The sequence below is a fragment of the Fusarium mangiferae genome (genome assembly GCF_900044065.1).
Source record: "Fusarium mangiferae strain MRC7560 genome assembly, contig: FMAN_scaffold003, whole genome shotgun sequence".
Taxonomy (NCBI): domain Eukaryota; kingdom Fungi; phylum Ascomycota; class Sordariomycetes; order Hypocreales; family Nectriaceae; genus Fusarium; species Fusarium mangiferae.
Genome location: NW_024573923.1, coordinates 1,220,447 through 1,493,547, shown reverse-complemented (window position 1 = coordinate 1,493,547; position 273,101 = coordinate 1,220,447). Strand labels below are relative to the sequence as shown.

The following is a 273,101-nucleotide window of genomic DNA, read 5'->3' as shown; positions in this document are numbered from 1 at the left end:
ACCTCCGTAGCCGCCGGAGCCACCGAAACCGCCTCCACCATAGCCTGAGCCCTGGGAAGGAGCATTGAAGCCGCCGCCGTTGTTGCCGCCAAAGCCGCCGCCGCCGCCACCACCACCACCGCCGAACTTACGGAAGTCACGTGTTGCACCACCGCGGCCACCACCACCACGAGAACGACCACCACGACCACCGAAAGAAGACTCCCGAGCAATGGTCTCGAGGAAAGCAGGAACCTCTTGGTTTGCTTCCTTCAGGAGATCCATAAGCTCCCGGACAATTCCACGGTTGCCTCGGTTGAAGAAAGCGGTCGCAATACCGGTGTTTCCGGCACGACCGGTTCGACCAATTCGGTGAACGTAGTCATCAACATCAGTGGGAAGATCGTAGTTGATAACATGCAGGACATTCGGGATATCGAGCCCTGTAGACCTAGTTAGTTCTTATTCTGTTGTCTCATGATGTTTAACTCACCTCGAGCAGCGACAGCGGTAGCGACCAGAATTGGGCATCGACCGTTGCGGAAAAACTCAAGAGCTCGCTCACGCTCACGCTGAGTACGATCACCGTGAATGGAAGTAGCTGGGAAGTTCTGGTTGATAAGGAAATCCGAAAGCGAATCGGCCATACGCTTGGTCTCAACAAAAATCAGGGTCAGACCATTGGCGTTGGAGTGGAGAATATCCAGCAGAACGGAGCGCTTGTCGACGTCCTCGACATACTCAACCTTTTGGGTGATGTTCTCGGAAGTAGAACCAACACGACCGACAGAAAGGAAGATATAGTCCTTGAGGAAATCGCGGGCAAGCATCTGAATATCGCGAGGGAAGGTAGCCGAGAACATGAGAGTCTGGCGGTCCTGAACTTGGGGCATGTCTTCACCCTCCACAATGCGGCGAATCTGGGGCTCAAAACCCATGTCAAGCATACGATCGGCCTCATCAAGGACCAGATACTTGATGTTCTGCAGGGAGATACGACCTCGCTCTATGAGATCGACCAATCGACCAGGGGTAGCAACAAGCAAATCGCAGCCACGCTCAATCTGTCGGAGCTGAGAACCAATATCGGCACCACCGTAGACAACGCAAGGGCGGACCCAAGATCGGTAGGCGAACTTTCGGGACTCCTCATAAATCTGGGAGACAAGTTCGCGGGTGGGGGCAAGAATCAAAGAGGTAGGGTAAGCCTTGCGCTGACGGCCGAACTGGCCAGCGGCATTAGCGGGCACGGGAGAAGGGCCGTTGATGAAGGCCTGAGAGAGGATGGGGAACAAGAAACCACCCGTCTTTCCGGAACCAGTCTGAGCACAGGCCATCAGATCACGACCACCCATAACGATGGGGATCGAGTACTTCTGGACAGGAGTGGGAACCTTGTAGTGAGCAAGCTCGATGTTTCGGCAAAGATGCTCATCTAGAGGAGGAGTGGTGAACTGGTGGACAGGCTCAGGAACCTCATGACCAGAAGCCTCAACGGGAATGTCATCATACTTCTCGAAGTTGATACCGGTGTGCTGCTTGGAAGGGTCATCGGGGGTACCAAAAAGCTCGCGCTCGACACGGGGGTTAGCCGGGCCAGGAACGTGCTTTCCATCGCGCCACTGGCCATCACCAGAGCCGCGGGCAGTGTAACCACCACCGCCTCCAGCATGACCATCCGAGTTGCCGCCACCGCCGCTGTAACCACCTCGACCGCCCCAGCCGCCCCGGCGGTTGTTGTTGTTGTTCTGATAGGTAGGAACGTCGTTGCCCCAGTTGGATTGACGGGCACCATAGTTTTGGCTGCATGCCGTCAGTGACTGTTCGATTAAGTTCATATAGATTGAAAGAAACACTTACTTAGCCCATGCACTGTTGCCAAGACCGTTGGGACCAGGTCCAGCAGCAGGAGGAGGACCACCGTTCATAGCAGGAGGGCCACCCTGGGGAGGGCCGCCCTGGCGGCGCATGTGAGGTGGGATGTAGGATCGCTGACCCTGAGCAGGGCCCTGCTGGGCGCCATCGTTGAGGGAGAGACCGCCCATGTTGATTTGATCAGCCATGATGACAGTCGTGATTCGGATCAGAATAGACGTAGAAAGATAGTTGGGTCGTAAAGACGCGTAAGAATCCGAAGCTGGCGAATAGCACTCTCAAAAGCGAAAGAGAGTGATGGTGTTGTGAAATTCCCGTCGAAAGAAAAGACAGGAAAGACGAGAGAAAGAAACGGAAGACCAACGCTTCCAATAATTTCCCGAAATAGATTACTTTTGAGCACAAACAAATGTCAGTGCTATGCAATTATCCCTCGAAGAACACGCAGAATCTTCAAAGGAGAGACGAAGGAAAGACAGAGTCTTGGAAAATAACACGGATAGAGGGGGGATGGAGGAGGTTTGTGGGATGAAGGGTTTGTTGTGGGAGGAAGAGAAGAAAAGGGACAGAATTGAGAGGAGAGAGAGAGAGGCGAAAGAAGAGTGGGAAAAAAAAATTGGTTGATGTGATCAAATAGGCTTAGTGCGGGCATCTGTCGAGTTCAAGATTTTTGGAGGGGGTTGCTCTGCGGTGAAGGCGAGTGGGAGGATTTTAGAGTGAGAGTGGGTCAGGGAGGGCCGTAAGTGGGCGAGGCGAGCCTCGAGGTCTCCGAGAAGTATCTTTTGGCCACCGCTCACGGCTGATGCAGCCAGTGAAGTTCGAAGTTTGGTGGAGAGACTCGAAATTGCTTGTCAAGAGGCTTGAAGTGGCTGGGCAGGAAAACAGAGAAGTGACTAACCTTATACTTATGACGAAGAGCGCACTAGCCCAGCCGTAGGCTCTTCTAAGTGGGCAAAAGAATTGTCCTGAATCGCTGTTGATGGTGTAGACGTCAGAATCTTGAGGACCCTGTACTTGCTGTGAAGCTTACCTACAAAGCAGTTAAATGGCGGGCACTACTTGACACTAATCTGTATTTTTCCAAAGCCCTAGAAATTGCATAAAAATAAGGGAGGCAAATGCAGAAGGGCAAAGAATTCAGGTGGAAGCATTCGTTGAGTAGCTCGAGTCAAGGGGCAACACTTAGAAACCGTGGAACCACCTCTGGTACTTGACCAGTACCTCGATACTACCTTATGGAGGTAAGCCAGATTCTGGGGCGGGCTAACAGCCCAGATGGGCTGGGGCAAAGTGGATTAATAGGGGACTCCTGGCAACCACAGGTGATGACGATTTGTCGGATAGCGATAGATAGGTAGTTGTATTTTGATGCCATGTACGAGGTAAGTTTACTTTGATTGTCAGGTATTAGGTAGCAACAGGGCCGTGAGGTCAACAGATGCCATGGTAAACGCAGATACATAACCGGCTATGGAGAGAAAGTGATACATGAACAATTGACCGGCCACTACTATGCAAGGAGTAGGTAAACTGACTAAAGGCACTGGTGATAATGTCGAAAGCCCTGCGCTCTACCGGATCTGGTGTCAGAACTAGGATCTAACTACGATACTTGTGACTCGGCATGTCTCGGCAAATGCTTTCAGGGAACAATCAAACATTTACGGACACAGCAAATGCGTCAGTTTTTTTCGTTTGAACAAGCTTGATATAGACCGCTAGAAAGATTGTGTAACACAGGAAACATACAGGGATATGCAAGGACCCTGAGCTTGTCCCATCGGCCCTGGTTTGGCTGCGTTGTAACAGCTGATAGATCCTGTAAAATTAAGTAAGTTGGATCGCGGCCGCCTGAAAATCTCCGATAAGCGGGACATGAGCGATCTGACAACTAGGAACAATATGATTCAGTACCAGACATGCAGCTCACCAAACGTTGACACCTGGCGAGTATGATTTTACGATCTTATGCATATATATCCAGCTTGTATAGAGCGTAAGCAAAAGCGGAAGAATATCTAGCGAAAATGATAAAAGTGATGGTAAACTATAAGATAAAAGACATGAAACGAGTTCAAAGGACTTGTGATAATTCGTTTTAAAAATCCTATTATCTTCCCAAAAAACTGCCTACCTACAGTATATGCTTGTAAGTGAGATACCTTATGGAGAATCCAGATACGTAACTGTATTTCGCAGCAACTACCTAAAGTTAGTACGGAGTACATTATATCAATTCGGACGAGACCAGTACGTACATGGTCCAGACTTCCAGTAGCATTATGCCCGAGATTCTCAAAATCTGGAAAGAATCTGCTGCTCATTGCAACCCTCCCATGATGGCCGATTGAATGATGACTACTTAATACAGCCAGCCCTTCATCCACGTGGTCAGTAATACTGCCCTCCATACTGATTTTTCACCAGCCTCGCATGATGCCTGGAGCCAGGATCTGGGCTGACTGAAATAGATAGCCAACTGGCCGGACAGGGTTGCCTCTAAGAATTGGATGTTTCTTGACCAACATTCTAGAGGCTCCACGGTCGTGTTATCTGATGCTTTATGAGACGTAATCTGGATATTGGGCACAAGATACCGGAACTGGACTAGACTAGCTCGTGCTGGATCTATCGTATTGTTTAACCTTTCAATAATCAAGAGCAAGTAGAGTTATGCCCAAAACACTATCGGGGACACTGCTCTATGACTTCTACGGAATATGGCTACCTAGCTACGGTTGCCACTCTGAGATATCAGTGTCAGACGCGGTCACATTTGCTTCATTGTGTCTCCCTAGTCCGACGTCGAAATAAGATGCTATTAAGCAGTGATACATCATACGAGTGTAGGAAGTCAGCCACGATGCGAAAGCCTTGATCATGAGAACACAAGATGCTTGTTTTCAAAGCACGTGCAGAGTTTACGACAAAATACGAGAATGCAAGTCACCAACCTATAACTAATCACGATATCATAAAACTCCGACATTGTAGCTGCAGAAGGATCAAAGGCAATCTTATTACACTTCGGCTGACCTTCGAGCGTTGGAGGTAGGTACTGCTAGGGGTAGAGATGCCTGAACCACCAGAGTTGCTGGAGACACGATAATATGTAGCGTTCATGCCGAGATAGGTGGTCTGAGATAGACTGAACCCTACTGTGACGAAAGGGCCCTCGATTCACGCTGACCCGGCTTCTGAAAAAATCGTCTGGACGAAGCTGGGAAACCTTCATGATGCCAGTATTAGCCTCTAATACCCATCTAGTAGTACAAAGTCATGTTTCCTCCAGTCTGTCGCTGTTCTCAAGCACATTTGACAACCTTGTCATCATCAAACTCTATGTCGACAATCCCATCGGCCTTGACCGCCTTTACCACCATGCCCTTGAAGTCGATTGGTAACCGGCGCTTCAGCTCGTCGGTACACATTGTCAGGATCTTGATGCCCTGGTGGAGTGTGATATCGGGGTGATGGTGCTTATCGAGGATAGACAGGCAGTAGTATCTGTGGTGTAACAAATCAGCATCAGTCCAGGTCCATTCACATAATCTGTCCTGAGAACATAGTCCCCACAACAACGTACTGTGCGTATCCATGCGCAGCATAAGGAACATCTGCTAGCGACGCTAGATAGTCGAGCCAGTAGAGCGAAGGCTTGCCAGTGATGGGGTCAACACCACCCATGAGGAGGTTGACATTGTAGGGCTTTCGAGATCGCAGACTGGTGGCTAGCTCTCCACGAACAAAGTGAGCCAGGCCAGACGGAGAAAGATCGGACTCGTTTCGCATCGAGTAGAGCTGGGCATTTCGTTGAATGTATTCGGCAAATTGCACTGCACAGTGAGGGTTAGTTGTCGTCATCGCGGAGCCTGTCGACATGAACCCAATTCAAGTACCTGTGTCGCCGGCCTCTCCAGAGAATGCGAGAAGTGTATGCTTGTTAAGAGCTCTGGTCTTGTCATCGGATGCCTTGAGGATGGTGGCGCCCCGCATCGCAGCCTTGGATGCTGCAATGATAGTGAAGTCCTTCCCAGTGATTCCCAAAAGGACCTCCCTGTTTATCAATGTTAGGAAAGTCTGGAGCAGTAGATGCAGCTTGTGGGGGGCCTACATGTTGACGACGATTTGAAATGTAGTGGAGGAAAACTCGATATGTTGTTGTGGAGGAGTTGTTCCAAGTAGTTTGTTCAGCCTTCTTCAAGGTCCAGTAGTAGCAACCAAGCAAGCAAGCTCTCCTTAGGCTGTAGCGCTGCGCGTCAACACTTGCCGGGAAGCTTCCCATACCAGATTTATTTGTGCCGCTCTCTACCGCCTGGAGCGGAAAAACTAGACCCACCTGCCGAGATATGACTGGCCAGTTGAATGTTCGAGTGTTAGTTAGATTTTCCGCGATCCACTGTCGTTCATCTTTTTTTTTCTGAGTCTAGAAATTTATCTTCGAGGCAGGTTCAAAAGTCGTGAACAGACAGTCAAGTTCACGACGTTGCTACAATGTCGTCCTTTTTTACGGTTCCAGGTGCACAGAAGAAGCGCAAGCGTACTGAGACTTCAGAGCAACCAAAGAAAAGAGTTGCGCCTTCAAAATCTACTGGCAACACAAATTCGAAGAATGCCGGCCCCACCAAAAAGCGAGTCGAACGAGACGACGAGTCTATCTCTGGGAGCGATTCTGACGATGACGAGAGCCACGATAACGCCTCGGTCGCGAGCGATGTGGAAATGGAAGATAACGAGTCTGATGATGAGGAGGGTGAGACTGCCGCTGAGCGAAGAATGCGGCTAGCAGAGCGCTACCTCGAGAACATCAAGGAGCACGTGGACGAAGCTGGTTTTGACGCTGCCGATATTGACCGAGATCTAATTGCCGAGCGACTGCAGGAGGATGTAGCAGAGGGCAAGGGTCGAGTATATCGCCAATTGGCCTCGGAGTTGGGATTTGACGACGCTTCGCGCACCTTCTTCCGAAGCAACACCAACACTGTCACTGCCATCGCTACATGCTCCCCCTACATTTACACCACGACGAAGGATCTATATCTACAGAAATGGAAGACCCAAGATCTCCCACAACACCAGTACCCACAGACAACCAAGCGAAAGCCAAAAAAGCCCCCAGCACCTCCGAAGAAGCGGCCTGTGCTGGAGGCATGGTTAAAGGGAAATACGACAAAGTCAAAAGACAAGAACTATCAGCGCCATACAGACCGTATTCTTGCTGTTGCAGCCTCTCCTGATGGTAAATATGTAGCTACTGGTGGCGCAGACCGGAAGCTTATCATCTACGACGCCGATACCCTCAAGCCTATCAAGGTTTTCACACATCACAGAGACGCTGTTACTGGACTCGTCTTCCGAAGAGGAACGAACCAGCTTTACTCATGCTCCAAGGACCGCACGGTTAAGGTCTGGAGCTTAGATGAAATGGCCTACGTTGAAACGCTGTTTGGTCACCAGGACGAAATTCTCGATGTCGATGCCCTTGCGCAAGAGCGATGTGTTAGTGTTGGCGCACGAGACCGTACTGCGCGTCTATGGAAGGTCGCTGAGGAGACGCAACTTGTCTTCCGCGGTGGCGCTGTAGATAAGAAGTCACGTCCTACGGGTGTTCACCCTCGATCTCTCCTTCACGAAGGTAGCATGGATCGAGTAGCCATGATCGACGATGATCTCTTTGTCACGGGTAGCGACAACGGTGCCCTTGCTCTATGGAGTGTGCAAAAGAAAAAGCCTGTGTATATAGAGCCCATTGCACATGGTATCGACCGGCCCCTGGAGCCCGAAGAGGCATCGGCCGAGGTGAACCCAGACCCCAGGATCGTGCCACCTCCCACACCCCGCTGGATCACCGCTATCCGAACTATTCCCTACTCTGACGTTATTCTCACTGGCAGTTGGGATGGTCATATTCGAATCTGGCAACTTAGTGAGGATAAGCGCAAGATTGAGTTCCGTGGGGTCCTCACTAAGCCTGAAGACGGAGAGAAGGTATCGCATGAGGAGAATGTTCATGGCCCTCTTCATGGTGTTGTAAACGATATCGACATATTTGAGCGTGGTGATAGAGGCAAAGATGGTCTTTGCGTGGTTGTGGCTATCGGAAACGAACATCGACTTGGCAGATGGAACCCTCCCGCGAAGGCTGGACGCAATGGAGGTTTCGTTTTCGAGATTCCAAGGATACAGCGGCCAGCGGTAAACGGCACGAACGAGAGCTCGAATGGAGACGACCAAGATGAATAAAAAAGCATAATAGATACTTGACAATCAACCACTCAATAGACGTGGCGGAGACTGCAACTCACACCACATGTTACATATCATTAGCATATTGGGATGAATAGGTCCGGGGACCGATGATGCTTCAGGAGTCGGGTGTTAAATAGGAAAAAGCCTTTGTGATGGGTATAAACTTTGATCATCTTTCTACACCTCTAATGTCTCTCTTTCAACTCTTTCCCTCCCTATTTCGTGCCCCAAGCAGCCAGAACATAGGGATCTGTAGTGATAATATGCTGTGGCGCCTGAAACTATCTTAATTATACATAGCTATAGGGACCAAAACCCCTGACACCCTGTTCTCGTAGACAAACTCGTCATGTCATCACCGACGAAGACAGAAACAATCTTATACTGTCAAGTCGATTGACTGATCAACTCCGTCATATTGTGGTCCTCTTGGAGGTGACATGTCGTCCTCTATGCTTCTCACGACTGTCTGTTCGAGCTGAACAGCTCGCTGGCTGCCTTGTGATCCTGGCGAGGGATGCTGTCTTGTTGCTAGAGAGAGCAGCGGCGAACTAGCTCTCTTCACAGTAGATGAAGTGGCTGTTGGGGCCACGTCATCAGGAGAGTCTGGTAACGTGTGTACGAATTCAGGGGTTGAAGGCTGCTTGGGCGGCCGCTCGTCACGCAACCCTTCTGTGGTCAAACCAGAAGGAACAGGCGGTACGCTGTTGATAGGCGATGACCGAGCCGAATGATACACATCTCCTGAGCTAGAGGCCTTAGACTCATTACCCGAGTCCTCTCTGAGAGGTTGGACGAGGGATGGTTCATCAATTCTTTTGGACGTTGGGGACTGGCCTGGCCTCGTGGCAGAAGTGACTGCAAAGTATGAAGAAGTGGTCCCTGTTTGTCTAGCCGCCTCAATGGGCGAGCCACTGGCGCCGTTTACTGACGGGCTTGTTAGATAACGGCTAACTTGTGGTGTCTCTGGTTCTCTTCGGGGCACCTGTGGCGAAGAGGCAGGTATCTGTGGTGAGGAGACGGGGCCCCTTGTTGCTCTCCGTTGTCTCTTAATTTCCTTTTCTTTTTCTAGACGCTCATGCTGCTTCTCTTGACATTCGAAGAGGAGCTCCCTCACCTTGGCACGAATCCCAGGGGCGTTGATTTCCCATTCGGTGTCTTCTTTATGAAGGAGTCTTCGAATAGCCTCATCCGGGTCCTTCAGGAAATTTTCCATATAACCCAGGACGTACACACCACAGTCGCAGAAATTGTCTTGCATCGGAATGCCTCGGGCAGTCATGCCGCTGGGTAAAGTAGTGATCTCGAGGCTCTTCTTGTGTCTTGCTTCCTCAAGGAGATAGTCCTTTAGACACCTGCAGGTTGGTGCATGCGATGAGCCTAGCGAGTCGAGTGTAATTATTTTTGGATCGTTAAGGCTGAACTTTTGGTTTCCTCCAGTTGATTGTCGCTTGCTCGTTCTGCCGGGACTCACTATGCTTGGCGTATGCTTGTCATCAGGCACAGAAGGGTTGCTGTCATTAATCGCCCGGCTTCTGGTTGAGCGAGTAACTTCCACATCTATAGACACAATCGGGGGCTTTGTTGCAGCAAGAGGACTCTCCGCACGATTCATTACTGGGTCATTATCCTCAACAATTATTGCATCTTGTGGATTCCAAGACTCCTTCTTGATGGTTGGATCCTCTTTCACCTCTTGTTGCAGAAGACGAGGTGCGTTATATATGATGGCCAGGTACCAGTGCGCGTTTTCGTTGACGGGAACAATAATGAAGTCGTATGACAGCAGTTCGACTCGGGCGGTCCAGGCTTTGACCCCATCATAGTTGATTTTGGCGCGATTTGATCTTAGCTTCTCGAAGAAAAATGTACTAAAAATGTACACCTTCTTTAGGACCTCTGGTCGCTCCTTCTCAAGCTGGTCTTGTAGGTAGCGAAGATAAAAGCTGATAATGTTGTCGTTGAGGAATTCGCCTTCATCCAACCGTTGAATATCATCTTTATCGACTGTTGCCCGGTTCTTTCCTGTTGGAGGCCACACCAAAGATCTGTGCCATTTCTTCTCCCAGCCAGGATTGCAAGCCGTCCATGATTTTGGGGTTATTTCATGTTGAGATTGTGGAGATTCCCTTCTTGTTGAATGTCGAGTCCCGAGCCTTTGATTGCGAGCCAACCCTGTAAACAAATCATCGGTGTCGGGTGGTTCCATTTGCACGCCTTCTTTTGGCTCAGGGATACCTTGCATTCCGTCCTTAAGCTTCTTTTGATTCGAAGCAGGACGGCCAGGTGAGACAGGATCACCTAAGAAAGGATCTCTGTGGTGCTGCTGAGATCTGGAACTGTTGGCTCTGTGATTATCATCTGGTAAGAATATACCAGATGCCTTTGCTGAGCTTGTCCTGTAACCATCGGCCTCTTTCTTTGCGCAAAGGAATGTTGCTTCCAGCTTGTCTCTGGGGAATTGTTAGTTTATCTTAGAAAGCCATGAAATTTCGACAAGCACTTACGTGCTGCATTCAAAGAGGCGTGGCAAGCCGTGCAACCAGTGGATGAAGAACGAGGCGTCTGTATCGCTCAGAAACCTTAGTGCGAGTTTGCCGCAAGAGAGAGATGCTCTGGCTGAGCGACTAATGAGGACAATGGGGCTATTAGTGTTATTATGTTTTACATCTTGGATTGACGACCGCAAAACTTGAAGCCAGGAGAGGTCTCCGGTATTCTCATGCATGGGCTCAGCAGCGTTGGGACCAAGTCGAAGTATGACTGGCTCTATATTGTCTGCTGGAGAGAACGAGTATTTCCCACAGACCGCAGCCTCTAAGGAGACCTCCTTCAACGCTGATTCCCTGTTCGCCAAGGTTTCGCGCCCCGGCATGGCATTTGTGGTTTTGAATGTGGTAGACTGTATGTCACCCCGTTGGGGTCGCGATTGTGAAATTAGCTTCGAGAAGCCAGGCTTCTTGACTGTCTCACGGGGCGCAGGAGCTCTAGGCGCAAGCTCATCATCAGACTGCTCCGGTTGCACCTTGAACCGCTTTGGCGCACTCTGACTATATTCCGTCGCTGGTCGCTTTGGATGAGAAACGACATCAGACGTGACGTTGGCGGGTGGCGGACCGTCCCCATTTTCCCTGGCTAATTGATCTGGGCTTGTAGGGGGGTGCGAAGTTTGAGGAGCAAGGTTTCGGTGCGCAACGGCACTCGTATCGTCAATCTCAATGGGTGACGAAGAAATTTTGGATTCGTGTCTGCGCCTCCGTCGGGTACGTTTCACGCTGTTGTGACGGTGAACATTGCGGTACTCTTGCTGGTTGCTCGTAGCTCCTGCAGTCCTACCGAAACTGATGATGCTTGAGCCATCGATAGTTTCGACCATAGAGTCTTCTCGGGTCAAATCGTGATACTTTTGCGGCGAGCTTTGCGTTTCTTCGTCTTCGATTGCTTCTAGCGGCCGGTGGAAAGAACCTGAAGGGAAGAAGTGGGACAAATTCTTGTTCGATAATTCAGGTCCGGATGGCTTGACTCGCTTGTTCGGTCGATCATATCGAGGTTCGCTGCCGTAGCTTCTTGCTTCAGTAGATTGCCCGCCACCCATCGAGCTTCGTGGTTTCTGGTCATTGATCGCTCTCTGCTCCGAATATCAGTAACTAGGGTGTATCTTTGCAAGCGCAGTGAGAGACTGACAATCCGTGATTTCATCTTCGCTTCGTCACCCGGAGCTCTGCCAAAGGTGTCAGCAGGAACATTTCACGAAGAGTGGACAAGGAGCCTACCCATAGTCCGGGAAAGAGTTGGCGGTGGAGTAATAGCGTGCGAGAGGGCTAAAGCGAATTAGAGCGAAGCTCAGCGGAATACGCAGCAGTATGGAAAGGAAAGAAGAAGAGCAATGCGCACTCCCATCGAGCCTTTTTCCTCCACTGGTCACCTATTGACGAAGACTGTGCGTGGGCCTCCAGCTTTTCACCCTGGCAGTTCACGATGCGGCAGCCTATGGGGCGGTCATCAGCAGCCGCCAGATATTCGTGCAGCAGACAGCCGGGGTTCCCTGAGTTACAGTCAGGGCCGTCGAGTATGAAGAGAACAAATTTTCATGAGTAAAGAACAGGGATCTCTTGAATCGAGCATGTGTTGTCTTCCCGGACCTATTGAATGCAAGTTTGAATGGACGCCTGGCGGTTCTAGCGAGACCATTAACTAACGAGACGTTCCACTGGCTTGGCTGGCTTCTAGTGGGGCTGCGCTCCAATTTAGTGCGACTTCGGCAGAAACTTGGAGCCCAGATAGTGATGACTTAGTACCTTGGGTAAGTGCCTACCTACTTTAGGCAAGGTGCCTAGGATTCCTGAGTTGTCAAAATGTTAGCCTCACAGGGTCCAATCTGATAGGGTTGAAGATGTCCAACAGTTTCTACTATTTCAACATGCAATACTGAAAGTCCTGTATGTATGTTGGAACATGAGGGATTCCCGTGGCCCCATTAAACAATATTGGATGTTTATGTGTGTGATGCTTCCTCAATGAGACCATCTTTACTGAATCCAGCCCAACTGAACAGTGGAGTTCATAGAACACACAGCGGCCCAATCACAAGGCTGAAATCTCACAGCTCCAGCGCTCACCTAACTTTCCTTAGACTACACGTCTCGTCCGTCTCAAAACGTGGCCAGTAGCTCCAACAACTCGAACACCAAGACGCGACATCGTCAACGTTTCTCCTCCAAGCTCCCCTTTTCTTTTTGTACAAAACTTCGAGAGCAAAAGCTGCAACTGCAGCTAATCAAAAGCTCGCCATGTACAATTCTCTTACTCGTATTCAGAACACCTTTGGTTTCTTTACCACTGTCGCATTTGTGGTCGCAGCTTTTATCGCTGCGTCCGACCTCTTGGCTCCACGGGCGCCCGATGCTGGCATATTCCAGAAGACAAACGCTCAAGTGTATGTCTTTTTCTTCTAGGATCTAACATTATATACTGACTATCTTCTGTCTTGCAGTGTGAAGGGCCGCCCACACTACTACAGCTCTAAGAAGGAGGAATACGCCATCATACGATTCAACCTCGATGCCGACTTGAGGAGCCTCTTTACATGGAATACCAAGCAAGTTTTTGTCTATGTCACTGCTGAGTGGCCTGGCCCCAACAATTCGACTAATGAGGCTGTTATCTGGGATAAAATCATCACCAACCCCAGCGCCGACCATCTCCAGAACATTGGACCTGTTGCGATGAAGAAGCTAAAGCGTAGCGCTGAGGGCAAGTCCATCGATCCTGAACGGTAAGATTCTCTATATCCACAAGTATTTACACATAACCTAAAGATATTATAGTGGCTTTATCGGCCTCAAAAATCAGAAGCCAAAGTATCAGATCACCCACCCCAGTGGAAAGGTCGCCGAGATAGATGATGTGAAGCTCAAGCTACATTACAATGTTCAGCCGTGGGTCGGTTTTCTAACTTGGGATCAGTCCCGGGATATCGGTCACTGGAGAGCTTTGAAATGGGGAGAGTCGCCTAAGTTCCAACTTCCTGCTCTGAAGGCAAAAAAGAAAGATAGTCCTAAGAAGAGCTACTAACGATAGACAAATTCTTTTGTGTTCTTAAAATGCATTCATAGTGTAATATGGCCCCCGAGTCTTTGGCAAAGCCATGATTGTAACTCTTTGCGGGCATGATCCCTCTGACAAGATCTATTCGCACTCGTGACTCTGTGATACAAGTATCTAGTTTTTATCTATCATACATTCTCACATCCACAACTTTTATCTCAACGCTGGCTATGTTTTAAACCAATCCAAGCATTTCAACATCCTGCTGTAACACACGGCATCATGAACAATCCATCCGTCGGCGCCAGGACAAGTATGAATCAGAACTGCGAGGCATCTAGCCTTGGGTTCCATCAGCAGCGGCTCCTCCGTTACCTCGTCCGCGGCTGGCTCCGCCTCGCCCTCTTCCACCACGTCCACGTCCACGGCCCCTGGCTCGGGGTGAGTCAAGGCTGGCTGGTGGCGGGACATTGCCATATCTCTGTTCCTGTGGAGCCTCGGCCCCTTGGTGCCCATCAGGCCCTGGGGGGCCATGATGGATACCGCGTGCGCGACCACGACCTCCTCTACCTCGAGTTCCGTGCCCATTAGCGTCCTGACCTTGAGTGGCGCCGTCGGGAGGGCCATTCCGGTAAACCAAGGTGCTATGCATGAGGTTAGGGGCACCCCCACGAGCGCCGTTGCCTCGTCCTCGTCCAGGGGAGTTGCGTCCGGGTGAGTTGGAGCCATTCAAGGCTCCACGCCACCCACCACGAAGCGGACCAGGTGCCGGAGCATCCTTGTACTGTGTGACACCCACATTCGCATATCCACCGTGGGCGGCGAGGACTGGTCGTCGCTGTTGTGACTTGCTTGTGGTTGAGATTACTTGTTTGTTCGTGGTATTCAGGACGGAAGAAGATGCCACAGTCTGTCCGCGGAACATCGGCGCTCTCTCGTTAAGCGTGGTGCCACTCATAAACGATGTGTCCCAGACAACATCTAAAAGCAGAGCGGTGGCTGTGCGGCTGATACCAGCGACAGTTCCACGAGTCGCGATAGGAACTTTTCCAGCGGCAGAGACGTAAGTGACCCGGTCTCCCAGGGCAAAGTTCTGGCTGCCGAGCACCATCTCAGCATCAGACGGCTTGAGAAGCGCCGAACGAGGAACGCTACGCAATTTCTTGATCTCAATATCCTGAGAAGCAGCATGGATTTGTTCTCCGACATTAGCCAGGGCCTTGACAACCTCGGAGTCGAGTTGCTCAGCTTCTAAAGGAACACGCTCGAACTTGCTGGTCTCCTGCTTCTTGAGCCAGGCCACAATCTCCTTGACTCTCTGCGAAGCAACACTGGGGTCGTTCCAAAGATCGGTTTCGAGAACCTCGCTCTTCTGAGGTTCCCTCTGGATGGCCGCAAAGAAATCGGGGAAGGCAACCATGTAGTCAGCAATCAACTTGATTGCCATGCCACTGAATTCCCAGCCCGTGTGAGACTTCCTTGAATACCCCAGAACCTTAAGTTTTCGTCCTTCAAATTTCAAATTCAGGCCCAAATTCAGTCGAAGTCCAGCAGAATTGATAATTTGATATGAAGACGTAATCTTGCTTAGGACAAGAGGATGAATTCCTAACTGCTTGGCAACAGCAAAAGAAGGGGTGTAGGGGTTGGAGCGTTCTGCCTGGTGGATAATTTGCTTCGCAAAGTCCGGTTCCTTATTCTTCAGCATCGAAACAACGATCTCAGCCTTGTTATTGGCGTGGGCAGCGACTTCAAGGGGGCGTCCGTATGCGTACTCTCCCAGGAAGAACGCACGAGTACCCCGAGGGAACTCTTCTTCGATTGGCAACGCCTCTTTTTCAATGAAGCGTTCATCTTCGTTAACGACTTCGTCAACAATGGTCTGCGCAGCATAGGTGCTTCTCAGGCTGGGATTCTCAGCATACTCTTTAATCAGGGCACCCTCCTCCGTACGAATGAGACCTTTCAGCATATGGACATATACCAAACACTCAACCTGTCCGATGGTGATTGCCAAGCGTTTGGCGTGCCAGTTCTCCAGGTAATCCGCCTCCTTGGCCCAATCGGCAGCCTCCCTGTTATTGTGGTCCTTCGTCACAATATCTTTGCCATTGTCGGCCATCTCGTAGCTGAAAAGTTCGTCTTGCACCTTGATGACTTTGGCTTCCTGAAGGAATGGGTATCCAACGAAGCATCGATGGCCTATTTTGGCCTTCCAAGTTTCTATCTTGGTACGATTCTCCGTTTCAGTCAGTGTGACACAGATGCTTGGGTTTCTGCTGTCAGCCTGGAACACATTTACACCGTACCCTTCAACGAGTTGGGCGGTATACGGAAGGGTGTGCAGCGAAGGGAAGCCGGCCAGTGCATCGACGCTTAGCAAAGCACCGTTAGTCAGGCCTGACAAGTATTCGAGTCCCTCCATGTCCGGAAGGTCGAAGATATTCTCAATACAACGACAGTTCTGGATCTCTGGGAAAACGCCAGGGAGTGGTGAAGGATACACAAAATCGACTTCGGGGGAATATGTGAACTTCAGGGGAACCCCAAAGCCGTTGCGAGCCTTCTCATCAGGTTCCAGCAACTCGTTTTTGGGGGCCATCGCGGTCAATAAGCGCTTTTCGTCGATGAAGGGAATCTTGATAACTGCTTCCCAGTCCATTTTCTTGCCATTCATGTCCAGTTCGAAGTCTCGTGGATAGAAGTCAATGATTGGAGAATCAGGATTCGTCATCAGGTCGTGGTAAACCTTAGGAACGATCTTCTTGCTCCGGTCCGGTAACACGCCCATGAGTTGTTCGTACGGCAAAAAAGGTTGGCCCTTTTTGAAGTTGAGGTCCGCGCCAACTCCCTTGACGACATCTACGTTTTGTCAGCTACAAGAATTCATACACCACCGTACTACATACCTGAAATAAGTGGTGCATAATGGTACCCGTAGAACCAAGGCCATGATGCAATTCCCTGATAGTAGTAGTACAAGACCCATTGGAGACCCTGGACATAGTTCTCACAAAGCGCTGTAAGCTCCTTGTCGTAATTGTCAGGTGCCCACTCTTCAAACTTCTGGAGATAATACTTTGTCTTCCAGCCCTGGTACTTGTCTTGGTAGAGCTTCTCGTAATTCTTCTGAGCGTCTTCGGGAGTCAAGTCAATCACCAACGCCTTGTCGTACGTCTTCATTACCCGGTAGGCAGCTAGATTTCCCTCCTCTTCGTCATCATCCTCTTCGTCGTCGTCGGCATTATCCTTGACCTTGGGGGGGAAAGATACGATCAGATGACGGTGGCCCTCATCGTCCTCCTTAGTGGACCACTGGAGGTGCATTGAATCAGCCAAATCCTGAACAAACTTACGATCAGCGGCCTTGAGACTTGTACCGAGATCCAAAGGTTGTTCGGAGCGTTTCGAAATATAGGGTCGAATCTTTTGTTTCCATAAATCGCGCTGCGCTGAAGTGATTACCAGCTGACCACCTTTGGGCGCTTTCGCTTCGGCGTTTTTGTTTTCGAGTTTCCTTTCCATCTGTTTCGACGCGAACCACTTTTCATCAGATACGTCGTTCTCGAAAGCATCGATTTCGGTCTTGGAAAGTTCGCCGAGGAGGCGCTGTAGTCGCTCCATGTTGATAACTCCATTCTCGTTGATGTATCCATCGCATTTTGGGAGGATAGATTTGTAGATTCTAAACATTTTCGCCAAAGCGCCTTCATTAATGTGCAAACTCGGTAAGTTGGGCAAGAAATCGTTCCCCACGAAGAACGCCATCAAAATAAAGTCATCAATGACTCTTTCTAGATCAAAGGGAAAGCTCAGGGCCCCATCCTCTTGGAGCTCCTGGAATTCCATCTCCAAATATTCTCTGACTATGCAAAGATGAAGCAGATAGAAGTTCTGATGCTCGAGTTCTTTGGACTTGGTCTTTGACGCCCGTCCGAATGTAACCTCCTCTCGGAGAAGACAGAAATGAGGGTCATGGCTGAGCAGACCGAGCATGATTAGATCAGCATCAAGACCATAAAGGCAGTGTCTGACGTTCTGGTTGTAGTTTGGCTGGGCTTTAGCATTGCGAATATATTCCATGATCTTGTGCTCTCCCTCGCCAGGAACTTCGTGGCCGGATAGCACAACTTCACAACCCTGCCAATCTGTGTCCTCGGACACCTTCTTGTTGACGAAATACCTCAATTGCTGGGATAACTTTGCCATGAACTCCGTGCCTGCGACTTATCAGATTTTGTCATTAATATTTGTGGTGAATATAGCATACCGGGGGTGATGCAGTTGCTGTCAAAAGGTTCCTCTTTGGGAATCTCGACACCTTCCTTGATGGCCTTTTCACGGGCCTTTTCAGCATCGAGGGCAGTCCTAAAACGCCGGGAACGTTGCTGGTTCATCTTGGCTCGCGGCGCAACGCCATCAATAGCCATGAAAAAGAGTTGTTTGGGCTTAATCTTTCCAAACAAATGTTCAATGTAGTTGAATATGCGAATGAACATTTCCTCCTCGCTGAGACGGAACGATACATCCTCACCCGCATCTTTATGGGTACAGTTATGTATGATACCATTCATGTCGAGCTAGGCGACGGTCAGCATGCATGCGTAAAGGGATGACAGGAGGCATCGGACGACGAACATAAAGGCAGTCGAATTCGGGTATCCGATTTTCTGCGATAAGCTGAGAAATGGCAGGATATCGTTCTGAGAGCCATCTGAAGAACTTGGGGACACTACGACGAAAAGAATCAGCGATGGGAGGTAGAGATGAAGGGCGACGAGAGGTACTCACCCCATTTTGACAGGTCGTGGACAGCTTCCAGTCCACACAAAATGTCAAATGTATCGAACGTGATGTCTTATTGGTAACAGACCCCTAAGAAACTGGGCGGGAAACGTGGAAAATCCTGTAAAAAAGGATCGCGAGACAGGAGAATAAGTCAACGTGGCGCCAAACAATCTTGTGAGCGGATGGTGCTATAGCTGAGCGGTTAGACCTCCGCAAGTGATACTGCACGATACTCCGTAAGATGAGCCGTATCGTAGCGTACCGCCGAGTTGTGACGGTCTATGAGGTAGAAGGTGAAGGCGAAGGCGAACCGTGTTATCGTGAAGTCCAAGAGTCATTGAGGGAACCCAGGACCTACGACGAGATGGTGGGGCTCTGGACCTGTGATGGAGGGGCTCGGTGATCTACTTCTGCAGTACTTATAGGCCTCTCTGTTTTGCGTTATGCTTGGAGTACTACCTATGTGCCTCAACTGCAACTCCCCACTGCCCGTGAGTCAATTGCCCGTGGCACCTAGGTACGGAGGTTGTGGGGTGTATCCTAGCCACAAGGATCTTCCACTCGCTGTGGCTCACCGTTGCTAGGTACTGTTTGTCACTTTACGCGCGACGCGACCTGGGGCACTTTTCAGCCTTCTTGGTCAACTACACTCATCATCCTCAGCCGTGCACACAATTTCTTACCACCAACGATTTGCTAGGTACCTACCTACCTTGCCTCTGCCATTGTCTTACACATTTCCTTCACATTCTAAACAACCTCAAAATAGTCAACTCAGCAAATAAGAAAAGTTATCATGGCACCTGCTCAATCTGCAGAGCGCGATGTGGACAGTGAGTTTGCGCTTCACAAGCAAGCAATTAAACTTGCCCGTAACCGCAAACTTGCAGACATAGTTACTGACATCAATGCAGTCGATATGACTCACGAGGACGATGATGATCAGGGCGAGCGCATGATTAATGAAGGTATGGAGAAATAAATGACAAGAATATGGACTAACCGTACTAACACTAAACAGAGTACAAGACATGGAAGAAAAACAGCCCGTTCTTGTATGACATGATTCTCGGGCAAGTCATAGATCTTTGATCACTACCACGAATTCTTGATCTAACATTCGTCTTCTCTCAGAACGGCTCTGACTTGGCCTACTCTGACGGTCCAATGGTTTCCCGACGTCAAGGAGCCAGAGGGCAAGAATTACTCAGTTCACCGCCTCCTACTTGGCACTCACACTTCAGACGAGAGCCCCAACTTTCTTCAAATTGCCAATGTTCAGATTCCAAAGGCTGTAGCGCCCAATCCCAAGGACTACGATGACGAGCGAGGCGAGATTGGTGGCTACGGTAAGCCTGGTGATGTCGCTGCTATCAAGTGCGAGATTGTTCAGAAGATCGAGCACCCCGGAGAAGTTAACAAGGCTCGATATCAACCTCAGAATCCTGACATCATCGCCACTCTTTGTGTCGATGGCAAGATCCTTATCTTCGACCGAACCAAGCACCCTCTCCAGCCCACTTCCCTCGGAAAGGTCAACGCGCAGATTGAGCTTGTTGGACACAAGGCCGAAGGTTTTGGTCTGAACTGGAACCCTCATGAGGAGGGGTGTTTAGCGTCTGGTAGCGAGGATACCACAATGTGTCTTTGGTAAGTGTTTAACACTGGTACTCAGAATGCTCTACTCATACTGTGCTCAGGGACTTGAAGACCCTTAAGGGTGATTCGAGGATCCTCAATCCTTCTCGCAAGTACACTCATCACACTCAGATCGTCAACGACGTTCAGTATCATCCAATCTCAAAGAACTTCATCGGCTCTGTGTCCGACGATCAGACCCTCCAAATCGTCGACGTACGTCACAGCGAGACCGCTAAGGCAGCAGTTGTTGCTAAACGCGGCCATCTTGATGCGATCAATGCTCTGGCGTTCAACCCCAACTCGGAAGTGCTTGTGGCCACTGCCTCAGCCGACAAGACAATCGGCATCTGGGACCTCAGAAATGTCAAGGAGAAGGTCCACACTTTGGAAGGCCACAACGATGCTGTTACATCCCTAGCCTGGCACCCGACTGAGGCCGGTATTCTAGGAAGTGCCAGCTATGATCGAAGAATCATCTTTTGGGATCTTTCGCGGGTTGGCGAGGAGGTGTTGCCCGACGACCAGGATGATGGCCCCCCTGAATTGTATGTCCAAAAATTGCCAGGGCTTGATTGAAACAAAACGCTAACAAGTCCAGACTGTTCATGCACGGTGGCCATACAAACCATTTGGCTGACTTCAGCTGGAATCTCAACGAGCCTTGGCTTGTGGCAAGCGCTGCGGAAGACAATCTGCTGCAGATCTGGAAAGTAGCCGAGTCCATTGTCGGTAAGGACGACGGCGACTTGCCTGTCGATGAGCTCGACCGATAGGTGAGGTGGAAGTTCGTGGAGAAGTTCCGGTCTTCATAGGATGAGGAGACGCAGCAGCTCTGGAGGCGCTGGCTTCAAGAGACAGATGCCACCAGCATCGAGGGACGAGATAGTTATCCTAGTGCCAGGTGTACAAGTACTCAAAGGGGGCTTGAGGCCTAAAGAAAATAACAAACAAATTATTCACATATCTCCCTGGGTCGAATAAAATGCTTTTTGTTCGTCAGTACTCCAGCTCTTGGCAGTGTCGCGAATTTCTCGCGGGCGCTTGGCACAGTTGACACTGGCAGCACCTGGCAGCTCATCTCTTTTCTCTAGTTGACCAGGACTTCTTCTTCCCACAGCAACTTAGGTGCCCTAGTTAGGTACTGTTTGTTGCCTGATGTTCGAGCCTGTCAGTGGCCTGCCGCCTGGCTACCTATTGTTTCTTGAATCATGCCCCACGAAGCACGACCAAGTATCTTTGCACTACGACGTTCGACTGCAGCTTTCTATAATCACACTGCCGCAAATCTGGCAACATCGCTTGGTCCCTCTGTGTTTTCATCTATTTCTTCTTCTTCACAATCCTTATGGCTTCCAACCCATCTCATCCAGAGGCGGGACCATCTACACCAAACAACGTCCCTCGTAATACCCTCAACATGCAGCCAGTTGCGAGCAACACGGCTCAGTCCAGTGTCGACTCTCAAGCTACTCCCCAGGGCCAAGGCGAAGACCAAGTCCAGTCCCCAGATGAGCTCCTCACACATCCAGAGCAGCATTTTGAACTCCTAACAGATGGCATGCGACGTCGCCTCGAGGAAGCAGTTGCTCGCGAATCCCGCACAAACGAAGAACTGGCCGCAATGGGCGTCGACCCTGAAGGTTGTGACGAACATGGGAACGAGTATATGGACACAACCACCGATCTGGGCCCTGATGTCGAAATCAAGGAGCCTGACGGCCAACCAGGCATCGCAAAGAGGGTCAAGTTCTCGAAAGCTTACTCTTATGGTCTATTTGAAGGGCATAATCCATATGAAATTGAGAATGAGGTAGATCATCTCACCCTGAGTCTCAAGCACACCAGTCTCGATCTTATCACGGCTCTCTGCTGCAACCTTGAGCTTGCCATTGAGATTGGTAAGCACCTATCTCCCAGAGACATCGTGAGCCTGTACATCGCCAGTACTGCATTTCGAAAAGCAACTACGGGACATATGCTCTCCTGTATTCGTATGTGGATTGACACCAATGCGCCCGAGGCTGGGAAAGTCTTCCATTGGAAGCTCTATGGCACAACCCTTATCAAGGATCCAGCGGACCGCAATTCAAGTACTGCTGATGCTCGGTTCCTCGAAGGCCGCTGGGAAACCACGAAGACAAACCCCAGCCAGATTCGACTGATTCCTGGTTTCAAGTACCTTGAGTTGGTCATCGGCCGTGATCGATACTGTCGCGAGATCATCGCAATGATGGTTCGCATGGGGTTTCGCATGCCACGCACAATGCACAGCACCCTTCTCCGACTCTGGGTCTTACTTGAAATCCCTACTACGCGCCAGAGACAACTGTTCCTGAGGAGCAGAAAGTACTGGACCAGCATTCACCTCTACAACGCGCACTTCTTTATCGTCAAGCTTTCAATGGCCTTTACACACCCCTTTTTCAGCCCGATCAGCATCGACATGGTTAAGCTTATGATGGGCCAGAAAGGCTTATATCCCTTGTGGCAATGCCTCATGCGACAGAAATACAGAACTATGTCGGAATGCATGGAACTCAAGGCTCGCTATGACTTGCTTCTCCCTGTAACTGTTTGGGAGCTTATTCAGAGAGAAAGATACCCCTCCGCTTATGGCGTTCCTGTCCACGAGGTCGGTCTTGGTCACCTGGAAGGCTGGGGAAAAGGTGTCCTTCATCTCGGACGCCCTGATCAGATATTGCCGATCGAGGCAGCCTCCCGTGGACTCCATCTTGACGACCACATCACCCAAATGATGGTATGGGGCTATATTGACTTTGAGACGGGAGAAAACCTCGTCCCGACCGAAGATGAGTTGTACATCTCAGGTGAAGATGAGAAACTCAACAAAGCTGACAACACTCACCATTGGCAGCGCAAGCACGCTCTCAAGAAACGCTGGAATGAGCTAACCCCTGAACAGCAGCAGGAGATTAAGGACGATGATGCGGATGAACACCTCCGTGCTATGGCCTGGTCATCAGTTGACCACGAGGACCTAGACTGGGACAGGGAATCCGATGACGCTGACGACGAGAGCGACAGCGAATACGACATCAACGCCGAGATCAACCGTGGATACCGCATGCCTGCCGCACGGAATGAAAACTTATCACCTGGCGAGAGTATAAGTGACATACCAGCTGTTGGAGAGGCAATTCGCGTAGGGAATCGGGAAATTTCTGCTGACGAAGTCACTGAGATGGTGGGAGGAATGGGTGTCCCCGTTCAAAGAGAGGAGATCGAGGCCTGGAACACCACGCTCAGCGAACTCTTCATCAACTCAACCCCGGAAGTGAATGATGACGACTACGAAGTGGCCAGGACTTGGGACATCTGGTTTACCAATGGAAGCTCTGGCCAACCCCCTTTCACCACCACGCCCAATACGATGGGTTTCCAGAACCAGGCCACCGGTAACAATTTGAACAGCAATGGGCAATAGGGCTATGGAAGAATAAAGGCACGAAACAATACGTACAACTCTGGCATAAGATCGCCCTGGTCAGACAGGAGGCGGCTAGCGAATCCTTGTACTACTCTTGATCAGTGGCCTAGTTTTGTTTCTGCGCCCACCAGTGGCTGGCCTCCAACGGAGGGAAAAAGGAGAAAATAAGAGACTATAATTCAAAGTAATTCTTGGGCATCCTATATTAATCTAGTATGCAAGACATAATGTGAAAAGCAGGGAGAGTTGATGTCTAAGGAATTACCTATCGACCGTGCGTGGGTAGTTGAATGAGAGGAAGAAATACAATATGTAGACGAAATAAATGACAACCTCCAACAGCCAGCTGGCCTAACCGATCTTGCATACCTAGTCAAGTTTCCGAACCCTATTGTGTAGACAAAGTCATAGTCCCTAGTAGAACTGCAAGGAATCCATATAGTACCTATGTAGGACTGGCGACATGCTCCCACATCGTCAGCTCCTATGCGCAGCAAAGATGAAGCTTTAGCCAGCCCATGGGACATAACATCCATTTTGACACCCCGACTCCTCCCTACCGTGGCTTAGGTTCCTATTAGCCACCCCATCCAGCTCCCCAGCTCCTGCGCGTCCAAAGCAAAATCAGATGAAGATAGAAAGATGCAGAGATTATCAAGACAACTGAGCAACATGAGAAAGAAAACGTCAGACTCATATGGGAGAGAATGAGGGACAGCGACAAAATCCAGAATATGAGGGTAGATATGAGAGACAGGCAATAGAGAAAAACAGTCAGTTTGTCGGGTAATGAGCCGCCGACTTTGTGTGAACTGGGATAACTGAGTCAGACAAAGGCCAAGAAATATCCGTACACACTCCCTTTCGCTATGCACCCAACCCCGTAACCGTTTTCCAGCAATACCACCACCAGCCCCTGAAGCCCTCGGAGACCGGAGACCGGAGACCAGATCGCCAAGAGATCTACGGATCTTCCTTTGCCCTCATAGCAGGAGAAAGAAGAGCCGCAACATGCCGTCTCCAGTCTCGTGAAACATAAAACAGACAGCGGCCCCAGTAAGTAAAGCCCGTACCATATGGACTCATCCGGGAACACCAGAGAAAGGAGGCCCTGGTCCCAGCAAAGTAAGCAAGTCACTTTTGTCTTCCTAACCTTTGAAATTTTGTAACACATCCCACCTTATAATCAATTATCCGTCACTCCGACCAGACCTTCCGAACCAATACACACACCGTTCCACCTTTCCTTTGATAGATCTGATAGCACAGGGTTTGCAGTCGCAAATGTTTTATGTTCGTCATCAAAGAAATTTCGCGAAAAAATAAAGCGGTACGTATCACCCGGGTCCATACACATGGGAGGGTTGAACCAGGGAACACACAGCGGATCGGCTGTAACAGTCTTTGACTGTTTAAGCAGGCGACTTGTTAGGAGGGGCAGAACCACCATTCTGGCGGCCTTCTCCTCCACTAACTGAAAGCCCTCCAATGCCGCTGGAGAGGAAAGCAAAGGGGTCGTTCTCATTATTGCCACCGTTGTTAGCGTTATTGTTATAAAAGTTGTTTGAAGGTCCACCAGATGCAGGCCCATTGGTGGCTGACTGGAACGCAGCCTCAGCAGCACGACTATCGAAAGGGCCAGCCGCATGGGAAGCAGGTCCAGATCCAAAACTGCCGTGAGTGTTCAGGGAGCTAGGATAGGCGGCAGCACCACCTCCGAGACCCGAGGGAAGGTAGTGGCTGGGCGGACCTCCAAAGTGTTGTTGGTTATAACCACCACCAGAGCCGCCAAAGGAGCTACCAGCGCCGAATGGTCCGGGTCCTGGAGCACCTCCCATGGATCCTTGGTTCATACCGTACTGAGAGGCATTGTCCATGGGAGAAGGGTATCCAGAATCAGCAACAACAGCTGCGCCTGCGCGGCTGGCACCACATCGAAGACAGCAAACGTTCTTCGCGAAGTTATGGTAGCCACAGACCTCGTTACCACACTTCCAGTCACCAGCACGGAAAGGCACCACACCGCTACCGCCCATACGGCCACCGCCATGACCCATAGGCCCATGGTGGCCACCGTGGGGAGGAGGGGGCATCATAGCAGGGGGTCCGTAACCATATCCACCACCATAATTGTTATTGCCGCCGCCCATATCGTTCGAAGGGCCAGCACCGACAGCAGGGAACGAGCATCGGAAGCAAGCAGTGCGACGCTGGAAGTTGGAGAACCCGCAAGAAGGGCAGGTCCAGTCACCAGGCCTAGGGCGGTTCTTGCTAGGAGGGAAAGGAGTCAGTATGTCCTGAGCGCGGTCGAGGACACGGCTAGAGGAGGGCGAGACCTCAATGGCCTTCTCATTAAGGGCACGACCATTCATACAAAGGCTCTCAGCGGCCTATAACTGATTAGCATGACAGATAACACATGTTGGCGACAATAAGATGGAAATGACGCAAAATCAGACTTGGTGAGGGAACAGTTAGACTTACCTCCTCATGAGAAGAGAATACGGCAAATCCGGTGCCTGTGGGCTTATGCTGTTCAGGGGTTCGAAGAGTCCAGAATGCAATGGGTCGGCCACCGAACTGAGTGAACCAACTTTCGAGCTCTGACTGAGTGGTATCGTGTGGAAGTCCTGACATGTGAAGAACCTTGCTCCTCTCCGAGAGAAAAGCTCGAACATCGGCCCGGGCATCCATGGGCCGAGTCAAGACATCGGGATGCTCCTGGGGAGGCTGCGACTTACGAATCAACCCCCGGAGGACTCGGGCAAGAGTGACAGCCTCTTCCATTGCACGTCGTGGCGAGGCAGGGGCAAGAGCCTGGAGGTGAAATGGAAGGTTGTGCTTAATCGGAGCACTTGACTGAACAGGCTCAACTTCGAGAGCGGCGCAAATGTTGGAGAGCATCGAAGGTCCGAATGGCAGGGACTCGGGGTGGTGTTGCTGCCAGCGCTGGTACTCGGTACGGAGATCGAAAGTGCGTGAGTGCTGCAAGTAAGGAGGGAGAACCACAGCCTTGTCGCGAGCCTCGCGAGGCAGCTGAACACGGAGATCCCATGCGTCAAGAGTGACGAAGACGAAATCGAGGTTCTTAGAGGTTAAGTACTCGGTAGCGAATGTATCGAATCGGGTGATAGCGTCTCTAAAGGTACCAGCGTTTCGAACATGCTCCCAAGTCAAGGTTGTCAGGCTCGCTGCGAAAACAGTGGGTTAGCTAAAAATATTTTACCTCAACATGAAAGGCCAGCAATATTGGTTTTCGGCATTTGGGCAATTGTCTGAACGAAAGAGTGCAGCATGGAGTATGTGTAACGGAAAAGGTGAGCCATTAGCGAAAGAAAACTTACTGCAGAGGGGCGTAATTGGAGTATTGACGGGTTTGACAAGGACGCTCTCATGAGTAATCTGGCAGTGACAAGGCTAGTCAGTAATCGGTGTGTTATACAGAGGCATTGACTGCTTCTGGAGGAGAATTTGGAACACGGAAAATTTTGGGGTAGGGTTTTGGGCCGGGACAGGATGGTGTTTCTCACCTCCTCAAGTGAGTTTGCGTCGACCAGGATCCAACCAAGCTCAATTACTTCGGCCGAGTCTTTTGTCACATAAACGCCGTGCTCGTCGCAGGTAGTCGCAACATGGATGACAACATATCGATCGATGTTAAGCTGGGGAAGTTGTTGCGAGGCCATATTCGCGACGGAATCGCTCGGACGAGGGTCGGCTGCGAGTTTGGGAGGTGAGAAGAATCAGTATCTGATTTTCTGGCAGTGCGGACGAGGCGGCAGCGGTGAACTACGAGGGGATCTCGTGGGTTCCCTGAGATCGTCGTAGTGATAAACAATCGAAAGGCAAAGAAATATTATGTGCAACTAGCCCGTGGCCCGGCCAGCTCGCGATGAAAGAGGTAGAAAGGTATACGTGAGGTGGGTGAGCGGGAAGTTGACGGGAAGCGGAACGGATGTGGATGTGGCCAGTAGTTGAAATGCCAGCTTCCAGCCTTCAGGGGAGTTGGTGCCAAACACGAAATGGGCCTGAGGCGGGTGCTTTCTCTCTCCTAGGGGATCAGGCCCCATAGGTAATGTAGTGGAGAATGTCAGCACACGCTACCAGGCTATTTAAAGAGCCGGTCATGAATGAAGGGTGATTGTTCAACTTCATGGGCAGTATAAGTTAGGTAGCATATCGTTAGGTAGGTCATAAGAGATTAGCTGTGGAGGGTGGATTCTATAATCAGTTGGCAGCTATCGCTCTTGGAGGCGTTAAAAAACACATATTGCTATCGAAGCTCACACTTTCAAGTAGGTTCTACTATCAACCTCCGTCGATGCTGGCCTTTCTTGAGCAATCAGGGAGCCACAGTCACCTGCAAGGGGAAACACAGCTTAATACCTCCACTACCTTACCTACAGTACCTACTAAAGTAGGTAGCTATAGGTAATACTTTCAAAGAGCAGACTATAAACGGGAGCTATCTCATAATGTCCAGATCCAGATACTCTTCTGATCAAGACACCTTCATGGCTCAGAATGTGGTGTTCCGGTAAACCATATATCCTTACCTAAGCTATTGACCGTTGAAGTCAATTGACGAAGGCAAGGTTTGACGGGCCAATATTCCGTAAACGTTCTTCTGGGTTAGGTAGGTAGTGTTCAAAGCGCTTGACATCGTCGAAAAGCTAGGTACTCTTAGTATTTCTTTAGGTACATCACCAAACTTTTTTTTATCAATAGGTACCTACCTACCTAGGTACCGAAATAAACATGTTCTGGCTCGTACCTCCTCACCGTGTGATAATGCAGTGTTAAGACCCTGACACAGCCGCTCTTGAGTTGGGATAGGTAGTTCGAACCCAGCTTGGAAATCTTCACTTTCCGATGCGTCCGAATCCTACCACCTCAAACTCGGCTTGATAATTCGAAACTTTGCCATTCCGCTCAAGTTCTCAACAACATCAATATCGTCATGAATAAGGTAGGTTGGTAGGTAAGGTACCTTCGCCAAGACTACAAGTAACCCTACCGCCCATACTCCACGTTTTTGACAGTTCGTAATTCGTCCTCCCAATGGAACCCGCTGATTTCTCGCAGCGACCACGCGTAATTACCATTGCCAACCACATTTCACGATGCGTATACATGACTGGGGTGCCGAGGAAAAGGATTGGATCTGAATTTGCTGTGCTAGATTCGAGACGCATTGATAATAATACTCCAGCAACTCTATTCAATCCCGCTGAGATTTAAGTTCCATGTGAACAGTGACAGATTCGTAAGAGTAATCTAACGAACCTACCTACCTGTGAGAAATGGTCAACCGCAGACACTGTTGTGGCCGGTCGACTAACAGCAATCTCCGCTCAGGCAGGGCGAAAGCCAACAGTACAGTGCCAGCCTCATTATCGGACTGCTCCAGACCCCGATTTTGCTCTGCTGCCACCGATTCAACAAGACCAGACGCTCTTCAAACGCCTAGATATTAGTTCACACTCATCTAGCTTGCACTTTGTGGCATTTGAATATTTACCCAAACAGGTACTATAAGAACAGCAGAAATCCATCATCAGTCAGGCGGGATGGCCTAGGTAGTTAGCACATGGTAGAGTCCCACCCGTGCGCGGACACAGATTTACCGCCTAAGGTGAGGCGTCATCAACCTCGCTCCAACTACATCAGTCAGTCCACAATGATGCAGACCCCTCCCGCCCTTCACCTTTTCTCTTTTCTGCTGTCACTTGATTTTGGATATTCGTAATGCTGGGTTGATGGAAGCAAACCCGTTGAGTAGCCTAACTTGCCAGCGAATCATGTCTGCACATGACGTCTGCTGCGTTGTGTAGTAATATAATCCAAGGTCGATTGATAAGCCTCTTTTGCTGGGTAACCTTTGAGCGGCTTTACGACGCACAGGACGGACAACATTGCTTATAAAGAGAGTAGGGGTTCACAATCTATGTTCTATATCCCGCGAGAGCTGATAGCCCAGATGTTCACCGAAACAGGCCGTAAGTATTCGTAGTTCATATGTAGTCTGAGAAGGTTCCCAGACGCAAATGAATCCCATCCAACTTCTGAATGTGACGGAGCACTCAACTATCTAGATAGAGTAGCGAGATTATCTGATGGCCTTAACCAATATTATCCCAGCTATAAATAGAGCCGGAAACGTCCCCCATTAATATGTATTAACTCACTCTTGTCTTTCAAGACTACGGATACGAGGCTATAAGGTCAGTCAGTCAGTCATAATGCCATACCAGAGTATCTCTATGCCAGACAAGGGGTGACTCTGATGAGTTTCGGCTGGTGGCCAACAAGGATTTTAATAACACCATTTACGGGTTCATCTCGGTATCAATACTTCAGGTTCACCTTTAGAAAGGGTACGATGTTCAGAGGCCAACAGCTAGTGACGTGAAGGCAGAGGTGTCTGAATCAAACACTCCAAGAAAGGTTGCTCATTCTTCCCACCAAAAGGGAAGACACGATAATATAATATATATATATATATTATTCTTCAGGCAAAAGCATTTACTTCTATCCATTCCACTATGCCTTAGCATATAGTTGAGCCGTGTTCTCTCATTCTTTGGTTTTTTCTCCCCTTATCAATGTGAAGATGGCCAGGTGACAGAAGGGTACTTGATCACAGAGAGTCTGTCTCTACTCCTCGATCTTATTAGCCCGTGATGAGACTTGGTACCCAGGTAAGTTTCAACTTCCACAATAGTCGATGAGTGATGAGCAGCTCGTCTGATATAAACGACCTGTCCCCTAGAGCTCAGCCACCTCCTTCGTCTTGGGAACCGGAATTTCGCAGCTGCCACAAAAACTTTCTAACATGGGTCATCAATCACATGCTCGGACATCAATGCACCTTTTCGACGCAGCACTGACTAGAGGGGATGGGTAAGTAAGAATGATTGTAACTCTACGTTCCACTGGAGCGCTGATCAAGAGAGGAACCGCTGTGATATAAACAACACGATGCAGGTGATTGTGACATTCTGAACATTGTCGTGTTGGTGGTGGTCTACAGTAGCCTACCTGAGCCTCTTGTGCTGTTGGTAATTGGACAGAATTCACTGGTGAATACCTAGTCTAACAGGCCAGTGACAATACCTAGGCTCCTCATGCCAAAGATCTTCTTACTCACTTCTGATAATAATGCCTGAAAATCACATTTTATGGTATGTTGTTCAGTATGTCATTCTACGTTTGGTCTCCTAGAATCGAATATTAAGATCAGGATTGATTCTTATGGGCTGTTCTTGGAGACTTCACCACAAGATGATTTCTTAGGATTTGTCACGGCAAATTTTATGCCGACGTGGCCTACGTCATAGCCTCCCTGGCGTTACAATCAAGAATACCTTAACGAAGGCCTCACGTTACTTGGAATTATTTACGTGGCGCACATTTTCGACGACTTCTGTGACGACCTTACTTGTTTTCTCTCTCCTTCAGCTATATATTCTCTCAACTAACAGAACGCGAATTCACGGCTTCTTGAGTCATTGACAGAACTACCTCTGGAAACATTCCTCAACCTTGCATCAACGAGTCGCAACCATGGGCGCTATTTCTGCAGTCTTCCTTATCCTCATTACAATCTTCTGTCAGTCGCAGACTCCTTCTGATCGTATAATGCAAAGTAAAACTAATGTGGTCGCAGTCCCTCCCATCGGTGTCTGGGCCGTTGCAGGATGTGGCATGGGTATGCAACATATATCTACCTGGCTGCACTCGTATGCTAACTTTCTCAGATCTGTTCATTAACATCTGCTTAACCCTTCTTGGCTTCATTCCAGGTCATATTCACGCCTTCTACCTTGAGTACATCTACTACGATCGCCGAGAACAGGCGCGCGAGGGCCGTTTTGCAACAGGACCTGCGCCTGGCATTTACTCCGACAACGTGCAAACTGGTGGACAGGGCTATGGAACAATGGGGCGCGCAGCATAAAATGAGTAGACATTGGTGGCAATCGAATGTCGTTATGGGCTGTATTCGAACTCAGGCGAGGTTGTTTGCATCACCTAGGTCGCATATTCGCCGACATCGGCTACGATAAAGGTGGTGTACCAGTAAGGAGCTGATGCCTGCCTAATCTTTGGGTTATATACAGATCAATTGGTCTGGTGTGAGAACGGCGACGCAGTATCAATACCATATTGGTATGCTACTGTCGGAAGACATATGGTACATCTTAGATAGTGTTGAATTCAAGTTAGATTTCGATATTAGTCCATGCTGGTAAGGGAAGGGGTTGAAAATCCAATTATAGACAGAGGATACCACAACGCCCGTATGTATAGTCCGTATTGCTGAATATCCCTGCATGTAAAATCGAACATCGGGAGCTTACTGGGAACCAAATGCACAAAGTTTGCTGCGTAATGACTTGGAGGTGTGAGTTGTCCGCCTTTGCTATCCCAGTATGTGCATTGACATGTGCCTATTGTCCATACCAAAACAACAAGTGTACCCCAGTGATTACATAGGTATGTCGTGCCAACGTAATTGACAGGAATAGTTTCAAGATCACCACACACCGACACACAATCCAATAGGTGAATCCTAGTTTTTAGGTCTATCATCTGTTTGTTTCAATAAACCCAGCTTTCGGCAGGCTGGACATTTGTGAGCAATGGATCTTCTTATGGAGGTGGTTCAGGGTAAGTACCTAGGTACCTAGAGATATGTTACCGAGAGCTTTATTGTAGATGCAAGCCAATGAAAGACAATGCGGGGACGTCGCCCGAGACGAGCTTGATCCCTTCACTGAGTGCCTAATTATCGACAGCCACGACACTCATGCATAATAAGGGCCAAATTTGGGTTGTCCTGATTGGCTTCGCTACTTCCTATCAGCCTCAAATGGACCCAGAGGGAAAAGCAACGAAACGCATGTGGGAGAAAATATCCCCTATTTCTTTCCTTTATTTTCTAAGACACCCTTTGTTCTTGCAGCTTGCTGTCTCAGATCCAGCGTTATGAAGTAAGGTAGCTTCAAGTTAGAGGCCTGCCTGACTACAGCCAGCATTCTCTTCAACATTGGAGGTACCGACTGGACCGGCTCTCTCAACCTGACTTATTGCCTCTCCCTGCAATCTCATCATCTATCAGCTCTCATCCCACATTTCCACCAAGAACAAACTAAACCCCTCGCCTTACAACTACGCCGTATCTGTAGCCGGAGAGTGCCATACTGTTCTTTTTGCTATTGTCTGTTGCATCTCCTGCATCCATCGACCCACTGCACCGCGTCTTGCATCAACGGCTTGACCGTCCCGTCAGCCAAGACAGGACGAGACAAGACAAAATCCATAATAAAACAGACTCCATGGTTTTACGTTTTGTTACCTCGCTGGCTCCCATCACTCGCTATTCATTGTTCTAGCTGGCCAATCCACACATCCTCTGGGTCGATGCGCCAAATTGTTCGGAGCACATCGTTCCCATCAGGTACCTTGCTACACGCTACTTGCCTAAGGTACCTAGTAGGTAGGAGCTAGGCCAAAGGTACTAAGTTTTCTACACTTGCTTCTTTACCGCTGCCTACTTACCTACCTATGCAGCTAATCCCCAGAACACCTTGCATAGGTATCCTAGACCGACTGTTGACCACGACAATCATCATCCCAACAGCTTCCCCATTTCAGCGTTCGCTTGCCACCCTCAAGTGTACACGTCTGTACAGATACTAGCTACAAGCCCATATGCAAAGCTCGAGTATACTACCCTAACTCTGCCGCTTCGGAGCATCCAATGCCCGCCCCAATTGGTGTACACCTGGGGTGACATTTGCGGTTGACCCGAATCAACACATCGCTCTATCGCCTCCAACTCCCATATCTGTACAGAAAACAAGCATACCACACACCACATTCATACTATATATATACGGAGTTAGGTCCCAATTCACCATCATGCGATCCCCTACCCCAGAGGAGCTCCTCCAGCCGCCCCAAATCCATCAACACAAACCATCTCGACACCACTCCTCTACGTCAACCTCATCAACACCGGCCCTCAGCAAACAACGTCCACACTCTCTTCAATTCTCCTTCCCACCCCTGTTCCAGACGAACGCCTCATCGACGAGCCTGGTGCCCTCAACTGCAGAGGGAAAACCCATTCCTGTTGACAATTCAACTGCTGAGTATCGAACGTCGGCTCTTCGAGAGTTGAATACCAATTTCCCCACTCGCCATCGATACACACAGTCTACTGGTGCCCAGAGCAGTACCTATTCGCAGCCTGTGATCGTGCGAAGTTACTACGCCCCTGTACCAGCACAGCCTGCGGACAGAGGAGTCATTGTTGTCAACGGTCGAGGGCACCGCTCAGCACTTTCAGAGAGTAGCGGTCCTTCAGCTTTCGTACGACGAGTGCTGCCTTTCGGTACAGGTTCTGCCTCGGTCCGAAATGGAATTATGGGTACAATGGCGAGAAATCGAACAAAGAAACGCATCGAGAATGAACCAGAGGAGCCAAAACTTCCATCTGTCGAAGCCTTCCGCTTCAAAAGCTTTATGGCCAATCTAGAAGACCAGAGTGGCGGTACTGATATAAACGCTGATCTGGACCGTATCGCAGAGATCTGTGCTAAATCACGATACTCACTTAGCAACCAGTATGAAGTTCATTATGCTCCCCATGGCTCAGGCTCGTCTTTTATGGCTCCAGCTATCGAGAGCCAGGAGGCTCATGGACCCACCCTTCAAGCTGTGTCATCCGACGATGAGAGGAACATCAAACAATCTAGAAAACGACCCATGGGCGTGAGGAGGAACAGCAGAGCCATGGGAACATTGGAGACCATAATGTCATCGAGTAGATCATCGGATGAGGATAAATCGAAGAAGAAGTCCGCTGCAGAGATTGCTGAGGACGTTCGCGGCAGAGCCGCACAAAAAGGGTCCAGCAAACACGGATCATCGGTCTCGTCTGAAGAAGGAGCCAGCGAGAACGTGTTCCTGGAAGAGGATGATGTAAGACAACGGTCACCTCGCCAAAAACGGTCTGGTTCACTGGCCCTTATTGATGGCAATCGGTTGAGCATGCACCTCCATGACTTGGATTCGAGTCGACCCACGGCTGCTGGTCTTGTCAGTGAGCCTGCCTTACCTCAAACATCAAGCCGCCAACTCGAAATCCGAACAGCACCTGATATAACAAACAAAGAGCATCCTCCTGGTTTACCAAAGAAGGGCCTCGCAGCCATAGAAGGACTTGACCAGCCGGTTGTCCATGGCTCCATATCTGCAATCGAGACATCTAGCCAAAGGAGCAATTTGATGTCCACTCTTAGTGGTTGGATGACCTGGCGTTCGTCTGATACTTTGCCATCGGCCAAGGGCCGTGCAGAGGTTAGTCTACGTGAGCTTCTGAAGACTCGAGATATCAAAGGAAAAGGTGTCGAGGCGGCGGCGGATCAGTAAAGAAGAAGACGAAGCTCAAACAAGAGGAACACAGCACTCTTGCTCAAAGACATATCCGCATACTTAAAAAGGGCAGTTGGGTTGGGTAATTACCCAGGATTCAACGCCCAGCAATGATGTAACGAATTACTCACGATTTTACGAGGCCAATAATGATATGATTAGGGATGGGACAGATGCAGAGAAGTCAAAAGTATGAGATCATTTGGTTTTATCAGATCCAGCTGCCTATTGAAACTCCAAAAAGGGCCGGCGTTAGCAGCAAGTAACATTTGTGTGATAGGACTTCCTCAACGACAACCCAAGATAATAGGTAAGCTGCAATATCTTTGACTGGCAAGGGGAGTCCTAGGACTTGTCGCACATAAATAGACCTCAATGATGCACTTAGCTGGCGGCGATTGTCTTCTTGAGGATGGCTTAATACATATTAATGGGCTTTCGCTGTCTAATTTTCGCCCCGTCTTTGATTCACTGTCCTGGTCATTTCTATATAGCAACAATACTTTGCCATGCCTTCGTCAAAAAGAAAATTCTGTTCCAGCTCTGTAATCACTGCCCATCCAGCGCCAATACGCAGGATGCAAAAAAAGAAGGCGATGAAGCCGGCAAAACAAATAGAAACCCATGCCAGCGCCCATGCATTATGAATGCCTCAGGTTCCAACATGAGAAGTTATGGAGCCACCGAGACTCAAAAGAAACGAAGGATGATATATAAAAACAAAAACGCCAGTCCATTGATTTGGTCGCCTTGGCCTACGGGGAGACGAGATGCCCAACAAGAGGACGGGGAACGTCAAATTGCTTCGAAGACTTCTGCAGATTGGGTAATGTCGTCTGTGTTCGAAAGTACCAAGTGTATAGCCGAGGAGTAATCGTTTCGAGTTATAGATCAAGGTATCATGGATATTACGCTTCAGAGGTCGAATTCGATGGTGCGACTGCCGGCTTGGGCTTGTTACCACCATTCTTGTCAACCTGTAACCGCTTTGTGTCGCGCTGGTCGGTCCCTTCATTAATGCGTTTCTTATCTTTCTCTTTGTCCCGCCCGGCATTCTCTTTAGCCAGCTTTTTAGCTTCTCTCTCGCGCCGATCGTTCTCCTTCCTCAGGGCTTTAGACTCGAATTCATGCCAGTCGTTATGTGTCGCGAGTCTACGGATCGGTTAGTTAGTGATGCTTGTCATATGCAAGCTTGATCGACTTACTCTGTAGCCTGGCGGGCTGCTGGTGCTTCTTCCGTAAAGTATGCATGTTGGAGTACCTGTGCAGCGCTGGGCCGTTTTACAGGGTCGTAATGGAACATGGCGGAGAGCAGGTCGAAGGCGGCTGGTGACATCTTACCACGGTATTTTTCTGCGAAGACATTCCTTCTCTTCACAGTGGGGCGCAAAAGTTCAAACCAAGCCATTTCGACGAGATTGGGCCAGTCTTTCAAATTCGGCGTGCCCATCACGTTGTAAATCTTTTCCAGTTGGCTGAGCTCGGTGCCGTCACCTGGGAAGATGGCATTTCGATCAAAAATCTCAACCATAACGCATGCTGCACTCCAGACATCAACAGCAGCAGTGTACTTAGTCTCGCCAAGCAATAGCTCTGGTGAGCGATACCAGATGGTAATGACTCGATTGGTGTAGTCCAGCTGGTGACGCTTGGCGTAGAATCGGGCGAGACCAAAATCAGCAATCTTGAGGACTCCCTCGTTACTGACGAGAATATTTGCGGCCTTGATATCGCGATGGAGTACCCCTCGCGTATGGAGATAATCCAAGCCCTCGAACATCTGTTTGGCGAGGTCTTTCTTTTGAGCTGTCTCTAGTTTGAATGTTGGGTGATTCAGCAGCCCCGTGAGGTCATGCGACAGGTACTCAAACACCATAAAACAATCATTCTTTTCGACCATAACCTCCTGAAGATTGACGATATTGACATGTCTAAGGGACTGAAGAAGCTTGATTTCTCGGATAGCTGTGACGGGAAACCCATCACGCTCGCCTTCCATTCGAATTCGTTTGAGGGCAACCATCCCCTTGGTATAAACATTCAGGCCCTTGAAAACTTTGCCGTATGTACCAGAGCCAACGACTGATTCGTTTCCAGGTTTTCTGAAGAAGACAGATTCCGAGTCCACCAGATCAGCTGGGAGTGTCGGCCTTGGCTTCGGTCGCTTCATGATTTTCATCACTTTACGCATACGGGGCGCAACTCTAGGGCCTTCGGGAGGATGGCGACGCTCGTGGCGTGGTCGAGAGGAAGCTGGCTCCGTCGGTGCAGTTCGGGGAGGTTCGCGCTCTTGATCTCGGGTTCGATCTCTGTCTCGATTCTCAGGCTGAGGTTCTCGCCGAGGAGCAGCATTCAACTTTTGTGATATCTCAGGCTTTGGGGCAGTGACAGCTGGCTTTGATGAAGGTTTAAAGGCAAAACTGAACTTGCTACCAGATGAACCTGCTGGGCCGGATGGGGGTGGTCTGTTAGGGGTAGACAATGGGTTTGCTCTGTCTTGAACACTCTGGCTGGTGTCTTCGCCCAATTCATTGTGAGACTGGAATACTTCTCCCTGAACATCCATAGGCTCAGGGCCCGTATTTCCGTGGTTGTCCACATTGCTGAAGCGTTCATTGCCTAAATCCTCGTGGTGTCCTCTTGAAGAAGGACCTGAGTTCCAATGAGAATTCTTGAAGCCGCCTCTCCCACGACCTCGAAAACCGCCTCCTCTGTAGCCACCGCGGTAGCCTCCCCCCTGAGGGTACTGCTGCATCGGGCCTGTCGGAGCGGCGTATGGCGGTGACCGTGTAGTATTGGAATGATAATGGCTAGAAGGGCCACTTGGGGGACCGTGACTACTCCCCTGAGGATACTGAGGTGGGTAGGCCCTAGAATGGCGTTAATAGACGATTACATTTGTGCTTGTTGCCAGGGTCTACTTACTGATGACCATTCCATCCACCACGTGATGGTCCGTAGGGTGATCGTGAAGGCGAGTTATGGTACGAAGCGTGTTGGGGTGATGGGGAATAAGGATCGTGACTGATATGTGATTTTTGGTGATACTTCGGGTTATAGCCTCCACGAAGATTGTTTCTGGAGGTCATGTCTTCGTCAATATCGGACCTCGAAGAATGACGCCAACCCGGCGACCCTTCTCGAGATCTCCGTTCCCTACTTGCTTGAGGTGACCGTGGTGGAAGCTGTCGCCGTGATGAAGTCCGCCCAAGACCTGACGTCCGTTGATCCTCGCGAGATGATGCACGAGCTCGTCGGGATGAAGCCAAGTGGTGCTCTGATGTAAGCGATCGGCTTCGTGACCGTGGCAGAGGTTGGTCCAATTGTGACTGAGCCTCTCGGTCTGCCCGTCGCGAATCCGAGTCCGACTTTGCTGGAGATCTAGGTCGTGAACGTGTGGGAGATTTAGAAGATCGTGCTTGTTGGCGAGGCGATGATTTATGTCGGTCGCGTGAGGAGGGCCTGGCGTGCTTCCTAGATGGAGACTCCAGGCTGATGTCCCTTGTCCTTGGCCTTGGGCTCCTGTTTCTTCTGGACCTCTTTCGGTTGGAAATAGTCAAAGAAGGGCTCCGACTTCGATGTCGTTTGGCTGCTGACAGCGATGCCCTGCCGATATAGTCGTGGCCTGGGCTTCGGCTCTGGCTTCGCCGTGGAGGCTTCTCCTCGGTTTCGCGATGGCGTTCTCGATAACGCGGAATGAGATCTTCAACTTCTGGTGCTCGACGTGATTGCTCGGGCGATAGACGAGAAGCGCGATCACGACTACGATCGTGCGAATGGCGACGACGGCGAGATGAATGAGAATCTGGTCTCGTGAGTGGGCGGTTGCGGCGTGCGTCGGAATCGTGGCGGGAATCGCGAACTTGACGGGGAGACCTTGATCTCTGTGAGGATTTCATTCCTCGCTCATGTCGAGCCCGTTCTCCTTGGTCATTAACTTCTCGCTCGTCTCTCATGGCAGCATGTCGACGTCGAGGTGGAGGTTTGGACGCGGTCTCCATGAGTGCAGCTGGGCGTCGAGTTTTCAGTGGTTACTTAGGGGCCGCACCTTAACCGATGGGAATGACCAGGTAGGTAGGTGCCTTGAGCCTTGACGTCGGTGACCCGCTAATTATCAGTGGCCCTGAGTGATCGCGGGGAATTTAACATGTAGGCTTTTTGGCCCAATGCAGGTCGGGGAATTTTTGGTCATCTGCAAAATCAGTGCGATTGACGCAAGGCCAAAGAGAAGAGAAAGAAAAATAAAGGGGGAAAAGGGAAGAATGAAGCCAATGATTAGGGTAATGTAAGTTTTGCGTGAGAGTTGCCTTGTCAGGATTTGTTGATAGACCGGGCTCGCCCCGAGTAAAACTGTGTCCTAAGCACCAGACGTTGGTAATAGGCGCAGAAATGATCGAAATGGGCAGATGTTTCAAGCTCTTGACGAGATTGATGAATTTCCCAGGTTCATGCACTTGCACTCTCTTCCAGCTCTCTAGGCGTCATTCTTTCGCCCATGCACTGGCTATTGTGCGGCTTCCGTCCAGAGATCTTTGGAAATGTCAAGCGCCTTGGTGTTGGCTGTTGATGGTTGGACCGCTTGGGTTAACCCCCAATGGTTCCACCAGGTGAGAGACAGCATGATCTCATCGTATCGCTGCTCTCAAAAGAGCAAAAGAACTATATACGAATCCATGTGGATAATTTACGAAAGTCCAAATCACGACTGTGACTTCCTCTTAACACGTCAATGCTCGTCCAACCAAGCCATCCGGTACTTCGAGCACGAAGACACACTATGGCGACGCAAAATCCACCCGCTGCGTCTGAAGTAGTGATTCATGCTCTTGAACAAGAAACAAGAGCCAGTAAGCCTGCCAAGTTCCGATAACAGAGTCATGCTGCCATAAATTATCGACCCTTATCAGACGACTCAATTCGGAGGTTATCCAAGACCATATGAACACCTTTTTGCTGTCGTCATGGTAAATCAAAGTTGAATCATGCGACGAATTACCCCTTCAGCCAGTTAAGTGATGCCCGAATCAGTGCGTAACATTGGTTGGTTGTATGGACTGCAAGGCACAGTTTTCCTATGCCTGCGGCAAGGAGGGACCAATGTTAATGAGGACCGAGTGTTAAAAGGCTTCAGCGTACGAAGCAGATCGCAGCAACCGAAGCAAAACCACGCAGGAGAACGAGAAACTGGTGCAAGATGGGTAGGCTGTGATAATTTTAGCCTGCATCTTAGCAGACCAAACTGAAGTAGGAGCGGGTTGTCCAGGGCTTCGGTTTCATGAATGAAGTTCCAGTGCACGTGGAGATTTTCGAATGCGTCTGAGGAAGTTGCATATAGCTACTGGTTCATCAAAGCAAGGCGTATGGAATGGTGACGAGGTTGAAGGGTGTGCTTATGGTGGTTCGGATTGTCGGAAGGGATGGGAGCACTATATAGTGCGCTCGGTCGATAGACGATTCATTTCATTTCGTGGTAAGCCTGGTCGAATGGAAATTGCAGGCCATTTAGATACCACCAAACAGGTGTCGTCTATTATCACAGTATCAGAACAGCAGCCAGTTGGTCATCTTCTGGAGATTGTGACTGGGTGTCGGTTGATGGTTGAATCCTTGTTGTGGGAATTCCAGAGCGCCGGGAAGAGCAAGCGTCTTGGTCACGTGAACGAACATACAGACGCACGTGGCCTTCCCTTGGTATCACAACCTGGAAAGAAGCTGAACCACCAACCGAATGGTGGATGGGCCAATATGGAGAATATTTCTTAGAGGCCATTGCCATTGTATTTAGATGCTCTGAACAAATGATATATCTAAATGAATGGAGACTCGTGACAGGACCATATACCTTAGGTACATACATACGGAGTAGAGAAGGATGAAATAAGTAGGAAGAGTGAGCTTTGTTTCTGTCAATGTGATCCCGTTTCCAGCCTCAATGTTTGCATTGATTAGTTCATCGTACATATCAACAACATACATTCATACAGATGACCACTGTCAGTTGTACCCTCAGCTGCCTTGATAGGTTTGTTGCTCAGGTACCTACCTTACCTACAGTATGAAATCCCGTCGCCTAAAATCGTGCCTCGGTTCTTGACCATTGTGACCCACTTGCCTAGCGCCAGGTAAGAAGTTAAAATGCAAGTCTTAGATGGACTACGGAGTAGACCAACGCTACATAAAATCTGTCTAGGTACAAGTCTTCAACAAAGACCCTTCTGTAGGGTCATCTAGAAGTAATGCGAGAATATTGTGATTTTCATGAGTGAAATAGTAAATGCACTTATAGCACGCAATATTTAGATACTTTAACCGTTTGCCTGGGAGAAGTTTTAGTTGATAACCAAGATCTTCCAGTAAGTATGAAGTATAAACAAAGCATACTACTAATAATAATAAAAATCATAGCAGGTACAGATCTATCCATGCCCAGTGATGGTTGTTTCGGCCACCGGAACGGGTGTATCCACCGTAGGATCAACTAGAACCAGGCATGGAAGCCGTTCCGTTTTGTCGTCGGAGGATGGAGGGGCAATTTGCTGGTTGATAAAATGCCAAAATTTTATTAATACGTCCCTACCCTCACCCCCTTTCAGTTGTATCCGTCCTCGCTTGTGGTCGAAACTTCTCTCCTCTTCACTCGGATCTGAAAGTGGTTCGCCTACATCGGTCACGGCTTGTACGGATCTCATCATGGAGTGGCTTGGACATGCAGAACTCAACTTCACTCATGCGCCTTCACCTCGAAAGGTGCAAGAGAAAGATGGCAATGTCACCGATCTCTTATCCATCTGCGAAAAGGCAACACCGCCATGCCGGCTGAACCCACTGCTCTTCAATGGCCACCTGCAGACGATGTGGACAGCGACCAAACCTGCTGGACCAAAGATTTACTATAAGCGCAAGATTTTTGATGCTGACCACAAGATCTACCATGGAACATTCGCCGTGGACTTTGCTGTTGAGCCTTTTGAGGCCCCTGATGACCCTTCATTGTCTCGACGAACAGCTTACTTCACTCCGGAAGAGTTTGAGCATATCGGGTCAGACGACTGCAAGCCCATGCTTGTTGTCCTGCATGGTCTTTCAGGCGGTTCTCACGAGATCTACCTTCGACACACTATTGCGCCATTGATCGGCGAGGGTGGCTGGGAAGTTTGCGTCGTTAACTCGCGAGGTTGTGCGCGCAGCAAGATCACCAGTGGTGTCTTGTACAACGCTCGAGCGACATGGGATATTCGTCAGGTAAAGGATACTCGTGCTCCAAGGAAAACATCCCACTAACATTCATCCAAGACAATAAAGTGGTTACGGAAAACTTTCCCCAACCGACCATTGTTCGGTCTAGGGTTCTCTCTAGGAGCGAACATGCTCACCAACTATATAAGTATTACTTCCCCGAATTTTGGCTCAGTCTAACACAAACTACTGTGGCGAGGAGGGGCCCAACTGTGTCCTCAAGGGAGCAGTTGTATGCAGCAACCCATTCAATCTAGAAGTTTCTAGCAAGATCCTACAGAACAGCTACATCGGCAAAGAAGTTTATCTTCGAGTCATGGGCAGTGAGTCGACATATTCATACCTAGGTAGTTAATTAAAGCAATTGCTGATGTTATCAAGGTGCTCTAAAAGAACTCGCTGCCACACATAGAACCGAGTTGGAAAAGTACAGCAAAATCGATGTCAAGGCCGTGATGAACATCACGTACCTCTATGAGTTTGATCGCCTCATCCAGTAAGTCGCTTCCCTCTATTCCGACTAAAAATTGACTTTGCCAGGTGTCCTTCTTGGGGGTATCCGACGGAGAGTGCATACTACCGCGATGCTTCATCGGTGGATTCCATACTTTCCATTGAGATTCCTTTCCTGGCTGTCCACTCAACTGATGACCCGGTAAGGATTCCGGTTTCCTGCTCTATTGTAACTTCTCAGCCATTTCTAACTGTCACAAGATTGCTGTCAAGGAAGCTATTCCCTATGAAGAATTCAAACAGAATCCTAATACTGTCCTTCTCACCTCTAGTCTGGGAGGACATCTGTGCTGGTTTGAAACCTCGGGTGATCGTTGGTTTACAAAACCCGTAAGTTCTTATTAGTGATATTGCTAGACATCAAAATTAATATTTCCAGGTTGCCAACTTCTTGAACCATCTTGCTTTCAAGACTGATCTCAATGATCTCAGGCCCCTCGTTAACCCCAACAACAATGATCATTTAGCCGACGGACATGGCTACATCCCCATGCGACGTAAGCTGGTCATTGTGGAAGACTAAGTAGCAGATTTGATGTAAAGTCAACCCATTCCAAAGAACTATAAGAAGGGGCCTCTCGACGCAATTGACGACCACAGTAGACTAGCACGGTATAGACATCTATAGAAGCGCGTTTAGATATCATAGATCTGACACAGAATATCCAGAGCTAAAAGCTCAAAATAAATCCGGTCATTCCATCTAGTTAATTGAGTAGATCTGCACCCGAGTGAGCAACCACTGTTCGAATACAGTCTTGTGCTCTTGTACCGCTGTATCTCCAGAAACCACCAGAAATCATGGTATGACCCCAGCCTATCTATCAAACTCCATGCGCCAAACAATGCAAAAACTCCGAAAACTTTTGCTATATAGTAGGTCGAAGGCCTAGGCGAACGAAACTCGCTTCTTGGCCTTTGCTTTTGTCCCCTTGCTACCGCTCGTGGTGAACTCCTTGATGTTGTCCTCTTCGTCACCTGTGCTCTTGCGCTTTCTCCTCTTTCGGAGAGAGTCTTTGGTATCCTCAAGTTTCGACTGCTTTTCTTGTTCTTTCTTCTCGGCCTCGACCTTGCGCGCTTCGCGAATTTCTTCCATCTGACGCTGTTTGATCATCTTGGACTCAATCTGGCCATCCTTCTCCGCTTGGACAAGCGCCATGATGGTACTCATACTTTCCTAGAGGGATAGTAAGTTAGAATTGCGCAAGCACGTTCGGGACCACAACTTCTTACCTGATCATCAGCAAAAACCTTGCCTTTCTTCTTCCCACGAGGTTTGATGACGCCAACAGGCGTGACAGTGTTGAGTTCGGGAATACCCAGCTGTTGGTCCGTATACTTCTTCTTCTTGGGGTTCTTGAACTTTTGCAGAAGTGCCTCACGACCCTTGTCTTTGACCTGCTGGCTCAGCGTGGGGCCCTTTGACTTCTTGGACTTAGCAATGCCATCGGTGGCGGAGCGCTTGGAGGTTTTGGCAGCACCAGGAGCAGCGGCGTGCTTGTTCTTGATGGTCTTTGTTCGTGTAACACCCATTGCGACAGTGGTGGAGGTGTGCGCTTGAGGTGTATCCGCGGTATCTCAAGATTTGAGTGTTGTTGACCTACTATGTAAATCTTAGAATATTTTTTCCTGGAGCAATGTGATAAGAGGTCACGATAAGAAACTTTATGGGCTGTGAAGTGGGGCCGAGTGGGTGAGCCTAGAAGGGGTGATTGATCTTGTCTCAGCTTCGGTGAAACTCGAACCTGGAACTCATACAGTAGGAAGCTGTGAGATGAGCTGTAGTCTGCGACTGCTTGTTACCTGCCTTGCTCTACACACTAATAGGGGAAAGTCAAGTGATAGGAGATCTGAAAATACCTTACCCAATATGAATGTCGGATAAAAGCGTCCATGTGACTGCTAGGTGCTTATGTCACTTATACATTACAAGATTTCTATATTACTCGATGAATACAAGTGTAATACCTGTCGCAAAAATGTACTTACAGGTTCTTGATGCCTGGCCTGCCAGTGCTCTAGTCTTCTAACCAGGATAAGCGAATCAAGACTCATACGAGATTCATGAAGCCACCAACCTACAAGTCATGATCATCCCCCCAGTCGTAGGTGAGAGTTTCGCATATATCAAACCCTGGTTTCTTTAGTTTATCTCACATATTCAGAGCCAAATGTCACTGCCAGCTCCAAGGGAACATGTCAATTTACCAAGATCTTTTAAAAACACTAATCAACCTCATAGTACTATTATGTCGAGAAAGAAACGGCTTTGGCCTTTCTCAACAGATATCATAATTGAGACACGGAGTTCGGTTCATCAGTGCTAGTCATGAGGAAACGATTGATGGGTGTCGTGGATGAAACTGAAAGACATATCGCCAGTGTGTTACTCACTTGTGCATATTGTTTACGAAATTCTGACCCGGCTTGCGGGAAAGGTAATTTCACTATTCCACAATTCTTTATCACCTCGACCAGTACTTATGAGCCTCAACTTCTCAGGCTTGAAATTCATATCCAATCCCACTACTCGGTCATTGTCGTCATTTTTTGGGGTGACCTCTAAGGTATCTAAATCGCCACGGTATCCGATATACCACTCTGTAGAATTGGTCATGATTTCATATGTGGATGGGGCCTGGGGGCTGGGAATGGGCGTTTAGCATAGGTAGGTAAGTACTAAGGTAAGTACTAAGGTAGGTAGGTAAGGTAGTCAGGCAGGTTGGACAGGCTTTTCGGAGCCTGACTGGAGTGTTTTCCAGTGAGCTGGGTGCTAGCTTCCAGGGCTTGCGGTCTGACAGGGGCCATCGTGAGTAAATTTTAAGTACATGACCATATGAGGAAGCCGCGAGGCTACATAAAAAGTACACAGGCCTGTCAGTGCTGCTCGGATTTTTTTAGTACCAAGGTAACTTAGGTTAGTATCTTCGTAGGTGGGCTGTCAGAAATTCTTCCATACGTCTAACATACTATCTTTCCCACTTGCAACTCTTCCAAATCAAAATTCCCAAACATCCAACAACTTCACCTTTGACGTTCCAATTTCTTCAGCTCTTTTCTGTATTACGTACTACGATACTGCGAAATCCCACAACGTCACGAATTCGTCTATAACCGTATCATCCTACAATATCTTTCGATCTTAAAATAGTCTCGCCGTGAACCTACTGATCGCCCCCTCAACCTTGAGACAGTGTAACTCCCAACGGCCACCATCACGAACATCGACTACTATTTCTACTAAATCGACACCGACACTACCAGCTGCAGTCTATAAGCGTATCGACGTCGCACACGCTTTCTCCGGTCCTCTCCCTGGTCTATCCAAGGCGTCCTTACCAGGTCTTCCCCGCCCTCTATTGATTTGTCGACAGACCTGTCCCATTCGGTCTTGATGGATACTAGCAACCTCTGGTCCCGCCGCACAAAGTAAGTTGCACTTTCACCTACAATATGAAGTTCTCACCAACGCCTTCTTAGCACCGGCAAGCTCTCCCTCGCAACACCCGGACAAGGGTCCAGTGGTGACTCCTTCAATCGCAATGCCTCATTCCCCAAGCGCCAAGGTGGCGATACTCCTTCGTCGACTAAACCGAACCCTTTTAATACCACACCTGGAGGTCTAGTGTCACCCACGAGCGGTGCCTCCAGTGCCTTTGGCCTAGGATCTGGAGCGTTTGCTTCGTTTGGGTCGGCCAAAACCCCGAAGACTTTAGCCAATCCTTTCGATACTGCCATGGCATCAGCGGTAGTCAAGTCCGGCACGAAGGACCCATCTAAGAGTGCGGGTAAAGGATCCGGCATGACCGCGATTTCTGAGAACAACCAGTCTGGGGCATCCACGGCAAATCCTTCGCATGCGTTAGTTGATTCATGGACATTTTGGTATCGACCACCGATCTCGAAGGCACACGGCTTCATCGAATATGAGAAGACGCTACACGAGATCGCAACTGTACGGACCGGGGAAGAGTTCTGGGAGATCTATCGTCACCTGAAACGTCCCTCCACACTCCCCGTTGTCTCTGATTTTCACCTTTTCAAGAAAGGCATTCGCCCAATATGGGAGGATGATGTTAACAAGAAGGGAGGAAAGTGGGTGGTTCGGATGAAGAAGGGTGTAGCAGACAGGTACTGGGAAGATCTCATTCTCAGCCTCATTGGTGATCAGTTTGCCGATGCTAGCGATGATGTTTGTGGTGCTGTGTTGAGTGTTCGCAATGGTGAGGACATTCTCAGCATCTGGACTCGCACTGATGGTGGTCGAGTCATTAAGATTCGGTAAGTTTCAACGGCCTGTAATCGACTTCCTCTGATTTTAGCTAAATGGTGAACAGTGAGACGATGAAGCATGTCCTTAACTTTCCAGCAAGTACTCGCATCGAATTCAAGAGCCACGATTCTAGCATTCAACAACGAACAGCCATTGAGGAGCAGCGCCGCGAAAAGGCTGGCCAACATCACCACCACGACAAGCGCCACACGGGCGGACCCTCGAAGCAGGCCGCTGAACAGTCCCTCTCTTAGGAGAATGAAGCGCGCTCTTGAAAACCCATCTCGGTATAGTCTTTGTATTGTATATCATGAGTGTCTTCAAACGTCAGCGTTGAGGGGCATATTCCTTTTGCTCGTTCCTTTGTTTCCACAATCACCTTTGGGCGGAGTTGGAGAATTCTTCTGGATGGGGCTGTGATACCGTGTTTATGAGGCTTAGGGTAGGTGGACTGGACAACTACTTAGATATGAGACATCGGCTGCGCACGACGGGCGAGGTTACGGTGATGACCTTGTTTATGAACGATGTATTACTAGCTGCGTATGATTGAGTACGGTTTACCATAGTGTATTTCAGCGAGAGCTACAGTTCAAAGAGCGAGCTTATGGGGCTGATATTTCTCTCCCAGGAACGAGTAAATCGGATCGTCAAGTTGTGGTATTAAAATCTACTGTGTATGTACGGATAGAGGCTCACTATTGGCGGTATTTACCGTCATGGGGCCTTGCCTTTGCCCTTCGAATCTCTCCTCCGTTCCCAGATCTGGAGATATGCTTCACCAAGATATAACAGCTCGCTCTGTACTTTATCAACGTATAAGTCTTGACAGACCACCCATTCACCCGTTGCCTTATTTTTCAGCTGAACCTTCCAAGTCTTACGTTCCTCACCGCTGTCAACAACGTCCTCTCGAACTCGAACAGCTTCGTGAATGACATTGGCCACCAGATCATACCAGATGGGCTCACTTGGGGGCCACTCCTTAGGGTTTGGCTCAACGTATGGTGACATGTCGAGATTACGGGCGTCAAAAGTGACGATGGTTGGGTTGCGCTCAGAAACAAACTTGTTCTGGGAGAAGCGCTTGACGTGAAAGGCAAGAAAGGGGGGAAGAGGGTGCATGAGTCGGTAACGCTTGCGTTGAGTGTGGTGTTCTTGAGCCCTCTGACCATCATATTTTGTGAGAATGGTTGTCAGGGGAACTTGAGGGATGATGTTCTTTTCGAGCTCGTCCTGAAAGAGTGGTGCTGATGGGAGGTCCAGCGTCAGAAGGAGGAAGCGCACAATGTCCACTTTGACATCCGCATCTTCGAAGCGCAGTCGATCAGTAGCGTCGGCACGAGCTGTGATGGCCTGAGACTCAACCTTCATCTTACCCTGAAACGTACGCTGGATCATGGAACTGCCAGGTTTTGTCTTGCTGCCACCAAGCCCAAGGTGGAGGTTGTTCAAGAACCAGGATAGAAAATCGACAGGATCCGACTGAGTTGTGAGGGTAAAGCGCTTGTTTGAGCGCAATGATATCTCCTGGAGAAGTTCATGAGGAGAGACGTGAGCCTTGAACGCCCTCGGATTCCAGATCTTGCGGACTAGAATGCTGCATCGCTTGACAAGCTCCGTCTTGTTCGAAAAGTCCTCGAGAAGCAGGTAGTTGCGCAATGGCGCGACATGCGCAAGAGCCTGGACTATGACGTTGAGATAGTCATTCTCCTTGATGTTGTTCATTCCCACAAATCCAGGGATGTACAATTTTCTATCAAGGGTGTGGCTGGTACGTGGTGTGCGGTCCATCTCGATAACCTCCTTCTTACTATATCGCGGATCCGACACGTACTTGATGTCGTCGAGCGCGCGGCTCTTGACCTCGTATCCTTCAGGAAGGACATAGACACGCTGCGTTTCTAGATTTATATAGACGTGGTGATCCTCGTCAAGCGAGTGAAAGTACGCGTGGGATTTCGGACCACGACCTTGGAAATACTTTCCACACACAAGGCATGCGTAAACGTTTATGTTTGAAAGGGAAACGGAGCACAACTTCTCGAAGTCGAAGTCGAGCACGTTGCGATCGATAGTATCGAGGTAAAGGTCATCATACCCGTCAGTAGGCGCTGACTGTCTTATAGGTGCTGCGGCAGTGGGGTCTTGGTCGTCGTCTTCGTTTGCGTCGTCTTCTTGCGCATTCCCTCTGGTATTAGACTCATCGATAAGTTCGTTCGAAGCACCGTTCGGTTCAGGTGAATCAATGTCGTCCAATCGAGATCTCTTGGAAGCTGGCGAGGCTACACCAACAAGATCGTCGAGGGCCTCGGAGGCATGGCGCTTTGCCATTGTTTATCTCAGACAGCCTAGTGGATATAGCTCGCTTCTGTGTGGGTTTACAATGTAATAATTGTTCGCGACCGTGGCCGTGGTTGCGTTCGCGTGATCGTAATTAGGACTTGATGCCAGGGAAGAAAGATTCAAGATGCAAGCATGATTGTGGTTATTGGGTGGAGCCTTGAAGCTCAGGTCCAGGCCCACTCCACCTAAGTATCCCTGGTACAATAAGACATTCATCTACTGCGTAGGTAGGTACCTATAGGTAAGTACCTTAAAATCTGTCATAGACTCGGTACCTACCTATAGTACCTAAGGTATGCTCCGTATGTTGTTTTATTGCCAGCCACAGCCACAGGATAGGTAGGTAAGTACCTAGGAAAACAACATTTTGTCTATAACCTTTGTACTCCGGAATATGCCAGAACGACCATGCCTTAGTACTAATTACCTACTATAGCCAAATGAACAAATATCAAGGAAAGAAAGCAGATCTTGGTTTTGATCTATCCTGCCATGACAACATCGTTACCCGCATCCTTAATTAGGCCATCCCCATCTTCAAGCAATGGCGCAAGGTCGTCCATCTCCTGCAGGGTATATTCCACCAGATAACTCTCATCAACCAATTCCTCGGTACGTTTGTAGTGCCTCTCAGTGTAAACACGAATGGCGTGCAACACGTCCTTCAGGCTCCTCTGTCCCTTAGCCCCCTTAACAGACAAATTCGAGAACTTGGAGGCAGGATAGCTGCGAATCAGAGTCCACAAGATTCTCTGTGCCACAGGAGCTGTGCGCGCGTTGGTATTCCAATCTCGCAGCCTCAGAAGCAGCATGAAGATCTGTTCATCGGATAAGCTACCCAGCACCTCGTCCACAGCACTTAGGCCACTCAAGCTACCCTTATCTGGGTTGTTGGTTGTAATAACTGATGTGAATAAGTTGAGAAGCCTCCCAGGGTGATTAAGTTGCAATGCAAGAATGATGGCCTCGCGGAAAGAGCCGGCGTGTATGTGGTTCTCAAGCTCCTGTTCCTGCTCAATCAGTTGGAGAGCAGCCTGGGATGCTGCAGCTTGAGTCTCTGACGATGTGTCCTTCCAGAAAGTGACAGTTGAGTCACCACTTCCGGACACAATAGTGTTATCCTCGGGGTGAACAGCCACAGCCCAAACACGATCCTCATGATTGTCAAGTGTGCAGTCAGCTTCGCCTGAATTGGCATCCCAAACCTTGACAAGACCATCACCGCCGGCGCTTGTGAACTGGACTCGCTTCTTGGACTGTTCTTGACTAGCGGGCATGTTCAACCATGCAACTTTCAAGACACTGTTAGAATGGCCCTCGAAAGTCCTTATACAAGTATAGCTGGCAAGATTCCATAGCTTGATGGTCTTGTCACCACTGCCAGTGAGGACAGCGCCCTTTCCAGTAACAGGCCCATCCTCGCCTTGAATCGCCGGCATATTGGCAGGAGAGAACTGAACTGTCCAGACACCACGCCTGTGACCACGCAAGATGCCCTGAACTTCACCCTCCTCCACTGACCAAATTTTGACAGTTTTGTCCTGAGATGCGGAGGCAAAAAGTTGACCCGAGTGGTGAACATTAATGGAGTTGATGTCTTTTTCGTGAGCTTTGCGAGTGAAAATGGCCCGAGAACCACCCTTTTGGCCTTTCTGCTGAGCCGTGCGAGGAATATCCCATTTCTTGACGGTCTGGTCTTGAGACCCTGTGATGAGGAATGAAGGAGGATGGTTAAGGGGGTCTGACCGAGCTGGAGAGGACTCTGGAGGTACTCCCTTGGGCAACGCAACAGCACCCAATGATTCAGCATGACCGGAGAAAACAGCCCAGCAGATATAGGAGTTGTTTGTTGGATCGATACGCCAGAGACGGGCGGTGTTGTCTTTCGCTCCAGTAGCAATCCAGTGGCCTGACCAGTCGATATCCAGTGAGATGACAATTTCATCGTGACCCTTCAGCAGAGCAACATCTTGACCAAAGTAGGGGTTTGAATTCGAATCCCAGTCGGCGTCCCCTTTTTGAGCCTCGATGACTGAGACGATCCTGATATCCTCCGAGTTTGTGGCCAAAGCAACCATCGAGCGGTCCGGAAGCAAATATCCGAGATCGATTATGTCGTCATGTGTGCCTGATATCCTTCGGAAGGGTTCTGGGGCAGGGAGGGAGGTAGTCTCTGCCTTTCGGGGAGGTCTATATAGTGCAAGAGTATGGTCGACCTGGACAAGAAGAATAAAAGGGAGACCAGGGCGGTAAATACCGGACACAATGCCTTCCTCTTCACTTTTCGCAGATTGCTGGGGAGTGATTTCCTTACCCATATCTGTATCCCAGATGCGGAGAGAGCCATTGGCGCCAGCGGAGTAAGTCAAGCTTCCATTTTCGATAAAGCCAGCCGCTTCGACCAGTTCGAGGCAAGGAACAACTTTGCGAATCTTCCAGGATCTGGCGTCCCACCAAGTTATGGTCTTGTCTCTGCCTGCGGTAACAAGAGCGTTTTGTTCTGGGGAGTAGTCAAGGCCTTGGACGTCCGAGACGTGCGATTCCAGATTGGCTACACAACTACGCTTGTGCAGGTCCCATACACGGACCTTTCCATCTTGTTGGCCGCATGACAGCCGGAAATTGATAGTGCTTGAGTCCCCGTCTTCTTCATCGGGCTCTTCTTGGCGCTTGGTTTTCATACCCTTCCCTGAATGACTGTCGCTCGGCCGAGCGGCAGCTTCGAAGAACAAGAGAGCTGATACCAAAACAGAAGACCCACGGAAAGTGTGTGTAACAAAGCCACCGATGATATCCCAAACTTTGACAACTCCATCGGTTCCTCCAGTGGCCAACAGCGTGCTGGTCCGATCTACTGCCAGAACGACGACTGGGGTAGTGTGCGCCTTCACTGTCCTTGTTAGTGTAGCGTCAATAGTTCCATCTTCTTGCGACACTCTCAAGGTGTATATTCTCATTGACAAAGAGCGGGAGCATATGATAAGGTGAGATCCAGAGGGCGTTACTATCATCAGTATTAGTTGCTTGCACGTTTGAGCGATCTTTGGAGACTAACAAGTTAATGTAGAAATGAGCTCTCCATCCTGAGAAAGTCAGTCACGGTCTAATGTGATTTGCACGTGGTCCTTACACCCTCAATTTGAGCCAAATGCTTCCCGTTTGTAGGATCTGTGAGAACTGCATCCTCGCCGAGAACAGTGGCTAGAATACGTGCGCTGTTGTCAATAGCCACTGACCCCCCTGTGAATATGGGGCGTATGACATGGTTTACGTCAAACGTGGTCTTCAACGGCTGCTTATTTGCCATTGTATTGTTGTGATTCTGAGTTGACAAATATTCAATGTAAAGAACATCATGGTCCGCGCGCATGAGGTTTCCTGTAATTTTTTTTTTGGCGACTTATCAGAGACATACATTTGATTGGCTATCGGGTGCATTAGCTCATTCACACCAGCCACATGAAGCGCCACATTTTCGTTCATCGGGTTAGCCGTCATGACTTCCCTTGAACGACCGCCGTAATCCATTGCAGACAAGGTATATTCATTCAGCAGATCGTTGATACGCAGGGAGAACTCACGTACAGAGCTTATAGGGCGACGGCGACTTCAGCCATACCATAAACTGTACATGAAGCAACTCATGTCCGCCTTGTGTTGATGAGTGCTTACCTACCTTCATCATGGGAATGCAGGGCCCCTTAACTGCCCAAGCGCTTGTAAGACTTTCTTTAGCCCCAGCCCTTGAATCTTGCTATCGAATTACTGACGCTGTCAGGGCCGGTCTCCTTATGACGATGTTGTTGAATGGGATGATGATCATGACGAGCTACCAAATGACTCTGGCCAACAATATGACCATCGAGGCCGTCCCATCAACACTGAAACGAAAAGAGTCAACAGAGACATCATTCGTTCCCATAATGAAGTTATGCTAGTTATTGGCGTCGCTGAGCAAGAGAGTTCAACTACAAATCCAGAGGCCGAGTCTGATAAACGTCATGCCATGTATGAGGATGACGTGGGCACAAACCTTGCCTTCTCGGCCCTTCGTTGCGTGGACGCTGCCGGTGCCTTTGGACTAGATGGATTCCGTCAGCGAGTCTTGGTATGTTGTTGAAAACCTTTTCTGTTCTATATGCTAACTAGGTGCCTTACCATGGCAGATTTACAAACGCTATTCTCACATCCCGTTTTGGGATTTGTATGCACAGTCCCGAAGTACCTTTTCTATCTCCCAAGATCTTCTGCCTGGTGCTTCCGTAAATCTTTTCGGTAATTACATCGACCGACAAATTGCTATATTGTGGCGCGACAGGCCCGACAGGATGTTTGCTCGTCGACTGTAAGCCTCTCCCCAAGCCAGTTATTAACCTTCACAGCTTACAAGCAATAGCGCCCATGAAGTCTGGTCATACGTTCGGGTTCATCTAGAGCTATATATTTCTCTGCAACGGCTTGGCCTGGCCTCAAGCACTAACTGGCTCCCAAGCCTATCCTTCTTCGTCCCATTTACTCAAGATTCGCCAATTCCAGCCCCACCACCAGCAAAGGATCTTTCTTTCCAGTCTCTTTTACAGTGGGTTGGAGGCTTGTGCATATGTTCGACGCCGTTCCTCGTCTGGGTAATGTCCCAGAGACTGATCCGTGACTGGAGACCCCAAATTTGGGCGAGAGTATTTCGGTGGTTACCGAACACTGGTTCTCTCCCTGGCGTGACTAACAGCTGGATGCAAGCCGACAGGTCTGGAGAGCACCGGCGTGCTCGGAGCACAATCGACGATGTGTCGCCAATACGGCCGATCGACGGACAAATGCCCAACGATACAGGTCCAGTAGAAGCTGTTCGGCGGCCAAGTACTTTCTCGGCGCGTGGGGATGACTATGCAACTGACGAAGAAGATAATGAAGGGCTTAGTGCCACCTTGATCAGCTTTGATGTCGAAGCCACTGCTGAAACCAGCGAAGCACCTCCTGGACTCTGGAGCGCCGAATTAAGACCAAGTGTTGAAGCAAGGGGAGCGCTTATGCCTACAAACACCTACTGCGATACGATGCTGACGCAGCTTCCCCCTTTGATTGCCTCACATATCTTTACTGATGCCGTTTTGAGATTGGTGACTGCACCGTGGGAAGCAACTGCTCTGCGGTTGATGGCGCATAGTCTCCGCCAACGGTTTAATCTCCCAACTCATGACGTTTGCGAAATTAATCTTCTCAGTCATCTCGATTTGACATTCGCTATCAACTTTCTCGGCACTCAATTGCTGCATTTAGCTTTGTGCGGAGAGATTTGGGCAGCCTTCACGACAGTGGCCACAGTTTTACACACAACCCCTGACGAGTGGCGGGAAGCCGAAGCCGAGGAGCAGGAGAAAGGACAAGATTGGACAGATGAGACTATTTAACCAAGGCCCGATAACCCCAGGTTTTCATACCACACAGCATATATCAGAATGCGCCTGTCCAATAGGAACGATTTGACCATGAATTCCATATGTTTAGTCAACACTGCGTAGTTTCAACATTGACTTGCTTGCGTTCTTTGATGTTCTCAACCGGGATCTTGACCTATAAGGGGAACAGGCCTGGCATTGGACGGATTGCTTTGTCCCAATCGTTACAGTCAAGCCGTGCAAAACGTGTGTCATGAAAAGATAAGTTAAATAATTGCATGAGAGATTGCGTTGCAGCCTCGAACCGGCTGAGAAACCATGATGCACCATGGGTGTTTCAGAACAACTTCCATGCCAGACTAAAGGTCTAAGTGACTGGCTGAACAACCCATTTTGATGCGCTGCATAGTAGAGATGCACGCAGAGGCTAAGATACCGGGAAATGGGCCTTAAATATGGATGTATTGTTGAGGGAACGTTGCGATCCGATGAGTCGCAAGAAGTCCCATACTATCGTCCAATATGTTTTCGTTACAGCTAGGATATACACAGCAATATAATGCTGAATTCATCATACCTTTAACAGATTATCATCACGTCCAATTCCTCCAATCTGCCCATGTTGTGGAGTTACCGTTATAAGTATTGATTGTAAATTTGTTCAGCACATCGATCCTAAGCGATAAAAGACTTGGGTTTTCTAGAATAAGCTTAGGATAAGTTTAGGATACCTTTGGCTGAGTTATCTTGACACCCTATATTAAAGTCTTATGCTTTCTTGCTTCCCGAGGGACTGGGAGGAACAAAGCGTAGGTAAGTTCCAGAACAGGTCTAGTGAGTGGTCTTCGGAGGGTTATATATATGACTAGAATATTCGATTAAGTTCAAGGACAGATAGTCACAGGAAAGTGATGCAATTTGTATCACTTAGAAATTGGGGTGCTTCTAACTCAATCGTAGTCAATAGTAGACGAGTACCAAAGCTAGCACAATAACATGAGGCAGATGCGGTACAGGTTATCCATACAATACTTGTTAATTTCCTTGTCGTAGATCCCAGTTTAAAACTCATGTCTTACGTAGTTAGCCTTGTACAGTAGCTTGAGCGTCATTTCTTGCCCCTCATGATCATGGATGTTTACCCCCCACCTTGACTCTTTTTGATGATGACATTTCAACTGCTACTTCAATTTCCAAACCAACCTTATTAGCAACCACCCGAATCCTATAAATGAAAAACCAATTCAAGGATATCAATTGTCCTGCAAATTATTGAGCAATGTCTGAGCGCACTGTCCTTATCACCGGCGCTACCGGCCTCCTGGGTCGTGAGGTCGCTACAACGTTCGGCCTCAAGAATTGGAATGTCAAAGGCACAGGCTATTCTCGTGCAGATGGAATCAATACTTTCAAGGTCAATTTAAGCAACGAGACGGAAGTGGGAGAGTTTCTGGATGAGACCAAGTTTGCAGACCCTTCCCTCTATGGATGCTATGCCAGTAGACTGACATTACTACCTACCTTCAGACCACAGGTTATTGTCCATTGTAAGCTACCTGGTATGTTTCATTCGTACAGAGACAGAGACTAATCAATTACACGCGAAAGGTGCTGCTCAACGGTTCCCAGACAAGGTCGACAAAGACCCCGAAGGTGCCCGTGAACTCAACGTCGCTGCGAGCAAGGCACTCGCTAAGCTGGCCGCGGATAGAGACATCTTTGTCATATATATATCAACCGACTACGTGTTCCCTGGCACGCCGGGGGATGCTCCATATGAAGCCAACGCCAAGCCTCAACCGACCAACCTTTATGGCCAAACGAAGCTGGACGGTGAGCGAGCCGTCTTAGACACGCTGAAGCTTGTTGGAAAGGAGGGCCTAGGTGTCGTTCTTCGAGTTCCTGTCCTTTATGGGAACGCTGAAACGCCAGCCGAGAGTGCGGTCAATGTTCTTATGGATGCACTATGGAAGGCACAGACGCAGGGAGCTGAAATTAGCATGGACCACTGGGCAATTCGCTATCCTACGAACACAGAAGACATCGGTAGGGTCTGCCACGGTATATCTCACCCTACTTTTAGCCACCAGGTTTCAAAACCACGGTGTCATTTGGACGAGTCTTGCCAAAACTCTTCGAAGGTAAACAAGTGCGCAACAAGATTTCGCTGACATTAAGCACAGATATTTCTGTCAAGTACCTCGACACTCCAACTGAGGAGCGATCTTGTCTTCCTCAAATTCTCCAGTTTTCCTCTGAGGATCGAATGACGAAGTATGAGATAGTGACACTATTTGCTGAGATAATGGGCCTGTCAACGGAAGGGATTAAGCCCAACACGGAAGGGAATGACCCAAATGCCAGTGTACAGCGACCTTATGACTGCCACTTGAGTACAAAGGCACTGAAAGATCTGGGAATTGATGTTTCAACCTGCGACTTCAAAGGATGGTGGAGACGTGAGGTTCGCGCATTTCGCAAGTAATAGGGAGCACTGCCAGCAGAGATCGCTGCATTCCGGTGTGGGATATGTAGCCTCAAGAGCAAAAGTTTCAGATGAGACCAAGGGTGCCCTTGAGTCGTGCTTGGTGGAAAAAGGGAGGATGTCTTGGATGCAGAACATGACTGAAGACACGACGTATGAAGAAACCAGACCACGAAACTATCACTTCATTATTTCATTCGTTGAACTGAAGAATGATAAAACAAGACTATGGAAAAGTCACGGCTTGGTCATGATTTTGCCAGATCATAGCAAGATATCAACTCAGCACGTTTCTGTTCGTTCGGAACTCTTTCGTGGAACACCTAATTATCTAAGGTAGTTAGTGTTTAAAACATGTTTTGTCCGCCGCAGAAGGTATTTTCGAATTCTGCTGGCAGCAGCAGCAGCCACATAGTGCAAGGGGAGTTGCATATCTCAATAAATTAGCTAGGTACCTAAATAGGCACCTGGTTAAGGTAGAGAGCTGGCTATTACTCGGTCGTGAGCCGCGGTGTCTAAATAGCTTGGCATCTCAAGCATCAAAGTCTACATCCAACGACGGCCTTTTTTTTTTTTTTTTTTTTTTTTTTGTAAATCCGCCCCCATTCTAGGACGTATATATGCGTTCTTGAACACTGGAATGAATGTCTAAAGGGAGCAAGTTGCACCTCGGCCCTTAAAAGCCTGGCCTCATACCAGAGACTCACCTCTTGCACCTGGCCACATACCATTGCTGCGATTGAGCGGGCTTTCATTGAATTACCGAAAATCGAGCTTTGTCTAGGGATGAGTCTGCACTTTCTCGTCAAGTCATGTGGTGCTTGCTTCTGTTATTATGGATGCTGACTCCCGCCCCCTTCGGCGCCCTCGCCTTGCATTCTCGTCGACTGCTTGTTCAAACTGCAAAAATTGTGGCCGCTGGTTGCTCTCCTCGCAGCATCTCCTTTGAAAAAACTTGCACGATCAGCTTAACCCAAGCTCTTATCCAACATTAGCAGTCAGCATTGTTCACCTGGTGTGAACGCATTTTGAGTTTCGGTCTCGTATTATCTGGATACGAAAGCAATCGTTTGCTGATCATCGAATCGAAAATTCACGTTCTCATGGATGCTGTTAAAAGCCATCGGCTGTTATTGTCGGTCGTTTCCTATCATTTATCAACTTCCGTGGAGTAGACGTGCCTGATACGAAAACACCTGCCTACCTGCTACCTAAAATCAACCCTGTCGGCGATCTTAAGCGACGACCTGCCCAATCTTGCAACAACGGCTCGATCCGAAAACCTTATTGGGCGCTTCAGGTCCTCAAAGGGTCCGATAGGGCTGCATCAGTGCTATTCAAGGGTCCATTCACCACTGCAGGACCAAATTCGTTAGCGGCAGCACCATTAGTATGTCGTCGTCAGTGGCGGTCGCGGCTGCCCCATTGCAATTTCATGACTACTTGCAGTTCCCAATCAATGATACAAAACCACCAATACCGGACTTCTCGAAATTTAGAAATTTACGCGGGAAAAGTGTGTGTGCTGAATCTCGAAAAACATTTGAGGTTTATGCCGACCCGCCATCAGAAGGAGCCCATCTTGCCGAGGGGGATTGTTATCCACGGCTTGACTCTGACTCACCAACATTAGTCGCGCGAACCGTTCGACGCCGGTCCAGGAGTGTAACTTCGTTATTAACTTTATCGCGCGAACGAAAACTTGTTGAGCCGGTGGTGGTCCCAGCGCTGCCGTCCCCTTCAGTCTCGGTTTCAGTTGGCAATCGCGGAGTCGAATTCTTGAAAGGTCTCGCGGGGAGCGTTACAGGGGTCATTGGCAGCCTCTCTCCACGAATTGCGCCTGCCAGCGCTGCTAATGGCAATGGGCCCAATAGGCACCGTCAGGATTCGCTGTGCTCTGTGCCTTCGATCATTCGCTCCCCGGTTCCGTCAGTACTGGTGTCGCCGTGTGCACAAAGCTTCGTTGGCGCATCAGGCAATTTAAACTTAGCTCCAGCAGAGTCTCAGACCGCGCCGTCGCCCGCTGTCCCACCTGGCCCCAGTAGCCCCCTGGCAAGTCCGTTATATGTTCTAACGCCTAAAACTACGAATATCCCACCATTCCTTTCGAACTTAGCTCCGAAACCTCTACCTCTACGATCACCAAATTTGAGCCAAGAGTTCTCACGCAGCACTGCACGTCTTACTGGCCGTGACCGCAGTCGAAGTCGAAGTCGAAGTCGAAGTCGCAGCCGAAGTCGTCCTCGGGGCCCAGACTTGTTCAAACCCCTTCCACCGACATATGCTTTTGATCTGCCAGCTCCAGAATCACCTATACTTCGTACCGTGCCGTCTGCGAGCGATATTGCCAGATTTAAACGTCGCAATCTACATGCCTTGCGTATCAATACTGAAACTGCCGAGCGCGCTGCAAAAATCGAACGAGAAGACCTTGAGCGCGAGGAAGACGAGGCTGAACGCCTAGCCGCCCGTCTTGAGGCTGAGACTGATCGCATCCTCGCCGAGCAGAAGAAACGCGACCTAGCCCGCCGCCGAGCGCAACTGCCGACTCCATCCCCCAAATTTCCACGATTTCTTGTTCTTGACAAGTTTTCATTTCTCTATCGCACTCGGCGATCGAATGCTTTGACAAGCCAAGCCGGCACGCCAAGCCCAGGGGCACCAACAGTCTTTTCTCTTGATCTCAGCCGGCCTACCAGTCCTGAGGAATCTTCATCACCAGGAAAAATGAGTTTCATAGAACAGGGTGGTAAAGGTATCGTGCCAGGTACTGACGCCCCAACTTCGGCCAGCAATGGAGGTGAGAGAGTAAGTTGTATCCCTAATCCTTGGGTGTGCTCATTCAGATTCTAACATGGGTTTTCTCTGTAGCGCGTGTGCGTACGATGCCTATCATCAGTCATCAATCTTCCCGTCAACACTGATACCTCTCCTGTTGATATCCTCTACTCGACCGCCAACCTGACCAGCCATGATATCGACCCCAAGGCAAGCGTGTTGATCGAATGCTACGTTGAACTTGGTCTCGAACGGCGCCTTCGCCGTTATGAACGAATTCGTGACGTTATGAATTCTTGGGATCGTGACCAGCAGAACTCCCTTCTTGTTGTCACCAATGATATATCACAATCCGATGACCCTGATCTCGATATGAAGTCTGTCCCACGAACCCCAACCCCTCCCCCAGGCTTCACGCTGCAAATGTACCACTCTTCCAGGCCAGGTAAATGGAACAAGCGATGGATTACCTTGCTGGAATCTGGTCAGATGTTTGCTTCCAAGAAGCCTGATTCAAAGGCTTCGGATAAAGACAGTACTGTCCTGTGTCATTTATCAGATTTTGACATTTATACACCAAGAGAGAGTGAGGCCAGACGTCATTTAAAGGCCCCCCGTCGCTTTTGCTATGCTGTTAAGAGCCAACAGAAGACATTTGTTTTTCCAAACGGCGAGAATTTTGTTCATTTCTTCTGCGCTGAAGACGGAAAGCTTGCCAGGCGTTTTCTTGAACTTGTGCAACGTTGGCGAAGCTGGTATCTTGTCAATAAGCAGGTTGACTTTGAGAAAAAGGACAAGCCCCCGCAACTTGCCATGCACTTAGAAAACGACACGGTTCCCAAAGCCATTTCCAGACCGAAGAGTTCTGCCACACATAAAGGGCATAGTACGCAGGTTTCTGTTGACGAGACGCCATACACCATTGGCGCTTTCCAGCCACTTCTTGATATGGACCGCTTTGATAAACCCCTGGAGGAGTTCGGCAAAGATCTAGAACAGGACAAAACAAAACATGGGGATCATGATACTGTGTTTAAAAGTGGACTCGTCCGGAAGGCGACCTGCAAACAGCCAAACGTATTAACATCGTCCAAATCAATACATCAAAAGCATAGGTCACCGCCAACGCCTCGAGACGAGTCGCAATTCTCCTCTACGGGGCTTTTGGGTCAAGTATACGAAGAGAAACGCAAAATAGCTGAACGGGCGCCTGTCGTCAGCCTCCCCCCCACCAACGCGGCTTTCACAAAAGGAGCCTCGCTCCTGGGCCAAGGGTATGAGCAAAAGCGCAAGATCTCTGAGCGAGCGCCAGTCAACAAAAGTGTTCCTTCAACAAATGCCGCTTTCACAGAGGGTCCTTCACTTCTCAACGGTGGTGTTGTCTCGCCAACGTCTCCTAATGAGAACATGGCAGATTCAAAATCATGGTTTCCTTTGGGAACAGATCAGTCTTCTCAGCCACGCTACCGTAGTCGATCTGTCCGAGATCCCAATAGGCGTCCTACCACTTCTGATAAGGTCCCAGATATGCCACAGCCGCTAGTAAATCTTACCAACAGCTTCCCTGAGCCGCCTCGCTGGCGCGAGAACAAGGGCCATGGTGTAAAGGCCCCAGCCGGTGGTCCCTTAATCAGTCTCGCTACTGGGGGATCGACGAACAATTCATTCAACACTCGGAGTGCCTCTGGTCTTGTTGGGCAGTCTCGACCTCTGCCCTCTTCTTCGTCCATGACGGTTGTTAGCCGTCCTCGGAGCCGGTCTATCGCAGGAACCCAACAATCGCCTAGCCATGCTCCTCCTGTTCCTCCTTTGCCAATCCGATCGTTACGTCGAGAAAACACTGCGCCGCTCGAACAGTCTCGTGGCCGTGATCCTCGTCCGCGAGAGCCGTTGATTAATCGAGCCGGGGCGATGGGCTTCTCGTCAAGGAATTAAACAGAGGCCGGAACCTTCCTTACTTCCTTTCACAAACGATGGGCTATTGAAGATGACGTTAAACGCTTATGCAGTCATGTCCAAAGAATAAACGTCCCTCAATCATGACTTTGTGGCCGTCTTTACGAATCAGAATATTACGTGCGGCAGTGGTACATAGTACTGGTTTGGGTGAACAGGAGTGGAAGCGGTAAAGAGAAAGTAGTGCCAGGCTCGGGCAGGGACTTACGAGTTATGTCTGGTTTTGCCGTCATGTGTTCCTTTTGCCGTTTTCCTGAGTTTTTGTTCGGCATGACTTCTTTCTTGATCTTCTATATATCCTTGAACAAGAGCAGAGGCTCGCATTGGTACAAGATGGCGGGTTCCATCTTTTCCTTGAAGAGTGGGTTTACCATACGTTTTATGATATCAGCTATCTTCTTCCATATCTTCTCAATTTGATTACTTGGGTCATCGTACGCGCCGCTGGTCTATACGGCGGTGACACATCTGCCACTTTCGCTCTGAAATCAACCTTTGGAATTCGGTCGTCTATCGCACCCTTTCCTTTTGCACTCATGTATGGATATGATTCAATTCAGAGCTTTTAGTTTACTTGCTGCGCTTGTAGATCTTGGCAAGGAAGGCCTCGAAAACAGTTTTCTTGAGACCATCATTCTCATCGATGTTAGCAATGCGCTCACGGATTTGGCCGACAACTTTCTCTTCATAGTCCAGATAACGCTGCTCAAGATTGAGGTCATCGTAAAGCTTCTTGACGACCTCCTCCTTCTCATCGTCCTTGCGGCCATAGTTTTCCTCAAGAATCTTTCGCTGCTCAGGGGTTGCTACGGCCAGGGCCTGGTTGACGAGCCAAGAGCACTTGTTATCCTTGATGTCGGTGCCGATCTTGCCTATATGCTCAGGCTTGCCGAAGTTGTCAAGGTAGTCATCTTGGATTTGAAAATACTCCCCGAGAGGAATGAGGATATCCTCAGCTTGCTTGAGGTTGCTGGGAGTGGCGAGGTTGAGCTGGTGAAGGGCGAGGGCGACGGGGAGGTAGAATGAGTAATAGGCGGTCTTATAAATGACAATGAAACTATACTTCTCAAGAGGGAAGTTGTCGAGGTTGACATTGTCTTCAGGAGCGGTGAGTAGGTCGCAAAGCTGGCCGAGCTCTGTCTGAAAGGTGGTCTCATGGAAAAGCTCGATAAGATCGACGTAGGCCGGGTGAGAGCGGAAGTACTTCTTGAGAAGGGTGTAAATGGCGGATTCAAGCATGAAGGCGTCGTTGATAGCTATCATGCCAACACCCTCTTGGCGGTACCAACAGGGCTGGCCACGGCGGGTAATGCTCGAATCCATGATGTCGTCGGAAACGAGAAAGAAGGCCTGGAGAAGCTCCGTCATCCAGCCAAGCGTAGCAGCTTGGAAATACTGCTCTTCGGTAAGAGGCTTCTCGAGGAGGAGGGAGACCGAGTCGGGGACGGACATGCCGCGGTTGCATTTTCCACCGAGAGGGTTGACTTCGAGAGACTACGAAGCTGCGTGTCAGTTCAAATTGGAACTCAATATTTACTAATGAACAGCTTTCATTCTATACTTACTCTTTTGTACCAGTCGAGCTGCTCTTGAGGGAGCTTGTAGGAGCGGGCATGGTCGAGAAGAGCCTCCTCAAGCTTGGGGTAGACGGAGTTGAACTCCTGAAGGGTAGTTTGTTGAGCCATCTTCGCTGAATTGTGTCAAGTGAGCTACGTGTGCGCGCTGGAAAGGAAAAGAAACCTGGAGAGTCCGTCTTTGGGGAGAAGATGAAGAAGGAAAATGAAACTCAGAAGTGGGAATGACAGACTGATCTTCGGAACATGTACGATAATTACCGGACAATTATCTACTTATCTCAATAGACTGGGGTGTCTTTTTTAAGAGGGGATTTGCTCAGTGCCCCTCTTCCTTTACTCGCGAATTGGGGCAGGAGGGCTGTGGGCGCTTTGATTTGCTCGGTGAGGCCAAACAAAGGAGGACCCCGGTTAAGGAACCAGTGAAGTGGAGGGGTACTAAGCCACTATCTACTAGTTAGTACCTTATAGTAGGTACAGGTAAGGCAGGGTTAGCAGCTACCTAAGGAGGTAGGTGGGGGTGCTGGGCGGTGAGAGCAGCTTGATTACTAAGGTAGGTACCTATGTACTGGTTACCTTACCGGGCCACTACCAATCTTGAGGTCGGTGGTTGATGAAGGAAGCAAACACCGAACTCTGCAACTAGCGAGGCCGATGTGTGTTTAATCTTAAAGGATACACATTTATTGAAGTTGTCAGTGGCACCTCAAGGGCTCAAACGTAAAGTCTCGAAACCCCTCAATGGCAAAGGATCCGTTGAAGTTATTGATAGTACCGTATCTGGCAGAAATCCAATAGCTGCGAAAAAGACGACGGACTAGTTAGTACTAAGTTATTGGTTGTCTGAGGTTGGAAATTGTTGTTATTGGAGGGTCGGAGTTTTTGACCAGGTATCCTTCCTAGGTAGGGAGGAAAGAAAACTCGGGACCTCAATCCTAAATGATGAAAAGACTTAGGTAACTTAGCATAAGTTTAGGATATGTTTGCTAACTTTAGGATACATTTTGCTAAGTTTATTTTGACATAAACCCCGTATTAAGGCCTCATGTTTTCTTGCTCCCCGAAGCCTGTACAAACTAAGTCCGTTGTGCCTATATTCGAAGCATTATCTAGGCCCCTGAACTCTTCAACGCCATGCCCTTCCATGGATGCCTAGATCAAGCCTAGCCGTTGGCTTCTTCTTTATATTGGCTGATCCCTTGTGGCACAACATACTTGATCCGATCATACCACTCTGTATCATTCTCTTGAATCACGGCCAATGCGTCCAGCAGCGCTCTCTCTGATGCACCGTCCCTCATCATCACCACGATGCACGCAGCGTTGAGCTCTGCGTTGCGAAACCCTCGGACAAAGGTTTCCACATCGTACATATGCGCGAGTCGAGTATGCGTCGGCGTACTGTCCAGTTCTCTACACTTCTGGATTGGCGGGTATATTATCAATAACGTCTCATCGATGACGGCTGCTGACATGCATCGGGTAGAGGAATCTGCACTTGTACATACCTGGCAGTCCTGGCACCTCTCTCCCACGGACTTGACATAGTTGTTACACCTCCTACTACCCCAACGATGGCTGCAGGGCCAATGCATGTTGCTTCGTGAAGTCTCTTTCTTTTGTGGCTCAGCCGGAATATTTGATATAGAGGTGTTGCTAACGAGTTCACTGATCTCTTGATGTATGCTCAGCCAGAAATTCAGTCCCCTTCTCGAATAAATGCCGTGTGCACTCGCTCTTATACTATGTTTCGCTCGGTGACGAAGCTTGACACGGTAATGATTCGGTTCGCACGTGCTGCAGAGGATTGTGCGAGGTTGTATCGGATACTCATTTTGTGAGACGTCGCTGATATTCACAGCCGTTCGAATGCTGTGATACATGTCCGTTGACTGAGAAAGCAAGCCAATCCACCTGTGCAAGAGAGCCAAGTGCTGGATCTGTGGCTTTTGACGAAGGCGAAGATGTACAGAACCACCGCAAGGGCCCTGCACTCTCTTTGAAGGGCAAAGTGTGAGCAGTAGTAAGCTGTGTACTATTCAACGCTGACTCGATTATCAAGGCACTGCCGGGTCTGGCTGCCGACACATACTCAGAGGAGATGGGTAGCAGAGGCCGGCCACCAGGACTCAATGAGTCCCGGAATAGAGTTGACAGTTCAAAAGTTACTCACTAGAGCCTATGCTGGAAGCATGACGGTGCAGGAGTAATCGTATAGACTGTTCTAGAGCTTTATTACAAACTTAGCGCTCCCAAAAAGTCGAACCGGCATCCTCAACATCTTATACACAGTGTTCACCTCCTCTTGAGTCTTGGATGCCTCCTCAACTTAGCATGCCACACTAAGCTCAGGTACAACAACCTATATGTTTATTTCATCCTTGGATCCCAGTTTTTATCCAACTTTTCTTCCCTCAGTCTCTCAAGCCGTTCCGTCAAATTATTGTGCGTCCAATGCATAGGTCCCCTATCCCGCGCTGCCTCAAGTGCGTCGCAAACCGCGTGGTAGACTTCACTGAAATTACGAAAAATGTAGTCAAGTGCAGCAGTAAGAAGATTATCCACGTTGTACCTTTTCTTTGCCTTCTCGATGTACTTGTTGACCCGTTCGTACGTGATGCCATCCATCTCACGATATTTGTCAAGCAAGTATTGCGCGAACTCGATGTGGAGATCTGATGCCTTCACCTCATTGTCTCCAAACTGCCTACCCATTCTCTTGAGAGTCAATTAGATGGTGAAACTCTGGAAGCGGCACTGTGGGGTGAGTGCCCGTGGATGTATTGCCCTTACCTCGCAGTCAACGCATATGCTTTTCTTGAGGAACACATAGTTGGGGCATTGGACTTCTGGTGTCCAACACAAGATGCAAGGGAATATCCGAACAACTCTGTTGATATTCATTGTACTCCTCCGAGAGACCCTAGAAGATTGGTATCAAGTTTGAGCAATTCTCAGGGAAGGTTGCCAAGGGTCTAAGAGATGTGAAGTAAGATGGTCGTGCAAATGAAGAGTGAGCAATTCTTAACAGAGACTGAAGTATTCATTGCCTTGATAGATTCGATTGATGTAAGTAAGGAGAATCTGATAGTATAAACGGCGATAAAGCTTGGTTTTTATCCTTCAACTTCACCCATGTCTTCTAGCATCTCTCCATCGGTTAAGCTAGCAAACAATTTCACACAGATATGAATAAAACTCTGTATCCATAGATGCCTTGATGAAAAACTCGAGTGGTTTCACCAAGATTTCGGAGTATTGACTGATCTTACTTTCTACTGGCGCTGCTGTCGTACAACATCCAACGTTTATGAGTGTAAGTGGAAAGAAGGGAGGTGGCTGCAATATTGGTTCAATGGTCCATGCCCAAATTCTCGCACATCGTAAGATACGGCCATGCCCTAGACAGTTCAGAATTTAAATTGTGTGTAACAAGTGACGGTTCAAGTTCAACGGCTCGGATTCATACCTGGCGATATTCCTTTGTGTTACCTTTGTTGTACCCATCATGCATAGTGCGAGTATACAGTATCTTTCTGACAAAAGCACTGTCTATGATGCGCGCCCCAAGTTGTTGACATGATGGGCTGTCAAGGCTTCGCGGTCACGCTCATGACACCTCCCAACTTCGCATTGGGACCGCCAACAACGCCCGAATCCTGGCTATAACTCACCAGGTGGCGGCCTTCAAAAATCTTCATTCCAGTGAACATCCACCGGTAAAACACACGAGGCCAGGCGTTCCCAACTTCGTGCCGTAACCGACTCCCGTCTGCCAATAGCTACCCCACCAACCAACAAAACAGCAAAAGATGGCACTCAGTGTCCACGAGATCTCCCAGTTACGTGCTGCCTTGCAAGACGCCGTCGTCAAGTGTTCAGAAAGATGCTTGTATCAGTCATCCAAATGGTAATCAGTTTCACCAAGCTATTATTAACCATGGCGCATGAACTAACATTGTCAGGGCTGCTGAACTGCTCAATGCGCTCCCCGAGATCGAAGAAGACGAAGAGAACATCAACCCTGCAGATCCCGGACACGGCTCTCCGATATTCGCTGCGAACAGCGATCCAGAGGAAGCAATTCTCGAAGCTAAAGAACTTAGCAAATATCTCTTAGCCAAATCTCTCTTCGACTGTCGAGAATATGACCGTTGCGCTGCTGTGTTTCTGCCAGACTCCCTCCTTTCAAGTGTTCTTGCCTCGCGTGTAGACAGCACTTCAGCATCTTCCACCACTATAAAGGGGAAGGGGAAGGCGTCCAGAGCTTCGTCTGTGATGCCACTGCCAAAGCTCAGTCAGAAGAGCCTGTTCTTAGCACTATATGCCAAGTTCATGTCCGGGGAGAAGCGCAGGAATGAAGACTCCGAGATGGTTATGGGCCCTCAAGATCTTGGTACGATTGCCAATAAGCAATTGCTTGTAATAGGTCGATTCTTAGCAACTTGGTTCGAGGAGAGGACAACGGAAGACGATGAAGTACTGGGGAGCCAGGGATGGCTCGAATATTTGTGAGTGCTATTCTTGTTGATTTAGTGCTGATCGACTAATCACAACCTACAGATATGGCATGGTGCTAGCCAAAGAGAAGAACGATGACAAGGCACTGGAATATTTTATCCGAAGCGTGCACAAGTACACCATGAATTGGGGCTGTTGGTTGGAAATGACGTCGTTAATATCTCGAGTTGAAGATGTGAGTCCCCCATGTAATATCCTCGCTTCTTTTCAATCGCTAACACCTTCCAAGTTGAATCGGATATCCAGACATTGTCCTCAGAATATTGTCTCTTACATGTTCCACCTGCACACCTCTCTAGAACTCTACCAACAAGGGCCTGGTCTGGCCAATTCTCTTGAACAACTTCTCTCGATATTCCCGTCATCGTCTTTCCTTCTCACATGCAATGCACTCCTGGCATATCACGCCAAGGACTTGATGGCTGCTGAACAGCACTTTACTCGACTGCTGGCACTCCATCCACATCGGCTAGATTCTCTCGATCATTATTCTAACATTCTCTACGTTCTCAATCTTCGCCCAAAATTGGCTTTCCTGGCACACCTATGTTCCAGCGTGGACAAATTCAGGCCCGAGTCTTGTGTGGTGATTGGAAATTATTATTCTTTACTATCGATGCATGAGAAGGCTGTCCAATATTTCCGTCGTGCATTAACGCTAGACCGGTCATGCTTGTCAGCATGGACGCTAATGGGTCACGAATATGTTGAACTTAAAAACACCCATGCGGCAATAGAGTCGTACCGCCGTGCAGTTGACGTGAACCGCCGGGACTATCGGGCCTGGTATGGCCTTGGTCAAACATACGAGATGTTGGAGATGCATACATACTCATTATGGTACTATAAGAAGGCTGCTGGTCTACGACCATGGGATGGAAAGATGTGGATGGCTGTAGGCTCATGTCTACAGAAAATGGGCCGAGAACGGGATGGTATCAAAGCCTTAAAGCGAGCTTTACTAGCTGATGCTTACTATGACGTGGGCAGCAGTTTTGGTAGCGGTGATCTCCTTGGCAGCCGGAGCGCCACGGGTCATATGGACCCCGACATCCTTCTGCAGATTGCGGTTATGTACGACCAGCTTGGTGAAGAGGAAGAAGCCAGGTCATACATGGAATTATGCGTGGCCCAGGAAGATGGTGGAGCTGCAGAAGCTGATCCGGCTGAGTCCATTGCTATTCACAACGACTCTCCACCCGGCTCAGATAATGGTGCCGAGGGCAACGAGAACCCAGGGAACGAGGGAACCGGAGTCACGGCGGCGACAAGCAAAGCGCGCATGTGGCTGGCAAAGTTCTCAATGCGCACTGGAGATTACATAACGGCCTCTCGACTTGCGGGAGAGTTGTGTCAGGACGGTGTTGAAGTGGAGGAAGCAAAAGCACTTGTGAGAGAAGTTCGGTCTCGGATGGAAGCGACGGGAATGCTCGACCCGCTGAGTTAGCAATATCAGCAAGGACAAGTACATACCTAATCGTGTATTCAGAAGTGTGCAGCTAAGGATGTTTTTGGTTGATGAGAATCTGCATCACGTTGCTCGATGAATGTTCAAATAAAGATGGCTAGTAAATAATGTTATGCAGAGAATACATTCACCACGAGTAGCCACTCGAGAATACGCTCGCAGTTGCATGATCTACTATGTACCTATTTAAAACTTCCCCAGATCTACCAACGATTGCATCATCGATCATTCTCCCGAAAGCTGCACTTGTAAATGGTACTCCCGTGATGAGAGTTGAGGTCGGCCCGATGATCGAAGTCTATCCATGCACTATTCACACTGAAGTATATTTACACAGATCGGTAGTCAATACCCAAGAAATGCACGTTTCAGTACCCGAACTCATGGAACGATAATCGCGGGAATCGTGCTAAACCAAGCCCAAAGCTCGGGAACCCCTTGCTATAGCGGGGTCTTCCTTTTGTCTATGACTGATTAATAGATCGTGACAATTATGGAAGCAAGTCAAGAGCTCACATCACTCTAGCTAGTCATCATACAAATACCTCAGTGCAAGATAGCATCCTAAAGTCTCAGCATTGTCTTACTATTGCAATCTATCCAGATGCCATGTGCTTTCGTGAGTAGTCTCTGGAGAGATGTAAGAAGCAACTTGACTCTTCTATCTAGGTTAGAAGCAGCTATGGCTTATATAGCTAAGCTAGACTTCCTGAAGGTTCATTAGGTTTACCTGGTTGGCAATCTACATCTAGCAAAACATACAAACATAACTAACAAACATAGCAAATAGCAAGGGAGAGAAGCAACAAGTCTATCCAACAATCTCCCACATCATTGGTGTCAATAATACAGTTTGGTCTAACATTGCTTTCACAGGAGTGATCACATGGCCAAAGCTGCAACACCAGCCAATACGAAAGCCCCAAAGCTTCCAGACACCTTGTTCGCAGCGGCTGAAGGCACAGAAGCCTCGATAGTACCAGTAGGGTTGACTGGGGGTGGGGCAGCTCGAGATGGAGGAACAGCCGGTTGTCCGGGGATAGAGAGGGGAGGAGGAGGCGACTCTGGGACAGGAACCGAAATGTCAGGGGGTGGAGGAGGTGGCAGGGTACCAGCAGCTGGAACTGTAGCTTTTGTTGGAGAGGGCTCAGATGGAGGGGGAGGGGGAGGAGGGGGAGCTTCTGGGATAGGAACAGTAGACTTGGGGATCGCTGGTGGGAGAGAAGGCTCAGAGTACGGGACTGTAGCTTTGGTAGGAGGTGAAGCCGGTTTGCCAGGAGGCAGTGGTGGTGCAGGAGCAGATGAGGACATCACCGGGGGCTTGGGGGGCATTGGCTGGCTAGGGGGGGCCGTGGGATAGACGACTGTCCCAGGGGGCTTTGTGTTCTGCGTGTAAGTGACAGTACACGGGCAGTCTGTCCTTTATGTCAACTGAAATCCAGAAACAAGTAGATAGTCATCATTACTCACTTGTGATGGTCAAATAAGTTGGCTCTGTGGCCGTGTAAGTGAGGTTTTTATGGCGAAACGTGGTAGGTTCCTGTTATAGTCTTAGTCAAGCTGAACTCAATTCGCATTGTAGTTCAGACTCACAGGACAATAGAATGAGTGGTCAGAAGTGATAGTGGTCACGAGGGTCTCGGCCGTGCTGTGCTCCGTTTCGTTTTTAAAGGGTGGTTTTGGGACAGGCGATATCATCGGAACAGAGCCAGCAGCAACACTCCTCATGAGCACGACAGCTGAGAAAGCCTTGTAGATCTTCATCATTGATGTTAAGTTTATGTGTGAGTATGGAGGCCAAGGACGGTTTTAGGGAAGATATGAGGATGTCAAGAGAATGTAAAACCACTCGATTGTTCAAGACAACCATGCAACTTTTATATTTCGCAAACTGACATGTGAGGGCATATGGAAACCACCGAATAACCTTCCAAATCAAGAGGCTAGGGGATTTCCGAATATACGTGAAGGACGGCAGACCCCGATGTGAGTGTAGGGCCGAAGATGGCTCTATATGGATGCAGAGGGGGCAGAGGGTGGGACAACGATGTGAAAGACTCTCACCAAATCGACATTGTCCGTCACAGAGCTTGCTTGGCTTTTGTAGACACAAGATGAAGAATCATTTAACCAAATTATCAATATAATCACGCTCAGGTAAACTCAAATGAAGTTCAATCCTGCACCAGATTTTATACAGATGTTTTGTGGGCGAGCAAAGTCTCATTGAGACGGTGACGAAGTAGACGCGATTTGAAGTTATGATATCATTTCTCGTTATTGGACGATGTCAGTACCTTCGGCATCGGTGTGCGCCTCTTTCAGCTGCATAAAATTTCAATGAGCGGCGAGTCCGTTCATTCACACATCATTCTGGGTTTCGGGTGTTTGTTTCAGTGCTTTGGATTGCATATACGCAATAATTTCAATGTTACAAGCTAAGAAATTGAAAGTTGGTAATTGGCATAGTAAAATAACTACCACTGCCACTGAAGGTGTTATACGCAACAATTAAGAACTGCCCAATACACGCATATCTTCGATTCTATATAGTTAAGTACCTAATGTTGTGTGATGAAACTTATCTTAGGCCCCTATTGTTCGAAGGAAAGGTAAGAGCAATAGGGTAAAACAGCTAAGGGTGAGATACCTAGGTAGGTAGTCAAGGAAACGGGCCCTTCGTGCTGACATCGACATTAGTAGATCTCTATCAAAGATCACTAAACTTTTGTTTTCCCGAGTTCAGATCCCCAGGTAATTGTTTGGTGAAGCTTGATGGCGTCGTGTGTTCAAGAGTCTGTGATTACAAGACTCGGGCACAACTGGGACATAACCACAGGAATCGAGATGAACTATCCAAACATGCGAGAATAGCCTAGAAGTATAAAGCTATGGACAAAAGAAAAGAAAAAAAAAAAAACATCACCACATAGATAAATCTATCAATGCCTATCAACAACTTTCAGTAGAACGGAGTTCGTTAGTCAAGGTCACGTGTCGGTGCACGAAGGAACGCAAGTCGTCACAAGATTCAATTCACCCCACCTCCAGTACTTCATCGTCATATTCACGACCTCACAGTGAACTTTTCGCAAACTTCTTTCTTACTCTTGACAAATACGTATATCAAGGGAAGCTTCCATTCTACACTTCAATGAACGCCGAGTATGAATCTCGGAAGACACATGCCATAACTTCTTCACTTTATATCCAGCACCCCCCTCCTACCTGGAATCAAAAGTGTTGACAAGTCAAGCTAAGCGTCTAATATGGCCCATAACTCTGCTCGATTTCAAACGAAATTTGGACTAGCTTAAGGGTGTCAGAACAGAAAGATGACAGATTCTTCTGCTGTTTAAACTCCCAACATACTATGCTCCCACCATCCACCGCTGGTTGTTATAGCCTAACATAAGGTGACAAGACCGCGCAACAAACTTTCCTGGCACGTTGAAACTGACCAGCAAAGCACATGGCTATGTGCGGTCTCCTCTCCAGCCAATTTCGGACGTGAAGGAAAAGCACAGACTTGATATCTTCAACTGATCCAGCAGAAGTCAAGTCGCAGAGGTCGACTCCTTGACCCTGAGCTGCCAAAACCATGAGCTCAACCAGAGAGTCTTCAAACCTCCACGACCATCATTGGGCGCTATTGAGATAAGCTCAAACATCATCACAAACCACAAACCCTTCTCAGTCACCCAGGACTCGGAACGTTCCAGTGTTTCCAAACTTTCTCAACAACGACCGCATCTCAGATGAGGCATTTCTTACACACTCAGACACTGCACTACTTTCTTGGCCATGAACCTTGTTCTAGACCTCAAAACCAACACGATAAGAGGGAGACTTGCCGGCCGATGTGTGAGGACAGACTTGAGCTCGGAGTGGAGATTTGCTCTTCGGTAACGGATCAGATCAAGTACCTTCGGCCTCGCTTCAGAGATCACCGGGTTGCCGGCCGGTCTCCGAAATTGTGGACCTTTCCACTTACTGCTTGATGTTTTCCCAGCATCTGAACTTCGCACATTAGTTGAAGTAAAGTAGCGCACGCAGGTTCGTGCATCTGACCAACCGAATTTTTAAGTGTGGAAGTTATTGACAGAGTTGAAGTTGTGATCCGCTTTTTGAGGACGATTCACCGCTCACTGGTAGAACGCCTGCGTTTCTACGTACAATCCGCCACATGGGACTAAGAAGTTATGTGTGTGCGCATGAGAGAGGACTTCTGACAACTATTGTTAAAGGAAAGATCAAGTGGTAGTGACATGAGGCCTAGCCTCTTCTGCATGCAGCAAGAATTGGTCTGGCAGCTACGATGACTCGCAACGACGAACTTTCCGCCGACATCGCTGGCTAGACACTAGATTTGGTTCGAATTTGGCGAGAAGAGGACATGTCATCGACGACGTAGCATGAGGCAAGATACACTCGATCGTGTCTGATCGAGAACCAAAAGCTCGTTCAGCCCCAGACTTGGCTTTTGCAAAATCCTTCACATGCATAGTCAGAGCTGGCTAAGGGCATTGGGATCGACAATCAACAAAGATTGGTGATGTGAACGTCAGACCTCAGAATGGAACTCCACGGGCCTATAACAGCCAGTCTTAACACACTTGCACACCGTGGCACACTCGCTTCTTGGCTGCAGAACGTGCAGAACGGAACCTTCTCGGGCTAGGCCAACGATTTGAGAGGGAAGCCAAAAACCGCGCGGCGCAAAACCTTTCATGACAGTTTCGTACTGTGGGCAACGGCCTAGACCACCAAGACGGAAGAAAGTCCGCGACGTTTTGAACGCACCAAGAAGCGATTTTTTCGTTTGTTCCCACTCCGTTTAGACAAATCCATTAAGTTCCATACTTGTCTAGTGTAGGGGCCTCAGGCACAAAACCGTGACCCATAATCCTATTTTGCACGTCTCCTCGGCCAACGCAACCTAGCATCATGGCGCAGTTATCAACAAAGCATTCTCGCGAATACCCAGCAAGCATTGGAGGCATTAGGACGCCAGTATGTACCATCATCGGGTCGACTCCCACCTTGCCATCTCGTGCCGACGGAGAACCCCATTGCCAGCGTTATCCTTCGGGGAATGTGACGAATCATTGTCCCAGTACCTTAATCGCGAATCGCAAGGATGCAGGCTTCTTCAAAATTACCTTGAGTTGATTATTGGTGACGCGGCAGCCCTACCCTGACCCCCATTGTGATGGATTTTTTCAGTCTGTGGGTTACTCTACATAAACAGGGTCAGGAGCGTGGCAGACTCGGGGCAATTGATCGCCAGGCACAGCAAACTGTCAGAAAGTTCTTGGTTTGCATTGTTGTCGTCGCGACGTGGCAACATATACAGGGCTTTTCTTATTCATCAAAACCGGGCCATCGTCAAGAACTGAATCATGATCTTTTTGAAGGTCTCGACTCTGCGACTAGGCCCGGGAGAACCAAAAGATAGTAACCGAGGGAACAGATCATGGCGCTCGCGTGCACTTTTTTCTCTTTCTTTTTAACACTTCCTGGCATCCTTCAACGGTGCATTGGCTAGGAATGTCGAGTCGTTAGTGTCCGCACCGCGAAAAGTCTGTTCGCCTTTGCAGACTCAGAAAAGCCGCAGTGGCTACGATTATTGAATCAGTCTCCACGTGTCGGTAATGGATACGTAAGTTTGAAGTCGCGGAAGGGAAAGCCACATTGGTGTCAGTGGCCCAGCCAGCCGTGCCAGGATCTCAGAATTTTCATTGAAGTCTCAGGTCATCGATGATGCCAACAAGCGAAGCTAAGTGCTTGCATGGGACCAGACTATTCCCGGCAGAGTGCCAGCAGAGTCCATAATTTTAACCGTAAGAAAATTGTGTTCTGGTCCTGCAGGTTTTGCTGACGTGCACACCGGTCAGCTTGCAAAGTTGCAATGAGCCCTGCCCAACCCAACGTTGGACCCCTGTACGGTACGTTTGCTCCCGTTATCCGACAACCTGAAAGAGAAAGGTTCCTCACACCCTCCTTGCGTAGAGCAGATTTCGAAACAAGCCTTTCAAGTCCAACCACATGGACGCCTGTCAGGTACCAGGCACCGGTGGTAAACAGCTAGCCAATGGGAGACCAGAACCAGCTAGTCGAATCAAGCCAAGCTGCAGCTAGAAGAAAAAATAGAGCGATATTATGGGACCTGACCCCTCCCTTGCAGGCTTAGAGGGCACAGTACTGTACAGTACCGGTAGTGTAGCCGCGGAACTGGGTGGGAGCGGCTACGCTGAATCGCTGACAGACGCCTCTTGTCTCTGGTCTGCCGGCTTCTTGGCCCAAACTGGTAGGGACAGCATTGCCTTAGTCCCATGTGAAAGAGGACCCAGAAGCTTGTCTTTCGAACCGGATTTCCTCTAGATGGCTGGGGCCCCTCTGACTCTGGATTTGTTGTACTGTGCTGTACAATACTGTACTGTATGTGTCCATCTCTTGGATGCTTCATTTGTTGTCGCGCGCTTACTGTGCAGTGAAACAACGCCCCCAAGTCACAAAACGACAATTGAGATGAAGCCCCCATTGACATAAATTGTTTCATTTGCAGACGACGAATGAGCGACGAGAAGCGATTGGTTTCTCAAGTCGAAGACAAGATGAAAAAAGCCACAAAGAAAGCGTTGAAACAACGGCCTGGCCTCCCTTTGTTCTGAAAGCTTAAACATAGAAACGGCCCGCACTCAACAAGCATCCCCCGGACCAGTCAGGAGCAGCTGGATGAGCCCACACCCACACCACCAGAGGGACACGCAATTCACCGTACTATGATACATACTGTCTGTATGTATGTACGTATGTGCTCGTGCTTGTACTGGGGCAGATGAAAGGTGCAATGGAATCACTGCAGAACTACTGGTGCGGGGAAAGCAGAGACTTTGTTGGTATCACCAGGCCTGACCTAACTTACCTATGCATAGGTAAGTTCGGTTGCTCTGAGTAGAGCACCGTGTACGGATAGTTCATTTCTGCTTTCTGTTGTGAACTGTTGGCCGATAAAGTGGTTCCGCTCACATCGAAGTCACATCCACACTTATAACTCACCCCCACAACACCACCGGGATGGCTTTTGCAAAGCCCGTCGGGACAAGTCAAGCCAAGTCAAGCCAAGTCATCCTAGCCTCACCCTCCTCGTGTGTTGACTCCACTGAGGCGCTTGAGCGTTTTCCTTGACAAATCTGATCTCGGCAACCCTAGTCTCCTCCGTATAGTACACCATGTCTTTGGGTTCTGTCGTGTCCAGATATTGTTTATAAAACGGGCCTTCCTCTCTCCTTTCTCCAGATGTTTGCCCTGATCAACACACACAGTCCTTCCGTTTCAGATTACACTCTTGTCTTCGGACGATCATTCCTTTGACTCAAAGCTTCTCATTCCTTTTGGAGGCACAGTCTATCACGATCCCTGATCAACTTTGAACGAGCTAGTTCTCGACCACCAACTCACTCCATTACTTCGGAGTATCACAAGTTCTGATTCAGTCCTTTATCAGACGCTACATAAAATCAATACTCTTGTCTTGACGACAATCGAGAATTCTCCCTACAAACACATCCCCATTACAATACCCAAAATCACACCGCCAACATGAAGTTCGCTACTGCTCTCGTCGGCCTCGTCGCCTCTGCTACCTATGCCGCCGCTGCCTCGGTCACCTTTGTCACTCTTGATGACAAGGAACGCACCATCATCTTCACCCCTGACCCTGGTTATGAGGGCCCCGAATCTGTTACTGTCAGCTCGGCCAAGGAGGTTACTGTCGACTTCCCTGACAAGTACATTGGCAACTTCTACGCTGTCCAGAAGGGCAAGACCGATCAACCCGGCATGCTTGGTGAGGTCACCTTCGGCGGCTGGAACGGCAAGACTTATTTCGATGTCTCTGCCATCGTGGACCCCAACGACAAGGACAACGTCAAGCAGATGTGGCCCAAGTCTGCTGCCACCCCCATGTCTGGCTGCGAGACTTTCCCTTGTGACAACTGCTACTGGCTCCCTGACGATGTCCAGACCAAGGTCACTGACGAGGTTGACCTCATCACCACCCTTGGAGACGGCGCCAGCCCCTACAAGGCCCAATCTAACTAAACGTCCATGTCGCCAGTTCACCGGACGGCCCTTGACTTCACTTCTTCACCACCCCCCTTTTACACTTTCACGCTGCGGCGTTGAACACCGCGTTGACGATGATATGAATCCCTTTCTACATTACACTACACGATTCTCGTTTTACATACCCCGAAAGATACCCCTCGTGTGTTGCAAAAACCGAGGCCTTTCTTCATAGACCTTTGGGCTGGAGCAGGTGGCGCTTATGGATGGATGTATGGATTACACAGGCAAGACAGGACAAGGACAAAACAGTACTCGAGTCACATTCTTTGGGACTCTTGAATACAGAGCAGCGTCATTCTTTCCGTGCTCTCGTAGCATCACAGGCTTGATGTCTCTTGTATCAGCAAGAGAATTGAGGCTGGCACTCGTTCTACATTCTTTGAACATCTTCTTACACTCGTTGGAATCTAGACCATGTCTGGAGAGACTTTTACATATACTTCTTTGTACAAACTTGACTCAGGGCGCAAAAGCTCCTTTACAAAAAGATGAGGTTCTCCCTTTGGGACAACAAATTTTTAGACTTTAGACCTGGACATATAGACTTGAAAACATAGATTTTGACCTGTGCGCATCCAGCATTGTTTGATACTTCCATTTTGAAGAAGAATGATTTGAGGTTGTGTTGTGTGCGTAATTGGGTGACCAAGCCACAGCCACATGTAAACTTGAAACAAATTGCCGCCCCTGGCCTTTTTCCTTGTCTGGACGACCTCGTTATTTGGAAGCCCGCCGAGTGCCAACTACTGTTGTTTGGTTTCTCACCGTCGCCTGACAGAAGAGGAGAGAGGACACGTCAGTCACGCATCACGGCCTGATGTTGTGTCTGCAGGAACAAGGTTGTGCCTGGCCCTGGCCGGAATGTAACATGGCCTGCATGGAGTCTGATCTAACGTAGGTACAGTCCAGTACATACAGTGACCGACACTAGGTAAGGTAGGTTGTCTGAGTTGGCGCTGATTGGACACCGTGGGTAATAAGGCTTGAATGAAAGGGCCAACGGTAAAAGATGAGGTTGCGCTGCTTAATGTTTCTTCTTAGGAAAGCAAACAGGAAATACGGAGTAGCCACTACTGAATTGAGTTTTGACTGATCGCGTTGCTGTTGATCACCCTGATTGAATATAGATCATGCACCCTTGCGAAGTATGATTATCCCAACATTGAACCCGCGCTTCAGCCAAAACCGGACAGACCCGGTCGCGGGAGTGTCACTGTTGTTTCCGCGCCTGTGCTTGTGCGACTTCGGGAGACTCTGTCCAACAAACATGTGAGTCGCATATAAAAGCTCAGACTGTAGACCTGTTTGGTCTGTGCCTTCAGGGATTGGCTTTATTGATGTGCACAAGGGATAATGGTACAAGGGAATTGTCACTGACAAGGAAAATCTCAGATTGACCTAGTTTTGAGAATGGAAAAAAGAAAAAAAGAACTGACCTTTCAACCTGTAAAGAGAAGCTAAGCATTACCATCAGATGTAGTGAACGCTGAGATGCCAGCTTCTACGGCACAAAGAGGCGACGTTGCGCCATTGAGGACCCTGCCGAGATCTCGGAAACCCGAGCAAGCGGTTCTCGCCAAGTCTTGACAGCTTCCTCCCGTCGGGAATTCAAGCCTAGTTGCTTACGAGAAGACAGGTGTTTGGATGGGGCTTGAGAGACTGGAATGCAGTTCGGTTGGAATGCGGGTTGCGGGAAAAAAGAAGAGAAGCTTGACGCCAGGCTCGAGTCGAGAACTACCAATCTAGCTAGCTTACACAATACTATAACTCGGAACTATAATAGCTCTCAACTGTGAGAGCGTATCTGTGGTGTGGTGTGAACTCAACGTCTGGCGAATCTTTCACATTAACTCATTGTCTACATCTCCGCCTATCGAAGGCGAGTCGGGATTGAGTGAACGTCAGCAATGCAACTACTAGTGCTTGTTCTGCAAGGAGGCACTTCGTGCAACCAGACTCGTCTCGATCATTCGCCCGAAAGAAAGGTGCTCTTAGTTGAGTTGTCATAATATCTACTTCTCTTCCTTCTCCGCCGTGGATTCCGATGCAGGAACCGCCTCACTCTCCTTGGATTCATCATCTCTTTTTTCGTCTGCGGGCGTTTCTGTTACCTGCTCCACTGCCTTGACCTGCTTAGACTTAATGATCTTTTGCAGGTACTCTCCCGTTTCCCCAAAGCCATCCACTTTTCCGAGTTTTGTCGTGAGGAATTCAATGTCGTTGTTCATACTGGAGATGGTCAGTTCAACTGCCTAGTTAAAACTCAACAGAACTTACCTTTTCAGGCCAGTTTCAGTCTTGGGATCTGCTTCTCTAAAACTTGACCCAAGCTGATCCCTGTAACTAGCAAACACAGGAAGCATGATCATCTGGATTGATGTCTCAGGGAGGTGCTTCGTTAGGACACGATGCAGAGTAGTTGTCTCCTTCGCCAATGTTTCCATGTATGAATGGACGCCCTTGTCTCCATCTGCTTCCCAGTCGATCGTCTTCATCGTCCGTGAGTGAATGGCTGCGCGGCCGCCCATGATCTCAACCAGTTTCTGGTAGATACTATCTTGATGCTCTTGCAGTAGTCGTCTAATCTTGTCGAACTCACCCATGAGATTTGATACGCTCGCTCCGGATCCAGCGTGACGTCGCACAAATTCCCTAACATGCGGGATCAAAGTTGCTGTGAATGAGAGCGCCTGGGAGGCCAAGGCCAAATGCTTGGTGGTGATGTTCTTTAGCCCAGCTGACCGCGTTGCCCCGGCACCAAGAATTAGCTGGGTGCATCTCGAGTTGAAGAGCTGAAGATACGCGATTAATGAGGTCGCAATATCAACAGTCATAGACGGTATACCACTGATCAGATGAGAGAACTTGGCGATTCCATCTAAACATAGAATGGCTGACTTTGGTAACATGAACGTCTCTGAATCGATTGTAGCAGTCCTGGTCTTTTCCTTGCCGGTTCCGTTTGTTTCGATTGCATCGTCCTCATTGACAGGCTCTAATTCCGAACTAGGTACCCAAATCTTGGTACTGTCTGTCCACTCATGAGGATCATGCGTGCTGCTCCCCAGGATGGTATTGAGCAACTCGGTGTTCTTCTCGGTAAAGTCTTTGGCATTCCACTGATCAGATTCCATACCCTGAGCGAGCTTCTGCATTTCAGCATCGCGATTCCGTTGCACGAAGTCCTTAATGTGTCCGTTAACCACATTCTTGAGTGACGTGCCGCTTCGGCCAGAGATCGACTCGCATTCGGTGGCAAAATAGAGGTTGAGTGTAAAGTACCGGAGGAAGAGGGTCAAAGGCAACTGTGCAGTCTGCTCTGCTCGAACCTTTAAGACCTTGACGATTTTCTCAATTGCCACGTCGACAGCTTGGCCAAGGAGATTAGTAACGTCAAGGCTCTTGTGGAGCTCCTCCTGAACCTCGAATGTTGCACTGTTCATAGGACTGCTTGGGAATCTATCTGGCCTCGGACTGGATATCGGTGATCTGACTGTGGGGGACATCAACCCTTCCCCTTGTGGGCTCTCAGTGAGGGAGCTGGTAATCTCCAACAAGACCTTGACTTGTGTCGTAAGTCTCCTGAGTGTCTCTGTGACTCCAATGTAGATCTTGATCAGAAGGTCCTCACCATCCTCAGGATCCAAAGAGCGAAGATTCCGTGCCAAAATGGAAGACTTCTCCTGATTTGACAGATGACGGCCACCACTTGCAGTAGAGACTGACATCATCGACTCATTGTCATCATCTGTAGAACTGGGCAGGGGGCGTCTGATCAAGTTTCGGATCTCACGCAAGACAGACTCTCGGTAAGCGACAGTCGCTTCGGCGATATGTTTTGCTCGATGCAGACCAATCATATTAGGCAGCAGCTCGGTCTTCAATTTATCGGTATTTGTGAGATAGGTTGGAAAGACTGAAGGAGACCTAGCATGGCTACCTTTGGATCGACTAGCTGCGTTGCTCCACCTGAGAAGAATCTCTTGGGATGACACAGATTCTACGTGTCGTCGTAGATCACGTATTAGAATATTCTGAAAGTTGGTTTCGTATGCCTTTCCTATGCGAGACCGCAAAGCTGTTAGATCCGCGTGGATGCCCTGTAAAGCTGAAGCTGAACGCAGGTCCCGCAACTGAATCTCAGGTTCATTTGCAGTGGTAGCGTCCCTTTCGCCTGCGATAAGCTTTTCAAGAGAGTCGATATTCGCCAGTGCCTTATCGACTTCCCCTTCGTCCACTAGCGTCTCACATTTTGCAAGGCCATCCGCAATCTGCCTCAGCTGAAGCACAGCATCGTTGAGTTGACGTAGATTTTCTTGGCGCCTTCGCTGGTAGACAATATGGAGGCCTCTGGTTGCAATTTCTTCGTCCAGAGCTTTCAGCTCTTTTCTGAGTGTCTTAATTCTCCCCACGGATTCCGCGGCCTCTGAGTGCAGTTCCTTCAACGATCCCAGGGCAGTAAAAAACGTTGTTGATGCGGCGGAGATGGAATTGATTAGATGAACCTCGATAGTGTCCATGTACCAAGACAACTTCTCTTGCAAAATTGCATTGGTTGCAAGAGCCTTCCTTGGCGCGGCAGCGCTTCCGTTGAGTGAGCTTTGCCCGTCATTGGCGTTGGCGGGTCGGATAACCTCGGATCGTTCGCTCACAATGTCAAAAGTTCGGGGATTCTCGAGATGGAATTCATCGTCAAAGTACACAGTCGGGATCGTTGATAGAGGAGGGGGTCCATGCGTGGACCTTCGAATGAAGCCAGCACTTGGTCTTCTCACAGGGCTGTGACCATCATTCGAGTTCATTGAAGAAAGTGATGCAGTCGAGCCTTTCCGAGTTGGACGAGGTTTAGGCCCCGGCCGCAAGTATCCATCACCACTCGGTTCGGTCGTGGTATCTTGCCGGCCAATGCGCTGCTCTTTGTTGACATCCTCGTCGCTATCTTTCAAGCGTTGAAGCTGTTCGTATAGGCTTCCGATCTGTGACAAATAGGGTTTGAATTCCTCAGCGTCGACCTTTGTGATGTTTGTCAACGTTACTGGGGGGATATCCCGAGCCGTCGGGGGTTTATGCGCGGTTGAGGCCGGTGCTGAGGTGTGAGGCTGAAGACCAGTTCGTACAATTGGGGGTTGAAGAAGGGTTGAGATAGCTTCAAGAGGTTAGCTTTACAATGAAAGATCCGTGAAGTAAAACCAACCATTCTGACTTGACTCGTATACTGAAGCTGCCAAATTACTGGGAGCACTGTCAAGAATACCTCCTACTGAATGTATGGAGCTCGCTGTAGAGCCACGTCGTGATGACGGGTGGGGATGCATTTGAGCATGTCTGTGGCTGTTGCTGCGACCAAGTTAGTCCCGTTTGTTGGTATATAATAAAGGCACATAAGACTACCTATGAAAGGGAAGCTCCCCGCGACCTATAGGCGACAATGCCGCAAGGTTGTCCGCAGACTTGGTAGCGTTGGGAGAGCTGGGAGAGAACATGATCAATGGAGATCCGGATAAGCAAGGACAGCTTCAGAGGTGAACGTGGGATGTAGATTAGTAGGGTATCATCGCACAAAGGATTGCAAACAAAATGTGCACCGTCAAATGTATATGATAGCTAAGATGTGAAAGGACAATTAAGTGAAGAGAAATAAAGAGAGGATCGGAATCAAGAATGCGCCATCATCACCAAAAAGAGTCTTGAATATTACCTTCAGTACCTCGCCGTCTAGACACCTTGTAAGTTACGCAACCTGCCCCCCTAAACCGATTGTTGCCTTGGCGTTGGCACGTGATGATAAGCGCTGAGCCTCTGATAACTGTCCCTTTAGGTAGAGCTGCAACCACTATATACACGCGTCGCGTCTCGAGGGACTCCGCGTTTTCGCGTAAATTGACCTAAGGTTACCCTTCCAACTTGCGGAGCAAAGCCCCTCCATCGATCCACAAACAAGATCTCCAAACTCCCTGGTCAACTTTTGGGCTTGCAACGAAAGGAAAGGAGTGATTCACCAGATTATTCAAAATCACGCAGATACACAATGGACCGCGGATCAATCTACTCGGCTCACGTCTATGAGCCGAGCTACGCTGAAAATGGCGATACTCGAATGCAGCTCCAGACACAGCTTGAAACATTCATCCTTGATTTTCGACTGGATAACAACTTCGTCTACAGGTTTGCCCCCAAATATCTAACCTTCGGCAGTTCTTCATAATAACGGTGCTGTAGAGATCAACTCCGAGAGAATGCCCTTCTCAAGAGATACTTCTGTGATGTCAACATCAACGACTTGATCAGCTTTAACGAAGAACTCGCCCACCGATTAACATCTGAGCCAGCAGAGATTATCCCTCTGGTAGGGACCACACAGCGCGCAACATACAAATCTCTAACAAGTCAATAGTTTGAAAATGCATTAAAAAAATGCACACACCGTATCGTCTTCCCCCATGAGCCCAAGGCCGAGATCCCTGATCACCAACTTCTCCTTCACTCGAATGCCGACGACGTTTCGATCCGTAACCTCGATTCCGTGACCATTGCGCGACTGGTGCGAGTCCCGGGTATTGTCATCGGCGCCTCTGTTATGTCATCTAAGGCGACAGGACTTCATATCCAATGCCGCAACTGCGGACACACGCAAAACATCCCTGTCCTAGGTGGCTTCACAGGTGTCACTTTGCCTAGACAATGTGCTCGTAGCCGAGTTCCCAACGACCCAACTCCAAAGTGTCCTTTAGATCCCTACTTTGTTGTTCACGAAAAGTCTGGCTTTGTTGATCAACAGATCATCAAGCTCCAAGAGGCACCCGACCAAGTCCCTGTCGGAGAACTGCCTCGACACGTTCTCATCTCAGCTGACAGATACCTCACAAATAGGGTGGTTCCCGGATCGAGATGTACTGTTATGGGCATCTTCTCGATCTACCAAAACAAGGCTTCCAAGAACTCTTCCAATGGTGGTGCTGTAGCCATCCGTACCCCTTATCTCAGAGCTGTTGGAATCCAGACAGATATCGATCAAGCAGCCAAGGGAAATGCGACTTTCTCAGAGGAAGAGGAGCAAGAATTTCTGGAGCTCAGCAGACGGCCCGATATATACAACGTGATGGCCGACTGCATTGCGCCCTCTATTTACGGTAACCGCAATATCAAGAAGGCAATTCTTTGTTTGCTGTTAGGTGGCTCGAAGAAAATTCTTCCCGATGGAATGAAATTAAGAGGCGACATCAACGTGTTGCTTCTTGGCGACCCCGGTACAGCCAAGTCACAGCTTCTGAAATTTGTCGAGAAAGCGGCTCCTATCTCTATCTACACCTCAGGAAAGGGCTCCTCCGCTGCAGGTCTGACAGCATCTGTTCAACGTGATCAATCTACTCGGGAATTCTATCTCGAGGGTGGTGCCATGGTTCTGGCTGACGGAGGAGTTGTGTGTATTGATGAATTTGACAAGATGAGAGACGAAGATCGCGTTGCAATTCATGAGGCTATGGAACAGCAGACTATCTCTATCGCAAAGGCGGGTATCACCACTATTCTGAATGCGCGAACATCGGTCTTGGCTGCTGCCAATCCTATCTTTGGTCGGTATGATGATATGAAGACTCCTGGAGAAAACATCGACTTTCAGACTACTATTCTGTCACGTTTTGATATGATTTTCATTGTCAAGGATGACCATAGCCGCGAGAAGGATGAGACTATGGCCAAGCACGTTCTCAGTATCCAGATGAATGGTAGAGGCGCCGAGGACATGACTGAAACTGAAATTCCCATTGACAAGATGCGACGATACATCACCTACTGCAAGACGTGAGTTGCAATTCCAGCCTCCACGACCTTATTTTGTTTGTACTAATACCCGGCAGACGTTGCGCACCCAGATTGAGTTCCGAGGCTGCTGAAAAGCTTTCTTCTCACTTCGTCTCCATCCGACGCCAGGTTCATGCTGCTGAGATGGAAGCAAACACACGTTCCTCTATTCCCATCACAGTCCGCCAACTCGAGGCTATTGTCCGTATCACCGAGTCTCTTGCTAAGCTTACCCTTTCACCCATCGCCACCGAAGTACATGTCGATGAGGCCATTCGACTGTTCCTGTGCTCTACAATGGATGCCGTCAACCAGGGTAGCAATCAGGGGAGTCGCGAGTTGAACGATGAAGTTAACCGCCTTGAGACGGAGCTCAAACGTCGCCTGCCTATCGGCTGGAGTACTAGCCTATCTACACTCAGGAGAGAAATGGTCGAAGGTAAAGGATACAGTGAACAAGCGTTGAACCGAGCATTGATGGTTCTTCAACGGAGAGACACGATCATGTTCAGGAACCAAGGTGCCCAGGTGTATAGGAATGGAGCTTAATGTGGTGACGAATTCAGATAATGTCAAAGGCTTGTTTGTCAATTTCGACAGATGTCTTAGTGTAGACTTTGTTAATGAGTAATGAGGCGAGATCATTATGACTGTTGTATATGACCAACCTAATTAAGATAATCCAGTTTAAGCATGTTCCTCGCGAACTCTTTGATATCCTAACCATGATATGATATGCCTCGGTAAAAAAAAGTCGTCATCCTCTTAGAATGTTCTTTTTTAAGCATCGGCTGCCGTATGTTTATCTACTCCATCACCCAGGCCGCGGTACATTGTAGGGCCAAGGCCGGGGCGAGTAGGGCGGACGTGGGCTAGGGGAGGATTTAATCCTAAATAATAAACAGACTTAGGCAACTTAGCATAAGTTTAGGGTAAGTTTAGGGTAAGTTTAGGGTACCTTATATTAAGTTTCTTTTAAGACCTTATATATTAAGTTATTCTCTTAATACCTAGCTTAATAATTAAGATTACTTTATAATCCTTATAATTTAATTTTATAATAAATTTTTAATATAATACATTAAGGCCTAAGTGTTAAGTGTGTTTATTCTTAAGTTGTGTTCCTTATACTGTATTGTCTTGCAACTTGGTCTAATTTATTATGAACTTATTAAGCCAGCTTTTATACTTGTAAATTAAAGACCACTTATTTAATTAAATTATAAGGTTTAAGGCAGCAGCTATATAACCTTAAGACTTATTATTAAGGTTCTTGTGTTTTTTCTTGTAGTGATAACGCCTTATATTGTGATATGCTGAAAATAAGCATATTGTGTTATCTTATTATCTAAGACCCCAATTTAGTAGCTATACCTTGCGTATTGCTACAGGGACATTTTGACTTTTTAATAATGTATTAAGGAAGTTTGATTATTCCTTAACCGTGATATCCTTTGTGTTAAAGCAAATGTTGTGATTTTCTTTTTTCACGTAGCATTTTCCATGGGTTCATCTGCTCCACCATTGGGAGACGGGGTCGGGGCGGAGGTGGTGGCGGCGGCGGCGGCGCCTAGGAGCCCAAGAAGTTGACCCAAAAGGGCCACGGCTGTTGCTGCTGGGGGGCTGCCTCCGCTGCTGCCAAGCGGGCACGGCAAACACGAGCCTTATGGCCTTATCTTCGGCACTGTATATTAATGTAAATTAGTATATTATCTTGAAGGAGGAGAGCAAGAGAGTTAAAAAGCCTGGAAGCAGTGGTCTGATCAACAGCTGAAGGAGATTTGATGTCTTGAGGTGTTGAGGTGTAGGAAACCATAAGCACACTGCGCTCAATATGAATATTTCCAAGCAGTTTGCGATAATGAAAGAGATTTTTGACCGGGGGATAGAGCTCAAGCGTATGGATTGTAATCAAGGGAAAAGGCAGTAGGGGAATAAATATTCTTACGTAGTTGCAACGCACATGGCGCCGACCACCACCACCACCGACCTTGATAGGATTGTACTGGTTCTATATATGTATGTTAGCATATAGCTCTCAAGTCTGCAGCAAGCTTCTTACGGTCATTGTCGACTTGAACGTGTGAATTCGATAGGTGCTTTGTTGGCTTGAATGTGTGATTTCGATAGGTGTTTTGATGATAGGAATATGTGATGCCGATGGATGCTTTGTCGATAAATGTTTGATTTCGATAAGTGCTTTATCGACTTGAACGTGTGATTTCGATAGGTGCTTTGTCGACTTGAACGTGTGATTTCGATAGGTGCTTTTGACAACAGGAATAATGACTGGCTTGTGGCGGCCAAGCGTTCATAGCGACGTCGCTTTTTCGATGGGATGCCGATGGATGTTTTGATTCAGAAGAAATGAAGCTGAGGAGCGGGGTAATACGTCAGTGCACGTGATTATTCCAGGCATCCATGAGGCAATATTTTCAGGCACCAGCAGAACGTTTTGGCAAGAGCGAAAGCCGGTAGGTGCACTCTACCGAATTTATTATAACGGGCAGTACAGGACATCTATTAAATTTCGCCTTAGTCAAGGGAATTATTCGCTTTGAAGAATGAGCATACCATACATTCTCAGCTCAGTATAAATATCACGAATTTATATGTTGGTGTTTTACGCCTTTGAAAATTGAGCTTTCTAAGTTTCGGACATTAAATCTTAGTGGTGCAACTTGCAGGGTCCAGCGCCGGAGGTGTGGCGCTAAACAACGCTCATGCAAGGTACCAACTCTTAATGCACCCAGGGGTGTTACTGTAAGGCAAGATATGCACTACGCCAGTGGAAGGATCATAGCGTTTGAGATAGGCGTGCCTCAGGGAGCATGAAAACACCAGACCTTGATATAGGATGTCAAAATAAACTCAGCAAAATGTATACTAAGCTTATTAAAGGTGCCCTAAACTTAAATAATAAAGATATCCTAATTTTAAGCAAATTTAAGTCTTTTTGTCATTTAGGATCAAGGTCCTGGGTTTTCTTTCCTCCCCTAGGCGTGACAACAGGGATTTGCACGATCAATATCCTGCAGATGGTGAAGACCATGGTCAACTCGGTATGCCGCATCAAACTTGTCGTGGGACTGTATTATGAGGATCATGAGGTGATCTTGGTCATTGAGCCACGTGTTGAGGGAATGGCCCGGACGTGGAAACCGGCGTGCCACCCTGAGATGCCCAGGTGTTCAAAGAAGAAGATCTGCTCAACAATGGCTTGCCCAGGTCTTACTACGCTGGTCGCATACTGGTCGATCTAATTATCCGAATTATGTTTGAAGAGAAAACACGAATCAAACAGAACTGACAGAGGCGCAACGAAAGAGGAGGGGGCCCATAACAATTCAGATCTTGGTTTGAACAGAACCCAGCCATGGTAACCTAAGGTACGGGGTTTAATTCAATAGCGTTTTTACCGTTGTTCCTGCTCTGTGCTACTACTAGAATGCATTTGACCTCATCGTGCAATTGGGCCAGACAAGACTTTTTGCTCCTGTATCGACTACATTGGAACCAAACCCACATCTATGCCAACACCCACTACGGATAGAGAAATTCAAATCTTACCAACCTTGATGCTGCTCTCTAAAGGTCGGTGCTGAGGCCCAGATCCTACCCCGTGAAACTTCCGTATGTGCTTAATTTGTATCACACATTTGAGAAAGGGAGACGAGGAACACTGGTGAGTGCCTCATTGAATAGACTTGCTTGTGCGAGTCTTTGTCAAGCTACGGCGAAGAGCATTGCTCGACCGTCGCTCCAACTCGGCCTCGTGAATCTCCTCGGCGGCCTGATCCTCCGTGATCACCTCATGCTTGGTACGCATCTTTTGAAGGACGTTGGCAGCCTCTGCAGCGTACTCGCACTTCATACGGATAGTTTCCCCGTATTTGTAGAACAAGAACGGGAATGGGATACAAGCAACAGCCAGGAAGGCAGGCACAGAACTGGCCCAATGGATGCCCAGGTTTTTGTACATGTATGTCGTGAAGAGGGGAAAGGCTGCGCCAAAGAGGGAACGCAGGACTGAGTTGGAAGCCAGGACTGAGGCACTAAATATCACGTCTTTTAGGATTAGCTGTAGGATATAAGAAGGATTGCTGCAACAAACTTACATGAATCTATGAGGTAGTTCAGAAGTGACAGAAAAACAGAAACTAAGCCGCAAGCGAAGAATGCTGAGCCTATGATAGACACAGTCCAATGCACATCTTTGCCGTTGGTCCAGGCAAACCAGAAGAGGCCGGCTGGAATAAGTATCGAGCCAACCAGCGAAGGGGGCAGCCTAGCTTCAGGAGGTGCATGGCCGCCGGCGGCTTCGGCAGCTCGGGCGTATCTTTTATTGTCCAAGATAGTCCCAGTAACTGCAAATAGCATTCCCACGGCGATGCCAGTGAAAGCAAGTCCTCCGATTCCTGGACTCCATCCGCGACCCTGCTGGAAGACAATTGGGAAGGCAGCAAAGCAGAGGTATAGTGTTCCGTAGATGATGGCCATGTACAATGAGGTTAGAAGAACAATGGGCTCTTTGATTAGCAGGACCCAGGGACGAAGTATCGCAGTCTTGAACTGTGTGACAATAGTAGTGCGAGGACGACCAACATCCGTCTTGGAGATATAAACCTTCCCACTCCTTTTAGAAAGGACAGCTGCTCGGCGACGCAAGAGATAGGGGCCATAGGTCTCAGGTATCACCAGTGAGTTAACAATCCACACCACACCGGTGAAAATTGAGGTCATCCCCATCACCCAGCGCCAGCCTTCGCTCTCACCGAGAAAACCGCCAGCAATGGGGCCTGTTGTGGAATACTCAGCGTCTTCTTCGCGATATCAAGAGTGTCGAACTCTGTGTAGGGGGTGGCCTACCAAGGGTAGGGCCCAGGAAAGGGGCCATGGCAAAGAGAGCTGTAGCGAGCCCTCGATCTCGAGCTTCAAACATGTCAGCAATAACACCGCCCGCGTTGGACAATGGCGATGATCCAAAAGAACCAGCAAAGAAACGAAGTACGATCAAGGCCGCCATGGTAGGAGCACCTGCGGCACCTGCATTGAACGCGGTCAAGGCCATGAAAGAGACAAAGAATGGAATCTGTCGACCATAGAGCTCTGAAATATCTGTTAGTCAGTCACATACCAAGAAGACCTTCTTTGCCTTAGCAACGGGCTCCCTGGGTTTGGGTAGTCTAACCAGATAGGGGTGCCCATAGCAGAGGGCCTACAGCGAATCCAAGCACGAACATAGAAACGCCAAGTATGGCAACTTCAGTTGAGACATGGAAGTGTATCAAGATGGATGAAAGGCCGCCAGAGTATGCCGTACTGGTGAAGGTAACGGCCAATGTTGCTATGGCCTGCAAGATCGTAATAAGCCACTTCTTCGATCGTGAGAAGTTCAATGCATTTCGACTGTCGTTCGGGAGGAACTCAACAAGATATGGTGAGTCTGATGTTCCATGACCAGTGTAGTCGTAGTTAAGAACAGCGTCAGTAAGGCCGACTTGGTCAAGAATGAGATTGAAGTGTGAGGTCTTGGCATTTATCTGCTGTGACTCGATATCGGTTGTATTGGCCGTTGTTGAAGAAGCTGAAGAAGGAGGAGGCTGCAACTGTGTAGCGGCCAACATGATGGCGATGTGTATTCCGGTCTTACAACTGTGTGACGCTTCTCAGGGAAGAATATAGACGGAAGTCTCAAGTCGAGCAAAGTTCAATATAAACAGTCGTGTGTTATTTGAGTGTACGCCTCAGGTCGGTATACTGACATCTGATCTCGCAGATCAAGAGCTAGGATAAGAGCAGCTAAGAACGGCACATTCCAAGGTATTATACCCATCTCATATTGATCTTAGTACTGTCTGGTCCCTGTTCAGATTCACGGCCCGTCCTCACTTTGTAGCAGGGAGCCGATTGGAGCGTACAAACTGTTATCCTAGGTGGCACGGATCGGCATATGCTCTATCAGTTGTTTATAGGCACGAAGCATGTAGCAAACACTAATGAATGCCACACAAGGGTGCAGGATAGAAACCATCAAGGCTTCCAATCAGCCGAAATCCGTTTGAATCCCGTCCCCAAGCTCATTTTCACTGTGGCTACACTCGCTCATCTAACATACAGTGTTGTCGAGCAGTTGGAGCAACCTTGAGCTGAGGACAAATCGGGGTTGCATAGGACAACCGACAATGTGGTTCCCTTCCAGCGCTTCTGATCGCCTATAGACTATGTCGGTGATGGTACTCTATCAAACACGTCTCGACCCCGTCGGGAGATATCAGGCTGACTTCCATGCACACATAGAGGCTATCAATCGTAGATGAATGAAGCCGAACCCCGCCGACCTTATCTGACTAATGTTAAGCATTTAAGTTTTGCTAGAAATGTCATCGGCAATCGGCATCTTCAACATCCGTTTTGTTGTACGCGATTCGGTTCCGGCGTATTCTTTCGAGCCCCATCATGTTATTCTGATCAATTTGACGGAAACTCAATTCGAGGCCTGTCCCCAACGGTCCCGTTTGATAGCTTCTCGAACTGTTACGTTAAATGAATCCAACGTGGCTCCGGATTGATCTCAGTCCATCAGATCAAGTCGAGATGTATGTGATGCTTTTTATTTGTTCACCGAATGGCGGCAGATTGCGGCCGCGATGTGATGGTTGCAACATGGTGACCTACCAAGCTCTTGGTATAAAACAGAGAGTAAACGGGGTTCGGATCCATTCAGACAACCGCCTACCGATCAGGATAAAAAGTTGTGGAGGCATATTAATCACGTAAGATGGTAGGAATCACCCGATACCACGCGGTCTTTCGTCTTTTAAGTTATACTCCTATTCTTTCGTCCTTGATTGAGGAGGCCTAGTTTCAATTCGCTGAGAGCCGTTTGTCGTTATGGATTTGATCTCAGTGGCCCGTGTTATGACGTCTTGTCATCTGCCGAAAGAAATGCCCTGCACCCTTTCCGGGCTGCCGGTTTAATCGTCAAGCCCTCCCCACTCATCATCTTCGTCTGTGGAAGTTCCTTGGCTTGCGTCGAACGCGATCTGACGAGCATTGAGATCATGTGCCGCAGTACTGCTAGTACTATCGCTTTCTGAATCCTCCTCCTCCTCCTCATCCGTATCCTCATCCTCTTCCTTTCTATCGCCACTCTTATCATCTCTTTCAGTTAAAGAGACATGCTCACCAGTGGTTTTCAGGGCTGGCATGCCGAGCATGTCACGGATGATCACACCGTTATCATCTCGCAGGTAAGGACCTTCGTTGCCGCTAGTCTCGATATTCTGTATATCGGGCCTCACAAAACCAGCCACAAAAAAGCCCATAACACCTTGCCCGTCATGTTTATAAGAGCGAATACAAGCCTCTGCTATATCTTCATCGCCTCCACAGGCTTCAGAGAGTCCTCGGACGGGCCATTCTCTCAGCCCAGAAACCTGATCTTTCCGCAACAGAATGCGCCAACCCCGTTGCTTCGCAATGTCGGATTCGAGAGCTCTCATGACAACACGCTCGTTTTCTTGCATGTGGATTGAACATGTGGAGTATGTAATTCGTTTTGCTGATGGAAATTTGAAGGCGTGTAACAGAAGCGTCAGTTGAAATGAAGAAAGCGCCTCTAAGCGTGTTTCTAAATCCTTCTCCGACTTGATGGCAGTCTCGTTACCGTCATCATCTATCATGATCCTGTCATCAGTTGCCTCTGTCTGCTCATGTTTCCTTTTGCGCCCGTTTTGCTTTGATGTCGGACCCTTTCCTGTGCTACTGGTACCTTCTGGCAGGTGAAGGTCCGGCATGGAATCTCGTCCGACAATTCCACTCCCTGAGCAACTTGGATCCAGTAGCAAAGCTCCGACTGACTTGTACTTCTCTGCCATAGGGTCGACTTGTAGGAAGTCTTGTCCAAATCCAATTTTTGTTACAGGCTTCGAACCTGCAATCTTGACCATTTTCTCCAGAGTTTGTGCTCGTCGAGAATCTTTTTCGAATGCATAGATTGTCTGCTCTGGCGTACTGGTTTCTGGTCTGTGTTCTTTGAGGATCGCTGCCAAGTGAGTTGTCTTATTGCCAGGAGCAGAGCATGCGTCGATTAGGTCGCCATCCTCTGCTCTGGGATCTAAAAGATAAGCAGGAAAACAAGAGGCTTTATCTTGTAGAATTATTTTGCCCGTTGTGTACGCCTCGGTTTTTGTGAGATCTGTTCCTGCAGTGATGGCCAAAAGGTTTGGCACATGTGGGTCGATGTATATGAGTCTTCCAGTGTTCGTGACGACCTCCTTGATAGATGTGGCTCTAGAGTACTTGGAGAACGTCGTCTCCAACTGCTCTTCGAGTGTACTCTTCACAGCATTGACACGAACCCAGCGAGGGTAATTCGCTTCTTCGCCGGCGCATTGCCTTTCAACTTGCTCTCTCAAAGCCTCGAGTGTCGGTATCTTTCTCCGAAGCCGTGCGAGCTTGAACTCTGAGCTTATGCGTCCTTTGTGCCTCTCAATTGATGCACGAAGCCCATGGCCTTGTGGAAGAGCAATTCCCTTCTTGGCCAACAAAAGGTCATGTACAAGAAGTAATGACAACGTCGGGGTCAGCTGCGTGCAATGTTTAGCATAGGCGTTTTGCAGTCTAGCGTAGGGTCGGGCTGCAAACCTTGCGCTCGAGTTTCAGAAGTTCTGATCTCTCAATCACTTCCTTCAGAATGAGGCTCCATTTGCAACTCTCTAACACCAAGGCGTAAACTTGGTTTGGTGCGGATTTAAGAGTTTTCTTCTTGAAGACACGCGACTTGAGACTACCGCCTTCAAATGATGATCCCGCCAAGATCTCTGCTGCCTCATGATACAGAGACATTTTCAATATAGTCTTGAGGGACGAAGAGTCGTGTGGTGATGAAGAAAATGTAAGAGAGAAATGCTGGTCGTTCGTTCAACTTCTAACCGAACTTTAGCCGACGGGCAGAATCATTAGTTGTAAGTAACTAGGTACTGTGCCTGGTGTGCTTTCATCAAGGATTTTCGGAATGCGACTGCACGGAAGTGAAAACACAATCTGGCACAATATTGGCCTAGAACAACTGAAGATATACGGATGCTGTCGTGCTATTCCTAACTTCAGAGTCCAAACTCCCAGGCTGACAACAGATTCTTCACTCGAGCAACATGGTCACTAGTAGGATTGGAAACCGGCGTGGTATGCCGAGGACATTTTGATCACTTTTGTGTGCTGCGGGTGAATTTATTTTGCATATGCCCTGGATTCATGACGGGCAAAAGATGTGCGCTCGAGCGCTTTGGCCCCTTGGCAAGCAAGGTATGTCCTCCATAAATGTACATGTGTAGAAGCGAATCATCCAACAATTTTCTTCCTGCCCCTTAATTCCATTCCCTTGCACCACGCAACTTGAATCAAAATACCTGTCCATGAAATCGCCAACCTTATATTCTCCGGTCCAAGGAAGCGCAGTGGTCACTGGACCCCTATACAAGATGCTCCGTAGATGCACCATCACAAGAAATGAGAGAAAAGCTTTCTGCCACGTAGACTGCCATTCAAAGTATGCTATTAGCAGATGCAGTTCGCCGGTAAGCAGTATTAGCGGCGGAGGTGGCTACGGCGGCGTAGATGGTTATGTCCACTGCCATGGTGGTGAGCATGTCGTCGAACATGATCTCTCTTGTAGCTAGGAGTGCCAGCCTCGGTCTGGACAGGCACACTGGCTGTCTGTGTGATTGTCACGGTGTTCCAGACGGTATGAACTCTAGTCTTGCACTTCTTGGGCTTTTCGGGCTTGTCAAAGATGTCGGTTGGCTTGGGGGCACTGGAGAGAACATCGGTTGCTTGAGCAGCCGCCCCAGACACAACTGAAGGATTGGAAGGTAGAGTAGGCTTAGGAACAACTGGTTCCTCGTGGACATCAGTGGAACCAGAAGCTGGCTTGGTGTAGCCGGGGAGGTCAGCGGCAGTGGTCTTCTCCCCAGAAGCCGGCTTGCTGGCAGAAGGTTGGGCAGAGGGTTGGGCAGAGGGTTGGGCAGAGGGCTTGCTGGGGCTAGTCTCACTGTCGCCGCCGGAGGGCATTGAAGGGACCTTATCGCCATAAGAAAATCCACTCAAGGGGTTGTTTCCAGGAAGTTTGCTCAAAGTGCCAGTAATCTTTTCGTCGACCTCGGACTCAATGGTGCAGTCGCCTTTGTTGAGGCCATAAGTCAGGCCTGGGCAGTGGTCCATACCCTCGGTACCAGCGTTACAGGTGTCAATGATATGCTGGAGGAGGTCTTCATCCCAACCGGCCATGAAGTCGGCATGGCTGCTGTATCCAGTAACGTCGCCATTGGAGAAGACGAAGGGCTGCTTGCCCTCACCCTCAGTCCAGCGGCCAGTAAATTTGTCGGTGCGCCAGTAAGCCTCGTAGAAAAGGTGAGGAACATGAATCCAACCCTTGGGGCAGTCGAGATAACCGTCATTGTCCTCGGGGTAGGCCATGTTGTTCTTGAAGTCGGTGAGGCCAGCCTCGGGGTTATAACATGAGGGGAAATGGACATCAGCTCGGAGGGGAGAATATTTGCCATCACAAGTTCGATCAGGGAACCCGACACCTTCACCCTTGTTGACAGGATCACCTACACCAGCCATCTTGCCATCAGACTTGGCATCCCAAGATGGGAGCGTGTAATCGTTGTTCAGGCGGGGGCAAGTCATTCTGGCAGGATTGACGGGACCCTTTGAAGGGTCAAGGTTGGGCTTGCTGCCAGCCTTGGGCATGGTACGGGTCATAGCATCACCAGCAACGATCTGGAGACCAACAGGGAAAGGCTTGATATCATCGTGTGTCTTCTCGAAGCTGTTCCTTGTCAGTAATATGCGCAAGACAATACGATAATTGGGGAAGTGAAGGGCTCGAGTGGCGCAATGAGACAAGGCAGTGCTCTTACAAGTAGTAGGCATTGAAGTAGTCGAACTCGACATCTTCAAACTCTCCAGATTCGGGGTCATGGAAGTAAAGAGTGGGAAACCAGTAGTTACTGTTGTCGCCCTTGACAAGCGCATTGCTGCACTTTGACTTCTGGAGATCCTTTCCGGTCGCCTTGGTGCTGAAGCCACTGCCGCCCATGATGTGGTGGACATGAGTGGAGGTCTGGCCAGGGAAAAGGATGGGATCCATACGACCTCTAGTGAGCTGATCGTTGGTGAAGCGCAAGACGGCGAAGGTACCCGTCTCGTGAGCAGCAGAAGCGGCGCCGGCGAGGACCGCAGTGGCGGTAGCGAAAGCGGACTTCATGATGATTGACAATGACAAATGGTGTTTAAAAGTATCGAGCTAAATGGTTTAACCGCACGGAAGGATTTTCGACGGCGGAGTGGGAAAAGATGTAAATGCTAGCGTTGAGATCTCTGGGATTCTGGGCGCTGAGAATGAAACCTGCTTCTTCTTCAAGAGGAAGCAGACAAGTGTAAAGCGGGGGGGCACGAAGGTGATACCGGAGCACCTGTGAGAAGAAAGAATGTTTCGCAACCGTCCAGTCACTATGTTGAGTGCAAGTGAATCAGAGACGATGGATAGATCGTGGTGGTTGACACAGTGAAAAGAGGGTAACAAGCAGTTCAGAGAAAAGAAAGGTCTGAAGCTGCTCCGAAGAATGAATGAGTGAGTGAGTAGAGAAATGAGAGGACGTGCCCAGCAGTGCAGTGTACGAGGGAAAAATAAGATAAATAAGAAAAAGAGCGTGTGGAAGGATGAAGAGAAAGAAGTTTGTTGGACGAGGATCAGAGGTGAAGGTCTTTGTGTGAACGGGGGCCGACCTGGGCTGAATCCTTTAGGATCCATCCGTTCATTCATTCGCCGCAGCTGCCAACACTGCACTGGCGCACAGCGTATGCTATAGTCAGCACTGCACTGGCCTTGTCACTGCGGCCACTTTGATATGCTCTAAGCGCGTGCACGTCCATCATTGTTTTCTTGGCTTTCCCGTCACTGAGGCTGTCTATTTGATCAAAGGATTATGGTGATGGAGCCTATGGGCGTGGCGAGCTACTATTCCCCCGTTTTAACTAACGGCCGGGCCTAATTCAGGGGTTGCCCAAGCCGCCAGGCGTTTTCGGAACTTTCTAGTGTAGCAAGATGGTGAAAGAGGATTGGCTACAGCGGCTCAAGCCACATCTGGGGGCCATGTGTAAATTAATGCATGAAACCTTGATTTCTGGGCTCGACTTTGTCGTGATAGGAGTCAAGTCAGATGAAACAGACAAGAGCTGTATCGGCAACGAGCGCTAATGTCCAGAAATATCATTGGATATGCCTTCTCGTTCTTCATAGGGCTGGGCAGGATCTATATTGTAACCTATAAATATGTGTACCTGCATCGAAAAATCTCATTCATGGCGGCTGGCGCCCGGGTTAGTGGACGATGGACAGGGGAAATTAACAGGGACCATGAATCACAGCCTGCCCCTATAATAGGAAAAAACACCTCACTAAGTGAATGTCTTCATAGGTAGGTACCTAGAGGTAAGGCAAGGTCCTAAGATAGGCGGTAACGACTGCAAGCAGTGTACAACAGATATGCGCTGGCGGTCGGTGTGACCTGGATTCGCCGCAGTCATGTTTGATTGGTGGTGGTGGAATTGATGAGCTGCAGTCCGTATTTCTGCAGTCCGGCCTCATCTGCTGTGATACATTGATCCTGAAGATGTTTGCTTCAAATGATCATGCGCTAGAACCACAGTCGCGATCAAGCTGCACAACCGTCACTCCTCATTTTCTACGCACAAAGAACAGAAAAGGTTCAGAACAATGAGGACCGGCCCGCCAGATCTTGGAGATTACAGGGTCGCACCCTAAAGTGCCTGCAGATCGTGACCTGGTCTGAAACAGCAGGGATCTAACTGGCGTTGCAGGGGCAGAGCCATGGGCTTAATCTGGATGATCGAGATGGTCTTGGGCGATCAACGACTATGACTATTGACGGTTAGTTCACTTGATGAGAATTCGATAGTCATCTATATGTTGTTGCCACCTCATTCTGAACAGCAACGTTCACAATTTGTCAACCTGCAATCCGTAGTACAGGTAGGCTGTTCTGAGCAACACAGGAAACCTCAGGCTGATCCTTGTACTATTACTTGTGGCCGCGAAACGGAGCGGGTGTTTCAACCCTGGAGGAACTTGAACTGGGGTCAGAGAAACAAACAGTGTATCCTTGCCTTCACCCAAAGACCTTTTTGTTTTCGTTTCCCTCCGTTGAGCCTCCAAGCGGTATCCGAATATCACTCATAAATTGCGTGTTTTTGGTTGCGCCACCAACTCCTAGTAAGAGGTCGAACACCGGTGGATTGATCTGGGCTTTTATAGAGCATCTCGCGTGGCTTCTACCTTTCTCTTGACTGTTGAGGACTACATAAGCTCCACCAGAATGACCTGAAACGCGCCAGGATTCTCCCTGCTTGTTCATCAAATGAGCTTTGTCAACGGCCGACTTCTCTTCAACTCCTCAACCTAGACTGGCTAATCCCCAGGGAGCAAGAGAAATTCCGGCGTCAAGCCAAGGTGCCCAGAAATACCTAATCTGGGGTCTGCTAAATCTATACTAAATTATACTGACTTGACCTATGCCTTCTTGTCACTTCAGATAGAGGTCCTAAATTGTATTGCCCCCCTTTGCCGACATAACAAAGACCTGAAAGGCAACAAGCTTTGTTCTAAGAATTGTTACCCCCGAGTCGAACTAAGCAACTACTATGCCGAAGACTATCTAATGGGAAACTCTCAATTAGACTGTTTAGCTGGCTCCTATTGGTGAATGCGTGCAGTCCCTCTGTAACCACTCTTCACCACCAGCTGCCACTTGGGAGTTGATGTCTCTTCTCCTTCATAGGCGCCAAAGTGTGCCATAGAACATCTGACTATTCTGCGAGTGATTTCGAGGCTCTCTTCTTCAATATTGTCAATTTTCTCCATCTCAAGGAGCGCTGAGGAGTCAGTAACCATCCACTACTAAGCTAGTGTTAAGAATTTTTTTCGGTTGAAGCAGTAGAAATGCAGTACCAATATTCACAGCCATGCCCGATCAACTGCGGAAGGAATATCAATTCCTCTGCTAATAGAGGTCAACCTGAACGAGCACCCTTCAAGTCCCCGGTCCTCACACAAATGTGAGATATCAACTGGCTATCATGCTAGTAGGTTTCCTTTTTATTCGCATAAAAGGTTAACTAGATGGGCATTCGGATCCAACTCACCTTTCACCTATCTGATGAGCCCTCTATCTACGGTAATCTCCTGGTCCTTGACTGAAAAGATACTCGATGGCGGCCGCCCTGGTATCTACGAGTCTCCGACTGATCCTTTCAAGAAGTCTCAAACCACGAGGCCCGTTTATCATTGCGTGGGCTTGATGTCAACTTGTCATCCGGATACCTCAAAGAAGGCAACTGGAGCCGTGACTTCATCGTCATTCTAACCATGCTTCAAGTTGCACGAAAGTTACACATGCTAGGCAAATGCATGCAGGTAGCCGCCATCTTGCTTCTTCAATTGATTACTAAGTTAAGCCATTGTATTCGACCCCACGCCCACATAAAGCCCAGAGAAACAGTACATCATTCTCATCAACCACAAACGTGTTTTTGTAGGCCATCGTGAACACCAATGTTCTACGTTGAATGGTAATGTCCGTTATTGAGAATGATCTACCCTATATACAGCAATGATGCTGAAGGTGAAAGTCCGAAATGCATCAGAGTAAAACTTTGATTATTGCAGAGAGGTTATTCTTCAAGTTTCGCTGTTGGTAGAATGTGAGAGCTGGGTTGTTGTGAGTTCAAAGTCTACTACGAGGATAGATTCGTGGCTGTGTTTATGAAGATTAACTCTATCGTTAGGTTCGTTAAATCTGCTACTTCAGAAGACATTGTCCTCATCATTGGCAACACGTTCTTTGGTGCCAAGTTCATAAACCCTTAGCCACGAAACAGTATTGATGCTTGAAACGCCCAGCGATGTGTAACAAGCCTATGATTTCTCTCAAATTTATCAGGATTTTGAATCCAAAGGTGTTATTCGTCCGTTTGACGGGTAAGAACATAATGAAAGTCATCAACATTCTAATTCATGGCATTAAACCAGAGATTCCCGATATAGTACTAGACCAGTTATAAGCCCACACGAAGTTAAATATTTATTTTTTGCTGGAAGATTACTTCCATGGTATGAACCTCTAAACTTCTGTTGGCTACATTGCCATGTAAGCCTGCATTCTTCGGAGACATGCTTGTGGCCTGTTGGTTCTCTACGGCTGATGGGGGATATCCGCATAAACTCTCTCGAGGGTCAGCCGGTGTTTCAGACGAGGCCTTCCCTCACAGACGCCAAAGCCCAAGGACGAATCGTCTGATGGACATAACCAAACGCTTGTCAGAAGTGATTTATACGCCGGCGTGCATAAAAGCAAACGCGGTGGGAAATCTCGATATGAAGACGCTCCCACCAAAACGGACAGCCAATTTTACAATGGATTCTGAGACAACCCCAGTTGATATAGTCAGAAGCACGTAATCGGTAATTCGTGGCGTACAGGAGGGATACTAGCGCTGCTGGTTTATGCCAACTGGGTTTTCTTGAGACATTGCATGCAGAAGACTTCGCCGTGTAGTAACATGATAAACACAATCTTCCCTTACATACTGTGGCCCATGGGCCCATCGATAAGTCAGGAGGCTGAGCCCGTAGCTAGGAATGGTGTGTTGACATTTTACCCTGTCGAACACTTACGAAATAATTCGTTAAAATTTCCAGGTGCTTTGGAAAGGACCACCGCTTTCTGAGCATGCCAAGCTTATGATCTGATCCAGCATCCACTCTGTACATAAACAGGGACACGATAGAGGAAGCTAGAAAGGGGAAGAGAAAGCATGGACTTCTAGGTTTCAGCAAAAGGACTCTGAAAGTGTCTTGGGCTCTGGCATATGAAGGATTGATAGGTTGACTCGGCGAAGGCAACTCTGAAAGGGAAGCTGTTGCTGCTAGTGAGATCGATTCGTCACAAAATCGACCAAAGATGCCGTTAGAAATCTCTGAGAATTGACAATGCCAGAGAGGGGACAGTACAATGCTAGTCATGTGCAAGAAAGACACACCTGCTGTACCATGTTAAGCTGAGGCTTGCATAGTGGGGGGCGGCGCCGAGAGGCGACAAGAGTCATGAGTTGCTGGATCTAATATGTGTCCCAAAACCTTGTGTCTCACTCCGGGCCTTGGCATGATCGGCAACAACAGTTGATTCTGAAAACACATGTCAGATTTGCATCTGCTTGTCACTCACATATCATCAATCAGTGGAATGCTATAGCACGATTGCTCCGGAGACTCATCTCCAATGCCTTTCTCCGCTGCAGCCTGAGCTGGAAACGAAGAAACTTGTTCGTAAGAGCCTGTTTCCTATACAAGTCTCAATGTCTAACTTTTTGTATTAACTTTGACATCCTTCATCAACGTATGAGATCGAGTGCCGTAGGATATTCTCCCTCGAGGAAGCAATGCACTACTCTCATAGACTTACAATGACAAGCGTTCTCCGAATTAAGTAGTTCACTGCTCACACGAGATCAGATAATGGAGCTTTCACTATATCCAGTAGATGCGGGAGCTTGCGTAGTTCCCGCACCAGATTTTACGGTGGTGGCTATGTAGGGTTGTTCTGTATATATCTTCACGGGTCGCAGTCTCATGGCAGTTTAAGGCGGGTAGCCCCAAGCCATCGCAACGGAGGAGCCTGTCTCCGGAGTACAGGATCCGGGAGACAGAATAATAGCAGAAATTGGTAGTATGGGGCCCAGTGATATTCCAACAACGATGGACTATTGAGCAGCCACTGAAAATGTCTAATATTCGACCAAGGTTCTGTCTGACATTAGCTGATCGAGTAGGTGTGCATTTAGCAAGGACAGCCGTCTGAAAAAGGCTGATACTCCAATTTTGGCATATGTTAATGTGAGCTAGATAGCTTGCCTGCCTGCTTAGTGCCACCAACTCTACTGTACTCTTCTCAGATAGCTAGATAGTCTAGATATTTCAGCATGATGCTAGACTAGTTGTCGATCAACTCAGCGAAGGGGTGTGGTGCCAATCTTGTGGATGCCATCCTAGCAGTCAGTTGGGCGATCAAAGAACGTTGAGCTTGACGACAAAGGATAACGCTGCCAAGTCACAAAACATTCTATCATCAGATCTTTCCTTGTTCGCGAGATCTCACTTTGACATCCTAACAAGTACTAGTTAACTTGACCGATCACATTCAACAAGTTGCACGCATTTTGCCACGTTTACACAAGGCTCCTTGGTCCAGACCCTGCCTACCTGCATCAGAAACATCGAAACCTCCCTAGCGAGCGGTCATGCAGCTGAACTTTGATGAGAAACAAAATACTGCGCAACTTTCTTCGTGAATACCCACGGAAACCTCTGGTTGGGGCCTAAATGCTATACTGGAATGCGACTATGGCTTGTGACCCGTGAACTAGTCTTGGGTACTCAATCATCCCAATCAGGTCATGACCCAATTAGGTGCTGGGACAGACCCTAGAGGCCATGCAAAGGAGTAATCATCATTTAACTGGAGTAACAGCAATATCTACGCCTCCTGACTACAAGGAACAAGACAACCTGGCTATTGCCAAAGTTGTTGTTCACAGAAGCTTATATGCAAATCCTGTTGGCTGGGGCTCGACTTCTTAGCTTATATGCATCGTCGGTCGAGCGTGATCTGGTCGGCTGAGCCATATATGATCATTCTCAAGAGGAGTTGCGATTTGTAACCGGCATTTGGGGTTCTTAGCGACAACAAGGAAATATGCAAGAGATGGAGAACAGCTGTTCTCTGTATTCCACAAGTTGTGATATGAGCACAGTGCCCCTTCTCAACATCAACTTATAGGTTGAAACTATTTTAACTGAAGCATGCCTTGCTGAAACAAAGGCAAACCAATGGTACAATGAGCACATCAGAACAGCCTTCATTCTGTATCGCAGTATAGAAACACCAAGGTAGCATCGTCAATCAATATAGCGCCATGTTGTCCCATCCGTGTACGTGTATGACCCAAAACTTGCCTGCCTTGAAAACACATCGAACGCCCTGTATATTATATGCTGCGAGTTCACTGTCGTGCCGAACGGCGTCGCCGCTTTCCTTGCAACGTAGCTTCGCCCTCATCTTGTTCTCCATCGCTTGAATCGTCGTGACTCCTGGTGTTTTTGGACCGGTCATTTCCCTTCTTGATAGAAATAATACAGCCTTGTTCCTTAAGTCGCTTAGTCAACTTTGTGCTGGCCTGCATCCCAGGAAAGTCCTTTGCTGTATACACAGTGAAAACATCGCTCTGAGCGGTGACCAAAGTCGGGAAGCGCTTCACCTCTTTTGCACGGATTGGGTCAATTTTGACCAAGGTGAAATTGAGGCGAAATGAGCCAGGAGTTCTGCAGGATAAGTCTGGAAAGCAGAAGAAGCAGCCCTCCTCGCCATGTTCATCCTTGCCAACAAGCGGGGCACTGACTAATAAGCCCATGAGTCGGCGCTGTTGCCGATACTCTTCAGGCATGAAAGAGGCATCAGAAGACCCAGATTCATCGAAAATAGAGCAGCTCATTACGTAGTGGGGATAGCGCAGATGTTTTGCTGTCTCTTCTTTCGTGAGACTGGCGTCGTTGATGAGAAGCTGAACGATTGGCGGCGGATCGATTACTCTCCGGTCTCTCTCCCCAAATCCACATGATCGAGCCGCAATTGGTTGCTGTCGTATCTGGAGCTTGAAGCGGTCATCGCCTCCTGAGCGATTGTCCACGCTCGTCCTACTGCCACTTCTCTCACCAGTGGTAAGAATGTCTGCTATCCTCATAGGATCAGGCCTCGGTTCAGTTGGAGACACCATAGGACTATTCGAATCAGGTGGTCTACCATTGGTTGTAACTGGCGGATTGAAGTGATACTCTGTGAAGGGGGCCACCGCATGCATATCGATTGATGGCCTATGCTGACCATGTATGAAGGCGGGCGGTTGATCCTCTAACACCGAGGGCAGCCTCGGTGCATATACTGGAGGGTGGCTCTGCGCGTGGTCCAGCATTTCGCTATTCCGTAGAAGAGTAGCGGATGGAGCTTGGGGTGGACGGGCTTGCTGTCCAGCTGTATGGTCAGTAGCATATAGCCCAGATGGCGGATGGGGATGTGGAGGATGGGGTTGGTTCTGAGGCACAGAGCCTGGCAGCTCATTCGATTGGTAAACATGGCCAGTTCGTGGGTGTTGATAATGCTGCTGCTGCGAAGGTCGACGATGATCGGGCCCTACGGTGAGTTGGCCCGCCGGGGAATACAGGCGTTGGTCATAGTAAGAGTGAACTGGGCCCCAAGGAGGATGATGTGTGTCCGGTGCCCAATTCATTTTTGTCGTCGCGTGTGGGTGTGGCATGGCCTCCGGCATGGTCTGTGGCATCGCGTTCAGCCGCTGTGATGTTCGTGCGGCGGTCTCAACAGCTGTTAGAGACATGAATGTTGTGGAATATTTCTGGTTCAGTCAGGAAGGACTCCCATCAACAAAGGTGGATGGGAAGAGAGACGCCAGTGTCGAGCTTATTAGTGGAAGATCAGTGGCGGCTTAGATCGGTTGCATCAACAGCTAACTTATGCCCCAGGTACTCAAGTGCAGAACCCTTTCGGTAGCGTCCAATAAGAGAATAGGATCAGCCAGGCCAAAGGGAAGAAAAGAGCGGGAAGGGCCTAGTAGTCCACTACTTCCAGGGAGTCGGCCGTAAGATGGAATGCGGGCGGTTCCACTGCCCAGATAGACGATGGGGGAGGGAGTGGATGAAGGCTGGCGTAGTCAAAGGCGTGTAGCCTCAATGGGCTCCTAGCGGTCTGAGAAGACGCTATTGACTCAGATCGATTAAAGCCTTCCTTTGAGTGAGACTAGCAGGTTGGCTAACGGCCGGGGGGAGCGGAAGAATCTCAACCAAGCCCACAACAATGTCCGGGTTGGAGAGAGGTAGCAAAGGAAACACAGGCTCATACGCAGCAAAAGACTTGGAGGAAAAGGGCTGTAGAATGAGGCCGTGTGGTCAGCCGTGTTTCTGCTGTGTATTGATGGAAAACGTGAGGGATGTGGGCGAGCTCGCAACCACACGCACCAGGAAGCCGGATTTGGTCTCTGATAAGCGTGGTTCTAGCGGGAATATGACGGCTGTAGAGAATGCAAGGCTTTGCGTGAGAGAAAGGGATAGCAACACCAACGTGCAGGCGAATGAATATTGGTCAGAATGCGAGGATAGAGCTGTTTAGCGTCACAATGCAAACACCATGCCTAGGTATAGAATAGAAAATAAGGACCCAGAGGTCAAGTAGCTGGAGGGACGATGACCCTAAGCATAAAGCCGTTCCAGCCTCAGTCGAGAGCGGAATAGAATGGTTCGAGTCTGAAGGTTTCAGACGGCTGAGGCAAAAGTCAAAACGAAGGAAACTCCCAAGGACTGGAGAACCAGGAAGCCACCAAGATTCCCGCCCGTGTATTGTTGGCGGAGGACCAATGGCAGAAGAGATATCGTTGAGCTTTGAGAGGCAGTAAATCGAGAGAGAAAACTGAAACGAAAGCCACCCAGCAGTGTGCCTAAGATCAGGCCCAAATCGTCGATTTCGATGATTTCCGAATGCGGATGTCAGAAAACGAAATGGCTGACCAGGGCCAGTGACAGTTGAAGATATAGTACAAAATGAGCCCTCGCAAGCACAAGTTCTAAGGTGATGGCAAGAAAAGCTAGAGATTATTGAGTATGACAGGGGGAGGTGGGATTATTAATAAATATTTGCCATTGCCTGGCCTACCAACAGACATGGAAAAGCCTTGGGCATAAAACCCAAAAAGCACCCATTAGCAGCACTCGCCTCCCGCTATCTGACCTCACCTCGGATCACAGCCAATACCAGGCACGAGATGCAAATGGAGCATCCGTGGTCAGGTAAAGTATGCATGTAATAAGAAAAAATTGCGTTGCTGAATGCAGTAAAAGCAACTAGGTAGGTAGGTCGGCATGTAGGTGAGTGAGTTGAGCGGATGGATGCTTGCAAGGGAATTGACCTGCCATGCGGCCGCAGATAGAGGCCTGAAGCCCCATCTTGCCTCAATCAATGGAAGTGCCGCCGGCAACAGTCGCGCATCTCTGTGCAAGTATAAAAAGAGGCCTAATAAAAGAAACGGGGCTTATGCAAACCACCAAGACTCGGCCGGGCAGCCGGGGAAGCAGATCGGTATCGAGTCCATGACATGACTTGGTGTATAGATAAGGTAGCTAGTCTGGGCTCTCCTGTCCATTGCGTTGTCGCAGTTATGGGGCACGCAAACGTTCTCTATCATAGGCCGTCATTGAAATCATCGTATTTATAAACTCTCTCTCAAGCTTCGTGCTTGATCTTGAGTGCGCGCTAATTAACGAATGCAGCAAAGTGCCAGTCTGGGATCTTGGCTCTCAAGTGGGCATCGCACGCCAGCTCATGATGGGTATATGTGGACCTTGGCGGGTCGATCATCGAAGCATTGGATTCCCTGTAGGGCATCAGAAACACACAAGGGGATGGAGATCAGCGGATGGAAATATCGTGAATCGCATCCCTTAGTTTGGCTTGCTAACCTCAGGTAGCTTAAAGGATATTCCAGGGCTGAATCTGGCTGGCTAAAGGCATCCATCGGGATAAGATGTTGACAAGATCGATTCAGGTCTGTGCCCTTCCCAAGCCCAAGCTCGGGTAAGCTATCCGCCCACCTAACGCCTTACTCAGATCGAAGAAGCCGAAAGAGAAAGTCACAAGGGAGATCGGCAAATTGCATCTCATCGAGGAATCTCAACCATTTTTATTAGACTCTTGAATGTCTAATTAAGGTAACTACTAACCCAGCATCTCTTTCATTAACCATCAACCTGTCAACTGTCACTCATCCACACCAGCAGTCAGAGACTCCAACTGGAGTCGTTGATTACATCTATCCTGAGTTTTAGTGCCCGTGCCGTTGAGCTTCGTCCTTCCAACCCTCTTTCCTTCTGCTATCAAAGTGATGACACGGGCTCTCGACTCTTCCGGCGATGTCTATGTCGAATGCTGACCATTCGTATCCTGTTCAACTGTCAAAAAAAGGGAACGAGTCGATGTGCTGGCCAGATCAGATTGCTTTTTGATCTTTGAGTGCATGGCCTTGAACTGGGTTTCAGCGCCACCGCGCCTCGTCAGGCTTTGTTGAGATCAGGTAACAAAAACCAGGTTGGCTTCCCTCGTACTGCGTTCCGTGCCGTTTCTCTAACGGGAATAACTTTCATTGGCCTCTTCTCTGGGAGCTCCCCCGGAGGTTGCTGATTCGTTCCAGTGGTTCATCTCTGGTATGTACAAAAGCTGAGTTCGACGCTGTATTTGAGCGCAGATATGTGCGTCGACATGCTGTATAACAATCTGGGCGTCTTGAGTATAAATCCTAAGATATTTCAACATTGTGGATAAGTTTCTCTGCAGGGACGACAATGTTACATCGAACTAATAAGCCTGCTGACTGCACATGCATATCCGGAACTAGGTAGGCCCTCACCCCTCCCCGCAACGACGCATGCATGTCGTCTGACAGTACCTAGGTAAGTATCTACATTGGAGCATTCTATCAGCACTCACCGATCCAAGATGCCGACATAATCGCCTCCACTCCTCAAGTTAGACGTGGTACTAAAGAGTCTCTTTCTCCCTTCGATGTACAACCCCCATCGTCACTGGCCATCAAAGACTATAAACCCAAAATTGCAAACCGGCGACACACCTCTGTCTCCTCCATTGTTAGAAACGCAATATCGGTGATGTAAAGTGATAGGTATCGTCTGCTCGATCCATGGATATGGTGCTCCACAGACCCGGAGCGTGGGCAAACAGGCAAGCTAGGACGCGTCTGGTAATTCGTCATTTCCACGCCATTCAGCTTTGAAGTTTGAACTTTCGATTCTGCTGGCTACATTTCGGTCACAACATCATGCACAATGTTATTCGTTGAGATACGCGAACCAAGACGCCATGGCTAGAGCTCCAGCCTGACTACAGGCTAGCAGACTCCTTTGTACGGACACGGGCTAGACGGGCAAGTTAGGGGGGAAGAAAACTCAGGACCTTGATACTAGGTGACAAAGAGGCTTAGGTAGCGTAGTATAAGCTTAGTATAAATTTAGCCTGAGTTTAGGATACCTTTGCCGTATTTATTTTGGCACTATATATCAAGGTCTGATGTTTTCTTGCTCCCAGAGAACGGGCTCGGACCTTCAAACCAAGTCTATGACACACCACAGCCAAACAACCAGATTGAATGATTTACAAATCGTTGTAGGCCTAATGAACCACCATGCAGCTTCTCTGTCAGAGCTACCCTACGATTGGCTCTTACGCTTTGAAGGGGAATGCACCTTGTTGGTATAGCAGATCATAAGCACCAAGAAATCCTGCTATGAGCTTATTGAACAATAGCATAACACCAGCAAAACGATCCGATGATAGAGTATCAGGATTGGTTTCCTTGTTCTTCTCCTGCCTGTTGGGAAATAACCGTCTGTTCTCGTTACACCCAGCTACTATTGGCAGGGCTGCACGTCATGCACCTCAGCATTCCGGCCTTCAACAGTAAACACCATGTTTTAACTGAAGTACATGCCAAGATGACACCATATGTTATTGAAGCGCCTTCTTTGCTTGCATGCATGCGTACACATCCAGTTCCATGGCATTGGAACAGTTTCACATTAGCACCATTCCCTCACTGCGGCTTACCATCGAGCTTGGCTACGTTCCACAACAGCTTGAAGACGAGCTCCAATCCAGTAAAGTCGGCCAGTGACCGTGCTGCCGGTAGTCTCTACTGCACTGCTCATGCATGCATAGCCATTGCTATAAGACCTCCTCTACCCAGCATTGATGCTCACTTACAGCTTGGGCTGACATCCTCCCAATCGAGCCCGGTTGAATAGCGAAGGGAAGTGATCAAGATACGAAAATGAGGCATAAGGAAGCATCTCATGTCTCTATCCTATCTGCCTACACTGACCATTAGCTGTACAGCGCCCTCAGGGATCAAGAAAATATCAGACCTTGATATGGGGTGTCAAAATAAACTCAGTAAAAGCCACCCTAAACTTGACAAAGATATTCTAAATCTAGTAAAAATTATCCTAAACTTATGCCAAGTTACCTAAGTCTTTTATCATATAGGATCAAGGTACTGAGTTTTCTTTTCCCCCTAGGGCCCTTAGGGTGCTCAGTCATCGTGGTCTCTCTAAGCAATACACAGATACCATGTCCCACCGTGTCACATTTGGAGCCCGTCACGCTTTTGAAGCCGACCGATCTATCATGTCCCAAGCCCGCTCATCCATTGAATCCAGTAGAAAATACAAAGCATAAACCCACCATGCCCAACCAGAAAACTCCAGGCTGTGCTCGCTTTTCCAAATCAACTCTTGAAACCAAGTAAAAAAGTGCCAAGTCAGCTTTGGCAGAAAGTATGTATGTAACCTCGTAGTATAATATTATAGCATTGTTTTGCATGTCGATCTGCTTCCATCCCCACAGGCTGGAAGGTTGAAATCGGTTCAACAAATAAAAGGAAAGAAGTTGGTAAGGGTATCAAGTCATGAAGATATGCCAAGTGCATCGTATCTGAAGAGAAAACACAAACCCAGCATATGGATCTGTAGTCATAACTTATTAAAAGAGTAATAGTCGAATATTGAGAAGTGAAAGAGGTATAGCTGAGGTGGTGCCGTTCAGGGTCGATATTCTATAACACAGCATTGACTAGTGCTGCACTGCCCAGGGCAAGTACTAAGCCAACCCATGACGGGGCAAACACATGAGCCAAGTTGGTCTCTTCTGGAGGCAAAGTGCTATTAACAAAATCTGGGCCACAGAGAGTGTTCACTTGTCGAGCTGCACTTTCATAGGTGAGTGCCACAGGTTGAGAACGGTCTTCAGCGGCTGCATGGAAGATGTTCATAGTTTCTTGTATGCACCAGCTGCATGAAGGGTTGGTGCTACCAGGCAAAGTAAGATTGTACGGTAGGTAGTAGAAGTAGGCGTTGGCGGCGGTCGTGGTATTTGTGACAGCATTGGCGTAACAATACATATCATCTTCGGGTGTTTGAAGACATGTAGCCTTGTACATCATCTCGTAGGCCTTCATGCCATAGAGGAACTGCTTGACGATAGTGTTGCCCGATTCCCATTCTTGCTTGCAGTTTTCTGATGCAGTGAGGTTGCGCGCTGCAGCATCGAAAAAGTCGGTGCAGTATGTGACGTTTGCAGCACATGTTGCATCGAGTACTCGGACTATGCTCAAGAGCTGCTTCTGGGCTTCGAAGAAGCCACGGGACGTCTGAGATTTTGTCAATATTTATTACCGGCCTGCCCATCCAGTGACTGGAACTTACCTGGAGCATCATAGAGAGGGGGTAGCAAGTCTCGTAAGAAGGGTCGGAAAGGATACCATTCAGAAACGCGGGGCAGTTACTATCTGATGTGGTCGAAAGCTCGGCTGACAAGTTTCCGTCAAAAGCTTCAGGTAAAGGTGTGTTTGTCGCAGCAGCGGTCTTTGCAGCACGTTGGATGGTGACAGTTGTTGCCTTGGATTTGCCCTCAGTTTTGGAAGGGGTTTCCTTGTTGACGATCTCCTTGACCTCGTCTTCATCCTTGCGTCGGTGTAGCTCGTATCTGTTGATTGTAGGTGTATAGTGTCGTCGATGTCGTAGCGAAGACGATGATGTCTCAGTACCCGCTAGGGCCGTAGAAGTAAGACATGCTAGGAGTAGGAGAAATGATAAGGCTATTCGCAAGCGGGGCGCGCGGTAGCTGGTGGCCTTGGGCCTACTGTAAGTCGTTGTTGAGGCAGACCACGATGACGAAATCATGGTAACGAGCGACGAGGCGAAGGACGCCAAAGATGTATTAAAATCGTATTCCAAAAATGTGCAGCAATCGAATTGATGGCGATGTGTACAACCTTTTGAGTGGATTGGCAGCACAGACAATCACAGAAGATTGAATGTGTTTCACCACGATGGGCCCAATTTGACACGATAAAAGGTGGTGGTACGTCAGTATTGGATAGTGAAGCGATAGTTGTAGCGGTAGTGAGTCAATCACGATATTTAACAATTTCTCGGTGGAGGATCTTTATTGTTGTCGTTGCATGGCGCAATTGCAAGGTTCCAAGTCGGACGACACTTCCGATGAGTGGGAAGTCAATTGATAAATGAGAATCGTTCGCGGGGGTCCTCTTGCAGCTTCGATGGTCGAGAACGAGTGTAATGCGGTGCGTGATATACCAAATGCGAGATGGGATTGGTTGCCAGGGGGGGAGATGAGATGGCCGTAGAATTGCTATTGGGTGCTCGAGACTTGCACAAATTTGGCAGCGGTTGGTGTGGCCAAGTGCTTATTCAAAAGGGACAGGATATAACAAAGAACGAGTGACTGTATATTGCAGTTGCAGTTGGAGCTGATGAAGTTGAGTCTGGGGTTGAAAATGATCGTCGTGAGTAAGTCGAAAAGGAGTATTGGGGTTGACGAGCACGGATGCAAGTTAACGAATGAATGGCGGGTCGAGAAACGAGTGATCGACGGCGGCTCTAACAGCACCTGAAGTAGAGGGAGGTCTGTAACTCGACTGCTGCGCAAGCAAAAAGAAAACGAAGGAAAGGAAGAGGGCGCCCACCAGTTGATCAGAGATGCCAGTATAGAATTCTAAGTGGATATCACGGGAAATGGGATCAGTGGTGCCGGACAAGAAAGCAACAACCCCTACAAGGACAGCCAAGTTGACTCTAGCGGGCCAAGTCGGAGGGGAGACAAACGATTCCAGCCCAGGCCCTGCCTTGCTTTTTGATGCTTGTCAATTTTGACCAGGATCGAGCAGGCATCAATGAATCAATCAAGTTCAAGAGCAGAGAGAGAGACCCATGGCTTGAACCCAGGAAACAGCAAGGATAATTAAACCCTCCTCTGAGGCTTGCAGTAGTGTCTGTTAGCGCGACGGTTTATTGACTGGGCCTGATGCAGTGTGCTGTACCGTGTCACCTAAAGTGTAAAGTGTGTACTGTAACTGGATAATAATGCGAAGTTTATACAAGATGGAAGAGAAAAATTGCTCAAAGAATGCTGCACGGCGATACAGTTCAGGAGAGTATAATAAAAAATCTGCTGATAATTAATCACCCAGCTCCATGTATGTACTGCCACCCACTCCGATAACTCTCTCCTGATACACAGACAAACCACAAAACATCAATTGTAGAAGAAGAGAAACCTCCTTCGCCTTACGCGTCCATGGCATTCACATTCTTAGAGCACCAGGGCTCAGTTATGTTTCAAGCCGGCCCGCTTACTACCGGCATCCTAGAGGGAACCTTCATTCTCCGAACGGTATTGCATGCACATGTAAGGAGTACTGTACGGATACAACACTCTCATATTCTCCGGGTTACACGGCTGATTGCTCGCAAGCCAGAATGCATGTTCCCGCATGTATTCTCTGGTCGAAACGGACATCGAGCTGAAGACGGCAAGGCTTAGGAAAGGCGACTAGAAAAGGGGGGGGGGTCAAATCTCGCTTCCCCATAACGGGCCAGCCACCATTACCATGGATCCAGCCACGACAAGGCAAAAAATAGCATCTACGACCGATTTCTAGTGTAGGTAGGATCGCTTCAGGACATCACCTCATTCCAAGGTTTATTGGTGGGTGCTGCGGAGGGACTATCCGTTCTCGATCAGGTCTGTCAGTTGAAGTTCAGTTCATGCATGCACGCGACTGAAAACTTGCAAGATTGTTCATTCATTCTCACCGTTTCGTTTCATTCCGTCGTAATGTTTTGTTTCTTCAACTGAGATGGTCCTCGTCAGCTTCAGGCCAGTACCGGAATGGTTCTATCCGCTGACGGTTGCTCAGGTAATGCTGATTTCACCAACGATTCTCTGCCAAAGCTAAGACAGGCCCCCTGAGCGACGAGTATAACTTGGTACTTTAGACTAGGTACCTAGGTAGAGTTTTTATTTTTAATTTTGGCACCCTGACTGCCTCATTAACGGTCGCAAGTTTTCTTACTCCCTACTCCATAAGCCATGTTGAATTCCTCTACAGAGTAAACGTCCTCACAATCTCCACCAAGACCAGATAGAGCTTCTCGCGTACCTTGCATGGTTTCTGCAACGCCTAAAGTAATTTCCTTGGCTCCTTAGCCCTCTCCAATGAAAAGCTTTGCTCCCCTGCCAAGGAATCCCTGCCCTAGCTAAACTCTAGCCTCTGATGCGATGCGAGATGGGTTCGGTCTCGATCATCAAGCGACTCTCAAAAATGAATAACACGATTCATTACTCCGTAGTAGCTTGTTCAAATATTACAAAGATAACCTTTATCTAACAAAGCGTTTTTACCTCCAATACCATGTCGAGTTTTCCGACTTCCGCATTTTCAGCTGTTGGCTACCGTGCGATGTCTAAAGTTAGCAGAGACAATTGTCTAAAACAATCGGGGGGTCATCACCACATTCACCGGTCCCGCCGTCGGCGGACCGTTCGTTCGGCCATAAACGTAAACGAGTGACTGGTTCTTTGTGGCCGCGTCTACCGCTAATAAGGTTAGAGACCATAGGTAAACAATGCGGTTATCCGCTGTTTGTACTCGTCAATCATTGTCGTCTTTCCAGAACTCCCAGTATGGTTCGTTCATTAGCCAAGAGTTGATAGTTGCAGCTGTCATGTTCGAGACCCCTTCTCATTCCCTATTCTTCCTGTCTTGGATGTGCAATTGCACGCGATAGCCATGTGGCGGAACTCCGATTGCCCCCTGGGGGAGGCAGTAAGACTGAGGATATTAATCCTGAATCATGTAAATACTAGGTACTTAGGTAAATTACTCAAGTCTTAGGGGTCTCCTGATGAGTTAAGGGTTGAAGTTTTCTTGCTTCCTGACGCACGTCTGTGGTATGGCATTTGAATGTTTGAAGAGAGTTGGTTGATCAGATGGTATACATCAGAAATATTACAAACAATAATGAGAAAATGCCCTCCTTTCTTAAAGAGGAGAATGTCCCTGCTAACAACAGATCGCCCAAACGCCGATACAATGCACCAAAGTCTCACAATGCCACCTCAGCCTAACTCTGCTTCTCGAGGCTCTGCAAGTTGACCAGCTCTGCATAACGTCCATTCTTCTTCATCAGCTCCGAATGTGTTCCTTGCTCAACAATACGGCCTTGGTCAAAAACGTAGATGACATCAGCCTTCTGAATAGTACTTAGACGATGCGCAACAGCGATAGTAGTTCGGCCCTTGGCCGCCTTGTCCAACGCTGCCTGTACCACATGCTCTGACTCGGAGTCCAGAGCTGAAGTTGCTTCGTCAAGGAGCAAGATCTTGGGATCTCGGATCAAAGCTCGTGCAATGGCAATTCGCTGCTTCTGTCCACCAGACAATAACGCACCCTTACTACCAACGATAGTATTAAAGCCGTCAGGAAGTGACACAATAAAATCATAGATGTTGGCTTCACGAGTCGCATGCTCAATGTCTTTATCCGAGACATCCTCGCGAGCAGTGCCTAAAAGGATGTTTTCCCTGATGCTTCCTTGGTAAAGTGTAGGCTCCTGGCTGACAAGTGCAATGTGTGATCGATAATCGTTTACATTCAACGTGCTGATTTCGTGACCGTCGATGAATACTCCGCCCGAAAGGGGGTCGTAGAATCGCTCTAGAAGTGCGATGGTAGTTGACTTTCCACAACCTGAAGCGCCCACAAGGGCGATGTACTGTCCCGGTCGAACAGTCAAATTGAGACCACGGAGGACGGGCTGTTCAGGTCTCGTAGGATATCGGAAATGAACATCGCGGAACTCTAGGGTACCCTCAACATGAGGCAACCGCTCTCCTTTATCCGACCAGGTATCAACCACGGGCTGTCTATCAAACAACTTCTTCAGCTCACCAGCAGCATGATGGGCTTTTCCCATATCTGGCGCGAAACTGAAGATCGTTCCTGCTGATTGCGCTCCAAACACAATCGACATAAAGCAGAGGAAGAATTGGAACATGCTGAGTTCATACTTTGAGAGGAGGTGTCCTCCAAAGTAGAATCCGACCGCGAAACAGGCGAACAGGAGGCTCTGGGAGGCGGCGTATAGGGTGGAGGACTTCAGGACGGAGATTAGACTCTTTCGCTGTTGTATAGCGAGAGAGTCTCTGTACTGTTTCATAACATCCTCTTCGCGGGTCAAACTGGCGACGGTGCGGATGGCGGAGATTGCCTCGGAAGCGAACCCGGCAGAGCTGTCGTAGGCAGTCTTGGAGCGGCGCTGAAATTGAGCGAGGATCCAGAAGCGGAAAAAGCCACATCCCAAGAGGACGGGGATCAATGAAATACACACGAGTGAAAGCTTCCACTGAATTGCTAGGGATAGAGCCATGGCAGCGATGAGTGTCGTGCCGACCATTAACAAGGTTCCCAGCGTCACGCCACTCAGTCCGGCAACGTGAGTTGTTTCAGTCGAAAGAAATGAAGTGAGTGCTCCTGCAGTGTTCTCATCGCGGTCAAAGAAGGCAACGTCCTGACGAAGCATGGCTCGGAAAGCTCGGTCTCTTACTCTGTGGACTAGTCGCTCAGAACATTTCGCAAACAAAACACCTTGAATGACGAATGCGAACAACTGAACAAAAGCGAGCATGAGATACATGGCGCTCCAGAAATCAGAATCTTTCTTGATCTGGTGCTTGGTTTGATCTGTCACGGGCGCTGATAGAGTTGTGATCTGCTTGGCAAAGAAAACTGGAACAAAGTTAGTCACGATGCATTACTTGAAAGGGATATCTAGCAGCTTACCAGCTTGCGTAGGATTTCCTCCGCCGCATACAGCAGAGAACAGCAGTCCCACAAGCATGAATCCCAATTCCTTCTTGTTGAAAGACGCGATGAGTTTGATAAGTGTCCACAAGCTATACTTTTGTTCGACCTCGGCTTTGCGACCTTGAAGAGCCAGACTCGATGCGGATTTCGTGGTGCTCGTGCGGTCTAGCCTGGCTGCGATGTCGTCGTTAGGGTCAGCTATGTTTGCAGCCTGCTTCTCGCTCATCTTCCGCATAAGTGATACCTCCTCCTCATCAATGGCAGCTTGCTCCTCAGGGGTCATTGTCTCAGCAGCGGCAATTTTTTGTGCCGAAACAAGCTTCGAATATGGCCCCTTGTTCTCTAGAAGTTCGTTATGAGTCCCTTGTTCAACGATTCGACCATCGGACATCACAACGATGTTGTGGGCATCTCTGATAGTTGAGAGACGATGAGCAATGGTAATAGTTGTACGACCTTCAGAGGCGTTCTCAAGGGCGGCCTGTACAACACCTTCTGACTTGGTATCGAGAGCGCTCGTTGCTTCGTCAAGGAGGAGAACTAGAATCAGGTTAGTTCAGAGAATACCGGCTACTCCGGGGAGAGGGGGTCGGTGGTACTGGGGATATAACCAGGCTTGAGGTTTATCCTAAGATACCATAAACTTTCCTAAGTGTCAGACTTGGGTTTTCTTGACTTAGGCAAGACTAGAGTATCGTAGGATAGACTCAAGAGTCTCTTGGGCTTTGGTAAAAAATCGCATGTTTTTATAGTCATGAACTTACTCTTAGGATCGGAAACGATGGCGCGAGCGATAGCAATACGCTGCTTCTGGCCACCTGAGAGGAGAAATCCTCGTTCTCCAACGTTGGTTTCGTATTTTTCGGGGAGAGAAGAAACAAAGTCATGCGCGTTTGCCTTCTTGGCAGCTTCGATAACCAGCTCACGCTGCTTTTCCTCGCTCGCATCTTCATACTTGGTGCCGATCAAACCGTGACGAATGTTGTTGAAGATAGTAGTACCGAAGAGCGTGGGTTCTTGGCTGACAAGAGCCATTTGCTGTCGTAGCCATCGAAGATTAAGTTTAGAGATATCGTGTCCATCCAGGTAAACTGTGCCTTGCACGGGATCGTAGAACCGTTCAACCAAGCCCACAATCGTCGATTTGCCCGAGCCTGATGCCCCAACAAGAGCCGTTACCTTTCCAGCCGGGATTTCGAGACTCACATCATCCATCACCGTGACTTCCGGGCGAGACGGATAGATGTGTTTGATTTTCGAAAGGCGGATGGAACCCTGGATATTCTCGAGCTTCTCGCCCTCATTGCTAGAAGAATCGAGGGGAGAAGCACGATCAATTGTATTAAAGATCTTGGCAGCAGCAGCGACTGCATTCGTAAAAGCCTGTAAATAAGGTTAGCTTTCAAATAGTGCATAGGTGGTACATATCGAAACACGCAGCCTGTCCATCGCTAAGATGCTGGGGGAAACTGGAATTAACATACCTGAATGTTAGGAGCGACGTTACCTAGGTTGAACGCGCCTATCATCACAGCCATAAGGATAGTCAGGATGTTGGAAAGTGAGGTTTCACCATCCACAAGCATCTTGCTACCTTGCCAAAAGGCCAGGCCATAGTTGAGGTACAGGACCATCATCATACCTAATTAGATTAGAAATTCATTCCGTACAAGGCACTTCGACATATGAGGAGTTGTGTAAGAAGGATGGGGTGTGGTATAGAGTTGGTGGAGGATGGGTGGGTTGTGGTTGAAGCCATTCGCATGCATCTTCAACACCCTAGAGAAACACATACCTGCAATCATACAAGCGACAGCGCCTTTGACACGAAACCCAAAGTATTCCGCATTTTTGAGGTGGGCATCATATTGCCTGGCTAGGCGTTCTTGCGTCCCGAATGCGACAGCATTTCGAATAGAACTGATGACCTCGTCCGCAAGGCTTCCTCCATGAGCATAGGCTTCGAGACTTTGTCGATTATATTTTAATATGAAGGATGAACCACCGCCCATATTGAGCAGGAGAGCAATGACAGTAGAAAAAAGGATCAGAGTCAGTTTCCAATACTTGATGAAACCGATGATGAAGGCCGAGACGAACGTAGCCACAGCTGCAAGAGTGAGAGACACCTTCTCCGAAATGCCATCTTGGATGAGATTCGTGTCGGAGGTAATTCGTGTGACTACTTCGCCAGCGCCAATTTGATCGAAGAAACCGATGTTTTGTCTTAAACAGCTTTCAAGGTAATGCTCCCGAATCTTTGCTGACAGATGCTCTCCGGTATAGATAAACCCAACAGTCGATATGTATACGACAATGAATTCGCCAATGCCTAAATAGACAAAGTACAAAACGAATTCCACCAATTTGTCATTGAAGGCACTGCTTGTTAAGGTACGATTAACGAAAAAATCCTGGAACACATGCTGAAGGTTGCCGAAGACAACGGTCATGAGAGGAAGCGCCGCGCCGCCAGCAATTGAACATATAGATGAGATCAGAATAATTAATATGTCGTTGCGGGAGGCATATCTGTATAGTACAGCCACGCCCTGCTTGACTTCGGGGCTGACGACTTGGCGTCGCAACACCTCGGCTTCGTCAGGTGGCAAGTGTCGATAGTGATCCTCGATATTCTCTGCCTTGGGAGGCACAATGACTGCTGAATCGGCCTTTGTCAAGTCCAACTTTTCGTTGTTGGGATCGCTCGAAGATTTCATGTGTGGGCGAACTGCATCTTTGTCGGTTGAACCACTCCCGCTGTGGCTTGACGACGATGGCCGCGAGGGATTGCTGCTGCTTGTTGCAGCGGCTGCCTTTTCCGAAATCTCGGTCATGGTGATGATGCGGTTATTGAAGAACCAGACCTTAACAGTGGTTAAGAAGAGTAGGTGTACAGGAAGTTATTGGCGGGGKGAAGAAACACCCTTGGATGAAAAGGAAACACCAGTGGGTGTTGAGTTGATATAGTTGTCGTCGAGATTAGCGAATCATGCGTATTGATCGTTCATGTATTTTTCGCATAGAGAGTCCAAGTCGAATAAGCTGCAGCACGGGCAACGATGAGGCCCCAAGTGAGCAGCTTCCTATCAGTACGGACTGTGTTGGTGAGAAACAGTGTGCGAAGGATCAGTTTTATTTCTCGATCGAGAACACAAGAAAATGCGACTCGAAATGAATGGACAATTTATTTAAATAACTGAGCTTGGGCAACACATCCACGTCTGTTGGACTGGCTTAGTGTACCTTGCTGTCGGACGCGGGCCGGGACACAAAAAGTCGCCTGGTCCAGAGGTCGATTACGCTTCTCTTCCCTTTTCAGCTAAACGAATGTCTGATCCGCTAATCATTCATTGGCGGCTCAAATATGGGGTTCTTGCAGATTGGAGCATGGGGGGGAGCATCCTTGGTGAAGAATGTTCCATTGTCACTTGTCACTCATGCTCAGGCGTATTCAAGACCCCGTAAGCCGGTCCAGTACAGGGATCTCTGATCTGTGTGTGATCTCAGTATCCAATGTCTTGGGAGTCAGAGAACCCCGTTGCGATGGAGACTGTACAATCCTCCCGGTCAAAAAAGCTGCAGATGTACCGATTGTTTGAGTCATCTCACCGCGTATATTGTCTCTGGCTGTCTGTCTCTGACCATCTTGAATCATTGGATCTGCCCTCGGACTCCCGCAGTAGTCCGACAACCCGTGGTGGGTAATCCTACGGAGTGAAAATATCCAGCGCTTACTCACAGTCTTCAACTCGGTTAGGTTGAAAAGGAAAGGCAAGGAATCAAGTCTTTTGCATCTGAAAGCTATTAGTATTGGAATTGGAATTGGAATTAGATCTCTATGGGTTCGATATTGCTCTGCGATTCGATTCTTTTGATGATTTCGAAAGAAGAAAATTTTCTTACTTTTTACTCGATGATTGTTCTATAAAATAAACATAATACTTCGTCGTCTATCTGGGTCCTGCTCTTGGCCCCATTCATATCTCCTGCCTTTTCCCGCCAGCCAACTTACGATCAGACAGGTATTCGTTGCAGAGAGCTTAGGCGGCCGAGCTTCTGTGGAGCATTTCTACGGCGTCGAAACGGTTGCTGCTTTCGGACAGCGCCGGACTCGCTTCAATCTGCCACTATCGGTTCCCTTTTATTACTTACATACGTAGCCTACTCCAGGCTTCGGAGCTTTTATTAGAAGACAGTCAAAACCGGAGCCGGGTAAATAATAAGCACGGGACTTCGGCACGCTTCGAAGCCACGATTCGGCCAATGTAATTATGTTATCCAACAAGAGTCCCTGGACGCAACAACCACTGGCACTCCACAAGCCTCGAGCTTCAGGTATGCCATACACAGTCTGTCAGCACAAGCAACAGGCTCCAGATTGATGTTGAATGTCCCAGCGCCGTATCACAGGGGGCAAGCATTGCAATGCACAAGCCGTTGTGCATCAGATTCATGTCACCTCGATGAGGTATTGAGGTTCGAGTATGGTAGCACTTTGGTACACAGATGGATCTGTGTGCTGCACAATTATGAGAAGAGCAATAACAATCTCGTTCAATAGCGAATGTGGTCTTCAGAAGATTCGGGTAAACTTACAATCCCATCGGAGGTCGGTGGGTTCTTGACGCCGGTTCCCGATTGTCAGCATAGAATGAGAGCAAGGAGGTGATCGGGAGCTCCCGAGTCCGAATCCCGGTCATTAAACTCATTTTCGTATCCGTTAATGGTGTTGGTCGCTAAATCCGATAAATTCTAGATTGCGTGGCTTGTCATCGGGGCATAACCAACAGCTTCGCAATTCTCGCATTCGCGAAGATGGGTGGCTGCAACTCGGTATTGCTCATCAACTGCAGAACAACTTCCAGTTGAAAGAACAGGTACTGTGGAACGTAGGAAGCTGCCCGGGCAGTGCACTTCACATTTAGGGCTCTGTTCTTTAAAGTTAGTTCCCAATTCAGTGTCGGTTTGTAAGGTTAGCCCTGGCACTCTCAATGGTGATCATCTAGGAGGCTGAGTTGTTGGGAATCATTCTTGCATGAGGGTATTTAAAACTTCCACGTCCCGTGCGAGCCTAACATTAGAGGTAGTCGAGCGAAGGATCTTGTATCCTAGGCCATGTGCTATCAGCATCCTTGCTCGGGGGACTTTTGCCAGTACGATACATCCTGCTGCCGCTTTTGTCAGTTGAGCTTTTTCCAAACTTGACTTTAATCAATAAGTGTTTTGAATTGACTTGAACACAAAGACGGGTGCATTTGAGTTGACCCCATGGCCGTTCTATCGAGTATTCTCGAGGGGTACTCGTGTGAGACAAAGCATGACAGTGCCTCCTTGTATTGCGCCGCTATAGCCGTCAGGTTGATGACATTGGAACTCTGGAGGAGACAGGAAACCTAAAGGCTTCAACCCCAAATGATAAGAAATATATAGGTAAATTAGCATAAGATCAAGAGAGTCTTGGGTAAGTTTATTTTGGGCTTCATCTGTACCCTACCTGTCTCAATATCTGAGGTTTTCTGGCTTCCCAGGGCATCTAGAATAATATTTCTCGTAACGCCTGAACGCCTATACATACGTTCAGTTGAGGTTCCACAGTTTCGCATAAAGGATTGTTTCATGGCTATGGGGCGATAAACGAGGATGCTCCCTGCTAGGATCACATCCACCCTGGAGCTGTGGCATGTGAAATAGTTTCTTGCAGGACGCTATATACCTGAAGTGTATATTGATTCTGCGAAATTATTGCAGTAAAAGAGTAGATGAGGATCTATCTAATTCTGAAGTTTTTGAAGCAAGTTACAGGACTTGTGTTATAACACCGTAAAGCTTGAACAATTACCTCAAGCTTCAACACCTGCGTTATGTAGACCATGGCCCCAAAGAAGGAACAGTAACATGACATGAAAACCCTTCTTATTGAGTAGAGAAATTTCAGAAACTTGCTTACGATGCTATGATTGTATTGCTGTAAGCATTCTTGTCGGGTTGGCCGCCGCTCGATGTTGTATGTATGTCGCGAAGCCTCACTCCGACGACCAGGACCGGATGAAGCAGATATGATCCACCACCGTACGGATTTTGTGCCTTTTTACTACACAGAACGCAATAGAAAACGCATTACTTAGTGTTCTCCTCTTTACTCGACAGTGCGTTAGGCTGCTATATCCGAAGTCGCTCGAACGAAAGACCCTAATGTGGGGCTTTATTTAGGACAAATTGTATGTCATGATGTGACCTTCGAGGTTCATAGTTAGCGAGATAATCGAGTGCTGTACTGAACTTGTGAAAACGAACCTGTATTTGGTATCGCTAGAGGCCAGGTCTCTCTACGGCTGTCAATAACGAGTTTGACCATGTTTGCCCTCATGACTGCCAGTTCAAGCCTTAGGCAACAATCGTCTATTCGTCTTTTCATTGGATGCTACCACAGACTCTGAACAAATCATCAGAGCTGACTACAGATCGCCACATCATCATTCGAGCCCATCTTTAGACTTCTTATCGCTCCGGCACGTGTCCAACTTAACACGTCTTCTTCTGTCCGAAATAAAACCTAGACTCCCATCATTTCTAACACCTCGCCGTCCGATCCGTATCAGAATCTCGCGATAAGCATACGGGCACATATTCGACCCTTAGCGTCATAGCCCCCAAAACATCATGATACCTGGCTCTCTCGCCTGGCTACTTGCACTGCCGGCTTTTGTGCTGGCCGCCCGCCCCAAGGATGCCATCAAGCTTTCTGATGTGCGATCTCTCACCCTCCGCGGTAATGGAGCCATGACGAATCATCGCCGTGTTGGCGCCATTCCCCAACTACGCTGTGTCTCCAAGAAGGCGCTCTGTGAACTTTACGATGTTGATGTGATGCGCTGCACCAATGAAGGCTCCGGCTGGGGTGATGAGGATATCCAATGGAGCTGTACTGCCTCACTTCCAGAAGAGCTCAAGCTTGTCACTACGGATGTAATATGTGAGGGTTACAACTCTCCCGAGGACCCCTATGTTCTAAAGGGTAGTTGCGGTGTCGAATACAGAGTTGCTTTGACAAGGAAGGGCGAACGCCGCTATCCAAATATCGCCAACGGAGGATGGTTTAATGACGGCAGAGGTGGTACTGATTGGGGGGCTCTACTGTTCACGATTGCATTCCTTGGTATTCTCTGTTGGATAATTTTCTCGGCGTGTTACAGAGCACAAGAGGCTGGCGGCAACTCCAACCGACCACGACGCCGCCGCGACGGATGGTCCCCCGGAGGATGGGGCCCCGGATGGGGTCCTGACGGCGATGACCCTCCACCTCCATATCCCGGTTCTAAGCCTTCTTCGCAATCCGACACCTGGAGACCCGGGTTCTGGAGTGGTGCCGCAGGAGGAGCCGCAGCAGGATATTGGGCCGGTAGCCGTAACCAGCAAAACCATCATAATCACCACAACGATGGGTATGGCAGCATCGGACGTGGAGGTTCTGGATGGGGTGGTCGTTCTGGATCGTCATCTGGATCCAACAATTCAAATCGTCATGAGAGTACTGGTTTCGGTTCTACCAGCCGTCGATAGATAACCATTCCACTACAAATTTATTGACGCTTTCCATTTATCCTGCTATTTCATACACTGACTCAGCACCTCCCCAACCCCCAACCCCCTTCCTTTCTTTACAAACAGTATATACATGCATGCAGCGGCTCGTGAAGCGTTCCGCTGAGTGGTTTAGAAATACACGGATGACTTTCCAAGAGTAGCCATCTAGCCCAGAGAAGGAAACCGTCAAGATGCGCTGTCCAGATCATAATTGCCCAACATAGTCCGGTGATTGTGGACATACAGCCACCACCAAATGGCTGAAGGCATCGATGGATGCTCAATGCTTGACGCAAGCAATTAAAGAGTAGAAAAAGAGGTATCGCATATATAAGCAACAGAGCAAGGTGCAAGATAGGTTGTTTCCATTGCCCTCTCGGTGCGTTCGTTCAATGATGGACGGGCATAACGTCCATCTTGTCAAATGCTCGGGAACATGTAGGACATTTCCGCATGCGATTGCTGATGCGATCATCCACACATTGGTTGCAGAATAGATGGCCACACGTCTTCAACGCCGTATTCTTGAAATTGATACGACAAATAGTGCATAGAGCGAACGTCTGAAAGCGCGTTAGAATCGTTCAAAACAACAGGATTCTTTTCTTGGATCACTTACCCGTAGCATTTCTTCCTCTTCAGACGCATTGCTCAATGCTTTATTCTTCCAGTTGTCGCGATCTTTCTGAGCATGCTCGAGCCGGACCTTCATCTTCTCCACCTCAGTCTCTTGCATAGTGTTGCGCTCACGAACCACAGCAGAAGCCGCATCTTTAGACTTGACCAGGTTTGTCAGATCAGCAATTTGCTTGTTCAAAGACTCAGTACGGCGGAGAGCATCGAGGCTTGCTGTTTCCATCTTCTTGTTCTCCGTCATCAGGGCTGCATTTGCTTGTTTGAAGTCGGTCAACTGTTTATCCAAATTACCCAGTAGGGTACGGTTCTGCGATTCGAGGTCCTTTAGCTGGGCGATGATTTCCGAGCTCTTGCTGTTCTGGTGGCGTAATGATCGAATCTCGTTGTTGCGAGTGTCTGCGTCCTTTCGCGCGGCAAAGTATTTCTGGTCAGCTTTACTCTTCTCTGCAATTAGTATTGCCATGCGCTCCTCTACAGCACTGGTGTCCATCGCTTTCTTTTGAGCAATTTGAATTATTTTCTTGTATGCCTTTTCCATAGCAGGGAATTCGGTGTTGATAGAGTTGAAATCCCGCTCCAATTTTGTGTATTGCAGACGAAGTTCATCAATTGTCAATGCCTCGATATCCGGGCGAATAGCTTGCTGGTCCTCGTTTGGTTGAAGGCGTGAAAGTTTTGCTTCTAAAGCCGTAATTCTATCCTCTTTGGCAGACGCCAGAGCCTTAATTTGATCGATTGATGCCCGGTCCTGTTCTAATCTTGCCTTATGTTGCGTAGTTTCGGCTAGCAATTCATCGCGCGCCGACCGCACTCGGGCAAGATCTTGATCTCTGGAAATGATCTCAGCTTCAAGTTCTTGTGTCACCTGATTCGCGTCTGCTTCAAGCTGAGTTCTGAACATCGATCGCTCGGCTTGTAGTTTTTCGGCTTCTTCTCGCAGCTGTTTGTTTGTAGCTTCAAGGGTGTTGATACGTTTGATGAGATCCTCGTTCTGGTTTTTGAATTGTTTGAAAACGTCGGTCCGAATAAAGTCTTCATCGGTCAAGGTCTCCCTCTTCGCTTTAAGAGTCGAGTTCTCGTCCTGAAGGGTCTTGATTTCAGCCAGGATGACATCGAGTTGTTCCTTTTGCTTGGTAGCAGCTGCAGTTGCCTCTTCATACTTGAGTAATAGTTCACCCGCGTTGCCATTTGTTTCGCCGGCCTCGGCGCTCCCATCACCAGATGCAGAAGGGCGGGTGGCATTAGCAAATGCTTGTTGTTCGAGCTTCTGCACCTGAGCGCTTTTGGCACGGTCTAGTTTCTTCTCCGCTTTGAAGTATCGCAAAGTCGCAGCATTCAGTTGTTCAGAGAGCTGATCCTTTTCACCTTTCAAACGGTCCAATTTGAACAAGTATTCCTTTTGAGTTGCCAGCAGACTTGCAACCTTGTTCTCCAACGCAGCAGCATCGGGGTCAATCTTGCCTCGCGAAGAGGCCAATCGTCCGAGGAGTGCTTCAGCTCTGGATTTGATCGTCTTGCCTTTGTCGGATAGATGTTTCTGGAATTCGTGCAGGTCCTTGAAAGTCACGCCACTCAGATACGGAGGTTCTGCGGATAAGTTTAGAAAAAGCACGGCTGACCATATAGAACAAAGGACCTCATACCGGATGGTGTTGTGGAAGTGATCTCTGAGTCTGAAAGAAGCTCCATTTCCTCAAGCACCTGTTTCTTTGTTTAGCTATGCCACAGATAGTGGGGACTGGACAAGGGTGGGACAAACCTGTCGCCACCAAGCATCGATGAGTCTCAAGTGGTCGTCGTGATGGACAGATCTTTTGTGAAGTTCCTCGAGGCGTGACTCGTACGTAGAAGCCTTTCGACTATATTCTTGCATCTGCCGGTAGATGGCGCCCTTTGTGTAGGCCTGATGATTGGGTCAGCGACATTTCCACCTCCATACGTCGAGCAAGTTGCGTGATGTTTTCTTGGGTTGTGCGAAGGCGCTTCTCAGTTGGGTGCATGACGAATGCACTTCCGAGCCGACTATTGCGGTGTCGCAAGAAGCAGGCGAGCATCATCACTGGCTTGGTGAGCAATGCCGTCCAGGACCATCCCAACAGAATGGCACGAAGCCGGAAATAGAAGTCTGCGTGATAGGCAGAGTGCAGGGGGAAACACATGGCCGGATATTCAAACGTTGGCAATAGGAGATGTCGTCGTGTGACTTACCTCGATCCAACTCTCTTCCTTCATGTCGGAGGAGTCATCTTTAGCCTTGGAGCCATTGACGGCAACTCGCTTGCTCGGAGGGGCTATATCATCGGCACTGCTGATGGCAGGCCGTTTCCTATCCTCCATCTTTGAGACTGTGGATGGGTGAGGGGAGGCAGAGGACGTGGTTGTGAGAGGCATCAGAAGTCGCGTGGCATAGGGTAAAAAGGCGGACGCGTTCCCAAAGAAATGCGACGGGTCAGTCGTGCGAGCGCTTTCAAGCCAATTCCGGTGGCAAGCAAAGACGTGCGAGCGGTCATCAAGTGATGGCGCGGGGGAGCGTATTGTGATGATGGAACGTTTCTTCGGGTAAGGAGTTTGAAATTTCGAAGTTGAGTGAGTCGCAGAGCAAGAAGCGCGGCGTCTCCACCTCAAAGGGGATTAGTACCAGTCTAGCTTCGTTTGGAAAGTGGAGCCCTTCTTATCGATTTGCATGGGCGGATAATTCTCGCCCACTGGATCTCCACCATCCCGCATTTTATTTTCTCTGCCTTTTTTCTGGGCTGCTTGGTACGAGTACTTTTTAGTTTCTGAATCGTTCTCTTGTCGCAATTCGTTCGGAAATGTCAACACAGATAACATATCGAAAATCGCATACAATACATGCATGATTAAACGCTTGCGCAATGAGCTCCATTTTCAAAAAGAAAGGAGGGCCTGCCTTCAAACCCAAGATCCCCGCCGCTCGACGCCCCGCGGCACCAGCACCCTCACAACCTCCCAAAGCACCACCAACTGCTTCTCTTCCGCACGACTCAAGGGATTCAGAAGCTCAGGATGTGTCCCATCAATCTTTAGAAACACCATCGGCGAAGGACCCCGTGAGCTCACCGATTGAATCGCAAATTCAAGGTTCTCGTGAACTTGGTCGTCAATCTTCTACCCCACCATCGACAATCCAGGAGCCTGCAAAACCGGACGAATATGCTGCAACTGAAGGGTCTGCCCAAGAAAAGTCTCCAGAAGAATCGCAAAGTGAACTTGCGAACCAAAATACCGAGCGGAATCCTGAAACAATCGGAGTGCCTTCCACGGCTGCCCAAGCGACAACCTCGAGCGAGCAAGAACAAAGTCAACAGCCTCCTGCGCAGTATAGTGAGACTCACTCAAGTAGTACCGACGATTCTCTGTCTCCCGTTCTGCAAACACCAACTCCAGATGACTCGGAAGGCCAAAGTGGAACTGATCTTTCAAATACACCATCTCTCCCCGCTGCTGACTTGAATCATACACCCGAAGAGACCTCAGGAGAACCGCAGAATGTGCCCCGATTAACGCGTAGGCCACGGACCAGGAAACAGAGTAACCAGGTAACCCAGGATGAGGTTGAAAAAGAGGGAGGCTCGAAAACGAAGAAACGTCAGAGGAAAACCGATGAACAAAGCGCGGCATCCAGACAGCCCAGAAAACGCAGGACTACCCAGAGCGGTACAAGTACACCCAAAAACAGACGCGCGCGCTCACTTACGCCAGAAGATTCAGAATCTCAACTGGTGGACTTACAGAAGCTTAAGATGGCTGATTTAACCAAGGATCTTCACATTGGAAAGAAATTCAGCAGACATGATGAGCTACGAGAACGAGAGAGGCGGGCAAGAATGAAGATCAAACTTGGAGTTGACGGCGAACGCGACAGCTCAGCAACCCCTGAAGACGGTGGCCAAGGAGGGAAAGTTGGAAGCCCCGCTGCATCCTCGCCAGCCCCTTCGGTTTCAGCTCCGGTTGCACCTTCAGGACCTCAATTCCGTATTGTTGATGGGCAGATCGTGATCGACCAAAGCTCGTTGGCTGTAGACAGACATGCTCGAGCAGCCGCTGCAGCCGGAGATATGGAAACAGTCGAAGAAAACGACTTCACGCGCCTCATCACCAGCAACTCGTTCATGAACACCTCCAAACTTAAGGGCCCCAATATCTGGACCGACGCAGAGACAGAGCTCTTCTATCGCGGTCTGCGCATGCTCGGTACAGACTTTGAGATGATTTCCAAAATGTTCCCGGGCAAGCAGCGGCGTCATGTCAAACTCAAATTTAATCGGGAGGAGCGTCACTGTCCACAACGCGTCAACGCTGCTCTCATTGGCGAGAAGACGGTAAAGATCGATCTAGAAGAGTACAAGGCTTTCACCGGTAGCGAGTTTGAGCCAGTGGCAGATATCGAGGCTGAACAACGCAAGATCCAGGAAGAATACGAGGCCGAGGAGAAACGTCGAGCCGACGAGCAGGCCGAGATCATGCGCAAGAGACGAGAGGAGCTGTTCAAGGACGACGACGAAGGTGACGCGAACAAAAAGAAGAGGAAAAAGAAGCAGGCAGTGGCCTACGGTTTAAACGGTGAACCCATTGCTCAAGAGGCTTGAGCTGGGAGAGGACATAAATCAGTCCGAAATCAGGATCAAGAGTACGTCCAAAATCGGAGACATGATTCGGGCGGCGTAACGGGAACAGGCATGATACCCAAGGGGTTTTTTATTTGCTCACGAACGAAAGAAAGGGTTACACGGAATTAGTTTCGAGAGCAGTCTCTACAGAATAATAATTCTCCTAGGGTAAGGTACAACATTTAGTAACATATATCGTCATGATAAGTGACGCCTGTCTCTCGTCTCAACAAATCGTAGCTTCATGCCATCCAACGGGCGTAAAGTGGCTTGTGTCAAGTCAAGTTGGCGATCCAAACATAGGGGTAGAAGGGTCGGATGATTAGTGACTGGATATAAGAAATCTCAGCAGGACTCTAGCATGATGTGTGAGTCTCGTGATTGTCTTTGTACAAGGCCAGCCTAGGTAGACCGCAAACTAAAAAACTGGAAAAGTACAGAAAGTATACAGAGGAGGGAGAAAGAATCTTCTTATATGGCTACAGAGACGTGAGGATTCCTAGTGCTTGCGACTAGACATGTCGACGACTGTCCGCGCAATGGCAGCCGCAGAGCGCATCACCCATGATACAGTACCGAGGCCGTAAAACTACATATAACAATACCTTATTCAAGATATGGGATACCATCTGACACTCATCGGGTTGTTTTAACGGTTAACGAAATTGGGTCATTGCCTGGCAGTTGAGCCATTTCGGAAACGACATGCACCTCGGGTTTGAATTTTGGAAAGATATGAATGGTTAAAATAATTTTCGTCTTATAGAACAAACTTAGGATGCCCTGTGAGTACCGGACCTAATTTATCCCTCCCTCCCTCGCAATGCATAGGCTCGAATCATTCTAGCGTTTAGACCATGAAGCTTGAATTTGTTATCCTATGAACAGCAGTGAGATTCAGCATAATTCGTATTCTCTCTGACTTTGACATCCCATCATACTACTCGATCAAGGTAGCTTCATACCTAGGTAAGGTAGTCACTATAACACGATAGAGTAAGGATAGAGGTAGCTGAACAATCCTCAGTGACCTACCCACCTTACATCAGGTGTTGATTTTCACAATGTAAATATAGAATGGGAGCTTTCTAAGATCGAAACCACCACTTATGCCTGCTCTATTAGCTGGGACCAATGGCTGCATTCTTTTCATGATCCTCTTATGTTGTCCTATCCCTGGTCCGTCGCCGTCGCCAGATGGTTATTCCACAGAGAATGCCTGGTTTTGTGCCCTTTCCTTCGGTTCATAATCGTAACGCGTATTGTTCTGCACAGCTTATCTGCCCTTAGTTGTTGTTGGGAGCAGGCTCGTCATCCTCCGGTTGGTCAAAGAGGAAGTTAGCAGCTAGTTCTTCGTTCTTGTCGCAGGCAAAATAGGCCTGAATAGCCTGATCTCTATCAAATCCTAGGCGGCACAACTAATGTATGTCAGTAAATTAGATTCAAGGTCGTATCGAAATGAAAAACCTCACCCTCTCGATAGCATCTCGTTCCTCCTCAGTGACCGAAATGGCCTGAGCCCCAGGGGGTAGGGGGGTGTCGTCATCGGCATATTCACCGAGAAGCTGGAGAAATTGGTCTGGATTTGTAGCAATCAACTCGGCCAATTGGGGATTGCCGGCTCCGAGCTGCTGAAGAATTGGCTCGAGCATCTGCGGTTGTTGCTGAACAACCTGGCGGAGCTGCTGGAATTGAGCATTGTGTCGAAGAAAGTCGAGGTTACCCAGATCGCCACCTTGTCCAGCAGCAGCTGCGGCTGCTGCGGCTGCCGCCGCCTGGTTCCCTCCATTTCCTCCTCGGCCACCAGAACCTCCACGTTGAGCAGCAAGATCGAACAAATTGACGCCACCCTCATCAGAGACACCCTGGGCGGAAGCGGCGGGTTGAGCTGGTTGTGAAGCAGGGGCCGCAGGAGCAGCCTCGCGCTGCTGTTGCTCTTGTCGGATATTGTCGGGAATGCCCTAATATAAACCAAGTAAGCAATCGTCGTTCACGACAGCCCGGAAAATCCAAGACGAACATTAAGAAGATACTCGACAGCACGGTCAGGGTTGTTGAAAGCAGCGCGCATGGCCGCTTCAATCTGGCTTCTTTCGAAGCCCATGGCCTCCATGTTTGCGATTGCCTCGGTGCGCTGGGATCCCATAGCAAGGCCGGAAGGCTCCTCAGCTTGAGCACCAGTTCCAGCATCCACAGAGCGCTGAGGAGTAGGTGTCGCGGGGACAGCAGCCTGATGAGATGAAGATTGTGCAGGGGCCGCAGGGGCAGCAGGTGTGTTGGCAACAGCTTGGGCGGGTGTGGCAGGAGGAGCACTGGATTCGGCCGCCTTGGGTTCGGGCTTGGGCTTAGGCTATTGCGAGCTGTCAGTATGTAAGCCCCTGTCAAGGAGTCGCTGTTCCATACCTTGTTCACCATACAGACCACAAAGCCCTTCTCTTCAATGTTGTAGGAGCCAACAGTCTCTTCATCCTTCAGAATCTTGCCTTGGCATAACGTCAGCGACGATGTAGTGCGACAGAAGAGATAAGTAAGTACCAGAGTAGATCAGTTTCTGCAGCTTGGGCTCCCATCCTTTCTCAGCTGAGATCTTTTCTTTGACGGCAGAAATCTATCGAGGTATCAGCTGGCTGAATGATTTGCGCATACAGCTACAAGCGCCAACGCGGGGCAGCCATACCAGCTCAGAAGGCTCGACGTCGAGGGTAAACTTTTGTTGCTTGAGATCCTGGAATACGATTAGTCAACTTCCAGGACAATGAAACCAAGCACGAGAAATCGAGCTCATCAACGCAGATTCAGCGGCGCATGAATCGTGACGTACCTTGAAGGTGACCTTCATGTTGGGCGAAGACTGTCACTTTGAGGTGGGGAGGTGCGAGGCAAAGTGCAACCTGGGATTTAGATAGAGTCGTCTCGCTCGGTACAGGCGCGGTAGGAGAGACGATTCGATGAGTCAAGATCGAAGATTTGTTGATGAGGGGGAGAGTATGTGGGCGAGAGGTTGGGTAGGAGAAAATAAAATCGTCGACGTAGATATAGAAGTGTGTTGGAGGAAAGCTTAGTGGTTTACAGCCTGGACGAAGTCGACGTTTGGCTGAGGGAAAAGGTGGGGCATGAACCTGTGAGTTGGAAGGGTTACTTTCAAGCCAGCTACCACCAAAAATAGCCTAGTGTGCCTTTGTCAGCCACTCCAGGCTACCAAATGGCTCGAAGGCGCGCGTCCTGCTGCCTGAGAATAAGAGCTACCTATGTTTTATCAGAGGCTTCAGGGATGTATTGATCAGTACCTACGGAGTAGACTGTGAGAAAGAGAGAGTCAGTACTTGGCAGAGAAGCAGAATGGATTTCTGCTGGGAACATCCGTACGCATACGTCTAGAGTTCTTCATCCTGAAATTAAGTTCGCTGTCGACGAGAGTCAACAACATGGCCATCCCTGAAATACACCTATCATGCATGTTCTGGGTATTGACGTCGCCAAACTTAATGTCTAAGCCTTGCGAAAGAGAAGCTTTATTTGGAACCGAACCAGTGATGGAAACTCGTAACACGTAAAAGGAGAATTCTATTAGATCCCCCACACAAATAACCTTGCCACGTGGAGGAACACGGGGATTTTCTCTGAGACAGTCTTGCACCACATGCCAGTGATTCGAGTTGTCAAAACATGTTATGTTTTGCAAGGCTTAAAGAATAATGTATGGAGCCTTTTGAGAGTCTTGTCTCTGCCTCTTGACTCAAAGGCCTGCATGGAAGGATTCCTCAACATATTATCCAAGACGAACATCCTCAGGCTCTTTTAACAAATGTTTGTTTGATATTGCGTCTAAGCTTTCTAGCTTTTGTTCTACCTTACAATGCATCTCTGTCGTCCATCCTCGCGCCTCTAGCGCAGAAGGTCAAGTCATAAAAGCGCCTCGCTATTTTCATTGGTATACAAATAATCCTACTCAGTTCGTTCCACCAGGTCTGTACGGAACTCTTGAGTTTACCATCCGGTGGCGTCTGGAAGGATAAAAAAAAGATAAGAAAATGGAGTCTGTCCATATCATAGTGCCCGCTGTTTCACATACCCCTCCTCATTTTTATCATTATACTGTCACTCAGCCAGAATGACATCGTTAGTTCTTCTCCTGCTTCTTACTTTCTCCATCATCTTCATTGTCGATTTTTGACTTTCGGTTGTTATAATCCGACCAACTTGATCGAGCACCGGCACCCATAACCCACCCAGGAATGGGAGGTGTGAGCGGCCGGTCAATTGTCGTTAGGGAGTCTGTCTCGGACTCTTGCTCCTCTCTAATGCTCTCGTGCTCATCCCGATGGCTGAGAGGGCTTGGGCCCACTGTTATGGAGGCAGACCGCAGAGACCGTACACTCTGGCGGTGTGTGATGACTTGTCCAGCATTGGGCGAGGCCAAGACAACCGTGCCAGGCGTAGCCATTGGGGGCGGCGTAGGCGAGTCGGATCGGAAGAGCGGATGGATATGAGATTCACTCAGGGACGGCTCAGGGAGATCGGTCGTCGACGTTTGAGGGCTCATTTGCTCACGTATTATAGTTACCGGACTGAAGCTTCGGCTTCGCATGCGGATCCTCGGTGGCTCGAGAGGCATATCGTTGTTCGGTGTGGACGTTCTGCTTGGTGAAGGACTACCAGGAATTGTCTCGAGAAAATGGCCTTGGGTTTGCTGAGGAGGAGTTGCAGCTTCCATAACCACTTGGCGGTTGTTTGTATCAACAGACGACGTATCCCAGGTGTCAAAAACATCTTCACTCGACTGATATATCGTCGAGTCGGTCGATATTGGTCGTCGAAACTCACTTGACGACACGTGACTTCTGATAGTCGCAGATCGAATAGCATTTGAAAGTTGAATCTTGATTGAAGTTGAAGTGCCGGATCTGGAACGTCCACGTATGGATGGGGTGGGTGTTTGAGAGTCCATCGAGTTCATCATCCTGGGGGCTGTGTCATGATCTGAAGCTGTGTGACTATAGGGGATCGACTTCAGAGACGTCTTGGATCGGAATGATGGCAAGCCTCGGCCCTCCTCTAGAGTGTGGAGTGAAAGTGCTTTCTGATCGCTTTGCCGTGTAAGGAAGAAATGAACAGATAAGAAACCGGTTTGAAGGAAGAAGCACACCCCAAGACTAGCGGACAGGCCGACGAGAAGACTGCTCTTACTCGAGCCTGTGAACCCATGCTCATTTTCGAATTTAGACTTGCTGAATTGAATGAGAGTAGCCACTGTTGCAACAGTAGCAAATAGTATTGACAAGAGACAAGCACCAAAGTCAACACCCAGGCATCGTGTCGACCATCGTCGGAAGGAAGTTGAAGCATATGTGGAGGCGAACCAGCAGAGGATGACGAGAGTCACAACCTCGAGGGCAACAGAAACTTTCGAGAGTGTTCGGCCGCTTGATTCTTTGGGTGTATGAATTGTGAGAACAATAAGAACAGCTACCACGGCCACTGTGACCAGTAGGGCCAAAGAGCCCAAAACGATTGATAGGGTGCGCCGCATTGTTTCTAACTGTTGGTGAAGACGATGTTGCGTAGTTGCAAAGCCCCAGTACGGCACCTGGTAGGTGGCTAACCTCGAACTAAGCGTTCCTTGGTTCCCGTAGAGCGTTGCAAAATGAATCTTGTTTCTCGTAATGCTCGCAACGTTGAGTGGTACTGCATAATATGAATTGGCTATGCTTCCTCGACCTTGGTTCGGCAGTGCGACTGTGATATGGGTGTTGGACAAACGATAATAGGCGGCGGTATATATATTGAATGGCACCAAATTCGTCAATCAAAGACAGGAGTGTCCAAGTCGCTTCGGCAAGTGCTTGTTAGTTATGGGATATTTCGTTTTTGATATCCAAGCTTGCTTGGTATGAATCGGCCCAAGCCAGTAAACCGAATCAACACCACGGGTTGGTGAAAGAATGTAAGTGATATAAAATCGGGTCCGAAAGAGTGTACTACTCTAGGTAATATATTGCAGTCTGTCTTGTTTTGCAATAATTAGCCTGAGTATGGAAGCAACAATCACGAGGCTTCGGTATAAGTCAAGGATGGACGTTATTGAAACGAGCGGGTGAAGACCTGAAGGTGGGAAGGAAGTAATGAAGAGAAACGAGCAGAGGCCAAGGATAAAAGTAAAAGTTAAAATAAAACGAACTTGTGGATGCCAACGTTGGCTGGTCTGGTGTGGCAGACCCGTCTGAGTCGAAGAGAGCGTAGGCCAGCAGCACAGGACACCGCTAAGAAGAAGCACTGCATTCACTCACACGATGGAGACTCGATAAAAAAGCAAGCCGGGAATGATCCTCTGAGTGGACTCACCTTACTGACTGACTGACCATAGGCTGTGTTGCGTGTCGTTAGCAAAAGGCCGGCCCTAGACAGGGGTGTCTTGTACAAACCCCCTCAGCCCCGGTCAACTCTCTTACAAGCTGGCGACTCTCAGACACGGCGCACCCGCAAGAATAGCATCGCACCGCACAACCTTTCGTTTTCAAGCCCTGTTTGTACGTTCGTTGGTCAGGTTTACCTGAGGGAGGGGCCAGCTTGACTAGGAACCCTTCCCCTCCACGATTCGATGCCCGAAGGCTGTGTGAGATTGAGATTATGAGGAAGAGGCTCGCAGGTTGGCTAACGTGGCTGACTTCTCTTATGCAAGTCATGGAGCCAGCCTGACCTTGTAAGCCCGTTCTTCTTTTCGCTTCTTCCTTACTCCGTACTCCAAGTATCTCCGAATCTAATGCCCTGGGCCTACAGAGTATTGATGGAGTGACTGGTGGAGAAGCTGGTCTAAGTGGGTAAGCAGCTGGTTTTGTTATACATACTGTAGGCAAGTTGGATGTCTGAATGATTTTTCAATTCTCGCATTATTTAAATAGTATGCTGGCAGATATAAGTAATGCTAGCATTGTTTGGCTGTGCCCTCTGCAGAGTGTGTTTTATCACCAGAGCCACACACACAAGGAGATGCAATTCGGATGCCCTCACCACCTTAACTTAATACTTCCACTAGCTTACTGTAGCACATCCTGGTCTCTCTCCCAGCTTCCACCACCAGCAAAAGTCCAACGGTTTCCAAAACTCAACTCTCGAACGGGCATCGATCGCCCAGCCCATAGGACAAAAAACTCAAGCCCTCAAGCCCTATTTCTTCTGGCTAGTGTGATTGAGGCCTAGCCATGCCAATGAAGCCTCTGTCTTCCCCGCTACCTCCACGCAACCACACTGCAAAGTGTGTGCCATTAAGAGCCGAGGAGCCCTCTTTTAATCTACCTGCTGACGCCTTAATTGGACACTGGGATCGGGTACCTGACTCTAGCCTTGTTTGAGTTAGATTCATCGATCTAATCCAAGATGATAAATTTTGGGTTGTGAGACCAAGTTTGTTATTTGTTGACATGAGGTTGTATCATAGAGTCGACATTGGTGAGAGTAAATAACAACGGTGAATCATTCAATCTGGCGTTCTCAACGTAAACTGTGAAATCTTATCAGAGCGGTCACTCATCATCGAGTCATGAATCGAAGATCGATGAAAGCGTACTCAGACAGGGGATAGGTCCTGATATTAAGGAATGACTCTCCAATTCTGACAAACCTACCAGGACAGCATGGCAATAATTAGATTGGCTGTCTAGGCTAAAAAATGAAGGAGGTCAGTAAGCAGCTGAATATTCAGGAATTCGCAGCAAATACCGACAATGAACCCATGCCACGAAAGCACGAGCATCCCAGATCCCGGTTACTGTTTCATCTTCTTTCCGCTTATACCCTAGTTCCCCATACATTTTTGAGTCAACCATTTGGAAATCCCTCTTCATCCCCGATGACATGGGAGGGAGAAAACGTGGCACACAAAGTTGGCACTCGTTGTTACTTGTGAGGCTTCTTCACCGAGATTTCAGAGGATATGGAAGCCAAGATACATACAACTGAAGTATCGTAAGGTGCGCTGCCAGCACCCTATTTTTCGATGTCAGGTAAATTACCAAGGTTTAGATATTAAAAGTGACAGACCCCTGCCTCCATCTGTGGCTGGCTCCCTCATGCACAGCACAAGCAAATAACGCCTTAGTTTTAAAAGGTGATGCAGGAAAAACAAAGAAATGACTTTGAAGCTCAGAGTTGGAACCCAGCACGGGCCTGTTCAGTGACTCGGAATCACCAGCTGCGGCCCTGATTATTGTGCTCGTTTCGCTCTGGTTGCTATATCGCAACCGCCTCATGACACTTTGACCTCCATGCTCTTGTCTCCCTTGCTTCCAGAAGTTCCTTGCTTTATCTCTGATAGACCAGACCCTGAGAAATGCCCCGCTGAGGTCATCACACTATGTTCACCGAAATTACCTTTGTTCTGCCCATTGTTTGTTGTTTGACATTGGCCCTCCTGACTAGTTTGCTGAAAGACATTTCATACAGCTCAGTACGAGACTGTTTTGAAGTGTTAATACTGCCCTTGTCTTAGTTTCGAGTTCGGGTCGGGCATGTTACTTTTCCTAGCCTTACCTATGTTCCCCTTGCTCATAGTCATACTACCTCACCTACTTATCTGCGACATCAAGCCGCTCAATACAAATCACTTGGAACACATTTATTGATTCTGTTACTCAGATGGACCATCTCCATCCGATCCGTGTCTGACTGCCGATGAAATTGAATTACTGGCCCTTGCTTTTCCGAGCTGCTGGGCGACACGTTCATAGACTTGCTTGACTGCGAGTTACAGTGTTACTCAGCCTTAATTTGCTCCTAGCGAATCCTCCGGGTTTACCGAGCCTTTCAGCCCCATCATCTGTGCACCGAACAAATTATTTCGCAAGCAAGGTGCTCTGAAAATAGGAGATGCATCCCTTGCGCCCTGATGTGTATCTGTGGTATGACGAAAACCTGGATGCAGGGTGACCCTCGCGGTACTTCCGGGGAAATCTCGACAGGGCCCAAGCCATGTATGATTGGCGATCGCGGATCATTCTGTTTCTTTTTTTCACTCGGGGCGTTCGTTCATCAGAGTTTCCCATTGCTACCAGTGAACTGTGCCCTGTGGTTTATTTCCAAAGTTTGTGAATGTAACAGTAACAAGCCAGATGTCCTATATGAGAACCCTTCATTCTGCGCCTAAGCCATCATGGAGACCAGTTCTTGAATGATGCAAGCCTGGCAGGCCTGGTAACTGGCCGTCGATCACTCACTCACTCGCTTGCTCCAGCCCCGCATTGCATTTGAGATTTAAAGGCTCTAATAATAGGGTACCACCAACCTCTTGCACACTCGCGTCTCTTGCCATTGTGTGTGTATTCAGGTAGTCTACGGGAGTAAAACATCTCGCCTCACAACCCAATTTGATGTAGCATTGGCTTACGATGGACATAAGAGATATTCTTCTCTTTCTTGATCAGGATGCTTGAATCTAGATCTGATCACTACCGATATTGCTTTACAATGCCGTGTCCACACCCACATCTCCAAATGCTATTGTGCTCTGAGCTACTACGCCCGCAGACTATAATGAACCCAACCTAGGTCAGCCGTCTGTCCTGGACCTGTGTTAGTCTGTTTGTAGGCTCCGGTGGTGGCTTGCCCATAACCGCATCGCGTCCTATCGAGGGTCTATTGTATCAGTGCTAAGTTCTAGTTGCGTGTTGTATAAGTGAACTGGACTGTCTCGGGCCTTTTTAACATCGTACCCGTACACAGTCATATGTACTCACAACGTGGAAAACGACATGGGGTTCGATTGGATCTGCCGAGCATGCTCCTGAACTTGACAGTGCATGCTTCCGTTGTCATAGCAGTCACAGTCTTCCATCTCGAGCCGCGAACAATGCCATGCTTCGCTAAGGTCACCAATACACCTCGGCGTCGGGCACGAGTACAGCAGCGGCCGTCTTGTCTCTGTCGACGTCATCATTGACTGGCTGCAGCTCGGTTGGATTTTTCTGCTGTCCGCCAAAAACACATAGCTGATGTTTCCAGTATGCCAGCTTCCTTTCTCAGCCAGTTCTTCCGGCGCTGCTGTCGAACTGTTGCTGTGGTCGAGATTTCTTTATAGATCTTCATAAATGCTGAACGTTTCATTTTGACTATGAGAAAGACATTAGTTATTTTACCTACCCTATTTGTCTGCCTACCTGCTAATATTATTGATTGTAGGGGATTTAACGATCTATTCATTGGCCAATGACGAGCATCTTGTAAATAACATGAATAATTTGATCATTTCCTATTCCGTTTAGCAATGGGCTTTACAATACATTCATTGTTAAACCACACCTCTTTCGGTCTTATTGCTTTAAGGAAAGAGCCGTCACAGTTTCCTCTTCAGTTGCAATTATTTGATGTCGAGGAGAATCAACGGCCTATACTAACGTCAGCAGATTTCAGCGTTAGAATGACGTGTGCTGCAAAAGGACTCAGGAACTGGTGTTTACTTGGTCTTTATTTATTTGTTTGTTTGGTTGGAATTATTTTGTTTACTTTGGTCTCCACCTTCAACGTGTGGGGAGACTTGCAGTTGACTTATAACGTGCAATTTGACAGAATAATGATTTTCGTGTGGGTGCAAATGATACTGCTTACATGTGGCTGCATTATCCATTGCCGCCGTTCTCAATAGTCGACGGGGCACTCAACACAAAGCAATTTGCTGTTATGGGAAATGAATGCTAATTCAAACATTACCTACCTGCATGTGTAAGACCCGCAGATGCACACTCCCAGATCCGTTGCTAACTAAGAAGTTAATCAAAAAGCTACTTGCTAATAGTGTTGTCTTGAATTAGACTTGGCAAGGAAGAAAACAAAGCAGACATCATACTTACTCATCCTCAAGCCAAATCGTATCCTATTGTCTCACGCGAATGCTCGGGCGATTGTGCCGCAAGTGAGACACGCAGACACGTATATGTGAGAGTTGGGGCTCAGGGATAAGACATTTATGTCTCGGCTACAGTTGGAAACTCCTTAACAAGAGCAACTGAATAGCAGCACCAGAATAACGTCGCCCACGTGCTGTATCACGGCTGCCGTGGCGACTCCCTTAAGAGGGATGAGCTCGTTCTTCAGCGAATTGATACACAATCACGATTTCTAAATGTATGTTCCGCCCTGTCCGCCTAGAATGGTCCACCGTCTTGGGACTCACCAACGGCAGACTATTGGCGAGACTATTGCTAAACCGAACTCTTTGCACTGTAGAGGCCATTGTAGGTCCGGCTAAAGTCTCACTGTGTATGGAGTACGTCTCATGGTCTCGTTTTTCTGATCATGTCTTTGTAGCCATGGCGTTTCACCCAAGGCTAAGTAAGTTTGATGGTGAAGTGGCCGACTTTGCATATGCTCGTTGTCTGATTTGGGGACGTTGTTTACGGATTCCATTACTGCCTAGTTGACAAGATGCAATCAAACAATAACCTCCGCCGTCCGCAATTCAGTTCAAATCTTGGCACAGACATTAGACTTAATATAGGTTATATGGCAGGCAAAACAGCTGAACGTCTCCCCCCTCAAGGAGCTACAAAAAAATAGGTAGATAATCAAAAGTATTTTCCATTAATTGTGAAGCTGCATGAGTTTATGTCACAATTGACCCAAGTATGTCATATTCTTGAGTTCCATTCTCATTACCTTTGTGTTACTGCAAGAGCAGCATAATCATTAGGCCCTATTCAGAAGGCTGTGTCTGCTTCGAAGGATACAAAGCATCACGCCTTGCGTTAACAAACAAACTGAACGTATGGATAGATAAATTTGCCATAATGTGTAGCCACCTAATTAACGTGCTTTTTCTGATTGTCCCAAAACACTAAGTTAGCTGAGTGTCCTGACTGGCCATAAAGCCGGTGGCTGGGGTCTGACAAGTGTTGACATCATGACTTTTCGACTAGGAAATGCATCTGAAAGTGATATGCCCAACTTCTCAATGATCTCGGCTTCGTATTACGACAGTATTGCACCGAATTTCGAACATGGCAAAACCTCGTGTGATTTATTGGTTCCGAACAGATTTGCGACTTCACGATTCACCTGCTCTCAAGGCAGCTCTAGACCTTGATCCAGCTGTTCTTTGGCCCATCTTTACGTGGGATCCTCATTACGTATACCGTGCGAGAGGAGGCCTCAATAGATGGCAATTTCTGTAAGAAGAGAGAGAGAGAGAGAGAAGTTGCTCCTTGATTTGCAGTTGTTCTGACGAAGTTAAGCCTGGATTGCCAGAATGACCTCTCCCGATCTATTTCACAGGTGAACCCCAAGTCAAAACTCTTTGTTCTCAGAGAAGCACCACAGACTCTGTTTCCCAAGCTCTTTAAGGCATGGAAGGTCACTCACCTGGTCTTCGAAAAAGACACAGACAGTTATGGTCGCGAGAGAGATAGCGTTGTCGTCCAGGCGGCTAAAGATGCCGGTGTCGAAGTCCTTGTCCGTTCGGGCAGGACGTTATGGGATAGTGACCAGATAGTCGAAAAGCATGGCGGAAAGCCAACAATGTCTATAACGCAGCTTCAAACTGCCGGGAGCAAGCTTGGGGAGATCCGGAAACCCATTCCTGCTCCCAAACATCTTCCGGATCCTGGAGACATGCCCGTCAACTTTGAGCAGGACGAACCGAATACCGAGCCAGATTTCAATGCAGGATTTCGTACAGAAGGAGATAAAGCTTACACCAGGATAGCAGGGCCTAACGATGACTTTGCCATTGAAACGATGGAAGAACTGGGCTTCCCACCTGCGACCACACCCCATCGTGGAGGAGAAACACGAGCGTTGAAAGAACTCGACAAGTTGATTGCAGATAAGAAATACACTGCAACTTTCCAGAAACCCAAGACGAATCCAGCTCAATTCGAGCCACAAGCTACCACTCTCCTCTCGCCATTCTTGCACTTCGGGGCGCTTTCCGTGCGTTTGTTCTACTGGCGAGTAAGGGAAATAGTCGATTCGTATGGAAAGGGTGCTTCAACCCCCCCAGAAAGTCTCATTGGTCAACTACTCTTCAGAGACATGTACTTCGCCGCTCAAGCTGCTTTGGGTTATGTCTTCTCGCAGACGGCCAACAATCCGTATTGTCGTTTCATTCCTTGGCACTTGCCGTCCAAAAGAGATTCGGAAACGGGACTCATTACTGGAGAGTATCACATTGACTCTGAGGAGGCAGAGATCTGGTTTAGAAGATGGAGAGTTGGGATGACCGGGTTTCCCTGGATAGATGCCTTAATGAGACAGCTAAAAGACGAAGGCTGGATCCATCACCTGGGACGGCATGCGGTTGCTTGCTTTCTGACAAGGGGTGGTTGCTATATTGACTGGGAGCGAGGGTGCGAGGTCTTCGAGGAATGGCTCATAGACCATGAGCCGGCTTGCAATGCTGGTAACTGGCAGTGGCTATCTTGTACGGCCTTCTTTTCACAGTACTTCCGCTGCTATAGCCCGATAGCCTTTGGCCAGAAGTGGGACAAGGAAGGGAGTTTCATCCGTCGTTATGTGCCAGAGCTCAAAAACATGGACTCCAAGTACATCTATGAACCGTGGAAAGCCCCTCTCCCGGATCAGAAAAGGGCAGGTGTCCGCATAAAGGGCGATGGGTTGAACAGTATCGAGGAGGGAACGTATCCGAAACCAATGTTTGACTTTACGAAAAGACGTGACCTGTGCATCTCTGCTATGAAGACTGCATACCAGGTTGGTCTTCATGGGAATGATGGCCAGGCGCTTGATGGAACCTGGCGCAAGCTCTTTCCTACCAGTCGTGGGGAGATTCAAGGCGATATTGAGAGTAACAATGGCGAGCACGCTGATTATGCAGACGACGAAGGGGATCGTGAGGATAATGAGGCGAAGGAGAAAGGCGAAGGAATAAAGTCAATCGAAAATAGGGATCGAGCAATGAGTAAACGGAGCAGTAGACGGCACAGCAGCGAGAATACCACGAAAAAGCAGAAGACATGAGCGTCGATGCTCACCAGGCTATATAAAACAGAAGGGTCGTTCAAGACCGTAACGTCAGTTCCTTACTATACACTACAGAGGTGCTCAATTTTGTTAGTCCCATATAAACATAGTGTAACTTGTAAGGCTGGAGCAACCTCGGAGTCTTACCTTGATGTATGTCCATATCACTAAAATTTTGCACCTGGGTCTGCCAGTCTCGACCACTCCAAACCCCATAGATGATGATTCTTCTTCAGTTCGACATCCGTCTCCTTGGTTTCTCTCTCAAATTCCACTTCGGCCAGCTGTGAAAACAAATCATGCTTGCCCTTGACGGCATCTGTGTACAACTGTTGACGTGTCATCTCAGCATCACTTGATCGAAGCAACTGGTCAAGCTCGGCGTCTGCTTCTGGGTCTCCCAACAACTCAAGTGTTTTCTTTGCCTCATGCGCTCTCCCAAGCTTGACATAAGACTTTGCGAGACATATCAGGCCTTTCCGCTTCCATTCAAAGACTCCGTCGTCAACGTTGAGGGCCTGGTTCAACATGGCCACTGCTTGGTCATACTTTCCATCTTGGAACAGGTATTCGCCATAGACTGTAAGGGCATTACAGTTCTTCGCCTCAGCTACGAGCTTCATGAACCGATTCTCAGCATCTGCGAATGCAGTTGTTGTCCGCCATGATCCACTGGCGAAGAGCTGGCTCGCGAGAGAGACGACCGCAGGACTATAGTTGAGTCCTGAAGCTGAAGCCCACAATGCCATCGAGAATGAAGTATGGGCTTTTAGTCTCCTGAGCAACCACAATAAGCACGCCATCTCATGTGCAGCCTCGACTGGGATTTGGTTCTCTGCACATTGTTAGTGGGCCCATAAATGCTCCTCCGAGGGGAACTTGCCAGAGAGGTTGACACTAGAAGGATGTGCTCCCTTTCTTATGGCATTTGAGAACCTTGATGCATACTCGTAATATTCGTCTGGTCTGAGACTACCAACTTGATTGTCGGACGCTCGCATAGCCAGTTCGAAGTCCATAGGTGAGATTTGACTGAGGTCGAAATCAGTCTGGCTGCTGGAGCTTGGCTGAGCTTTAACAGGCTTGGGTGCCCGAGGAGGCGGGCGAAGAGGCTTCCTTGCGCCTTTAGGAGTAGCATATGAGCGAGTCTGATACCTAATGAAATTGCTTAAGGTGCTCAGGGCAGCATGGTGAGATGACTGTGCGATAAGAGCACATGGTAATGTAAAGTCACCACGTAGCAATTGGTAAACATTACGAGATTTTATATGAAGCCTTGCAGTCGACATATTTTGGATCATGTACTTAATAAACAAGAGACAGTCTGGCTATGTACGATACTCCTTTTCGCCAGTAGTCGCATGTAGTAGGTGAGGTGAAGTGAGATTCTGCCACTACTTGATGTGTGGGGCACCAGTGTGCCAATCATATCTTACGTTGGAGAAATGCCCGTCAAAAAACCCATCTCAAACTGAATTTTTCATACATCTTCAAGAGCTTAATCAACAACATTTCACAACCAAATTCAGCTCAGTGTGCTAGATTCATTATTTTTGACATTTTATTTTCCTACAGCTGAAGAGCATCAGCATCCTAAGTCACATTTCTTTACGTTTGCCGCAAGCTGTTCATCAGCTACAAATACTCGAAGATGGCACCTCAAACGCGCAAGAGAAACTACAACCAAAATACAACAAAAGATGCATCTGCGGAGAAACAGACATCGGAAGAAAAGCGCAAGCTGCCTGTAAGAGCCAAAGATGGTGACTCCAGTGACGGTGCGACGCCAACTTTAACGGAATCAAAGGGCACCAAGGTGGTTTTTGGAGATGACGACAATGACAACCCGGCGCCTCCCCCTGTGGTAGTTCCAAAACCTGATGTGCAGGTAGAGAAAGATGAGGAAGACGAAAGTGACGATGAAGCGCCCGAGGCCGTATCAACTTCCAAGGCGGCCTCTGATATCAAGAAATCCAACCAAGCAGCTCAGAAAGCAGCACAGGAGTGAGTTTCGCCGGTCTTCTTATTTCATGTTCTGAAATTGCTAACCTACGTCCAGAGAGGCTGCTGTACAAAAGCGTAAGCGTCGGGAAAGGGATGATTTCTTCAAGCAGCAAGCTGAAGAGCGCAAGAAGTTGGAGGAGCAAGAGAAGGCTGGGGCAAATGAAGAAGCGTCCGTTGAAGAGGGGCCTGCGCAGCCACTCATCCAACGAACCAAAGCAGGGAAAGCCGTGAATCTGTTACCCGCCGAGTTTTTGACAGATTCCAGCGAGGACGAGGACGATGGGATTGACGATCAACCAGAGGAACGTCCAAGGAAACGCCGTGTTGCCACTGTGGAAAGAAGCCTGGCCCGCCAGCAAAGGGGACCTAGGGATGAGCGGGTAGGCTCAACTGTCTACCGCGTTGCCAAAAAGACAGATGAGAGGATGGTACCTAAGTTGAAGAAGCATGCAAAGAACTCTAAAGATATTCTCTTGAAGAGAAACCGAAGTGTCACGAAGCAACGGTCTGGTTTCTTCGTCAGGTAGAGGAATAACCAAGTATCAGTTCTTTGTCACTTCAGTTCAATACCATAATACCATAGCTAAGAGTCATTATGCTCGATACACTACAGTTGTCTATTTCAGAAGCAGCAATTCGTTCAGTTGTCCTCTATCGGCAGTAGCCACGACGCGTCCATCAATAAGATAAACTGTAGTTTTGAAACGAATCATTGTCTTTTAGTGCCATGCCATCGAGGATTCTATAGTTATACACGTATTCGAAGATCACTTTGCTCGGCGAAACAGGTATCCGTACCATTGCTAACGGTTATTGTAACAAAGCGATCCCCATACATCGGCTGATACCATTTGCCTCGAAAAGCTTAATGCCTGGACCATGGCCATAGTGTGAGTTCCAAGACGAGACCTGCAAGCCGAGGCTAGGGCTACATCAAAGTAAAATCATTCATCAAACTGTAACAAACCAACATGTGGACACTTGATGAGCTTGGCTGACAAGGTCCAGAGGTCTATGCTATGTACAGTCACAATCCACATCTGGACCAGATGCGACGTACATATGCTTTGGATCGACATACTTACCTAAGTTGGAGATATCTAGGCATGCTTGTGCTCAGTTACCCACAGTTGTTACTGCCCGATTTGCGTAAAGTATTTGGATCAGCAAGCGAGATTTTGGGTATGCGAGGTACGCGACATCTGTAGCACTCCATACGACTACCTATATCTATGTACATTAGTAGGCTGGCGTAGGCATTGAGCAAAGCACAACTACGACGAAGGTATAACAGAGAAGAGATATAGCACCCACTGCAGTGCCGTTGACACTAACTCAATACAGGCACGCTGACTACATTGAGACACTGGCCATTCCGAAGCAGATTGAGGTGATATCGGGATCTTTCGACAAATCAGCTTAGCATCTCGTCCTGTCATCCGAACCCAGCACCTGGCGAGTGGGCTGCATCTCAGACACGGAAGGAAACGATTCGATCAAGTTCAGCAAGTCTCAGCCAGGTTGCCAAATGAGTTGACTCTCCGCACCAGAGTGGAGTGAAATGGGACATCCTCAGTGGAAACGCTACGCCTGGCGAAACGCTCGAGGCAGTTTGTTTAAAGGCCCTGGTCCATGTCTGCTCCTTCGGAATTGGGATATGCTCAAGTAGCGTCCCTACCGGGGAAGAAGGGATGAAACGTTAAAGGTCAGAAACATGCGGTAACTCCAGGCGTTGAGTTTCGATAGCAATGATGGTAGGATGAGCTACCGCAACCGACACGACATGAGATAAGAATCAGCGGCTTTCAAGTTGCACGATATGGCATCATATATGAATGCTTCTCACCGGTTACCCACCACAGGTCCTGCAGATCCTACACCTGGTCACTCGCATCCAAAGGAACCTTGGCGATGTACGGAGGACTGGAAGAAACACCTGATGGGTCCGAGGCAATAGTTTTAATTTCCCTGCACTTAAATCATATAGTACAGCACATATAGCCTCTGCAGCACTACCGATCCCAACGGTCGTTCTAGACGAAGCGACGTTGACGACTGCAATACAACGCAGAACATTGAGCTTCGCCTAAAATGCGAGTGAAAGCAGGGCGGGCCATCAAACACAATATTTTGTGATTCTCGCTAGGATTGTGAACATAATTAAAGTTTGATACAATTGTGATGCTTTGCCAGCATGGTTTCACCCTGTAGTCGTGCATAAGGTGAGGAGTGATTCGCAGCCAATATTTTATGTGCCCTAAATCATCGAGATTGATTTACCCGTGTCTCTCGTGTTAAGTCTGACAAGACAACATATGCTGACTGGTTTCGGGAGATCGACGCAAAATATTTCAGTGTCCTGAGTCATGTCTTGAGAAATCCACCAATTTGCGAATTTTCACACCAGTTGGTCGAGTTCAAAAATCCATGGAAGAGGACCTCGACCACCTAGTCAAGAGCTCAACTGATCTTGGCTTAGTAGATTGTTTCTGGCCTAACCCCGGACGGGGAGCACAGCAGGTAGTTGGCCACGTGGGAGAAACGTGACAGCAACTGTCACGTACCTTGAAAGACTACCATGCCCACATGCAGGTAGGTTTCTAAAGACGGGAGAGTTGCTATCATAATAGCTGCCAAATTTACCGGTTGAATATACATATATATTGGTTGAACACAGAGATATATGGAAAATAGGCCAGGGACAAGAAATCAGGTCAAGAAAGAAAAGAAAAAAATGAAGGCACCAGCCGTCCCTGGAGAAGTATTCATTGCCCTGAACTGGATACATGTACGTGACGGCAAAAGCAAACGCTTCCCGCGAATCGAATCTACAGACGAGATAGCATGCCAGGCTGAAAGAGGAGCCGAGAGCTGTAGGGCATTCCGAGCACGATTTGCGATTTGTTGCTCTGCGAGCTAACGAAGCCACAAGCAGGCCGCTATGGGCACAGGTGCAAGGGGTCCGTGCCAAAAAAAATCAATGTCAAATTGCCAATGCCAAGCACCCATCTAAAGATCACGAGTCGTTGGAAAACGATCTGAAGGGCTGTGTGGCGTTTTAGTCGGATCCAGGCGATATGGTTGCCCGACTTGTAAACTTCGAGAATGATGATTTTCTGCAAGGGGCTTCTGTCGTGAGTAACTGTACACTGTACAGTCAGGAAAGGTCGGAGTTGGTTCCGTTGTGTTGTGTTGATATTACAATGGATATGTTACCATAAGAGCATTGACCCACGATACCTGAAATCCATCTCATTATTAACGGTGAGCTAATTATTGCTATTTATGCCAGATCCTAAACTCGCATGGTTCTCCTGGTTTGTTGATGTACTCCCTCGTCTTGTGTGCAGAGTCCCGAATGGTTCCTGTTGTTTGCCTGTGGTATTTCATCCAGCTAAAGAAGGCTGTACGATGAGCCCTTCTGTATGGGCAGAGAGGACAACTCACCCTTGGCCTTGGAACACGGGCTGCCGCTGATGATCTCACAATGAATCAGCTGAATCGCGGTTGTCTGAAAAAGCATCCACCGTTACTTTGAGCCCGAGTCCTCTGTAAGGGATGCGCCAACCCCAGGGTCCAGCCCATCCCCCTTCCTTCCGCCTCGCCCCTCAGAAGTTTCCTGTGACAAGTTGCTTGTCCACTAACTTGTTAGCTCGTGTCTGCATGTTCCAGTTGGCTGTCGCACCGACCGGTTCGACTCATCCCAGCAGCCAGCAACCCATCACCATGACTTAACTTATGTAGCTTATTAGCGCATAGAACATTCGTTGGAAGCACCATCGAAGCGCGCTAACCTGCAGATACATCTATATGCAAGCCCAATATGATATGACGCTGTGGTCTCATGTGCTAACCTGACCGCCATTGTAATTCGGTGCGGAAGCATTCAATACATGTTTTTAAATTGACGGCTTTGCGATTGGCATTATCAGCAACACAGAAATCAAGTATATATTCCTGCGGCCAACCCCATGTTGTGGATCATTTGCCCTCATAGAGCGTACCTTGTCGAGATCAAAACGTACCCCGCGGGTATCACAAACTTGGCAGCTGAGGAAAGAATCCGCATTTCCCTCTCACGTCTCATAGGGTCTAAACGCAAAGCCGTAGGCAAACAGCACTGGATAAGGGCAAGATAACGATCAGGGTGAACAAGACCATATCATCATCGCTATGTAAGCATACCCTAGATACGCGGGACCGCAGCGTAAAGTGAAGCTTTCCCCTATCTAGATTTCGGCGTGGGAAGCGGAGAGGTCTGTCATTGATGGCGCCATGTCGTGTAGCCTGCAAGGCACCTTAATCAGAGGCCTACGATTCCAAACCCCTCACTGATATCCGTATATTTTAGGCCTTCCATTCTTCAACACCAGGATGGAGATTCCTCGAATAATGCTGCAGGCACTTATCCGTCGCGGATAGCTGCCGGGAAATCCCCATCCAATCAAACGACTGGGTTGAGACTCAGCATGGGTAACCCTGGCGAGCAACATTCAGGGGATGCAAGACAACGTTATCAAGGTTAACAGAAGGACGCTGTCTCCAACCCACAACGCCACGATGGTAACACCTTCACAACAGGCAGGATTCTTCTACAGAACCCACAGATAGAGAAACTCTTCGTCTTCCCCTTCTGCCCATCTCCTGTGAAGTGGCGGCGGCGGTGATGATGATGTAACAGCCCCAGCAGGCCGGCTTTGAAGTTCAAGGCCTTCTAGAAGCCCAGCCATCAGCCACCAACAGAGCTGAAGATGATCGTTTCTCGTGTGTCTCGGAGTACGTGCGTTTCAGAATAGAAACGAACTTCTCCGTTACCAAGAAATGGTGGCATTCTGAAACATACAGGGCGCGACTTCGTTTTGTTCTGTCATGTTTGCCCGCTTTTCCCCATCTTGCAGTTGTGTGCGACTGTTTCGGTAGAGCTGCACCAACTGAGATTCCGTCACAGTCAACTTCCCGCCTGTCTACCCTGTCTTAGATACATTATACATATGTACATAAGTCATAAACTGTATCACTTGTGGCTACATTCCGAATTAGTCGAAGAGTCTGGTGAAACCCTGCAGGGGTGCAAGTTCAACGAACCTGAGGGGCTTATGACGATTCTCAAATACCCTTGCGACTGACTATACAGTGTGCATTGTACTTATCAATTCGTTTCTCCCTCTGCAGACGTCCCTGGTCTTGGAGTCTCCTCGAAGGCATTCGTAATGCCTATTGATGCAGACTCTCAGACTCTGTGGTCAATATTTTATTCACCGCATTTGGTCCACCTACACAGTATTTCACCCGTGTCAAGTCGCTCCTTTGTATCAAGTGTTTTTCCTTTGCCGTGTCACAGTCATTGCATTTTGTCAGTAAATTGTTTCATGTTGCACTGCCATCCTACACGGAATCAGTTGTCATGTTCTCACTTGAGTCAGCATATGATGCGGAGAGCCCAGTTTCCGGTATTAAATTCAGTTCCAGATGGATTATTCTATGGTAAGTGACTATCATACCGCGGCCGAAGAAATTTGACAGATGAGTACCCTGTATGTTTTCGCGATGGTGTATAATCATCATAGCTTGTCTTGCCAATCAAGACTGATGCTTGCTAGGCCATGCTTCCTGCATCCTGGCTCACACGGCCTTAGTGAAGCGAACGCAAGTGCCTGTAGAAAAGTAGTTAAACGCTGGTTCTCGACGTTAACTGCATGTAAATCTCCTGTCTGTTGTACGTTGGGGTGAAGACATTTGTATGTGGAGAAGCAAGTAAGACAGCATATGACCTGGTGTCTGGCAAAGAGACCCGATGCTCGTGCGCATGCCCTCCTGACTTACACCATGATGCTAAACTTGGAGACTTGCTAATTCGAAGGTGAGTTTAACGGCGATCATCAGCTTGACCAAGCCACGTGAATCAAGTACCGCCCGAGTTGTTTTTCAGGACCCCTGAGTTATGCCCCTGGTAGCTCTTATGGAAGATGTCTTCAGATCTGGATGGGATTGAATGGCCAGCCGACGCTTGCTGCCCCTACCTAAAGGAGCTCCATCGGACGCCATCAGGTATGGCCAGACGCAGAGGGTGCACTGACTACGTGGTGGCACCAGGCTAGAGTCGAGCAGCGCGGATAGGCACATCAGTGATCTCCCCTCCCATAGGAAGGTGGCTTCCCTGGATGGGGCAAGTTGCTCGCTAGCCTGGCAAGCCTGGCAAGCTGGGCAACCAAACGCTTGGATGGAGCTCAGGCCCCGACAGATCCCATCCCCTCACGGTCTTGAGGAAGGCCCTTGATTTTGAAATACGATACCGACCGCGTTGAAATTCTCTGAAGGCTCGAGTCAAGACACCCTACGAGTGGAGTTGACCTGTAAGGGAAGCTCGTTTCCTTCCTTAAAGCTCAGACTTCCCCGAATATTGAACTTTGGATAGAATGTATGTACTCCGTATAGCAATTATGGTTGGCCCGCCTCATCGGCAGGCTCCCTTCCATCCTTTCTCGAGGCCGGGCAGCTGGGAGCCGAAAATGACCCAACCTCTGTTAACTACGTACGGAACCTGGGACCTGAAAGCTGGAAAGGCCAGGGGTAGAAAAGCGTTAGGGATGAAATGCCGGGTAGGTGCCTGAGGGGAGGCCACCGGGGAATCGATACAAGCCCCCAGCTTGGCTTGATACATCCCATGCTTTGTGGTGGTGGTGACTGTTCGGCTCTGAGCGCAGCCCTGGCTCTGAGTCCTGGGGTGCCCCTGTCAGAAGCCCGGGCCTTTTTGTGGTTGTACAGGGGAGGACCCTTGCACGCTTAATGGGAGATCCACTATCCTGCCCGGCCACCGCGAGAGCGACAAACTAAAAATCAGCAACCCTAGTCCCGGGAGAAGGGGTTCAGAGTGGAAGTTGACGGTCGGTAGCGTACCTAGTGACCGGTGCAAAGTCATTCAAGGCGCCCCCCAGTGAGAAGGTCCTAAAGAACAGGCCAAGCTCTGAAAGGGAGGTCCTCCGTCTCTTAATAGGCGGTACCTGGCACCAAGCCATCTTAGCACCAAGCACAGGAGTCCTGGTTTGGATTGGATTTGGTGCCATTCAAGGTTAATGGCCTGGTCGTACGGTGCAAATCAAACATCCATCCATCCATTTCTCTTTTCCATTTCTTTCTCATATAGCCCACCACGCCCATACCTTGAGTTACTTCCTCCCACTTTAGCTCTTGCTCTTGATGCTTTAGTAATTTCGTTTCTTTTCTCGTCTCAAACCTTTCCCTTTCCTCTCCTTTCGTCCATCAGGAGTCAACCTCTTAGAAGCAGACAGACAGACAGACAGTGGGATCGTCTATCCTAATCAAAAGAAACGAATCTGCCTATCAGCGAGCGAGCGCAAGATAGACGAGCCTTATCACCTCAACGACTCCGGATGCCACCCGCCGAATTGTTTGTTTCTTCATCAACGGAAATCTCCATCTTACGAGCGCCTAGAAAGCAAAAGCAATTACATTGTTCGAAGATTGCCGTTGTGAGACGATTGTGACTTTTGTTTCTATCTGTGGAGAAGAGATTCTGGGCCAACTTACCCAAAGTGAGTGATGACCAAGGGTCAGCATCACATCGCGCATTGCTAAAAAGCAAAGTCAGAAACATCACAACCCGACCTGTCGCAAATCGCGACCGACCGCAAGCGACCTCGCACAGTTAAAACGTTTATTCCTCAGAAAAGCGGTGCCGCATAATTGTCTCTTCACCCTTTTCGCCCCCGGCATCCTGTTATCTCCATTTTCTCATTGGTTTCGATTTTGTTCTTGCAGTCAACCGTGCTTGACCATATCACATAGTCCCTTACGATCACGGAGTCTTTAACTCGTTCTGCCGTTCTGGAAATTATTGACGTCGCATGGATTCCCGCCCCTTACTCTTTTAAGTTCAGCCGCCTCTGAACAGTAATTCGTCGATCGCCCAGAACCGTCGAACCAGTGCTTGTCTTGCAGCAACACAATAACTTGAGACACCACGAAGAACGGTGTCTTATTTAAATGTTTCGCAGACTACGGAAAAACCAGGATCACAACACTACATCGAGTCAAGGACGTGACGACGACAAGGCAATTGCCACAAATCTTCGAGAACTTGGCTTGGTTGGCTCACGCGCATCCAGTCGAAGACCCCGAACTGGCACAGACTCTAAACCTTTTACCGAAGGACATTCCGTTAAAAGTAAATCTCTCCGCGGGCAAGACTCAGTCTCCTCCGCTGGCTCAGTGAGGTCAGGCGTTAGCAACGCTTCCCGTCGAGTTGGCAGTATCGACAACAACGTCATGGCCACCAACGCTGATAGAAGTCGCTCACGACGAGAGCGCACATTTGTGGGAAGCGAATGCGCAGTTTGTGAAGAGCCGCTTGAACACACCCTACGCGGCGAGCGCATCCTACAATTTTCTTGCTCTCATGTCTCCCATGAGGCATGCTTCTATGAATTCATTCGCGAATTCGAGTCACAATATTGCCCGACATGTGACGCACCCCTCCACTTAGACACAAGTCGAGGAGGAAACGTTATAGATATTGGTTTGCTACCTGTTCTGGTACAATCGGAGCGACATACTGACATGTGTATAGAGAAGATTAGCAACATGGTGCGTTCGGTCGGTACCGATTCGAGGTCCGCTATGACGCCGACGCCAACAGCAACCCCGTGGGATAACCAGCCAGCTCGAGCTCCCAGTGTCGAGAGCAATCAAAGGCGTCCTATGCAGCAACAACACGTCGGAGGCCGTGACAGCGTTGCTCGAGGTAGTATGAGGGATAGTCGAGATGCCCCACTATCAGATCGATACGGCCCCTCGAGGCATGCTCGAAGTGACAGTGAAGCCACAGGAGTTGCATCATCCGGCGGATATCCCGAGACAACACAAAGCGGACCTGCCAGACGCCACGACTACGATGTTCAAGCGATGGAGACGACACCTGTAAGCCCTCGACCAATGACACGCAACCCCATTCCGGCGCCGATTGTCACTGTGCGCTCAGAGTTCCCAACATTGAACCGCTCACGACAACAACAGACCCTTACGTGTCTGGTCACTGTCGAGGTTCCTGATAATAATTGGAGGCCGGATCCTGAAGATCTGGGTGCTGCAGCCCCTCTGCCTCCTCCTCCTACAACCAACCGTGCTGAGGAAGCATATGGCCGCCCGCCATCTCCAGCTCGCAGTGCGCCTCGCTTCTACCCATACGAATCTACAGAGGTTTTGGAAGAGATGACCGATAGTCTGCGCAACCGCGTTGATAACTGGCACGGGCTCGACTTTAGCAGGTTAGTGGCGGCGCTTTACTTTTATTAGTGGGCGATCATGGTCAGTATGAACGACAAGGCTAATTCTTCTGCAGATTCGGAAAATTGAGGCTCTATGGTACTCTCAGGGTGGGCAAGGATAAAGTCTCATGGCAGGAGTTGGAATGTTTCCTCTTCGCTGAGATGCTTATTTGCGTCAAAGAAAAGAAGATCCCTCAAGCACAACAGTGGGATGAGAATGGCGCTCCACGCAAAACAACTCGATGCACCCTCAAGGGCTCAATTCTTATCAAGAAGCACTTGAATGAAGTGTCAGAGACGGGAAATATCGACGAAAATATCCTGACGCTCAGCCTCTCGGTTGCTGAATTACCACAGTTCCATCTTCGTTTCGAGAACCGCAATCAATTGAAGTTGTGGCAGCAAGCTCTTCTTGACCTTAACGCTGTTGAGACATCTCCTGTACGCAGCCCCGAATATGATCGAGGCGAGTCAGAAACTGACGAGGAACTTGAGTGGCAACGTTCGCGCCCACAGAGAGTCTCCTCGGTTGCATCCTCCTGGGGTGGGGCGAGATCAACGACGACAGCACCCACTGACTATACGAACTTCCCCAGAAGTCCTGCCATGGCGAAGTCGGTTCATGTGCCCATCGATGTTGTTGTCGTGGTCCCTATTTCTTCTTCTATGCAGGGCGTCAAGATCAACCTCGTCCGAGATGCCCTGAAGTTTATGGTAAACACACTTGGCGAGCGTGACCGTATGGGATTGGTCACTTTTGGTTCAGGCGGCGGCGGCGTGCCTATTGTTGGCATGACTACCAAGGCTTGGCCGGGCTGGAGTAATATCCTGACATCCATCAAGCCGGTTGGCCAAAAGAGCCATCGCGCTGATGTCGTGGAGGGCGCCAATGTTGCGATGGATCTGCTCATGCAACGAAAGTACAACAACCCTATCGCATCTATCATGTTGATAAGCGACGCGTCTACCTCAGACGCTGATAGCGTTGATTTCGTCGTGTCTCGAGCTGAAGCTGCCAAAATCACCATCCACTCATTTGGCCTTGGGATGACACACAAGCCGGATACCATGATCGAGTTGTCAACAAGAACAAAAGCTTCTTATACTTATGTAAAGGACTGGATGATGCTTCGAGAATGCCTCGCTGGATGTCTAGGGAGCATGCAGACCCTTTCTCATCAGAATGTTAAGCTTAAGCTCAAGCTGCCCGAGGGTTCTCCTGCGAAATTCCACAAGATTAGTGGTGCCCTGCAAATTACGAAGCGAGCTACGGGCAGAGATGCGGAAGCATCCCTCGGTGATCTTCGATTTGGGGACAAGCGTGATGTTCTGGTGCAACTTGTCATTCTTCCTGACAATACTTCCCAAGAACAACTTCCTCAAGATCCCTGGGATAATATTGTCTCAGGTCTCGAAGCACTCGGTGGCCCTATGGACAACGACAACGAAAGAACTCTCTCCGTCGAAGAGGTTCCATTGATCCAAGCAGACCTTAGCTGGGGGGATATCCTGCGTGAGGGCACTGTCACACATATGCCTCGGCCATCTCTTCTGGCCATCACCATGCTTCCAGTCAGTGGAGGATCAAAGAAGACATGGCAGAACTCCCCTCCCATCCCTCCTCACCCGAGTATTGTTCAGCGCCGCATGGAGCTCCTCACTTCTGACATGCTTACCCGTGCTCTCACTCTGGTCAGCCGCGGCCAACACGACCGTGCCCATACACTATTGAATGAGACTCGATCAATTCTGAAGGGTCTCGGAAAAGGTGGACTCCCCCCCATCCCCCCTCCAAGCAAGTCGACCCCTTCGGCCCCCTCCACTCCCCATCCCGCGAACGACGCTTCGCCAGGTCAATCAACCACTCCCGATCGCAAACGCAGCCCTTCACCGCCTGCTTCGGCAATCTCTGGTGTAAACGGTCTCCCTTCCTCGCAATTGGGCCGTAGCCGATCTAACGATGGCCTTGGGCTTGGTGCTGGAATTGATGCCAATACTGTCGCCGCCCTTGATGCTGAATTAGAGAGTAGTCTGGAGTGGATTAACCATCCTGCTGTTTTCAGTCGCGACAGTAGAAAGGCCGTCCTTCAGGCAATTGGCGTAATAAGCTCCCAGCGAGCTTTCACATACCGCACCCCTATCGAGGGGCTATGGGCTTGCCGCGTTAGCGGCGTCAAGAAGCTCACGGAGAAGAGTCGAGAATGGCGTGAGGATGGTGGCGGTGAGGGCGGAATCACAGAAGAATCTTGATCTTCATAATCGTTTTCGCCCATTTCCTCTTTCTTCATTTACTGTCATAGCCAAAATAGCGCTCTGGTTCTATTTTCAGCTTGACTAACGACCGATCATGACCAAAATATTCAGATGCTTCCCACGCTATTACACATGCATTTGTTGCTACTGCTACTTTATACTCGCTACTTGCTTTCTTCAGCCGATGAAGGGATGCATTATCTCTTCCGGCTTCCCTCTGGAATTGTTCGATACCCCTGGAATCTACCAACTATCTGGCGCACATTACACCTTATACTCGTAGTATATACCTGCTTCACCATCTTGCATTAATAGATCTTTTTCTGACTCACTGCAATTGGTCTGATCCAGCTCTATCCGCTGCGATATTGCCTCGCTGATGTTCCATGGTTCGCATTTCCTCTTCAGTATGTTGGAAACAGCCTGTTATACTCCTGTATTCTGCTGATCCTTTTGCATAATGGGGTGTATTGATGTGCTGGATAGGTAGATAGCCTTTTTCTGCCTTATATACACTGCGTTTCTGGATTATCTGCACATATAAATAGTCATAAGCGGGAAGGGACTTGACGAAGTCGATGCATGAAAATACTTAACTTGATATATCACTGTTGACTCTTAAGTAGAAATACCCCCCCTTCTTGTTTTCGACATAAATGGGTGGTAGAAATCACTGCCTTATATGAATGTCCCTTCTCATCCGCAATAGCTTTGTCACAGCATCTGAATTGGCTATTGAAAATTGAAGTCCATAATTGCGGTACCAAGTCTGACAGAACTGAGTGATCTAAGTCGAGGGCACAGCAAAATTTACAACGGGCTACTGGACAATCTTAATGAACATATGTCTATGCCTTGACTCTGTTATCTGAGGGATATCTAACCAACCACGACACCAGGTGATCGTCACGCATATCACATCCATTGCCGATTTTGAACTTTTTAGTTTTATCCATTTAGTCCTCGTCCCAGTTCTGTGGCTTTTGGTCAGTCCAAGCTTCTCATAGATAGGAGGAAGGGAACGTACAGGGTTGGGTCCAGGGGGCTTGGGTCCTCCAGCTTGTCGTGCCACGATGATCTGGTCAACAGACAAAACGGTGCGGGCGGCTTCCGTAGCAAGTTTGATGGCCCACTGCTTGGAGATGAGAAGATCCAGAATACCTTCATCCTTGGCATCGATAGTACCAGTGTTATCATCGTTCTGTGGCATGAGTTAGAAATAGATTCATCATAGATAGATCAAAACGGACCTCAATATCAACGCCAATGTCCCAAGCGTCACTGTTTGCGTGGGCAGCGTAAAGTCGGCTGAGAACCTCGGTGGCGTCAAGTCCGGCGCTCTCAGCGATGGTGCGAGGAACAACCTCAAAAGCCTCACCATACTTCTTGATCGCGTACTGGCTAAGTCCGGGAGTCTTCTCACCGTGAGCTTGTATCCTTTCAACCAGCTCGACTTCTGTAGCACCAGCACCAGGAACCAACCGCGGATCACGGGTAATGGCTTTGACGACGTTGACACCATCATCGACGGCGCGCTCAATATCATCAAGATGGTTCTGGGTTGCTCCTCGAAGCACAAGGGTGGCGGTTCGAGTGACCTCATCCTCCTGGCGGAAGACTGTAACTCGGTCTCCACCAATTTCAAGGGTCTCAACAACATCGATGCTTCCCATCTCGTCGGGCATAGGAGCCCCTAGCCTCGCCAAGGGGGTGGCACCAACAACACGGCATACTCTTCGAAGTTCGAACTTGCTGAGAATTCGGATGCACAAAATTCCAAATCGGTTCAGGTAGTGCATCGCCAAATCGCCGACACGCTCACCACAAACAACAACTCGGAGGCCAGAGTCGTAAAGTTCCTTGATGGAAGTCTCGAGTTGAGACTCCTCACCCTTTGTGAAATCCATCATCTCTTTGGCGTTGTGCAGGAGAACAGTACCCTTGGTCTCGGTTTGACCGGCGTCAATAGGACAGGTGAAGACACCAACCTTGGCGCGGCTGGCCTTTTTGACCGAACCATCAGGTTCCTTAGGGAAGACCATGCCCTTAACGACCCTGCTCTGCTCCAGGCTTCCACCCATGATCTTGACCACGCGGATATTGTCGACATTAAAGTTAGCGGGGTTCTTGGGGAGAACATTGAGAACAGCCTCGGCAACAAGATCGGCAAGGAATGCCTCGTTTCCGTTTTGCTTGCTGGCAATAACCGTGCTGATGGCCTTGCTCAGCTCTTCCTGATCTCGCATATCCTCCACTTTGTCAACAGCAAGCTCTTCAAGGGTCTCAAGAGCAAATTTCTGGGCCTTCTCATAGCCGATGACGATGTCTGATGTCTTGAGGCCCATGCGCAGCAGATCCTCTGCCTTTCGAAGCAGCTCGCCAGCGAGGACAATGACAAGGTTGGTAGCATCGCCCATCTCAGCTTCTTGTTGCTGACTAGCCATGACGAGGAGTTTGGCAGCGGGGTGTACAACGTCGAGTTCGCGTAGGATGGTCGCAGCGTCAGATGTAAGAATCATTTTTTGCAAATGGTTGATGACAATCTTATTGCGGCCATAGGGGCCAAGCGAGGTCTGAACAGTGGATGCAATCGCTCTGCAGGCGTCGATATTGCGAAGTACAGCACCATCTTCGGAGTCGTAGCTATTGAGAAAGAGATAGATTTGTTAGTCGAATTCATAAAAAGTTCATTTACTGATTGTTGTGATCATGAAAGTGGCATTTGTAAGGAGGCAAGTAAAGAGGCGGGGAGCTACCAACACAAGGAGGGGAGCAACTCACTTGTTATAACCTTGCTTGAACAAGCCCGCGTTGGGGGCGTTGGGGATATTGAGCGACATCTTCGACGGCCACAGCGCTCAGGAGGCGATTTTCTTGGTTGTGGCTGTATAAGATATGTCGTCAACTATGTGTCTGGTTTGAAAGTCGAGGTGATACCTGTTGATGGATAGATTTCGCCTGCTAGCTTCACAGTGTCCCACCACCCAAGTCTGAAAAACTTCCACGGGGTGATTTAGTGGGTAGTGGGTACGTACCCGACTGCCTGCACTCAGAGGTCGCTCCTACCAGCGCGGTGCTCTACCTCTACCTTACAATGATGAATACAGTTGATTGCGAATGAGTGGGTGCTAAGCTTGTGGATTTTCGAAGGCAAATAAGAATAATTTATACTACCTTATTATACTTAAGAACCCATGATCAGCAACTTTACCTCAGGTAGTGAAAACCTAACCTAGCAGCCTAGGTGCCTTACATATAAGCATTCTTGCTGATAACAGCCTCAATTTGAGGGACAGATTCAAGGGTCTAGCTGTCCAATCAGACATGGTCTCCGCCACACCCCCTGAAGGAGTCGTCAGCCTTGCATGCCGCTGTGGCTAACGAGCACGCCCGCGAAGCTTTGGTGACGGGAACGAACTGACACCGTCCAGGTTTGCGACTCGTGATGGCTGATTGACACACTTAATTTTTAACACCTTTTCACACTGATACCCACGACCAGCGCCATACCTAGGTACTAACGCCAGATCCTCTCGCCTTGGTTACGAAGCTTCTTCTTTGTCTTGTTGCCTGATCGATTTCAGCGTTCATCAATTACAGATTCATGTGGACACCACCTGCCAGTGATTCTGAATAGTGAGCTTAACAACCTGACTTACCTAGCGAATCGTCACGCGTCAAGCTATCACTCCTGAACTCACAGCGAACTTCGACAGCCGACGTCGCAATTATCTTTCCTCGTCTCAAATCGAATCTCTTCCAGAAACATACATACCAATCGTAGAGGCAATCTTATCAGTTGTGATTCATAGCTGCCTAGGTAGTAGCTAGCCAACCATGCCCGGTAAGTCATTCGCCCATGACAGAATCGTTCACCGTCAACGATCGCTCCTGGTGGGTTCTGTTGGTTGCTCCAACCCTCAAACTCACGGCTCAAGTTAAGGCCAAGGCACATCCCTTGCACCATCTACCACACGATCCTCATTTGCCCTGCGCTTCACAACCACACTCTTCTGCTTCACTGCGCGTTCCTGTATTGTTTTCACGGCTCTCGCATCATCACCTCGCCTCCACATCAAGCGCCCAGAATGACCATAACACTCAAGCGCAAAGCATCAGAAGCTGACCTCCCTCCTCGCACACCAGCGATTCCTTCTACACTCCCTCCTTCCGTGGAGGAGGCCTATCGTCGAAAATGTGTTCAGCTGAAGAACCGCACCAATGAAGTTGAAGACGCCAATGATGCCGCTCGACTTCGTCTTGCTCGTATCAAGCGCCAGGTTGAAAAGTTGCGAATAGAGCGCGCTTTTCTCCTCGAACAGCTCGCAAAGCGCACGAGCGCAAATGTCGAGGATTCAGACGGCAGCCCAAGCCCACCCCCTACGGTATGCTTTTATTTTCTTCCCATCCCTCTTCTCCCTTTGCCTGGCAATCCTCTACCGGCCTGCCGCGCCTCTACTACTTACGGCGCCCGGTTCAATGTTGATGCTTTTGCGCTTGGATTAGGACTACCAATTCACCATACCAAGTGAGTTAGCTAACCACCAGAAGCCCAAAGATAAGCCTCTGCGTACGAAGAGAGGCCACCGAAAGTCGATGATGCCTGATTCCGACTCGAAGGCACCAGTCGCTGCCTCTTTTACCAACACCGCCGGCTCCCCAACCTCCGAAACCTTCTCACACCCTCCAGAAAGCCAACCCAAGCCGGCTCATGCCAACGGTATCTCTGCGAGCGATTCCAAGAAGCCCACCAGTGCATTTGAGCTGTTTTGCTCAGAAACACGGCCTGGTCTCGAGAGCAAGGAAAAGGACAGCGAGATCCCTTTGAACATTGAGGATGAGCTCGCTCGTGTCTGGAAGGGTCTCTCGGATGGTGAGAAAGATGAATACGAGGCAAGATTCGAACTTGCGATGGCCAAGAACGATGAGTCGAAGAAAAGCCCCGCATCTGACAAGAAGGATGATAAGCCTGCTGAGCCCAAGCAACTCGTTCAGGACGAGGACATAGAGATGGGTGATGACACTGAGGATCAAGATACACAGGCTGGCGAGAAAGTCGAGTAATGAGGACATCCATTGAATGTCTCGAGGCGTTTTGGCGGGTATACGATTTCGCATGTCATGACATCAACCCATGTACTAGTAATTAGATGCTTTTCACAACAAAGAACTAAGTTCCGAGAACGGATTCAATAGATTAAGAAACGCGGCATCTTCGCGCGCATCGCTCTGAGACCTAGCCGCGAAGTCATCTATCTAATATCTGCAAATTTTACACGTACTCCTGGTCGCTTCGTTTGTGGGTATTTATCCCAAATTACAACAACACCAAGACAAGATGAACCTCCGTAAGCTGAATTTTCTATTTCTTCTCCTTCTTTCTCCCTTCCCCAATGAAAAAATGGGCGAGATCCCTTGGCCGAGGAAAAGCTTATTCGCCGACATACAAGTCTACTACAATATTGACAGCTGCAACTAGAATTTCTGCCGCAATAAGAACAATTACTGTCAAGTGGTTAGCATACTACATGTGTCATAGAATGGCGCTTAGCATACCGATCCATTCAAGCTTCTCGTCATGGCCATGGCTGAGCTCTCCTTTTAGCACAGCCAACAAATCTGCTATGACATCGAGACGTTCTGTCAAAAGTCCAACGCGCTGGTCCATCTCTAAATAACTCCTCACGGCTTGGTACACGGGTTCAAGTTGGGGCTCTACCCAGAAGAGCTCGGGTGTATCGAGTACCGAACCGTTTAGGTGGATGTTGATGCGAAGGATGAAAAGTTCTCCAATTTGCATGTTGATCTGTGATCGCCGAAGTGCAATTTTGCCCGTTGTGGCTATTTGTGTAGGAATATCTTTGCATGTGTCAACTGTTGATGCAATCAGCTCTTCGAAGAGTGAAGTCTGCAAGCTGTTAGCAAACCATCCCGATACAACCCTTATTAGCAGGTCAGCTTACTTTGACACTTTGTGCCAGTGCATGAGAAATAGCTAATTTCGTCATGTAGTTGTTCTTGTCGCGGAGAGTGATAAAGTCATTATAGATACGGGCCTGATAATCCTTTGTGTAGTAAAAGTTGAACAACTCAGTCTCGACATCATCTGGGGCAAGCTTCTCTGTCTCAAACTTGGCGATCTCCTTCAGGAACCGGGCTTCTTGAGCTTCGGTCATTCCCCAGATGACAACCACTCCATAATCGAAGAGAAACACCTCGGGTGTATGCACCTGCGTATCAAAATCGGGATTGGTCTCGCTTATCGAGTCGTGATCTTCTACTGCCGAGCCCAGCAGATCTGCGCTGTCAATGTGAGAGCCATTACCGTTACCATTAGCATCGTTATGGGCGTGGCCATTGTGGCCACGAGCCTCTGAACCGGCCTCTTCTAAAGGTAAGTCAGCTAAGTCGCTCCGCTGTTGCGCGACATCAATGGCGTCACCTCCAGTTGAATGCCGGCGTTCATAGTTCTGAACTGGATCGCGACTGCGCGCGTTTTTGGAGGTATAATTATATGGCGTATATATGCATTCGTCGATGAGCTTGGGGTTTGCGCCTCGGGTTTTTCCTCTTCCCTTTAGAAATCTCATCATGGCTTCCATCTCGTATCGGTTTGCAGTGCAATATGCCGTGACACGCGGCAGTCGGTCTCGATCCGCTTTTCCTAGTTTCGCTGCATCTCTCCGCGCAGCTGGATCCTTGATACGTGTGTACTGAGAATAGACATCTCTACCACTCTCCTCGTCCTCAGGGTCGTCCAGGTCGGTGTTGGGAAGCAGCTTCAGCTTTTCCGTCTTTTTCGTACTGCGTTGAGGTCCGATTTTGGGTCCAAAAGATAGATTGGCAACTGCAGGTACAGAACCTTGGCTGTTCCGTCTCCTGAGCTTATTGTTCAGAGCTGTGAGCATGGGAGGGCCGCCAGCGGCGCCGCTGACGGAGCCAGCAGCATGGTGCCCCGGGGATCGATGTTGAAATTGTTGACGAGTAGGTTCAAAGGTTTTTGTAACAGGGTTGTCGCTGAAGGTAACTGATCGTGTTCCTTTGGGTCTGTTCTCTGTGGTAGGGAGTAATGGCGACGACTCATTAAGTGCAGCGTCTGATGAGGTGCCATGGGGATCCATTTTGGTTTAAGCCAGTGACGATTGAAATGATGGAGTCGGGAAGATAAGTAGATTCAAATCTTTCAGGGCGCAGGTGAAACACTGGCACTGCGCACCACCTCGCTAAGTACCGTAAAGATCAATTGAAATGATACCAAGGCCGTGGTCGGGTTGGACAACGAAGGATGATTGCGGTTGCGGTGTTGGGGTGAAGAACTTTCCTGGGGTTGATGTTACTGGTGCTAATGACGTCTGCCAAACTTCCGCGACCTGACGCGAAGAGCAACCTAATGATCCACCATGCTTGAAGCTCTTTGTGGGGCATTTTCGCATTTCTCTTTTGAGCATCCTCCGTACTACCTCATGTAATTCTTTCCATTTTAATATAGGATAAGCTTTTGGACGTCAAAAGACTCGAGACTGATTTTGTATAAGAGGAGGAAAACTGGTTAAAGAAATCTAACGTTATACTTAGAAACTATCAATCTGCGGTATTTTTGTCACCTCAGATTGAGCTCCCGAGGTTTCTTCTACCATTGTATAAGAAGGAAGCTTTCATGGCATTTGACGATACAAATATCAAAGACAAAGAAGTCAATAGTAGTCACTAAACTTCGCCCAAAAAAAAGTCTATCTAAGAATGAACGACGGTCGAATGTCGGCATGATGAAGGTGATGTAGCCCTGTTGTGTCATTGCTTCTCCATCAGATGCAAACGTCTTGTCTTTATTCTGCTAATCACGTTCAAGCATCAATGATCTTGACATCAGTCCTAAATCCAGACTTGTCCAAGCGGTCGACTAAACCTTGACCTAGGCAGGCTGGTGTATAAGATCCGCCATCGAGCTCAATGTCGTCTTCAAGAATTGTTGCGGCAATCTCAGCAAGGAGCATTCCTGTCACTGCGGGCACAACTGTCAGTAAGAGCTCATGGCCTTTGGGCGTTTTAAACTCACAAAAGTACATGCCACCATGATACCACATACGGCAGAGAGCTGCTTTGCCTGCGGCCTTCTCCGAATCAGGATATGCGATGCCCCGATACTCGATTTCATCTTTGGCCGTGTCCTCACGTTTAGCACCTTCTCCAGGCTGATATACACGCTTTTTGAGAAAGTTCCTCAACGGTGCAACTGATACAAGTAGGACCCCACCGACAATAAGAAGCCAATGAATAAAGATCCCATGGAGCCAGTTGCGGGCTTTCATATGTTCTACCCAAACGAAATTAGGACCATAAAACTCATCTTTGCGAGAGGGTGTACTGGAAAGGAGACCCCAAGTACGTTCAACAACTGCAACATCAGTGGAATTCGTGACAGACGTGGTCTGGAGCCCAAGATTTGGTACGGTCCGAACGCCAAAAATCATCTGGAGAATGGAGCTCTTGGGCCGCGTTGGATCCTTGTGTTTTACAGGTGACTGGGCATACGGGCTACTAGCCTCCTTGATCTCCTGAAGCGAAAAGACATCCCAGATACTTAAGGCGGTAGCGAGTGTGCCACCAGATGGTGCCGAGCTATGACTCAGTTAGTTGTTTGAACTATACCTTCCTGTTCAAGAGCTGTACTCACTTGATTTTGTGGAGAGAAACGACCACATCTCTCGTCTGAGAGCCTAAATCGGTACGAATAGCCTTGGCCATGGTCCATGTGATGAGATCAGCGGGAGCCGACTCAATTCCAGCTTGTGGGATCAAGATAGCACCTGTCTGTTTAGCATTTGCTTCATATTTCTTGATCATCTTATGAACCCAAGCAGCTTCGCCTGTGACATCTACGTAGTGGGTTCCGGCCTCGGCACAAACCCTATAAGCATGCTCACCGTACAGGCTGTATGGTCCAATGGTGGTTATGAGGATACACGTCTTCTTTGCCAGAACACTCAAATCGGCGTCGTTCAGGTTTACGACCTCAGTGGCTAATTGTAATCATCAGCTTGAGGACTATAAAGGATCAACAAGGAATGTTGTTGGGCGATACCTGGTGGCAGTCGATCAGGATTGAGTTTCTGACACTCTTCAACCACAGCCTTTAGCTTGCCACTGTTTCGGCCCGCCAGCGCCCATTTGAGGTCAGTTGCAAGATGCATTGAAATATATTCAGCCGTCAATTTTCCCGTGTAACCTTGGCTACAGTCAGAATTCGGCCATAGCCTTACCTTAAAGGCTCAACTAGAAGTAAGAACTCACCAGTTGCCCCGAGGACAACGATGTCGTACTGACGGCCATGATTCTTGACAAAGGGCATTGTCAATCGGCAATTGGTTCGGGAAGGAATTAAATAAGACTTGATATTAGGGTCAATCGAAAGTAGAATAAACAAAATTTTATATAGGTAGTCAATGCGAGTCGATTAAAACAAGGTAATGTGTAGGACTGCGTGCGAGACGGTCAAGTTGGGGTTACTGTCCTTGGTATCATGATGCCGAGGGACGATCAGTTTGGCTGTGCCTAGTGACCAGGCACCCTTGTAGGTGCTCAGAGCGTCATTCCGCTCCTGACATTGGGATCTTATCTCGATAAGGTGGCATTCATCAACAAGCTTGGTCCTGAACGAATGAGATGTGATGATGTCTTCACATGGGCTAAACCGGCATGATAGAATTTGAACTTGAGCGAGGAACCGTAGCAAAAGAGCTTCACTCCGTCCTTAAAGCATATGCCTTTCAAGCTGACAAAGTTTCTTTCACCTCGAACATTGACAGCCCTACGTTAGTACCTAGAGAGTTCCTCGAATGGAATTTAAGGGATCATGAGTCATGCTCTAACAATATCTCCAATTTCGCTGAATCGAAGCACGTGAGCCCAAAGCTCTCTGTCTCTCTATCTCTCTCTGCCGAAATTCTTCCGATCGAGCACCGAAAAAAATTCAAGAAAGTGGGACCCACTCGCTTCCTGAATGGGCTTGCCCTAAGGACCACAAGTTCTTTCCTCAACATTCAGTGTCAGCCTCCAACAGTCGAGCAACATTCACCTCCGCCGTCTTTATTCCTTTCAAGACGTCCGACACATATCCTTCAAGATGACCAAGCGAACAAAGAAGGTCGGTGTTACGTATGTATTGTCCTTCAGCTCAGCATCAGAGCAACGGCAGCTAACAAGTTCGCAGCGGTAAATACGGTACCCGGTAAGTTTCACGACGAAAATCCCATATCCGAAGCATATCGACACCGGTTTCCCCAGCTCCCTTTCGTAACGACTCCTCCGCTACCCGTGGCTCTCTTCATGGTCCCAGCAACTGTTTCAAAGGCAGGCGGTGGACTAAGGTTCGCACAAGCCAGGCCACAGATACAGATTGAAAGTTCCACGAGTCGGCCAAGGGCGGCACGAGGCAGGATGGGAGCTTGGATATGCAACGACTGGGTAGTTTGACACGACCGAAACTAACATCACGGTCTCTAGTTACGGTGCTTCCCTGCGAAAGCAGGTCAAGAAGATGGAAGTTACCCAGCACGCCAAGTACACCTGCACTTTCTGCGGAAAGGTCACCGTCAAGCGACAGGCTACCGGCATCTGGGATTGCAAGTCTTGCAAGCGCACTGTTGCTGGTGGTGCTTACACCGTTGCGTTCGTTCTCCCAACTCTATCGGATGATGCATATCAGGATGGATCACTAACCAGGAATAGCACACCTGCCGCCGCTGCCATGCGATCGACTCTGCGACGTCTCCGAGAGATTGCTGAGGTTTAAGGATGGGCTCTAGCGGAAGGAGAAAACGGCTTTGCTTTTCGGTATGGTGTACGGGGGATATGGATTTCGTGCCTACACTACGAGTTGACGATCTGGACGTCAACACCCGATCTTCGATCACATAGAAGCCGATCGATTAGCAATGAACAAAAAAGAATTGCAGGCTTCGGACCCATTCAACAACAATCCCGCCTCGTGCAAGTATAAAGTAACAGAACTGTTGTCATCTTTCAGCCATTGCAGGAGTCTACTATCGGCCAGAAACTGGACCGAACGATACAAACAGGTCCCATGCCAAAATGGTAACCTCTTCTTGGCCACCCCCCAGGTGTCTACGTCATGAGCTCCATGCCAGGACCGTATCTTGCGCCGCCGCATGTCCTTCGTCACTCTCTGCTGCGTACCGTGGGGCTCACAAGTATGGTAGAACATTCTTTCTCCAGTAATCAGAGCCGATTTCAACAGCATTTACGCCTGATCCGATTTACGTCGAGGGACATGAGCTGCGAGATCTCTTCCCCGGATCTGCCTAATCCTTTAAACCCTCTTAAACCTCGTACGACCTTGATGTACCCATTATTTTCTGTAGTCTGAACTTCTCAGTTTTCACAAGACATGGTTGGCAAGAGACATGTTGGTACGGCAGAAGTATGATTCATGCAGTTTTCAGTGAAACACGTCTGGCTAGTACATTGGGGCATTGTCGAGGCAGTTAGCCAAATCGTATTGTTGGGGGCAGTATGGTAAGCGAAAGTCTTTAATACTCTCAGCATGGACAGTATCTTGCCACGAGATCTGACTGTCAAGTTTGGCTTGTGAGATGGGTTCTGGCTTCGTGAGCCATGGCAAGTTTGCATCATAGCTCTCTGGGTTTCGGTATTGCACTAAATTTGGATGCTTGCCATACCAGTGTTGCCCTCCAATTGTGACTCAGGATACTGTTATCCTCGATGGTATCTTGGATACGTATATTTGGCCTATTATGTGTTGTGTCAGTGCGCAGTCATCCATGAATCTCCTTGGTCTAAAGCACTGAGGCGCGGCAAGTTCTCCTTTGGTAGGTTTGTATTGAACAGTCTGACTCCTTCTTGAGATCCATTCTCTCTCTATAAGGTTCAGTTTCTACGGAGTATATCGTCGATGAATTCACGTCGGTTCTTACACTTTAAATGTATTGACTCAAGCTCCGTTGTATCTTGGTAGGCATTCAAACTCTACTTCAAGCAGAAACACAGTGTCCCTTGGTCACTGTCCTTAGCTGCAATCAAAGCACCTCTTACTATTTATTTGTATATGATACTCATGAGCTGCCTTCTTCAATATTGATTTCTCAAAATAATATGTCTGATAGAGGTTGCTGACCGACTACAGTCTTGTGCATACCTACCCCTGTCCGATGTAAATAGAGCTACCTACCTAGGTACTAAGTTACCTTAACTTAGGACCATGCGCCCAGTCAGTCGCGCCAGCTTGTAGTAAAAAAAAAGACACCATTTGCTGGGCCGAATGACCAAGGACGGACGGTATCGAGTCCGGGACTCGGAAAACAGATGAGGGGAAGGCGAAGGATAGAATGAAGGCATGATGTTCTTCTACACGGCATAGGAATGGTATGAAAAAGGCCTACCTCACAGAAAGTACTGAGAATTATCTTTCCCTGTCTGTTAAACTTGTGCGTACTAACGCGCCTGTGTTCAAAATGCCTACCTCGAGGTACGGTACCGGTAATCAAGTCTGACGCGACCAAGAGTCATCCGTCATCAGGGTCTCTCCCCACCGTGCATTTGTTTTGCTCTGCAGGCACATAATAGCTAACATTTATTTCTTCCAGGCGTGGCGCTGATCCAGGACGGGTGAGCGCTCATTGGCCCCGATCACGTCCCTGCTAGGCTCCTAGGTTCGTTGAAAATACCCATTCCCCTAGAGCTGGATCTCTTTCTCTTATTTTCTTCTGCCTTTGCCTGCAGGGCTCCTGTCCACTAATGCATCACCATTCGGGTGTCAACCTAAGCCAGCCTGCTAAGTTACGGTACTTTGCCCCCCCAAAAACGAGCCATCCCGCCTAATCGATCACGACGGGACCTCTCCATCCATCCCATCCCATCCCATTCCCTTTTACCACCATCACCGCCTGCTCGAATCGACGGCTCGAATCGTCTTTAATTCACTCGATCTTATTTTACATGTTTTCATCAAGATACGATCTGCGTTATCAATTTCGACATCATGTCTGAAGCGGAGCAGTGCATCATATGCCTGGATCCTCTGCCCCGTCCCTCGGCTGCCCTCCAAGCTCCAGCTGCCCTCACTGTAGCTGCGAGTGATGCTGCTGCTGGTGTTTCTGGCGGCGAGCCCGCATCCGCACCCGAGTCCGCGCCTATTCCAACCACAACCTCCACAGCCTCAGATGTTCTTGAGAATGACACCAATTATCTGAACATAGTTGCGTCACTTGACGGGTGTAATCACATTATTCATGATGCATGTATTCGTTCCTGGGCTCAAAAGACAAACACATGTCCCATTTGTCGTAATCCCTTCCATTCAGTTCGAGTGTACAACGGGGTCGATGGTATGTAGGAAGCTTATTCTCCCACTTCGCGCATGTCCATTCACTAACACTTTCTTTTCTGCAGGTACCGCCATTTCGAAATATGATGTCCAAGATAAAAAACAGGTTGCTGAATTCGATGTAAGACAGTGGCTTGGCGAAAACCCCGAAGACGAAGAGGAGGAAGAGCAAGGCAACCCATGTCCTATTTGCAACTCTTCAGAGAGGGAGGATGTTCTTCTCTTGTGCGACAGCTGCGATGCAGCCTACCATACGCATTGTATTGGTCTTGAGGCCATTCCAGACGGTGACTGGTATTGTATGGAGTGCTCTCACCTCTTTCAACTGGTGGAAGAGCCAAGGACCACTGAATCTGGCGAACAATCTCCTCGTCCATCGTACGTGCGACGTCCGAATCCCCGAAACGTTCGTGGTTACCATGTACGAACTCGAGCACGATTAAGGCGAGCCCGTCGACAAGCTCGAAACGTCGAGTGGCAAGGCGCCTGGGGTCAGTTTTCCGGGCGGTTCTACGAGATGAGCGACTTGGATTTGGACAACCACGATGATGAAGATGAGGAATTGGAGCAATACAGGAGATTCCAGGAACTCGGGCGACGCGAACTCGAACGCTGGCAGCAAAGAATGGATATTGCCCGCCGCCTGGGCGCTCGTGACGTGTTCATAAACAACATACCTTCTGCTATTAGCGAACGGCTTCAGTCAGCACCAGAGCCAGTACAAGAAACGGCTGACGAAAGACGAGCCTGGGGCGCTTTGGAACGTGCTCGTGAAACGGATGAACCCAGCACCACTTCTCGCAAGCGCAAAGCACGATCTGTGACTGCGTCTCCGCGCGAACCCGTTCAAGAACCCGAAAGGAAGCTGAAGCGCCCTCGAACACGTCGCTTGCCCACCCAGAATGGTGAAGGTTCAAGCTCCGTATCTTCTCCAGCGCCGGCTGGGCCCTCGTCAACACGACCTGTTCCCAATGGATCGTCATCGAGAAATGGTACTGTCGACCATAGCAGTAACGATCCTCCCTTGGTTTCATCACTACTGAAGGAACTCGAGCCTAGCATCATGTCTGAGGACGAGACAATGACTACCAATGGGTGGCGGCATGCACCAGAGGCTTCATCCCCAGCCCTCTCACCGGCGATATCTCCGTCCCCATCAAATTACAGTAGCCCACGGGCTCTTTCTCTTACCCCTCCTCCTATGCCAAACTTCAACGGCCGACCAACTTCACCAACACTCTCGCTCAGCAGTACTATTCAACCTCGTTACGCCCCCGCGAATTACTCGCCTACTCGTTCAAACCGTGACCACAGCGACTCAGAGACGCGTTCAACCAGACCCCATGCAAACTATTCCCCGACTCATACAAGCAATGACCAGTCCGATTCAGAGACACGCTTGGTGAAGGTCCCAGAGAGCCGACCGTTAGAACTACGACAACCACGGCCACGCCGTCCATCTGAGGTACCAGCTCAAAAAGAGGAACAGCCGTCAGCAGACTCCAATATCACCCAGGAAGACAAGATCAGCATAAATGAGATTGTCAAGGGCGCATTACGACCACACTGGCGGTCTAGAAAACTAACAACGGAACAATACTCGGTTATCAACAGAGATATTTCAAGAAAGCTTTATGACGAGGTGAAAGGCGCGGCATCATTGAGCGATGAAGCCCGACGGCAATGGGAAAACAGAGCAACTAAGGAGGTTGCTCAAGCAGTTGCAGAATTGTCTGCTTAGCTTAATGATAGAATGAATCAAGGCGGGAAACAAGAGTTAAGCAGGCGTTCAGGCATTATCAAGGGGATCCATATGGTTTGATACCCAGCATCTTTCGAAAGGCGGGCATGATTCATTGCATTTTGATAGCGTGGTGTCACAACGGATTTGAGATCGGGTATCAACGCGAGTTCGATATATGTACAGATATCATAAGTTTGGGTCATGTTCGCATATGGCTCTTATGTCACTAGGTAGTCTCATGTTCTAATGCGACGTTCTCGTTGGCGTGTGCCACTTTGTCGTTGTTTTGTCGATGTCATCGAGAATGTTCACCTTTGGCTGGCAGCGTGACCGGCTTGGATCCAAGGCCTACCACATGTACGGCACTTTTTTTAATAGCATAGTTCCAAGCGCGTGAAACAACTCCGTTGATAGGAGTAGTATTTCAGTTGGCTATCAAGCTTTATTGAGATGACATGAAATGTCAGCAGTATCTATCTAACAGAACCCGGTAGGATGAAGAATTTTCTTGCAGGCCCCGCTAGCGAAAAAGACTGCGGATTTCTTCTCGGCACACGTAAATGATCGAGACGTTCTGGAGGTGGAAACAGGTCTTGACGATAAGGAAATGGTGCCTTGAGAGGAAAAGAAAGAAGAGGATGCGACAGATGCTGGAAATTTATTTCAATGATCTGTGTCTCGTTGCCTCAGGCGCGAAACATGCATTGACTCTGCCTGGGGCCCTCCACTCCCGGTCAGGTCGGGCCTGTCGCTCCGCGGTACGTACCGTCCAGGCCCAGGCGAAAAGTTCGTGAAGTCGCTGTTGAATATCACCATCTAGCTTCGATCACCGAGTCGCAACGTTCGGGAGTCACAACCCACGGAGCGAAGACAGACAGCATGACAGCTTCAAGCCGGGGTTCAAAAGCCGCCCAGGCTGTGCTATCTAGTGAGTCCATACATTTCCCTCCTTCTGTCCTGTTCTGTGCTCAACAATTGATCGTCTTTAAACCCACTCCAAGACTCATGCAACTAACAGAAAACATCTCAGCTTCTCCTAATCTGTGCGCACGATGCGCTTCCTCTTCTTCTGTATCTAGATACCCAGCCCGGCTCTACTCGTCTCTCGCCGCAGCCGTAGCGAAAACCCCCACCGATACCTCTGCTCCTACACCTACTAGCTCTTCGCCGCCCTACGACGTTCGCTCTGGTGTAATTCTCACGCGACCACCCCTGGTGACACGGAAACTCCATTCTTTTGAAAACGCTTTCTTTTTCTACCAGAAACGTCTCGAAGAACGTCTCAACACCCCTTTTATCACGGGTATATACTTCAAACCTGATACGGCTCGCCGTCTAGACTGGAACATCAAGGTCCAGGAGCGCAAGGGCACAGTGGCCAAGGAGCTGGGTGTCTACAATGGAAAGAGTTCCAAGGCGTGGGATGACGAACTTAAGGTTGGCGATGAGCTTAGCAACCAGGAGACTATTGTCAAGTCCTTGCTCAGGGATGCCGAGGCACGTGTCAGTGATGATGCTGAGATTATTGCTCCTGAGGATGTCGTCCCTGTTGAGCCTCCTGCGGATCGTGTGACTGAAGCAGATCGTAAGGGTGATGTTCAAAGATTGGATCGTCAACTCGATCGAACCCTGTATCTCGTGGTCAAGGGTAAGGACGGCTGGGGCTTCCCCGCTGATGTAATTCCTAAGGATGAAAATCTTCACGAGGTAAGCCATGTTTGAATAGGGTTGTTGGGTAGTGCTAAATATTCCAATAGTCCGCCAAGCGAGTCCTCGACCAGGCTGCTGGTGTCAATATGAACACATGGATTGTCAGCCGCGTACCAGTCGCCCATGTCGTCTCACGACCCAAGACGACTGCCGACGGCGTCGTCGAGAAGAAGGGTGAGAAGACTTTCTTCATCAAGGGCAGGATAATGGCTGGTCAGGCTGATCTTAAGGATAACCCCTTTGGCTACACCGAGTTCAAGTGGCTGACTCGTGAGGAGCTGGAGAAGGAATTGCCAAAGGAGTACTGGAAGGGCGTACGAAACATGATGACTGATCGGTAACTAGTAGAGGTTGGGTAGAACTGGCAGTGACGATACTGCGTGTATAATTATCATGTATACTTGCTGTACACAAGAATCGATACGTCAAAACATGTCACTTGTGCACATTTGTCCTAAGCTGCGATAACCTTGTGTGATGCCAGGAAATCATAAGAGTAGATCAAAGATCGATCCATCATATTCATGCAGTCACTGAAAATGTTCATATGGGTATTCTGGGATTCAAGAAGCTCAGTCGTCTCGTTGGGATTGGTGAAGGCTTCACGCCTAATTTTGTTCCATCTAACAACGGCCCAGAAAGTCTCAGCTTCATCGTAATCACATAAGGAATAAACCTTGAGCCACCCAACGCCATTTCGTCGTCCCCAGGTATAGTCTTTGCAAGCCCCTTTGATTACAATTCTCCATTTGCATCCTCTCAAGTAGGCTTCGCTTGACCCTCTACGAACTCAAGAGCCTGCTCCGTGCTGACACAGTCGATTGAACTTGTCTTGCTACGGAACGTCACACCGTAACATCTGTCTGCGACATGCACAATCTCAGGTCGGAACGTGGTGCAAATGAACTGAGTACCAATTTCCTTAGAGATGGACTCAAGAAGGGCCGCAACAGCTGTACGATATTGGGCATCCAGATTGGCATCCACCTCGTCAAAAATCACCATGGGACTGCTCTCAGTAGCCTGCAGGGCGAATATAAGGCAAAGGGCGCATAAACCTGCTCTCGTTAATAGCTGAACACGGCAAAGGGAATAATATGCCTTACTCTTCTGACCACCGCTGAGTTGCTGGATCTTCTGCTGCTCATCGAGGTGTTTTGAGTTGAATGATACACTGATGCCAACGCCAGTGTAGTTTTCAACACCGCGTACCTCTCCGTCTGATTCGTCGACAGGTTCTTGACGACGATCCGCCCGTCGTTGAATGAGAAGGCGGCCATGACCAGCAGGCACCAACTTGCCAAAGATAGTTGTGAATTCCTTGGAAACCTGTTTAAACGTTCGCTCAATTGCCTCGTCTTTTCGGCGGTCGAGATGCTCAACGAGTACCTCAATTGACTCCTGAGAGTCATCTAACTCTTTACGACGTTTCATAAGCTGATCTTGTTGAGTTGTGAAGTTGTTGTACTGTTCGAAGGCTTTCTTGTTCACGTGCTTGTACTTCTTCAGTGCTTCATTAACCTTCTTGATCTTGGTTGAGACCTGCCAACGCGTTAGTCACTTCACATTGGGGTTGATTGGTACAAAACTTACCTGATTTGGGTCCATATTTTCATACTTGTCGAAGGCTTCTTCGGGAAGCACACCTAGGTCGCGAATAGTCTGTGCACATTCGGCTGCTTGTGTTGACAGAACCGCTTTCTTTCGGAGGCTCCTGTCCATCTTCTTCTGCTGTCTCTCGATCCTTGCGGATATCTCACTCTGCACTTGCTCTAGTTGAGCCTTCTCATTTGCCAGTTCCTCGAGCCGCGCTTGTGCATCATCCATTTTGTTTTCAAGTTCCTGGAGACTTGCTTCAACAGCTTTTTGTGCTTTTTGTGCCTTCTTGAGTTCCCTTTGGGCATCTTTCAGTCCACCACCCGAGGATCCAGTCGAGTCTTCAAAAGCCTGGCTATTGAGTTGGTCAAGCTTCATCTGCAGGTTTTGGCGAAGGTCCACTTCAAGAAGTTGCTTTTGCCTTTCCAGATCACGCCGGGCTCGGCTGAGTTCATTCCACTGCTTTTGGAGCTCCTGGGTGCTTGTCCCGAGTTCCTCCAGCTGGCGTTCTTCAGAGGCAGTCAGGGTTTTCTTAAAGTCAGATCCCAGTTCGGCCTCATGTGCGGCAAGATCCTCCAAGAAGCTGTTCATGTTCTTCTCGACTGCATCTCGACGTTTCTTGGCGGCCTCGAGGTGACTCTGCTCTTTGTTCAGATGCTTTAACTTATTAAACAGTTCATGGTTCAATGGCTCAACCCCGTCAACAGCCCGTCGTAATCTTTCGTTGGCCTTTTGCAGGTCTGACATCGCAGCTGTGATCTCCTGATCCTTGAGTTCTGTCTGTTTTCGGATATCACGAGATTGCGCTAACAACCTTTCGTATTCATCCCTCCATTTATTCACGGCTTGCACGGCGTGTAAGCGCGACTTTCGAGGGTCGATATACCCGCCTGTCATGGCACCCCTCTTGTTGGTTGTATCGCCTTCTGGAGTGATGCCGTCGACACCGTGGCTTCTTGCATATTGGCTTGCTACTGTAAGGTTCGGACATACGACAGCTTTTCCAAAGACCTGCTGAAAAGCCTTCTCGTACTCTTCATTAAAGTTGATCTTGCTTAGGAGAGGTACGGCATCATTAGACCTGGGAAGCTTAATTTGCCGGGGCCGTAATTGGGCGAGAGGCATAAATGTAACTCGGCCTCCCTGTTGTCTGTATAGGGTGTCTGCGAGATAAGTGGCTGTATCTGCGTTGTCAACAACATAGTGAAACAGACTTGCGCCAGCAATTTGCTCAACGGGAAGTCTGTAAGCGTCACTGACTTCAAGCAGCTCAGCCAATGTCCCATATGCTCCGGGAATATCTCGCTCTTGCTTCAATCGTCGGATCGTCGCCAGACCACGTGCAGTCGATCCATCCATTGCATGAGCCAACTCACGTTCAGCTGTTTCCTTCTCCTGCCGAGCATTGGCTATAACTGAGTTGAGTTTGTCATCCTCACGACGAACAAGTTTTCGTTCATCGTTAAGCTTATCTATGATGTCGCGGGCCTTGGCAGCCTCCTCCTCGAGGGCTATTCTCTCGTCAGGGAAGTTGGCCAAACGGCTCCGTAAATCAGCAACGTCTTGCTCTGCCTGTGCTATAGATTGTTGGACCCTTTCAACTTCTTCGTCTGCATCAATCTTGTTGGCTTTTTGGGTGCTTATGTTGAGTTCGAGTTCTTGTATCTCTTTCCGCAACCATGCGTCACGCTCAGACTTGTTTCTGAACTGAGTACCTCGGCCCTGTTTAGCAAACAAGCGGTTACGTGTGGCTTCAGCATGATCAAGTTGTCGTCGGATTTCGTCTTCCTCTTGCTTTTTTTGGTTGTAGGCCGGGCTAATGGTTGAAAGCTGCTGCTCCTTGGATGCGATCTCATTTTGAACGGACTCAAGTTCAGCTGCATGTTGTGTTCGGGCTTGTTCCTGTGCAGATTGGCCTTCTCTCAAGTTCTTAACCTTCATCTCAGCCTTGGCCAAGGCTTTCGCGCCGTCCCGCCGGTCTTCCTCAACTTGTCGCCTTTCGATCTGCAGAAGCTCCATTTCTCTCTGCAGCTTGTGTATTTCTGAATCCAGCCTTGATATCGCCTTCTCGCCATCAGCGTACTCTGCTCGGTTGGTATCAGAACTATCAATTCCGTCTTGCCGGGCGTTATCAAGCTCGTCCAGGTTTGCTTGAATCCCGAGCTGGATGTTGTGGTAGTAGGCATATTCGAGGCAACGTCTCTCTCTATCCTTGTCCTGAAACGCTCTGAGTTCTTCCTTTTCTTCCTCGAGTTCGCTAAGCCTTTCCTTGATGTATTCCAGCAGTTCATCGATCTTTTCTCTCTTGTTGTTGGTCTCGTTCATAATCTTGAGTGACTCTGCGCGACGCGTTTCGTACACATGTGTTCCTGCTACTTCTTTTAATAAGTTCAGCCTGTCGGATTCTTTCATGTTGGTCAAGGCGGTGACTCGTCCCTGAGGTACGATGTAGTAGGGGTTTGATCGCGAAAATCCGGCCGCTTCAAGCAGATTCATGACATCGGCCTTAGTGACAACCTTTCGATCGACAGAGTATTCGTCTTTCTTCAAGCCGATTGTGCGGCGTAGAATAACCTCTTTATTGCCAGTTGGAAATCGGTCGTCGCTGTTGTCGAAGATGATCTCCACGTATGCCGACATGACGGCCGAACCTGAGCCTTCGTGGAGAAGGCCTTGCCGCTCCTCGCGACTCATTTGTGTATACGCATCGCTCAAAACGAAGCGAATAGCGGCAAAGAAGTTACTTTTTCCGGAGCCATTGCGGCCGACGATTACATTGGTCTTTGGGGAGAACGGTTCGATTACAGTCTGGTCCTTGTAGCTATGGCAGTATTAGCAATGAACCGGACGGTTGGGTGAATGCGAAGGCAGCAATGATGCCAATGCACATACCTTTTAAAGCCCTGGATGATGATTTGCTTGATGTACATGTTTAACTGCGCGGGCGCTCCTGCGCGACATGCGAAAGGTCAAGACGGCTTTGCTGCAAGAGACTGTGCAGTCTTGACAAAGTATGCGATATGTAGGGTTGCGTGCCACTTCGATGCGATTTGACGCGTCGTTGGAATCTAGACCGCGATCAAAGTGGTTGGCATTGGCGCGTCGTTAAGCTGGAGCGCGGTTTCTGCCTGGCTTTCCAGGCAAGACTTCGTATCTGTTCTGCGTTAGGTTCGGTGGTCTGTGCTGTCTACCTACCCAGTACCCAATATGTACCTAACCAGGCTGAGGTGGCTTTACTCCGTACCTCGCCCTCGTTTCTTTCCATTAGAGCTTTGGTCATCTGCGTTAAAAAGTATCCTTGCCAGCGATCTGCATCATTCTGTGACTTTCGACGTGTAAAATGATGACTACCTTACCTGCCTAGGTAGTTACATCATATTTAAGTACATAAGCTATAGCAACTTAAAGTGTTTTTTTGCCTACAATGTAGGGAGTGGCACATTCCAACATCTCAGTGCAGCCAGTTTGAACACATCCACAGAGGTAGTTCTCTGTCTTTGCAACTAGTAGAGTTATAGTAGAGGTTACTTGGCTTGTCACACTTGTCACAGCTGGATCTTATAGATCCGACTGAGCCATGGTATTGTGCATACTGTACGTGCAAGCATGATGTGCAATTATGCTACAAATCATCATCATCATAACAAGTTTTACTTATACCAACTTCAAGTTAGCACCGCGTCAAGAGATTGCCTTTATTTATTATATTACTACGCCCATAAGACCTTAGTTACCTACCTATATAGGGTAAGTAAAAAGCTACTGTTAATAGTTATTGGGAAAATTTTTTTTGGGGCCTTTAGGTATAGCCCCGGATTAATTATTAAACCGCAGGATGACCTTCTCAATGTCATCCTCTACATGTCTACAAAAGATCGCCGTGAGGCTGGTGCTGTCTTATTGTCCTCAGCACGGATGGGCCACACCTTAAGTGGGCCAGCCAGTCGAGATGGGCTCCAAGTGGGTAGACTAGGCTGAAGTTGGCCAAAGGCAGCAAGAGACAAGAAAAAGAGCAGGGGCCCAAATGATGACGCTAGCAGGCAAGAGGGAAATTAAGCGAGCGCAACGAAGGAAACCGTTGGCCGTGCTCCTCAAAGCCGCGCCGCGTGTATAAAAATACAAGCACTCACTTATAGAAGACCCGGCCTGCCCTCCACCCCGATTTTTCCAGCTGGCCACCCGGAACCACAGCAGCAGCTTGCGCAAGCAGTAGCAGCAACCAAGGAAAAGCACCACTCCTGCCTACTCGGGCAATCGCAAACTTCCAGTACGACAACAAATTCAAGCTGCACCCACTTTAATTTTCAATGATCCCTTAACCCCGGCTGATTTCCCCTATTGATTGCCGTTATATACAGCGACCGGACACTTGGCCATCCAATCCAAAACAAGTCATCTAGAACTTACACCAACAACCCCAGCCTTTCCAAGCGCCTGCAGCCCGGCCAACCAGAGCCATTTGAAGACTTAAAACTGCCGACCACCGTCACGACTGATCGGCTACGTCTCATTGCAGCATATTCCTCTGCATAACATCATCACATCCACTCTAATCTGACTTTTAAGTGCCGATGCTGCATGCAGTGTAGACAGGGGATTGGGATATCTTCTACCAGTTCGTTTTGGCCGGGACCTTCGGCAAGCAACAACTGGTGTTGACAGCTTTGCTGAGTTTTACAAACCAAATCAAGGTGGTGCGCTTTGGCTCTTAAGGCTTGACGCCGAATTACCCTTTCACCACCAACTCAACCGGTAAGTGGTCCAATGCCTCTCACTTCTTCGAAATTTCCCCTCTTCGATCGGTATCATTCCCCTTCGACCTACTATGGTATATATCACGATACCTTGCTATGTCCCCCACACTGCGTCATGCGCAGTCTATCTCCCCCCCTGTTTATCAATCTTTCACACCAAATTGGCTGCACTCCTTCAAAGTCTTTCTGTTATCTTCTCAGAATCTCTATCACTCGAACGAAGTCGAGAGTGACGCTTGTTGAACCAAGTTCCCATATCTTCCTGTGCCTTTGGTCTCGTCTACCGGATGCATGCATCTCACACCCGACGACCCACTGCATCCGTCGCGTCGCGCTACACGATTCCGCCACGCCGGGTGCTATCTATATCGACACAATCTTCATATCATTGGTTTCCGCTGAAGGCTTGACTCCTTGAAAGTGCGCAAAACTGACAACTGTGATACAGCGACCGAGATGCCATGACACGCGCTTAATATTACACCCAACTAATACATACAATGGCTTCGAGGTAAGTTTCTCCAAACATCATATCCACATAGTTCCAATGTACTGACGCTCCATCTAGACTTGACAGATTAGTCACGTAAGTGTGCTTCATTATTTTAAATCCCGGAAGACCCCCGGATCTATGATATCTCGGTCATGTGTCATCTAAAGCGCTGTTTCTCCTGTTACATGAGATTGAAACTGACAGAATTGCAGTATCCTCGAAACGGGTAGTACGAGACTCATCCGTGATACTGCTGTTAATCAACTTGCTGATTGGCAAAAGCAACACCCTGATGAATTATTCAATCTCCTCTCCCGTGTCGTCCCTTATCTGAGGCACAAAGAATGGGAGACAAGGAGAACCGCAGCTTCTGCTATTGGAAAAATTGTAGAGCATGCCCCTATTTACGACCCGAATTCCGAAGATGCGCCCGAGGAAGGGAAGAAGGAGGAACCTGTGCCCGAAAACGGACACGTCAAGAAAGAGGAGGAAGATGATGTAAAAAAGCTACCTTCCGATGATGGTTTCTTCAAATTGGAGTCCCTCAATGTTGAGATGATTCTCAAATACGGCAAAGAACTATTGCGTGGCGGCGGCATCGAATATGGACTTGCAGCTCTTGATCCGCAAGCGCGACTGACACATCAAAAGAAGACTCTCAATGGGCGATTAGGGCTACTTGGAAGGAAGTATGAAGATGACGAAATCGCATACACAGGTGGCGACAACATTACTGCGCCCATGACACCAATGGATACCACAAACGGGAATGGACACGCTCGTCCTGACGGATCCGGTGCTCAATCACAAGTGCCTGAAGAATCTCAACTGAGTTCTCGACAGCTCAATGTATTAAAACGAAAACGTAAAAGAGAGGCAATGAAAGCATCCCAAGGTAAGGGAGGATTCGGAGATCTTTCTGTCAGGCGCTCAATGACATCTGGATCCGATAACCTGGGTGACGACACGGCCATGCCAGATGGAGACACCAAGAAGAACAGCAAAGTCAGCGACTACTTCAATCTCGATCGTCCTGCTGATGTTGACGAGGATACTAAGGTTGTGAGCGAGTTCAAAGGACCAGTGATACCCATAAAATCCGAGCTGGAAGCGGAGGAGACTATGGAGGGCGCCGAGTGGCCATATGACCGATTATGCGACTTCCTCAAAGTGGACTTATTTGACCCTTCCTGGGAAACCCGACACGGAGCCGCCATGGGCCTTCGTGAAGTTATCCGAGTACATGGTGGAGGTGCAGGGAAGCTCCGCAACAAGACAAGGAAGGAGAACGATGTCCTCAATCAGAAATGGCTTGATGATATGGCCTGCCGACTGTGCTGTGTACTAATGCTTGATCGCTTCACTGACTACAGCTCTGATACATCTGTGGCACCTATTCGGGAAACAATTGGACAGTCTCTCGGATCCGTTCTGAAACATCTACCATCGTCATCTGTTTACAGCACCTTCCAAATTCTCTACAGAATGGTTATGCAAGAAGATCTTAAGCTTGATAGGCCGGTTTGGTCAGTGTGCCATGGTGGGATGATTGGCCTGAGATATGTTGTCGCGGTCAGGAAAGACCTCCTCCTCCAGGACAGCGACATGATTGATGGCATAATAAAGACTGTGATGAAAGGCCTGGGTGATATGGATGACGATGTCCGTTCTGTCAGTGCCGCTACGCTTATCCCCATGGCTAAGGAGTTTGTCACTTTGCGGCCCACACAACTCGAGGGACTTGTCAACATAATCTGGGAGAGTCTCTCAAATCTTGGTGATGACCTGAGCGCCAGTACTGGGCGAATCATGGACCTGCTCGCGACTCTGTGTGGTTTCCCGGAGGTGCTCGAAGCAATGAAGGCATCGGCCGCTCAAGATGAAGAACGTTCCTTTACTCTGCTTGTCCCCAGACTCTACCCCTTTTTACGTCATACCATAACGTCGGTGAGGGTGGCTGTGTTGAAAGCATTGTCGACTTTCGCAAAACTTGACACAGAGACCTCACAGGGCTGGCTCAACGGCAGAATTCTCCGATTGATCTTTCAAAATATTCTCGTTGAAAGAGATAGAGACGCCCTCAACATGTCTTTGGACCTATGGACGTCTCTGGTCGAGAGCCTAGCCAGCAAACCTGCTGTTCTTGCAGACGAATTCACGGCTCACATCGATTCTATGATGCAACTGACTCTACATCCTATCGGTGTTTCGAGGAACCCGATCCCAATGAATGCCTCACTCTTCCAAAAACCATCAGGTGGCACGTATACTATGCCCGGAGTTACTCAACACACACCGCGGAAGCCGTCATCTCCCGATGGGTCTGATCGTGCCCCCAAGCGTCGCCGGAAATCCACAAAGATCGACGACACCCCTACAGCTAGCCTTACCTACGATGTTGATGGCCACATGATGCAAGGCGACGTGGATCTCGTTGGCATGGATGTGCTGATTCGCTCTCGTGTTTCAGCTGCCAAGGCAATGGGCTTCATCATGTCTCGAGTCCCTGTCGCAAGCCTTGACGATTATGATGCATTGTTAATTCCTGGCCTAGGGTCGGCGTTTTCATCCAGCCAGATGACAGCATGCGTCATTATCGACGAGTTTGCCATGAATAGCCAACAGTTGGGCGATTCTCCTCGTTACCTCGATAATTTACAACGCATTATTGACTCAGAACGTCCAGCGGCATACAGGGATCTTGTCAACTACATCCAGCGAGTCCGGACACAATGCCAGCAGCTCATTCATCTGTTCAGAGACCATGGTAAGGTTTCGCATAGCAAACTTCCGACACTGCCTGTCGTGGTCCAAGGAGAAGCAGAAGCTGGCCCGAGTGCCTTTTCCATTGCCACCGCAGAGAAATGTATCGGCGATGACTATGAGAAATTGAAGAAGGCCATGCCTCCCGGCCAACGTCTGATAGCGAGCCAACAGCTGTCCGACGCTCGTGATATGACCATCTTGGCCATTGAAGAAGCCAAGACTGTCAAGGCAGCGCGTGATGTCCGCGTCAAGGCAGCAGCAGCGTGTGCAATGGTTGGCATGAAAGTACTCCCCAAGAAACCCAGCCCATTGATCAAGGGCATCATGGACTCTGTCAAAACGGAAGAGAACCAGCAACTTCAAATTCGGTCTGCTGACACAATTGCAAGACTCGTGCAGCTTTTCACTGAAAAGGGTAGAAAGGGACCAGCCGATAAAGTGGTATCCAACCTAGTCAAGTTCTCTTGTGTCGAAGTTGCAGAGACTCCTGAATTTCCAGTTCATGCCAGTAAGACTGATTGTGTTCTGTCCATGCAGAAGGAAGAGGACCGTGTCGATCACCCAGATGCTGCTAAATGGGCCCGCGAAGCTAAAGCTGCTCGCATCACCAGACGAGGTGCAAAAGAAGCCCTCGAGATTCTCTCCAGAACTTACGGCGCCAGCCTACTTGAAACTGTCCCCAGCCTCCGCACATTCATGGAAGATCCTCTTGTTCGAGCTTTCTCGCCTGACACTCTGCCTGGAGAGGCTAAGGACCCCGAACAGACGTTTGGGCAAGAGATTGTCGACGCCATGTCTGTCATTCGCACCATGACTCCAACTTTGGATCAGGCCTTGCAACCTTTCATCATGCAAATGATGCCTCTTGTCATAAAAGCTTTGCACTCGGAACTTTCAGTCTTCCGGTATATGGCTGCCAAGTGTATGGCCACAATCTGCAGTGTCATGACCGTCGACGGTATGACTGCACTTGTTGAGAAGGTTCTCCCATCGATCAACAATCCAGTTGACCTCAATTTCCGACAAGGAGCAATCGAAGCTGTCTACCATCTAATTGCTGTTATGGGAGATGCCATTTTGCCATACGTCATCTTTTTGATTGTGCCCGTCTTAGGACGAATGAGCGATTCTGACAACGAGATTCGCCTCATCGCAACAACATCCTTTGCCACGTTAGTCAAACTTGTTCCTCTTGAAGCTGGAATTCCTGACCCGCCGGGATTATCTGAGGAATTGCTGAAAGGACGGGACCGCGAGAGAACCTTCATTGCTCAATTGCTGGATCCAAAGAAGGTAGAGCAATTCCAGATTCCTGTAGCCATCAAGGCTGAGCTGCGGTCGTATCAACAAGAAGGCGTCAACTGGCTCAATTTCCTCAATAAGTACCACCTTCATGGTATTCTTTGTGACGATATGGGTCTAGGCAAGACCCTACAGACGCTCTGTATCGTAGCCAGTGATCATCATCAGCGTGCCGAAGAGTTTGCCAAGACACAGGCACCGGATGTCCGCAAGCTGCCGTCCCTAATTGTCTGCCCACCTACACTTTCAGGTCACTGGCAGCAAGAAATCAAGACCTATGCACCATTCTTGAGCGTGACCGCCTACGTTGGGCCGCCAGCGGAGAGAAAGGCTATGAAAGCCAGACTTGGCGAGACTGACATCGTAGTCACATCCTACGATGTCTGCCGCAATGACGCAGAAGTTCTCGATAAACATAGTTGGAACTATGTTGTGCTCGACGAAGGCCATCTGATCAAGAACCCTAAGGCCAAGATCACACAGGCAGTCAAGAGGTTGGCAAGTAATCATCGTCTTATCCTCACCGGCACCCCTATTCAGAATAATGTCTTGGAGCTTTGGTCTCTGTTTGACTTTTTGATGCCTGGATTCTTGGGCGCTGAAAAGGTCTTTCTGGATCGCTTTGCGAAGCCTATAGCTGCAAGTCGATTTAGCAAGGCATCATCAAAGGAACAGGAAGCGGGTGCCTTGGCGATTGAAGCACTCCACAAACAGGTGCTTCCGTTCCTGCTGCGACGCCTCAAAGAAGAGGTTTTGAACGATCTTCCGCCAAAGATCTTACAGAACTACTACTGTGACCTGAGCGACCTGCAGCAAAAACTATTCGAGGACTTCACGAAGAAACAGGGCAAGAAGATTCAGGCCGAAGCGGGTCGTGAAGATAAAGAAGCCAAACAACACATTTTCCAGGCCCTACAGTATATGCGAAAGTTGTGCAACTCACCTGCCATGGTAATGAAACCAGGAAGCACTCTTTACGACGAGACACAGAAGATTCTTGCCAAACAAGGAACCTCTATTGAGGATGCGCAGCACGCACCCAAGTTGACCGCTCTGAGAGATTTACTGGTGGATTGCGGCATGGGCGTTGAAGGCAATGATTCGAACGATCCCCTTTACCAACCTATTAAGCCCCACCGTGCGTTGATCTTCTGCCAAATGAAGGAGATGCTCGATATGGTGCAAAACAAGGTATTGAAGGAGTTATTGCCCTCAGTATCTCATCTACGACTTGATGGCTCGGTCGAAGCCAACAAGAGGCAGGATATCGTCAACAAGTTTAACAGCGACCCGTCGTATGACGTGCTTTTGTTAACTACGAGCGTGGGAGGTCTTGGCCTGAATTTGACGGGAGCCGATACTGTCATCTTCGTGGAGCACGATTGGAACCCCCAGAAGGATCTCCAGGCTATGGATCGAGCTCATCGTATCGGTCAAAAGAAAGTGGTGAACGTGTACCGCCTAATCACACGTGGAACTCTCGAGGAGAAAATCCTGAACCTCCAACGTTTCAAGATTGATGTCGCATCAACAGTCGTAAATCAACAGAACGCTGGCCTCTCAACGATGGACACGGATCAGATTCTTGATCTATTCAATGTTGGAGATGCCGCACCAAATCTCTTAGCTGATAAGGAGAAGAACAACATCGAAGGAAGAGAAGAGGATATGGTCGATATCGAGACAGGTGATGTGCGTGTACCAGGCAAGAAGGCATGGCTGGATGATTTGGGGGATCTTTGGGATAACAAGCAGTATGAGGAGAGTTTCGACCTGGATGACTTCATGAAGACGATGTCATAGGCAATAGGCCGACTTCCCAGGCTTGCTGAAAACATGGTGAAGCATTTTTGACGAATTTTGGACAAGACGGTGGTCCACTAGAATATGGTATGCAACCCCGTCAATGTTGATGTGTACAATAGCCTAGATCGTTCATTTAGCGAAGGCGTACTTTTGCTTGTGGAATAATTGCTAAGGATACTATTTGTTGTCTGGCTCGACTACTGTGGCAATGAGAACTTACATGGTATCCATGTTACGATTCCCTCGTTTGATGTGATCGACTCAGTATCTTGGCAGCTTGTCCACCCTGGGTTCTCTTTATTGTGGCTGGTACAAACAGCAGCCACAGTCTGCCACAGCCGTACTACCTAGTGGGGTTACCTATAATCACCCCGCTATCATGGTAGAGCTCTGATGTAAGGTCCAGAAACTTCCATTCCTGCGGCCTTATTCAAAACCAGCACTCCTTACTAAACTCATCTCGCGACGCTACTTGCAAGGCGGTTACTCATACATATCAAAGTCTACAGCATGCCGGTCGATTATAGTAAATGGGTAAGTTTTTGAACCTCTTTGCTTGATCCCGTCCCTGACAGTCTTGGTAGGACGCACTGGAACTCAGTGACGACTCCGACATTGAAGTGCATCCTAATGTCGACAAGCGATCGTTTATCCGCGCGAAGCAGAATCAGATTCACCAGGAGCGACAGCACCGAAAGTTGCAAATCGAGACCTACAAGTATGAGCGTGTGGTCAACGATGGATTGCTGAAGCGAATTTCTGGGCTTCTGGCATCGCTGCGAGCCCATGCCTCCGAGGCTGTCACCAGGAACCCAGCAGAAGTTGCCTTTCAAGCCGTGATGGAATCAGCCGGAGATCCAAAAGATGACAAGCCGCCTTCACCGCCCGAGGGTGTTCATGCCCAGGAGAAGGAACAACCATCATACACTAAGATGATGGCAACGCTCCTGGACCAAGTCAATAAGGCTTTGGATGAGAAGAAACCGGAAAACAGATACGAAGCTATGATTTCTGAGATTCAGTCACACGAGGATAAGGTAATGGACCTGCAGAAACAGCTAGTAGTTAAGTTGGAGGAGTTGCAGAAGGAGGAAGGCCGAAAGATCACAAGCGAGGGCATTCACACAGGTTTTGATAGCTCGCATGTCGCCAAGTCAAAGCCAGAAGAGAAGAAGGACTCCACAAAGGTAGAGCTTCTGAATCCTAGTTTCACTGAAACCTCCACCAGCTCGGCACCCGGAAACCAAGACGTCAAGGTGGACGATGACAGCGATATCGAATCTTCCCCGGCTGGAAAGAAATTCGGCGCCATCAAGGCAAATGACTATGCGGCTAGTCTCCAGTTCCTGTCGCAGAATCCTCAGTTGTTGGTTGAGAGGGAGACAGATGGCCTTTTGGTTCAGGCCTTTGACGCTGCTCTGGAGAACAATGATGAGTTGTCGCGGCAATTGGTGCATCAGGCTCTGCTTCTACAATACTGCAGAGCTCTTGGCAAGGATGGTGTCGGGCTTTTCTTCAAACGCATCACAACCAAAGGGCACCAAGCACAGGACGTATTCTATAAGGATGTTCAAGACACATATATGAAGATTCGAACACGTTCAAGGGAGATCTTAGCCGAGCGAGCCAAAGACGGGCAAGCCGAAGGTGTCGAGCAAATTCAGCTACATGCCGTGGAGCCTGGTACCGTCATCAACATCAAGGTTCCTTCAGCGGACAGCGAGGACCCTGAAGAGCAGGAAGCGCGGAAGATTTTCGAAAGCTTCAAGCCTGATATGCGCAAGGCCTTGGAGACGGGCAACTTGGACGAAGTGAACAAAGTGCTCGGTGAAATGAAGATTGACGAGGCTGAGGAACTCGTGGGTCTCTTTGGCGAGGTAAGTTGCCAACTCTTGCGACAAGATTATAATTCACGGGCTAACGAATCGCTTGACAGGCCAACATTTTGAGCCTGGAAGAAGAAATCATTGACGCTACAACAGAGGAGGGGAAACAGCAGTTGAAAGAGATTGAAGCCGCGGCTTCTGTCGACAAGAAAGAAGAATACGGTGATCCTGAGTGAGCAAGAGCACGCAAGGACAAGGACTTGCTCGGTATAGATATATGCAGTCTTGCGATGGGGCCCCTCATGGCATTGTTAATGGCCATGGAAGAAAAATGTTACCGAACTTGCATCGAGGGCCTATTGAAATCCATCTTAGTCAAGTGAGAGAAGCACGTTTGATCTCCATAACCGGATACCTACATATACCAGCCATCATGCCATCGTGTTTGATACATTGAAAAGTGAGGACCGTCATGCTTGGTCGACATTTTGAGCCGCCACGTTAATGTAGGTAGGTCGCCGCCCGCGGAAGCTAATGGCATGAAACAGATAAAAATAGATCATGCCCCTCAAAAACGTTGTCTGCTCAGCCTCCCAGCCGCCGCCACCACCTCCTTCACGAGGAATGGCCGCTTGTCGTGGTATGCATAAGAAACTGAGGTTAGATGTGATCCTGTACTTCAGTGGTGTCACAATTTTCTGGCCATACCGGAGAAAACGCAGTTCGTCGAGTCAAAAGGGGTTAATATTAGATACGAGAGATAATTGAGTACCACGCATTAGACAAACGGTATCCAATCTCGCTGGCGGCGAGGCGTTCTCAAATGTCCGGAATGTGGAGGGGCAAATGGCTGCAGCCGAGACAACGTCTCGGCTCCCGCATTGTAAGGTATAGTGTGTATTCTTGGCATCCTGGAATAAGTCATTACACGTGTGATATGTATGTGGCTGCTCGCTGAGCTGCATCGTAAACCGTGGTGGTTGGAGCCTTGGATGGCAGGATGGATAAACGGTTCATGTTGATCTGCGCCGTTTGATAACACTGGCCAACCAGGCATGAAGTAACATCGATTCACGGATACAGCAAATGCCTTATTCATGCTTTATGCTTTAGAAAGCATACATACATTAGTACCTAGGGCTTGCTCGACAGGTACAATCTCAAACTGTATCTCAAACAGAAGCCAACTCTGTTTACGACGTTAGAGCAAAACGGGTATTTCTTAATTTGTCTCGTCGGCGTTTGAAGTGTAACACAACACCTATACCCAGGGCATATCCACTGCTGACGTCTCAAGGGGCGCAGCAGCATCGACCACTCGAGACCTGACCCGACCTCAGCCCCAACCTTCAACGTCTTGGCTTTTCGGTCGTTTGGCGATCACTCCAGTGTTCCAGGCAGTGGGTATTCAGTGGATATCCAGGGCCTCTTTTGGTTCGCTCCCGCCGGATGGCTCTCACTGAACCGCCGCCAACTCCCAACCTCGAACAAAAAATAAAGAAAATTGGACCGGGGCGACGTCAGCTTGAAAGCACGGACAGCAACCATTTCATCCCCTATGCCTACGGGGACCTACAGCCTACCTCATGACATACTCCATGGCAAATATTGTTTTCTTTGTTTCATAGTTTATTAACCTCATATCTCCTTCTTTAGATTTGTTTCTTACTTCCTGTCTATCTTCTGCATCATTATATTTTTCTTCTGCCTCGTTAAACCCATAGATTCTCGATAAGACCATCACACATAAAAAACCAATCGACATGCTCCAGTCCTCACTTCTCTCCGTCGTGGCCGGAGTTCTCGCTGCTACGTCCACCGTCTACGCTCTCCCACAATCAAATTCAGGGTCAGGGTCAGGGTCTGGCTCCTCAACAGCATGCAACAACTCTCCAGACCTCTGCAGCCGCAGTTATAACAACATCACACACATGGGGGCTCACGGAAGCTCCTTTCTCCGCGATGGCAACAACGGGCTCGCCGCTGCAGGTAACCAGAACTTCAACGCTACTGATGCTCTTGACGCTGGTCTTCGTCTGCTTCAGGCCCAGGTACACAAAGAAAACAACACCCTCCGTCTTTGTCACACTTCCTGTGGTATTCTCGATGCTGGCCCACTAGAGGACTGGTTGTCTGAAATCAACGTGTGGATGAAGGCCAACAAGAATGAGGTTGTCACTCTCTTGCTCGTCAACTCCGACGATGCCGAACCTGATGAGTTTGGTCAAGCCATTAACGGTTCCGGTATTGCTGAGCTGGCTTACGCACCCGCTACCCAGGAACCGACCAGCGAGTGGCCTACTCTCAAGTCCATGATCGATAACAGCACACGCCTCGTAACTTTCGTCACCAACATTGATGCTTCGACTCAGTACCCCTACCTGATGCCAGAGTTCGACTATGTCTTTGAGACAGCGTTTGAGGTTCCCTCTCTCACCGGCTTCAACTGCACTGTCGACCGCCCCTCCAAGATTAAGGATGGTGCTACAGCCATGGCCAGTAACTACATGGGTCTCGTCAATCATTTCAAGTATCAGAGTCTTTCAGACAACACTGACTTGTTCGTCCCTGACACTGAGAACATTGATACTGTCAACAGTGATGGTACCAGTGAGGATGGTCAGTTGGGCAAGCATCTTCAGGAATGCCGACAGGATTGGGGTGCTGTACCCAACTTTGTGCTTGTAGACTTCTTCGAGAAGGGTCAGGTTCTCGCAGCTACAGACAGGATGAACGGTATCTCTGACGCCACTGGGCGTGAGGAGGTCTCGGATGAGTCGATTGGCAGCACGACTGACAGGCAAGTCGGGATGGTTGCCCTGGCTGCCTTCGTCGCTGCCGCAGTGCTGTTGGTATAAAAAGTTTTTCAAGACTTGAATGCATTTCAGCATTCGAACACAATTTCTTTGTCTTCACTCTTCTCTCGACATTATTTACGCAGGTTTGAATAGACCTGCCGTTTAATCCGGTTCGGACACATGGGCATACAGCGAGGCGTTTGGGATAGCAAACTTGCATCTTCATAGATTGAATTACGACTAGGGACAGAGGGGATGTGTCGATAACTTAGTAGCGATATGGTGGCATAAGATTGGCCTGTTAGACAGATGACATGCATTTATCTTGATGATAGACTCTCAATAGAAATGTATAAAGATGCCACATTGACTGAAAATTGCTCTAGGAATGATAATACGTATTCCATGAATAATGCACAGCTGTGCCCATCGTCAGCAACATTATCAGCATTTTCAACATCATGAAGTCGTTGATGATTGCAACATCATGTCAGCCAATTAGCAGCGATTTAGACCAAGTCCAAGACCCAGAAGCCTAGAACACCCATCGATATATTTCTCTTATTTTTTCCACCTTCACTCTCAATCATATTTCATACCACCCAAACTGGAAGCTGGGATTTTGACCATGGACTACGAAAGTATTGCTACACCGGAGGCGTGCTATGTCGACTTTTGCCTTCTTCCCGTGAGTCTTGGTTTTTTCATGTCCCTTGAAGCGTTGGGATTGCAGATATTCTAATACTGACAACGAAAAGATCGGAACTGGAACTGTGTCCGTTGCCGAAGATATTGCTGAGGTTCAAAAGGTCCTCAAGGCGAGTGGATTGAAGTATACTCTTCACTCTGCTGGTACCACCGTGGGTGCGTTATTTCTGGCCTACACCAATCCTATGCTCTAATTGCTGCAGCACAGTTCACAGCTCCAGGTGCATAAAGCTAACAAGTTCTCTTTAGAGGGGTCATGGAACGAGGTAATGGCGGCTGTAGGAAAAGCACATGCTGTTGTGCATCGCCGTGGTGTAGTCAGGATTCAGTCGTCGATGAGGGTCGGTAGTCGGTAAGTTCAACCACCCTACATATGCATTATTTCTATAGTGTCTTGTCTGGTTGCATGCTAATCATGATCTCATCATAGAACGGATAAGAAACAGACGGCGGAGGACAAGGTCAAAAGAGTGGAAAACCTGCTGGCCAAGGACGAATCTAGGTAAACATGTCGCTGGTGACTCAATATGGGATGGGAGACATACAAATGAGGCTATGAAGCTTCTTGTATTGCTATAGTCTCTACATTACTTTATCTAGACGCCTTCTCGGGAGGTAGATCGTAGCCGTGAACATACTAATAGGCAGAGGGAATTGCAAAACAAACTAACTTCTATCTGCATGTGCTTCTAAAGCCCAGTGGTAAGTGTTGGCTGATTTCAAATGGCCTTGACTAGGTAGCCAGTCTGTGTATTGATGAACCCGCCAAAATTGCATAGGTACCTAGGTAGCTGTCCTACGTAAGATTTGGGAAACGGTTGCAGGAAATACTATACCATTAACACCAGAAAGACCTTTCCCCTACGCCTCTGTATATTATGGATGTCTCTCATGTTTCTGATCTTTATTATCAACTGCCTTAATTTTGAAATTGTGTTACTGGGGGCAGATCATGGCGTCAAGAACGTGGCGCTCCTCTTGAGTGACAGGCTGACTACTCCGTAGATGAGAACCAGCTGATCTCTCTTTCGCCTTCCCCGAAGCTATGGATAGCATCCAGAGTAACATAGGCTACAAGAGAATATCAAATCATGTACCCGTAATTCAATGTAAATATAACAATGAAACACTAAAGCCAAAACTGCCGATACGAGAACATCCTAGTGCTGCACAACGCTAGTGTCTTGAGAACAACAGCTAATTCCCTAATTACCCTATAGCGACATGTAGAGATATAGTCCAAGGCTCCAAGTCTAAGATTTAGGCATCATCAATCGTGAATGATAGAAACGTTCCTGAAAACGAGTTTTATAAAGACATGCTAATAAGGTATGGTACTTCGTGGACACGGGGTCTCTGGCAAACCAGACGAGCTAGGCGGTTCTGGGTCAGAATTTTGCATATTTGGATCATTGGTTCTTGGAGCCGAGATCTCGGCTCCGTTGGTTAGATTGGAGAGGATAGCTATGGCAACTTCAGACTTCGGCAAGTTCCAAGAACATCCGGAGTTAGTCACTACCAGAAGCTGCAAGGTGGGCAACGTGATTCGTTTGGACACACCTTTGCCCTTCTGCACACATTGTGCAGCTACCACGCATCTCACATACAATGTCTTACCGGACATGATCTTCCATATAAATGATAATACCCAACCTTCAACCACTCACGTAGTAGCGCAACATAGCCTGGGTAAGGTAGCATGCACCGCTGAGAGTACACTATCCCTCATTGATTGAGATGACAGATACTTTATTCTGATGAGAACTATGTAGGGGATGTAATAGGCTCTGGAACTCCTGTGCGAGTCTATGTGAATATTGTATATCGTTGATGGAAAGATTGAGAACCACTGTGATGGGTATAATAATAATAGTAAGGGCATATTTTTGAATATCCGTCATCCTACCATCTGCTTATCGTCATGAACTGTTGGAGTACCTACCTACCTGACACATGTGGGGCCGGCATTTGTTCCCGGTTGATGCAGACATCTCTCTCTGCCCGCTTCCCCACATTCTGCCATTTTATCCTTATCTGCTCCGCTTCCTATCTTCAAAGAAGACGAGATATGACCGGACCGGACCGGGGACTTCTAGAATACCTACATAATAAACGTTTCCGGCCATTGCGTCTTGCCCGTTCAAATGCCGAACGCGAACAGCCCGATCCAAGATCTCAAAACCCTGTATTTGCAGCGGAGCGGGCCCCGCTTGGAAATAATGGAGAACACCATAGACCCGTCCCTTAAGCGGCTCTTTGATTGTGGCGATAGCCTCATAAGCTCGGTATTGACTACAGAGTAGTATTGTTGAATTATGGACTATGACAATCAATAAACGATTTGGTAACTAAACGCTTCGGGTCTTTTACTGAATTACCCTGATCGGCAACCTCATGCCTACTGATAGTATCTATAAAACGGCATATCTACCAAGTGTTGATGAGCTACTTGCTGCATTTATCATATCTGAGAAGATTCTGTTTACATGTATCTGGTCTCTCCAAGTCTGCAATACAAACGGTAGCACTTCACAACATCCTAATTGGGTACTAATCTAGATAAACCTTACCCGTAGGGCCTCTATGTCACACCGATACGCCCCCCATTTGGTCAAGATGAGCCGGCCTGCAAGTCAAGGGTCGGGACGTCTAATACGATCACTTAGAATAGTGGACTCTCCATATACACGTGAAGTCCGCTGGTCTGTCAGCATAGCAACTTTGTTCACCTAGTTGTTGTAGCACCCCGTCTCTATATCCGTCCAGTGGGTATTATTTTGTCTATAGCCATCCTAATTCATGTCTCAACTCAACCAAAATTTATGGATCAATGTTTGTCATAACCATCTTGGTGATTGTGAACTCGTCGATACCATACTTGCTTCCCTCTCTTCCAAAACCACTCTGCTTAATGCCACCGAAAGGAGCGGCAGGGTCGCTCAGAACGCCTGGGGTTTTGCTGTCAGTGATATGCAATATTCTTGTGTCTGGGAAACTTACCGCAATTTACACCAACCATACCAACCTCTAAGGCTTCAGCCACGCGATAACATCGGTTCACATTGTTGCTGAAGAAATACCCCCCAAGACCAACATCACTGTCATTCGCAAGCTCAATAGCTTCGTCCTCATTGTCGAATGCAAAGAAAGCAGCAACAGGCCCGAAAGTCTCTTCGCTACAGATCTTCATGCCAGGCTTCATGCCAGTTAACATTGTGAGGTCAAAGTAGTTAGGGCCGAGGTGTGGTAGACGCTCGCCTCCGTGAATAAGCTTGGCCCCTTTGGAAAGAGCATCTTCAACATGCTCAGCAGCCTTGGCTACGGCACGACCATGGATGAGAGGACCATGTGTTGTCTTCTCACCAAAGCCGTCACCAACAACAAAGGTCTTGACGACGTCGAGGACCATTTGGACAAACTTGTCATAGATACTGCGGTGCACCAGAATTCGGTTGGCGCAAACGCAAGTTTGACCCGAGTTGCGGAATTTGCAAGCGATCACACCCTTAACAGCCTTATCAAGGTCTGCGTCTTCGAAAACGATGAAAGGAGCGTTTCCGCCCAATTCAAAGGACAATTTCTTGATTGTTGAAGACGATTGGTTCATAAGGAGTCTGCCCACGCCGGTTGACCCTGTGAAGGAGACCTTCTTGACCTTGGGGTGTGTAGTCAAGACCTTGCCCACTTCAGCAGTGTTATCCAAGGCTGTAATAACGTTGACAACGCCGGCAGGAATTCCAGCACGATGTGCGAGCTCAGCCAGAGCAAGAGCTGTCAGAGGAGCCTCAGCGGGAGCCTTAATGACAACAGTACAGCCAGCAGCGAGCGCAGGCCCGGCCTTTCGGGTGATCATGGCAGCGGGAAAGTTCCATGGCGCAATAAGGCCGCAGACACCTACAGGCTGTTTGATGGTGGATAGACGGCATGATGGGTTTGTTGCCTCAATGGTCTCACCATAAATTCTAGGGGCCTCCTCTGAAAACCATTCAAAGAAAGCTGCTGCATAGTTGGCCTCTGTTCTGCCATCTGCCAGAGGCTTGCCGTTCTCAAGGGTGATGAGTCGTGCAATGTCCTCCGAGTTCTCCATCATGAGATCATACCAGCGACGGAGGTACCTGGCCCGCTGGCGAGCCGGGGTCTTACGGTATGTCTTGTATGCGGCATCGGCGGCGGCGATAGCGGCTTCAGTGTCACTGGCGTCGAACTCGGGACAATTCCCAATCTTTTCAAGGGTTGAAGGGTCTGCATAAAGGTAGGTAGCGTTAGTACATGATCTCGGATTTCACGGACACAGGGGCTTGCAGAAGCACTTACTTTCGACAGCAAAGTGCTTCCCAGACTTTGCAGCTACCCATTCACCATTGACGTAACATGCGTTTCTGATGAGGGTAGGATCGGTAAGCTGTAGCGAAGGAATGTGTTTAGTATTGATAACTTCGATAGCTTCGACTGGAAGAGAAGTTGCAAGAATGAGAAATGCGAGCGAGCTGGAATATGACACACCTTTGGAGCTGCCATGATGCTTTTTGACGAACCACGTTTATTCGATAGAGAAGACGTTTGCTAAACAAGGCTGAGACTTTGGATGGCAGAGAAGAGTTTATAGCAGAGTAGATGAGAACCAATTCCTATCTATCAGCTCCCGTCTTTTACGTATGTAGTACTATGTAGATATTTTTGCTTACAACCGTCTCGGACCTCCGCATCGCTTCCGGACGCTTCCTGTCTTGTACATTGGCTACCAAGCAATAACAAATCGGTCCTAAAACACGGCAGTGACCGGCCTCCCAGCTACAAGCCTAGCTGGATCATCACAATATGACAATGGCGATGAGACCTATCTCGGTGAACCTTTGATGCTTGGTGATCCGGCCTCGAGAACCGTTTTTTCAATACACGGCACCGATTGGGAACCGGACCGGCAGGGTGTATATGATGAGTAGAAAGGTGTTTATGATGGAAAAAGTTGCTGGAAGGTGGCAAGATCAGGGGTGTCATTAGCCCGATTCCGAGAAGGGCGTGTGATTTAGAATTTGGCAGAAGTCTATGGAGTCGGAGAAGGAACTAATGGGGAAACATTGTCACGGGATGCTCTTGAGCGTAACTCCAGGCCTTCCTCCTCCTCCTCAGCCTTCGGAACCGAGAGTGCCCTCAAACATGAGAACCGGTGTGGGGGGCCCTTGAGAGCCGATGAACTAAACCCCAGAGGCACCAGTAAAGAATGGGAAGCTTCAGGCGCTCTGATCGTTCAATTCACCTTGCTTAATGTACATAGTACGTAGACTTTTGTTTTATGTAAGACAAAAAGCGTGGCATCCATCCCAGCCTCGTCACCGAAAAATCGATGTCCGGGGAAGACTCTTACTAAATGTTGGGGTAGTAATGCTTTTGATTTCGATGCTTGTGACCGTCGCGAGAAGCACATTGGAAGTTCGATGCCAGTGAACGAGACGCAGTGTTTCTCATTAATTGAGAGAGGACCTCTGTAGTGGTAATAGCACCCCCGAGACGGCAGCATTCCCCCCACGCTGAACAAGAATAGGGTAAAATCCGCCATGACCTCCGCTACAAAATTCGAGGTGCAGCGGTGGCGTCCAAGGTCAGGTCCCGTGAGACATCCCTCTCCTCTCCTCTCCGGCTCTGTGCCGGCCGGCCTCTCGACTCCGGCCCCACGATGTCTCCCTCATGAGCCGCAGGCAATACCTTTCAATTGGCAGGGGTGGGCATATCGAGGCCCTCCATGAACTTTTTTGACCATGTTTGGTAACTTATTAGTGCCACCTCCGATACCGTTGCCAAATGCTATAATAGCTCCTCCCCCAGCTTCGAACTTCACTTCCAATTTCCCCAGGACATCTTATCTCACTTTCCTCTCTCACAAACACAGGATACCTAGAGCAAATTTCCACTTCATTCAGAGAGATCTTTGCAAGCTTCACAATGCCTTCCTTCGTTGAGTCCCCCGTTCGCACGGAGATTCCTGGCCCTGTATCCAAGGCCAGCTCCAAGCGTCTGGATGCCATTTTCGACGCCCGTGCCGTTCACTTCGTTGTCGACTACGACAAGTCTCATGATAACTAGTAAGATCGTATTCCCCAAAGCATGGCAATGTACGAGCTAACTCTTGGAAGCATTGTCGATGTTGATGGCAACAAGTACCTCGATGTCTACGCCCAGATTGCTTCAATCCCTGTGGGATATAACAACGACACTCTGATCGAGGCTGCCAAGTCCCCCGAAATGATCTCCGCTCTCGTCAACCGTCCTGCGATTGGCAACTTTCCTTCTGACCAATGGGTCGATATCCTCCGCAACGGCCTCATGAAAGTCGCTCCCAAGGGCCTCAGCTACATCTTCACTGCTCAGTCTGGATCTGAGGCCAACGAGCTTGCCTACAAGGCTGCTTTCATGCTCTACAGTCGCCGCAAGCGTGGCAACGCTGACTGGAATGAGGAAGAGATCAACTCCTGCCTCGAGAACTCCAAGCCTGGCTCTCCTGAGCTGGCCATCATGAGTTTCAAGAACTCTTTCCACGGCCGTGGTTTCGGTTCCCTCTCCACCACCCGCTCCAAGGCTGTCCACAAGCTCGATATCCCTAGCTTCAACTGGCCCCAGGCCCCCTTTCCTGCTCTCAAGTATCCTCTTGAGGAGCATGTCGAGGAGAACGCGGCCGAGGAGAAGCGATGCTTGGAAGAAGTTGAGCGCATCATGACCACGTGGCATTGCCCCGTTGCAGGTCTCATTGTCGAGCCCATTCAGTCCGAGGGTGGTGACAACCATGCCTCCCCGGCTTTCTTCCAGGGTCTCCGTGACATTACCAAGAAGCACGGATCCGTTCTCATTGCCGACGAGGTGCAGACCGGTTTCGGTGCCACTGGTTCCTTCTGGGGACATGATCACTGGAACCTGACCTCTCCTCCGGACATGGTCACCTTCTCCAAGAAAGCACAGACTGCTGGCTACTTCTTTGGCAACGAGATGCTCATTCCCGATAAGGCTTACCGTCAGTTCAACACCTGGATCGGCGACCCTGCCCGTGTCATCATGTGCAAGGCTGTCATCCAGGAGATTCTTGACAAGAAGCTTGTTGAGCAGACGGCTCGCGTGGGCACTCACCTTTATGCCGAGCTTGCGCGCCTTGCTGCCAAATACCCTGAACACATCCAGAACCTCCGTGGAAAAGACCAGGGCACTTTCATTGCTTTCGATACCAAGGACCCTGCAGGTCTCGTTCGCTCCATGCGCCATATCGGTGTGAACATTGGTACATGCGGCAAGAACACTGTCCGCCTCCGACCTATGCTCATCTTCCAAGAGGAGCACATTCCTATTCTCATCAATGCCTTTGACAAGGTTATTGGCGCTCTGTAAGCTGGATTTAGCAAGAACATCGAAATGGGTTTGGGTTTCTACGCATCATGCCTTCTACTAGCGTTGCATTGATTTTAGTTCACATTTGTCAAAAGGGTTATTCTGAGTATCGGGGGAAAAAGAAAAGAGTTATCATACTGGTAATACACTAGGTGTGGAAACAGACAGGTGTCTTTGCAAACGGAACCGGATCACACAGGGCGTTTACCAAGGTTACTGGAACTTCAAAAGAATTACGACTACTTCAACATGGGCCTTTGACCGCCTTTGCCATGAAAAAAATGTGATGTAAAACAACAGAATTGATACATTATAGTCTCATGGAGACACAACAAGACCTGTTGAGCTGAGAACCTATCTTCCCGAAGTCACCAAGACCGGGCCCGATTTACGATCATACAGAGGTTCGTGTGAATGTCAGGGAGAGAAAGCCGCACTCCTAAAGTGAGCCATTGAGCAATAATGAGCTGCAGGTTGGTGGATATCTCACGTCACCTTGGATACCGGCATTAACCGATATACCACGCGTCTCTCGGCAAGCTCTACATCTTTCATTTCTGATTCTCTGTGTGTTATCTCTTTAGATATCATCTGCCAAGTGGCGAGGTGACCTGTCACATAAGATATGCTTAGACGAATGGCATTGACACCGCCATATAATTCGGAAATAGTTGAGAAAATTTGGCCAGAGCTGTAGAAGTTCTAGGGCCAAGTTCACTAAAGAATTTTCAAATTCATGATGTTTTCTGGGATTTCACCGTACTCTTTGGCACCCACACACTACCTGCCATCATTGTGCTCGATTTTGACGATATGATGGCGGCTGGATAATTGATACTGATTCCGTCTCGCTCCAGGATCCGCTAGAGTTCTCCTCAGTGAACCAGGTGTGTTATTGTAGCATGCCACCGGACCAGGGATGAACTGTTCAGATGCATGTGGTGGCTTGCAGTAGCAGGTAACAGAAGTACAGTATGGTTGCAGTCATCAAAGCGGTAGTTCGGCGGTTGCATACAGGCACCGGAGTGATCGGGCAAACCCGATATTCAATGCTAAAGCAGTCAGAAAACATCCATGTCGGTTTATACCGGCTGAGGAAGCGCTTCGACCAAGTGTTGGGAGGCTGCCTGCTAACGCAAGATGCAATCTAAAGATCCAAGTTTCTTTTTCTCAGCCCCTGCCATTGATCCTTCGACAGAGGACCATGACGACTCATTGGCTACAGGATCTTCTGCCTTGTTGGAGTCAATCCTATTATTCGAAAGGGGAGTTGGTCTCTACATAGCTCTGCAGGTCAGGTTCGAGGTAAACACAAAAAGGGAGGCGAGGACTATACAGTAGACCATTTATGCGAGCCATTCGCAGGCGAAGACATTCCCGTTGAAAAAGACCAATTGTAACAATATTGCTTACAGTATTTAGTTTGACAATTCCCGGATTGCCAAAACGAGCAGCCGAGCGTGCTGGCCCAGGCCGTTGATAGACCTGACGACGTTGAATAGCGAGGACCATTGGTCCTTTCTTCGGAACCGATCATATCGCCTAAATCAGTTAGCTTGTTATGTACATGGCAAAAATAATGTTATCCATTGTACATTGTATACATGAGGAAGAAAGCGCATAAGATGGCGTTGGTCTTGGCCGAGTGGAAGAAGATCTACACATGACATCTGCACCAGTGAGTTGTGACCAGGAGTTGACAGCCTGCAAGATCTCGCCGATTCGTCACCGTGCTCATCTTATCGAATCAAAAGCTGTCAACCCCGCAAACCCGAGGCATGGTCATTGGGTGTTTCTGGCTGAGCCCTGGCCTTAAATGTGTTCTTGATAGGCTATAAGCAAATAGCACTCTCCTTGACCGATATACGCCTGTCCCAGCCAGTCCAAAAAAAAAAGGTAGGGCGTTGGTGGTCTGTGTACCTGCGAAACATCAATGGGTCCTTAGGGACCAAGGCTGGCTTGTCGATCAAAGCGGCACAAGCTTTGCCCATTAATGGCAATAGAAGATTGCTGACCAATTAATGCTCTTTGCTAACGACGAAAAGAGTGAACGTCTCGGTGAATTTACTACTGAGGTATGCTGTTGAAAAATATGCACAGATCATGTATAGATAGCCGCGTTCAACGCTGTCTCTCTCGTTACATCGTAAACATGAGCAAACTACATACCTAGGATTCAGCAGAACTAGTCTAACCATAACAAGGTAGTTGCCAATGTAGACTACCTGATGGTAGCCAGTACCATAGCTTTGGTTGAAGAGGTTCTCCATAACTCGACCCATGTCTGTTCCATGTGGCATCTTCCCCCAGCTTTACATTGTATAGCATCATTCGCCCGGCTTAGGGAACCCTTCGGTTTTGTTCGTAATTTCCTAGGTCCTCTTGTAGCAAGAGGAGAGCATCCTGTGATCTTGATGCACGCATTGCCGATAGTGGTCGCCAGTTATCAAGGACTTGTACGGAGTATTGTAGTTCACTTGAATTCGCCCCGCTCCGCCCCGCCCCGCTGTCGCATGCTTCAAGGCCACAGGCCATGCTCAAGGCTTATGATCCTGTATTCTTTGCATGTGTGTCGTACACAGACTGTTTGTCATCTGCACAAGGTGCAAGGACGTGACTCTGCATCGCTTTTCACCTTGCTTTTTCTCGACCTAGGCACAAGTTCTTCCCTGTCCGCATCTCGACAAAGACCCACATACGGAGAGACACATGGGTAAGCTGAGAGACTCCTTCAAGAGTCAGTGTCCGTGACATCCCCTTCTTTCAAGTTAAATACATGCCTTTTGCATACGGATGACACAAAGAGAACCCCAGTAGCTTGATACTCACTTACTGAACTACCAAGCCATATGCTTCATCCCTTTCGCGAAGAGGTTCCTGTCTGTCTGTCGACAATGCCACTCTAACACTACTTCAATGGATCGGGATCGACCACCAACGGCATAATGCACAGCACGGTACCTAAGGAGCTGGCCGAGACCTTTTCGTGCGTACGTGCGTGTGTAAAAGAAAAAGCAAAGTTAATGCCTCTTCACTCACTGTAATCAATTGGCGTTGCGCGCCAACCAGCTTGTCTCGTCAACTAAGGTATCGTGTACCTGTAGTGGCATCAGAGCATCAAGCCAGTGTGACTGTGTGTGTATAGTTTGTTAGCGCTATCTTCCAACATCGGGCTCTGAAGGTCTTTGCTTTAGTCTCAGACGAAATATATGCCCTTCATCACATGCTATAAAACATGCACCTTATCCTTTCATCTGGAGTTTGTCGTGCAGGTTACTTAGTTATTGGGCTGATGCCCTTATACCATTGCGTCGCAAACAAAACGTCGAATTATGAGCTCAGGTACTTGGCCTATTCTGCTTCTGTCTCTTACCATCGTCTCAGACTCAAAGGCGTGGGCAAGCGAATTACATTCTGCGGTTCCGCCAACTGCACTAAAATAGACGCTAGCTCCCCGCGTCTTACCTTACTTGAACTCTTCAGCTCCTCTCTTCTGTTTGACCTTGAGCTTCCACCTTATTTGTTCAGCGATTAACATGGCGTTGCTCTAAGAAGTTCCTCTCAGGCGCGTGGTTTCTCGAATTGCAACAAGCGAAAGACACGATAGAAATTTTAACCTAAACTGCCGAAGCTCAGAACAAATCCTCGCTTGCATCGCTGAAGCCTGCAATAGGTTCTCCTGGAAGACTGGCTGTTGTCACCCAGCTAGTCGCTGCCATTCCTGTGCATCCACCACAGGGTCTTGGATGGAGCCACTAAGTCGCTTTTCAAGCCTCGATCTACCTGTACGTGGGCCATAAAACCACTTCAAGCTCGATCCGCCAATTTGAACCATCAATCCTACCCCCAATTATTACCGACTCCTCGAACTCAGCAAGTCCCTTAACACGATTGCTTCGCCGCACCTCACGGCCTCCCAAGCATTTTGCTGGGATCTACGGGCCTCCCGCCGCTCGAGGTCCCAGGAGCAGGAGTCTATCCGCTCCGCCGCCGCAAACCGGCCCCGCGCCGACTCGCGCAATCCGAAGAACGGGAGATGGATAAGCAACAACAGACTGTGCAGAAGAGCCGGCAGCGCCGCGAAGCCGAGAGAGAACGCAAGCGAGCACTCCGAGCGTACGTCCACTAAACCTTTGATTCGCTCCGCTACTGTGCGTCGTCTCTGGCGCAGACAAACCGGAGCATGTGTTTCTACGGCCCTCTCCTTTCCCTCAGGTTCCGGATGTGACCAGCTCTGATTCACTTGCCTCCCGCTTATGTCTTACCGTCATTGACTGTTCTGGTTTCCACATGCTGATTGACCGTGTTCTGTAGCTGCGACGGCTGCCGACGACAGAAGGAGAAATGCGACGGTGGTGTACCATGCCGAAGATGTACGCGCCTACATCGCCAATGCGAGTTCCTAGGCCCGACTGCCAGAGATGCCGAAGGAGGTGATGGCGCATCGAGGTGAGTCGTAATAGCATCGCCGCATACCATTCCATGTTTTCAAGCTTGCTGACGCATATGAGGTTAGGAATCGCCCCGGTCCAGGCAACGCTGAGCTCCTTCAGCGCGCTTCTTATATGGAGAAGATTATTACCCATTATGCTGGAAGTGTCTCTCTTGATACGGAATCATTGAAGGCTATGGCTGAGTCCATCGACAACAAGAACTTCGACGCTAATCAAGTTAAACGACAAGCTCCAATTATGGATTCTCCAGGCTCTGACTTTCTGGGGGCAGAAGATGAGAACTATACTGTCCAGCCACTGGATAATAACACTACTCGTAAGACCGACTCCTAATATTCAACATCCACAAGTAACTGACCAATATCGCTCATAGACTATTCAGGCGAGTTCTCTCACTGGAACTTCTCAATGAGAATCAAACAATGGATTGAACAATGCGTACCAGAGCGCCATGTATGTTGCTCCAGCCTTTCTTGTAAGAACGAATAACTTAGATCTTCGCTAGGATGCACCAGGCCCTCTCAGTTTCAAAGAGTATTATCGAGCAGAGGAGCTCCAGTCAGCGAATAACACGCAGGCATCACTTTCTGCACTGCCTCCTCGATATGTCGCCGAGTTCCTGGTCCAGGCTTTCTATAAGCATGCCGAGACCAACTACTTCTATGTTGAGCGTGGGTGGCTCGCTGAACAGATCGACCTAATTTACCAAAACCCTGGGGCTTTATCTCGTCGCGAAGTGGGGACGCTCTGCATGATTTGGATCATCTTTGCGATTGGAACTCAGTACGCATATCTCGATTCGATCTCAGGAAGAGATGCCCATGGCAAGTCGAACGATTCAAGCCCTTTCTCCGAGGATACAATAGGTGTTATGTTCTATCAACAAGCCTGCAAGCTCGTTCCTGATGTCATCACTGTTGCATCACTGGAGAGTGTCCAGGCTATTCTTCTCATTGGGATCTATACCCTGCCACTTGACGCCTCAGGGTTATCGTACATTTATCTTAACCTCGCGGTCAAGCTCGCGATCCAGAATGGCATGCACAGGAAGTGGCCTGCCGGGGGACTTGATCCTTACGTTCGTGAAACCCGGAACCGTGTATGGTGGACAGCCTATACGACAGAGAAGTATGTTTATTGACTGTATATTTGACTTCCTGGAAACTAACCTCTGCAGACGGGTTGGTATCTACCACGGACGGCCTTTATCTATTCTGAGTAAAGATGTCGATGCAGAGATGCCCACTGATCGGCCGGACATTATGCCATCAAGCCCTACAAATGTTGCGCACATGCTTGCAACGTTGCGGCTGAATCAGGCGCTTGGTAAGATTGCGCATGAGATGTATGCACTTGCACTATTCTGAGCCGTGTTTTCAACAAGCTAATCGTCATTGGTAGCTCTGTTCTTCGAACGGCACAGAAACATGAGATGAATGAAGGTTTGCAACGGGTCATCGATATGAAGGAGGAGCTTCGAAGGTGGTGGGACGCACTGCCCGAAACCGCGTTCCACGAAGAAGTCAATCCTCAAAACCCTATTACACGTGCAGATACGCACCTCAAACTAGAGTATTGCCTGCTGCGAATGTACGCCGGGCGGCCCTTCATCTTACCTCGTGAAGTCGTGCGTGGTAACGCGAGCACGTCGAGTTCGCCCGCTGATTCAAACAACCAAAGACCCAACACACCTCATAAGTCCAATCCTCGGTCGATTCTGGTTGCGGACTGTGTGGAGGCTGCATTGACCATAATCGACACATGCCATCTTCTTCAAAGCACGATTGGTCTTGCACGGGCATCATACACGGAATTCAGTTCTTGTCGTGCTGCTCTCCTGGTCATCATCACTCAGTGCCTGCAGAAGAAGACGGATAGGCTACGTGACGCTCTGCGCACTGGTATGGCTATGATCAAGGAGATGTCAGCGGGTGGAGAATCGGCCCGTTCTGAAGCATCCCTGATCGAAGTTTTTGAACGTGCTATCTCGCGACTTGATGCCACAGCTGATTCCTCCGGTCGAGAAACTGACTACTCGCGGTTCAAGAAATGGGAATTGCTTTGGAAGAATGACGTGCCTCTTCAGGACTTCAGGCAAGAAGAATCACCCGAGACTTCCTTGCCGCTACCTCAAAATCCAAATACATTTTGGAGAGGAAGCACAGGTACGACTACTCGACCTGGTATGCCAACGATGCAGGCTCCGAGCCCTTTTGTGGGAATGGATGCCAACTTTCCCTCGGTACCCCAGGTCATGGATGAGTTTTCTACGCTCTTTGGATACGGGTTCGGTCCTAGTCCTGACAGTATGGCCGGCACAGCTAACGGAGGCATGTGGATGGGCCCATGAAATTCCACGCATGCCTCTTTCAAGTGGATTACTCCACGTTCTTGAAGGAGAATGAAGGATATATCACAAGTTGTTCGGGCATGTTTCCATTGCCGTGGCTGTACGGCTGAGATGCCGAGAAAGCATACCATCGGAGTATCAGACTTGCCCAGCCCACGTACTCATTGTCAGCATAGCTCTGCTACGGGACAATATTCTGCGGAGGGCCCGGATAACAACAAGACTGCTGGTTTGAGGTACAACATAACTTCCGGTATTTGCTCGCATTATCAAAGCAATCTTGGCTCTGTTGTACATTATGAAACATAAGGCCATTGCCTCACTCTTCGGGCACCATGACCTCATCAGCTGTCTTCGGTTCTGCCCTGCCAAGTCGGTTTCAACAGAACGGATATTGCAATAGCAAACACGCGGGCTGGAACGCCACTGCTTGAAAAGTATGAGGAAACACAAACCGTATTTTTCTTTCTTTCTTGATTAACCAATACCACTGGTTTTAATCTAAAACTTGTTATATTCCTCAAATTGCCTTGAGTACTTACAAGCAACCGCCACGAGAGGTCTTTGACCAATGACCTCAAACTCAACGGTGATGAACGACAGTTTGTACTGGCGCAAGCCAGAAAGAAAGAGATCATCCTGGTGAAAAGCAAGTGCACACTTTCGCATACCAAAAGTGAATACTCTAGTTATTCGCACCGATACCATTGCGCATCGTTCAAATCCGACAACCTGCCTCTATACCCAATGCACTCAAAGCCTAATGGCTAGAAGGGGGGGAAAGCAGGAGATGTTTATGGCGATAAGGCAAGCATCATCATAGATTAGGCTGATAAATAAACTACTGTTACAAATTCCGTACCCGTACACGAAACCGCCATGGTAATATGCATATTTTCACTGTTGGCTCTTAAACCAGCCCATTTATACAAGGAAATGAGTGCTCTAGGCACGCTGTGTCTGTCGCTTCTGAGATCTGCGCATCTCCTTCTCTCTCTCCTTCTCGAGGTATCGCTTTTGCGCCTTTGCATCAAGACCCTTGAGCTCAGCATCACGCTTAGCCTTGCGGGCCTTTTCCTTCTCAAGAAGGAGTTCCTCTTGGCGTTGGCTCTCAGCGGTCTTCTTAAGCTCACTGATGGCATGCTCACGGGTGCTGCGGACTTTCTTGGAAACCTCAGGGCGGAAATGGGCAACCTTGACAAGAACATCGGGAAGCTGGAGAAAGTGAGAGAAGAGAGGCAGAAGATTGTCGTAATTGACATTGGAAGGGAGGGCGTACTTCAGGAAGAGTCGCTTGCGGGGAGTCGTCTCCTCAAGGGTAGCAGGCTTATCGACAGGCTGATCGGAGATAATTAGGTACTCGAACACGTCACCGGCGGCTTGAACAGCGGCAATGAGCTCAGGGGTAAGGAGCGTGTCAGTGATCTCGGCGCTCTCGCTCATGACAGTGAGCCAAGCGGGAAGCTTAGGGTTATCCTTGGTGAAGGTGAGAGACACATCATATCGGTCGTCGCGGACGCGACGCATGACGTCTTTGTGCACAACACCCCAAACAAAACCATCGTAGGTGCTCTTAGCATCCTTGGCGCGGATTTCAGAAGCACCAGGAGCAGAGGGGACTGTAAGACTCTCCTTGCCATCAAAGGGGTAGGTCAGAACCTCGACGGCATCCTTAGGCGCATCAACAGTCTCGACGAAAAAGCTTGCGACATGCTCGAAGCCGTTGACAATTGGGTTGAACTTCTTGGTCAGAGTGAGCTTGAAGTCGGTGAAAGCCGTGTTCTGTCGACCAGTAGCGTACGTTGCAAACTCAAAGAGGGACTTCTCCTTGATGAGTGTATCGGGATTGACATCTTCGTTGTCCAAGGTGGGTACACCACCGAAGCCGACAAGAGCATACTCCTTCTGGAGAACGGGGGCGTGAGCACGAATCCAAGCCTTGGCCCTAGAGCGATTGCGACGAGCGCCAATCATATGAAGGAGGAAGATAAAACTCGAGATGAGGAGAATGATGCCCTCAAGCCTGAACTCGGAAAGGGAGTGACGCTCGTGGACATTGTACCACTTGGTGTATGGAACAGCCGTAGCGGCAGCGGCAGCAGCACTTCCAGCTGTCGCATCCTGTGTAGCGGCCTCAGGAGCTGGATTGGGAGCCTCGGCGAAGTCTGCGAAGTCTAGACGAGGATGCCGCGTGTCAGTCATGATATTCAATTCCACTCTTTGCGCGTCGCAATATTGCGCAATTGTCAAATACTTAGAGTATTTGGTGAGACTAACCGGAATCTGGACTCGCAGGCTCGGGGGCCTTTGCACCTCCAAAGGCGTTCTTCAAGAAAGATGCCATTTCGAGTCTTGGGCAGGGGGATTAAGAGGTCGTGGCGGAGGAGGGGAAGAAGCGAAGAGAGCAAGAGGCCACGGCGTAAGGAGGCAAAGAAATAGGCGATGTGGGTGATGCGGAGAGCTTACCTTCCAATAGCTTGGCAAGGTGGAGACGAACCTAACTGATGGCATCTTGAGGCTAAGCTGTAAAGGGCATCTGAACTCAATTGTTGATTACCTACCTAGCTTCTTCATGAGTTTCCTTATTAACATGGATGTATCACCAGAGCTGTACATACTTGGATCAAGACAAAGAGGAATGCTTTGACCGTTATAATCCCGGTATGGACTACATTGCGTGCCTAGTTGACTGAAGTCCCAGTAGCAGGAAAGTTGGCATGCACCATGCAAATTAATGCTAGCTATACATTGACACTTAAAGGGAATCAAATCGTGGATTGCGAAATTCCTGGTATTTTATTATCAAATTAGGTTATCGGCCTTATTATATTTGCGTTTTCATAGATAGTTCTTGGTGGTGTAATACCTTGCTTCTATTCTTCTTGGCTCCAATGAAGCCCATACAGCAAGCAAATAACTTTTCAAAAAGCTTCTGGGTCTCTAAAATTTGAACCGACAGACTTGAAACTCCTTTGTAAACTAATAGCACGTCCTTTAATGAGGTTACCATGAGTTGGACGTTGTATTTTGTGACAGGTAGGTATTTGCATTGTTACAGATATAGAGACGCAAGGAAAATTGTGAAATGAATTTCCAGTGCCTAGGTTTGGACACATAAAATGGCGTATACTCCTTGTTCAGAAAGTCGGTCAGTGCGTGCGCATAAGATCTATTGAGATCATGTAAAACAGAGGCTGGATATCTGATCTCTGCTCACAGAGATGCCTTTGCCTTCAAGGCGCCATCCAACACCCCATCAAGCCATTTCGTGATATGCTGGTTCACAGCCTCAGAAGCCTGCCATAACGCCCAGTGAGACGCTTTGACCTCCTCTCGAGTTAAGTTGGCAAAGGCTGAGTCCATTCCCTTGGACATAGACGGCGGGAGAGCCGAATCGTCAGTTGCAGTGATAAACAAAGCTGGCATCTCGAACTTGTGGCCACCCTTCTTCGCCACCTCTGCATCGTCGCGGTGGTTGAGCTCCTGCATGCGGTAATAGTTTAGAGGGCCACGCAGCTCAGGGGGTGCTTTCGAGGCATATTCTTTGGCATAGTAGTCCAGCTCCTCCTTACTGACAAGTGGCGAGGGACCGAGTTCCGGTAGCTTATCGAAGTAGATACCGTCCTTGGCAGAGAACCCAAGATTACCACTGGGTGTGCGGCCGCCATACAGGGCATTCAAGAACTGCCGGATCTTTTCCTCTCCTTGGAGACGCGATTGAACCTCGGGGCCCTTGAACTGTAGCTGGTAGCTAAAGTTGAGCAGATGGCCACTCTGAATGATAGCCTCGAGGGGGACAAAGGTCTCTCTGGGCTGCATGTAAGGTGTGCAGACACTGAAGACACTCTTGATCAATTGAGGATACCAGCAGGCGGCCTTCCACACAATAGCACCACCCCAATCGTGTCCACCAAGAATGATCTGTCCATCCTCTCCGACGTACTTCCGAGCCAACTCGTTAATATCGGCTGAAAGGCTCTTGTATGTGTACTCCTCAAGCGACTCTGGAGCATCAGTACCGCCATATCCCACCATGTCGGGGACAATGACCCTGAATCCTAGGGACATAAGGTAGGGAACCTGATAGCGCCAGCCAAATCCAAGATCTGGAAAGCCATGGATGAGAACTATTGTCTCCAGCGGGGTACCCTCAGGCTCTCCAACAATGTACTTGTAGTTTTTACCCCGAATCTGGGCAGTCTCGGTCTTGACCCGAGAGTCGTTTGGCGCAAGCTTATCAGGAGCCATACTGAATAACTTGCCGTCCCGTGTTCTTTGTGCGGTCTGTTAAGATTGTTAATGGTTGTAAAGCTCGAGGTTTAAATGAAGTTGCCTGTCCGTGTGGGGGAGCCAGTTGGTGTTGAATTACATCATGCTGGAATACAGTACTCACTTTCGCGTTGTGAATGACTCGTAAGTCCCTTGTCCAGCTGAATTCTTACAAAGAAAGTACCAGTCACCTGCAACGACCGAGATCGCAAATGTATAATCAGTTCTGTTAACTCGAGACTGCACGGCGCAAAACCACTCTATATAACACGAGTTTGATCCTGGCTCCTGGCCAGCTATGATGAATGTGCTGTAGGGTGGAGTCCGAGTAAACCGAGGCATGAACGGGAGGACTTCCTAATTTAGGATAATTGGACTGCGAATCGCGGCTAAGAGATACATATCTTGCCACTGTTGCTGTTGCGTTACACCAACCAACGAAGCATACGTTCGTCCTCGGCATGTTACATAACGCAGTGTAGGTCAATGGTGGGTTGACGGTGGAGGCGCTGAAGCGGTCTGTCCGAGTCCGAGTCCGAGGTCGAGTAGGTAGACAACAAGATAACAAAATAATAGGTAAGAAGACAACCCCGAGACAACTTCCATAGGGTATCAAATTGTATTAATGGTAAAGCAATCGGGCTTAATAATAAAGATCCAACAGAAAGCGCCTTCCTTCATGAACATGAGATCTCTACATTCTCTCGTGAATCCGAACATAGGTAAGTTGTGCAGAATAACCTAATAAGATTTCCTCCTCCAGGTCAACAAGTCAAAACAAGACGGAAGTCCGTGCACTGCGTCCAAATGAACCACTCCAGTGACAATGATCAGTAAATCACCATATCTTCGTCAGCTTCCTCCAATACATCTGCCGACTCATCGTGGTGATGGTCATGATCAGACGCCTGAATCGACTTCTCTTGACCATGTGGCGATTTTTCGGGCCCATTCGTGTCTTTGGAGTCGTGATCCAAGTCCTCCCTTAACGGCGCTGTTGTCTCTATCGGTTGTCTTCCTCCTTTCGCCTGTCGCCCTTTTCTTGCGTTCAAACTTTCAACTTCGCGTTCTATGGTGAGCTTGGTTTGCCGGACCTGATCGTCTATTGTATCTTCTTGTTCTGCAGTGAGCTTCCAAGGGAGATAGTACTGGATGTGTTAATATCAATTTCGAAGCGATAGATGTTTGCGTCAACATACGATATGCGGCCTTGATTTTGTGCGTAGGTACGAAGCCATCGCAAGCATTTTGGTATGCTTGCTATGCATCTATGCAATCTTGTCAACCATACAGTGCAGCAATTGGCAACCCAGCGGTCAACTTACAACCTCCTCATCGAACGTTAGTTGTTCGCCTCTCCGAATCTCAGTGAGTCGCAGTCGCTTCTCCTCACGCAGCCTATCTTCCTCAATGTTCTGCTTTTGTAACCGGTCTTGTTGTCTGCGTTCTATCTCCAAACGGCGTTTCTGCTGCACACTGCCACTTGTCTGGCTCAGAGTGCTGAGAAGACCCCCAAATAACCGCTTCCCGCGTCTCTTCTCTTCCTGTGTCGCGTTCTTACGGCGATCTATGTCGACGTCTGGAGAGTCTCCATATGAATTGTGGCGGGTTGGAGATGAGTTCCTCTTCCGTGGTTCGCTTGGAGCTTCGCGAAAATATTCGTCATGTTTCGTTCGTTTTGGGGAGAGTTCGCCGGCGTTTATTGAAGCCTTTCTTTTCATGGAGTCCTTGTTCGGTGCATACTGAGACAGTGTATCGTTATGTTGCTCGTGGTCTGCTTTGGTATCATCCAAGGGACGGAGTCTAGAGTAAGGTTAGCAAGGTACAGAGAAGAGCAATTCAGGTTAAAAGCACTCATTTCTGGATTCCATCTTTGATCATCGTTATAGAAGCCTAGCTATTCACGCATAGTTAGACATAGAATCAGCCTATTCAACTGTACCAGACAGGATGGAAAAGAAACGTGGGCTGAAGCTTGGTGATGTCCCTTGTCAAGGCTGAGAGAGGTGGGGAATGTGATGTCGTGGGAAGTCGCAAGAGCTGGAGTCCCCACCGTTTTGATTGGCTAGCAGCTCTCTCGCCCCTCGAAGTTGTCAGAAACGCTTTCACAAGGCTGAGAAATCTCCAATCTTGAACTTTACAACATTACACCGGAACTTTGCGTCCTTCTCTTGTCCTCAACATATCACTAATTCTGACCGCGCGTCTCACAACAAAAGCTCATACATTGTTTCCCCGCCTCATCACAGCCATGTCTCGCCATCATCCGTAAGTATCCATTGGTTCTGTCTTTTTGTGATAGCAGCTCAGCTAACTGTCATGCAGCGATCTTGTTATGTGTCGCAAACAGGCCGGTATTGCCATCGGTCGTCTCTGTGACAAGTGTGATGGCAAGTGCCCAGTTTGCGACTCCTACGTTCGCCCCACAACGCTCGTGCGCATTTGTGACGAATGTAGCTTCGGCAACTACCAGAATAAATGCGTTGTGTGCGGTGGTGAGGGCATCTCGGACGCGTTCTACTGTTTTGAATGTACTCGCCTTGAAAAGGATCGCGACGGATGTCCCAAGATTATAAACCTTGGCAGTTCGAGAACAGATGTGAGTAGTCCCTGGACGATTGTAGCCTGGCTTAGCAGCAGGGTGCTGACTATACTCTTCCCAGTTATTCTACCAAAAGAAAACGAATCGTACAACGCAATACTAGCCGAGTTGTGGCCTGGGCTGGCCGTGCATTATGGTGTTTGGTTGATTCATGGTCAACTTAGATCTGTCATCACAGGTGTTTAGGCGTAAAAGGGAATATGAAAACGCGTTTTCCTTCTTGAGCTACCTAGTAATTACAATTGACTAGCATGTTTCTTATTCAAATTTGCCAGAGCTCGCCCCTGAGAAATACACTACGGTTGAAAAGAAAGGTTCTACCCAGAGACTCCTCGTGACACATGAGATACTAATGAATAATACAATGGAACGAATTGATTAAATGTAACTGACCTTCACCCCCATTCCAGCTGTGCCCTTGACCTTAGACCAAAAGACCGCAAGCATTCTCTTCACTCTCTCCCGAATGTTGGTGTTACTCAACATGAGAATCAAACCCATAACAAATGCCAGAAATTTTAATAGGAACATTGGGTTCGAGTTTAGCGAGGAGCCCAGATGTTCGATAATAGTCCGCAGTTGTGTGATAACCATGGAAGCGCGTGATGTAAGAGTTGGAGCCTGCGAGACTGCTTTGCCATTTGCCTTAGGTCCTGCTTGATTCGTCCCTCGGGGCCTTGACTGCCTCGACGACGAAGATGATGGAGCTCTGGCCTTCCGAGGTCGAGTTGACCCGGTATGGCTAGCCGTATCGTCGATCCCGTAATCAACCTCGCTCCCTTCGCGCTTCAGACGCTCCTCTTCTATCCGCTTTCTTTCCTTCTCTTCATTCTCGGCGCGCAGTCTCTTCGCCTCCTCAATTTCTCTCTTCAGCTCATTCTCTTGTCGTTGGCGCTCCTCATTCTCAAGTCTTTCCTGTTCTTGCTGTTCATCGTGAAGGCTTTGTAATGCCTGCAGGAAGGCTTCACGGCGCTCTTCGTCTAGAACTGAGCTGACGCTGATGAATTCACGAGCATAATCCCATTCGTTGTTGCGCAAGAGGACATGGAGAGTGTATAACTCCAGAATTTTGACACGAGCATTTAGATCTCTAGGCGTGTTGGCACCACTCGCCCCCTTCGCAGGAGACCGATATCGATTCGACATGGGCGAGCTCGTTGATTCAGCGAGCCGCCCGGCGACATCAAGATTTGGTGTGTTGGAGGCGGCCAGATAAGCCTCGAGCTTGTGCTGGTTAAGCTTCTGGTCACGGGCATGTGCCAACAATATTGTCGCGCTGCTTGAGTCAGTCCATGTCTCCATTCGGCGCATTCCAAACGACTTACAGATTAATGACTACGTCGGAATCAACATCGCCCTCCACTCCATGGTAACCATTTGTGACTACCTCATCCCATATTTCTCCTTCGCGAACTTTGGTACACAAGGCTCTCCATTCTTGGTTTCCAAACGCATCCTTGCCCTCCTCGGGTTCTAACTCGACAATACCATTGAGGATAGTAAGATACAGGCTCCAGACCTTAATGCGAGTCGTTCTTGATGCTCGAGCAACTGGCGCAGGCTCGCCGTCGTCAACATGTTCGGGTGGAGTAATCAACGGGAGTAGTGTCGTCAGAGCTTCAGGCAAGCGACGCGTGAGGAATAAAGTAGAGGCCTGTCGATAGGTCTTCGAAATTTGGGAAGGATGCCGTGAGGATGTAGAAGAAGCTAGAGAGGATATAGATGTCGATAGGAGGCTGTTTGACAGGCCAGAAGGTCCAGTTGACGATGACATCGCGGTCGGACTGTAAGCGGCGTGGTTGTTAAAAGACATGCTGACAGTTGTTTGAGAGCAATGGGATCAGAATCGCTAGCACGGAAACTGCCGGGGCTTAAGATCGTCTTCACATAAAAGGCGGTAATGGTCTTTTGGAGGTGGCAGAGAGTTGAAGTTCGGATCGTATAGAGGACAAGCGGTATGTGACGGAAACGGAGCTGGGTGGAAGACTGGGCGACAAAAGGAGAAACAGGGCAAATGTATTGAATCACCCCAGATTCATGATTCAATTGAGCATCGTCGGAATAACAAGAGAGGTACGGGGACTCAGGAACGCAGGCAAAAGGCCAATTTCGGGACTCACGCGTCAGGGCCGAATTCAGTCAAGAAGGCCGTGACATGTGGTTTGTAGGAGCAACATAACAATTGGGAAGCTGGGAAAGCTGATCAGCCAACCAGGTCAACGGTAGAAAAACAATCCAGTAATTTTAGCCTCGGTACGGGTACCTACTTCATGACTTCCAGGTGGGGGCAAGACTCCATTTTCAGCGCATCCCCCAGTTCCAATCAAGAGGAGCCGACAACGGCTGAAGCACGGCCGAGGTTGACAGCTCAAACATTGGACCTTTGCTGGTAATAGGTACATAAAGTAGTATGCAAATTACCTAGGTATTCAAGTACCGATGACAAGACTTCCTTACCTGCCTGGATACAACAACGGCATATTGTATTGGTTTTCTCAATAACTTAGTGAACCCATGAAATCTGATTATTGATTCTGATGCAGCTCAAGAGTCATTCGCTCCAAACTTTCTGAAGGGCTAAGTTCGGCATCTACTCCGCTTGTTGTATGTTGTTGTCTAATAAACGGGTGTCTTCATTTCCCGCTGATCCAATGACCTACCATAGTACGGAGAGGTATGCCTTATTAGGGAACAGGAAAACTTTAGACTTTGATACATGATATCAAAATAAAAGCGCCCTAAGCCTATGATAACTTACCCAAGTCTTTTTGTCACTTACCTAGGATCGAGGTCCAATGTTTTCTTGCCTCTCCTGGGTAGGCTCATATAGTCCAATTCTTATGTTCAGTAAGTCTCTCACGTGATCGGCATTTTTGATTCCCCAGCACCGCCGTGCGCTCATACTACAATATTATCTGAGACAGCTGCAAACTTCCTAAAGTTTAATAAAACTAATAAAATGTAAATAAATAAGATCATATGAGGAAGAACATTTCACGTGGTCAATCATATATGTACTCTCTTAAGAATGTATCTTTATCTTAATGAATCTTTACCATATTCAGCAAGACCAGGTGTCCTGAGCAATCCAGTGGAAGATTAGCAAAAACATTGGCTTGGTGGGCTTTCAATGTGAAGAAAAAGACGCCCTGTAGATAGATGTTGTTTACATAAAAAGGTCATTGGTATTATGAACTCCACCCTAAATCAATCACCAGAACACCGCCCATTCTATCGTCCAATCTATCCCACACATGGCACCCCCAACTCATTGCCTTCGAGTTGACCTCCTAGCTGGTGCGCTCTCTTGCTTCACGTCCTTGATATCATCCCGCATGCCGATAATGCTGTCTTCTCTTTCAATCAGTGACTCATCAACACCATTCAGTTGTTCCTGGCGAACCCMCCCCGCCTCAACTGCAAAGCATACCACGTCTGCAGCACAGCTGAAGCAGGGCAACTCATCTCCAGCATCTGGATCCAGGTAATTCCACATCTCTCGTGTCTCTCTCTTGAATCTTGCAAGCCCCTTCTTATCACCCTTGAAGTGGCTTATCAAGTATTCGTAGAGGTATGCCAGCCAAAGCACATTCGAGTATGGAGCATATGCGTCCCATGAGAGTTGTCCGTCAATACCCTCAGCGTAGGGCGTGTCGTGAGCTTCTGGGGGGAGATATGTACGGTCAGCACGGAGAAGGAATGACCTCATTCGGCGATAAACTTTGCATTGTGCTGCATGAGTACTGGTAAACAGGCTGAGGTCTCTTTCGAGATCAAAGGCCACAGGTTTCGCTTTTTCAATGGAAAGATCTTCACCACGAGACAGGCCGTAGTCTAAAATCGTAATATCCAGGCCTGAAAAGCCAAAGAAGCCCGCTGAAGGAGGACCCATGTCTCGAGGTGGCTTGACTTGCCGGATACATAAGTTACCCTCGTGAAGATCACGATGCTACTCAAAGTTAGTGGGATTAATCAAGTTATGTGCCTTGCAGGATGAATTACCTCAAACATCACAAGGTCCTCAGCTCTCGCCAGAGCAATAGCCTCCAAGAGAAATATATCCCATAGTTGGCTCTCGCTCGTCAATTTCCAGTCTTCTAGCGACGTTCCAGCATCTCCCAGCTCAACAACTAAGAAACGAGTATCGTCCAGATATCGACTCGGTGAAGGGTAAAACTGTGCTCGGTCCGGGTCTTGCCGTTTCATCTTCTTTTGAAACGACTGATGTGTCTCGAGAAGCTGACGTGTTGTTTTACCCTGAACAACGTATCGCTCCTTGTATACAACGAAACCGGGAATATCTGCCAGCCATTCTGAGATTTGCAACTCGCCCTGTACATCCTCTTCAGGGTGAGGCTCTTCATCGATCAAGCCGGAGCGAATTTGAGCTTTGGTCTGTGGCTTTATGGGCGACGGCAGCCGAATAACCTTTATTATGCTTGTGCCACGCTCGTTGGTAACACGATATACCTCGGCGTAGGATGCTTCAGCAATCTTGCCAATTCTATCTTCTGGTGGACAGACATCCTCCCACGTGAGGGTTCTGAGCTGTGTTTGCTGCGCGGCGGCCTCTGAAGCTATCTGAGCCTCTAATAATCTTGAAAAATCGACAGAGTCATCCTCATCATGTGGTCCGCCTAAGATTGGCTCTTTAGCCTCAGGAGTGTCTCTGTTCTCCGAGACTTTGAGGGTTGTGTCTCTCTTGATGTTGATAGCCTCGCTTATCTTCTCCGGAACAGGCTCAATGGTCTTTTTCGGCAATTTTGCCTTCGGCTTGGTAGCCGATTTCTCATCGAGATGAATTGACGAGACTTTGTTTGTTATAAGAGAGATAGAGTCCTTTGTCACGTTTCGTTCTTGTTGGGGCCGTACTGGGCTTTGCGGTAGCTCGGCGAATAAACGTTCCGCTTTTGAACGTTTTGCTGGTTTTCCATATTTCTTAACCGCAGTACTCCGCGTCATTTCGATGTTCAACCCAAAAACGAAAAAAGAAAAAAAAAAGTATTATTAATTTGTTTATTTAGATCCGTAGGTAGTCTGCATGTAATCGAGGACCACGATATAAACATCTTCAACCAGAAAGAATGGTTGGTGGGACAACGGGCCCACTCATAGGTGTTGTACCAATGGAGGAACAGTCAGTTCTCCCGCTGGAGCTACAGTTAAGTCTAAAGGTCACTACTAAAATACCTTAGGTCTCTCTAGAAATTTGCTCTGGTACAATGGCTCTGCATCAAATATCTCCAGTGGATATAAAATAAACGAATGAGATGGAGCCATGCAAGAACACATAGATATACTGGTAAGTACATAGAGACGATCGGTAGCTAGCACCCCAGCCTCACATTGAAACGAACGAGCAACCGTGGGCCTTGGAGAAAGTGGGGCATTATGTTATACACTTACCGGATCCGTCGAGGTGACGACGTAAAGGGGCTTGGTAAATGTGTTTCTCTATGAATGCATTGGTATCCTGGCATGAAACGATGGCTGGAGAATGTACTGTCCAGCAGAATGTTCCATGTGAATATACATAAGATGGATGCTCTGTTAGTCCGAAATACCTACGCAGTCTCCTCCACAACTGCGGACCCGGCATGTGGGCGGCATATTGATGGATGGATCGTGGCTCGTTTCTTGCCTGTTGGTGCTGACAGCCCTGACAGCATACCTAGCCATGAATAGAAACAATACGACAAATTAGAGCTCATAAGCGGACGTGGAGTAGCACTTGCGAAGAGACGTTTGCTAGCCGAAGGACCCTTCCGCGCCAAAGACGGAATGCGAGAAGTAACTGTCTGTGGGCATGAACAAGTATCCATTAACGCGTTGAATCGCTAGCAAGTCGAATTGATACTATGGAGAGTTGCTGATCTTAGGTTTCTTATCATACTGGCAGGGTTCTTTCATGGCAGACTCCTAAGTATGCCCCTGAGTATCCTTTCTTTAGCACTGTGAGCCTCCACTAAATTCAACTGGATCTGACAGCGCCAGCCCAAGTTGGAGCTCTCAATAGTAACCCGCTTTGTCATATTTCAAAATCCTTCTTTTCACCAAGTCTCTACCTAACACCTTTCCTAATCACTACATACCTACCTTTAAAAAACAAAAAGAAGGAGGATCCATTGGCTTTTATTGACTCGCCGCATCTGCTTCAGCTAAGGTAGGCAGCGTCTCTAAACCAGACACTTCAAAGACCTTTGACAGGAGTCGATTTGGCCAATCAAAGACTGAAAGCTGGCCACAGCCCATTCTTTTGAGCCTCGTCCAACGTCCCGCCGCACGGTCTCCAATCAAGTCGACTAATAGAGAGCCTGCGCATGGTAAAAGGAGGCTGTGCATGTGCAATCCGGTCACCACGGCACTCAACCAAACCCCAGCCATAGAAGGATCGGATTCACAGACATTCATCCTACGGAGGACGGGGCAAGCTTACAGTGATTACTTTACCTGACCACTTGACCATTCGATTGGAGTTAACGAGTTGACGACACGACACCGTCTACTGCCATTGTCTTGGCTGTCAGCTTGTCGCTTGGCACCCTCCCACGCCGCTCGACCTCATCGCATCGTATCGACATCAAGTAATAATTGAGTTTTGCTTGCTCGATCGAACCGTTCATCGCGCAACATCATTCCACTAAATCCGCATGCTGGCAGCCGCCTTTGCTAGTCGATAGTCTAGCCTTCAACTGTCCGCCGCCATGGCTGGGCGACCGCCTGGAGGAGGTTTCGATACCGGACACACGAATAATCGCGACGATCTATTACTCGACCTCGACAATGACCAACCTATTTACAATGGCGGACAGCGCTCCAATCTCAACGATGATGACCTGATGCGCTTTCACGAACAAAATCAAGACCCCCCTCCAGGCCGTACCTCTGTGTCCTATGACGACTTCGTCGGTGCTCGAGACGCGAATCACGCTTCGACCGCACAACCTGCCGGCGGTCTGGGTGTACCGCCCAGATCTGGTCCAGGTTCGAATCCCTACCTTACGAGACAGTATAGCCAAACTTCCGAACTCGGCAATTACCAACGCTACGCTGATGATTTCGATGATTATCCCGTCGAAGGCGACTCGTACTATCATCAAGATGGAGGGGCAAGAGTTGACGAGACTACCCCGGGCCTTGGTAGGAACAACGCGCGGAATCGAAACAGCGTCTTGGGCCTTGGTGGAGGTTTTATTGGCAAAGTCAAGAATAGGTTAGGCCTCGGTCAAGGATATTCAGAGATGGATCTGCCTCTGACAGAACCCGGCCACGAACGAGGAGATTCCGTTGGAGGGAACTCTCATCAGCCACCGCAGCAGGCTCAGAAGGGCAGGTTTGATATGGGCAACTTCAAGTTTGGATTTGGCCGATCGAAGCCGGATCCATCAACCCTTGGTCCTCGACTCATATACCTTAATAATCCGCCAGCCAATGCCGCCAACAAGTATGTCGATAACCATATCTCGACTGCGAAATACAACGTCGCAACATTCTTACCGAAATTTCTGTACGAACAATTCTCAAAGTTTGCCAACATCTTCTTCTTGTTTACTGCCGCCCTTCAGCAGATCCCCAATTTGTCACCAACGAATCCCTACACAACTATTGCACCTCTCATAGTGGTGCTTATTATATCTGCTGTCAAGGAATTGGTTGAAGACTACCGCAGAAAGCAAGCCGATAATGCTCTCAATACTTCCAAAGCGCGGGTCCTACGAGGTTCAACTTTCCAGGAAACGAAGTGGATCAATGTGGCCGTCGGAGACATAATACGAGTGGAATCAGAAGAACCTTTCCCTTCTGATCTAGTTCTTTTGGCTAGTTCTGAGCCCGAAGGTCTCTGTTATATCGAAACAGCAAACCTTGATGGCGAAACAAACCTCAAGATCAAACAAGGGCTGCCAGAAACTTCCTCAATGGTTTCACCCAATGAGCTTAGCAGGCTAGGAGGACGTATCAAGTCGGAACAGCCCAATAGTAGTCTTTACACATATGAGGCAACTTTGACAATGCAGACTGGAGGCGGAGAAAAGGAATTTGCTCTTAATCCAGAGCAACTCCTTCTCAGAGGTGCTACTTTGCGAAACACGCCTTGGGTTCACGGTGTTGTAGTGTTTACTGGCCACGAAACGAAACTCATGCGAAATGCTACTGCTGCTCCTATTAAGCGTACCAAGGTGGAGAGGAAACTCAACATGCTTGTCCTCTTATTGGTAGGTATCTTACTGGTTTTGAGTATTGTGTGTACTGTTGGAGATTTGATTCAGCGAAAGGTCGAAGGCGATGCTCTCTCCTACCTCTTTCTGGATCCCACTAACACTGCCGGTCAAATCACTCAAACATTTCTCAAGGACATGGTCACATACTGGGTTCTGTTTTCGGCACTGGTTCCCATTTCTCTCTTCGTCACCGTGGAGCTGGTGAAATATTGGCACGGAATCCTGATCAACGATGATCTCGACATGTACTACGATAAAAACGATACACCTGCTACTTGCCGAACGTCAAGCTTGGTCGAGGAACTGGGCATGGTTGAATACGTATTCTCAGACAAGACTGGAACCCTCACCTGTAATCAGATGGAGTTCAAACAGTGTTCGATTGCCGGAATTCAATACTCGGAAGATGTGCCAGAGGATCGTCGCCCAACTATGGTAGACGGCGTTGAAGTCGGTCTTTTCGATTACAAGGCGCTCAAATCTAATCTCGCCAACGGACACGAGACTGCCCCTGCCATCGATCACTTCTTGTCCCTGCTCGCAACTTGCCATACTGTCATTCCGGAGATGGATGAGAAAGGAGGTATCAAGTACCAAGCTGCTTCTCCTGATGAAGGCGCTTTGGTCGCCGGTGCCCTGGATCTCGGGTTCAAGTTCACTGCTCGAAAGCCAAAGTCGGTCATCATCGATGCCAACGGCCGCGAACTTGAATATGAACTTCTTGCTGTTTGCGAATTTAACTCAACTCGAAAGCGAATGTCAACTATTTACCGATGCCCGGATGGAAAGATTCGATGCTATTGTAAGGGTGCCGATACCGTTATTCTCGAACGACTCAATGATCAAAATCCGCATGTGGAAGTTACACTCCGACATCTTGAGGAGTACGCCTCTGAAGGTCTACGAACGCTATGCTTGGCTATGCGAGAAATTCCCGAGAATGAGTTCCAGGAATGGTACAAGATTTACGATACTGCCCAGATGACTGTTGGCGGCAACCGCGCTGAGGAAGTGGACAAGGCTTCGGAGATTATCGAGAAAGACTTCTTTTTACTCGGCGCAACTGCCATCGAGGATCGCCTTCAAGATGGCGTTCCAGAGACAATTCACACTTTACAACAGGCCAATATTAAAGTTTGGGTTTTAACTGGAGATCGCCAAGAAACCGCCATTAACATCGGGATGAGTTGCAAGCTACTCAGCGAAGATATGATGCTTCTGATCGTCAACGAGGAAACGGCAGCGGCTACACGAGACAATATTCAAAAGAAGATGGATGCCATCAGGACGCAGGGCGATGGCACAATCGAAACAGAAACATTGGCTTTGATCATTGATGGAAAGTCTTTGACATTCGCTCTCGAAAAGGATTTGGAAAAACTGTTCCTTGACTTAGCCATTATGTGCAAGGCCGTCATTTGCTGCCGCGTGTCTCCTCTTCAAAAGGCCCTTGTTGTAAAGCTGGTCAAGAAGTATCAAAAGGAGTCCATTCTTCTCGCTATTGGCGATGGAGCAAATGATGTCTCCATGATTCAGGCTGCACATATTGGCATTGGTATCAGTGGTGAAGAAGGTCTTCAGGCCGCACGAAGTGCGGATGTTGCTATCGCTCAATTCCGCTTTCTCCGAAAGTTATTGCTGGTTCATGGTGCATGGAGTTATCAGCGTGTCACGAAGACGATTTTGTTCTCATTCTACAAGAACATCGCGTTATATATGACCCAATTCTGGGTAAGTGTGACACGAAGCCCCAAGTATGTAAAACCATGGCTAATCCTGGTGGCAGTACACATTCCAAAACGTATTTTCTGGTCAGGTTATCTACGAGTCATGGACACTATCCTTCTACAACGTTTTTTACACCGTTCTGCCCCCTCTGGCGCTCGGTATTCTGGATCAGTTCATCTCAGCTCGCTTGCTGGATCGATACCCCCAGCTTTACATGATGGGCCAACAGAACTATTTCTTCCGATTTAAAGTTTTCACACAGTGGATAGGCAACGCTATCTACCATTCTATTGTGCTGTACATTTGGGCGCAGCTCTTCTGGTATGGTGACCTTATCCAAGGAGATGGCAAGATTGCTGGTCATTGGGTGTGGGGTACGGCGCTCTACGGCGCCACTCTCCTCACCGTCCTAGGTAAGGCTGCTCTAGTCACCAACAACTGGACAAAGTACCATGTTCTCGCCATACCTGGAAGCATGGCCATTTGGTACGTGCTTACGGCCGTCTATGGCATTGTAGCGCCTATGGCAGGCGTGTCCATGGAGTACTTCGGTACCATACCAAGGATCTACGAAAGCCCTGTGTTTTGGCTTCAAACGGTCTGCCTCGCCATTATGTGCCTCTTGCGTGACTTTGTCTGGAAGTATGTGAAGCGTATGTACCGACCACAAACATACCATCATATCCAGGAAATCCAGAAGTACAATATTCAGGACTATCGACCCAGGTCAGTTGATTCCTCGTCACACCATGGAACTCCCGAGACTAACTAACGTACCTCAGAATGGAGCAGTTTCAGAAAGCAATTCGGAAAGTGCGACAAGTGCAACGTATGCGTAAACAACGCGGATATGCCTTCTCGCAAGCAGACGAGAGTCAAACACGTGTGCTCCAAGCATACGATACCACGAAGCATCGTGGACGATATGGTGAAATGGCCAGCTCAAGGCCAGCGGGCAGGTGACCGGCGGAAGAAGAAGGGGAGATGGATCATGAGCAGGTTTATTGAGAATGCCTGTGTGGTTTGCGTGACGAATACAAAATATTGGAGGGTTTACTCAGGAGTTGGATTGCCATTTATTTCAAAGCACCGAGTGGTCGTTCTGCTCAATCACCTTTTTCTGTACTGTCCAATTATCGATGCTGAGAGCTGCGCGTCGTTGGCTCGATGAATTGAAAGTCGCATGATGTATATGCTTTTGGACATCTCGGAGAGGTGCCCAGACCCCTTTCTTAGAACAAGCGAGAACGAGGATACGAAAAGGGATCTAGGCTGTAAGGAAGGAGAACGGCATATTAAATAATGCGTTAGACATGAGAGGTACTATTTATTGCGTTACCTCCTTCGTGGAGGCCAGATATGACTATGTTTTGGTCACATACCATCACCGTAACCAGCCACACCATCTTTCAACTGTGAATATTATTATGAGCAAAAGGATTTCTCCAATTTTTACTTCGAGTCCATCACCTCGACTTGGTGAAACTAACATTCTCAACATGCAGGGTCAAACTGTATTTCGTAACGAGCACTTCACATATGTCATTCATTTCATGGCAACTAGGAACGAACATGTTACTGTGCGGAATGATGTGTCTGAGAGCATGACACATCGACGTCTATATAGGTGCATATGACCAGGCGTCCTTATTTGATCAGCAAATGATGACTAGACCCCCTGATCCACAGAAGGGTATATATCAACATTTATTGTTCGCCTTTTCTAATACAGAGATGTACATAATCCACACTAGGCAAGCTGGAGTTGTCCAAGGTACATAGTAGTTAAGTGACATCCAAGTGTGATGCTTTGCAAGAGTGAACCTTGAACAGGTGGCAGATGCAGGCCATATCACAAAAGAATGCAATAGGATCTGAGACACGACTGTCCTTTGGCAGTGATTTGCAAATAAGGTGTTACGTACCTGGACTTGATGCGCTGTCAAAAAGTCTCCCATAGGGATGGTAGAGTGATCGACTATTTTGGGCGATTGAGGCCAATGAGGATGACGAAATCGGAAGTGACTTTGATGTACAAGAGTGCAGTAGCTGAAACTTGGAATAAGCTACAGGGAAATTGCTGGTAAAGGAGTAGTTTTATAGCAGATAGCAGATACCATGTAGAGATGAGCGTCACGAGGCGCTCGGTTGATTGTATGAACAAAAAGTGCTCTGGATACTCTCGGTGACATCTCGTTTCATCAGCCAGGCATAGCTTACAGAATGCTGTCTTACCATTCCGCGATTACGCATTGTGATTCGTCTCGCTTTCTCGACTTCAGCTCTCCCCAATCTGTCGGACTCCCGAGCCTGAGAACGATCAGTTCGGCGAATGTTGGAGCAAGTGCTAAACCTCGAGTTTTGGTGCGCATAACGCACCTTCTGCGCCCGTGCCCGTGCCCGCGCCATCCATCACAAGAACTGTTCCATGTTACGCAGAAGCTTGACAAATTCCATCGTCGGGGCTGGGGGGCCTGGCTGATTGCATTGGTATTAGTGTTGACATGGCGTGGGGTGGAGAATGAAAATCCGGGGATCAAAGCGTGGAGAAAGACAGGGGAAACTGGAGGAGACTTTTCATGGTTTGAGGGGTCGCCAAGACTAATCTAGTTACAGGAAATGTCAAGGTCGAGGTCATGGAGCAACAGGGAAACGATAAGTGAAGTAACGGTGCCTCATTGAGTCATTAGACTTATTCGTTGTTCTATATTAGATGTTCTCCGTATGTGTATGTAAATGCTAGAAGAAGAAAATGTAGGCCCTACGGGTGCTGACCCTCCGTTGCTGACTACCTATAGGCAGATATGAATGTGATGTGGTTTTATGCATACTTATACTCAAGTATCCTTCGCTGAGTCCACAAGAAAGCCTGCCAAGAATAGGAAATGTTTAAATTGTACAATTGCACAGGTACCCGCTCGCCAAATGCCGTTGCTCATGCTAATAATTTCGTAGCGATGCCGTGTGATGATGTCGTCTCGTGCCTTGTTTGCTTTGCCTTGCCGTGCCAAAGCGTGAACCCACCCTCATGGTAAACGAAATCAATATACAGATAAGAAGAAAAAACGCAAGAAGCCCAGCCTAGCCCAAGCAGTCGCTGTCTAACACCTAACTTGTCGCAGAAACCTGGGCGTTGACCCATGCTCTGCTTCAAATTAAGACTGATGAGCTATCTGTCTGCGGAGAAGTGTGTCCAGAACAGGTCGATCAAGTAACGGCTTGCCGAGTGTGTAAAATGACTAGCAGCCCCATAGAGGGTCTAATAGCAAAAATTATATGAGGATATAAAAATGGAAAACTAACATGGTAAACTCCGTCCCACTCTGAGATTGATAAATGCTGGAGATGCGAAAGAGAGAAACTTTTGAGCGCCAGGAAGACGGTCGGTAGGCACCGTCCCCGAATATGCAATGTGAAAAAAGAAACAATAAATCTCGACAACAAAAACATACCAACCCATGTACTGCGTGCTGTACTCTGTTCAGTACCGAGTACGAAATGAGGGCCAGGAACTTGTTTTCTGAAGGTCCAACTCGCTCAAACTTTCAGCCCCTGTTGCAAGGGCCGCTGAATGCCCCCTGTGAGCTTGATGCCAACCCCGCAAAGCTAGACTTTTGCAGTCCTATTTGGGTAGGCGAAGCTCGCCGGGGTTTATGACCGAAGCTCCGGCCGTGAAGTGAGACATCACCCGTCCAGCAGAACACTCGCCATTTAGCTTCGCTTGTGCTACCAGCCCTTCCAAGCTGTTCTTGAGTTCCACAATGTACTGATGTTTGTACAGACTCGTAGGGCAGTAGGCGCCCATGGCTAGAGCTGAGCGCACCAATCATCTACTGACCATGGGTGTCACCAGCTCAATGCTTCTGGGCCGAGAGTAGGTGCTGGGATGGCGAGAAGGGAGTGGCCGATCCATGCCGCCTGAAGTTGCCTCGTAGTTGTATCCACTACCTCCAGCACCGTAGTAACCCCCGTCATATGTCGATGACAGATATGGGGCAGAAGGCCGGCTGTACGAGCTATATGGGCTGGTTGCTGCACTGCGGCTAAAGGGCCACAGGTTATTGGAGCTGCCTGTAGGCGACGGAGGGCTCGGAGGCCGGACATTGAGAGAACGGAGAGCCGAAATGGCCGAAGTGTGTTGGAATTTCGGTGCTCCGGTTCCCGGAGTGGCTGGTGGAGAACTCAAAATCATGGAGCTGGGCCGTGAAGGAGATGCTCGAGGGATGATGTCTTTGGGCTCCGAGTTTCCCGCAGAATGGAATGGATAGTTTGAGGACGCGTAATGACGGACCGAAGAGCTGGGCTGTGACGATGCCGTCTGATCAACTCTGCGGCAGCTGCAGTGTATTATTAGCATCATTCTGGACCACTATGGTTCAAGCAGGCAGGCAGGGCAAGGTCCACCACTCATGGAAATAGAACTTACTTGTCGGAGCAGTAAAGAAACATGTCGTCATGGGGGATGAATTGCTTTTCGCACGTCATACTAACAATCATGTCAGCAAAACTCTCACTCGTCCATAGGAATTGGTGAGGCGCCATAGTTGAAATGGTAGTTTTTGTTGTATAATTTCTGGACATGACAGCGCAGCCAATGGCCCAGAAGCAAAGAAGCCTCATGATGCTCATGGAAAGCACTTAGAAACACTATGGGGTAACGTGAGACCTACCAAAATTGTGGGAAACTCTCCCTCTCATCTTCCCAAGACTCTGTCCATTCCCGTTCACGTTCGCGCTGACTGCGGCCGAGTTTTTGTGGTGTGTGCCTTCGTGTCATGACGGGCCTCTTGTACTTCGCAGGATCGGTTGCGGTAACTGCTTTTCGCACGTCGGTCGCAGAGGAATTGGGCAGACCGTGGCCCGACTTTTTCCGGCTGTGATGCATCGCGTATAATTGAACAAACAAAATATGAAGGGATAAGGATGGAGAACTTGGACGAGAAAAAAAACAATCCTCAAAAGATCCTGAGAGAAGGGGGGGCAGGTGATATGATATGAGTACAGCACCAGTACAGCCTTCACCGTATGTACTCGGTACCACTGTAAATCAGTGGAGAGTGTAGATATTTAGGGCAGTTGGGGCTGCTCCGGTCAGGTTGCGAAACGCCCTCTCAGCGTGGTTCGACTGCGGGGGGGTCTTATCGAGGCACTAAGCTCCAAAGATCCCCTGAACCTTACTATGTACTCCTTGATTCGATCAACAAGGGGTAGAACAAGGGAAAAGGTTGCAAAATTTTCCCTTGAGCTTGACCGCGTCTGGAGAAATTCCAGAATTGTGTGATAGCAGGGTGCAACAAAGTGGCAAATTGTGGTCGAAAACGCGCATGGGCATGTGCAAGGACGACAGGGCGATAAATTCCCCGAGTGCCTAGTAGTGTTGTAGATGGAGACGAACAATAGTTGAACAAACCGAGACTAACTGACTCAAAGTAGGGCAGAGTCTCCAAAATGAAAAGAATATCCGGTGTAAGTGAAAGACGAATGGGTCGATATCAGTTTTCTTTTCTATTCAAGACCAAGTTGGGAATGTCTGGGCAATTTAGATCTCGATGAGCCGAAAATTTCCTCCTGGTGAAAATCCACGGATGCGAGTTTGACTCGACAATTCGTTACCGCCTAGGAACCGGAATGTTGACGAAAGATCCGCCGCGTGGGGTAGATACCGCGCTGTAATTTGTTCGGCCACGGAAGAAGGCGGTATGTATAAATCGAATGTCGATTCGTGAAGCCCAGCAACAGGAACCAGGCGTGTAAGTGTCGTGTAAGCCAATTTTAGCCGGATTAATAGCCAGTAGTTGATGGGTAGTTTGAGAAAGAGCCGCTTTATTAGCGGTTATAGCTGAGTTTGTTCGTTGCGGAGCTCGAAGGCACGCAGAAGAGTGACAAGGTGGGTATAACTGGCTAGATGAATCCGAGAGACAGCTTGTAGTCTCGATGGAACAGACGGGACGTTGGTTTCTGTTAGGTGGGCGAGGTCGGGGCACACGATGCTAATAAATAAGGGACAAAGTTGGAGACACCTGGTGACTCGGGCCTTGGTTGTCGTGATTGATTGAATGAATGTGTGAGTGAGCGAGGAGCCGAAAGCGGAGATGCAACGCCCGCAAGAAGTCAGCCAATAACCCGCCGCAATCGACCCTGAAAGCTGCGACTATCGGATTGCGCGACAGCTGGGATAAGGCACGATATAGATACTACTAAGCAATCCCTAGGTATGGAGACGTATGCGTAAGTCGCGAGACATAGGCAATGCGTGAGTATTCAGTAAAAAGGTCGGAGGATGCGCCGTCTGTCTCAGGGGGACTGATATGATGTCTGCAGACGTCGTCACACTCTCAGCAAACGTGATGGTATGCCCGGAAACAACGATTAATGAGGGAAGAGGGAATGAATGCTTAGTATTGTCTGTAGATTGAATGATGGATGCTGACCAGCCCTCTCACAGGTAAGTTGGTGAGATTATGGATACTAGTGGAAGGCTCAGATTCAACAAAGGATGTTGGGGTTGCCACGGACCAGCTCAGCTATCTCTGGGGAAGAGGGCTTTCTTGTATGCGGCCACTTTGCTTACCTACTAGGTAGTAGGTAGGTAGGTAGGTAGGTAGGTAGGTAGGTAAGGTAGGTACCTCAGAGGTAGTTAGATGATGTAGATAAACAACCACCAGCAATGATGGGGGAACGGCAATAGGGTTGCATTATCAGGTGCGAACCAGGGACTTGTCAATGTGCATTGGCAATAGGTAGAGCAACAGAATAGGTCATTGTAGCGCATCTAGCGCAGATAACCCTGTTGACAAAATCAATCAGCCATATCTCGTCATCACCACAGAAAGCCATGCCGCACCTCCATAAGAAGGCTCTGCTTGTCCCAATCGACGCTATGTTGCATCGCGGATGGGCGAATGCCAGGCACGCATCTTTCTGTTCGAACACTTTTGGGTGAGAGTGAAGCGGGCTGGTGTAGCTACCTAGGTACCTACCTTACGGAGTAGTACCTACCAGCTAGGAGGCGGGGGCGTTTGCGTTAGTAGATAGAAGTATTACTCGTTATCTTCCATTGGCATCCTTTCAAGGGTTCCTTTTTCAAGGGTTCAAAAAAATAAAAAAGTGGATTTGCTCGCGGAAAGTTGAGAGCAATTCATAGCCCGCTTTGATAGTCATCGTGTCTCGGCTGCTAGGATGGGGGGCAGGTGACGGTGGCACACCATGCTATGGCACAATCGGCAATGATACAAACCTCACAATTTGGTAAACCGTCAAAATGAAACAATCCAAGGTAACCAATTCTGGATTGGATCTAACTGAGGCAAGTACTTATAGTACCTATCATTTCTTGCCTGAGCGCGTTGAACTGAAGAAACTGACCCAGGATGGTAGACCCCTAAGATCCATACTGCCTTTCCTACTAGCCTACCAGGAAGCTACCTAAATTTCCAGGTCACCGTCCATACATCAATAGGTTCAGAGTAGTAGAGGAAATGAGGATGAATCTATCCCTGAGTTGGAGTGCACAAAGGACATGCCCAGACGCGAGAGTTGAGACAATATAACAGAAGGTAAATATGTTCTAAAGGTGTCAAAATATTTCTGTCATCCAAGATTGAAGTTCCAATGAAGGACCTAGGGGACTGGGCACCCATGAATTGCTGCTGGACTACTGCAGCTTCAGGCACGAGCCACAAGGCCCATAATAGGTCCCAGGATATAAAATTTATTAGCTCATCCTGTCCACCGTACGAGGCACGTTTCGCCGTCTCGATATGTGTATTGTCAGACTCTGTACGCAATTGCATCGTAACGCTCCATCAATTACGCAACAGAAGTAAGTCTTGTTCCTGACAGACCGCTAATCCAGTTTTCTGGCGCCCACCCTAATAAGTGACGTTTTTCCTAAATGATTGTCCCGAAAGCTTCGCGGGCCGGCACATCTTGTATGTGCGGGAAGAAAGCCGCTAAGCCAAGGAGGGGCGCAAGTTCTAGCTGCCCTGATGATGTGCATCCCTTAACATCCAATGGGTGATACATGCGTGGGAAAAGTCCCCGAGAAAGAGTACCGATAAGACTGCCTATCAGACAACCCATGTGGTGCCTCCAAGGGGAAACATGGAGATGGTGTGACAGTCGTTGATCTACAGTATGGTCCTCGCATGCCAACCTGGTGAAGATTTGACACAACAGTCGAGATTACGTAGTTCATTATGCCCATGGCTGCCATGATGAGTATTCCAACACATGTGGTCGAATCTATCCGGAGCCTTCAAGGTGTCTGACGGTACACATTACCTACTGGATAAGGTAGTAACACCATTGTTAGATTCGCACTAGTCCACCGCTCCAAGTTTCTGTCATGTCTAAGCCAAGGACTCCACTACCCAAACACACACTGAGCTTCTTGGAAGACCTACCTACAGTTCACAAAGCCTGTGTCGATTTTGACGATTCGCGCTGTTATGCACTACGTGATCAAGCATTGAAACAAGCGCATACAGGTAGATCAAGTCGATGAGGCAACATTGTCGAAACATTGCATGCAACGACCGAGCCTAGAGCCCCGCCGTGATGGACAGACACTGAAGTTACAATTGATCAGCTTCCCCTCTTCATGGTCTCTCGCAAGGGTCTTGACTCTTGTCATTGTCTCCGCCTCTTGACCATCCGCTATCGGCTGATCGCGGGTCATTAGCAGTGCTGCCCTGATCCGCTCTCTGAGTGAACGGTTCACCAGTTTGGCAAAGTGCCTAATCGTATGAAGCTGTTTCCCCGGTATGGAGGAATTAGTCTGTGGGGTCCGGTCTATGGACGCCGCAACTAACCTAGAGGCTCTATCTGGGGGTTGGTGAGATATGTACCAGGATAGGTACTAAACCGAGTCAGTTTGTGGACCTATATCAGACCAAAATTCATATGAATCATCACGCAGGTTGACAGTTCGCTCCATTGAACTCGGCCCCGAAACTACTGCTTTGTTGCACTGATACAATCGAGTGTTTCGATGCGTAAAGGGCTTTTTGTCACACTGCATCCTGACCGCTGTGGACGGCAACCAGAGAGGCACCTAGGCTTGAGAAGCCGCGTGGGATGTGGGGAACTTCAATGCCAGCATGTCCAGGCTCCATTGACCTCACATCGTGCGTTTCGTTTTGGCCCAGGAACTGATTCCGTTGGCCGGCTCCTGTTGATAACTCCCGCTAATCGGGGGCTTGTGACTGCAATTGCATGATAGAGAGGGTTGGATGCAACGGTCCTGTCAAAATGAGGCCCATCAGTGCCAGATCTCTATGAACCCTGATTGTAATGCCCAATCAAAATCTGGGCACAGTCTGAATGTTGCAGACAAAATAATGCATTCACAGCTGCCACTGATAACGATGAGAATATGGAACCTTCCATGGGCCGTCAGGGTCGTACTATGTATTTGATGATCATTACCTAGGGTTCAAGAGCACCATGGCAAGCCGATTAGCTCGTTTGTTTGGGATTCTCACCTCTGAGGCAGGCATTTTTCGCTTCCCTTGCATCCAGGCTTCCATTGCATTTCATTTCATGTAAGGACCCGTCTTTTTTTGAAGCTCAAGAGCCTCCACTTGAGGCTCACCAACAGCCCACGACCGCTTCGGTCTTGCGGAGTCGCTTTATTTTTAGCAGCCCCTTCGCAACTGTATCAAAGCCAATGGATACACCACGAAGCAAGGAGATAGGTAATTTCTTGTCTTCCTCTTCTATGACCTTGACTGTATGGGGTTCTCCGGCCAAGCTGCTGCTTCACTGTGACAGGTTCATTGCCGCCTAATCCAGGACTGTTTATCAAAGACCCATGATCCCAGCCACGGTTTGATCGCATCATTTGGACACACGGGCCAGTCGTTCTCGCACACTGGTTCAAGCTCGGTCGGATAGCTTCGGCGCAAACGGGATGGTCCAGTACGGATAGGTTAGTCGTGAAAAAGAAATCAACCCTTCTTCAGCCAACGGCCACACATAGTATATCATTTCTGTCAGAAGCGCAGCCGTGCACCCCGAGCCGCCGACGAAGAGGCTCGAATTTGGTAGTGCCTCTCATTGGTACTCTCTCAATAATGCTATATAAGTCCAGGTATCGGGTAAGTGTTCAAGTATCAGATATGATGCTACGGAGTATGGCTTGGGGTTTTATTGAGATCATCTAAGATTTTATTCAAGGTGCATGGGATAATTCGAGGATTTAATAATATCGTGCACAATTGACCGCTCTCAGTCAAATGTATTTAAAGCGTGGTCGGCGTTGTGCAGCGGAAATATTGTCAATCTCAGCCTACCATGATGGCCGGAGTGTTTGTTATCTTGTGATCAAGGCATGGATGTTAGTGATGATGTCTTGAGATTTATATAACTTCCAGCCAACTAGAGACCTATTTGACACGGGTTGTCCAGCCACAACAAGATCTTATGGTGTCACAGCGTGCCAATTTACCTGTCACCGGTCAGGGTATTGTCCCCATGCAACCACGCTCACACACAATACTTTTATGACGAGTCTACAACTACCTATCGACTGCATGAGCTGGGCCCTGTTGCTTGCCTATTTCTCACCTGTCATTGTCCCTCCTCACAAGTGAAATTCATGATGGGGGTGAAGCTGTTACGGTGGTAGCCTAACTGTTGATCCTCGTTATGCCCACGCCATCCCACTGCTACCCCACACTGACGATCAAGGGACCAAGAGCTGAGCACGCGCAGTAAGACCTCAGAAGAACTAGCCAATAGATATGATTTCGAGCATAGTTCTCTAGCCCTTCCTTTTATCGATGACGGCAATGGGTGGGCTGCTATCGCGAGGGGAACTCTGCACCCTTAGTCCAATTCTTTAATGCAGATCACAACCTATCATCACTTCGGTGCACGACCGAAGCGTGAGCCCTCAATGTTATCAAATGGTGAGATTTGGTACCTCGCTGATGTAAATCTATGAGTCGGTGTATTATGACAATATCAACTCATCACGTCACGTCAACCATAGCCTGTATTTGGTCACTCACAATACGTAGGCTCAAAGCGTCGGCGGCCCGAAGACAAAATGTGATACAGGATCATCGTACAGAGAAAGGGTCTTGCTATGGTATCATTTAATGCGCCAGAGAGTAATGAGATTACACAACCAGAGAGGTTGGTCAACAGTGAGTTATACTACTTCTTAAAGCGGTGGCTTATAAATCTACACTATACCTGGAATATAGAAGTATGAGTAAGACTTGGGAGAATAGTGATGGTCTTTATCAGGCTGATCTCTGGCGACTTGGCTTGCTATCAATACTGGGTGAAGAGATTCATTAACTCAGCATTCGGTTCGTGGGTTTATCAGTTGAAGCTTCCGATTTATGCTGTATTTGTCTCGAAAAGAGAGGCTATTATGATTTATTGGTTCCCGTCTTGTACAAGGTTCATTCGAAACAGGAGGTTCAAGTTCTCATCTGGTGTTCCCATTCGAGGGTTAAGTCATCGAGAGACAACCCTCACAATCTAGTCCTGACAAAATAGATTGAGGCCCGTAAAGAACCGAATATTGCGAATGTCAAAGAGACTGCCACCTCTGGTGGATCACAATTGCACCATCTGCCATGATGTGACAGGATCGGCTGAGACCTTAGGAGATCATGACAGCTGTGACTGTTAACGAAACGGTGAATGAAGACTAGGCAGCCATCACAGTTGGCTTTCTGATTGTACATGGCCTCCCATTTCACGTAAACACGCCATGACTCACTTGTTACTCTCTAATTCTAATGTTCTTTCCTCTCAGCTAAGTGGCTTCGTAACTGGACTAGCAATCGTTGGCAAGTCCTACACGATTCCATTGTGGTAGTATAGATGCTAAAACCCAATGATGAAGTATCACGAATCTGTGAAGACAAACGGTTTACGGAAGATTATCAATATTGACATGACCACCTTACTCATGAAGAGCTCGATGACTTGGTGGAAGAATAAAACTGCTAGATAGCTTGTGTTTCTGCCAAAGCATTATCTTGCGACCCCTTGTTTTATTATGTTAACTTTGGGGCATTGGCTATAGCTTGCATGTTACCATGCAAGCATTTGAATTTTGAATGAAAATATGTTATTATTCAAGAAGACAATTACTTATATTTATGACGTATGAGGGAGTGAATATGACCCTGGAATGCCGAAGTTGTTGTACCATCAAATATCCTGCTTGCTTGGTTATGCTGTTCCCTCCCAATACTCCTAACCCCTGCTTTCGTAATCCGACATTAATTAAATTCAATACATTCAGCCTATGTCCTCGGCAAAAGGGAGGTTTTTTTTGTTTTCTATTTAAGAAACACCATTCAAGGATGGTAATACGTCTGGTGGACTGGTTGTCCAGGTACGTACGAAGTGCGACGTTCTGCCGCAAGTTCCTGCGGTGCACCGGGTGGAAAATACTCTGGTCCATTCTTCGATGAGTTAGAAACCATCGTGCCGTCGTAGTATGGAGGACTTCCGGGGGAATGGCCTTGGTCCGGGATCTGCATCATGCTCACCTGGGGAACCCATAGATTTCCATTTGCATCATATTTGGGTTCAACCGCCGAAACTGGCTCTGTACGTGGCGAAACGTAAGACGAGTCTTCGGGATGCCCAGATGGCAGTTCCACTGGCGGTCCTGAGTGTGACTGGGCAAGTTGCGGGCCCGCATAGCCCACAGGGCTTGAAGGGGTGAAGTTCGATGACTGTGGACTCCAAGGGCTGGGGGATGGTTGGTTCGAGGCGAAAGATGGATGCTGGGGATGATGGTAGTCGTAGGATTGAGTCATCGGCTGCTGCGATCCAACACGTTCTCGCCGACGTCGATGCTTTCGGATGAGGCAGAAACATGTCACGAGCACGACAATAAGAGCTACAGCTCCACCAGCTGCGATACCTGCAATCGCACCAGTCGATAACGTCGCTCCACTTTCATGATCTCCAGTCTCAGTAGGGCCAGATACATCTCGGGTTGCAGTCCTTGATCCTGCCGATGCCGTCCGCGTCATGAGGGCTTTCAGATCTTGGTGGTCGAAGCCACCCGCTGGTGCTGTCTTGGTCGCTCCGCCGCTAGGATTTCCTCCCACAACTGAAATAATGTCAGTGGGGACGGCATATTTGGTCAATTCGGGATCGTAAAGCATCCAGGGCGACTTGTCCTTGTTTTGTCGCCCCAGGGACATGTCGTGTAAACCCCATTGGTCCGGAACATCGCAGTCATTTGTCAGGGGGAAGAAACCACCATGAATCAACATCTGTGCCTCGTTCACAACGTTGCAGGTAAAGCTGTGATGAGGGTAATCCCCAGTTCCGTTTCCTTCGGGATACATCTTGATCCATGTGAAGGTAGGGAGCGTCAGGATATAAATGTCATCAAATCCAGAACTTCCCAGCTCTTCACCAGCTCCCCCATATAAGTAGCTGAGCATGGTCAGTACATGATGGCACTTAAGTTGATAATAATACACTCACATATTGTAAGAAGACTGGTCCTTGGTCCACGTAGCGCCAGCGCAAAATCGTCGACGTGATTCTGGAATATCACCCGTTGCATTTTGGAAATAACTTTTACCGCTCAGAACGTCATAGAGAATAATCTGATCCATTGGTTGACCTTCCCAACCACCATCTTCGGCGGCTCTGATTCCGCCAAAGTAAACAAGCATACCACCATCTCCGGCAGGGATGTGGACCATCACACCCTCGGCGCGGCCAATATCGTCAGGTCCTGTGTCGTTGGACCAACTGTTCGTGTCCATCTCATACCGCAGGAGGTATGATGTTGGTATCTGAGGAGCGTCACCCCAATCCGCGTCGGTCGCATTGTTCATCCATCCGCCATAGTAGTAGGCCTCTCCGCGATCCGGAATGGACAAGCCAGCTCCATAGCTGAGCCCGACAACGTCGTCTGTTCTGGAGACCCCCATGTTGTCCCACTCATCATTTATGATATCGTAAGCATAAAGGTCGAAGTCCCAAGGGGCCACACCATTGAATTCGCCGCCAAAGAGATAAATCTTCTTGTTGATAGTATCAGGCCAAAAGATTCCACCACTAACATCGGGAACCGTGGAGTTCTTGCTCAGGTTCGCGTATGGTTGGGGCATGCCTGAACTCGCTACGTTGCTGAGATCATGGTAAATAAAGTAGGGGTCTATAGGAGTATTGGTCAATAGGCAGCTGGGGAAATTATTCCGACGAAATCTCGCCACTCGAATGTGAGAGATTGAGTAGGGCTCGCATACTGGAGAAGTTTTGTGGTGTTCCAGAACTACCATCATAGGTAACCAACCCTCCACCAATGTAAAGTTTGTCGTCAACCACAGCACTCTGATGACCCCATCTTCGACAGAAATTCGATATGGGATCTCGTTGCTGCACTGTGAGGTTGACGCAAAAGAACGATAAGAATAGAAGGACCAAGCCCTGGCGAATTTGGCTGGCTGGAGAGATTGAGATCCACATCATGGCTGCCACCTTGATGCTACATTTACTCACTCTCTCCCGGCCTGTTGGTTGATCACGAACCGCGAGGAACGAAGAGGTATCAGGACCTGGGCAATCGTCGTCAAGAAGTAGAGCAATCGCGAATGTGATGAAGAAGAAGAAGAAGAAGAAGAAGAAGGAAAAGTCGGCAGCCCCAGTGCTAACTGCTAAGTCTCGTCTCGTTTCGCCTGCTCCGAGCAGTCTAAGGCAGACAACACTTGTTGATCATGAGCAAGGGGCGTGGCCGGATCCATGGGGGCCAGAAATACATGGGCTGGTGAGGGCTGTACAGGGCAGCGAAACCAATCTCGTGTTTTTCTTTCCACTGCCAAATAAGCGTAACGGCAGATGAGGGTGGCTGAGATGATATCCGGGGCTGACCTTGTTGCGAGGTCTAGACTTTTCAGGTCGACGCCTCAAACGCATCCACAGCGTCAAGGACAGCCTAAGCAGTGGGCTATCCATACGGGAGCAAGGTTCGCGGACACCATTCAGAACACAGAACTCTGATGTTCCTGCTGGCCAGCTGGTCTTTGGTGGTGAGACGACGGATACGCCCAACCTGCTGGTGGTAGGGGCGGGCGTTGCTAGCACAGCCAGCGCGGATCATGATTCGCGCCAACCAAGGAGCTGGATGCAGCTAGAGAAGTCAAAACGATAGGAATATCCAGTTGTGCTACGGGCTTGCATTTCAGCTCAGATGCAGACTCGGAACACAAGTAAAGGAGGGTCCCTAGGGCTGAACGGGGTGGCACCCACTACCCATTTTGCCAGAGGTCGTCACTTTGTTTCGAATATCCTCCGTACTCAATACGGATTATAAAGGACATCCCAATGATCTGGATGACCAGACTTAAGATGAGTCCTATTTCTGAGGGGCCAATCTTGGCTGATAATGTGCATACATATGTACCTTGGTACTAAGGTAGACACCTACAAACTACAACAATACTAATACATATAGTAGGTACTGTAGAATGGAGGAAAGGAGTCCGTCAGCTCGGTACCTAGTCAATTCGCGGTTCCACTGGTGATCCCCTATTGGTTTGCCTCGTCTCACGCTTCCACTCACCGGGAACCATCTTTCAGGATGAGGCACAAGCCGTTGTCCAAGTGGGACTTCCGGTCCTACACGGATTTTGCCATCCAACCGTTTCTTGCGGAAAGTGATAGAGAGTTTTAGATCAGAGAATAAAAAGGCCAAGAGCAAATTCTATGCCTTTCTTCATAATCACTCATATTAGATCATCACACAATTTAAATAAAGTTTTCATGCAGCTGTCAGTTGTACCTCCTCAGGGGTTTAATTTACCGTGTAGGTACCTAGGTAGTAAGGCAAATAATATATGCAAGTGCCTCTAAGGTGGGCAATACTGATTCCTGTCTTTTTCTTCGCACACATTGCCAGCCTGGCTGGGATCTGTTAGAACTGCATCATGGCTCTGTGCCACAACTGAACTGTCGGCTATCCTCTTTGCAGACTTAAAAGCTTCGCTTAGGATTCCCTCTAGCTGACTTTTCTTATCGTTCGAATCGCTGCGGCGGGCTAGTCTCTGAATTATTGCTGCTGATGTCCGTTGTTCTTGATTAAGCCACTCGATCATACCCATATGACCAATCAGGATGATGGAGGCTCGATAAGCCTCGAATGCTGCCTCCCGGTTACGTCCATGTAGGCAAGCATTGATAAGAGACAGAGCGGAATGGTTGTGAGTCCTGCTGCGACCAAGTAATAACTCTAGGAGTTCCTGCCGCCCCAACAGGTCAAGGCCGTCGGGTTGCGAAACACTGTTGAAGTGGCATTGGAAGATTTCGAGGCAGTGGAGCATGTCCATTGACCCTTGAGGACTACCGGTCCAGTAACCAGTTTGAAGTCCAATTTGAAAGTATCTCTTGGAGGCTGCGGGCTTGCAGATTTCTGCTGAGAGTCTCAAGCCAAGCCCACATAAAGGGCCTCCCAAGTGATCCCCCCTAGCTGTCAATCGTTGACCAAGATTACCGAGGAACACCAAAACATCATGCTTATTCTGTAGAGTGTCTTGCTTCAAGAAGTTCTCACATGTAATGCGAAGATCTGAAGATAAATCCCCTGTCAGGTTTTCTTGGCCCGTGCTTTTGAGTTTGTGAGATGAGATGGCGCTGGTTTCAACTGACAAATATTGTGATACTAGCCTACGGAGGTTAGTGAGTGAGTCTTGCTTCCTCAGAGCTGCCGACAGCTGAGCTGAATGAGACGGAGAGATGGCTCGGTATTGCCCAGACCATGACAGTTGCGTCCGCGATTGAAGCCAGCGCAAGAGTGATGAGTCGTCCTCCAAGGCCTGTTTCGGAATGCCGTTATTTGAGCTGACGAGGTAGAGTTTTTTAGGCTCTCGCTCCGCAATCGCATTATTGGGACGTCCTTTTTGTTTCTTTGAGGAGTCGATCAGTGGAGCTGGTGTTGGGGGTTGGAGAGCTGCAGAGAAAATGTCATGGCTTCCGAGTCGCCAAGAGCTAGATGGTTCCGAGTGTATTTCAAAAGCTTTTATTCGTGACCAGGTGAGAGAAGTTTCCATTCTGTGAAGCTTCCATCGAACATCATCTCGCTTACTATCTCGAGACCATCTCCTGAGTGCACGCTCTTCGTCCTCTTCTGAGGTTGGTCGGACGTGTTTGCTGAACATATCGTCTAGTTCTAGGAGGAGGTCGTTGATCCGAAAGTATTCGTGTTCTTCGGGTAGCTTGGGAGTTTCGGGCCACCTATTAACAATATAGTATGTCTCTCCCCACCTCGCTTCCTTTTTCAAAAACATTTTGCTCTTTGTCTTCCCAGCATCAAGCGCGGTCGAAGCTGCTCGGCGTTGCATTTTGATAAGGTAGCGACTAAGATGGGTACCAAAATACCTTAGCTCGTTATCGACGGCGGAAAGATTGTGAGCCGCTGTGCGCGATTTGAGATGAAGATTGGTGCAAGAGAGAGAGATGGCGATTTATTTCTTCAGCAAGAAGGGCGATGTTTTCAATGTCCCTGCGACGTAATCCTACGTCCCCCGCAAAGTGAGAAGGACCCCTGCTGTTAACGGCCCGGGCTTTATTTTGGTGCCAGGCTGACTAGGGGAACTTGTGGAGGAAGTAAACTCGGGACCTCGGTCCTGAATGATAAAAAGACTTGAACAATCTAATCTAAGTTGAAGAAGTCTTTATTAAGTTCATTTTACCATCTTTTTCTAATGTCTTATGTTTCCTTGCTCCCCGAGGGGTACCTACCTACCTACCTACTTAATTAAAAGTGATGTGAAGCACGTGACCCATTAGCCTGACGTATGAGGATACGAAGAGCGAAATCAAGTGACCTAAACTGGGTTTCAACTTTTAAACAATACAAACAACAAGGCTTCTACGGACATACTCTTTGACACAACACTGGTCAAAATCAGACAAGACCTATCAACTTCCCCCACCCCCTTGCCGTTAACCTTGTACAAGGCCATCGAGCTTTTAACTTTATAACAAAGACTTAAACAGTCAGGTCCCGATAGCAAGGCAGTACACCAGAAGTCAAAATCAGAGAAGGTTTATCTGCCTCCTGGCGCAATTTCTACCTTGATCAAGCAGTATTAATACCGCCCCTTCACACAGCTGTGTCGACCTTCTTTCTTCAATCAACCTGAAAGGCTAGGTACTCTTCTGCCAACCCTGGCATCAGTTATACCCAGTCTCGACGCAAATTATACCAATGGCTCCCTCTCCCACTGAAAAGAAGGATGAGGCGCAACAGATTGACAATATGTCCAAAGCCCAAGATCGCATGGCTCGGTTCAAGGCCCTTCAAGCGCGAGCAAAGACTTCGTCGGAGAAAAACCTGAAAGAGGCGACACTTGAATCACAAAGGCTAGCCACAGATCCCAGCCAACTTACTGCCCTACACCGGAAACATGCGATCGCATCTCACAAACTACTCAAGGCAGACGTGGAGGAAGCGGGCGGGGATTTCGAGCGAAAGCGCGCATGGGACTGGACTGTCGATGAGAGCGAGAAGTGGGACAAACGCCTCAAGAAGAAGACGACTCGTCGCGACAACAACGCTTTTGCCGATCATACACAAGAAGCGAACAAGATATATAAGCGACAGCTCAAGAACATCGATATGAATATGGAGCAATATGAGAAAGATAAGAAGGCTCTCATTGAGAAGGCAGCGGCGTCGGGCGGACTAGACATTGTTGAGACCGAGGATGGCGAGCTCATTGCGGTGGATAAGGATGGCTCCTTCTACTCTACCGCCGACTCTACGACCTTTGCTGAAAATAAGCCAGACAAGGCAGCAGTCGACCGCTTGGTGGCAGACCTGCAGAGAGCAGAAGAACAAAGACTGAAGAAGAGAAAGGAGAGGATGGCACAGAATGGGGACGATGGCGATGTGACATACATCAACGAAAAGAATAAGCAGTTCAACCAGAAGCTCTCGCGGTTCTACAACAAGTATACCGCAGAAATCAGGGATAGCTTTGAACGAGGAACAATGATTTGAAACAAACAAGATATTAAGCTGGGTTTTGGTACAGTCGATTATCATACGGTTTAGCGCCTTTGCTTTTAATACAATACCACGCAATATCCTACAGCATGGCTTTTCTCCAGGCTTTGCTTGCCAACTCCTCAATTTCTGGCACGTCGATGGCACCCTTGATGGTCTCATCGCCCAGGGCCTCAACCACTGCCTCCGCCACAGTCTCAACCTTCAAAGGCTTGACTCCTGCCGCACCAATGAAAGTCTTGAAGTAGTTGCCTGTAAGACCGTTGAAGGCTGTGCCAAGGCCAACCATTGCAGCCAGAGGCATTGTCACCGGGCGTGAGCTATCAAACATGAAAGAAGGGCGAATGAAAAGACCTCTGAGCTCTGGGAACTTGCTGGCAATGGTGATCTCGGCCTCTCGCTTGGTCGATATATATCGTTGAGGGAGAACAGGAGCACCTGCTGCAGCAGAGATGTAGCAGAAGGCACCCACTTTAGCAGCAACCGCGTGCTTAGCCAATGTGACTGCACTGTCGCGGTTCATAATCTCATATGTGAATTGATCCTTGGGGTTTGGAGGCTTGATGTCCTCTCCTTGTCCTTTAGCCAAAGGGTCCACACCTCGGTCACGGACGGGAGCAAAAGCTTTCTGAAGACCAGCAATGGGGGACTCCTTGCCTGAGATGGCGCCCTTGTAATCGGCCTCCAGGAGGATGCCCATGCTGTGCACCACGAAGTCAGCGCCATTGAGTAATGGAGCATACGTAGCCGGACGAAGAATATCACCACGCTCCCAGCTCACTTTATGTGCCCAAGACGGAGGTGTAGCCGAGGCGCTGATAGTGTCCCACCGGGGGTCACCAGAACGGCTGTACAACAAAGATGAGTTCGTCTCTTGACATTATGATAGATGTGGGTTATACCTGATGGAGGTTACATCCCATCCTCGAGCAACAGCATATTTGCAGATACGAGAGCCCAAAAAACCGGTCCCTCCGCAAACAATAAGTTTCTTTGAAGCCGACATCGTGATGCTCGTGTAAAAGTCGTGTGATGTCAAAGCTCTTCAGAGCTATAGTGGAATGTGATTATTAGATCGAGGTATGAAGGACGGAAAGCTGCGAATTCAGTAAATAGGAAAAAACAGAGGAGGGCGTTTTTGTGGTGCACTAATCGAATTTCCAATTCAATTACTGGCAGCCTGCCATGCAGATATCGATGGTAAGGTGGAATCAATGAAATCATCATCGAAATCGCAAGGCTGGAGACCTGAGGTGGCTGCATTGCGATTATTGGTCACGCCACTGCGGCGTGAGTTAATCAAGTCTTACGAGGCTGACACTTTGCCACTCTTTGTGAAACCTCGCCTCGGTACCTTGGGTAAGTTCTGGTGATATTCTCAACATCAAAATACTCTCGCGGTAACAAAAATCTCGGCATAAATAGCTTAGACCGTATAGAAATAACATGGCGCCCCAAAATCAACTTGGGAAGCGTGTTAAGCTCACGCAAGTCCGTCGGCCTTTTATCGTTGGGAGCACAGCGAAGCCTTTCTCCGACACGAACCCGCGACCAGCAGGTGTCCCTGACACCCATACGCACTCATGGCAGGTTTTCGTCAAAGGTCTTGACGATACCGATATTACCTACTGGCTGCGTCGCGTGCAATTCAAACTTCATGAGTCTATCCCTAATTATGTACGAAGTAGGAAATAACCTTCCTTGCTTGCACATGCTGATGCTAATGGAAAACAGTGGTTGAAGGCGAACCCGGAAAACCCTTTGTAGTCGAAGAGACAGGCTGGGGTGAGTTTGACATAACGATCAAACTCTACTATGTCAACGACTCGGGGGAAAAGCCTCAGACACTATACCATTATCTGCGTCTACATCCCTACGGCCGGAACGAAGAAGAGAAGCAAGCTATGATCGCCTCGAATGGCGAGATCCGCGCATGGAGCTACGAAGAACAGCTCTTCAACGAACCCTACGAAGTCTTCTATAACCTCCTCACCCAAGGCGCCGTACCTAAGGGATGGAAGCCGAGTGGTGGTAAGGGCAAAGGGAAGACGCGCGCACCGCCGCCTCTCCCCACTGACAGCAACGAGGTTTGGGAGCATTCGGCCATGATACCAGCGCACAACCGACCGGGGCAGCCTTTCAGTCTAGAAACTGAAGCAGCCGAGATACGCAAGTTAGCAGGTGCACAGACTCAAGCTGAGGACATGGCCAAAAGGATACTTGCTGAGCTCAAAGCCAAAGAAGAACTACTTGCGAAATTAAAGGGCGAGAATCAGGCTGCTGCTGCTGCAGCCAAGTCATAGCATGATGGCCGAGTCACGCTCAATGAATCAAGACGGAAGAGGATCAAGTCTCGCAAGCAGAGCGAAAGCGAACAGTACAGCTAAGACGAGGCTTCAAGTACCATATTTACGCCAGACACCTGGGTACCAAGAAACTATGTGTAGGTTCGGGGCGAGGCTGGCCACCATGCAAGCCTGTCCATGAGATGCCACATCATATGTGAAGCAGTCAGCTCTTCCTGGGCCTCAACCGAACTGCATTAGGCTCGCCCGAGTGCGCTCAAGAGCGCGGTGTAGCCATGTCTGAAGATCAAGCTAAGAAAGTATAATAGGGAGGATGGTGCTCAGATAAGACAACTCTTTGCGCAACGAAGCGTATTGATACCTATTTGATTGTAAGCACATCTTCTATGGCACATTCTAGTTCAATCAAATCATCAAGAAGTCATAATCTGTTTAACGTGAATTGGAGTTGTTTTGCGAGTACCACGCGGTTATATAAAACCGAAACTAGCCTCGTTCCTCAGTCCTAATGCCATGATATCTTCTAGATACCCCAACGATCTCTCTGACCGTCCAAACCCCGCCCATCTCGCCTATGCTTTTGTGAATAACATTGTTAAGACTCTGACATCGCCATGAGTTAACCCCACTGAGGCCATTGACCAGTCCAAACAGACAGCTGTGTCGTGGCATAGAAAGAGGACGAATAACAGTACCACCCTTCTGAAACCTGTCCGGCCAGAACTCATGACCAGGCACACCCTATTTTACCCTTCGCCCCATCTCTTCCAACGCCACAAAAAACATAAAGAATTGCTTCCTCAAGGCCGTTTCCTCAACCTGAAGGTTCCAAACTCCAGCGCCTGCCCTAAAATGAATGAACAAATAGAATGGTAACGAGAGTACTAAGTTGTATGTGCCAATATGTGTGGCTTTTCCGCTACTGAGTAGCAGCTTCGTATGCTGGTGGTGGTGCGTCCTCACGCTCATCCCAAGGGCTACGTTGCCTGTTCTTCTCGTCATAAACTCGCTTGGCAATTTCGCCAGCCATCTTCATAATCCAAGCTTGTTCAAGGATGACAGAAGAAGTCTCTGAGCTAATGCTTTGGTTTTCCAATCCAGGAGATTTGCTCTTCTCAGACTTCAGTTCAGAAGTGATAGAAGCGATCGATGGATAGTCCTGGGGTTCTGAAGTTTGAACGGCGTTCTTGAGCGGGGAGCCCAACCTTCGAGCTTCCTCAAGAGTGGCCATGACTAAGGGACGTCCTGCCTCACCCGCGCTTCTAAAGCGAACTTTATTCGGCGTGGATGCCTCGGCAATGATAGACGACTCAGTCTCCTCAGGAATCGATTCCTCAATCGTGGGCTCAGATAGAGGGACGTCCACAGATGCCGTATCTGACGCTTCACTGCCAGTCTCTGGGGTGTTAACTTCTGATTTGGTACGTCTCAAATTCACCACGCGTGTCTTCTTCTTGCGCCCTGTCCGTGATCGACCCGCCCCAAGCGATCTCCCATTCGTTGCCGAATTCATACTAATGAGTGAAGGGCGAGATGGGAGGTGGCCGTGTGCGTTGCTCGCTGTATCTGAAAAAGTGTATGTTGTCGAATTTCCTGCGTGGAATGACATGGTCTTGGTGAGAGTGGGTGTCGAAAGCAGGGGCGTAGACGATTCCGATCGTTCCCCATAACCTGTCCAAGCACGGAAGACGACATCTCGAATACCAGGAGTGAAGAGTGATAAGGTACGATGCGAATCGGTCAAGGCGGCAAGACGCAACAAATTCTTTTGAGAAAACAGTGATTGGACTTCTCCACTTCCATTCAATGTGAGCTCAGAAATAGCATTGGGGTCGAGAAGATTGCCATTGGCATCCACGGGATCCAAGGGAGGGCTGGCTAGAGGGTCAACACTAGCTTCGTCTTCTTTCTCAGCTGGTGTTTCGGTACCCTTGTTGGCCTGATCTGGACACCACAATTGAAGAGACAGTCGGTGAATAATTGCCGGTAATTCATCCATCATCAAGTTGCGTAGTTGTTGCTCAATTGTTCTCTGCAAGTAATCACGAACGAACTGTATCGAGTCGAAGGTAGAGGATACCTTGAGGGATTCGAGCGGGTCATTTCGGAAGACGAGGGTCAGCCCTTTTTGTTTTGAGAATACCAGTATAATAAAAGCAGAAAGCTTGAAATCAGACAATGTGATCGAGAGTGGAATGGTTAGGCCAGAAGCGGCGGCCAACGGTTGAGGAGATGTGAAAGTCGGTTTAGAGTAGAGATACGTATTCAAAGGATTTGCCTAAGGTTGTGATGTTAGTGTTACGGGATTGCAATGATGAAATCATTGGTAGGGCGCTCAGACCAAGGGATTTGGCAGGGGGAGGGAGGGTTTTAATGCGCATTGTCGCAATCAAAGAAGGTTGCATCGACAATGCAATAAAGCCATGTGTAGGTTGAGACTTGGAAGGGATAGTGAGCGGTTGTTATTGTGTGCAAGGTCAAAGGATGGCGATCCGCGTCAAGCTCGACAATTGGCGTGTTAGGGGAAAACGTCCAATGGTTGGAGTATAGCTTCGGCAGTTGTCCACAGCGCTCAGGAAAGAATTGAGCCGTAGAGAATGACTAGATTCTTCCAAGATGAAAGTAAAATGATCACTTACTTGAACTCTTGTCTTGAGGGTCAGGAACGCATCACCAGAATATGTCATTTTGAAGATGCCCCGGAACCTATCCTCCGCAAGATCACCAATTTCCAATATTTCAAGATCAGGGGGTACGGTCCCAAGGTTGAATTCGCTGACAAGAATATCATCGACAATAATAGGCGGCTTTGGACTCTTGTTTAGAGCCTTGGTTAAAAGGTCGCGCGCACGACGGTAGAAGTCGGCATCCGCGGTTAGCGGCGACCAGTTGAAGTTGAAGGCCATGTTGAAATGGCAATCACCTTCCCGTGATCATGAAGGAAGTACTGAGGTGCCGGTAAATCGGCAGCTGTGACGAAAGCTCGAGGTCGGCGGGAAGAAGGGACTGCGGCGCGTGCGTGATGGGGACTGGGAGGCGAAAACAATGAGCGAGTGTGGGATAGGTAGCTTCGGGCCTCGTCGGTCGGCGTAATCAGTTGCCAGAAATGCTCAAGGAAGAAGTGCACTATGTCGACAGCACCCAGGGCGGCAGCAGTGACGTGAGGTATAGAAGGAATCTGGTGAAATAGCGAAAAGGAATTGAGACGGCTGGACAGGATAGGATTTCCCAGGAGTGCGGATCGTGGGGATGACGCTACAGGATTCCCCGGGCAAACAGCTTCAGGATGATTGGGAGAGGATGTCCGAAGTGGGGAGCTCGGAGCTGCACTGCAGCAATTTTTTTTCTTCTAAGGGCTCAAAGGCTTCAATTTTGACTGGTGTCCAAGGCAGGAATTTAGTGGGTAATGGCAGCGAAACTACTGATAAAACCCAATGCTGAGACGCCCTCGATCTGGGCCTAGAGGAGCTGAAGCGAAGCGAAACGGTTGGCAACCCGATATTGATTAAATGCAATCTGGTTGGCTCGTTAATCGGCTGCGGGAGTAAGAGACGGTTCTGACCCGGTATTTCTAACCGTTGTACGGAGAAGAACACGTCAGGTCAGGTCGCAAAATGTACAATATCAGGTAGTTTGTGATGGATATTTGTAGGTGGCCGGGGTAGTAAAAATACTCTAGCGGTGAGATGCAAAATTCGGTGTAGGTTGGTTTGATAATATGGAGTCTATTGCATTGTGAGTTGTTAATGCAGCAGAGTGTGCGACTACTGTAGGTCGAGTTTCAGATGGTCCAAGCTGCTTCAGCTACGATCCAAAAGATTCGTCCGTATCCCCGTACGGAGGGAGAACAGAGTCCGGAGGGGAAACAAGGAATATCAATACCAGATCCACAGTTTTCCGAAGACGCTGCGTGACTTCCGAGGTTATAGTTGAAATGATAATTAATGCAGCGGCATATAAAACAATATAAAGCGAAAAGCAGCGTGAGGCTAGGTGGTAGTTTCAATGCAATGTGAGGGGGTGCATCAATTGATCTGTCGGGGGACGATTTGTGTGCTGCCATCATGAAGAAACGCGCAGATGTGCCAACTTTGTATAATTCCTGGTGCGCTGTGTACCCCATGCTTTTCATGCGAGCACGCAACAGACAAAATTTGTCTTCACCCAAAAGGCGTCGTCACAATCAGATGATCATATCCTGCGCTCTGGGAAAGATGCCTTGTGGGACGACCTCTGCATCAGGTGGTTCGATGTTCATCCTAACTTTCTGGGGAAACAAGCATCTTGCTGACCGAAGACCCTTGGACGAACAAAAGTCGACTCCTTGTAGTAATGCTGTGCCTTTGAGGATCACCCAAAACGTTCGCCTGCTACATGTTAATTCTGTTTTCACGAAAACACGGACCAGCGGCTCTTCCCGGAGTCCTCCGAACCCACCGGATAGATACTGGCCTTAATGCCGACCCCTCCCCCTCATTAAGAAAGACAACTTGGTACCCAACTCTACGTATGAATACCCGCCGTCAGAGGCTTTAGAGGAAGGGATTTAAGATCGAAAAAACACTTCCCCTTGGATTGCTCATTGATCTACACACTCTTGGAAAGGTTGCCTTATAAGCAAAGCATCAACTTATTCTTTGCAAGCATTTCCAACGGCCAGCCCCGAAAGGGTGACCGGGAGTGAAAAGGGTGATAAGGCCGGGTAGGGACGGAAGTGCAAACATGTGATTGAGTGCCGGCAGAGATTAGCAGAAGCCATGCTATGGAGATGGGCTTCCAAGTGTTATCTGCTCATGTGTGATACGCTGCAAAGCTTTCCCACGATGCGATGCTCGCAAACCAAGAGACTCTTGGAGCCAGATATGGAAATTTGTCTCAGACTTACATGGGCATTTTTGGTCAAAGAATTTGGTACCTCACTTGATGCGTGTCTCTCAATAACAGACTACCCTTATTCGCAGGCGGATTGCCCTAAGATTCATTTCAAGCAATCGATTTCTTCTTCTTCTCCTTCTTCTACTACTACTACTACTACTATCGTGAATGCTTTATTATAGAGTAATTACTGTGGTATCCTGCTAATACCGCCTCATGATCTAGAATTTTTCTACGCCTTACATCGTCACAGCCAGAAACAAAGGACCAGGACGACTCACTGTCATGCAAGGGACCAGTTTGGTAAGACTACGAATCTTGTCCACCTGACAGCCGACCAGGATACATACTGGTTGCTTTCATGTCAACTCAGCTCAAAAGGGCACCTCTTTGGTGTTGTACCTTGGTCGGAATTCATCGCTGGGGTTTCACAAGCTGAGGCTTTGTGTAACCCCAGCCTCCACATTCGATATTCTCCGAATCTGTCTCCCTCTCTTCATCAGTCGCAAACAGGTTCAACAGGCTGTTACACACATGTAACCATGAACAACTGCATACTAAACGAGAACCCTCCCCGCAAGTAAAGACGAATGCAGTGGTCGAAGTATTCGTGATTAGCGGACTCACAGGTGCAAGCTTAGTCTGTTGCCTTGTTTGCCTACTTGCTCGTGCTAGCCCAGATTTATCTCAAAATGCTCCATCGATAGGATCAAAGCTCAAACAATTCGATTTGGATCTCCACGTGCGAGTTTACTAACAGCGTGGGTACAGAGTAGAAACGTTGGACGATCTGCTTAGGGCATGCGCTAGCTACTCCACGCTGATGATCCCAGTAGCCCGGCATTGTCTTCAGCGACGCTTATTCGTGGTACGCCCGAACAGAAACAGAACTGGGAGAAGGAATGCAATCATTTTGCATGCACACGGTCCCGTGATCGTCACCAGCAGTGTCTCGTTGAAATTTCCCAACCGCCAACGACAGAGCACAATCAGGGTAAGAATGCATCACCGCCAGGTCGAGTGACATCATCGGCCGGCGAGACCGATAGACTGGATGAGCGCGTGTGTGCTTGAGCCCCAAAGTCGTCGATGGGCCATCAGCCAGTTGCGACGACGGAGGCCTGAACAGCGCGGTTTGAGTCATCCGTGGCGGCGGCTCAGCGACATCTATAGGCGTGCCACGCTGCCGATATTCTCCATCTCCTGCGCTGTCGGCAGCCGTTGTCAGCACTGTTGTCATTCTGTTTCGTTGTTCTGCGCGAATGGAAATAGAAATCCAGGTTGTTCCACAGTGCCTTTTGATAGCGAAGCGCCAGGGTGCAAGGGACCAGGACCAGGGCCTGAACCGTGGACACACATCGTGGCCTCGTACGGCTGGGGCAAGGAAAATTGCCAGAGGGCACGATGCCACTTTGACTAAAATGGACAATCGAATTGGACGTGCGTGCCTTGTTTGGCTGCTATTGAGCCTTGACCGTTGTTAATCAGGCCTTGAAGCATCCAGGGTTTAAAAGTCCACTCACTCTATTGTTCCTCGTGCTCTGCAATGCATTGATGCCAGCGGGCCTCAACTTAAAAGGCATCAATACCCCACGAAGCCTCGGCGTTTAATCGACAGTCATCGCAGCCCCAGCTCATGAACTAACCTTAGACGGCGTCACGAACAGTGAAGTGACCCCAAGACCGTATCTCATCAGGTGCAGGTGCAGATGCAGGCGCAGATGTAGCCTGCAGGCGGTGCGCAAGGGAAGCGTCCTAAAAAGACCAAAGGGGCTGGATCAATAGCTTGGGTGTCGTGTGACGGTGAGTTGTGATTCGCCAGAGCCGCCTCGGTGCTTGTTCGCCATGGTTGCTGCCAGAGACGATGACTGGCATTGGCGCTCACTCTAGTCCGGGTCCGGCCCCATGGGTGGAGGGGTCCTAAAAACCTGTGCGTCACCATCCCAGATCAAATTGGATCGTCGACTTTTCTAGGCGACACCAAAGGCTCCGGCTTGTACGTTAGACGGGTGGGCGAGCACCCACTTCAATCTGCACCGCCGCTGGCGAACAAAAGACCCTGGACAGTCCGTCTTAAACCTGTGCTTCTCGCGGGGTTTTGTTTCTCTTTGCTTCTTGCCGGTAGACTCCAGCTCACTTGCTATCCAATCCGCTTGCTTGCCCTTACTCTAGTTGTAGATGGTCTTGTTGCGGTGGAGATATCTGCCAACAGGAATCATGCCAACAGCGGCACTTTCGTAACAAGAGGGTTAAGGGAAAGGGGTTACGAGCTTCGTCATATCATCTGTTCATTTGCTTTCCTAACGTCGGACTCGACTTATTATTACACTTGCATTCATCTCTGCAAGCAAACCATCGTGGTGATGCTACTCTGATAGAGAGACAAACAGGTCGAGTCAATGAAGACAGACATTGTTGCCAGTCCAGTCTTACAACATAAACTCCTTACAACATCTCGTCCAGCACMCCCCYCCCATACMCCMCCCGCCGTTGTCAATCCTACAGCTCTTCCATGTCGAAAGAAGCGCAGCTCGACACATACAGTACCCTGCTCTTGCCTTACTACATACCTACCTTACATGACGTTGGCCCAGCTTCTATCGCTGTGTAACCCGAGGCATCACATCTCATTTGCATCAACTGCACTGTCACTTGTGGTCTCATGCATACGCTCTGCACGTACGCAAGGCGACAGAAACAACCGCGTTGCCTTATTAGACTTTGACCGAGTGGGTTGAAGCACAACCTAACTTGGTTTTAACGGTTATAGCTTTGGACAGTGCTTATCCCAAATTTGTTTGGTCACGATCAACTTGACTTCCCAGCTGTCATCCGTATCTCAACGACCTTGAGCTTTTGTTCCTGTACGACTTACAACTGGGAGAAGCAGGGCAAACGAGCTCAGAACATATACGACCCGAGGCAGAAACATTGATCCAGACGCAGACGCAGATGCAGATGCATACGCATCTGTAGAGCGTGACCATCTATAAGGAGAAAAGAAAGCAGAAGCAGGCGAGTCAACGCCGCCGCAGCGGCAACTGCAAGCCCAAGCAAGTGCCCGTAACCTGGTCTTCTCTAGGTTGTTAAGCCATCACCGATTCAAGGCTCCTTCTTGTACATATTCACACACCCCTCCTCATTTCCTTACCTCTCCCCTTATTCACTAAATCTATCTTACTCACATCTGGTGTGTTTTGCCCCAATTCACCTCTTGTCGAGTTTTGTCTCGTCCTCCTGGCCTCCATTTAAAGCCCAGCCCAACCCTCCTCGTTGATAACGTTCCCCTCCCTTCCCCAACAGCAAACGCGCGACATCGGTGGCTTGAAGGTACCTTGCAGACTACCTGCACGATCCCGGTCATCAATCAACACCATGTCAACTCCATCTCTGTCCGATGGACAGCTCACGCCGACTGATACCGATCCCGACCTTTGTTTCTCTTCATCAGAAGATGACCATGTTTGGCCAACTCCTCAAGATGTTGTCGAAATGTCCATTATGCTTAATGGCAGTGCTGTCCCCCTTTCCTGGACTCGGGAAAGCCTCAAAAGACTCCCAATGGGAACTCGTCCAATAAAGATGGTTGGTGAGGGTGCAGCTAATGTTGTGTTCGAATTGAACATTCCAGAAGGGAACATGTGGGGAAATGATTTCAAAGGTTGGCGAATACAACGTTATACACAATATATGTGCTGATGTGTTGTTCAGGTTGGCTTCTTCGTGTTGCCAAAGCTCCTGCGAGTGGCCAGCCAGCCAGGTTCAACTACCTAAAGCAGCAAGAATTCTACGCAAAGCAAATCACTCCGTTTCTCAAGACACATGCCATCCAGCAACGGCTCGTGGTACTTCGTCATACCAATATTATTCCTCAGCTCAACGCCTTCCTTCGGTCAATAGATCATCTGCGCAAAGAAAAATTCAGAGGATCATTCATCTCGGAGTCTAACTGGGGCCTTCTGGTGGAAGATATGCGAGTGTCTGGTATGATTTGTCTTCACTGCAGAGGTCTATTATTATCAAGCCGCTTACCATTGCTGATAGAACCCAAAAACAGCATCCTCATTGAATTCAAGCCAAAGTGGTTGAATCAATCTCCAAGTGCTCCCCAAGGAGCCATACGATGTCGACAATGTGCCATGGAACTGTTCAATTTCCTGCGGGATCCGAGTCCTTCAAGACATAGGCCAGAGCAAAAGCCATGCCCTCTTACACTCGCAAACCCCGATGCTCCCGCCGAAATCAGTTCGCCATTCCGTTTCGCCCCTAAACTTGCTGCACAGGCCAACGATCCTATGGTTCGAGAACTCCTTGCAAAGACTGCCGATCATCAAGTTATTCGTGATCTTCGGTGGCTTCAGAATCTTTCTGACACCAGGGGACCTCTGCGTGCTGAGAAGGGTGATCCAATGTTTAGCTTGGCCATGACAGTTCGCGATTGCACATGTTTCGTCCAGATGAATTTGGGTCATGATGTGCCTCCCGAACAACGGCTTCGTGTAAGACTCGGTGACTTCGATCTCAAGGATACCGACATAAAGTTCAAACGGTGGACGTCAGCCGAGAAAGATCTTATCGATTCTGGGTGCTACACCGCTGACTGGATCATGTGTAACGGGCAATACTACCACCCTCCTACCAAATGCCTTCTCGAGTGGACCCGTCGGCGGGATCGGTTTGTAAAGATTATTGGTATCAAGGACAAAGATCCTTACCTTCACCCACTACCCAATAAAACAGCACATTTCCCTACAGAGACCATGACCAAGCAAGCCCTGGTCTACTGGATGACAACACATCCTATCAAGCTCACGGGACTGCTGGAGCCAGGCAGGAAGGATAAGCCAAAGGCCGAAGTGTGCCCATTTCGGAATGAGCCTCCGTAAGTCTTACACGTCATATTTCCAGATGCCAGCTGGTTCATCCCTGCTAACACACTACAGTGATCTCATGAAATGGTTGTCTGCAAGGTCATAAGCACATCCTTGAGATCTCACTCGCAAATCTGCGTACAGGAATCGCAGTTCTCTTTCTATTTTTGCATTACAAGGTTGCATCGGTGCATCTCGACGACGACGGGCTCGCATAGCATAGCATGGGTATGGGCATGGTTGGTTGCATCAATCAGGGGGCGCGGCGTTAGGTTCAAGGTTGTTGTAAGGAAGGGTACAGTTTCCGGTTTGATATATGACGTATATTCATGATTGGCTGCATCCGATACCCAGATATAGGAAGGACTACAGTACCTCAATGTTCGATATCTATCGTTTCTCAATTGCGGCTCATAACCCAAACGCCGAACCCCAATTCTAATGTGATATGGTATAACCCGTTCTAGACACCTGCTACGCTAAAACTCAAAAGGCTACCAATGGACAACCCGGCCACAAGACACAACCCCATGAAGCCGCCAGCAGCTTCACGCTCACCTTCATCTACCCACTCACCAGATGCCATCATGAAACTAGAACCAAGCCAGCCGTTGGTAAGACCAAATGTCAACTGAACAATGAAGAGATAAAAGAAATCGCTGGAAACAATGGCACCACGTCCGTCAATATTACAAAGCAAGTATAGCGGGAGTATACCGAAACGGATAATAGAGAGAACAAAGAGAGAAAAGGGACGGTGCCGTAGGGAGAAAGGTAATATCGTGGCCACACGACCACTCAAGTCACCCAAATTCCAAAAGAAGAATCCAAGAGGAATAAAGGCGGAAGGCTGGTAGAGAGCACCGGGATTTTCTTTAACGGAATGGATCTTGGCAGTGAAAACGGGCATGAACATTGTTGCAATGAAAGTAAGTGCCACACCAATGGCAAGCCAGTGAAGTTTAGTGAAGAGCCTCCAAAGGGATGTGACCTTGCGAGCGGCACGTTCGGCCTCTTCGATGCTGTGCATGGACTCGTTCATTTGCTCAACCATACGGTTCTCAATGATATGGTTATGGCGGCGAACCAGTGGGACGAAGGACAGCAGAGCAGCAACTGACACGACTACGGCGGTGAGGAAATAGACGAAAGCTGATGTTTGTCCATCTTCGGGGGATGGCTCTTTGATGGAAGTGTTCTGGTCCTTCTCGGGGGGGAAGACGAGCACAGTAAAAACTTGCGCGATCGGGGGGAGGACGCCCGCAATGCCCTGTCCAGCCATGATGGCTTGCATATATTCTGGGCGTCCGAAACTGGCTGCGAAAGCAAAGGCTCCATTCTGAATGAGACCAGCTGCCCAGGCGGCAGCAGCGACTGTAGCAAGCAGAAACACGAGATAAAGAGTCGGTGAAGCGCTTAGTCCGATGACTGTAGAAGCAGTCAGGAGACTGAAAGTGAAAACATTGATAGCAAGTGCCAGGTTGATCCGAAAAGGGTACGATGCCGAGTACTGTATACTAGTGAGAACAAGCATCGCGCCGAGGTTGGTAACAGTAGAGACAGTCAATATCGCAGACTGAAAGTGAGACTGAATCCAAGCATCGCCGGCAAAGCGAGCTGTGAAGTATGGAGCTGCAGCAAGGAACATGTTCCTATTTTACGTCAACTACAACATTCACCGGATACGAGAGAGATAAACTTACCAAGCCCAGAGCATAGCGACACCTAGAAGTGCAAAGATACCATATTCTATCCACGAGAACGGCAACTCATGTTGGCCCTCGAGTACTGTTGAGCCTTCTAGAGGAGTGGCTTCCTCAGTACCGGTCAAAGGCTCATACTCTGATGTTGATGTGGATGAGTGTTGACGGCCAAGTGCTTTGCGAACACGTTCCATAGTGTCTACGTGTCAACGTTGTTCGTTACAGGTCGACGTGGAGAAGCCTTGAGCTGCTGGCGTACGTATAACGATAGGCGTCGCTTCGGATAGTGGCAGAGTCGTCAAATATAGCTTCAGCGTAGGGCTGTTGAGCCGCTCAGGGGGCGTATGCGTACGCGTCGGATAGCTCCCGTGTAGCCCGAATCATCAAGCACTTGGGCTTGTAGAGTTCTAGTCGCGTGGTCGCTTGCTCGCCTGACAACGTAGAGAGGATTGTCGCAGCGAGTCACAATGGGTGGGATGGAACTCAAGGTGGATGGAGGGCTCCGGGTGGTGGGGGCAGCGAGATGATGACATTGAATCCCTTGCTCCGTACTCGTTGGAGGGAGATAAGATCCGATCTTAACGGGAACGGGACGGTTAGGGTCCCATGCCAGGGTCAGGCGGAGATACGGGGCGGCTGAATTAAACGGGATGTGAGCCAATCACAGTGAGCCGCTGAACCATCAATCCAGTTTGTCGGACCTGAAGTCAACCGCAGTTATTATGGATATTTCTTGACACTCCTACTCCGTAAAGTTGCTGACATTAGGTAGTCAAGTCTCCTTATCTTGAGACGCAGAACTGGAAGGCTTTGAAAAAAGTCCGTGGTAAATCTACCATGGTATTTCATGTATTTCCTTGGTGTCCTCGAAAAGCAAAAGACTCAAATACCTGGGCTGTTTGTATTTTATAGATCGTACAATCAATACATAAGTCGCACGTCATCTCCCTTGCATATCAAGATATGAATTTAATCTGAAATATCGATTTTTGAAGGTGAAATGGTCTTCAGATGAGGCGGAATCCTCGTAAACAAAGAAGCCATAACGCACTGAAGTGCCACAACAGTAAAAGCGTCCTAAAGAAGGATACACAAAAGTAAGGGTTGCTCGCGAAAGCATGAATCACTGACACATGAACGTTCCGTACCACATGTGAGCCTGAGACACCCTGTGACCGTATGGCTAAAAACAATATCATCAGATCAACAAGTATCTACACACCAAAGGCAATTCCTATCCTCTTCCGGGCTCCCTCAATAACTGCTGGAAGACGTTGTCTTCAGCGCAGGTAGGCTTGGTAATTTTGACTGGATCCATCATCTTCTTTATTTCAGGAGACCATAGTGCGCGTAATATGTATATCAGTAATTGGAAGCTTTGCTCTAACATGAAAATCTTAAGGGTGATGTGCTACGACAAAACATTTGTCGAAACTGAAGGCTTCGAGGTCAAACGACTTACCGACTTTAACTACAAGGCATTATTCCTGGCAAGTTCTTCTCACAAGTTTCCCTGGTCTCGAAACCGGACAGCGTTGATAAATAACGGCTGTTAAGCTTTTCTTAACAAGTTACAAATCAGTCGTCACTAGCTCTGATGGCCAGGAAGGTAGATACTATGGTGTGCGTAAGCTTGTCAAGGATTCAAGGCCAGCAGGAGAAAAGAAGACCCTTCTTTTGTCTGGTTTGTCTAGGCAGAGCTGCCCTTGTTAAGACTCTTGGGAGTATTTGTCAGACCTCGAGCACCGGGCATCACGGCGTATAACTTAGAGGGACTTGTGTTCTGATGAACCAAACTTTTGGCGGCAGAATTTCGATTGCGGTTGTATATGATAGAAATGGTCAGTTGATGGAGGCTTGTTCACTCGGGAACAGATGAGTCTCGAGACAGTAGAAGTGAATCATCGATAAAGTCAATCCCGAGATGACTGCGGCGAGGCTTAGACCAACAAGATTATTAACATACTATGTATGAAGAAAGCGATTAGCCATGGTCTGAGGTCACGAAATTAGCATCCAATTCCTTAAATACAAGAGTTGCAGAGCACTCCTCGGAATGATTTGGGGGCATCTGAGTAACACATGAAAGTCTACTTTCAGAGTTTAAGTTTTTGGCAGCTCTGTGCCTCCATCTCTCTGGGTATGTTCGCAAGATATGGAGGTCATTCCAAAGGCCCCAGTCTACTGGTTGTGGACAACTTGGAGGATTGTGTAGAGGCCATATCAGATGTCGAGGAATGTAGAGCTGCCGTATTTTGACTGTTAAAAGTCCCGCGCTGAGTCATGTATCGTCAAAGTCGATTCAATTGGTAGCATCACAAAGAGAAAAAGAAAGGCAGCTCAAGAAATAGATTACAACATGCCATGGAAATCTTCTCAGCTAAGGTCCTGAAGTAAATGAACCCTGTCCTCATATTGATAGTGCAACAGACTTAGACAAATTCCTACAACTCCAGACCAAGGCATGATTTCAAGATTTCAACGTAAACTCCAACTCCATGCTAACCAAGTGCCATCCTAACCAAGCAGAATTCCTACCTCGTCCTTGGCTTGTGCCTCCCAGGTCTTTAGTAAGATCTGACCGACACCCCTTCGGTACGCAATATCTCCAATGCGCTCGATCCAAAGGACATTGACAAAGTCAATCATTTCATCTGCATCCATATGCTCTTCAAATTTCTCATTATCAAATACATGCGAGCCACGACGCTCTGTAGCTGTTGATATGGCGATAAACTCCAGGCGCTCTTCACCATCATAGTTGGAAGACTGAATACCCAGCCATGCGTCGTGAGCGCGGAATTGACCTGCCCATCGGTTTGCTTTGTTCCAAATAGTACCTACGGCAAGGGGTGGATTGGTTCGATCACGATGAGCGAGAGTTGTGTGAAACTCAACCTCAAAGAAACCAGTTGTTGTTTTGAATGACAGTAATGGGCCGGGGTATGCTTGCTCGCCTACAGGTGGCTCATAACCACCCGTCTCGGGAGGATCCTCGACAGGGATGGGATATTTGAACAACGCAGAGTCGTCACTATCGTGTACATAGTACGAACCGCTGCGAGACCATCCTGGAGGGAGCTCCGAACTAGGGCTCCGACGACCCCGAAGATCACGGTACTGAAGGCCAGTGTTCATAACGGGGGCGGTTGCAGCTCGGTCCGTCAAACTCCAGGTAACGATAGGTTTGATCCGGAAAGGGTGAGCGGACCGGTATCGTTTGGTCTCTTGACCACGCTTTCCAGTGCGAGCCTCTTCAACATAGTCGGCAGCGGCTCTCCACAAAGTCAAGTCGACCGGAATGTTATCAAACCACCAGCCCATCCAAGACCAAGATGGAAGAAATGGTGGGCGAGAGAGAGCTCTTCGTCGAATGGACGCATGCGGGCGCCAGAGTAAGGCAATATCTAAGAACGCGATTGGCATGCCATAAATAAACCCACCAGGAAAAGAACGAGATAGTACGTGTGTGATTCCAGCAAAAGCAGGCAGCGTGTCGTCGACAAGCGTCAATTTCCGTGCGCTGTATTCCATCGCGTAGCGGGCATACTCATCAAGATCAGGCCAAGGTGGGTGCTGGAACGCAAACGCAGCATCAGGGACAGCGCCCGTACACTCTTGACGACCTCCTCTGAGTTTCTTCATCACACTGTTTGGGCTCCCCTGCCATGTCTCGCAGTGACATTCCCAGGTTATTGAGTCTTCAAAGAAAAAGACCGAACGTCGAGAATAAATGCGCTCAACCAGAGTCCAGCCCCTCGTATACCACGGCGAGGCGGCAACCAACTCCTGGTGAGTACGACCAGTGGTCCGAAGGCCACGCGTTGATCGTTTTGGATCAAGTGAAGGCAGCCCTGTATAAACATCGCCAGTAGCGGCAACAATAGTCAGGTAAGAATTAGAAAAGACGTATGCCATGTGCTTAATGTGATCATCCATCTCTTCCCGATTATCCTGGGTTATACAGATACGGTCAATCCAAATGTGTCGAATTCCAAGTTTCTTAGCAAGCCACATGGCGTCCAGATAAGTCTGAGGCATGTCGAGATTAGGCAGGCGATCTTGGAAAGCTTCCACATTAGATTGAAGCAGATGTGTAAACATCGGTTCTCCGTTGCGCCGGGTACCGTTAACATAGCTGAGAGCCAAATAACGGTCCTTGGGTGTTGCCTTGACTAAGCGCCGCTCAACGACGTCAATAAGCCAGGCAGGGCGCCAAGTTGTGATATCAATATCAGAAGAGACGGCGCAGTGGTGGTGGTGATCCGCGTTACAAGCATCAAGCCACTCACGAATGCGAAGAACTGGGCCACCCTTGGTAACAGCTGAAGATGCCCGGCGTTGAATTGAGGAGGCGACAGCTGGAATTGGAATCTCCTTCTCCTTTTCACCACGAACTGCCCTAAACGATCCAAGCAGGCGATCGGTGATACTGTTTCGCTTGCTAGAATTCGGAGGATGGTCTCTATCGCGGGGTTCCCGGGGAACACGTGGAGGGACACGGCTCTCGCGACGCCTATCTCTGTCGACTTCCCTATCCTTGAGTCTGTCTCTGTCCTTCCCATTGGCATAATCCCTGTCTCGTCCGTGATCGTCATCTCGGTCTCTCCCATTGTCGTGATCTCTTTCTCTGTCTCGATCTCTTTCTCTGTCTTTCTCCCTGTCGTAGTCACGATCTCTGTCGCGGTCTTTAGCACGATCTTGATCTCGATCGCCAACCCCATCAATACCTGGGTCTCGGTCCAAGTCGCGGTCGTGATCTCTGTCCCGGTCTCTCTCCCGGTCCCTGTCTCGTTCTCTATCCCTATCCCTATCACGGTCGCGTGGTCTATCGCGGTCACGTTCTGGCTCAGGAGAGCTTTCATCGCGGGAATCATGCGAAGAGCTGCGTTCTGGCATCGTCGGTCAAGGTTACAGGTCTATGGCAAGTACGCAGAAGACGTCGCGTTGGCGCATACCACAATTGTTGTCGCAATGTTACCTCTAGGTCTCCCACAAAGTTTATGAATGATCAAATTGGCTGGGGGTTGAAAAATCTCATGTTGATGCCCGAGAATTGGTCATCATAAGTGTACATGTCGGTCAAAGCCCCTCAGCTTTCGCGGCCTGGATGGACAACGCTGAGATCTTATTGGCTCGTCTGACCGGTACAAAAACAAACGAGTTTAACAACGTCATCCCAGCAACGTCGGGAAATGGAGCTACAACAAGCAAGATATATCAGACTTAGAGCACATGCTAATTAAATAGAAATATTAAATTACTGAATCTATCTATATAAAGAAAATGCTTAAGGATTAAATCTTATCGTATTAACTTGGTTAAAAACTGCAAAATGCCAAAAGAAAGGTCGAACCGAGGATTGAACTCGGGACCTTCTGCGTCCAAGTATGGGCCATACGTTGTGAGGCAGACGTGATAAACCACTACACCACTCGACCTTGATCTTGCTATAGACTGTCTTTTTTTGAATATATAATAATGATACTATAGACAAAAAGTTCGGTAGTTAAGGTACTATCATAGTTCTAAGTAAAGTACGCCATACAAGCGTCATTAAGGTGAATTCTGTATAATACTTAAGGAGGACCAAGAGCACACCAAATAAATTGATAACTTTAAACAGAATTAGCAAGAACAAACTACTGTTTATAAAGCTCCATTATGTCTGATAAGGGATCAATTGGCTTAGGATTGTCCAAGAGACAACCTCTTCTGCAGGATAAGTCAAGTCGTGGTGACGACCAATCTCTCCCTCTGAAGGCAATCAAGACTCACCCTCTAGGGAGTGAAGGCGATGAAAATGCGAGTGTCTATTTTATCGGCACGGCCACTACCATAATCGAATGGGAAGGGTTTCGACTACTCACAGACCCCAACTTCCTCCATGCCGGTGACCACGTCCATCTTGGTCCTGGAGTTACTGCTGAGAGGCAAACTAACCCAGCGGTTGACCTACATGAGCTGCCATCACTAGACGCGATTCTTCTGTCGCATTATCACGAAGATCACTTCGATCGGTTGGTAGAAGACTCCCTCAATAGAGATTTCTTAATTGTCACAACGCCTCATGCGCATAGATGCTTGACATCTAAGAATGAGCCGTTTCGCAATGTCGAACCACTCGATTTTTTCGACCACTTGGAGCTCAAAAACGAAGGTTCGAAGGCTGGTGAGCCTCTGCCCGTCATCAAAGTCACAGGTATGCCTGGCAAGCATGTTCCCCCGGGCCCCCTGGCTGCAGTCAACGACCTGCTTGGTGCTGTTCCGCCAACAAATGGCTGGATGCTCGAACTGGGTCACCGCAAAGTTGAAAAAGGCAAGCTCCAAACTGGCTATCGGATTTACATCTCTGGAGATACTCTTCTTGTGGATGAGCTCAAGGAAATTCCGAAGTGGCTTCGGGAAGAGCGCATCGATCTGATGCTCATACACCTGGGAGGTACCACTATCCCTGGGCCATCTGCGCCATTGATCATGGTCACACTTGATGCGAAGCAAGGTGTTGAGTTGATGAAAATGATGGATCCAGAGATCACGATTCCAATTCATTATGATGACTACGACATATTTCTGTCTCCTCGCAAAGACTTTGAGACTGCCGTCAAGGAAGCCGGAATGGAGAATCGAGTAGTTCTTCTGGATCGAGGCGATAGATATGGGTTCACTGTGACGAAGAATTAAGCCACATTGGAGAGATGGCTTGTTGATGAGCAGGCTACTTTCATGTTGACTGGAGGCTGGTATGAAGCAAATCTTGGATTCGGCCGGTGCTTGTGGTCATACATGCCTTTGGAGGTTGATAAATCTTGGGCAGGGAATAAGACAAGAAGAAATGATGGATGAAGGAGAGAATGCGGTCCCTCTCGAAAAAAGAGTGGTGTTGGTAACATCCGATACAGCGGTGAGTTGTAGGGGACTGTACGACTTGGCTCCAAGCCACGAATGCTGAAAATAGGTATGAAGCAACATAAAAAGCACTAGGTATTAATTCAGAATGATACTTTGTTAGATGCATCTCACGATCTTCTTCGCCCTTCTCTACCTATAGAAGAGTTAGGCATCGAAGTATACCTAATTACCTTCTAAATTTGACTTCTTTAGCCAATAGGTACCTGCCCTGAACCAATTATTCAGAACTGCCCCGCCTTTCCTCGATTTTCTACCCAGGTGGTAGGTGGGACGAAGACTACACAAGGTAGGTAGTTTGATCTTTAACCTGAATTGATCACCCAAAGTCATCTTCATCATGACCAAATTCCGGCCCTGCATTGACCTTCATGCAGGTCAGGTCAAGCAGATTGTCGGCGGTACTCTTGACAGCACGTCGTCAGCTCTTCAAACCAACTATGTCTCACAACATCCTCCAGCTCACTTTGCTCAACTATACCGCGACAATGATCTCACTGGTGCACATGTCATTATGTTGGGCCCAGGAAATGAGGGGCCTGCGAAAGAGGCGCTTGAAGCCTGGCCCGGTGGTCTTCAGGTTGGAGGTGGCATCAATGACAAGAACGCAAAGGCATGGCTGAATGCGGGAGCGGAGAAGGTACGGTGAAGAATGCACCACATAGGAGCGATCTAACATCCAATAGGTCATCATTACATCGTACCTTTTCCCCGAGGGCCGCTTCAGTCAGGTGAGGCTTGATGCAGTGTTGCAAGCTCTTGGCGGTGATAAAAACAAGCTTGTTATTGACCTAAGTTGCCGACGCCGAGGAGAGGATTCTTGGTTCGTTGCAATGAACAAATGGCAAACCATCACGGATATGGAAGTCAACCAAGGTTAGTCAAGTCCCCCAGCAAATATGTTTAAAGTCAAAGACTCACCAGGTACAGAATCTATCAAGTCTTTGGAGCCTTACTGCTCGGAATTCTTGATCCATGCTGCAGATAATGAGGGTCTGCAAAGGGGGGTTGATGAGAATCTTGTGCAGCGTCTTTCTGAATGGTGTTCGATTCCAGTGACTTATGCTGGAGGTGGTAGACATCTTGAAGACTTGGAGAATGTGAAGAGGCTCAGCAATGGTAAGGTGGATCTCACAATTGGAAGTGCATTGGACTGTTTCGGAGGCTCAGGTGTCAAGTTTGATGATTGTGTTGCTTGGAATAAGAAACAAAACACTTAGAAAGAAAATAAATTGACTCATGAACTAATTCTAAGCAACAGTGATCATGGTGAGGCTGCACATGTGGCTATATGATATTGATATGTAAACAGTATACCTATTTCGTGAAGCAGAGGTAGCATCCAGGGCAGTCGACCAGGTACCTTACCCTGTAACATCCATACGTACACAAGAATTCAACGATGTGTAAGATTAGTAGTTACCTAGGTATCTAACGTTAGTACTTACATGCCTGGGTATGCCTGTGACGGCCATTGGGAAAGCAGGCGGGGTTTACCTATTAATGGATACTTTCCTGGCATTACTCTGGCTGATGATGGGAAATATTCTGTAGTTTTGCCCAATGTTCCAGCATGGATAAATAATGCATTAATCAAAGTTAGTGATAAAATATTTTTATACCTCCCATGCCTATTTGAAAGTGGGCGACTGGGAATCTAGAACCTCGCAGGCTTTGGACACAAAGCTGCGGGTAGCCAGGAACCATGGCTGATTACATCATACTGAATCGATCGAAGCAATGCAGGTCCATCATATTATTGATTCGGAAAACTATACGTACATATATGAATGATCAATAGCGAAAACAAAGATACAGACCTGGCCCGTGGTTAAGCGAAGGGTCAGTGCGGATGAGATAGGCAAGACCATGTGAGACTCTTTACAAATAACAACGTTTAGCAAGAAACAAACATAAGCACAGAGAACCAGATGTGGATGTATTTTCTGATGAGCTATGTAATGCCGGGTCTAGTGCCAGAATAGCCTCAAGTGGTGCTCGGGAAGATCGTGATGCAAGACATGGCAGAGGCATCGTTTTAGACTGGTGGATGCTCGATGGGGTGCGGGATGGATATCTTGAGGTTTTGTAAGTACTAAGGTTAGGTACAGGAGCGTAAAAAGGAAATCTGGTTGTGAGATCACCACTACGAGACTCCGTCGCCCTTCTGCTACACAAACTTGCAGAAAACTTGCAGGAGCTTGCAGTTTGATGCAGCAAATCCCATTGAGTTCCCCCATCTCCAGGGGTGAAACGAAATCGGAGAAAATAAAACGTCATGAAGAGGAAGCTCAGTTGGGGAAAACAACAAGCATCACGTAAACATTGGGTTGCAGAGGTTGTCAAGGATTATGCTGGGCCAAGCAACCAATTATTTGCTTTTGAAGTGCGGCTGGCTGCGCTGCTGCCATGGCGACTATGAGCTGTGCTCCTGTTGCGACGCTGTAAGGGATGCTGGGCTGGCTTACCATGGAGTGGAGGGATGCTCTGGATCGTCCTTGGAGGGGATGGAGGCGCTATAACAGGGGCGGGGTAAGTTTCTAGCACCCTGCTGCATTGTAGCAAGATGGCTAGCGTCTCCAACGTCCGACTTTAGCTCGGTTCTGACCACCGTCTCCCAGGCAACGCCTACCATGTTTGTTTTCCCATCATCCAATCAGGCACATTCCTTGGACTGCTCTATGTGCTTCCCTTAAACACATCTACTCGCCAAAGACGCTCTTCTACCCTCCGACTTTCATAACATAACATCACTTCGTGCAAGTTGTGTCGAGTTGAGTCGTCTAGCCTTTGATAGAGCTGTCGTCTGGTTGCCCGTTCAAGGCGTATTTCTTTCTTCTATCAGCAGACATTGGTCACATTTCTAACTTGCATTCATTCACATTTGGTGCTGTGCTTCACACCGAGTCGTAACATTCCTCTGCTTCATTTTCTTGTGTATAGTGGACTCGCATACCAATGCGTTGATAGTCGCTTACTTCGACTTGCGACCAAAATACCCATCATTACTGTAGCATGGCTACTGAATCGGTATGTAGACCGCGCCACTCGTCCTGATTCTCGGGCAAAATGTCTCTGACTAGATCTCAGGTGCATCCCTTGCGAATCAACAAGACAACTACACCAACCAAAGGTCCATCCATCATGGCGAGTGGAATCCCTCGCCCGCTGTCAGAGCTCTCGCCGACAGAGATGAGAAGAAACTCCCCCAGCTGGCATAGACAATCCACTGGTTCTCCCAAGGTACGTCGGCTGACAGCCAACCCGTGTTTGGGCTTCTGTATTGATAGCATGCAGAAATCACCCGGAAATCCCGACTCGTCACCATTCCAACCTTCACCCGCGGAATCAGTGACATCTCCTCGTTTGTTTTGGCAGAACCGCAACTCTGAAAACCTATACGGATCTGGGTCACCGTCACCAAACCGCCGCTCTTCGATTGAGCGTCTTCAGAAAGCGTCTCGGGTGAGGAACAGCAATATCCTTGCACTCGAACAGAAGCAGGAATATGATCCCACTCGAATCCCTCAGATCGAAAGACCCCTCGCTAAGGTCCAAGGGAACGCCTTTGGGTCGACTGGATCTTTCCGCTCTTCGACTATCGAGCGCCCAATCTTTGGCCATTCTCGGAGTGACAGCGCGATGACTATTCCTGCCGTCAGCCCGAAGTCGTCCACTCAGACAGCCGGCTCACCGAATCGTCCTCTGACGCCCAGCCGAGATCAAGTATCGCCTACAAAGTCCTCCCTTTCACACTCAAGGTTCAAAAACAGCTTTGACATGGAGACGAATACTTGGTCATTTGGCTCACCCGAAGAGGATGACGATCATCCGATGGGACGTCGCCACGCAAAAAGTGTGACTTTTGATGCCGCACCTCCTCAGATCAACGAATATGAGATGGCAACTCCCGACCTGTCGTCTATTGGCACCAATTCTCGTGAGGGAAGCTATGAGTCAATCGAGTATGATGAAGATGATGACGTCCTGTATGATCCTGGCCACGTGGATCTTGAGGGCGATAGCTTTGACGCTTCCCTGGAAGACACAGACAAAACTCCCGTTGTTGGGCCTGATGACTGGAGAGGCGACAGTCCCATGGTGAACCGCAATGGGCCTCGTGACTACAGTGACAGTCCCATGCCTGAGGGTACACCTTCTGCTGCCACGGCTGGTCGCCCTTTACATATCCGAAGTGACTCTACGACTTCAAACGGAGAGCATCGGCCTCTACCGCCTCTTCCTGGTTTTATGAGCCATTCCCGCAACAATTCTGCACCCTCTTCACCTGCATCGCCAAGTCTGTCAGCAACCGCAGAAAGAATGCTTGGGTCTAACAGGAATCTTCCATCTCTTCCTCAAGCCTCTGCCACAAGCAAGTCAGACATTCATAGCATTGGCAATGCCAAGATGTCGCTTGAGGAGCGATTGAGACTCATGATGTTGTCGGACGATGGCGATGGCAAGACAGCCGCTGAGCAGCAGCGTGAGCGTCGCCTTCGTAGAGCTAATGGCCGCGAACGATTGAGCAGCCCAATTTCTGAGCCCGAGTCAACCACAAGCCTCAACGATGCTCTTCAAGAGCATGACGACGTTGTTGGTGACATGTCGGCTCTTGATGATTATCAATTACCTCCGCGTATCTCCCGGGACTCCATCATGCGAAAGGTCAACGGTAACAACAAGACATCCGATCAAGAGAAGGATTGCATCTTCTCTTCCCCTCCCACTTCAAGAAGTCCAAGCAGAAGCCCCGAAAGGCAGGTTCCTGCAGACCCTGATGTGCCTATTCCGTCTACCGAGGATTCTTTGCACGGTATGTCCGATGACGAAGAGGAGGAGGAAGAGGAAGGTAGTGTCATCATCAGAAGAATGCCTGAGAGCGAGATCGAGTTTTACGAGGACTCGGACGTCGATTTCGATGAGGAGGAGTCTAAGCTGGAGCTGCCAGCTGACAGTGATAGTGAAAGCCACTACTCGTCTCAGGAACCTACACCGGCACAAGCCAAACCTGAAGAAGTCCAGGAGGAGGCAAGAGAGGAAAGCCTACAGCTTGATGACCTCCGAGAGGAGGTCATGACACCTAGACCTACTCATGCACAAAACGATAGCGTCTCATCGTTACCAGACTTTGCTTCCGGCGACAAAGAAGCTTCTTTCTCCAGAGATTTCGAGTCTTATATGCTCCCTGAGCCTGAGGAGCCCAAGGTGATTGAAGAGCCTGTGAAAGAAGTCAACGAGATTGAAGCTCCAAAAATGGCTGATGCGCATGCTTATCTTCAGCGCCCATTCACTCCCGAGCATCTCTCCAAGCCTGAGTATGATGGCACTGGATGGGGTGATCCTGAAGACGAGTATGACGATGACTGCCCCAGCACACCAGACTCGGTTATTCACCACCCAGCTCCTGTCCGCGTGGAAGAACCTGAGCAAGCCGCTATTCCCGAGCGATCCGCTACCATCAAGGCCCCAGGTTCAAAGCTTAAGACTCGTTTGTCAAACACTCCCTCGGACATTAGTGCTATGCGAGAGGCTCGCCGACAAGTGAGCATGGAGGTGCCCGATGTCCCTCCGATTCCCGACAAGCATAGCAAGCGCCTCTCGAAGGACAACAACGGACTCTTGCTCACTGGTGACGAATTCATTAACCGTCATCCTAGTTTCAAGAATCGCAGCTTGACATTGGATCTTGACTTAGGTCTCAGCCTCGACCAAGACTTTGAGCGAGTCATCGAGGCACAAAAGGTGGCTTACAACGATCTCTTTACTCAGCCCCCAGCCCACAACAGCCCCAGTAGACAAGTGTCTGCAGCAAAAGCCCAACAACAAATTGCTGAAGGACTCAATGCTAACGTAACATCTCGTCGTCAGCGCGGTTATCTCATGCGACAAAATACGAAAGTTGTTACTGCCAGTGACAAGGATACCGAAGACTTTCGAGTTGCCAGATCTGTTGGCAATTCTCCTGTTAAGGAGGATAGGCCCATGTCATGCATTGTTGAGCCATGGAATGGTAAGCCTCGTCAAAGAAGTGTACGGAAGCGTGTAGGCGGCAGCACTGGTCCTGTGCCACCTATGCCCGGTCAAGAAAGTAACGCAACAGCCGTCAGCCATGCCCCTGTCGACGAGGACCTTACACTTGAAATGGCAACGCCAGAAAGCGGAGAGAGAGGCCGCCTATTCGTCAAGGTTATGGGTGTTAAAGATCTTGATCTACCTCTTCCAAGAAGTGAGTTTCAGTCATTACAGGATCAAAATTACGTCTAACAGAAGCAGATGAGCGAACTTGGTTCAGCCTTACACTCGATAACGGTGTACATTGTGTGACTACAGCATGGCTTGAGCTAGCACGCAATGCTCCAATTGGCCAGGAGTTTGAGCTCGTCGTACCTAATGACCTCGAGTTTCAACTGACCCTCAACGTTAAGCTGGAGAAGCCTGTGGAGCGTGCTAAGCCGCCGCCACCTACAGTCAAGACTCACAAGCACAAAACCTCGACCTTCAGCAGGGTATTCGCATCGCCCAAGAAACGCAAAGAATTGGAGCTCCGCCAGCGGGAAGAAGAGGAACGAGCTGTACAGCAACAAAAGGACGCCCAGGCCAAACAGCGCACCGGACCTCCCACAGCTTACGAGCTTCTATCTCCCCTGGCTGCGGAGGACGGTAGCTTTGGTCGCGCCTATGTTTGTCTTCGGGAACATGAGAGTCGGTGCTTTGGTCGGCCTTATATGGCTGAAGTTGCTTGCTTCAATGAATGGGCCACAGAAGAGGCTGGATTTGCATCCAGTGTCAAGAGTAAGCGCGGCAACACGGCCGTTGTCCGACGTGCACCCTACAAGGTGGGCAAGCTGGAGCTTCAGCTCCTCTTTGTTCCTCGCCCTAAGAATGCCACGGACGATGATATGCCCAAGAGTATGAACTCATGCATCCGGGAGCTCAAGGCAGCAGAAGAGAGGATGTCTCGCAACTGGGAGGGTCACCTTAGTCAACAAGGTGGTGATTGCCCTGTAAGTTCATATTCACCTGCTCTGATTCTCTCTCCGAAACTAACATTGATCTAGTACTGGCGCCGCAGGTATTTTAAACTTGTGGGTACCAAGCTCACTGCTTATCATGAGGCAACTCGTCAACCTCGAGCTACCATCAACCTGGCTAACGCCAAACGGTTGATTGACGATCGCCGAGCGTTGACAGAAAAGGAGACTACTGGTAGAGGGGGTCGACGACGTCGATCTGCTTTTGCGGAGGATGAAGAAGGTTACATGTTTGTCGAGGAAGGATTCCGTATCCGATTCAACAACGGCGAACTCATTGACTTTTACGCAGACACAGCTGCAGACAAGGAAGGCTGGATGAAGGTCCTCACTGACGTTGTCGGACGTGACAATCCAGATGATGACGCTTCAAATCAGCGAGCAAAGGCTAAGTGGTGTCAGTTGGTTCTCCGTCGAGAGGAGCAACTACGTCGTCGAGCATCAGGTCGCCGAGTGAACTCACGACCTAAGAGTATGTTCCTCTAAGACACGATGTCATTCAGGCAAGCTCTTATGACGGAGACGAAAATGAGACAAGGTGCTGGACGCCGTAACACTATTACCTGGACCAGGCGTTCAGGACCAGCAGGATATTCATGATAGATGTCTCTGTTCTCCATTCTTCTGGTATTGGTTTATATGGTTGACGGTTGATGGGATACTACCTTGATGTTGTAATATGATTGGAGTTGGCGGGGGGCTGTTGTATCCTTCACTGAGGAAATTGGGAGCATTGGCCGTTTATGCACTTACAAGGCGTCGGGGAGGACATGGCTTATCGTTGTTTCACTTGTTTCTAGGGGTAATAGGCGCTTACGCGCCAAGGGATTTCAGTTTTATAGCATGGGATTATAATGAATCGTGTAAAATGTCGCTAAGTGTGAAAAGAAGTGCTTGCCCAGATCTTTTCATCGTGACGGTATGCTCATTGCACGTGACAACCTACGAACAACACGTATCCACGCTCATGAGAGCGATGTTGGGTGGCACGACCCACCTGGACATCCTAGCCCAGCAGGGAGCTGATGAGGCGCAGCGCAATTTTATAGTGGCTCACACCTTAGCTAGCAAGGCTAGGTACAGAACCTCACCCCCGTATTAGTACATCTTACCTTCCCAGCTACAACCACGGCGTCGTTGCCAAGTTGACCCTTTAGCGACTCAATCAAACCTCGATATAACAACGTCTTGTCACCGGATACACTGTCATTCCATTTAATTTACTCTTAATCAACTATAAACCATCATGGCTGGCCGTTTTGTGCGGGCGTCCAAGTATCGTACGTGCTGGCGCAAACCAACCGCGCCGAGATTCGTTATGCTGACGTTGCTCACCAGGACACGTCTTTGGAAAGTCCACGAGAAAGGAATTTTGCTACGACAACCTTCATATCAGTCGTAATGCTTGGGACACAAACTTGGTCAAGGTGCGTCGTACTGCATCGCAGCGCGTGGTGCAATCAGTCTTTCAACGAGAGTTCGGCGCGCTGATTTAGGGGGTGGTTGGTTTCGTTTAGGTCAACCCCGAGTATCTCTCAGTCAATTGGGATGCATCCGGTGGCGGCGCATTCGCTGTTATTCCTCTGAACGAGCGCGGAAAACTCCCCGACCAGATTCCACTGTTCCGTGGCCATACTGCTGCGGTACTCGACACTGACTGGTATGCATTCCCATGGGCCCCTGAGCTGCGTCGGCGCTTACGATAATCAAGGAACCCTTTTCACGACAACATCATCGCCTCTGCATCCGATGACGGCAAGGTTTTTATCTGGGAGGTTCCTGAAGGCTTTACGCTACATACCGACGCCGAGGAAATTACAGATGTCGCACCTGTGAGCAAGCTTGCTGGCCACCCCAGGTTGGTCTCATATATTGTCGCTTGTCAGTCGAGTCACTAATCCCCGATCAGAAAGGTCGGACAGGTTCTTTTCAATCCTGCGGCCGAGAATATTCTCGCCTCTGCATCTGGCGACTTCACGGTCAAACTTTGGGACATTAGCACCGGTCAGTCGCCTCTTGCTCTCAAGCACAACGATATCGTCCAGAGTCTGTCATGGAATGCCAGTGGCAGCATGCTCGTTACCACCTCGCGAGATAAGAAGATTCGTGTGTGGGATGTCCGACAGGAGAAACCCGTGCACGAAGCGCCTGGCCATGGTGGTGCCAAGAACAGTCGCGCTGTCTGGCTGGGAGAGCACAACCGCTTCGCGACGACTGGTTTCTCGCGTATGAGTGAGCGGCAAATAGCGCTCTGGGAGCCTGGCAGGACTGAGCCCATTGGCGGCTTTACCATGCTGGATTCCATCTCTGGTGTCTGCATGCCTTTCTGGGGTAAGGTCTATCCTCCAATGTTCGAGCTGCGCCAGTGCTAAAAATACGTGAAGATGATGGTTCAAACTGCCTGTACCTTGCTGGCAAGGGGTGAGTTCTTATCTGTTTGCATGTTTCGCGACACCACTGACGCTGCTCAGCGATGGCAACATTCGGTACTTTGAGTACGAGAACGACAAGTTCGAATTCCTTAGCGAGTACAAATCGGGCGACCCTCAACGCGGCATTGCCTTTATGCCTCGACGAGGCATCAATGTACGGTTTTCTTGCATCGAATCCAGTGTCGCGTTTACTGACCATTCTAGACGCACGAGAATGAGGTCATGAGGGCTTACAAAACAGTCAATGACGCTTATGTTGAACCTATCTCGTTTACTGTACCACGACGCGCTGAGACCTTCCAGGCTGATATTTTTCCTCCTGCTACTGGTACCAAGCCCGCTGCAACTGCTCAGGAATGGTTCGATGGCAAGACTGCTATTCCTAACAAGATTGACCTTGAGAGCGTCTATGACGGCACTGCGCCCAAGGAGATCGCCTCTGACTACAAGGCTCCTGCAGCCCCGTCTCCTGTCACTGAGAAGCCTGCACCGAAGATGGAAGAGTCTAGGAAGGAAGAGGCCAAGCCAGCGCCGGCACTGCGATCTCCTCCTCCCACTATGAGTGAACAGAAGGGATCAATCTCTGCCATGGCTTCCAGATACCAGGACAAGCAGGAGGACGAGGAGGATGATGACGCTTCCAGCTTCGAGGAGGTTTCGCGGCCTGCTCAGCGTCAAGCTGTCCCTGCAAAATTTACTCCTCCTGCTCAACCGCAGACTGCATCCGCTCCGTCCTCTTCCACCATCGCAAAGCCCTCTTCTCCAGTCAAGACTCCTGCTGCTGCCGCGTCCGCGGCTCCGCCTCCCACATCTCCAGCCCCTCGAGCTATCTCCTCCGCCCCCAGCGGTAGCGACTCTTCTCTTGCGGAAATCAAGCAACTAATCGAAGGCCAGTCAAAGCTTATCAACTCCCAGAGCCAACAGATCACCCTGCTCACCGCTGAAGTCGAGGCTCTCAAGCGAAAGGTTAGCTCGGGCTCCCAGGATCAGAGCGAGCGCATCCGCCAGCTTGAGCTCGAGCTAGAGGAGGCAAGATCTTGAAGAGCTCTTTGAACTCTTTTGGGATCTAAATGGTGACCTTGTCCCAGACCTTGAAAACCATGGAATGGATTATAGCTGTAGCGAATCTATATATATAGTTAGATAGGGTTTCTAAAGATTTGTTCTTTGATGGCCCGCTGATACTCTGCGAGCCGAGAGCATTCGTCGAGATTTTTCAACGATATGATGCAGGAGTTTTCTAGTACACTTGTTTTGTAACCTTGGTATGTTGCTGTTTTCCCATATCCTAGTGCCTAATTCATCTTGGTCTCTTCAACTCTCCAGGAAACCAGCCGAAGATACATACTT

At 48.7% G+C, this 273,101-nt stretch overlaps 79 protein-coding genes and 1 non-coding gene across 80 annotated transcripts in view, besides 3 other annotated features; 38 read left to right on the top strand and 42 right to left on the bottom strand.

Annotated features, from left to right (window-relative positions):
• FMAN_04622 (putative ATP-dependent RNA helicase DED1) overlaps nt 1–2,042 on the bottom strand; it is a gene marked incomplete at both ends in the record, with an annotated part of 2,126 nt that extends 84 nt beyond the window's left edge. Inside the window, 3 exons of the mRNA XM_041828648.1 lie at nt 1–422; nt 473–1,782; nt 1,840–2,042. The exon at nt 1–422 is cut by the window's left edge and continues 84 nt beyond it. Of these exons, the coding sequence (XP_041679490.1) occupies nt 1–422; nt 473–1,782; nt 1,840–2,042 (1,935 nt within the window). The remainder of the gene's footprint in view (nt 423–472; nt 1,783–1,839) is intronic.
• A 3,117-nt stretch (nt 2,043–5,159) lies between these two features.
• On the bottom strand, nt 5,160–5,970 carry FMAN_04623 (putative multicatalytic endopeptidase complex chain PRE1; the record flags this gene model as incomplete). The annotated part of the gene is made up of 4 exons (XM_041828647.1): nt 5,160–5,361; nt 5,441–5,690; nt 5,754–5,911; nt 5,969–5,970. Coding segments are annotated over 4 exons (612 nt in total).
• Nucleotides 5,971–6,348: 378 nt separating this feature from the next.
• FMAN_04624 (uncharacterized protein) lies at nt 6,349–8,097 on the top strand (the record flags this gene model as incomplete). The annotated part of the gene is made up of 1 exon (XM_041828646.1): nt 6,349–8,097. The coding sequence occupies one exon, from the start codon at nt 6,349–6,351 to the stop codon at nt 8,095–8,097; it is 1,749 nt and encodes a 582-aa protein (XP_041679488.1).
• A 385-nt stretch (nt 8,098–8,482) lies between these two features.
• On the bottom strand, nt 8,483–11,802 carry FMAN_04625 (uncharacterized protein; the record flags this gene model as incomplete). The annotated part of the gene is made up of 3 exons (XM_041828645.1): nt 8,483–10,556; nt 10,611–11,731; nt 11,788–11,802. The coding sequence occupies 3 exons, from the start codon at nt 11,800–11,802 to the stop codon at nt 8,483–8,485; spliced, it is 3,210 nt and encodes a 1,069-aa protein (XP_041679487.1).
• Nucleotides 11,803–12,893: 1,091 nt separating this feature from the next.
• On the top strand, nt 12,894–13,677 carry FMAN_04626 (uncharacterized protein; the record flags this gene model as incomplete). Its single annotated transcript, XM_041828644.1, has 3 exons — nt 12,894–13,039; nt 13,097–13,378; nt 13,431–13,677. 3 exons carry the CDS (start codon nt 12,894–12,896, stop codon nt 13,675–13,677), a joined length of 675 nt encoding a protein of 224 aa, XP_041679486.1.
• Nucleotides 13,678–13,987: 310 nt separating this feature from the next.
• Nucleotides 13,988–18,446, bottom strand: FMAN_04627 (putative KEM1-multifunctional nuclease; the record flags this gene model as incomplete). Its single annotated transcript, XM_041828643.1, has 5 exons — nt 13,988–16,512; nt 16,560–17,870; nt 17,921–18,230; nt 18,289–18,382; nt 18,442–18,446. 5 exons carry the CDS (start codon nt 18,444–18,446, stop codon nt 13,988–13,990), a joined length of 4,245 nt encoding a protein of 1,414 aa, XP_041679485.1.
• Nucleotides 18,447–19,234: 788 nt separating this feature from the next.
• On the top strand, nt 19,235–20,852 carry FMAN_04628 (putative Chromatin assembly factor 1 subunit c; the record flags this gene model as incomplete). The annotated part of the gene is made up of 6 exons (XM_041828641.1): nt 19,235–19,271; nt 19,353–19,406; nt 19,460–19,493; nt 19,573–20,088; nt 20,139–20,624; nt 20,678–20,852. The coding sequence occupies 6 exons, from the start codon at nt 19,235–19,237 to the stop codon at nt 20,850–20,852; spliced, it is 1,302 nt and encodes a 433-aa protein (XP_041679484.1).
• Nucleotides 20,853–21,424: 572 nt separating this feature from the next.
• FMAN_04629 (uncharacterized protein) lies at nt 21,425–23,524 on the top strand (the record flags this gene model as incomplete). Its single annotated transcript, XM_041828640.1, has 1 exon — nt 21,425–23,524. One exon carries the CDS (start codon nt 21,425–21,427, stop codon nt 23,522–23,524), a length of 2,100 nt encoding a protein of 699 aa, XP_041679483.1.
• Nucleotides 23,525–24,939: 1,415 nt separating this feature from the next.
• Nucleotides 24,940–27,213, bottom strand: FMAN_04630 (uncharacterized protein; the record flags this gene model as incomplete). The annotated part of the gene is made up of 4 exons (XM_041828639.1): nt 24,940–25,917; nt 26,012–26,718; nt 26,872–26,929; nt 27,058–27,213. The coding sequence occupies 4 exons, from the start codon at nt 27,211–27,213 to the stop codon at nt 24,940–24,942; spliced, it is 1,899 nt and encodes a 632-aa protein (XP_041679482.1).
• Nucleotides 27,214–31,093: 3,880 nt separating this feature from the next.
• Nucleotides 31,094–31,487, top strand: FMAN_04631 (putative RIC1 protein; the record flags this gene model as incomplete). Its single annotated transcript, XM_041828638.1, has 3 exons — nt 31,094–31,139; nt 31,197–31,238; nt 31,288–31,487. The coding sequence occupies 3 exons, from the start codon at nt 31,094–31,096 to the stop codon at nt 31,485–31,487; spliced, it is 288 nt and encodes a 95-aa protein (XP_041679481.1).
• Nucleotides 31,488–33,454: 1,967 nt separating this feature from the next.
• Nucleotides 33,455–34,969, top strand: FMAN_04632 (uncharacterized protein; the record flags this gene model as incomplete). Its single annotated transcript, XM_041828637.1, has 1 exon — nt 33,455–34,969. One exon carries the CDS (start codon nt 33,455–33,457, stop codon nt 34,967–34,969), a length of 1,515 nt encoding a protein of 504 aa, XP_041679480.1.
• Nucleotides 34,970–35,880: 911 nt separating this feature from the next.
• FMAN_04633 (uncharacterized protein) lies at nt 35,881–38,973 on the bottom strand (the record flags this gene model as incomplete). The annotated part of the gene is made up of 3 exons (XM_041828636.1): nt 35,881–36,124; nt 36,178–37,842; nt 37,898–38,973. 3 exons carry the CDS (start codon nt 38,971–38,973, stop codon nt 35,881–35,883), a joined length of 2,985 nt encoding a protein of 994 aa, XP_041679479.1.
• A 2,689-nt stretch (nt 38,974–41,662) lies between these two features.
• FMAN_04634 (related to P.glauca late embryogenesis abundant protein and YBR177c and YPL095c) lies at nt 41,663–43,244 on the top strand (the record flags this gene model as incomplete). The annotated part of the gene is made up of 6 exons (XM_041828635.1): nt 41,663–42,214; nt 42,408–42,531; nt 42,590–42,704; nt 42,749–42,863; nt 42,923–43,051; nt 43,101–43,244. The coding sequence occupies 6 exons, from the start codon at nt 41,663–41,665 to the stop codon at nt 43,242–43,244; spliced, it is 1,179 nt and encodes a 392-aa protein (XP_041679478.1).
• Nucleotides 43,245–43,610: 366 nt separating this feature from the next.
• On the bottom strand, nt 43,611–44,254 carry FMAN_04635 (uncharacterized protein; the record flags this gene model as incomplete). The annotated part of the gene is made up of 2 exons (XM_041828634.1): nt 43,611–43,898; nt 43,955–44,254. 2 exons carry the CDS (start codon nt 44,252–44,254, stop codon nt 43,611–43,613), a joined length of 588 nt encoding a protein of 195 aa, XP_041679477.1.
• A 1,861-nt stretch (nt 44,255–46,115) lies between these two features.
• Nucleotides 46,116–47,248, top strand: FMAN_04636 (uncharacterized protein; the record flags this gene model as incomplete). Its single annotated transcript, XM_041828633.1, has 3 exons — nt 46,116–46,150; nt 46,202–47,002; nt 47,059–47,248. 3 exons carry the CDS (start codon nt 46,116–46,118, stop codon nt 47,246–47,248), a joined length of 1,026 nt encoding a protein of 341 aa, XP_041679476.1.
• A 463-nt stretch (nt 47,249–47,711) lies between these two features.
• Nucleotides 47,712–49,328, bottom strand: FMAN_04637 (uncharacterized protein; the record flags this gene model as incomplete). Its single annotated transcript, XM_041828632.1, has 1 exon — nt 47,712–49,328. The coding sequence occupies one exon, from the start codon at nt 49,326–49,328 to the stop codon at nt 47,712–47,714; it is 1,617 nt and encodes a 538-aa protein (XP_041679475.1).
• A 494-nt stretch (nt 49,329–49,822) lies between these two features.
• Nucleotides 49,823–52,647, bottom strand: FMAN_04638 (uncharacterized protein; the record flags this gene model as incomplete). Its single annotated transcript, XM_041828630.1, has 3 exons — nt 49,823–52,344; nt 52,396–52,423; nt 52,471–52,647. The coding sequence occupies 3 exons, from the start codon at nt 52,645–52,647 to the stop codon at nt 49,823–49,825; spliced, it is 2,727 nt and encodes a 908-aa protein (XP_041679474.1).
• A 376-nt stretch (nt 52,648–53,023) lies between these two features.
• FMAN_04639 (uncharacterized protein) lies at nt 53,024–54,748 on the top strand (the record flags this gene model as incomplete). Its single annotated transcript, XM_041828629.1, has 4 exons — nt 53,024–53,059; nt 53,119–53,448; nt 53,507–53,685; nt 53,737–54,748. The coding sequence occupies 4 exons, from the start codon at nt 53,024–53,026 to the stop codon at nt 54,746–54,748; spliced, it is 1,557 nt and encodes a 518-aa protein (XP_041679473.1).
• A 1,267-nt stretch (nt 54,749–56,015) lies between these two features.
• FMAN_04640 (uncharacterized protein) lies at nt 56,016–57,221 on the top strand (the record flags this gene model as incomplete). The annotated part of the gene is made up of 4 exons (XM_041828628.1): nt 56,016–56,200; nt 56,264–56,283; nt 56,345–56,782; nt 56,827–57,221. The coding sequence occupies 4 exons, from the start codon at nt 56,016–56,018 to the stop codon at nt 57,219–57,221; spliced, it is 1,038 nt and encodes a 345-aa protein (XP_041679472.1).
• A 1,392-nt stretch (nt 57,222–58,613) lies between these two features.
• FMAN_04641 (uncharacterized protein) lies at nt 58,614–61,934 on the top strand (the record flags this gene model as incomplete). The annotated part of the gene is made up of 2 exons (XM_041828627.1): nt 58,614–60,029; nt 60,093–61,934. The coding sequence occupies 2 exons, from the start codon at nt 58,614–58,616 to the stop codon at nt 61,932–61,934; spliced, it is 3,258 nt and encodes a 1,085-aa protein (XP_041679471.1).
• A 591-nt stretch (nt 61,935–62,525) lies between these two features.
• On the bottom strand, nt 62,526–63,640 carry FMAN_04642 (putative farnesyl-pyrophosphate synthetase; the record flags this gene model as incomplete). Its single annotated transcript, XM_041828626.1, has 2 exons — nt 62,526–63,449; nt 63,521–63,640. The coding sequence occupies 2 exons, from the start codon at nt 63,638–63,640 to the stop codon at nt 62,526–62,528; spliced, it is 1,044 nt and encodes a 347-aa protein (XP_041679470.1).
• Nucleotides 63,641–64,692: 1,052 nt separating this feature from the next.
• FMAN_04643 (uncharacterized protein) lies at nt 64,693–65,075 on the bottom strand (the record flags this gene model as incomplete). The annotated part of the gene is made up of 2 exons (XM_041828625.1): nt 64,693–64,930; nt 65,038–65,075. The coding sequence occupies 2 exons, from the start codon at nt 65,073–65,075 to the stop codon at nt 64,693–64,695; spliced, it is 276 nt and encodes a 91-aa protein (XP_041679469.1).
• Nucleotides 65,076–67,341: 2,266 nt separating this feature from the next.
• On the top strand, nt 67,342–69,497 carry FMAN_04644 (uncharacterized protein; the record flags this gene model as incomplete). The annotated part of the gene is made up of 4 exons (XM_041828624.1): nt 67,342–67,439; nt 67,495–68,040; nt 68,093–68,225; nt 68,280–69,497. The coding sequence occupies 4 exons, from the start codon at nt 67,342–67,344 to the stop codon at nt 69,495–69,497; spliced, it is 1,995 nt and encodes a 664-aa protein (XP_041679468.1).
• Nucleotides 69,498–70,400: 903 nt separating this feature from the next.
• Nucleotides 70,401–71,282, bottom strand: FMAN_16070 (uncharacterized protein; the record flags this gene model as incomplete). Its single annotated transcript, XM_041828623.1, has 3 exons — nt 70,401–70,933; nt 70,989–71,058; nt 71,112–71,282. 3 exons carry the CDS (start codon nt 71,280–71,282, stop codon nt 70,401–70,403), a joined length of 774 nt encoding a protein of 257 aa, XP_041679467.1.
• A 5,841-nt stretch (nt 71,283–77,123) lies between these two features.
• On the top strand, nt 77,124–77,624 carry FMAN_04645 (uncharacterized protein; the record flags this gene model as incomplete). Its single annotated transcript, XM_041828622.1, has 1 exon — nt 77,124–77,624. The coding sequence occupies one exon, from the start codon at nt 77,124–77,126 to the stop codon at nt 77,622–77,624; it is 501 nt and encodes a 166-aa protein (XP_041679466.1).
• Nucleotides 77,625–79,663: 2,039 nt separating this feature from the next.
• On the bottom strand, nt 79,664–83,134 carry FMAN_04646 (uncharacterized protein; the record flags this gene model as incomplete). Its single annotated transcript, XM_041828621.1, has 4 exons — nt 79,664–79,880; nt 79,929–82,797; nt 82,846–82,988; nt 83,043–83,134. The coding sequence occupies 4 exons, from the start codon at nt 83,132–83,134 to the stop codon at nt 79,664–79,666; spliced, it is 3,321 nt and encodes a 1,106-aa protein (XP_041679465.1).
• Nucleotides 83,135–83,679: 545 nt separating this feature from the next.
• FMAN_04647 (putative cell division control protein nda4) lies at nt 83,680–86,003 on the top strand (the record flags this gene model as incomplete). The annotated part of the gene is made up of 4 exons (XM_041828618.1): nt 83,680–83,816; nt 83,871–83,997; nt 84,046–85,454; nt 85,511–86,003. The coding sequence occupies 4 exons, from the start codon at nt 83,680–83,682 to the stop codon at nt 86,001–86,003; spliced, it is 2,166 nt and encodes a 721-aa protein (XP_041679464.1).
• Nucleotides 86,004–87,126: 1,123 nt separating this feature from the next.
• Nucleotides 87,127–87,138: a sequence feature (Short protein (FMAN_04648, CVK88882.1) was converted to a misc_feature.).
• Nucleotides 87,139–87,402: 264 nt separating this feature from the next.
• Nucleotides 87,403–87,465: a sequence feature (Short protein (FMAN_04648, CVK88882.1) was converted to a misc_feature.).
• Nucleotides 87,466–87,516: 51 nt separating this feature from the next.
• Nucleotides 87,517–87,522: a sequence feature (Short protein (FMAN_04648, CVK88882.1) was converted to a misc_feature.).
• A 1,626-nt stretch (nt 87,523–89,148) lies between these two features.
• On the bottom strand, nt 89,149–91,081 carry FMAN_04649 (uncharacterized protein; the record flags this gene model as incomplete). Its single annotated transcript, XM_041828617.1, has 4 exons — nt 89,149–89,522; nt 89,573–90,253; nt 90,324–90,563; nt 90,646–91,081. The coding sequence occupies 4 exons, from the start codon at nt 91,079–91,081 to the stop codon at nt 89,149–89,151; spliced, it is 1,731 nt and encodes a 576-aa protein (XP_041679463.1).
• Nucleotides 91,082–92,431: 1,350 nt separating this feature from the next.
• Nucleotides 92,432–94,304, bottom strand: FMAN_04650 (uncharacterized protein; the record flags this gene model as incomplete). Its single annotated transcript, XM_041828616.1, has 2 exons — nt 92,432–94,045; nt 94,104–94,304. The coding sequence occupies 2 exons, from the start codon at nt 94,302–94,304 to the stop codon at nt 92,432–92,434; spliced, it is 1,815 nt and encodes a 604-aa protein (XP_041679462.1).
• A 741-nt stretch (nt 94,305–95,045) lies between these two features.
• On the bottom strand, nt 95,046–96,729 carry FMAN_04651 (uncharacterized protein; the record flags this gene model as incomplete). The annotated part of the gene is made up of 2 exons (XM_041828615.1): nt 95,046–96,291; nt 96,383–96,729. 2 exons carry the CDS (start codon nt 96,727–96,729, stop codon nt 95,046–95,048), a joined length of 1,593 nt encoding a protein of 530 aa, XP_041679461.1.
• Nucleotides 96,730–103,601: 6,872 nt separating this feature from the next.
• FMAN_04652 (uncharacterized protein) lies at nt 103,602–104,987 on the bottom strand (the record flags this gene model as incomplete). The annotated part of the gene is made up of 1 exon (XM_041828614.1): nt 103,602–104,987. The coding sequence occupies one exon, from the start codon at nt 104,985–104,987 to the stop codon at nt 103,602–103,604; it is 1,386 nt and encodes a 461-aa protein (XP_041679460.1).
• A 5,295-nt stretch (nt 104,988–110,282) lies between these two features.
• On the bottom strand, nt 110,283–111,408 carry FMAN_04653 (uncharacterized protein; the record flags this gene model as incomplete). Its single annotated transcript, XM_041828613.1, has 2 exons — nt 110,283–110,876; nt 110,932–111,408. The coding sequence occupies 2 exons, from the start codon at nt 111,406–111,408 to the stop codon at nt 110,283–110,285; spliced, it is 1,071 nt and encodes a 356-aa protein (XP_041679459.1).
• Nucleotides 111,409–114,654: 3,246 nt separating this feature from the next.
• On the bottom strand, nt 114,655–119,233 carry FMAN_04654 (uncharacterized protein; the record flags this gene model as incomplete). Its single annotated transcript, XM_041828612.1, has 5 exons — nt 114,655–116,318; nt 116,373–116,936; nt 117,161–117,779; nt 117,881–118,038; nt 118,192–119,233. The coding sequence occupies 5 exons, from the start codon at nt 119,231–119,233 to the stop codon at nt 114,655–114,657; spliced, it is 4,047 nt and encodes a 1,348-aa protein (XP_041679458.1).
• A 3,826-nt stretch (nt 119,234–123,059) lies between these two features.
• On the top strand, nt 123,060–123,959 carry FMAN_04655 (uncharacterized protein; the record flags this gene model as incomplete). The annotated part of the gene is made up of 1 exon (XM_041828611.1): nt 123,060–123,959. The coding sequence occupies one exon, from the start codon at nt 123,060–123,062 to the stop codon at nt 123,957–123,959; it is 900 nt and encodes a 299-aa protein (XP_041679457.1).
• A 413-nt stretch (nt 123,960–124,372) lies between these two features.
• On the bottom strand, nt 124,373–126,956 carry FMAN_04656 (uncharacterized protein; the record flags this gene model as incomplete). The annotated part of the gene is made up of 5 exons (XM_041828610.1): nt 124,373–124,546; nt 124,603–126,206; nt 126,263–126,320; nt 126,379–126,522; nt 126,828–126,956. The coding sequence occupies 5 exons, from the start codon at nt 126,954–126,956 to the stop codon at nt 124,373–124,375; spliced, it is 2,109 nt and encodes a 702-aa protein (XP_041679456.1).
• A 539-nt stretch (nt 126,957–127,495) lies between these two features.
• Nucleotides 127,496–129,229, top strand: FMAN_04657 (uncharacterized protein; the record flags this gene model as incomplete). Its single annotated transcript, XM_041828609.1, has 1 exon — nt 127,496–129,229. One exon carries the CDS (start codon nt 127,496–127,498, stop codon nt 129,227–129,229), a length of 1,734 nt encoding a protein of 577 aa, XP_041679455.1.
• Nucleotides 129,230–130,536: 1,307 nt separating this feature from the next.
• Nucleotides 130,537–132,089, bottom strand: FMAN_04658 (uncharacterized protein; the record flags this gene model as incomplete). Its single annotated transcript, XM_041828607.1, has 7 exons — nt 130,537–130,668; nt 130,723–131,211; nt 131,271–131,600; nt 131,654–131,733; nt 131,786–131,858; nt 131,928–131,975; nt 132,072–132,089. 7 exons carry the CDS (start codon nt 132,087–132,089, stop codon nt 130,537–130,539), a joined length of 1,170 nt encoding a protein of 389 aa, XP_041679454.1.
• Nucleotides 132,090–133,370: 1,281 nt separating this feature from the next.
• On the bottom strand, nt 133,371–134,780 carry FMAN_04659 (uncharacterized protein; the record flags this gene model as incomplete). Its single annotated transcript, XM_041828606.1, has 1 exon — nt 133,371–134,780. One exon carries the CDS (start codon nt 134,778–134,780, stop codon nt 133,371–133,373), a length of 1,410 nt encoding a protein of 469 aa, XP_041679453.1.
• Nucleotides 134,781–141,234: 6,454 nt separating this feature from the next.
• On the top strand, nt 141,235–143,212 carry FMAN_04660 (uncharacterized protein; the record flags this gene model as incomplete). The annotated part of the gene is made up of 2 exons (XM_041828605.1): nt 141,235–141,404; nt 141,469–143,212. The coding sequence occupies 2 exons, from the start codon at nt 141,235–141,237 to the stop codon at nt 143,210–143,212; spliced, it is 1,914 nt and encodes a 637-aa protein (XP_041679452.1).
• A 170-nt stretch (nt 143,213–143,382) lies between these two features.
• Nucleotides 143,383–144,504, bottom strand: FMAN_04661 (uncharacterized protein; the record flags this gene model as incomplete). Its single annotated transcript, XM_041828604.1, has 2 exons — nt 143,383–144,050; nt 144,099–144,504. 2 exons carry the CDS (start codon nt 144,502–144,504, stop codon nt 143,383–143,385), a joined length of 1,074 nt encoding a protein of 357 aa, XP_041679451.1.
• Nucleotides 144,505–144,866: 362 nt separating this feature from the next.
• Nucleotides 144,867–145,746, top strand: FMAN_04662 (uncharacterized protein; the record flags this gene model as incomplete). Its single annotated transcript, XM_041828603.1, has 2 exons — nt 144,867–145,219; nt 145,275–145,746. 2 exons carry the CDS (start codon nt 144,867–144,869, stop codon nt 145,744–145,746), a joined length of 825 nt encoding a protein of 274 aa, XP_041679450.1.
• A 7,477-nt stretch (nt 145,747–153,223) lies between these two features.
• Nucleotides 153,224–156,753, top strand: FMAN_04663 (uncharacterized protein; the record flags this gene model as incomplete). The annotated part of the gene is made up of 3 exons (XM_041828602.1): nt 153,224–153,755; nt 153,807–154,503; nt 154,578–156,753. 3 exons carry the CDS (start codon nt 153,224–153,226, stop codon nt 156,751–156,753), a joined length of 3,405 nt encoding a protein of 1,134 aa, XP_041679449.1.
• A 959-nt stretch (nt 156,754–157,712) lies between these two features.
• On the bottom strand, nt 157,713–159,596 carry FMAN_04664 (putative CCT8-component of chaperonin-containing T-complex; the record flags this gene model as incomplete). Its single annotated transcript, XM_041828601.1, has 4 exons — nt 157,713–157,730; nt 157,784–157,957; nt 158,007–159,399; nt 159,538–159,596. The coding sequence occupies 4 exons, from the start codon at nt 159,594–159,596 to the stop codon at nt 157,713–157,715; spliced, it is 1,644 nt and encodes a 547-aa protein (XP_041679448.1).
• Nucleotides 159,597–160,593: 997 nt separating this feature from the next.
• FMAN_04665 (uncharacterized protein) lies at nt 160,594–161,820 on the top strand (the record flags this gene model as incomplete). The annotated part of the gene is made up of 3 exons (XM_041828600.1): nt 160,594–160,600; nt 160,903–161,141; nt 161,377–161,820. 3 exons carry the CDS (start codon nt 160,594–160,596, stop codon nt 161,818–161,820), a joined length of 690 nt encoding a protein of 229 aa, XP_041679447.1.
• Nucleotides 161,821–162,187: 367 nt separating this feature from the next.
• Nucleotides 162,188–163,877, bottom strand: FMAN_04666 (putative RMD1-protein required for Meiotic Division; the record flags this gene model as incomplete). Its single annotated transcript, XM_041828599.1, has 3 exons — nt 162,188–162,261; nt 162,313–162,664; nt 162,720–163,877. The coding sequence occupies 3 exons, from the start codon at nt 163,875–163,877 to the stop codon at nt 162,188–162,190; spliced, it is 1,584 nt and encodes a 527-aa protein (XP_041679446.1).
• A 723-nt stretch (nt 163,878–164,600) lies between these two features.
• Nucleotides 164,601–166,105, bottom strand: FMAN_04667 (uncharacterized protein; the record flags this gene model as incomplete). Its single annotated transcript, XM_041828598.1, has 5 exons — nt 164,601–164,758; nt 164,813–165,375; nt 165,431–165,776; nt 165,839–165,982; nt 166,048–166,105. 5 exons carry the CDS (start codon nt 166,103–166,105, stop codon nt 164,601–164,603), a joined length of 1,269 nt encoding a protein of 422 aa, XP_041679445.1.
• Nucleotides 166,106–166,879: 774 nt separating this feature from the next.
• Nucleotides 166,880–167,548, top strand: FMAN_04668 (putative RPL43B-60S large subunit ribosomal protein; the record flags this gene model as incomplete). The annotated part of the gene is made up of 4 exons (XM_041828596.1): nt 166,880–166,911; nt 166,967–166,984; nt 167,260–167,424; nt 167,485–167,548. The coding sequence occupies 4 exons, from the start codon at nt 166,880–166,882 to the stop codon at nt 167,546–167,548; spliced, it is 279 nt and encodes a 92-aa protein (XP_041679444.1).
• A 2,226-nt stretch (nt 167,549–169,774) lies between these two features.
• FMAN_04669 (uncharacterized protein) lies at nt 169,775–171,860 on the top strand (the record flags this gene model as incomplete). The annotated part of the gene is made up of 2 exons (XM_041828595.1): nt 169,775–170,120; nt 170,185–171,860. The coding sequence occupies 2 exons, from the start codon at nt 169,775–169,777 to the stop codon at nt 171,858–171,860; spliced, it is 2,022 nt and encodes a 673-aa protein (XP_041679443.1).
• An 882-nt stretch (nt 171,861–172,742) lies between these two features.
• FMAN_04670 (uncharacterized protein) lies at nt 172,743–173,914 on the top strand (the record flags this gene model as incomplete). Its single annotated transcript, XM_041828594.1, has 3 exons — nt 172,743–172,791; nt 172,894–173,570; nt 173,621–173,914. 3 exons carry the CDS (start codon nt 172,743–172,745, stop codon nt 173,912–173,914), a joined length of 1,020 nt encoding a protein of 339 aa, XP_041679442.1.
• Nucleotides 173,915–174,332: 418 nt separating this feature from the next.
• FMAN_04671 (related to SMC3-required for structural maintenance of chromosomes) lies at nt 174,333–178,099 on the bottom strand (the record flags this gene model as incomplete). The annotated part of the gene is made up of 4 exons (XM_041828593.1): nt 174,333–174,631; nt 174,680–175,115; nt 175,167–177,990; nt 178,062–178,099. 4 exons carry the CDS (start codon nt 178,097–178,099, stop codon nt 174,333–174,335), a joined length of 3,597 nt encoding a protein of 1,198 aa, XP_041679441.1.
• A 2,324-nt stretch (nt 178,100–180,423) lies between these two features.
• FMAN_04672 (putative MOT1-transcriptional accessory protein) lies at nt 180,424–186,287 on the top strand (the record flags this gene model as incomplete). Its single annotated transcript, XM_041828592.1, has 3 exons — nt 180,424–180,434; nt 180,492–180,509; nt 180,629–186,287. 3 exons carry the CDS (start codon nt 180,424–180,426, stop codon nt 186,285–186,287), a joined length of 5,688 nt encoding a protein of 1,895 aa, XP_041679440.1.
• A 513-nt stretch (nt 186,288–186,800) lies between these two features.
• FMAN_04673 (putative Hsp90 co-chaperone Cdc37) lies at nt 186,801–188,352 on the top strand (the record flags this gene model as incomplete). The annotated part of the gene is made up of 3 exons (XM_041828591.1): nt 186,801–186,824; nt 186,875–188,167; nt 188,227–188,352. 3 exons carry the CDS (start codon nt 186,801–186,803, stop codon nt 188,350–188,352), a joined length of 1,443 nt encoding a protein of 480 aa, XP_041679439.1.
• Nucleotides 188,353–189,879: 1,527 nt separating this feature from the next.
• Nucleotides 189,880–190,974, top strand: FMAN_04674 (uncharacterized protein; the record flags this gene model as incomplete). The annotated part of the gene is made up of 1 exon (XM_041828590.1): nt 189,880–190,974. The coding sequence occupies one exon, from the start codon at nt 189,880–189,882 to the stop codon at nt 190,972–190,974; it is 1,095 nt and encodes a 364-aa protein (XP_041679438.1).
• A 568-nt stretch (nt 190,975–191,542) lies between these two features.
• FMAN_04675 (uncharacterized protein) lies at nt 191,543–192,128 on the top strand (the record flags this gene model as incomplete). The annotated part of the gene is made up of 4 exons (XM_041828589.1): nt 191,543–191,602; nt 191,673–191,778; nt 191,872–191,974; nt 192,053–192,128. 4 exons carry the CDS (start codon nt 191,543–191,545, stop codon nt 192,126–192,128), a joined length of 345 nt encoding a protein of 114 aa, XP_041679437.1.
• Nucleotides 192,129–194,442: 2,314 nt separating this feature from the next.
• On the bottom strand, nt 194,443–196,140 carry FMAN_04676 (putative UGA2-succinate semialdehyde dehydrogenase; the record flags this gene model as incomplete). Its single annotated transcript, XM_041828588.1, has 4 exons — nt 194,443–194,570; nt 194,623–195,864; nt 195,937–196,024; nt 196,126–196,140. 4 exons carry the CDS (start codon nt 196,138–196,140, stop codon nt 194,443–194,445), a joined length of 1,473 nt encoding a protein of 490 aa, XP_041679436.1.
• Nucleotides 196,141–197,562: 1,422 nt separating this feature from the next.
• On the top strand, nt 197,563–198,993 carry FMAN_04677 (putative UGA1-4-aminobutyrate aminotransferase (GABA transaminase); the record flags this gene model as incomplete). Its single annotated transcript, XM_041828587.1, has 2 exons — nt 197,563–197,702; nt 197,754–198,993. The coding sequence occupies 2 exons, from the start codon at nt 197,563–197,565 to the stop codon at nt 198,991–198,993; spliced, it is 1,380 nt and encodes a 459-aa protein (XP_041679435.1).
• Nucleotides 198,994–203,029: 4,036 nt separating this feature from the next.
• FMAN_04678 (uncharacterized protein) lies at nt 203,030–205,797 on the top strand (the record flags this gene model as incomplete). Its single annotated transcript, XM_041828585.1, has 7 exons — nt 203,030–203,109; nt 203,308–203,442; nt 203,510–203,763; nt 203,821–203,900; nt 203,953–204,575; nt 204,625–204,792; nt 204,849–205,797. 7 exons carry the CDS (start codon nt 203,030–203,032, stop codon nt 205,795–205,797), a joined length of 2,289 nt encoding a protein of 762 aa, XP_041679434.1.
• A 945-nt stretch (nt 205,798–206,742) lies between these two features.
• On the bottom strand, nt 206,743–208,141 carry FMAN_04679 (uncharacterized protein; the record flags this gene model as incomplete). Its single annotated transcript, XM_041828584.1, has 2 exons — nt 206,743–207,971; nt 208,075–208,141. The coding sequence occupies 2 exons, from the start codon at nt 208,139–208,141 to the stop codon at nt 206,743–206,745; spliced, it is 1,296 nt and encodes a 431-aa protein (XP_041679433.1).
• An 869-nt stretch (nt 208,142–209,010) lies between these two features.
• On the bottom strand, nt 209,011–210,045 carry FMAN_04680 (uncharacterized protein; the record flags this gene model as incomplete). Its single annotated transcript, XM_041828583.1, has 1 exon — nt 209,011–210,045. One exon carries the CDS (start codon nt 210,043–210,045, stop codon nt 209,011–209,013), a length of 1,035 nt encoding a protein of 344 aa, XP_041679432.1.
• An 851-nt stretch (nt 210,046–210,896) lies between these two features.
• Nucleotides 210,897–211,937, bottom strand: FMAN_04681 (uncharacterized protein; the record flags this gene model as incomplete). The annotated part of the gene is made up of 4 exons (XM_041828582.1): nt 210,897–211,214; nt 211,266–211,334; nt 211,392–211,869; nt 211,921–211,937. The coding sequence occupies 4 exons, from the start codon at nt 211,935–211,937 to the stop codon at nt 210,897–210,899; spliced, it is 882 nt and encodes a 293-aa protein (XP_041679431.1).
• A 380-nt stretch (nt 211,938–212,317) lies between these two features.
• FMAN_04682 (putative pre-mRNA splicing factor) lies at nt 212,318–212,771 on the top strand (the record flags this gene model as incomplete). The annotated part of the gene is made up of 3 exons (XM_041828581.1): nt 212,318–212,334; nt 212,392–212,665; nt 212,730–212,771. The coding sequence occupies 3 exons, from the start codon at nt 212,318–212,320 to the stop codon at nt 212,769–212,771; spliced, it is 333 nt and encodes a 110-aa protein (XP_041679430.1).
• Nucleotides 212,772–213,046: 275 nt separating this feature from the next.
• FMAN_04683 (uncharacterized protein) lies at nt 213,047–214,481 on the bottom strand (the record flags this gene model as incomplete). Its single annotated transcript, XM_041828580.1, has 2 exons — nt 213,047–213,944; nt 213,994–214,481. 2 exons carry the CDS (start codon nt 214,479–214,481, stop codon nt 213,047–213,049), a joined length of 1,386 nt encoding a protein of 461 aa, XP_041679429.1.
• Nucleotides 214,482–215,936: 1,455 nt separating this feature from the next.
• Nucleotides 215,937–217,630, bottom strand: FMAN_04684 (uncharacterized protein; the record flags this gene model as incomplete). Its single annotated transcript, XM_041828579.1, has 2 exons — nt 215,937–216,617; nt 216,671–217,630. The coding sequence occupies 2 exons, from the start codon at nt 217,628–217,630 to the stop codon at nt 215,937–215,939; spliced, it is 1,641 nt and encodes a 546-aa protein (XP_041679428.1).
• A 1,742-nt stretch (nt 217,631–219,372) lies between these two features.
• On the top strand, nt 219,373–223,578 carry FMAN_04685 (putative P-type amino-phospholipid-ATPase; the record flags this gene model as incomplete). The annotated part of the gene is made up of 3 exons (XM_041828578.1): nt 219,373–222,618; nt 222,674–223,341; nt 223,398–223,578. 3 exons carry the CDS (start codon nt 219,373–219,375, stop codon nt 223,576–223,578), a joined length of 4,095 nt encoding a protein of 1,364 aa, XP_041679427.1.
• Nucleotides 223,579–226,441: 2,863 nt separating this feature from the next.
• Nucleotides 226,442–227,500, bottom strand: FMAN_04686 (uncharacterized protein; the record flags this gene model as incomplete). Its single annotated transcript, XM_041828577.1, has 3 exons — nt 226,442–226,952; nt 227,042–227,101; nt 227,286–227,500. 3 exons carry the CDS (start codon nt 227,498–227,500, stop codon nt 226,442–226,444), a joined length of 786 nt encoding a protein of 261 aa, XP_041679426.1.
• A 7,441-nt stretch (nt 227,501–234,941) lies between these two features.
• FMAN_04687 (uncharacterized protein) lies at nt 234,942–237,084 on the bottom strand (the record flags this gene model as incomplete). Its single annotated transcript, XM_041828576.1, has 3 exons — nt 234,942–236,040; nt 236,092–236,773; nt 236,865–237,084. The coding sequence occupies 3 exons, from the start codon at nt 237,082–237,084 to the stop codon at nt 234,942–234,944; spliced, it is 2,001 nt and encodes a 666-aa protein (XP_041679425.1).
• A 1,379-nt stretch (nt 237,085–238,463) lies between these two features.
• FMAN_04688 (uncharacterized protein) lies at nt 238,464–239,951 on the bottom strand (the record flags this gene model as incomplete). Its single annotated transcript, XM_041828574.1, has 1 exon — nt 238,464–239,951. One exon carries the CDS (start codon nt 239,949–239,951, stop codon nt 238,464–238,466), a length of 1,488 nt encoding a protein of 495 aa, XP_041679424.1.
• An 869-nt stretch (nt 239,952–240,820) lies between these two features.
• Nucleotides 240,821–241,615, top strand: FMAN_04689 (putative Pre-mRNA-splicing factor syf2; the record flags this gene model as incomplete). The annotated part of the gene is made up of 1 exon (XM_041828573.1): nt 240,821–241,615. The coding sequence occupies one exon, from the start codon at nt 240,821–240,823 to the stop codon at nt 241,613–241,615; it is 795 nt and encodes a 264-aa protein (XP_041679423.1).
• Nucleotides 241,616–241,703: 88 nt separating this feature from the next.
• FMAN_04690 (putative oxidoreductase) lies at nt 241,704–242,627 on the bottom strand (the record flags this gene model as incomplete). Its single annotated transcript, XM_041828572.1, has 2 exons — nt 241,704–242,469; nt 242,524–242,627. The coding sequence occupies 2 exons, from the start codon at nt 242,625–242,627 to the stop codon at nt 241,704–241,706; spliced, it is 870 nt and encodes a 289-aa protein (XP_041679422.1).
• A 440-nt stretch (nt 242,628–243,067) lies between these two features.
• FMAN_04691 (uncharacterized protein) lies at nt 243,068–243,924 on the top strand (the record flags this gene model as incomplete). Its single annotated transcript, XM_041828571.1, has 2 exons — nt 243,068–243,305; nt 243,356–243,924. 2 exons carry the CDS (start codon nt 243,068–243,070, stop codon nt 243,922–243,924), a joined length of 807 nt encoding a protein of 268 aa, XP_041679421.1.
• A 922-nt stretch (nt 243,925–244,846) lies between these two features.
• Nucleotides 244,847–246,833, bottom strand: FMAN_04692 (putative Mitochondrial distribution and morphology protein 34; the record flags this gene model as incomplete). The annotated part of the gene is made up of 2 exons (XM_041828570.1): nt 244,847–246,205; nt 246,567–246,833. The coding sequence occupies 2 exons, from the start codon at nt 246,831–246,833 to the stop codon at nt 244,847–244,849; spliced, it is 1,626 nt and encodes a 541-aa protein (XP_041679420.1).
• Nucleotides 246,834–249,661: 2,828 nt separating this feature from the next.
• Nucleotides 249,662–250,042, bottom strand: FMAN_04693 (uncharacterized protein; the record flags this gene model as incomplete). Its single annotated transcript, XM_041828569.1, has 1 exon — nt 249,662–250,042. The coding sequence occupies one exon, from the start codon at nt 250,040–250,042 to the stop codon at nt 249,662–249,664; it is 381 nt and encodes a 126-aa protein (XP_041679419.1).
• Nucleotides 250,043–252,177: 2,135 nt separating this feature from the next.
• On the top strand, nt 252,178–253,779 carry FMAN_04694 (uncharacterized protein; the record flags this gene model as incomplete). The annotated part of the gene is made up of 4 exons (XM_041828568.1): nt 252,178–252,463; nt 252,514–252,786; nt 252,847–253,684; nt 253,746–253,779. The coding sequence occupies 4 exons, from the start codon at nt 252,178–252,180 to the stop codon at nt 253,777–253,779; spliced, it is 1,431 nt and encodes a 476-aa protein (XP_041679418.1).
• A 357-nt stretch (nt 253,780–254,136) lies between these two features.
• FMAN_04695 (uncharacterized protein) lies at nt 254,137–255,570 on the bottom strand (the record flags this gene model as incomplete). Its single annotated transcript, XM_041828567.1, has 2 exons — nt 254,137–255,325; nt 255,377–255,570. 2 exons carry the CDS (start codon nt 255,568–255,570, stop codon nt 254,137–254,139), a joined length of 1,383 nt encoding a protein of 460 aa, XP_041679417.1.
• A 2,323-nt stretch (nt 255,571–257,893) lies between these two features.
• Nucleotides 257,894–260,275, bottom strand: FMAN_04696 (uncharacterized protein; the record flags this gene model as incomplete). The annotated part of the gene is made up of 1 exon (XM_041828566.1): nt 257,894–260,275. One exon carries the CDS (start codon nt 260,273–260,275, stop codon nt 257,894–257,896), a length of 2,382 nt encoding a protein of 793 aa, XP_041679416.1.
• Nucleotides 260,276–260,723: 448 nt separating this feature from the next.
• On the bottom strand, nt 260,724–260,817 carry tRNA. The gene is made up of 2 exons: nt 260,780–260,817; nt 260,724–260,759 (listed from the first exon to the last, which is right to left on the bottom strand). It is a non-coding gene; the product is annotated as a tRNA-Val (tRNA).
• A 223-nt stretch (nt 260,818–261,040) lies between these two features.
• Nucleotides 261,041–262,060, top strand: FMAN_04697 (uncharacterized protein; the record flags this gene model as incomplete). Its single annotated transcript, XM_041828565.1, has 1 exon — nt 261,041–262,060. The coding sequence occupies one exon, from the start codon at nt 261,041–261,043 to the stop codon at nt 262,058–262,060; it is 1,020 nt and encodes a 339-aa protein (XP_041679415.1).
• Nucleotides 262,061–262,625: 565 nt separating this feature from the next.
• On the top strand, nt 262,626–263,505 carry FMAN_04698 (putative 5` Pro-FAR isomerase; the record flags this gene model as incomplete). The annotated part of the gene is made up of 3 exons (XM_041828563.1): nt 262,626–262,925; nt 262,972–263,161; nt 263,216–263,505. 3 exons carry the CDS (start codon nt 262,626–262,628, stop codon nt 263,503–263,505), a joined length of 780 nt encoding a protein of 259 aa, XP_041679414.1.
• Nucleotides 263,506–265,300: 1,795 nt separating this feature from the next.
• FMAN_04699 (uncharacterized protein) lies at nt 265,301–269,805 on the top strand (the record flags this gene model as incomplete). Its single annotated transcript, XM_041828562.1, has 5 exons — nt 265,301–265,315; nt 265,376–265,528; nt 265,583–268,514; nt 268,562–269,292; nt 269,347–269,805. The coding sequence occupies 5 exons, from the start codon at nt 265,301–265,303 to the stop codon at nt 269,803–269,805; spliced, it is 4,290 nt and encodes a 1,429-aa protein (XP_041679413.1).
• A 760-nt stretch (nt 269,806–270,565) lies between these two features.
• Nucleotides 270,566–272,792, top strand: FMAN_04700 (putative coronin; the record flags this gene model as incomplete). Its single annotated transcript, XM_041828561.1, has 8 exons — nt 270,566–270,599; nt 270,658–270,746; nt 270,837–270,979; nt 271,031–271,177; nt 271,229–271,650; nt 271,704–271,740; nt 271,791–271,905; nt 271,956–272,792. The coding sequence occupies 8 exons, from the start codon at nt 270,566–270,568 to the stop codon at nt 272,790–272,792; spliced, it is 1,824 nt and encodes a 607-aa protein (XP_041679412.1).
• Nucleotides 272,793–273,101: the final 309 nt, after the last annotated feature.